Source organism: Elephas maximus, chromosome 1 (assembly GCF_024166365.1).
Source record: "Elephas maximus indicus isolate mEleMax1 chromosome 1, mEleMax1 primary haplotype, whole genome shotgun sequence".
NCBI classification, from domain to species: domain Eukaryota; kingdom Metazoa; phylum Chordata; class Mammalia; order Proboscidea; family Elephantidae; genus Elephas; species Elephas maximus.
In genome coordinates this window covers 105,431,959-105,718,948 of record NC_064819.1, presented here as the reverse complement: position 1 = coordinate 105,718,948, position 286,990 = coordinate 105,431,959, and the positions used below count along the sequence as shown (strand labels likewise).

Below are 286,990 nucleotides of genomic sequence, written 5' to 3'. Positions count from 1 at the left end.
AGCAAATTGCACTATTATTTCTATTCATTAATTTGACAAAAATTTAAAAAGATTGTTCATACCTGGGCTGGTGAGGGTGTGGGGAAATAGGTATTGCTATACGTTACAGTGAAAACATAAATCGTTCAACCACAACGAACCAGTTACCAATTCCACTCCCAGGTATCCATCCTGGAGAAATACACACACCCGGGCACAAAAGGACATATTCACTGCACATTGTTTCTAACAGTAAGCACCTCAGGGGAATAACAGCATAACATATGGTACACCTCTTCAAAATAGTGTTACGTAGCAGTTTAAAAACAACATGACGGGTTTTGTATGTGAACATAGCTAGAGCTTCAAACATCTTGTTAAATTTAAAGATTGCTATAGAATAGCATATACAGTATAATCCCAGTTACGTAAAGTACAATGAACTCAAAATTGTGTATTGGTATGTACACATAAAGGAGCCCTGGTGGCACAGTGGTTAAGCACCTGGCTGCCAACTGAAAGGTTGGCCGGTCAAACCCACCAGCCGCTCTGCAGGAGAAAGATGTGGCAGTCTGCTTCCTTAAAGCTTACAACCTTGGGAACCCCTTGGGACTGTTCTACTCTGTCTTATAGGGTCGATATAAGTCAGAATTGACTTTAGCGATGTGACATGCACATAAACCTGTATCTATAGAAACACAGAAACGGTCTGAAAAGCTACATGTCAAACTACTAATGGGGGTAATTTTTGAGGAAGGGAGTATGATTGGTGTTGGGTTTAGGGGGTAGTGAAGGATTTTAGGTTTTTATCTGTATACTATTGCAGTGTTTGCTTGTGTAGTGAATAAAAATGTATTAAATATTATATGAAAAAAATCTTAAACAGGATGTCAGGGAGGTGGAAAGGGAATTGGGCAAAGCAGGGGACCCAGCAGCCTGCACACCCTGAGGCCAGCACTGGGGAGTGTGTAGGAGACAACCCCAGGGCAGGACACAGGGTGGGAACTGGGTTGTGCCCTGGAAGACTGTGAGGACAGTACAAATTTGAATTAAAGCACAGAGTAGCCGCCAAGAACGCATCACACAGAACCTAAGTCTCTGGACAGGGGATTTAGAGAAACTTGTCACCAGGAAATGTGGTTAGGACAAGAGTCTTGATGACTGGCATGGGAGCTGGTAAAGGGCGTGGTTAATGATCTGCAGGCTGGCAGGCGTCAGAGGCACTGGGTCTGCAGCCAAGTCTGCAGAAAGGGGCCCCAGAGTGGAGCATGGGCTTGTCCAGTTGCCTTCAGACGCATCCTGTGCGTTCCAGGTACCTTGAGCAGGAGGGTTGGCGATCTGTCGCAAATAGCCTTGTGGCTGGCAAAACAGTATTGCGTGACCTTCCAACCCTCACCTGGACTGTTTAATCAGAGCCTTGGGCCTAGAACATTCTCTGACAACGGAAAGTGGCTACCGAGTCTTCTTCAGTCCCATTTTTTTTTTTTTTAATTCTTATTAGGGAAACTCCTTCCCTGTTCTGGGTGCAGAGTAAACCTTCTTTGTACTGATTTACAAAGACATGTGTATTATATGGCACCTGGCCAACCCTACTTCTATATCTGTTCCCAGCAGGGAGGGAATGGGGTCTTTCACCTGCAGCATGGAAGAAAGGCGTGTGCAGACCATCAGCCCTGTGCCACCTATGGAGTGAGACCTGCTGGCCACAGGAGACCGCCACCCACATACGGAGCTTACCTTGTGCTGTCTCTCTGTGAGTACCACAGTACTTTCTGGTAGCTTTGAGCTTAGTTGCTCTTCTTTTTCTAGTTTCTCAAGTCGTAAAGTTAGGTTTTTGATTTGTCTGTCTTCTTTTTTAATGTACTTTTCTGCTGTTATGAAGTTTCCCCCCGCCCCTGTCTAAGAACCGAGATGAAGCAGTAAGAGCGGCAGCCAGCCTGGTGGGGTCTCGAGGCTGGGTGAGGGAAGATGACAGAAGATGGGGCATGAGCTCTGTGACCCCTGACTAGAGGGGAGCGTTCACCTCAGCAGATGACAGCCTGGACTTGGAACAGAATGATGGCCCTTCCCCTGTGTGTGCGGGACTTTGTCTTAATGGCCTCGCTGACAAGAAGATTGAAGAGTACTTGTTAGAGTGAAATTAAAGGGTAAGTTTTATTTACTAACTTATTGTTCAGGGTTCCCCATACAAATCAGTTTTAAATCCTGTCAATGGTCAAATTGGAAAATGTTGAAGGAAAAACTCTATAAGAAAAATAACTCAAGATACTAGTATTTTTCTCTCCTGTAGAATATTGTAAGATATAAGTATGAAACTGTGCTGAACCGTATGTCTGTGCCAAATTTGTGTAGAGCTTGCAAGTTACAAATGACTTTCAATTACATGTTTTCTGTTGTCACCAACCGCTCCAGATCTTTTCAGTTCCTGGAATCCTCCCCTCCTCAATGACAACAAGGGCCGTCCACCACGCCCCCTCCACTAGGGTCTTCACCTGCAATATGTGCTGTACGTTCTTTGCCCTGGACCCTGGAGGACACATACTAAATGCTGGGTTTTAAGAGGAAGTGTGGAGAAGTATAAATAGCTGACCCTGAGCATTCTTCTGGGAGGGTGGGAAGTTCTGTAGACCCAGAGCAGAGGGCTCTAGTCAGGATATCCAAGAAAAAGCCTTTAAGAGAAGGCTACTGGAAGTCTACCTGGGAACACTGACCTCACGGACATGATAGGAGAGAGGGTGTAATATGCCCATTTTATAGACAGAGAAACTGAGTCCCTCTGCCCTTGCATCCATTCTGAGAGGAGAGGAGTAGGCATCTAGTGCTTCCTGTCCTTACCCCTACTGGGTCAATTGTGGTCTCAGCTTCTCCTAGAAGGGTCAATAGAATGGGATTCCACAGCTAAGAGGGAGGGACCCAGAGCCACGTTTTCCTCTAATAGGGCCACAGGTTCTGCCATTCCCTATGACTCCTAGTTCCGTATTACCTGGGGGCTTTTCATAGCCCAGCTCCCACCATGTCATCTGCCGCAAGCTCCTCCTGGGAGAATTATACCCATGATAGGGTTATCTGTGAGTTTGTGAGTACACGGGTAACCCCTCAAAGGACTGGGGGACAGAGACTGACTTTGGGACCCTCTCTCTGCAGCTCTGATTCCTGGGGATCCAAGTTAACTTCCAAGACAACTGAGACCCCAGCCCCCAGATGCTGGCGGGGAGGCCACAGCACAGAGAAATGGTGACTCCACCCTCCAAGTTCTCAATGTCTGCTGGAGGCCCACTGTCACACAGCAAAGAGTAAGTTAGAGGAATGGGAGGGTAGTGGAGTGGAGTGGTGAAGGGGATCTTGAGACACTGCAGGGAAGAAGAAAGGGAAGAATCACAGCTAGAAACTGCAGAGTTGTTCACAATGCGTTACGCACAAACTTGCGCATGGTAGCACTGTCTGGCCAGCAGGGGGCAGGAGCAGCCTGTCCACCACCCTCAACACAATTGGAGGGCTGAACTCAGCCGTGGTCCTGTAGAGCTTCCAAGAGCTGTTGTCTTCAGCACGACTGACAACACTTAGTTCCATTTCCTGTCCTGTGCAAGGGTGGCATGTACAGTAGCACAAGTGCAGGGCCAGGAGTCATGAGGCCTGGACCCCAGTGAGGCCACTAACTCCCCGAGGAAACTTCAGGGACTTATGCAGACTATCTGTATCTCAGTTTCCTCACTATAAAAGGCGATAGTGACCATTGCTTCATAAGGATATTGTGGAAATTAAGTTAGACCAGTGGTCTCCAGACATGTCTCCCAATTGGGACCACCCAATGGGGGCTTTAAAAACAATGATATCTGAGTCCTCCCTTAGTGTGTCTGATTTAATTGGTCTGGGTGTGGCCTGGGCTTTGGCATTTTTTTTTTTAAATTTTTATTGTCCTTTAAGTGAAAGTTTACAAATCAAGTCAGTCTCCCACATACAAACTTATATACACCTTACTACATACTCCCACTTATTCTCCCCCTAATGAGTCAGCCCCCTCCCTCCTTCCAGTCTCTCCTTTCTTGACCGTTTTGCCTGTTTATAACCCCCCTACCCTCCCATCTCCCCTCCAGACAGGAGATGCCAACACAGTCTCAAGTGTCCACCTGATGCAAATAGCTCATTCCTCATCAGCATCTCTGTCCAACCCATTGTCCAGTCCAATCCATGTCTGATGAGTTGGCTTTGGGAATGGTTCCTGCCCTGGGCCAACAGAAGGTTTGGGAACCATGACCGCCAGGATTCTTCTAGTCTTAGTCAGACCATTAAGTCTGGTCTTTTTATGAGAATTTGGGGTCTGCATCCCACTGTTCTCCTGCTCCCTCAGGGATTCTCTGTTGTGCTCCCTGTCAGGGCAGTCATCAGTTGTGGCTGGGCACCATCTAGTTCTTCTGGTCTCAGGATGATGTAGTCTCTAGTTCATGTAGCCCTTTCTGTCTCTTGGGTTCATAATTACCTTGTGACCTTGGTGTTCTTCATTCTCCTTTGATCCAGGTGGGTTGACTCATTGATGCATCTTAGATGGCTGCTTGTTACCATTTAAGACCCCGGATGCCACACTTCAAAGTGGGATGCAGAATGTTTTCTTAATAGAATTTGTTTTGCCAACTGACTTAGGTGTCCCCCGAAGCCATAGTCCCCAAACCTCCGCCCCTGCTCCGCTGACCTTCGAAGCATTCAGTTTATTCAGGAAATTTCTTTGCTTTTGGTCCAGTCCAGTTGTCCTGACCTCCCCTGTATTGAGCGTTGTCCTTCCCTTCACCTAAAGTAGTTCTTATCTACTACCTAATCAGTAAATAACCCTCTCCCATCCTCCCTCCCTCCCCCCTCTCGTAACTACAGAAGAATGTGTTCTTCTCATTTAAACTATTTCTCAAGATCTTATAATAGTGGTCTTACACAATATTTGTCCTTTTGCATCTGGCTAATTTCACTCAGCATAATGCCTTCCAAGCTCCTCCATGTTATGAAATGTTTCACAGATTCCTCACTGTTCTTTATCAATGCGTAGTATTCCATTGTGTGAATATACCATAATTTATTTATCCATTCATCTGTCGATGGACACCTTGGTTGGTTCCAGCTTTTTGCTATTGTAAACAGTGCTGCAATAAACGTGGGGCTTCGGCATTTTTAAACAACTCACAGGTGATTCTAAGATGCAGACAAGCTTGGGAACCCCAGAGTCAGACAATCCTGGGGTGAAGCTTTGTAAACTCAAAGTTGAAAGTGTGTTTTTACTCTTTATCCTAAGGCCCCTTCTTTTTTCTTCCCTTTTTACCTCATTTCCAGAAAACTGAAATTCCATCTCGTCTCTCCTCATATATTCCAGCTCCACAGACTCTCAAGATGGGAAGTGCAGATTTGAACTCAAACTACTCATAGTCATTCCTACCACTTGCAACATTTATCCAAAATGCACTATCCGACTTGAATGTCCAGGCGTTCACCAGGGAAGACACTCAAGGTGTGGTGAGTCCAGGAGAAAGAGGGGGAGTTCACGGCTGTGGTGTTTCAGCTGTTCCCCCAATGTGGTAGGCAGTCAGGGGTGGGTTCCTGGTATTTAGTTCTGCAGTACCTGGGGCACAACCAACCCAGTTCCAATTCAGGTAAAATCTTTAGCAGCTTTAACACATTATTTCATGTTTATTTACATCCAATCAATGTCCATTACAGTGTAGAAGAGAAATACAATTTGTATCCAATACAAGCATATATTGGAGATAGTACAGGCTCGGTTCCAGACCACTGCAATAATGCGAGTCACATGAAGTTTCTGGTTTCCCAATGCATATGAAAGTTATGTTTACACTATCCTGTAGTCTATTCAGTGTGCAGTAGCGTTATGCCTAAAAAAAAAAAAAGTACATATCTTAATTAAAAAATACTTAAATGCTAACCATCATCTGAGCCGTCAGCGAGTCGTAATCTTTTTGCTGGTGGAGGGCCTTACCTCGATGCTGGTGGCTGCTGACTGATCAGGGTGGTGGTTGCTGAAGTTTGGGGTGGCTGTCACAAAATCTTAAAATATGACAACAGTGAAGTTTGACTCTTCCTTTCATGAAAGATTTCTCTGTAGCTTGTGATGCTGTTTGATAGCATTTTACTCACAGCAGAACTTCTTTCAAAATTGAAGTCAATCCTCTCAAACCCCGCCACTGCTTTATCAACTAAGCTTATGTAATATTCTAAATCCTTGTTTATAGCAAACAATGTTTACAGCATCTTCACCAGGAGTAGATTCCCTCTCAAGAAACCACTTTCTTTGCTCGTCCTTAAGAAGCAACTCCTCATCTGTTCAAGTTTTATCGTGAGATTGCAGCAGTTCAGTCATATCTTCAGGCTTCACTTCTAATTCTAGTTCTCTTGCTATTTCCACCACATCTGCAGTTGTTTCTTCCACTGAAGTCTTGAACCCTTAAAAGTCATCCATGAGGGTTACAATCAACTTCTTTCAAACTCTTGTTAATCTTGCTATCTTGACTTCCTTCCATGAATCATGAACGTTCTTAATGCCATCTAGAGTGGTGACTCCTTTCCAGAAGGTTTTCAATTTGCTTTGCCTAGTTCTATCAGAGGAATCACTATCAATGGTAGCTATAGCCTTACGAAATGTATTCCTTAATAAGATTTGAAAGTCGAAATTACTCGTTGACGCATGGGCTGCAGAATGGATGTTGTGTTAGCAGGCATGAAAACAACACTAATCTCCTCGTACATTTCCATCAGAGCTCTTGGTTGACCAGGTGCATTGTCAATGAGCAGTGATATTTTGAAAGGAATCTTTTTTCTGAGCAGTAGGACTCAAAAGCGGGCTTAAAATATTCAGTAAGCCGTGTTGTAAACCAGGCTTTGTTGTTCCATTTTTAGAGCAGAGGCAGAGTAGATTTAGCAGAATTCTCAAGGGCTCTAGGATTTTCAGAATGGTAAATGAGCACTGGCTTCAACTTAAAGTCACCAGCTGCATTAGTCTGTAACCAAAAAATCAGTCTGTCCTTTGCAGCTTTGAAGCCAGGCATTGGCTTCTCCTGTCTAGTTATGGAAGTCCTAGATGGCATCTTCTTCCAATAGAAGGCTGTTATGTCTACAATGAAAATCTGTTGTTTAGTGTAGCCACCTTCATCAATTATCTTAGCTAGAACTTCTGGACATGGTACAACTTCTACATCAGCACTTGGCGCTTCACCTTGTACTTTAATGTTATGGAGATGGCTTCTTTCCTTAAACCTCATGAACCAACCTCTGCTAGCTTCAAACTTTTCTTCTGCAGCTTCCTCACCTCTCTCGGCCTTCACAGAATTGAAGAGAGTTAGGGCCTTGCTCTGGATTAGGCTTTGGCTTAAGGGAATGTTGTGGCTGGTTTGCTCTTCTATCCAGACCACTAAAACTTTTTCCATATCAGCAATAAGGCTGTTTAACTTTCTTATCATTTGTGTGTTCACTGGAGTAGCACTTTTAATTTCCTTCAAGAACTTTTCCTTTGCATTCACAATTTGGCTAACTGGTGCAAGAGGCCTAGCTCTTGGCCTGTCTCAGCTTTCAACATACCTTCCCCACTAAGCTTAGTCATTTCTGGCTTTTGATTTAAAGTGAGAGATGTGCAACTCTTTCTTTCACTTGAATAATTAGAGGACATTATAGGGTTATTAATTGGCCTAATTTCAATATTGTCATGATTCAGGGAACAGGGAGGCCCATGGAGAGGGAGAGAGATGGGGGAATGGCCAGTTGGTGAAGCAATCAGGACACACACATTTATCGATTAAGTTCGCTGTCTCATATTGATGTAGTTCGTGGCACCCCAAAACAATTACAATAGTAACAACAAAGATCACTGATCATAGATCACCATAACAGATATAACCCAAAACCAAACCATTGCTGTCAAGCCTATTCGACTCAGCAACCCTACAGGACAGAGTATAACTGCCCACAGGGTTTCCAAGGAGTGGCTGGTGGATCTGAACTGCTGACTTTTTGGTTAGCGGCCAAGTTCTTACCACCAGGTCTCCATAACAGATACAATAATAATGAAAAAGTTTGAAATATTGTGAGAATTACCAAAATGTGACACAGAGACATGAAGTGAGCACATGCTGTTGGAAAAATGGTGCCGACACACTTGCTCGATGCAGCGTTGCCACAAACCTTCAATTTGTAAAAAAACGGTATCTCAGAAGCACAGTAAAAAGAGGTATGCCTGTACTGTATAGAGTTTTTTTTTTTATGCACACGATAGACTTTTTTTTAAATTGTGCTTTAAGTGAAAGTTTACAGCTCAAGTTAGTTTCTCGTATAAAAATTTATACACACATTGTTATGTGACCCTAGTTGGTCTCTCTATAATGTGACAGCACACTCTTCCTTTCCACCCCAGATTTCCTATGTCCATTCAATGAGCTCCTGTCCCTCACTGCCTTCTCATCTTGCCTCCTGACAGGAGCTGCCCATTTAGTCTCATGTATCTACTTGAAGAACACTCTTCATGAGTATCATTTTATGTCTTATAGTCCAGTCTACTCTTTGTCTGAAGAGTTGGCTTCAGAATGGTTTTAGTTCTGGGTTAGGAGAAAATCTGGGGGCCATGTCTTCTGAGGTTCCTCCCGTTTCAGTCAGACCATTAAGTCTGGTCTTTTTACTAGATTTTGAGTTCTGCAACCCACATTTCTCCTGCTCCATCAGGGACTCTCTGATGTACTCCCTGTCAGAGCGGTCATTGGTGGTAGGTAGCCAGACACCATCTAGTTCTTCTGGTCTCAGGCTTATGGAGTCTCTGGCTTACGCAGCCCTTTCTGGTTCTTGGGCTCATAATCACCTTGTGTCTTTGGTGTTCTTCATTCTCCTTTGCTCCAGGTGGGTTGAGACCAATTGATGCACCTTAGATGGCCTCTTGTTAGCATTTAGGACCCCAGAAGCCACTTACCAAAGTAGGATGCCGAATGTTTTCTGAATACATTTTGTTATGCCAATAGACCTAGATGTCCCCTGAAACCACGGTCTCCAAACCCCCGCCCCTTCTACTCTGGCCTTCGAAGTGTTCAGTTTATTCAGGAAACTTCTTTGCTTTTGGTTTAGTCCAGTTGTGCTGACCTCTCCTGTATTGTGTGTTGTCTTTCCCTTCACCTAAAATAGTTATTGTCTACTAACTAGTGAATATCTCTCTCCCTCCTTCCCTCCCCCTTCTGGTAACCATCAAAGAATATTTTCTTCTCTGTTTAAACTATTTCTTGAGGTCTTATAATAGTGGTCTCATACAATATTTGTCCTTTTGCAACTAATTTCACTCAGCATGATGCCTTCCAGACTCCTCCATGGTATGAAATGTTTCACGGATTCATCATTGTTCTTTATTGATGCATAGTATTTCATTGTGTGAATATTTTTATTTTGTTTTTTTATCCATTCACCCATTGACGGGCATCTTGGTTTCTTCCATCTTTTTGCTATGGTAAACAGTGCTGCAACGAACATGGGTGTAAAAGCTCTTATTTCTCTAAGATATATTCCAAGGAATAGGATTGCTGGATATGGTAGTTCTACTTCTAGCTTTTTAAGGAAGCGCCAAATCGATTTCCAAAGTGGTTGTACCATTTTACATTCCCACCAGCAGTATGTAAGTGTGCCAGTCTCTGTATACCAGAGTTCTTGCTGGCTGCCCACAAATCTACCTCCCAGAAGAGAATATTAAACATGAAATCATGTAGTAATTGGTGTTTTGGGTGGTTAAATTTGTGTCATACTTCTTGGGGCATGGTATAGAGAGATGTGTACCAGGGTGTAGTGCTAAATGGGGAAATTAACTGGAGTTGGATAGTGGGAATGCATTATTAAGGTTCTTTTTTGTTATACTTGAATCCTGGGAGGTGCTATCTGAAAATTGACCTGGGACTTGTTCTCAGGGGCAGTGAATGCTGGTGAGTGAGGTATGCCTGTGTGGCCATTTCAACCAGACACACTCCCCTTTATGAGGTCTCTACTTCTCCTGGGGACCAAAGGGCCTTAAGGGCTGATCAGGCCTCAATGCTTCCCTGAGCCCTCGCCCACTTCAGCCTGCCCTTAAGGGGGAGGTGGACAAAGCCAGTGTTCTGAAAGGATGACGCAAAATGGGGCAAGATAGTGAGAAGTAGGACAGCTTCTTATTTCATTCTGGTTTCCTCCTGGGACTTGCAGGGGCTTCTCCCCTGCGTGGGTAAGTGCCTGTTGGGGGTTGGGTGGTGGGCTAGGCTGGGGAGTGGGACACAGGGAGCTAAGTAGCAGCCATAGTGCCCTGGAGTCACTGGGCTGAGGAAGGGCTGAGGCCCCTGCAGGGCACAGACACTCTGAGCAACTGACAGTTTCCCCAGCAGGGCCCTCAATCTTCCCTCTGGCCACAAACCCCACCCTGCAGGCCTCAAACTTACCCAATCAAGGCCTTTTCCTTTCTCAATCTTTCATCTCAATGTGCTAGAGTGTCTGGGTAGAGTCAAGCCCAGCTCTGGACTCTCTATTACAGAACCATCTGACAACCCCCATTCTACACACCCCAACACAAGGAAGGGGCAATATGGCCCTGGAGCCTCCATACATGCTGCTGGTCCTGCTGGCCCTGGTCCCAGGTGAGGGGGGCAGGAGGGTAAAATGAGGGGACAAGGCAAGGGAAAGAGAGAAGGGGAAGGTGAGGAGAGTGTGAAGGGTGGTGTAGGGTGCAGGGGTGGTGCTGAGGCCTGAGGGTCATCTGGGGTCAGGTTCTGGGTGTGGGTGGCCCCATTCCTCAGCCTGACCTGAGGATTTGCTGTCCAGGTTCCTGGGTGCAGCGTCTGGAGGCAGAGCTTCAGCAGGGAGTGGCTGGGGAGACACTGACGGTGACATGCTGGTACTTAAACAAAGGTGGTCAATATGAGGCCAAAGTATGGTGTAAAGCAAACTCAGATGGATGTGAGTATTTAATCGTCATTTCCAAGCCCAGGACCCTGGTTCAGGACACTCAATACATGATCTGGGATGACCCTGACTCTGGCTTCCTTAATATCACTATGAACAAGCTCACGGAGCAGGACTCGGGAACCTACTGGTGTGGAATCGTAAATACATCTGCAAATTCCGTCACCAAGATAAGAGAGATTTCTCTGGAGGTTTCTCCAGGTGAGCTCTTTGCTGCGGGTGTGGGCCTCCCTGGGTCTCAGGGGAAATGTCGCTCACCCCCTCCGCATGCCTCCTTCACCCCAGATACCACCAGCTCTTCTGCTCCTTCTCACCCTGAATATGGGGCAGTTGGGTCCTCAGTCCCCAGATTTCAGCTGTTGCCTCCATCCTTGCGTGCCCTGGCCTGACACGTAGAAGCTACACACAAGGCCCACAGGGTATACAACTCCAGGCCACACATCCCAGTCACATCTGGAATCTGTGGGGGCCCCGGGCCTGAGCTCAAGGCAGCAGCAGGGGACCCCAGACTCTCTGGTGTGGAGACTCAGAGCTGAGGGGATGAGGTCCAGATTCCTGGGATAGATGACCTGTGACGTCTCTGTCCTGAGCTCTCCCTGCCCCTGGGGTGACCCAGTATCAGACTTGCCTCTACTCAAACCTCCCCCAGCCCCTGGCTCCCTCTTTCCACCAGCTCTGGGAGAAGTTCCCTCCCTTCCTTTAGGCCCCTGAATCAGCCCTGCCTGGTCTGAGTATGCAGACCTCAGGCCCTGGTCCTTATGGCCTGAGAGGTCCTGAGGGACTGGCTCTGGTCCCTTTCCCTCTCCCTCTTCCTCTTAGGACTTGGGGGCTGACCCATTCTCCTTTCTGGGGACAGTGGGTTGCTATGGCCTTCTGTGTTGTCATCACCACACTTGCTTTTCAGAGAGGATGCTTGGTTCAGCTCCCAACAATGGCTCTAATGACAGGTAGGTCTGGCAACTTGCCAGGTGGGATGGGCCTAGGAAGGGCTGGACAAGTGACTTGGAAGGGGCAGGCCAGGGAGGCAGCAGCAGAGGAGGGGAGCCACAGGGCCTTGAGGGGGGCCCCAGGACTCAACTCAGACCTGGGCTGCGCTGGGCAGGGGCAAAGCAGAACGTCCCTCATGCTGGAATCAGAAATAACCACACTATCGGGGTTGAAAGGGAATTGATATCAGTGCTGATTTCATAACCAGTGGAAATGAGGCCCAGAGCAGGCAAGTGGCCTGTCCAAAGTCACCCAGTGACTCCAGAGTCCAACTGGGACAAATCAAGCCTCCTGTTTCCTAGTCCAGTGCCTTTCCTGGGTGCAGGGACTTTCCACAGGCATCTCTAAGGAACCCCCACCCAGGTTTGCCTATTGCAGATCTGGGAGCTTCTCTCCCTGGCCCCATGACAAGGCTGCTTCTCCCTCCGGCTCCACTGGCCTTCTGCTCCCGTCATACAGAACTCAGTGCTGTGGGCCTCCAGGCAGTGCCATACCAGACAATGCGTTGGTTTGCACTCAACTATTAACCTAAAGGTTGGTGGTTCAAATGCTCCCAGTGGCACCATGAAAGAAAGGCCTGGTGATCGGCTTCCATAAAGATTACAGCCAAGAAAACCCTGTGGAGCAGTTCTACTTTGTAACACATGGGGTTGCCATGAGTCAGAATGGATGGACTCAATGGCAAGGGCTTGGTTTTAGTTTTTTAGTCGTTTCTTTTCTCCTGGCCAACCTCTCCCTTCGTCCAGTTGCCTGGGTTCCTGTGACCTTGTCCCAGAGAAGCCTGTATGGCTCACCCCTTGACCCTGTCCCTTCCCAGTGAGTCCCAAGGGGAAGGGCACACCAATAGGCTCCAGCCCCAGGCTGGGCTGGGGCCTGTGGAAGGAGGTGTCCCCTTCTGTTCTCCTTTCTCTTAATGGAACCAAAGTTTGTTCTCCCAATCTGCCCGCCAGCAATTTGATGGTGATTCTGTTGTCTGGATTCTTTACCACCAAGGGCCTGCTGCTGATAGCCCTCCTTGTGCTCCTGAGCTATAAAGTCCTGGTGAGTGGGGCTGGGGTTGGGCTGAGGGAGCAGTGCAGCAGGGGACAGCTTCTCTCCTGGGACGGAGGGACTGCAGACAAAAGTTGCCAGGAATCACAGAGGGGATATTATGGAAACCATTATATAAATTATAATTTACACGATTTCAATTTTGAGACCACCCCCCACTTCCCCTCCCCCCTTCCCCCGTTTTTCTCTGTACACTCACTTGGTTGTTACATGCCACCATTTTCTTTCACTTTCAAACTGATACCCGTGGTCCTTTCTCACCCACTGCTGCGGGGGTGCCCAGGTTTGAGGCTATGGCCCCAGGTGGGCATATACAGACATACCGACACACACAGATAATTGTTTCCTCTGCCAAAGACCAGGCCTACCTAGTCCACCCCTCAAGGAATGATTGACACTCCGAGAGAGGCAGAGCCTAGAGCCCTAGAGCTCCTATCCTGGGACTCTGCATCATTCTATGCCCTCAGCGGAGGAGGGGTGGGCGGGAAGAAAAGGGTGACAGAATCTGGTGAGACAGGGACACTTTAGAGGGACAAAAGACACTGGGGCTAGGAAAAAAGGGAAAAGGGTGAGAAGAAAGGCTTGTTCCATGAGGGGACAGTTAAGTGAATGGTTGTACTTCTGGTTCTCAATCTTTCCCCCTTCTCACTGCTCAGTCATACAGCAGTTCTGTGGGAGCAGCAGCAATGGCTACCCCTAGCCCAGCCAAGATCCCGGGGCCTATGGGCTCTTCCCGCTGAGCCTGGGGACCCAGGGTGGATTCTGTACTCTCACCTCCTCCTGTTCTTTCATGACCACTGAGATCCCCAGCCTCCGAGAGGGAACTAGCTGTTCCTGCGCCTGTGGAAGGAGTCTCCCAGCGCTGTGGGGGCGCCTCTCATCCAGAACTGTGAACTCCCACAGAGCCACAGAAACGACGTGGGGGGAAATTTCCCTGTTTTCTATTTCCTGGACTAACTTGTATCAATTAGGGAATATCTATACTTTGAAAAAAAAAGCCCTGGTAATGCAGTGGTTATGTGTTCGACTGCTAATCGAAATGCCCGAGGTTCCAACCCACCAGCTGCTCCACGGGAGCAAGATGTGGCAGTCGGCTTCTTTACAGATTACAGCCTTGGAAACCCTGTGGGGCAGTTCTACTCTGTCCCATAGGATCCATATATGTCAAAATGGACTTGATGGCAATGGTTTTTTTTTGTTTGTTTTCTGTCATTTCTGTATTGAATTGATTTCTGCCTGTCTTAATTAGGATAATCTTACTGCTGTAACAGATATATTCCAAAACACCAGAGAATAAAAATGGATTTCTTAACTTATCTCACAGACCAATGAGGTTATCTGGGGGCGACTTCCTACTGGACCATTCGGGGACCCAAGGTTTTGCCTTCTTGTGGCTCTGCCACCTTCTGGGTCTTCAGATCCTCCACTTCCAGCAGTAGACAGGAGATAAGAAAGCATGACACATACTTTTTTACAGGGCTTTTCTCCCTGAATTTCTTAATCACTTCCCCCTACAGCGTGGGGAGGAAGGGCTAGGGGAGAGAAGGAATGTCCAGAGACAGGCATGTCTTCCTCCATCTGCTACTACAGAACCACTCATTCCGGCTGGCTCCAGCACCAGCTGGGTATTTCTCCCCCAGCCCCAGCATCCTTGGGTTGTTGCTTCTGATTTTGGTTCTAATAATTGTAATGGCCGAAACAAAACCCATTGCTGTCAAGTTGATTCCGACTCACAGTGGGATTCTGACTCACAGCGACCCTATAGGATGGGCTGGTGGATTCCAACTGGCCACCTTTTGGTTAGTTAGCAGCCGGCCTCTTAACCACTGTGCCATCAGGGCTCCAAATTGTAATGGAGCAGACAATAATCTGGTCAGGGCAACATTCCAGACAGAGGAGATTACAATCATAAAGACCCCTTTTCAACCTATCGCCTGACTGTAGCACCGTGACCTTGAATAACCCAAGCTGATACTTCCTTCCCACACTCGGTCACAGCCTCCTTCTGGAGTAGGTTTCCACAGTTTCATATTAGACTCACAAAACTATATACATTCCCTTCTCTCCCATGTGCCACCTTCAGGATTTGATAAAGAAAGTCAACACTTACACCAGTCACCATCTTGATAATTAATACCTATTTCCTTCTTTTAAGCTTTTGGCTTCTTGTGCTTTTTTTCTCTTTTCTTGGTTTTCTATCTGTATGAGGGCTGTATATTTTTTGTGTGATATTATCTTCTCCATTTTGGAGAAAGGTCATCTTATGAATGACTATCTCAAAGAGCTTTGACAGCATTTTTTCAATGGACTTTGAATATTATGTATTCATGTATAGACACTTTTCCATAGTTTGTCTTTTTACTTTGTGTTGTAATTTTGTTTTGTGCCATATATATACACACACACACATATATATGAAATTAAAGCATTTTTATTTTACATGGTCAGATCTTTCCATCTTCCTCATGTGGTTTTCCCATTGGGTCATGCTTAGAAAGCTCTGTTCTACTTCATGCTTATATAAATGTCCCCCAGAATTTTTTGTAGAACTTTTCTGAAAGTGTCATTCAAAAAAACTGTATAAAACAAAACAAAACCCAAAATGGTTGCTGTTGAGTCAATTCCAACTCATAATGACCCTGTAGGACAGAGTAGAACTGCCCCACAAGGTTTCCAAGGAGTGGCTGGTAGATTCCAACAGCTGACCTTTTGGTTAGCAGCCAAGCTGTTAACCACTGTGCCCCCAAGGCTCCAAGATAAACTATATATATAGCTAAAAAAGTCAGGCCAATAACTGCAGCCACGCTGGACTCTTCTCTTTCTCCGTGGCCCATATCCAGGCTAGGAACAAAGCCTTTGGTTCTTACCAAAAAGTTTATCTGATCACAGACCACTGCCTCTACCAGCTGCCATCGTTTCTCACCTACATTATTGCAAAAGCTGTCTAGCTGATCTCTCTGCTTTCAGTCTTGTTTCTCTACAATATATTGTCCACACAACAGCCAATTCATCCTCTAAAACTGTAAATTAGATCGTGTCACTCCTCAGCTCAAAATCCTCCAGTGGGCTCCCTTCTTACTCAGAACAAAAGACAAATTCATAAAATGGTCCATGGTTCGTAAAATGGGGTCTGGCCCTCTTTTACTCCCTGACTCCTAACATTCGTCCCCTTGCTGATGCTGCTCTAACCATAACATACTCAAATTCTTGCTGTTCATTGCATGCACACCAAACACACTCCCACCTCAAGGCCTTTGCACTTTTTATCGCTCTGCCTGAATGTTCTTTCTCCAGACAGCTAGATGCCTTGTTTCTTCAGGTCCTATACGTCTCTGCTTAAATATCTCCCTAGCAGTGAAACCCACCCAATATGAAATAGCAACCTCCTACTCCCAGACAAGGAGCCCTGGTGACACGATGGTTAAGCTTAAAAGCTCGGCTGCTAACCTAAAGGTTGGCGGTTCAAACCCACCAGTGTTTCTGCAGGAGAAAAGACCTGGCAATCTGCTTCCATAATGATTATAGCCTACGAAACTCTATGGGGGCAGTTCTACTGTGTCCTATAGGGTCATGATGAGTCAGAATCACCTATAGAGCACAAAACAACGACAACAACTCCCAGACATACCAAACCCACCCCAATCAGTCAGGGTTTGTTCAGGGAATCAGAACCATTGTGAGTCATTTGGAATTAAGAATTCATTATAGGGATTAGACCTGATGGGAGCTTGTGAACATGTCTATGAAGTAGCATTTAGTGCTGGGCCTGACGTCACTGTAAGTCAGCAGGGCTGAGAATTGGCAGAAAAGTTGGACTTGAAGGAAGGAAGGAAAAGTTAAGACAATTGAAATCCATGAAGACAAATTGAAACCCAGAAGGACTAATAGGAACCTGCCACTGGCTCTCACTGCTTCTAACCTCAACAACGAGGGTGAACTGCAAAGAAGCTGATGTCCTTGGCCACAGAGCTGCACAAGTGCCTGGCCCAGGACTCAGAGAAGCTGAGTTGGGTGAGGTACAGGCCCAGGTGCTGTCCTTAACCAACAAGGTAAGTTCAAAAGCAATGTACCTGAGCCATAATAGCACCTACACCAATCATCAGAGTGTCACGCATGCTGCTTCACTTCTACCTTCAAAATCTCATGCAAGTTTCTCTGTGGTTAACCCTGGTCTGGAACCACAGAGGGAAATGAATTCTGGAAAATGTAGCTCCAGCTTATCTAAGTTGATGTAACACAAAACCACCACACCCTCTCTATCTCCATTACTGTTTTTTTTTCCCACCACAGCACCTATCACCATGTGACACATGGCTTATTTATTTGTTTGCCTGTCTCATACCACTAGAATGTAAGCTCTATGAGGACTTTATATATCTTGTTTATTCTGTATCCCCAGCCCTAGAATAGCACCTGACACATAGCAGTAGTGACTCAATAAATATTTACTAAATGAACGAACTGGAATTTAATGAGTCTTTCACATGTACCAGGCTCTGCTCTAAGCGCTTTTAAAGGATTGATTCATTTAATCTTTAGTAATATCAGATGAGGAAGCCACTGTTACATGTTTTAAAGAAGAAGAAACAGACTTACAGAGGACTCATAACTTACTCAAATTCAGACCGCTCATAAGGGGCAGAGTTGGAATTTGAACCTAGATATGGAACTCTCAAACAACATGACTTTATGTATGAATCTGATATATCCCTTTGAACACACTCACATATACAGCTGTACATGCATGCACACACATATCTATTATTTCATTTTAATACATCCATATCATACAGAAATTATTTTTTATCCAGAAAAAAAAGATTAGAACACTCACAAGTGTTAAATTCAATAACTTGCATATGATGTACTGAAAAATGGAAAAATACTTAGTATAAGTAGAAAAATAAGTAAAAAGTAATGGAAGAAAATTTATCCATGAACCACTTAGGGTTATGCTCAACAGAAGCAGCTGCCCATGGGTTTGTAAAAATCTTCAGAATATCTGCACCTATAGTCTCTTGTATGAAACGATTCCACCTGATAAATGTTTTTCAGGAACATTTCTCAGTAAGCAAACTGATCTTGCAGGAGAGCAGGGGATTGTCTTTAACTAAACTCCTCTGCTCTTGGGAGACTGGAGTGGGCACCCTCCCAGAAGTCATGTCATTCCAGGACCAGAACACTGGGATCTGCTGCGTCCCCTCCCCTCTAGGGATTTGAGGTACCTGGTAAAAGGAGAGCCCTGAGAGTCTTCAAAGGTGGCTTGGAGAGCTCACACTCCATCTTCTGAGAGTGGCTTGACCTTGTAGGATACTCATTGAGGCAAAGACTGAGCCTGGAGGACGGCTATGGTCCTCACAAGGGTTCATCTTCCCAATGACCAGAAGGCACAGCTTGCCAGAGGCTCTGCCAACCACAGCAGGGCTAATGGTCACTGGCAACTCCTTTATCAGCTTTCCCTGTCAGTTGCCAAGAGTCCAGAGGTCAACACTCATCCCTAAGACAGGTGTGTTCTTGGGGGATGTATGCCTTCTTTTCTCATTTAGAATGTTTTTTGTCCTCTTAGTTTTATAGAAAAACCCCCATATACTGGGTTGAATAGTGTATCCCCAAAATTCATGTCCCCCACCTAGAGCCTCACCATGTCACCTTCCTCGGAAATAGGGCTTTTTCAGATGTAACTAGTTAAGATTAGGTCATACTGGGTTAAGGTAGCTAGTGTCCTTGTGGAATGACATCAAGGACATCATACATGAAGAAAGCAAGAAATCATTAAAAAGACAGGAAAGAAAGAAAAAATCAAAATGGATGTCAGAAGAGACTCTGAAACTTGCTCTTGAATGTCGAGTAGTTAAAGCAAAAGGAAAAAATAATAAGTAAAACAGCTGAACAGAAGATTTCAAAGGGCAGCTGGAGAAGACAAAGTAAATTATTATGATCACATGTGCAAAGACCTGGAGATAGAAAACCAAAAGGGAAGAACATGCTTGGTATTTCTTAAGCTGAAAGAACTGAAGAAAAAATTCAAGCCTCAAGTTGCAATATTGAAGGATTCTATGGGGAAAATATTAAACAATGCAGGAAGCATCAAAAGAAGATGGAAGGGGCAGGGCCAAGATAGCAGAATAGCCAGACACTTCCTGTGATCCCTCTTACGAGAAACACTCAAAAAAAAAAAAAAAAAAACAAGTGAAACGATTATATTTATGACAAGCTAGGAGCCCTGGACATCAAAGGCAAAGTTAGAAAACAGACTAAGAGGCAGGGGGAGGGAGAGACAGTTCAGAAGCGGAGAGGAGTTACCAGACCTGAATTGCCGGGATCCCTCAGGCACCATTCCAGGGAGCTGCTGGCGCGGGCTGGTAGTAGCATTTGGCTGCAGTTTCCTCAGGAAGAAGCAGCCAGCTGCACAGCCTACTCACACCTCTGGAACCAGAGAAGAATGACACTCTCGGCAAAAGCTAAGTACTTGCGTATACTTTACCGTGCTCCCACTCCCAACAGTTTCAGTGGCTGTTGATTTCCCTGGGCCTGAGGGAGGTCCTGCTGAGCACCTAGAGCCATCTCCCGGCCTTAGAGTAGGAATAAATTCACAATTGGGGGAAAAAAAGATAATTTGCCAGCTCCACTAACCTGGGGAGCTCAGGACAGAAGCACCTCCTGTCCAGGCATAAATGGTCCATGGCCTTTGAAAATCCTTTCCCCCCTGCACGGACATGTGTGGGCCTATTTCAGGAGAATAGGCCCTTGTTGGCAGACTGCAACCATTTCAGATGTGTGGTGGAGAGGTGGGTGTTTGATATTTGACACCACTTTGCCTATTAAACAAGGTCCTCACCTACCCACGTCAGGGGCCTAAGAACAGGTGGCTCCACTCAGGCCACCCAACTACCCACGACAGGGGTCCAAGGGTAACTGGTACCTCCCAGTCATTACAACCAAAAACACTGGGTGCCCATGGTCTGCTTGCAGAACCCACCCACCTGTATGTTCTAGGGAACAAGGGCATGCTTTCCTCAGAGACACTCGGGGGATGGTTCTCAGCCCCCTGCTTTGTTCAGAGAGTGACCCCTGCTGCGACCAGGTACTGCTACCTACACCAATCACCCCTGCCCCTCTAAGACTGTAGGACAGAGCATGTACCACACACCTGATGATCTGCAGCAGACCATGGGCACCCAGTGTTTTTGGTTGTAATGACTGGGAGGTACCAGTTACCCTTGGACCCCTGTCGTGGGTAGCTGGGTGGCCTGAGTGGAGCCACCTGTTCTTAGGCCCTTGACGTGGGTAGGTGAGGACCTTGTTTAATAGGCAAAGTGGTGTCAAATATCAAGGACACCTGAGCTGAATTCATACAAGAAAAGTGAATGGACTCCTAGACTGATGTATCAGATAACAGCTCTAGCCTTCTAGTGACAGGACACCAGAGCTTCAAAGGCAAAAATAATCAAGGTAGCTCACTCAAGCAACCCATTTGGGCATATCAAAACAAAACAAAGCAAGAAGCTAGGATACGGTACTCAAACATAAAATAAACTAATACAATAACTTATAGCTGGCTCAGAGACAACAGTCAATATCAAGTCACATAAAGAAACAGACCATGGTCGCCTCGACAAGCTCTCAAAACAAAGAATCAGTGGATCTTCTGGATGAAGATGTCTTTCTGGAATTACTGGATGCAGAATTCAAAAGATTAATATACAGAACTCTTCAAGACATCAGAAATGAGATTAGGAAGGCAATCAGGCAATATGCAGAACAAGCTAAGGAACACACAGATAAAGTAGTTGAAGAAATTAACACGTTATTCAAGAACATAATGAAAACTTTAATAAGCTGCAAGAATCCATAGAAAGACAGCAATCAGAAATTCAAAAGATTAACAATAAAATTACAGAATTAGACAATTCAGTAGAAAGCCAGAGGAGCAGAATTGAGCAAGTGGAAGACAGAAACGGTGAGCTTGCAGATAAAGCACTTGGCACCAATATATTTGAAGAAAAATCAGATAAAAGAATTTTAAAAAATGAAGAAATCTTAAGAATCATTTGGGACTGTATCAAGAGAAATAACCTACAAGCGCTTGGAGTACCAGAACAGGGAAGGATAACAGAAAATACGGAGAGAATTGTTGAAGATTTGTTGGCAGAAAACTTCCCTGATATCATGAAAGATGAGAAGATATCTATCCAAGTTGCTCATCGAACTCCACATAAGGTAGATCTTAAAAGAAAGTCACCAAGACATACTATAATCAAACTTGCCAAATCCATAAATAAAGAGAGAATTTTAAGAGCATCTAGGGATAAATGAAAAATCACCTACAAAGGAGAGTCAGTAAGAATAAACTCGGACTTCTTAGCAGAAACCATGTAGGCAAGAAGGAAATGGGATGACTTATATAAAGCATTGAAGGAAAAAAATTTCCTGCCAAGAATCATATATCCAGCAAAACTGTCTCTCAAATATGAAGGTGAAATTAGGATATTTCCAGATAAACAGAAGTTTAGGGAATTCGTAAAAACCAAACCAAAACTACAAGAAATACTAAAGGGAGTTATTTGGTTAGAAGATAAATAATATCAGGTCAACCCAAGACTAGAACACTGGACAGAGCAATCAGATGTCAACCCAGACGGGAAATCACGAAAATAAATCAAGATAAAAAAAAAAGCTTGAAACAGGGAAACAGCAATGTTATTATGTAAAAGAAGACAACATTAAAACAATAAAGAAGGACTAAGAAATGTAGTCATAGATCTTGCATACCGAGAGGAAGACAAGGCAATGTAAAGAAATAAAGGTTAGGTTTAAACTTAGAAAATAGGGGTAAATATTAAGGTAATCACAAAGGAGAATAACTACCCTACTCATCAAAATAAAATGCAAGAAAAAAATAGAGGCTCAGCAGAAAGATAATCAACAATGAATAAGAGGAAAAGACAGTATATAAAGATAAACTACTCAGCACAAAAAATTAAGGGGGAAAAAGAAACTCAACAACACACAAAAAAAGACATCAAAATGACAGCACTGAACTCATACCTATCTATAATTACACTGCATGTAAATGGACTAAATGCACAAGCAAAGAGACAGAGAGTGGCAGAACGGATAAAAAAACATGATCCGTCTATATGCTGCCTACAAGAGACACACCTTAGACTTAGAGACACACACAAACTAAAACTCAAAGGATGGAAAAAAAATATCTCAAGCAAACAACAATCAAAAAAGAGCAGGAGCGGCAGTATTAATTTCTGACAAAATAGACTTTAAAGTTAAATCTACCACAAAGGATAAGGAAGGACACTATATAATGATTAAAGGGACAATAGACAGGAGGATATAACCATATCAAATATTTACGCACCCAATGACAGGGCTGCAAGATACATAAACTCTAACAGCATTGAAAAGTGAGATAGACAGCTCCACAATAATAGCAGGAGACTTCAATACACCACTTTTGGTGAAGGACAGGACATCCACAAAGAAGCTCAATAAAGACATGGAAGATCTAAATGCCACGATCAACCAAACTGACCTCGTAGACATATACAGAACACTCCACCCAACAGCAGCCAAGTATACTTTATTTTCTAGTGCACATGGAACATTCTCTAGAATAGGCATATTAGGTCATAAAGCAAGCCTTAGCAGAATCCAAAACATCGAAATATTACAAAGCATCTTCTCTGACCATAAGGCCATAAAAGTAGAAATCAATAACACGAAAAGCAGGGAAAAGAAATCAAACACTTGGAAACTGAACAATACCTTGCTCAGAAAAGACTGGATTATAGAAGACATTAAGGATGGAATAAAGAAATTCATAGAATCCAGTGAGAATGAAAACACTTCCTATCAGAACCTTTGGGACACAGCAAAAGTGGTGCTCAGAGGTCAACTTATATCAATAAATGCACACATCCAAAAAGAAGAAAGGGCCAAAATCAAAGAATTATCCCTACACCTTGAACAAATAGAAAGAGAGCAACAAAAGAAACCCTCGGGCACCAGAAGAAGGCAAATAATGAAAATTAGAGCAGAATTAAATGAAATAGAAAACAGAAAAATAATTACAAGAATTAACAAGACCAAAAGCTAGTTCTTTGAAAAAATTAACAAAATTGATAAACCATTGGCCAAACTGACAGAAGAAAAACAGGAAAGGAAAGCAAATAACCCAAATAAGAAATGAGATGGGCCATATTGCAACAGACCCAACTGAAATTAAAAGAATCATATCAGATTACTATGAAAAATTGTACTCTAACAAATTTGAAAACCTAGAAGAAATTCCTAGAAACACCCTACCTACCTAAACTAACAAAAACAGAGGTGGAATAACGAAATAGACCCATAACAAAAGAAGAGATTGAAAAAACCTAGCCCCAAAAGCCCAAAACCAGTGCCGTCGGGTCGATTCCAATTCATAGCGACCCTATAGGACAGAGTAGAACTGCCCCATAGAGTTTCCAAGAAGCGCCTGGCAGATTTGAACTGCTGACCCTTTGGTTAGCAGCCATAGCACTTAACCACTACGTCACCAGGTTTTCCAAAAGAAGAGATTGAAAAGGTAATAAAAAAAACTCCCAACAAAAAAAAGCCCTGGCCCAGATAGCTTCACTGCACAGTTCTACCAAACTTTCAGAGAAGAGTTAACACCACTACTACTGAAGGTATTTCAGAGCATAGAAAAGGACGGAATACTCCCAAACTCATTCTATGAAGCCAGCATATCCCTGATACCAAAACCAGGTAAAGGCTCCACAAAAAAAGAAAATTACAGACCTATATCCCTCATGAACATAGATGCAAAAATGCCCAACAAAATTCTAGCCAATAGAATTCAACAACATATCAAAAAAACAATTCACCATGACCAAGTGGGATTCATACCAGGTATGCAGGGATGGTTCAACATTAGAAAAACAATTAATGTAATCCATCACATAAATAAACAAAAGACAAGAACCACATGATTTTATCAATTGATGCAGAAAAGGCATTTGACAGAGTTCAACACTCATTCATGATAAAAACTCTCAGCAAAATAGGAATAGAAAGAAAATTCCTTGACATAATAAAGGGCATTTATTCAAAGCCAACAGCCAACATCATCCTAAATGGAGAGAGTCTGAAAGCATTTCCCTTGAGATCGGGAACCAGACAAGGATGCCCTTTATCACAGCTCTTATTCAACATTGTGCTGGAGGTCCTAGCCATAGCAATTAGGCTAGATAAAGAAATAAAGGGCATCCAGATCAGTAAGGAAAAAGTAAAAGTATCTCTATTTGCACATGACATAATCTTACACATAGAAAACCTTAAAGAATCCTCAAGAAAACTACTGAAACGAATAGAAGAGTTCAGCAGAGTATCAGGATACAAGATAAACATACAAAAATCAGTTGGATTCCTCTACACCAACAAAAAGAACATCAAGGAGGAAATCACCAAATCAATCCATTTACAGTAGCCCCCAAGAAGATAAAACATTTAGGAATAAATCTTACCAGAGATGTAAAAGACCTATACATAGAAAACTACAGTACACTTCTGCAAGAAACCAAAAGAGACCTACAGAAGTGGAAAAACATACCTTGGTCATGGATAGGAGAACTTAACATTATAAAAATGTCTACTCTACCAAAAGCAACCTATAGATTTAACGCAATTCCGATCCAAATTCCAACGACAGTTTTTAATGAGATGGAGAAACAAATCACCAACTTCACATGGAAGGAAAGAGGCCCCGGATAAGTAAAGCATTACCGAAAAAGAAGAACAAAGTGGGAGGCCTCACTCTAGCTGATTTTAGAACTTATTATACCGCCACAGTAGTCAAAACAGCCTGGTACTGGTACAAAAACAGACACGTAGGCCAATGGAACAGAATTGAGAATCGAGACATAAACCCATCCACATATGAGCAGCTGATATTTGACAAAGGCCCAAAGTCAGTTAAATGGGAAAAAGATAGTCTGTTGAGCAAATGGTGCTGGCATAACTGGATATCCACCCACAAAAAAAAATGAAACAAGACCCATACCTCACACCATGCACAAAAAAGAAATCAAAACAGGATCAAAGACCTAATTATAAAATCTAAAACAATAAAGATCATGGAAAAAAAATAGGGACAAAGCTAGGAGCCCTAATACATGGCATAAACAGTATACAAAACATTACTAACAATGCAGAAGAGAAACTAGATAACCGGGAGCTCCTAAAAATCAAACACCTATGCTCATCCGAAGACTTCACCAAAAAAGTAAAAAGATTACCTACAGACTGGGAAAAAGTTTTTAGCTATGACATTTCCCATCAGTGTCTGATCTCTAAAATCTACATGTTACTGCAAAAACTCAGCTACAAAAAGACAAATAACCCAATTAAAAAATGAGCAAAGGATATGAACAGGCACTTCACTAAAGAAGACATTCAGGTAGCTAACAGATATATAAGGAAATGCTCACAATCATTAGCCATTAGAAAAATGCAAGTCAAAACTACAGTGAGATTCTATCTCACTCTGGCAAGGCTGGCATTAATCCAAAAAACACAAAATAATAAATGTTGGAGAGGTTGTGGAGAGACTGGAACACTTACACACTGCTGGTGGGAATGTAAAATGGTACAACCACTTTGGAAATCGATTTGGCACTTCCTTAAAAAAGTAGAAATAGAATTACCGTATGATCCAGCAGTCCCACTTCTAGGAACATATCCAAGAGAATTAAGAGCCCTTACACGAACAGATATATGCACACCCATGTTCACTGCAGCACTGTTTACAATAGCAAAAAGATGGAAGCAACCAAGGTCCCCATCAACGGATGAATGGATAAATTATGGTATATTCACACAATGGAATACTGCGCATTGATAAAGAACAATGATAAATCCGTGAAACATTTCATAACAATGGCGGAATCTGGAAGGCATTATGCTGAGTGAAATTAGTCAGCTGCAAAAGGACATATATTTGTACAAGACCGCTATTACAATAACTGGAGAAATAAACAGAGAATAAAATATTCTTTGATGGTTACAAGAGGGGGGAGGGAGGGAGGGAAAGGGATTTTCACAAATTTTAATTAGATAGTAGATAAGAATTATTTTAGGTGAAGGGAAAGACAACACACAACACAGGAGAGGTCAATACAATTGGACTAAGCTAATAGCAAAGAAGTTTCCTGAATAAACTGAATGCTTCGAAGGCCAGTGTAGCAGGGGCAGGGGTTTGGGAGCCATGGTTTCAGGGGACATCTAAGTCAATTGGCATACTAAAATCTATTAAGAAAACATTCTGCATCCCACTTTGGAGAGTGGCGTCTGGGGTCTTAAACGCTAGCAAGCGGCCATCAAAGATGCATCAATTGGTCTCAACCCACATGGAGCAAAGGAGAATGAAGAACACCAAAGACACAAGGTAATTATGAGCCCCCGAGACAAAAAGGACCACATAAACCAGAGACTCCATCAGCCTGAGACCAGAAGAACTAGATGGTGCCCAGCTGCAACCAACGACTGCCCTGACAGGGAACACAACAGAGAAGCCCTGAGGGAGCAGGAGAGCAGTGGGATGCTGACCCCAAATTCTCATAAAAAGACCAGACTTAATGGTCTGACTGAGACTAGAAGGACCCTGGAGGTCATGGTCCCCAGACCTTCTGTTAGCCCAAGACAGGAACCATTCCCAAAGCCAATTCTTGAAACAGGGATCGGACTGGACTAATTGACTCGATGGCACTGGGTTTGGATTGGTTTTGGTTATGGAATAGAAAATGATACTGGTGAAGAATGAGCTTCTTGGATCAAGTAGACACATGAGACTATGTTGGCATCTCCTGTCTGAAGGGGAGATGAGAGGGCAGAGGGGATCAGAAGCTGGCCAAATGGACACGAAAAGAGAGAGTGGAGGGAGAGAGCGGGCTGTCTCATAAGGAGGAGAGCAATTAGGAGTACGTAGCAAGGTGTATATAAGTTTTTGTATGAGATACTGACTTGATTTGTAAACTATCACTTAAAGCACAATAAAAATTTTAAAAAAGAAGAAGATGGAAAGAATACACAGAGTCATTATACCAAAAAGAACGGTTGCAGGTTAACCATTTCAGGAGGTAACATATGTCCAGGATGGTGACTGAAGGAAGAAATCCAAGCTGCACTGAAGGCACTGGTGAAAAACAAGGCTCCAAGAACTGACGGGGTACCAGTTGAGATGTTTCAACGAATGTATGCAGCGCTGGAAGTGCTTACTCGTCTATGCCAAGAAATTTGGAAGATAACAAAAAATTTCAGGCAGTTCAGAAGGGTAAAATTAAAAATCTTTCTTGTCCTTCCTTAATTCTTGGTTTTTCCCCCTCAACGATAACCATCGTTAACTGATTTTTTGCATTTTTTCCAAAAATGTCATGCATACGCCAGCCTATGCTTATACCTTTTAAAACTTTTACTCAAAAGGCACCATGCAATAAATATAGTTCTGCATCTTTCGTCACTTGTACTAGATCTTGGAGGTTGCTCTGTGTCTACACACGGAGATCCAACTCATTCCTTCGAACAGCGGCGGGTGATTTTACTGCAATTTACTCAACCACTTCCCTAATGATTGCGAAAACTTAGAAGTGCTTTTGCCCTTACAAACTGTGTCACAATAAATGTCCCTGTACATATGTAATGGTGTTTTGTGGTATATCTGTAGGTAATTTCTAGCAGTGGAATTGCTGGGTTAATGGGTATATTCAGTTTGGATTTGATAGATTTTCTCAAAATTATCCTCCTCAAAGGTTATACTAACTTGTCCTCCTAACCACCTGCAGTCCATGAGGGGCCCACACGTTTGCTACAAATACTTAATATTATCAGTCTTTTCAGTTGATGTCCTTCCGACGGGTCCAAATTCTATTTCATCGTTGTTTTGTTTTGCATCTTTTCAGTTACAAGGAAGGGCGATCATCTCTTTGAACGTTGATGGACTGTTTGCATTTCTTTTTTTCTCCTGAGACCTGCTTGGTTGTGTCCTTTGTGCATGTTTCTTTAGGTTATTGGTCTTTTTCTTATTGACTTATTTAACAGTGAATGGCTTCAAAATAACTAAGTAGTGAGAAAACAGTCTGATGGGCACATCGGATTGAAGAAGACAGAACGTGAAGCAAAATAAGCTCCAGGAGGCCCTAATGGTCGAGTCCCTGGTGGTGCAAATGGTTAAGAGCTCCACTACTAGCTGAAATGTTGGCAGTTCGAACCCACCCAGAGGTGCCTCAGAAGACAGGCCTGCTTCTGAAAGGTCACAGCCTTGAAAACCCTGTAAAACAATTCTACTCTGCACACATGGGGATGCCATGAGTCAGAACTGACTTTCGGCAACTAACAGCAACAATGGTGACCTGGCAAGGGAGTCAAAGGGAGTAGCATTAAGTTGAGGGAGGACTGATTGGTCTTGGCAGAAATGGGTTGTGGGAGGTGAGGAAGAGAACCAGGAATCATAGCCAACTCCAACAGTTGCTGGAGTGACTGGCAAGTTTATGGGGCCAGTGACAGTTGGAGGAGACCCTGGAAGAGAGGGAGGCAGTGCAGGTTGAGAGGTAAGAGGTCAAGTTGGGTTTGGGCTGCACTGAGTTGTGGGTGGGGGCTGGCCAAGATGCAGACCAGGGTAGCTGTCAGGTAGGGAGTGGGATCTGGGCTGATGAAGGGCTCTGGGAGCCATCTTTCTGGGCAAGGGATGCACACCGGTTGCCAGATAGTATTCTCTTTACTTCATGTGGGCTGTGTCGCTCACTGGTCAGGGGCCTCCCAGTAGGTACGCATGGGCAAGGGAGTGAGAGAATGTCCCCTGAGTATCCAGATTGGCTGGAAGTGCTCGTGGGCCCTGGGATCTGGACTGAACTGGAGGCAGCTTCATTGACTTTCTCCTCTCAGGTCCATACGACTCTAGGAGAAAGGAGAAGGAGAAAGTTCAGAAAATGGAGTGAATCCTTTTACTGATCTTGCCCTTTGAATACCTCAAGCCTGCCCTTCCCACCAAGCCTGCACCTTCCCTCTAACCCTGCGCCCATCAGCTGATATTCCTCCCTCTTGCTCTGTCTCTGTCCCCTTCTTTCATCCCAGGGGTCTAGGACAGAGACAATGATAGAAAATCTGTCCTGCGACCAGCAGTCACTTTCTCCTGCATCCTGGGGTGCCTGCCCCAAATCCAGAGATACCCTTTGAGAAAGTCGATCACAAAAATATCTAAGAGCCTTCCTAACCTTCATCTCAGAATGGTCTCTGGGGGTGGGAGAGGTGATTGGGAAGTTCTGAAAGTCAGCGCTCAGTCCTGGGAGGAGTGGGAGCCCCTCTGGTCAAATATTCCCTGAAAACGACTGTTGCTTAGGCAGCTGTGAAATATGGAACAGACCAATTAGCAGCATGTGCGGAAATATTTTGTGTGAGTTTGGAAAGATGGGAGCAACCGATGATGGTTGAAGTAGTGTTCCCAAGCCAGGAAAGCCTAGCAGATAAATTTTATGTACGCCGATGGTACTCTACCTATTTCTTGCTCTTGATATTTTGCATCGTGTTCTGGCAAGACCAACAGTCTGACTGGGTGTTACCAAACAGTCCACACATTAAATTAGGGTATGTCCTCTGACAGTAAGCTCCCCCAACTACATGCGGGCATAACCTATTAAGGATAATTGACCCCCACGTCATAAACTGGTAATTACCTGCCCAGTACCTAACTTCTCTCCTTGGTAACATTGATTTCATTTTAGGGCAGGTACAACAACAACATTCATTACGCTAGAATCTACTTGCTCAAGTTTCCTAGTGACTAGTGTTGGCCCTGGGTTTAAATTCTGGCCATTGAGATGTAAATATAAGTATTGTGTTGGATTTTTCAGGAAGGCTCCTTAAAGACAGTTGACTCAACTAAGACATAAATCCCTGTTTTGGCTTTCCCCCATTCTCCCTTTTTCTTTCATGCTGCCTAGAACACAAACATGATGTCTGGAGCTCCAGCAGTCATTTTGGACCATGAGATGACTGCATTTGGAGGCCACACACTAGGATGGTGGAGCAGAGAGAAGGAGCCAAAGTCCCTGATGACTGCAAAACCACCCTACCAGTCCTGAAGTGCCTATCTCTGAACGTTTATGTGAGATATGATAAACTGTCTTATTTGATCCACTCTTATTGGAGTTTTCTATTATATGTGGCCAACCCAATTCTAACCGAATCAGAACCAGACCTACAACCCATTTATAGAGAAGCCTCATGCCCTTGGGACCTCCCTAGATCATAAGCCCTTTATATGGACCAAAATTCAGCTAGGCCAGAAGGCAACCTTGTACTTCCAGGGGAAGACGTCCTCGTAAACTCCAGCTGCTCTAAAAAATAAAATAAAAATTATTCCAGGTGAAAATTGTTTTAGTGTGGAAGATATTACTAAAGAAAAACTTTTTGGTTATTGACGTGTGAGGATAACGGATCTATAAAACTACAATCCACTCAACACCGACCCCGCTGCACTGAATTAAACCGTACAAAGTAGTCATAGGCGTTATCCAAAGGTAAACCAGGCAAATAGCTCCCTCTAGTGGTAACTTTAGATTTATACATGGTTGTGACCTGAGAGTTTTGTTATTTTGTTTTGTTTTAAAAAAAACAACAACAACAACAACAAACCCAGTGTCCTCGAGTTGATTCCGACTCATAGTGACCCTATAGGACAGAGTGGAACTGCCTCAGAGAGTTTTCAAAGAGCGCCTGGTGGATTCGAACTGCCGACCCCGTTGGTTAGCAGCCGTAGTGCTTAAGCACTACGCCACCAGGGTTTCCCAAAAAAGTCTGAATTTGGAAATTCCTTAATTGATTTTTAAAAAATAACTTACTTTATTTTTGTTGTTGTTGGGAATATACACAGCAGAACATACACCAATTCAACAATTTCTGTATGTACAATTCATTGACGTTGATGACATTCTTCGAGTTGTGCCACCATTCTCACCCTAATTTTCCAAGTTGTTCCTCCATTAACATAAACTTACTGCTCCCTAAGTTTCGTATCTAAACTTTCGTGTTGCTGTTGTCAATTTGATCACATATAGATAGATCTTAAGAGAGCGCAATGCTCAAGGCAGAGATTCTTTACTACTTAAACTATTGTTTGGTTTTAAGAAGACCTGTAGGGATACTTTTGGTTTAAGGTTTAAAGATTATCTCAGGGCAGTAGTTTCAGGGATTCATCCAGCCTCTATGGCCCCGTGAAGTCTGGATTCCATGAGAATGTGAAACTGTGTTCTGCATTTCCCCCATTTTGATCAGGATTCCTGTATAGAATCTTTGATCAAAATGTTCAGTAATGGTAGATGGGCGCTATCCAGTTCTAGTCTAGTGACAAAGGAGGCAGTTGTTCATGGAGGCAATTAGCCACACATTCCATTTTCTCCTCCTATTCTTGATTTTCCTTCCTCCTCTGTTGCTCCAGGTGAATAGAGAGCTGCTTGCAAGCTTTAAAACCCCAGGCACTATGCAAAGGACAAGCAGGTAGAACAAAAGCACAAAACACTATATTAGGCCAATTTATTGAGATGCCCCATGAAACCATGACCCTAAGCCTCTAAGCCAAGGAATCGAATCCCATGAAGTGTTTGGTTGTACATAAGCAGTCTCATCAGGTCCTTTTTTTTTGGTTGTTATTCTTAACCGATTTTTTAAAAATACTTTTGTTCTTTAAAAAGAGACTTCATATTCCTTCTCTTTGGTAATAGTACACAGTTACTGTGGAATAAACTATATTTTTTTTCTACCGAAACTTAAATGACTAAAGGTTTCCAGTAGTCCTATAATTATTTTATAAAAAATTTTAAAGTTGCCTTTATCAGAGTGGTTATTGCATAAATAACTAGTGTTTGTATAACTTAGATTGGCTGTTCTAATCCATATAAAGCTGAAAATCGTGTGAACCTAGTGCAATTATTTCACTTCAACCTTTTGGTAAATTTTTAAAAGTGTAATATTTCTACAAAAATTCTTACTATAATTGAATTGGTTGTTGATAATAACATAGCCATATTTTATGGCATTATGAATCAAAATTGGGGTCTTTGGACTAATACAATAGTGAGAAAATTAATATCTCTAAATATTTTTGAGAAACTGGAGTTCAATATTAAAACAGATTGTGGTAAAAGAAAATACTACTAATATATGTTAGAGATTGAATATAAATTAAAGATCGTATACATATATAATACACATGTGCATAACGTGTATGTGATGGCTAAGACTGTGTGTCAACTTGTCTGGGCCATGATTCTCAATGTCCATATGTGACACCCCCATGATGGGATCTGCTGTAAGTAGCCAATTAGTTGAAAGGGATTTTCCTTGGGCGAATATAAGCAGACATTCAGGCTTTTGCCCACTCTGGATCCTGCAGCTGCCTCCTGTTCATCTGACCTCTGGTTCTTGGGAGTTGAACTAGTAGCTTACCTGCCGATTTGGGGATTTGTCAATCTTCACAGCCTGTGAGCAAGAGCCCTGCTCTCTGACCTGCTGATCTTGGGTTCGCCAGCCCCTGTGGCTATGTGAATTGGGAGAAGACTCTATCATGATCCATGGATTTGGGACATTCCAGCCTCTACAATCGAGTGAGCTGTTTCCTTGATATAAATCTCTCTCTCTTTACTGGCTTTGCTTCTCTAGAGAACACAGCCTAAGACAGTGTATATATGTATGAATGTATACACACATATATATGTAATTTTGGCTAATGGAATGAAGAACTAAAAGGGTTTTAAATAAAACTAAAAAACTTACACTTGTCTGTATAATTCCTCTGTCCCTTTCCCTGAGGCTAGAACAGAAATGTTTCTTTTCAGGTTACTGGTAGTGTGTTAAAGTCATACCAACAAAGAGGCTAGGAGCCCCTGGGTGGTACAACGGTTAAGCACTAGACTGCTGGCTGGAAGGTTGGCAGTTTGAACCTACCCTGTGGCACCAGAGAAGAAAGGCCTGGCTATCTGCTTCTGTAAAGATTAAAGCCAAGAAAATCCTATGGAGCTCAGTTGCACTCTGTAACAGATGGGGTTGCCGTAAGTCAGAATTGGCTCAATGGGAACGGTTTGGTTTGGTGCTGGCTCTTAAATCTCACTCTAAGTGATGTGTATTTCTGCTCATAATTCATTGGCCAAAACAAATCACACAGCTGTGCCAAGCTTCAAAGGGAGCCAGGGTGTGCAGTCCTCCCGTGTGCCAGAAAGAACAGAGACTGAAAATCTGTGAACAGCCCTAAAGTCGCCACACTTAGAACAATATTATAATTAAAATATGGGTCTGCAAGACAATATGTGATATGTTTTAAAATTAAGAAAATTATATTTTTAATAAGAAAGGCTGTCATAAAACAGATTCTCATTAATACGCTTTCATATCAAAATACAACAGAAAAATGACTTAGTAAAGTTGAATTGGATACATCTAAAAAATGCACCTGAGCAAATATACTGTATTTTGTTTTGTTTTGTCTTTGTCATTAACCTTGATGAGAATTTGTAGTTTCAAAATGAATAACCAATGATCTTGAAAGTCCACTTAGAAAGTCATGTTATAGTCCAATTATATTACTACAATTTCTATTGCTATAAACTGTGAATGTGAAACGATTTTGTCCAGTGAGGATTTCATTGGCACATTTGAGTTCATTGTCGTGGCTACCGTGCCAAGTGTAATAAGATGATTTAAATTTCTTTATAACTTTCTAAATTTTATAAATTTGCTACATTGAGCGATTTTAATTTAAAAAATTTAAAATTAACTTTAAAATTTTGTTTGTTTTAAATTTACAGTTCTGATAGTAACTTTTAGTTGTCTTCATACCTGAACACCGATCAGTTTGGTTATAAAGTTCCGGGGTCATAATGTTGTTCCCCCAAAGCTCTTTACAAATTGTTTCCCTGTTTTTTGGCATTTGTCATTGCAGAGAAGAAATCGGAGTCCAGCTTATTTCAATTCCTTTGAAGGAACCAAGTCATTTTTTTTTGTTTGTTTGTTTTACCTGCAGGAGTCTTTTAAATTTTAAAATTTCCACCTGGAAACCTCCTAGTCTTGATCTCATTTCATGAATTGTTTTTCCTTGTTCATGTTGAACTCTCTCAACCTCCAATTTCATATTTCTTTCCAGGTCTGGAAAAAAATTAAATATAGATTTTTGTTCTTGTTTATGATCCAGTGTTCCATTTTATACTTTTAGAACACCTCTTATTTGTGGATTATTTGTAGGTTGGATTTCTGTGACTTGTCCTCCCATATACTTCTGAGCTGTTAAACTGTCTTTATTAATTGCACATTTGAAAGTATTTCTGAAGTTAATCCTCTGCATTATCAATTTTCACCTTGTCAAATTTGCCTTTTATTGTTTCTAGTATGGAAGCTGCTGGACTTTTTGTCCTTTTGTTGCAGTCCCATCCTATATCACCTTGTTTTTGTTTTTAACCTAAGTCTATTTCATGGACTCAAGCATACCAGTGATCATGAAGATGATGCAGGATTGGGTAACACTTGTTCTTTTATTCACAAGGTCTGCATGAGTCAGAGCCAACTGCATGGCAACGAACTGAAAACAACAACAATATTCTTGGTTTAATGGTGGCAACATCCTCACAAATCCTTTCTGAGATGACCTTCACCACTGTGAGCTCCCAGGCAATGTCTGTGACAGAATGCTAGGGTTTGAATTCTGCTAAGAGGCAGTGTAGGATATGGGCCACCCTGTTGATGAAGAGAGGATGGACTTCAAGCCAGAAAAAGAAAAAATGAAGAGAAACAGGGTAGGACGTAAGGGCAGGGTACCAAAATAACGTGTGTTTTAGGTAGCATACTGAGCACTTCACGTTAGTGACCTCATTTAGTCCTCTTGAAAACCATGAAAGTGAGTATCATTATCCCAGCCTGTCTCTCTGGGCACTTGACATTCTACCTACACTAAACTGGATAGGGATGGAGAGGGGTCCACAGAAGAGCAAAGGGGACTTCTGTTGCTGTTACTTGCTGTTCGGTTGACCCTGACTCATGGCAACCTTATGTATAACAGGACTAAACATTGCCTGGTCCTGAGCGATTTCCATGATCTTTGATATGTTTGCGTCCATCGTTGAGGCTATTGTGTCAATCCATCTCGCTGAGAATTTCCCTTGTTTTCACTGACCCTCTGCTTTTGTCAACGATGATGTCCCTTTCTAGCGACTGGTATTTAGTGATGATACATTCAAAGTAAGTAAGATGGAGACTCGCCATCCTTGCTTCTAAAGAAAATTTCAATTGTATTTCTTCTAAGACTGATTTGTTTGTTCTTCTGGCAGTCCAAGGCGTATTCAATACTCTTCGCCGACACCACAATTCAAATGCATTGGTTCTTCTTCCTTCTTCTTTTTTCATTTTCCAGTTTCCACATGCATATGAGGTGATTGAAAAGATCATAGCTTGGGTCAGGCACACCTTAATCATCAAAGTGACATCTTTACTTTTTAGAACTTTAAAGAGGTCTTTTGCAGCAGGTTTGCCCAATGCAATACGTTATTTAATTTCTTGACTGCTGCTTCCATGGGCATTGATTGTTGATCCAAATAAAATGAAATCCTTGATGACTTCAATTTTTTCTCCTTTAAAACTACCACTACTGTTGAGTCAGTTTTGACTCATAGTGACCCTATAGGACAGAGTAGAACTGCTATATAGGGTTTCCAAGGCTGTAAATGTTTACAGAAGCAGACTGCCACATCTTTCTCCCACAGGAGTGGCTGGTGGGTTCAAATCACCAACCCTTTGGTTAGTAGCCAAGTGTTTTAACCACTGAGCCACCAAGGCTCCTTTTTCTCCTCTACTCCCTCGATAATATTAACATCATACCCTTGTTTAAACCAAAATAATATTCTCACTAAAATCTTGTGAGGTTGACAAGAAAGCATCATTATCCCCAGAGAAGAGGAAACAGGTTCACAGAAGCTTAGTCGAGACTCATGCCCTGGTCTCTGGATTCCTGTGTTGGTCTTTGCTGGCTGTTGCCAGAGCAATCGCTGACAAAAACAGAACATCACCTCCTGCGTGCTCCCTGGCACCTCGTCAGGAAGACTCAGCACCCTGTGCCTCACAGGAAAGCATCATATCCTGTTGTGCAATTTAGTGGAAGCTTTGGGTTAGTGCTTCCTCATAGCTGTGCTAGGAGCCCACAGTGGCCACTGGAGGTGTGCACATGAAGGATGAAGAAGGCTAGGCCATGGGGACTGCTCCGCGTGCTCTTCGTTTCAGGCAAAGTAAGGAAGAGTCATGCGCAGGTGAGGTCTCTGGTCTGGAACTTCACAGAAGCCCACCATGAGAAAAATTTCCCTTTCCTTTTGAACCTCCAGAGGACATAGCCACCTCGAGATAGAGCCAACCAGAAGTTATGCCAGACTGGGCTTCTCTTCCAAATTTAGCAAGGCAGGAGAACATACAGGAAAGCCAGAAGAGAGGAGAACAGAAATAAAAGGAGCAATTTAGGGGAACAGATTTGTGTGCATTTTGATGTTATCAGAGATTTGCAAAGCCCTGGGTGGACATAATGATAGAGTAAATCTAATCTTGGCATGATCTAAAATAATTTTATTTGATGTTGAAATACTTTTTTCTTGTATTCCATTCTGGTGCTCTCAATGCTGGCAGTCTATTAAATCCAAAAGACATATTTCTTTCAATAAATATGAGCTAAGAAGTACGCTACTGCTGAGGACACAGAAGTGAACAAACCCGGCTTGGTCCTCGTTTTCGTGGAAGGTGTAATCCCAGCTCTCCATTACATCCTGGCGTTGGAAGGCACCGTTGCTCAGGCTCGGGAGACCTGGTTCATCCTCACGCTCCCCCCCACATTCTGCACAGCTCACACCTTCGCTAAAAAGGAGAACATTTGGAGCTTTAGTCCCTTCTCCTCCTAATTCTTATAGATAAGTTGGGAAAAATAAATGGAGTGAGTGTAAAAGTTAACACTGAGTTAAAAACAAGACTTAACTTGGAGAGATGGGAGATCCCAGGGTGAGGATGTTCTCCTAGGAACCTACCACCTTGAGCAAGGCCATGGACTTGCTTTGCAGAGCCTGCACACAAATGTTGCTTTCATTCTCCTTAGAGCTGGGGTGATAGTCCCAGTGAGCTGATGGGAGTTAGGTTCTTGTGTACCAGTGTGTTTCTTTATTGTATTTTATTCATGTTCTTTTGAAGAACTAGGAGAAGATGGAAGGTTGAAATTTCTGTACTTGTGTGAGATAAAGCTAGTGGTATATATTTCATTGTTTCCTGTTTGAGTAGATTAGGGATTAACCTAAAAGCTCCCACTAGCTCCTATATCCCAGGAACAGAACTGCCAGACGCCTATTCACTCTTGGGTTGTGACTGTCCTAATCTCAATCAGACTATGGTGTTGGACAACGTAGCTAGGAGGTTTAGAGCTGATTCAGGAGTCAGACTACCAGGATTTGAACCCTGGCTCCAGCACTTACTACTGTGGATCTTGGGTAAGTCACTTAACCTTCCTTAGTTTCCTTATCTGCAAAATGAGAATAATGACAGCATTAACCTTATAAAGTTGTGAAGATTAAATGAGATAGTATTTTAATGCACTTAGCATATACCAAACCCAAAACCCAGTGCCGTTGAGTCGATTTCGACTCATAGTGACCCTATAGTGCTCAATAAATGGTATTTGTTATGTTTTATTACCATATTACAAGGAACTCCCCTTGCAATGGTGCACGTTAGTTTCTTACTCTCCCCTTTTCATAAGAGATAGGCAAATTTGTAGGCAATCTCAGCCTCCTATAACTCCAACCTTCCCCAGGGAGCTGTCAAATGATGGAGAATTATCTGTAATATTACTGTAAGAGGTCAGGGCTTTGGTGGGAAACACTTGAGGGTGGAGGTCATGTCCTGTGTCTTGCATAGTCCTGGCACAGTGCCTCATATGGAACAGTCCTGTGCATTACAGGATGTTCAGCAGCATCCCGGGCCTCTATCCAGGGATGATTGTAGCACCCACTCCCCCGGTTATAACAACCAAAGATGTTTTCAGACATTGCCCAATGTTCCCACGAGGGCAAAACCACCCCGTATGAAAACCACTGCTAGACATCTTGCAATACTTAGAACTCTTTTGGAAGCAAGTGACATAAACTCAATGAAAGTAAAAAAGAAGGAAGGTTTGTGTAACTGGGATGTACAAATGGTGGTGCTGGTTTAGGGCACAGCTGAGTCCATGACTCAGGCAACGTCGTCATCTCTCTCTTGGTCTCCCTGTCTCTCTTTCTGTCTTTCCCCCATTCTCTCTCTCATTGCCTCTCTGTAACCTCATTCTCAGGCAGACTATCTCCGCACAGTGGAAAGAAAGCTACTGAAGTTTCATATCTCACTGATCTAATAACCCCAGCAAGAAAGACCATTTTTCTTAACAGCTACGACCATCTCAGGGAAGACTCTGATTGGCCCATCCCAGCTCATGGTCCCATTCTTAAACTAATCAGTATAGCCAGGAGAGCAAGGTACTTTGATTGGCCAGCTCTGGGTCATATGTCAGTTCCTAGGAATGTGAATAGCCCTATCAGTAGAGCTAAATAGGATATTCCCCTGAGAAACAGGACCTAGGACTGTATCGGTGTGTCACCTGCCACCCTCTTGAAGATACCCTCATACCATTCTACACAGTTTGCCTGGTGGTAACCTAGGGGTAGAAGGTAGAAGGAAGGGTGAGCAAGCGAGGGCAGGTGAGGATGGGACAGTGGTGGTAGCACTAGCAGAGATGTGGCTCAGGATTCCTAGGAGCCTATCTTTCTGTCAAAAGCTTTTCGTCTTCATTTGATGTCCTTGAGAGGCATTCGGTCCAATAGTAAGTAGGGCCTTCCACACATGGGATGCCCTTTGGGTAGAGGATAATTTGGTGTGCTAAAGTGGGGTGCAGAGAAATGTGAGTGGTAGACTTGGGATAATCCTTCCATCATTCAGTTCTCCACGTAGAAGTCATTTCCTTGGGAGACTTCCCCTCTCAAAGATGCATTTGGTACCTTTCCTGGTGCTTCTAAAGCTTTGCTGCTCAGACTTTCCTATGGACACAAACTGCATGATTCAAATGCAGATTATGATTCAACAGGTTTAGGGTAGGACCCGAGATTCTGCATTTCTAATCAGCTCCCAGGGGATGTGGAGGTTGACAGTTTGTGACCCATTTTGGGCAGCAGAGTTACCCCAAAATAGACTGCTGTCCCCTCTTATAAACAACACTAATCTCACTGTATAGCAGTATAGTATAGTAGTGTGCTATAGCAGTATATTGTTGTTAGTTGGCCTCGAGTTGATTCTGACTCATGGCGACCCCATGTGTGCAGAGTGGAACTGCTCCATAGAGTTTGCAAGGACGTAACTTTTCAGAAGCACATTACCAGGCCTGTCTTCTGAGGTACCTCTGGGTGGACTCAAACTTCCAACCTTTTGACTAGCAGCTGAGTGCATGAGCCATTTGTACCACCCAGGGACTAGTTTAGTACAGAAGTGGCTGGTTTACTTACCTGTCTCCCCTATTAGCCTCTGAGCTTACTGAGGACAGGGCCCCTGCTTTACTCAACTTTGTATCTCCAGCATCTGATGTAGTGCCTGGCCCATAGTGGGACCTCTGTAGATGTTGATGGGATAAATTTAGGAAGCAGAGGAAAGGGAAAAAGTTTTAATGTCCTTGGGGATTTCTAGGTCTAAGAAAGACAAGATACATATACAATATATTAATAAAAGACAACTTGTAAAGGAATATAATACAGGTACTGGTAAAAAAAAAAATTTTTTTTTTTTTACTGGTAAATGTAAGAGAGTAAATGATATAAAGCAGGGTAGTCAGGGGAGGATTCTTTGAAAAGGTAGATTGGTGAAGAATAAATAGTCAAGTGCATTTTTAATGACAGAAATAACCTGAAAATTCTTTCTCCTTTTTTCCTCCCTCCTTCCCTTCTGCTTTTTCGTCCCTCCTTGCTTCCTTCTCTTCCTTCCTGACTCTGACCCAGGCGATCCTATGCTATTTATTTGATCCTGGTAAAAGAAAACCTTGCTTCCTGAATGATCATTTTCATTTCCCTCCTTAGTTCCATTTACCCCACACTTATCCATTCGTCCATTCATGCATCTAATGACCTATTCATCATCCATCCATACATTCATCTATCCTCCCATCCCACTCAACATTCATCCATCTATCCACCTCTAACAGTCCATCCATCAACCCACCCACTCACTCATTCATCCACATATCCATTCAACCACCCATCCCATTGTTTGAATGCCTACAAGAGACTAGATACTGTCGCTTGGGCTTGGGTTACAATGGTGGACAAGACAATATCCTTTTCTTCATTGAGTTTATATCTAGTGAATAGCCCTTGTAAGTTGGGGGTAGGATGTCTGCAGGTCATACCCATTTTAACAGAAATGCCCACGCTTGTGTTACAGCAGAACTTGCATTTTCACTAGAACACAGTCAGCTGCCTCCTTCTCTGACCATGATGGACAGAATCTCTAGTTGGAAGAGAAAGAGCCATTCTTCTTGAGGCCAGGGAAGGGAGGGTGCTGGTGGGCCAGAGATGCCAAGAAAATCTTTCTGCAGAAGAACGGACTAGAGCTGGGTCATCAAGGCCACAATCTTGGGTTGAACAACCCCACTCACAACTCTTCTCCCCCTGCCCCGCCCCCACTCCTGCTGTTCCTTGGCTCCTATAATTGTGTCTTTTTGCAGATCCTTCAAGTGGACAAGAATTCTACCCAGACTTTGGCAGAGACAACCACCCTTGCTTTGACCACCACCGTGACTCTGAGAATGCCCCTTCCCAGGCCCAGGATTGTGACCCAACAACTGCCCACATCAATTGCCATTGTCTCCACTCCAGGTCTCAGAGTCAACTTCACAAATGTGGGGGATGTCCCCAGGTATGGTTTGCAGGCCTCTGGGCTCCTGGTTGGACACAGAGCCCTTTGCTGCCCATCCACCAGTTGAAAAGATGGGCTAATTAGGGGTAGGAGAGGGTGAAAGGCAGGAGAAGACTTGAATCCACCTCAGTCTGGATTGGAAACACCCAGGGTAGGAAGGAGGTGGTGACAGTGTGAGGAGGAGGCTCTTAGTGAGGTGGCTACCCTCCCAGCTCACCCTTGGGGTGTCCATGCACAGTAGAGTAGTGGTCAGAGGGAAAGGGCATCTTTGGTGGACTGCAATGGACCTCAGTCACCCTCAGGGCCTGATTGTCTAGTGAAAAGATTACTCTGAGTGAGGGACCCTGAATTCCAGTGCCAACCAGACTAACTTCAGTGTGACCTTGGGCAAGTCTTCAACCCTGTCTGGCTTCAGTTTCCTCATCTGTCCTGTAGAGATACTGGAGCACCAGAGCTAGAAGAGAGAATCTACTCCAGTGGCTTTTCCCAGAAACTACGTGTTAGAATTACCCAGAGTACTTGTTTTTGCTTTCCTTTTTTTTTTTTTTTTTTAATATTGATGCTTGTGCCCTACCACAGACCAATAAATTAGAATTTCAAGAGGTTGGACCTAGCCATCAATAATTTAGAAGGTCTCCAGGAGATTGCAATGTGGACACAGAGTTATGAACTATTCACTAAGCATGCACCTCCCTTACGATTTATTGATAAGTGCTGATTAATCTAAAAATGTGTTTTTCATTGAACATTGGAATAACAGAGAAAGAAAAATTCTTTCATATTTTCTCTCATTCCCATCCTTCCATATTCCCATCAATCTAACACATCATTGTTCCACCATATTTTCTTATTTCTTTATTCATGTTGTTATGGATTGAATTGTGTACCCCCAAAATATGTGCTGTTAATCCTAACCTCTATGCCTGTGGTTATAATCCCATTTGGGAATGGGTTGTCTTTGTTTTGTTAATGAGATAGGATTAGTGTAGGGTATGTCTTGAGTCAATCTCTTCTGAGATATAAAAGAGATTGAACAAGTAAGCAAAAGAATCAGAGACAGGGAGCGATGGAGTGATGCCAAGCCACATGAAGATTATTCAGGAGAGATGATCAAGAGACAAGGACCTTCCTCCAGAGTCAACAGAGAGATATAGAACCTTCTCCCAGAGCTGGTGCTCTGAATTTGAACTTGTATCCTCCTAAACTGTAAGAAGATAAATTTCTGTTTGTTAAAGCCACACATTTGTGGTATTTGTGTTATAATAGCACTAGATAACTAGGACAAAATTTGGTATCGAAAGTGTGGGGTGCTGCTCTAGCAAATACCTACAATGTGAAGGTGGTTTTGGACTTGGGTGGAGGCTGGAAGAGTTTTAAGGTGCCTAATAGTAAAAGGTTAGATTGACTTAAAGAGATAGGAGTCCAGGTCTACTTGTGTCTTCTAATCGTCAACGGATTTAAATCAGGATTTTTCCACTGTATATACCAACTCTGATTCTACAGGGACAGGGTCCCAAGGGTTCCCATTAAGCAATACCAGTTGCCCTTGAGCCCATTCCCACTCATGGTGACAACATGTGTGTCAGAGTAGAACTGTGCTCCAACCTTTTGGTTAGCAGCTGAGCATGTTAACCATTTGCATCATCACAGCCTCCATTTGAGCAATGGCTTAGGCCAATTTCCTTCTAAATTTCCAAGAACAAACACACATTGCCTCTGTGTGACTCATCCTCAAATGTATCACAACCCTCAGGATCCAGAACCCTGGGCAGAATTATATATATTTGGCCAAGCCTAGTCAAGTCACATGCCTGTACCATCACTGCCAGGGGGAAGGGGTGAGAGGATTATCTGCCTCCATCCTCAGTAGAAGGGGAAGTGGGCTCTGCATCCAGGAACGGACTAGAGCTGAGTCATCAAGGCCACAATCCTGGGTTGAACTCAGCATTCCCACCCCACTCACAACTCTCCCCCCATGCCTGCTGCTCCTTAGCCCCAGGGTTGATGTTTCTCCTGTAATTGTGTCTTCTTGCAGATCCTTCACGTACTGCTGTCTTGAATGAGAATCCCAACCAAACCTTGGCCGACACAACCACCTTTCCTTTGACCACCACCACGACTCCGAGAACGTCCCTTCCCAGGCCTAGGACTGTGACCTAAAACAGAAATGGCGTTTGGTGTCAGAGAGCCGAATATGACAAACATCTAATACACAACCTCCCAAATCTGATCAGATTAAATGACATGACTCATGTCAAGAAGCTGGCACGTGGTAGGACTTCCATCAGTGGTAGTGACTCCCACTGTTACTATAATTGTCCTGGTCTCCATGCCTAACCTGGACTGGGTGGCTCAAGGAAGCACACACCTAGTACACAAGCAGGAGAACTGAAGAATGCCTCAGGATCCATTTGACCTAGTCAAAGCTTTTCCAGGCAGGGTCTATTGTGGCCACTTGTCTCATAATCCCACAGGCTACTTGTAAAAATGCAGATTCCTGGGCCCTGCCCCAGACCTACTACGTGGATTGAATTGTATCCCCCCAAAAAATGTGTTGTCGATTTGACTGGGCCATGATCCCCAATATTGTATGATTCTACACCATTTTATCATCTGATGTGATTTTCCTGTGTGTTGTTAATCCTGCATCTGTGATGTTAATGAGGGAGGGTGGGCAGCAGTTGTGTTGATGAGGCAGGACTCAATCTATGGGATTGGATTGTGTCTTGAGCCAATTTCTTTTGGGACATAAAAGAGAGAGGCGAGCAGAGAGACAGGGGGACCTCGTACCACCAAGAAAGCAGTATCAGGAGCAGGACACGTCCTTTGGACCTGGGGTTCCCGTGAGAAGAAAGAAACTCCTAGTCTGGGGAAAGATTGATGAGAAGGAACTTCCTCCACAACCGACAGAGAAAGCTTTCTGCTGGAGCTGATGCCCTGAATTTGGATTTCTAGCCTACTTTACTGAGAGGAAACGAATTTCTCTTTGTTAAAGCCATCCACTTATGCTATTTCTGTTACAGCAGTTCTAGATAACTGAGACAGAATTTGGTACCAAAAGAGTAGAGTACTACTGTAACAGATACCTAAAATGTGGAAGCGGTTTTGAAACTGTGAATGGATAGAGGACTTGGAAGGAAGTGAGGGGAACTGTTAACAGCGGAGAAGGTACAGATGGTGAGAAGTAGCAACAGAGGATCAGCAGAACAGAGGACCAGCAGCAGTAGAACCAGGAGACCAGAGCCAGACAGCGCTGGAGCAGACCTACGGAGGGAGAGAGTTGAGTGCCATTGCACAGGGAGCTTCCTAGCAGAGTGGAGTGCCTCCAGGCATTTATTGGTGGAGCTACTGAGCTTTGGAACAATTGCCTCTGCAGAACAGATGCGGGCAAAGGTCCAAGGGCCAAGAGGCTAAGAAATCAGGAAGCAGAAACTGAAGAGACAAGGAACAGAAGAAGCTGAGCTGCCTCAGTCTAAAAAGGTATGGCTAGACCTCTAGGATTTCAAATGGTGGAGCTGTGGCCTCTGGTGTTTCTAAGGGTGGAGTCATCACTCAGATGGAAGAGCAGAATGGGGCTGTCTAAAGCCAAGGGAGCAGAGTTGTTGTCCCAGTGGGCCTGGAAGGCAGAGCTGCAGCTCAGGGCCAAGGGGTCTCCACTCCAAATCTGGAGAGTGTGGCCAATACCTAGAGTCTGGAGGGCAGGGTCATTGTGTAAATTGTCTCAGAGAACAAAGGATTATTTTCAAAGCCTCAGGAGCTAATGTAATGTGTTCTGCTGGCTTGCTTGGTGCCTGTTACGCCTTCTTTCCCTCCAGTTTCTCCCATTTGTAATAGAAATGTCTATCTTGTGCCTATTCTGTCATTGTACCTTTGGAAGCAGATAACTTCTATTCTAGATTTCACAGATGAAGAGGTATTTTTGGATTTTGGACTTGGAGTTAAGACTTTTGCTATGATACAATGGGGGTGAATATGTTTTGCATGTTATAAGGACGTGATTTTGGACGGGCCAAAACTAAGACATCTACCAAATCAGAATCTCTGGGTGTGGAGCCTGGGCATGTGTATATTTACCAAGTTCTTGAGGGATTTGGCTGCATGCCCGTGTTTGAGAGCCACTGGTGTACAGGAAAATTAAAGAAGGCAGGTCAGCAGGAAGGCTCGAATGGGGACTTGCAGGGCAGACAAGTGTCATTCCAGAAAGGAGAAGACCGGGAGGATTGGAGCGATTAGTGCCAGGGATGCTGCAGTCCTGGTGACCTGAGGCAGGAAATGGAGGAAAGGTGGGATATCAGGTGGGTGGGTTTGAAAGGTCCAGCCAAGGATACTAGCCTGACTGTAGTGGAGGATGGGGAGCCACCGAACGTTTCCCAATAGAACTATGATGTAAGAAATACAGGAAGGAAGGAGCTACAAGAGAAGTGGTGTCTTTCGTCTTTGCCTCCTGCATTTTCCTAAGTTACTCCCTCTCATCACATTTCCCTTAGGGTTCTCAATTGCAAAGTAACAGCAGAGCCACTCAGGGAAGACAGTAAATGCCCCTGAGGGCTCGTCTCCTCTAACAACTCGGAGTGGCTCTGGGATGGCCAGCAGACAGAGGGTCCAGAAGTTGGATAGAATGGGAAGAACAGGGCTCTGGAGGTGGCCATGGCTGCTGCTGCTGCTGCTCTATGTCTCAGGTAAGGAGAGGCAGGGAAGCTGATGGGAATGGTGCCAGGGAAAGGGAGGTAGACAGCCAAGGGGAACTTGTTGCTGTGGACTCAGTTTTGACCCCTTGTGTTCAGAGTAGAGCTGCACTCCATAGGGTTTTATGGTTATGACCTTTCAGAATCAAATCACCAGGCCCTTCTTCTGAGAGGCACCTCTGTGTGGGTTCGAATTGACAACCTTTCAGTTAGTAGCACAGGGCTTAACCGTTTGCTCCACCCGGTGACTCCTAGATGTGGGATGGTACCCAGTAAGAGGAGTCTTCTCCCATTATTTTCAGATGACCTTGGGTGGAATTAGGGTTTGTGTTAGAGACAGGAACGGCAAAAGGGAGGTGACGAATGCAGACTGGGCTACAGCAGGGGCTGGGCAATGAGATAGAAGCTAGGGGTTCCCCTTGAGCATCTTGACAATGAGAAAATTATGTGGAGCCATCCAAGGAATCCCTCACTCCTGTGCTGATATCCCAGGATATGAGAAGAAGAGTAAGATAGTCCCCCCTAAGGGAACATTCAGTCACTGGGGAGGAACAGGCATTGGTAGCAGAAAAGATAAATAACACCAAAAGAGCCAAATAGCAACATGAAGATATTCAGTGGTGTCACTATAGCAGGGCACAGAGAGGAGTGTGCAGAAGAGGTTTAGGGTTTAGGAATCAGAGTTGGATTCAAATCCTTTCTTGGCTACTCTCTGCCTGTGTGACCTTGAGAAATGCTTTTAACCTCTCTGAGCTTCAGTTTCCTTATTACTAAATAGGAATCAAATGGTCCCTACTTAAGATTGTTGTAAGAATTAAACAGAAGATTGGTATGGAACTCTTGGCTCAATATCTAGCACATAGTAAGTGTTCAATAAAAGTTATAATAGTGGGCAATGATGGTGGTGGTGGCAATTATGATGATAGCCAGGTGTAGGGTGATCAGTGGTATTGAGGGGTGAAAATAGAAAGAGATTTGTGCCAGCTGGAACTGTTCAGGTGACTCCTCTCTGGGATTGAATGGGATGAAAATGGATGGGAAGAGCATTCAGCTTGGGGACACTAAGAGTTAATACAAAAAACAGTGTTCCAGGAAGCAAGGGGCTTCTCTGGGAAACCACAAGTAGAGCAGAAAAGAGGTGGTAAAATTGACAGAGTTTTTTTTTTTTTTTTTAGCTTTGTACTATGAAAACTTTCCAACCTACAAAAATGTAGAAAGAATAATAAAAAAAAAAGCCACTATAAATTCATCACTTAGATTTAACCATGATTAATACATTGTCTATTTGCTTCATATGTGTGTGTACTATTGATATATAAAAAAATATACATATATATAATTACTTTCAAATGGCTTAAAATATGTCTCAAGTAAGTAGGGGCAAGGAGGCTGTGGGGGAGGGCACAGGAAGAAGAATGTAGACCTTCATTTCAAAGTAATTTACAGAATTCCTAGATGTCTCCTAAATGTTTAATGAAGCTAGTACTCCTCCTGACCTGTGGTCTTGTGGCTGCTACGCAGCCCAAGGCAGGGGGTGCAGGAGTGGCAGGAAAAGCATTTGATCAATGATACCACCTTGAATCCTCTTTCTAGAGTTCCAAGCAGTAACCATTATGGAGGAGAAAGTGTGCCTAATAGAAGGAAACAACCTAACTGAGATCTGTCCTTACAACATCATGAAGTATGCCTCCAGCCTGAAGGCCTGGCAGAGGGTGAGAAGCCAAGGCCCTCCTGAGACACTCGTGCGCACGGAGACCAGAAACACAGAAGTAAACCGAGCCCAGATGGGGAGGTACCTGCTGGAGGATTTTCCCACGGAAGCTGTAGTGAAGGTCACCATGGTAGGGCTGCAGAAGCAGGACGAGGGGCTGTACCAGTGTGTGATCGACCTCTCTCCGCAGGATCCCGTCATCCTGCATGATCGGATTCGGCTGGTTCACTGTGATGGTGAGCAGCAGGTAGCCCCTACCCAGGGAAGAGCTTTGCTGAGCTGGCCTCCTCAGCCAGAGACCTTGGGCGGGGTCCCTTCTGCCATGAGGGACTTCTTTTTTTTCTTTCTTCCTTCCTTTCTTCCATTTATCTGTCTGTCTCTGACCCAGGCTGATCTCATGCTGTTTCTTTGGTTCTAGTAAAAGAAAAACCTGCTTCCTGGATGGTCATCCTCATATCCATCCTTACTTCCACATATCCATCCATCCATTCATCTATCTGTCTATCCACCTATTCATCCATTCATCAGTTCATCCATGCATCCATCCATCTATCCATCCCATTGTTTGAGTACCTACTAGATACCAGACACTATTGCTCATGCTTGGATTACAGTGGTGAAAAGGACAATGTCCCTTTCTTTATCTAGTTTACCGTCTAGTGACTAGTCCTTGTGGATTGGGGGTAAGATGTCCATCAGCAGGTCAAATCACTTTGAACAGAAATGTCCATGCTAGTGTTTACAGTAGGACTTGCATTTCCAGTAGAACACCGTCAGCTGTTTCCTCCTCCAAACATAGTTGGAGGAGAAAGAGCCATTCTTCTTGAGGCCAGGGTTGGGAGAGTGTCGGTGGGCCAGAGATCCCAAGTCTTCCTGAAGAAGGACAGACTAGAGCTGGGTCATCAAGGCCACAATCCTGGATTGAACTCAGCATTTCCACCCCACTCACAGCCCTCCCCTTTCCCCTCCCTATCCCACATATGCCTGCTGCTGCCTGGCCCCAGGGTTGATGTTTCTCCTGTAACTGTGTCTTCTTGCAGATCCTTCAGGTACTGCTGGTTTGGACAAGAATTCCATCCAGACTTTAAAGGAGACAACCACCCTTGCTTTGACCACAACCACAACTCTGAGAACGCCCCTTCCCAAGCTCAGGACTATGACCCAACCACTGCCCACATCAACTGCCATCGTCTCCTCTAAGGGTCTCAAAGTCAACTTCACAAATGTGGGGGATGTCACCAGGTATGGTTTGCAGGCCTCTGGGCTCCTGGTTGGACACAGAGCCCTTTGTTGCCCATCCACCTGTTGGGAAGATTGGCCAGTGAGGAGTAGTGGAAGGTGGATGGCAGCAGAAGACTTGAATCCACCTCAGTCTGGGTTGGAAACACCCAGGGTAGGAAGGAGGTGGTGGCAGTGTGAGGAGGAGGCTCTCAGGGAGTTGGCCACTGTCCTAGATCACCCTCGGGATGTCTGTGCACAGCAGAGTAGTGGTCAGAGGGAAAGGGCATCTTTGGTGGACTGCAGTGGGTCTCAGCCACCCCCAGGGCCTTGATTGTCTAGTAAAAAGATCACTCTGAGTGAGGGACCCTGAATTCCAGTGCCAGCCAGACTAACTTCTGTGTGACTTTGGGCAAGTCTTCAACTCTATCTGGCTTCAGTTTCCTCATCCGTCCTGTAGAGACACTAGAACACCAGAGCCAGAAGAGAGAATCTAGCCCAATGGCTCTCCCCAGAAACTACATGGTAGGATTACCTGGAATATTTATTTTGCTTTCCTTTTTTGTTTTTTAATATTGATGCTTGTGCCCTACTACAGACAAATAAATTAGAATTTCAAGAGATGGGGCCTAGCAATCAATAATTTTTAGATCTCCAGGAGATTGCAATGTGGAGGCAGAGTTAAGAACCATTCACTAAGCCTGCACCCCTATTACAATTTATTAATAAGTGCTGATTAATCTAAAAATGTGTTTTTTTATTGAACATTGGAATAACAGAGAAAAAAATTCTTTCTTATTCTTCTCTCATTCCGTTCCTTCTATATTCCCGTCAATCTAACATGTTTTTTCCTCTGTATTTGCTTCTTAATTCATGTGTACACATATTTTAAGGAGCCCTGGTGACACAATGATTAAACAGTTTGTTGCTATGGAAAGGCCAATGATTGGAACCCACCAGTGGTTTCCCGGGAATAAAGATCTGGAGATCTGCTTCCCTAAAGATTACAGCCTAGAAAACCGTATGGGGCAGTTCTACTTTGTCTTGTACAATAGCTTTGAGTCGGGATCAACTTGATGGCACACAACACATACATATCTCAACACAGGTGCAATTCTAATCGTAAACATTCTTCTATTCTTTCCTGCTGTAACTATTCTTTGATGTTGCTACCTAGTCTTTATAATCGTAGTTTCGATGAATGTATACTTTTTTATCAGTTGAAAAGCTATGATTTATATAATCTTTTTCCTGTTTTTAGACATTGAGATTGTTTTCGTTTTTTTCCTTTATAATACTGATAACTCTGGTAGGAACATATTTTTGCAAATGGTTTTGAAATGGTTCATTCTAAATAAATTCCTGGGACTGGAAGAGAATTTGAACATGTTTGTGGTTCTGTATCCATATTAGGAGACCCTGGTGGCCTAGTGATTAAGAGCTATGGCTGCTTACCAAAAGGTCAGCAGTTTGAATCTACCAGGTGGTCCTTGGAAACTGTATGTGGCAGTTCTACTCTGTCCTAGAGGGTCGCTATGAGTTGGAATTGACCTGACGGCAAGGGGTTTGGTATCCATATTGTTAATGATCTTCCAAAAGATTGGACACTGTTTACAGTGTGATGCCCGGTGAAGCAGTGCTGTTGCAGGCTTGCCTCCCTGGTTTGATGTTTAAAAAATATTCCTGTTAAAATAGACGTGAAGTAGTCCCAGTGTCGTCGAGTCAATTCCAACTCACAGTGACCCTATAGGGCAGAGTAGAACTGCCCCATAGGGTTTCTAAGGAGTGCCTGGTGGATTCGAACTGACAACCCTTTGGTTAGCAGCCGTAGCACTTAACCACTAAGCCACCAGGGTTTCCTACCATGCTTCAATTCTCTATTACTGTGGACTGTGAGCCCCATGGGCGTAGAAGCAGTGCTTTCTTTCCCCTCACTATTGTTTCACTTGACCACGTGAGTGCCTGATACAGAGTAGGTGCTCATGAAATATTTACGGAAGAAATAAAATGGATGTTCATCTAATGAGAACGAGCATTTTTCTCCGTTCACTTATTTTTCAATATGAAAATTGACCTTTACCCACTTTCCTACGAGAGCCTTCAGCAACTCTGTATACATTCCAGAAAAAAATCAAACGCATTGCCATTAAGTTGGTTCTGACTCATAGTGACCCTATAGTGCAGAGTAGAACTGCCCCATAGGGTTTTCGAGGGGTGGCTGGTGGATTCGAACTACCTAGCTTTTGGTTAGCAGCCCGTCTCTTAACCACTGCGTCACCAGGGCTCCTTGTATATGTCACCTGATAATAACTATTGTTTCAGTCAAAGTCCGATCAGGAAAACAGAAGCCACTCCAGCTGTTTGGAAAAGGGGAATGTAACACAGGGCGTTGTTTGCTCAGGCGATGGAAGAGCTGAGAGGCCAGCCTGGGTGTGGTGAGGCACCTCCGAGGAAGCCTGGGAAGCCACCATCACCCTGTCTTGGGTGGCTTCCCCAGAAGCAGACCCTGAAAGGAAAGTCCTGTGAAAGCTTTTCAGCAAGTGTTTTCAGGCAAAAGATAGTAGGGAAGCGAAAGTGAGAAGCGAAGGAAACCAAGCAAGGGGCCATATCAAGACAAATCCTGGGGGGTAACTTTGGTTCAGTCCTGCAGGGGAGCTCTGGACACTGAAGTTGTCTGGACCAGGGAGGGGTGAGATGGAGTAATTATCATCCCCCATTCTCAGTCACTGCATAAGGGAGGCTCCAGGGGGACATGAATTGCAAGGCGCTTCAGGGGGCTGGGCAGCCTGAGTGCAGCTTCTCTCACAGAGAGGGAGGTGCTGGCTTATGGGACTGGGCACAATCCGGACGCCCCATGCATGAAAATGGTGAGGCTCAGACGAGATTAGGGTGCGCTCTGGTCTGAGGGACACAGCGAGGAGGTGGATATGGATTTATGGTGACCCCATGTCTCCAGAATAGATCTACTCCATAGGGTCTTCAAGGCTGTGAACTTTCAGAAGCACATGGCCAGGCCCGTCTTTCAAGTCACCGCTGGGTGTGTTTCAACTACTAGCCTTTCGGCTAGTAGCAGAGTACTTGACAGTTTATGCCACCCAGATGCCTGCTTTACCCGATAGAGGGCCTACTCCCTTAGATGTTAAACTCTTAACTAATGTTAGATCTACTTCTGCCATTGGTTCTACTTGCGCAGTTGGTACATAATTCTCTTTTTGTACCTGTGTCTCATCATTTAGATGACTTGTGCTAGCTATTCCCAGAACTGCTGGGTCTACCTCATTTCCCTACTCTTTTGTATTTCTTTTGTCTATTGATTTTTGCACAGTACTTTGAGAAACAGCTAACATTTCAAAAAATTCCAGATGCGAGATTCTGGCTAGGACTGGATTTTTCTCCGTTGAAAGAAGAGGAGAATGAGGCTAAAGAGGTGAAGTGGATACCCCAGAAAGTTAGTCGTGGTGTTGTGAAGAGAAACCAGTTTCCCGGCTCCTGAAACCACACTTACAGCATGGCAATGAAATTGAGAGATTAGCCTAGCCCTTTCCCTGGTGGCACAGTGGTTAAGAGCTCGGCTGCTAAACACAAGGTCGGCAGTTTGAATCCAACAGCCACTCCGTGGAAACCCTGTGGGGCAGTTCTACCCCACCCTATAGGGTCGCTATGTGTCGGAATTGACTGGACGGAAGCATGTTCCCGTACTGCCTCTTCTGCGTGTGGACCCTATTCCTTCTACTAAATGTATTTCTAATCAGCAGTTTAAGGCAATGAAACATATGCCCAGGGCCAGTCATTATGGGGAAAGTGCTGGAGGGATTTAAGAAGAGGAGAAAGGGGCATGAGGGGATTTTGTAAACACTCATGTGTGAGGCAACCTCATTTTCAGCAACAGCATTAAATCACTTCTGTCCTCCACAGGGTCTCCGTGTTCAGCATTATCGTTCCTGTGCTGTGTGGAATCCTGAGCAAGAGTCTGGTCTTCACTGTCCTGCTTTTTGTCACACAGAGGTCAGCTGCAAGATAGCTCCATGAACCAATGAGAATGATTTCTGACCTCCATTAACATACACCTGGCAGTTGTGCCTGAAGAGTATCATGGATTGAGGATGTGGGTGGAGTGGGGGACAAGGACATGAAATGAACCTGTAATCACAGGTTATTTCTCAGATCCAGGATACTACCGTCCGGACCCTGCCTATGCCCTAATTTCACTGCAAACTTGGATGTGTGCTGTGCCCTCTCCAAAGAGTAGGGGCACCCCAGCTATGCTCTGGCCCTTCATTCCACTGGTGGCTCAGTGTTTGCACTAAATAAAGACAGAGTCCAATGCCTTTCACTGTTGCTGTCTTATGGGGGATCTTGAGCTGCAATGGGCACTGTTGATAATTCTGCCCCTTGTCCTTGCCCCGCACCATCACATCTTGACCTGACATGGTCAGATTCGCACTGCAGAACCATCCTGCTCTCCTCGCACCTGGGCCTTCCTTTCCTCTAGAATCAGCCACCTGAATTCTCCCCTTCATCTGTAGGAGAAGATAACACATCACTGGGGGAAAAAAAAACATATGTTTGTAAAAAAACAGAGTCAACCTGAATGTTCTGAAGATCAGCCACTGATCATGCTGTGGAGAACAGTTCTATTCTGACATACATAGGGGCGCCATGATTCAGAATTGACTCAATGGCAACTGGGTGTTCAGGAGTCTCTGAGTGGTGCAATGGTTAAGTGCTCAGCTACTAACCGGAAAGGTTGGAGGTCGAATTTACCCTGAGGCACCTCAGAATAAAGACCTGGATATCTAAATCTGAAAAATCAGACGTCGAAAACCCTATGCAGTGCAGTTCTACTTGGACACAAATGGGGTCACCACGAGGTAGAATTGACTTCGTTTCGATTTTTGAGTTTGCAAAAATACTGGAAGGATGGGATTGGAGGATCTATAGGTTAGCATCGATAGATAATATCAGGCACGCTTCCATGCATTTTATCAATGAATCTTCAAAACAATACTACGAAGACAGAAGAATCTGACTGGAACAACACAGTTAACACATCACCACTTATTGGCCAGGATCTAAAACTAGAAAGTTCCTTTACTGAAGATTAAGCACCTGAAAGCCATATAGAGTAGAAAAACCAGGGGTTTGGAATATATATCGCTTTTTCTTGCATTACACAAGGGGTAGGGATGGTGGGGTGTCAAGATCTCACCATTTAGGATTCTGGAGTCTTTCACTCCATGTCCATTCCTAGTTTCCCACTCCAACTATCTTCTCCTCTCTCAATTTTCCCATATAACTCCCCTTTCAGCTCCTATGTTCTCTCTAGTGACCACAACTTGAGACTGGAGTTTAGGCTGACCTGTCTTGTAAACGTCAACAGATTTAACTCAGAATTTTCCTGTGCTTAGACCTCTTCTGGTTCTAAAGGAGAAGGGTTCCCATGGTGGGAAAGGATGGTGGGATCTTCCATACCAATTCAGCAATACCAGTTGCCCTTGAGTTGACTTTGACTCACCAAAACTCCATGTGTGTCAGAGTAGAACTGTGCTCCATACGGTTTTCAATGGCTAGTTTTTTGGAAGTAGATTGCCAGGACTTTTTTTTCCCCAAGGCCTGGTGGCTTAGAACTTCCAACCTCTTCAGTTAGTAGCCAAGCACACTAAGACTTTGTACCACCCAGGGACTCCAATTGAGCAATAGCTAAGACCAATTTCATCCTATATTTCCCAAGAGTAGACACATACTGCTTCTGTGTACTCATCCCCTAGTGGCTCTGCGTCTTGGGCCACACCCACAGTATCCAGAATCCTGGGCAGAATCCTGTATTTGGCCAAGCCTAGGTCAAGTCACATGCTTGCACCATCACTGCCAGAAGGAAGGGGCAGGAGGATTACTTGCCTCCATCCTCAACAGGAGGGGAAGTGGGCTCTGCATCCTGGTGAGACCCACACATGGGGGCATGTCTCCAAAACGGAAATGATATTATGTGCCTGAGAACCGAATATGACAACCATTAAACAACCGCTCAATATTAATTGGATGAAATAAAATCAATCATGTCAAGCACATGGCATACAGTAGGACTTCAAAGAGTCATAGCAACTCCCACTGTTACCTGGTCTCCACGCCTACACTTGGACTGGGTGACTCAGGGAAGCACACACTTGGTACACAGGCAGGAGGACTGAAGAATGCTTCAGGACCCTTATGACCTAATCAGAGCTTTTGCAGGTAGGGTCTATTGTGGCCACTTGTCTCATAATCCCATAGGCTGCTGGTAAAAATGCAGATTTCTGGGCCCTACCTGGGGTCTACCAAATCAGAACCTCTGGGTGCGGAGCCTGAGCATGTGTATATTTACCAAGCTTCTTGAGGGACTAGGCTGCATACCTTTGTTTGAGAGCCACTGGGGTAGAGGAAAATTAAAGAAAGCAGGTCATCATAAGGCTTAAATGGGACCTTGCAGGCAGGCAAGCATCATTCCAGAAGGGTGAAAAGCAGGAGGGATGGAGTGGTTAGTGCCAGGGACGTGACCGTCATGGTGACCTGAGGCAGGAAGTGGAGCAGAGGTGAGTGGGTGTGAAAGGTCCGGGCAAGGATTCTAGCCTGGCTGTGGTGGAGAAAGTGGCACTATTGAGTGTTTCCCAACGGGATGGAAGACAGGATGGAAGGTTTCACAAAAGCGGTGCCCTCTTTCGTCTTTGCTTCCTGTGCTTTCCTAAGGTACTCCCTTTCATCACATTTCCTTCAGGGTTCTCAATTGCAAAGTAACAGCAGAGCCACTCAAGGAAGACTATAAACTTCCTTGAGGACTAGCATTCTGCAACAGCTAGGAGAGGCTGTGGGATGGCCAGCAGACAGAGGGTCCAGAAGCTGGATAGAATAGGAGGAACAGGGCTCTGGAGGTGGCCATGGCTGCTGCTGCTCTATGTCTCAGGTAAGGAAAGGCAGGGCAGCTGGTGGGAAAGGCGCCAGGGACAGGGAGGTGGACAGCCAAGGGAAACTTATTGCTGTGGAATTAATTCAGAGTAGATTTCAGACTAGAACTGCAATCCGTAGGGTCTTTATGGCTGTGGCCTTTCAGAATCAGATCACCTGGACTTTCTTTTGAGGCATCTCTGTGGGTTTGAATGAGCAACGTGAGGACAAACTTTCAAAGGAAGTCACTATAGCAGGACACAGGGAAGAGTGTGCAGAAGAGCTTTAGGGTCAGGAGTCAGAGGCGAATTCAAATTCTCTCTCAGCTACTCTCTACAAGTGTAACCTTGAGAAACTCCTTTATCCTCTCTGAGCCTCAGTTTTCTCATTTCTAAATATGAATCAAATGGTTCCTACTTAAAAAGATTGTCATAAGATTAAACAGCAGATTGATATCACACTCTTGGCTTAGTATCTAGCACATAGTTAGTGCTCAGTAAAAGCTAAAACGGTAGATGATGGTGACGGTGCTGGTGATGGTAGCGATTATGCAGCCAGGTGTAGGGCGATCAATGGTATTTAGGGGTGAGAATAGAAAGAGATTAGTGCCAGCTGGAACTGTTTAGTGACTCCTCTCTGGGACTGAATGGGATGAAAATGGGTGGGAAAAGGAATCAAATTGCGGACACTAAGAGTTCATACAAAGGACAGTGTTCCAGGAAGCAGAAAATGAGAAGTAAAACTGATGGAGTTCTTTTTTAGCTTTGTACTATGAAAACTTTCCAACCTACAAAAATGTAGAAAGAATACTCAAACCCATTGCCATTGTGTCCATTCTGACTCATAGCGGCCCTATAGGACAGATAGATCTGCCCCATAGGGTTTTCAAGGAGCGGCTGGTGGATTTGAACTGCCGACCTTTTTGTTAGCAGCCAAGCTCTTAACCACTGTGCCACCAGGGTTCTGTAGAAAGAATAGCCACTATACGTTCATCACCTAGATTCAACCATGATTAATATTATGTCTTAATTGCTTCATATGTGTGTATATATTGCTGATGTATGTCATTGTTAAGTACCTTGGAGTTGGTTCCAACTCATAGCAATCCTATGTACAACAGAACGAAACACTGCCAAGTTGTGAAAAGGTTTGCTGATGTATACATATATAATTATTTTGAAATGCTCAAAATATCTCCCAAGAAAGACAGAAAGGGAGGGTGTGGGAGAGGGCACAGGAAGAAGGATGTAGACATTCATTTCAAAATAATTTAGGGAAATCCTAGATGCCTTCTAATGTTTAATGAAGCTAGTACTCCTGACCTGTGGTCTTGCGGCTGCTATGCAGCCCGAAGAGGGAGTGCAGAAGTGGCAGAAAAAGCATTTGATCAGTGACACCACCTTGAATTCTCCTTCTACGGTTCCAAGCAGTAACCATAATGGAGGAGAAAGTGTGCCTAATAGAAGGAAACAACCTAACTGAGATCTGTCCTTACAACATCATGAAGTATGCCTCCAGCCTGAAGGCCTGGCAGAGGGTGAGAAGCCCAGGCCCCCCTGAGACACTAGTGCGCACGGAGACCAGAAACACAGAAGTAAACCGAGCCCAGATGGGGAGGTACCTGCTGGAGGATCTTCCCACAGAAGCTGTAGTGAAGGTCACCATGGTAGGGCTGCAGAAGCAGGACGAGGGGCTGTACCAGTGTGTGATCGACCTCTCTCCGCAGGATCCCGTCATCTTGCATGATCGGATTCGGCTGGTTCACTGTGATGGTGAGCAGCAGGGAACCCCTACCCAGGGAAGAGCTTTGCTGAGCTGGCCTCCTCAGCCAGAGCCCATGGGTGGGGTCCCTTCTGCCACGGGGGGGGGGTGTTTTGGAGAGACAGTGTGAAGCAATGGGAAAAGTTCTAGACCCAAAATTAGGACTCCTGGTTCTCTACCCTTTTGCTTTGTGACTTCGAGAAGGTCATGGCTCTTCTCTGGGCCTCAGTTTTCTCACCTGCAAGACAAGGGTGTTGGACTAGGTGATCTCCAACATCTTCACACTGAGGCAGGGACGCAGCCAGGCAGGAACCCAGTAACTGAATCTCTATATGTGCCAAGCATTTAACTTGCTAATCTCCCTCTGTGAACCACGTGCTCCATTTCTCAGTAAAGACACAGAGGCTCCAAGAGGTGAAGTTAGGATGTCGTTTAGCAGAGAAGTGATGGCTCTGGGGCCTAGGAGACCCATCTGATTTCACTGCCCTGTGAATCTGTGAAATAGGCCCAGGTCAGTCAATAAAAAGCTGTCTACTTTCTCAAGGGATTTAAAAACTACAGAGGAGAAATGGACATTAGAGAGCAAAACGAAGGACTTCTCTCTGGCCTTCAGTTGCTTCTTCTCGGTGGGGGCATTGACAATTTGACCTCTGCCTTCTTTTTTTTTTCACTAGCAAGTCTGTTTACTCACTTGCGGGCTGGGAAGTGAGCCCAATACTTTTGCCTTAAGCTTCTCAATAAACCTCTTCCTTGCAGTCTAGTGATTCAGGGAGGCCTCCACCACCACAGGACACTGTTCTTTCAGTTCCTATAACGTGAACTGTGTGAATGTTAGGACAGGGCTGGGCTGAAGTTGAGCTTCATAGTGCCTATAAATCAAGAGTCAACCAAGCAAAACACCAGTGTTGTAGGTAAGACTGTAGGGAACATAGTGAACCCAGGTGGTAGAACAAAATAATTCTCCAATACTTTAGAAACACCCAGTGATACTCAATAACTAATGGGCTGGTGACAAACGATTTATGCATCAAGTGAAGATTCCCATGGCCTCCACTCAGAGACATGTTCTGCATATGGTTTTGGTGGTATGCTCTGAATGGACTAAAACCTCAGCCTGTTGTGAAGGAAAGTGGGGCCCTGGCAGGGTAATGGAAGGACTGTGGCCTGGATTCTTGTTCACTCTGCCCTGAACATACTCAGGGACCTTGGGTCTCTTCTAGCCTCAGTAAATTCTCATCAATAGATTTTTCCCTCCTGTGACATTACACTTGGTAAATTTTGCCCGCTGCAGGCTTGTGCCCACCTGGTCTGAATCTTTCAATCGATATCTGCTGGGTTCTTTAACTCAAGTCTTAATGAAGACAAGGGAAATCATTAAGAATGGACTGAGCCCACACTACTGAATAAGGACTGTATCAAGTTTACTATACAATAAACTTAAACATGATTAGTTTCATCAAACCACAAATAATGTGCAGCAGATTTTTGATACCACCTCTGGATTCTTTCTCTCCAGTAATTGGGGAAAACAACAGGCTAATATAGGTAATGAGTCCTTGGGTGGTACAAACAGTTTACATGCTTGGCTGCTAAGCCAAAGGCTGGAGGCTTTAGTTCACCCTTTGGCACCTCAAAAGAAAGGCCTGACACATAGATAATTCTTCACAAGAGCCCAATGCCTAAGGCAAACGATCTTTACTAAGCTATTACTAGGCTATTGTTCTACTCCAAGGTGATTCTAGGAAATCAGTATTGTCAAGGGTCAAGGCTCAAAGAAGATTTCAGGGCAATGGCCTGGGTGGGCTGCCCCAACTCCACGGACCCCAGAAATCTGGATTCCAGGAGAATTAAACTCTGTTGCTCATGTGAATAGGACTGTGCAGGGTTCCCAGGGATGGGAGGGACCTGGAGATGGGGAGGGGCAGGGTGAGGCTTTGGATACTCTTCAGTTCAAACTTTTCTTCAGAAGAGGGAGCATAGAATCCATCCTGGGCTGAATGAGACCATTTTCAATTACCTTCCATTTCAATTTCTCTTTCTCCTCAGGTGAGGCAGCCTCCTAAGATGTTCTCAGCACAAGGCAAATCCTGAGAAAAAACAGCTTCATTCTTTCAGCTGACGGATTTTCCTTCCTCCCCTATTGTGGACTGAATTACTTCCACCAAAAATACATGTTGTAAATTCTAACCCCTATACTTGTGGATATAAACCCATTTGGGAATAGGGCTTTTCTTTATTAGGTTAATGAAGCCATACCTATGTAGGGTATATCTTCAAACCAATCACTTCTGAGATGTAAAAGAAGCAGTGGAGGAACAGAAGAAAGGAAGCACAGATAGGGGAAGATAGATGCCAAGCCACATGAAGATGCCCAAGACACCCAGGAACAGAAGCTGAAAAGAGGCAAGAATTTCCCCCAGAGTCAACAGAGAGAGAAAGCCTTCCCTTAGGCTCATGCCCTGAATTCTCTTCTAGCCTAATAAATTGTGAGAAAATAAATTTCTGTTTGTTAAAACCTCTCACTTGTAGTATTTCTGTTACAGTAGTACTAGGAAGCTAAGACATTCCCTAATAAGAGTTCATATTTTACTTTCCGTTCAGTGGTAAATAAACCCTTTAAACTCGTTTTGTGAGATTTCCGCCAACCCCTTTCTGACCCAGAGAGAGGAAAATGGTCTTCACCTGTCTTAGTCTGGAAGCTCCGCTGACGCCTGTCCACCACGGGTGACCCAGCTGGACTTTGGCACAGCTTCCAGCATCATAGTAACACGCAAGCCACCACAGTAAGACAAATGGACAGACGTGCCGGGGATGAAGAGAGTAATGAGCGGGAAAGCTTGAGAGCTGGGGTGGAAGGAGGCCCGTGAGGAGTAATAGGAAATTATTCTCTGCATCTATATCTTTTTATACCTTCCATGTACTAGATAACATATACTGTTTAAGGCGTTGTTTTTGGTAAATGGGAACTTGTTATTATAACATAACTTTTATAATAGGCAAAACAAAGCAAAATTGGATGTTGATCAGAAATCAAGGGCAATCGATTTTTAAAATAATTTAATTTTTCTTATTGTGAAAATATACATAACACATTTGCCAATTCAACAACTTCTACATGTGTAATTCAGTTGGAGAGATTACACTCTTCATCTTGCACAACCATCAAGGCTATCTTTTTCTAAAACTATCCCATCACCATTAACATGAACTCGTTGCCCTCCAGACAAAATCTCACCCTCTCCTCCTTCCTTCCCCTGGTAACCATGAATAATCTTTGGTTTTTATGTATGTCTTCATTTCGTATAAGTGAGACCACACAGTATTCGTCCTTTTGCAACTGACTTATTTCACTCAGCATAATATTTTGAAGGTTCACCCCTGTGGTGGCATGCTTCAGGACTTCATTTCTCCTGATGGCTGAACAATAGTCCACTGTATGTATAGACCATATTTTGTTTATCTGTTCATCTGTTGGTGGACATTTTGGTTGTTTCTACCTTTTGGCTATTGTGAAAAGTGCTGCAATGAACATTGCTGCACAGGTTTCTATCTGAGTTCCTGCTTTCACTTCTTTTGGGTGTATATCTAGGATTGGGGTTGCTGCGTCATGTGGTAGTTCTATATTCAACTTCTTGGGGAACTGCACACTCTTCTCCATAGTGCCTGTACTCTTTTACATTCCCACCAGCATTAGATGAGGATTCCAGTCCCTCCACAACCTCACCAACACCTGTTGTTTCCCGTTTTTTTGATCATTGCCATTCTAAAGTAGGGTGAGTTGCTATCTCAGTGTGGTTTTGGTTTGCGTTTCCCTAATGGCTAACGACTTGGAGCATCTTTTCATGTGCCTGTTGGTGAAATGGCAAGAGATTTTTGCGTTAAATAGAACAATTAGAACTCACAAAGTATAATTCCAAAATACCTCCTATCCGTTCCCCTACTGCCTGCCAGACTCCCTCTGCCTGAATCTTCTCTGTCCCTTGGGTGCAATCTATGCAAAACCCGTCACTTTTCTGGTCCTTTTTAAGCACATATAGTAAAAAGTCTGTTCCAAAGCTAGCTTCAGTCTTCAGTTCAGTAATCCTGTAAAGAAAAGAAGGGCTCCATTTAAAATGAAATCTTCTTCCCCAAATCCTCTAGAGTTTGCACGTCAGAGGGACAGACTGGCTTTTCTTTCTTTACTTTGCCATCTCCATCCTACGGCTGCAGCTTCTGAAGCCTCCAAGGTTGGAGCAGTGGAAGGAAGAAGTGCAAGGGAACAGGAAGGATCTTACCTGACGGGTACTGCTAAGATGGTCAGTCAGTTTAAAGCTCACTTTCCCTCATAGGGCACTGTTGTGGTTCTTCAGAGAACCCTGGTCTCTCGCCTGCAGTTTTCTTTACACAAGAAATTGCATCACCTTTTAGCTGGCTGGTGGCTTCTGACTCCTTCTTCAGTCTCCAGGAATCTGGCAGTCCACCTCTAGCTTCCTTCCATGAGGTCCCTCCGCCTCCAGACAGCCTTTTGGGATAGGATCTAAGAGAGCCCTTGCTGGCTCTCTCACCTGTGTGCAGCCCACGTTCGCTTTGTGGAAAACACTCACTCATGTCATTTATCCCAACAAACTCATGGAGCCCTGGGGAATACCCATGTAGACATCCCTCCTTCACTCCATGATCAAAGCAGGTAGCCTACTACAGTCTCTGCCCTTTATAGCTCTCAGACTTGAGTCAGACACCAGTCTGTTAGGTCTCTTGTAGGGGACACGTACTAAGCTCTCCAAGTTGTGATCTTGAAGCCCTCCTCCCAAAGAGTGAGGTCAGGAGCAGGTATATACTTTCCTGGGGAGGGGAGTGTCACAGCCCACCAACAATGATCTCCATAAATCCTCCTGTAATCTCAAACTAGGAGCTATGGTGGTTCAGTGGTTAAGTACCTGAGAGCTAACTGAAAGTTTGGCGGTTTGAACCCACCAGTCACTGCACAGGAGAAAGATGTGGCAGTCTGCTTCTGTAAAGATTTATAGCCTTGGAAACCCTCTAGGGCATTTCTACTTCTGTCCCCTAGGGTCACTATGAGTTGGAATTGACTCAATAGCAACGAGTAATCTGAGACTCCCCACGATTTTGTACCCTTGATGTGGGTGAGAGATTAAAGGCAGTAAAAAGGAATCCTGATGGCAGAGTGGTTAAGAGCTACAGCCGCTAACCAAATGGTGGGCAGTGTGAATCCACCAGGCGCTCCTTGGAAACTCTATTGGGCAGTTCTACTCTGTCCTATAGGGTCGCTATGAGTCGGAATCGACTCAACGGCAATGGGTTTGAGTTTTTGTTTTTTGGTATGAATGCATTTGAGCCTAAATTATATCTGCAACCCTAGCTGCAAGAGAGTCTGATGATGGTTTTTAATTTTCCAAACCTTTGAATATAGCAAGGCCCATGAAATAGAGGTGAGAGTAGAAGCTGAATGAGCAAATCCACAGCATCTGCCCAAACAAGCTCAGCCAAAACTGAAATTAAAATAGTTCGAAATTTAAATTTATTTCTTCACTGTCATTGAAAGACAAATTTAAATGACAGGTGAAAAAACAAAATCCAAATTTTGCTTTGTTACGCTAAACATACTCTTTTGTCTATTATAAAAGTCATGTTATAACACATGCCCATTTATCAAAACAATACATTAAACATTGTGAATCATACATTACACTGAAGGTATAAAAAGATACAGACGCAGAGAATAAATTCCTTTTTTTTTTCTGTTCCAGAATTTGTGGTGCTTTTCTTGAGAACCTCAGTTCTGTTCACGAAAATGACTCCGATTGGCCATCAATCTTCTTTAATCTATTCCTGGGATACTTCTATCATCACTGATTGTTCAGTGACACTTGAAAAATTGAGCTTTCATGGCAATCACATAAGTGAAAATATTTCCGTTTTTTGGTGCTGTTGGTTCCTCTAGAGTCAGTTCAGGTTCATGGTTACATTTCATGTAACTCACAACACATTAAATAAGCCTTATTTCTAGCACTTTCCTCCTTAGAAAGCAAGAACAAACCTTTCATGGCTTTCCACAAAGTTTCAGAGTTCTCAGGAGGTTATCATAGGTCACTCAGATGGCTACCTATTTAACCAAAGTGACAACAAAATTTTTTAAAAGTAAAATTCTGAGCTTTTTGAAAAGCCATGAGGCTTGGTTTTTACACGAACTCAGGAACTTATTCTAATGGGACACCGAAGCTTTGCCTTCCAGACAGGTCACACAGAAGTTAATCCTTAAAACTTTTAACTTGGTAATTAAGGAAAATTTTAAAAATTTTATCAGAGAGAAAATCAAATTTTAGCTTTATGTACTATTTGCTAGTAAAGTTCTTAAAAATCTCATGAATTAACCCATCAAACTTCAGCCATGACATATAAAACCTTTGACTATATCAAATAAATTCCTTTTTTTAAAATGAACCTCAAGCTTTCTATCTTTACCACAACTGTTATAGTTCAGCCTTTTAAAGTGGCAAAAAAAAAAAAAACCCAAAAAAAACAAACCATTGCCATGCAGTTGATTCCAATCAGCGACTCTGTAGGACGGAGTAGAACTGCCCCATAGGGTTTCCAGAGAGTGGCTGGTGGATTCGAACTGTGGACCTTTTGGTTAGCAGCCATAGCCCTTAACCACTGTGCCACCAGAGCTCCAACACATTCATTAAACCTATTAAAAAAAAAAAAAACCCATTGCCATGGAGTTGATTCATTAGCACACCCAAATATATACTCTCTTTTGTGGCTTATAAAATAAAAACTAAAAATTACCTAAACTTAAATTATAATGACTATCCATTAATTAACCCAATTAACTATCAGTAAGTTTCTTAAAGATCTTTGAAAATGATCTTCAAGCCTGTATGCCACAAAACATAATTACTGTGGAAATAAAGTTGGTTCCAAACTTTTACATTTCTTTATCAGCCATTTGTCATATTTTTTCAATCTAACTGTAGCCCTTCGTAAGATTTTATTAACTGGTTTTGGAAATCACAGTCTCTGCTCAATCCTATAAATTCATTGATATGAATATAACCTTAAATCTGTGGCTAGGGGTGGAAAAATTTCCCCAGACAATTTCAGATATAATTTTTATCTTTTGGCTTTTAGAAAATTTCTCAACAATGGAGTGGACTTGTTTGTGGTCCTTTAGTATTGAGGATTCACCTAGCTGCTGATAACTGCATTAAGACATTTCTCCTTTCTCAACCCCGCCAATGTCCACCCTGTTTATCCTATTTTTTAATATCCTTAAAGATCTCCACTCTGTTGGGAGAGGTCCTTTGACTCACTCTCTTACTATTCTCCTGATAATCAGTTTAGCTTTCCTTCAGTTTAGCCTTCCTTCTTTATCATGACCTTTTATCATGCTTGCATATGAGCAACTGGGCAGTTACCAAAGCTCTTTAGCAATTTTGTAAATGAAACCATCAATTCTTGGCTAGCTGTTTTTTTTTTGTTGTTGTTGCTTATTTTTGTTTTTTCTATTTAGGTTTTGTCTTATGCTTCCCTTTTTCTCATTCTGGAACAACCAGTCTTTCTTCCTTAAGAGAAAAATTATTTCCTTTTTTCCGTAACAAAACACATTCCACGTACTCAGTCTAGCCTGTTTTGTTGTTGTTAGGTGCCGTTGAGTTGGTTCCAACTCATACCAACCCTACGTACAACAGAACAAAACAGTCTTGCACTATCCTCACAATCATTGCTATGTTTGACCCCATTGTTGCAGCCACTGTCAATCTGTCTCGTCAAGGGTCTTCCTCTTTTTCACCGACCCTCTACCTTCCCAGGAGCCCTGGTGGCACTGTAGTTAAGAGCTGGGCTGCTAACCAAAAGGTCAGCAGTTCCAATCCACCAGCCACTCCTTGGAAACCCTGCTGGGCAGCTCTACTCGGTACTATTGGTCACTATGATACCAAGCATACTGTCTGTCATGGATTGAATTGTTTCCCCCCAAAATATCTGTCAACTTGGCTAGGTCATGATTCTCAGTATGATACTCTACCACTTTATCATTTGATGCAATTTCCCGATGTGTTGTAAGTTCTATCACTATGTTATAATAAGATGGACTAGCAGCAGTTATGTTGATGAGATCTACAAGATTAGATAGTGTCTTAAGCCAATCTCTTTTTTTTTTATTAACTTTTATTAAGCTTCAAGTGAACGTTTACAAATCCAATCAGTCTGTCACACATAAGTTTACATACATCTTACTCCGTACTCCCACTTGCTCTCCCCGTCTTGAGTCAGCCCTTTCAGTCTCTCCTGAGAATTTTGCCGGCTTCCCTCTCTCTCTATCCTCCCATCCCCCCTCCAGACAAGAGTTACCAACACAATCTCAAGTGTCCACCTGATATAATTAGCTCGCTCTTCATCAGCGTCTCTCTCCCACCCACTGACCAGTCCCTTTCATGTCTGATGAGTTGTCTTCGGGGATGGTTCCTGTCCTGTGCCATCAGAAGTTCTGGGGAGCATTGTCTCTGGGATTCCTCTAGTCGCAGTCATATCATTAGGTATGGTCTTTTCATGAGAATTTGGGGTCTGTATCCCATTGGTCTCCTGCTCCCTCAGGAGTTGTCTGTTATGCTCCCTAACAGGGCAGACATCGATTGTGGCCGGGCACCAACTAGTTCTTCTGGTCTCAGGGTGATGTAGGTCTCTCGTTCATGTGGCCCTTTCTGTCTCTTGGGCTCTTAGTTGTCGTGTGGCCTTGGTGTTCTTCATTTTCCTTTGCTCCAGGTGGGTTGAGACCAATTGATGCATCTTAGATGGCCGCTTGTTAGCATTTAAGACCCCAGATGTCACATTTCAAAGTGGGATGCAGAATGATTTCATAGTAGAATTATTTTGCCCATTGACTTAGAAGTCCCCTCAAACCATGTTCCCCAGACTCCCGCCCCTGCTCCGCTGACCTTTGCAGCATTTATTTTATCCCGGAAACTTCTTTGCTTTTGGTCCAGTCCAATTGAGCTGACCTTCCATGTATTGAGTGTTGTCTTTCCCTTCACCTAAAGCATTTCTTATCTACTGATTATTCAGTAAAAAACCCTCTCCCACCCTCCCTCCCTCCCCCCCTCGTAACCACAAAAGTATGTGTTCTTCTCAGGTTTACTATTTCTCAAGATCTTATAATAGTGGTCTTATACAATATTTGTCCTTTTGCCTCTGACTAATTTCACTCAGCATAATGCCTTCCAGATTCCTCCATGTTATGAAATGTTTCACAGATTCGTCACTGTTCTTTATCGATGCATAGTATTCCATTGTGTGAATATACCACAATTTATTTACCCATTCATCCGTTGATGGACACCTTGGTTGCTTCCAACTTTTTGTTATTGTAAACAGAGCTGCAATAAACATGGGTGTGCATATTATCTGTTTGTGTGAAGGCTCTTGTATCTCTAGGGTATATTCCGAGGAGTGGGATTTCTGGGTTGTATGGTAGCTCTATTTCTAACTGTTTAAGATAACGCCAGATGGATTTCCAAAGTGGTTGTACCATTTTACATTCCCATCAGCAGTGTATAAGAGTTCCAATCTCTCCGCAGCCTCTCCAACATTTATTATTTTGTGTTTTTTGGATTAATGCCAGCCTTGTTGGTGTGAGATGGAATCTCATCGTACTTTAATTTGCATTTCTCTAATGATCGGGAGCATTTTCTCATGTATCTGTTGGCTGCCTGCATATCTTCTTTAGTGAAATGTGTGTTCATATCCTTTGCCCACTTTTTGATTGGGTTGTTTGTCTTTTTGTGGTTGAGTTTTGACAGAATCATGTAGATTTTAGAGATCAGGCGCTGGTCTGAGATGTCATAGCTGAGAATTCTTTCCCAGTCTGTAGGTGGTTTTTTTACTCTTTTGGTGAAGTCTTTAGATGAACATAGGTGTTTGATTTTTAGGAGCTCCCAGTTATCGGGTTTCTCTTCATCATTTTTGATAATGTTTTGTATTCTGTTTATGCCTTGTATTAGGGCTCCTAGGGTTGTCCCTATTTTTTCTTCCATGATCTTTATCGTTTTAGTCTTTATGTTTAGGTCTTTGATCCACTTGGAGTTAGTTTTTGTGCATGGTGTAAGGTATGGGTCCTGTTTCATTTTTTTGCAACTGGATATCCAGTTATGCCAGCACCATTTGTTAAAAAGGCTATCTTTTCCCCAATTAACTGACTCTGGTCCTTTGTCAAATATCAGCTGCTCATACGTGGATGGATCTATATCTGGGTTCTCAATTCTGTTCCATTGGTCTATGTGCCTGTTGTTGTACCAGTACCAGGCTGTTTTGACTACTGTAGCTGTATAATAGGTTCTGAAATCAGGTAGAGTGAGGCCTCCCACTTTCTTCTTCTTTTTCAGTAATGCTTTACTTATCCGAGGCTTCTTTCCCTTCCATATGAAGTTGGTGATTTGTTTCTCCAACACATTAAAAAATGACATTGGAATTTGGATCGGAAGTGCGTTGTATGTATAGATGGCTTTTGGTAGAATAGACATTTTTACTATGTTAAGTCTTCCTATCCATGAGCAAGGTATGTTTTTCCACTTAAGTATATCCTTTTGAATTTCTTGTAGTAGAGCTTTGTAGTTTTCTTTGTATAGGTGTTTTACATCCTTGGTAAGATTTATTCCTAAGTATCTTATCTTCTTGGGGGCTACTGTGAATGGTATTGATTTGGTTATTTCCTCTTCGGTGTTCTTTTTGTTGATGTAGAGGAATCCAAGTGATTTTTGTACGTTTATTTTATAACCTGAGACTCTTCCAAACTCTTCTATTAGTTTCAGTAGTTTTCTTGAGGATTCCTTAGGGTTTTCTGTGTATATAATCATGTCATCTGCAAATAGTGATAACTTTACTTCCTCCTTGCCAATCCGGATACCTTTTATTTCTTTGTCTAGCCTAATTGCCCTGGCTAGGACTTCAAGTACGATGTTGAATAAGAGCAGTGATAAAGGGCATCCTTGTCTGGTTCCCGTTCTCAAGGGAAATGCTTTCAGGTTCTCTCCATTTAGAGTGATATTGGCTGTTGGCTTTGCATAGATGCCCTTTATTATGTTGAGGAATTTACCTTCAATTCCTATTTTGGTAAGAGTTTTTATCATGAATGGGTGTTGGACTTTGTCAAATGCCTTTTCTGCATCAATTGATAAGATCATGTGGTTTTTGTCTTTTGTTTTATTTATGTGATGGATTACATTAATGGTTTTTCTGATATTAAACCAGCCTTGCATACCTGGTATAAATCCCACTTGATCATGGTGAATTATTTTTTTGATGTGTTGTTGGATTCTATTGGCTAGAATTTTGTTGCAGATTTTTGCATCTATGTTCATGAGGGATATAGGTCTATAATTTTCTTTTTTTGTAATGTCTTCACCTGGTTTTGGTATCAGGGAGATGGTAGCTTCATAGAATGAGTTGGGTAGTATTCCGTCATTTTCTATGCTTTGGAATACCTTCAGAAGTAGTGGTGTTAACTCTTCTCTGAAAGTTTGGTAGAACTCTGCAGTGAAGCCGTCTGGGCCAGGGCTTTTTTTTGTTGGGAGTTTTTTTTTTTTAATTAATTTTTATTAAGCTTCAAGTGAACATTTACCATTCCAATCAGTCTGTCACATGTAGGTTTACATACATCTTACTGCCTTTTCCCACTTGCTCTCCCCCTCTTGAGTCAACCCTTTCAGTCTCTCGTTTCGTGCCAATTTTGCCATCTTCCCTCTCTCTCTATCTTCCCATCCCCCCTCCAGTCAAGAGTTGCCAACACACTCTCCAGTGTCCACCTGATTTAATTAGCTCACTCTTCATCAGCATCTCTCTCCCAGCCGCTGACCAGTCCTTTTCATGCCTGATGAGTTGTCTTCGGGGATGGTTCCTGTCCTGTGCCATCAGAAGTTCTGGGGAGCATTGTCTCTGGGATTCCTCTAGTCGCAGTCATATCATTAGGTATGGTCTTTTTATGAGAATTTGGGGTCTGTATCCCATTGGTCTCCTGCTCCCTCAGGAGTTGTCTGTTATGCTCCCTAACAGGGCAGACATCGATTGTGGCTGGGCACCAACTAGTTCTTCTGGTCTCAGGATAATGTAGGTCTCTCGTTCATGTGGCCCTTTCTGTCTCTTGGGTTCTTAGTTGTCGTATGACCTTGGTGTTCTTCCTTTGCCTTTGCTCCAGGTGGGTTGAGACCAATTGATGTATCTTAGATGGCCGCTTGTTGGCATTTAGGACCCCAGGCGCCACAATTCAAAGTGGGATGAGGAATGTTTTCATAATAGAATTATTTTGCCCATTGACTTAGAAGTCCCCTCAAACCATGTTCCCCAGACTCCCGCCCCTGCTCCGCTGACCTTTGAAGCTTTCATTTTATCCCAGAAACCTCTTTGCTTTTAGTCCAGTCCAATTAGGCTGACCTTCCTTGTATTGAGTGTTGTCTTTCCCTTCACCCAAAGCAGTTCTTATCTACTGATTGATCAATAAAAAACCCTCTCCCTCCCTCCCTCCCTCCCCCCTTTGTAACCACAAAAGTATGTGTTCTTCTCCGTTTTTTCTATTTCTCAAGATCTTATAATAGTGGTCTTATACAATATTTGTCCTTTTGCCTCTGACTAATTTCACTCAGCATAATGCCTTCCAGATTCCTCCATGTTATGAAATGTTTCACAGATTCGTCACTGTTGTTTATCGATGCGTAGTATTCCATTGTGTGCATATACCGCAATTTATTTACCCATTCATCTGTTGACGGACATCTTGGTTGCTTCCAGCTTTTTGCTATTGTAAACAGAGCTGCAATAAACATGGGTGTGCATATATCTGTTTGTGTGAAGGCTCTTGTATCTCTAGGGTATATTCCGAGGAGTGGGATTTCTGGGTTGTATGGTAGTTCTATTTCTAACTGTTTAAGATAACGCCAGATGGATTTCCAAAGTGTTTGTACCATTTTATAATCCCACCAGCAGTGTATGAGAGTTCCAATCTCTCCGCAGCCTCTCCAACATTTATTATTTTGTGTTTTTTGGATTAATGCCAGCCTTGTTGGTGTGAGATGGAATCTCATCGTACTTTAATTTGCATTTCTCTAATGATCGGGAGCATTTTCTCATGTATCTGTTGGCTGCCTGCATATCTTCTTTAGTGAAATGTGTGTTCATATCCTTTGCCCACTTTTTGATTGGGTTGTTTGTCTTTTTGTGGTTGAGTTTTGACAGAATCATGTAGATTTTAGAGATCAGGCGCTGGTCTGAGATGTCATAGCTGAGAATTCTTTCCCAGTCTGTAGGTGGTCTTTTTACTCTTTTGGTGAAGTCTTTAGATGAGCATAGGTGTTTGATTTTTAGGAGCTCCCAGTTATCGGGTTTCTCTTCATCATTTTTGGTAATGTTTTGTATTCTGTTTATGCCTTGTATTAGGGCTCCTAGGGTTGTCCCTATTTTTTCTTCCATGATCTTTATCGTTTTAGTCTTTATGTTTAGGTCTTTGATCCACTTGGAGTTAGTTTTTGTGCATGGTGTAAGGTATGGGTCCTGTTTCATTCTTTTGCAACTGGATATCCAGTTATGCCAGCACCATTTGTTAAAAAGACTATCATTTCCCCAATTGACTGACACTGGTCCTTTGTCAAATATCAGCTGCTCATACATGGATGGATTTATATCTGGATTCTCAATTCTGTTCCATTGGTCTATGTGCCTGTTGTTGTACCAGTACCAGGCTGTTTTGACTACTGTGGCTGTATAATAGGTTCTGAAATCAGGTAGAGTGAGGCCTCCCACTTTCTTCTTCTTTTTCAGTAATGCTTTGCTTATCTGGGGGTTCTTTCCCTTCCATATGAAATTAGTGATTTGTTTCCCTATCCCCTTAAAATATGACATTGGTATTTGGATTGGAAGTGCGTTATATGTATAGATGGCTTTTGGTAGAATAGACATTTTTACTATGTTAAGTCTTCCTATCCATGAGCAGGGTATGTTTTTCCACTTAAGTATGTCCTTTTGAATTTCTTGTAGTAGAGCTTTGTAGTTTTCTTTGTATAGGTGTTTTACATCCTTGGTAAGATTTATTCCTAAGTATCTTATCTTCTTGGGGGCTACTGTGAATGGTATTGATTTGGTTATTTCCTCTTCGGTGTTCTTTTTGTTGATGTAGAGGAATCCAAGTGATTTTTGTACGTTTATTTTAAAACCTGAGACTCTTCCAAACTCTTCTATTAGTTTCAGTAGTTTTCTGGAGGATTCCTTAGGGTTTTCCATGTATACGATCATGTCATCTGCAAATAGTGATAGTTTTACTTCCTCCTTGCCCCTCTGGATACCTTTTATTTCTTTGTCTAGCCTAATTGCCCTGGCTAGGACTTCAAGTACGATGTTGAATAAGAGCAGTGATAAAGGGCATCCTTGTCTGGTTCCCGTTCTCAAGGGAAATGCTTTCAGGTTCTCTCCATTTAGAGTGATATTGGCTGTTGGCTTTGCATTTTTTTCATAGATGCCCTTTATTATGTTGAGGAATTTTCCTTCAATTCCTATTTTGGTAAGAGTTTTTATCATAAATGGGTGTTGAACTTTGTCAAATGCCTTTTCTGCATCTACTGATAAGATCATGTGGTTTTTATCTTTTGTTTTATTTATGTGATGGATTACATTAATGGTTTTTCTGATATTAAACCAGCCTTGCATACCTGGTATAAATCCCACTTGATCATGGTGAATTATTTTTTTGATGTGTTGTTGGATTCTATTGGCTAGAATTTTGTTGCAGATTTTTGCATCTATGTTCATGAGGGATATAGGTCTAAAATTTTCTTTTTTTGTAATGTCTTTACCTGGTTTTGGTATCAGGGAGATGGTAGCTTCATAGAATGAGTTGGGTAGTATTCCGTCTTTTTCTATGCTTTGAAATACCTTCAGTAGTAGTTGTGTTAGGTCTTCTCTGAAGGTTTGGTAGAACTCTGCAGTGAAGCTGTCCGGGCCAGGATTTTTTTTTGTTGGAAGTTTTTTGATTACCGTTTCAATCTCTTTTTTTGTTATGGGTCTATTTAGTTGTTCTACTTCTGAATGTGTTAGTTTAGGTAGGTAGTATTTTTCCAAGAATTTATCCATTTCTTCTAGGTTTTCAAATTTGTTAGAGTACAATTTTACGTAGTAATCTGAAATGATTCTTTTAATTTCATTTGGCTCTGTTGTGATGTGGTCCTTCTCGTTTCTTATTCGGGTTATTTGTTTCCTTTCCTGTTTTTCTTTAGTCACTCTAGCCAATGGTTTATCAATTTTGTTAATTTTTTCAAAGAACCAGCTTTTGGCTTTGTTAATTCTTTCAATTGTTTTTCTGTTCTCTAATTCATTTAGTTCAGCTCTAATTTTTATTATTTGTTTTCTTCTGGTGCCTGATGGGTTCTTTTGTTGCTCACTATCTATTTGTTCAAGTTGTTGGGACAGTTCTCTGATTTTGGCTCTTTCTTCTTTTTGTATGTGTGCATTTATCGATATAAATTGGCCTCTGAGCACTGCTTTTGCTGTGTCCCAGAGGTTTTGATAGGAAGTATTTTCATTCTCGTTGCTTTCTAAGAATTTCCTTATTCCCTCCTTGATGTCTTCTATCACCCAGTCTTTTTTTCAGGAGGGTATTGTTCATTTTCCAAGTATTTGATTTCTTTTCCCTAGTTTTTCTGTTATTGATTTCTAGCTTCATTGCCTTGTGGTCTGAGAAGATGCTTTGTAATATTTCGATGTTTTGGATTCTGCAAAGATTTGTTTTGTGACCTAATATGTGGTCTATTCTAGAGAATGTTCCATGAGCACTAGAAAAAAAAGTATATCTTGCAGCAGTTGGGTGGAGAGTTCTGTATAAGTCTATGAGGTCAAGTTGGTTGATTGTTGTAAGTAGGTCTTCCGTGTCTCTATTGAGCTTCTTACTGGATGTCCTGTCCTTCTCCAAAAGTGGTGTGTTGAAGTCTCCTACTATAAATGTGGAGGTATCTATCTCACTTTTCAATTCTGTTAAAATTTGATTTATGTATCTTGCAGCCCTGTCATTGGGTGCATAAATATTTAGTATGGTTATGTCTTCCTGATCAATTGTCCCTTTTATCATTATATAGTGCCTTCTTTATCTTTTGTGGTGGATTTAAGTCTAAAGTCTATTTTGTCAGGAATTAATATTGCTACTCCTCTTCTTTTTTGCTTATTGTTTGCTTGATGTATTTTTTTCCATCCTTTGAGTTTTAGTTTGTATGTGTCTCTAAGCCTAAGGTGTGTCTCTTGTAGGCAGCATATAGATGGATCGTGTTTCTTTATCCAGTCTGTGACTCTCTGTCTCTTTATTGGTGCATTTAGTCCATTTACATTCAGCGTAATTATAGATAAATAAGTTTTTAGTGCTGTCATTTTGATGCCTTTTCATGTGTGTTGTTGGCCATTTCATTTTTCCACATACTTTTTTGTGCTGAGACGTTTTTCTTAGTAAATTGTGAGATCCTCATTTTCATAATGTTTAACTTTATGTTTGTTGAGTCGTTACGTTTTTCTTGGCTTTTTTCTTGAGTTATGGAATTGATATTCCTTTTTGTGGTTACCTTATTATTTACCCCTATTTTTCTAAGTAAAAACCTAACTTGTATCGTTCTATATCACCTTGTATCACTCTCCATCTGGCAGTTCAATGCCTCCTATATTTAGTCCCTCTTTTTGATTATTGTGATCGTTTATCTATTGATTTCCATGATTCCCTGTTATGTGTATTATTTTGTTTATTTATTTATTTTTTAGAATTAATCTTTTTGTTTGTTTTTGTGCTTTCCCTGTTTGAGTTGCGTTGATATCAGGACATTCTGTTTTGTGACCTTGTATTGTGCTGGTACCTGATATTATAGGTCATCAGGCCAAACAATCTCCTTTAGCATTTCTTGCAGTCTTGGTTTAGTTTTTGCAAATTCTCTAAACTTGTGTTTATCTGTAAATATCTTAATTTCTCCTTCATATTTCAGAGAGAGTTTCGCTGGATATATGATCCTTGGTTGGCAGTTTTTCTCCTTCAGTGCTCTGTATATGTCGTCCCATTCCCTTCTTGCCTGCATGGTTTCTGCTGAGTAGTCTGAACTTATTCTTATTGATTCTCCCTTGAAGGAAACCTTTCTTTTCTCCCTGGCTGCTTTTAAAATTTTTTGTTTGTCTTTGGTTTTGGCAAGTTTGATGATGATATGCCTTGGTGTTTTTCTTTTTGGATCAATCTTAAATGGGGTTGGATGAGCATCTTGGATAGATATCCTTTCGTCTTTCATGATGTCAGGGAAGTTTTGTGTCAGGAGTTCTTCAACTATTTTCTCTGTGTTTTCTGTCCCCCCTCCCTGTTCTGGGACTCCAATCACTCGCAAGTTATCCTTCTTGATAGAGTCCCACATGATTCTTAGGGTTTCTTCATTTTTTTAAATTCTTTTATCTGATTTTTTTTCAGCTATGTTGGTGTTGATTCCCTGGTTCTCCAGAAGTCCCAGTCTACATTCTAATTGCTCAAGTCTGCTCCTCTGACTTCCTATTGCATTGTCTAATTCTGTAATTTTATTGTTAATCTTTTGGATTTCTACATGCTGTCTCTCTATGGATTCTTGCAACTGATTAATTTTTCCACTATGTTCTTGAATAACCTTTTTGAGTTCTTCAACAGTTTTATCAGTGTGTTCCTTGGCTTTTTCTGCAGTTATCCTAATTTCATTTGTGATATCTTTAAGCATTCTGTAAATTAGTTTTTTATATTCTGTATCTGATAATTCCAGGATTGTATCTTCATTTGGGAAAGATTTTGATTCTTTTGTTTGGGGGTTTGGAGAAGCTGTCATGGTCTGTTTCTTTATGTGGTTTGATATGGACTGCTGTCTCTGAGCCATCACTGGGAAACTAAATTTTCCAGGTAATCAGCTAAAAAAAAATGCAGTCAGATCCCTATCTGAATTCTCCCTCTGGCTCAGGGTATTCAGATGTTAATGGAGCCGCCTGGGGAGGGTAGGGGAGGGATCAGAGAGCTAGGAGTGTAGCACCACAGAATATAGAGCTGATCCCCGCGTTCACGCTCCGCCCCCGTCCGCCAAAATCTCAGCGGGACGGCTCCCCGGCTGGGACGCTGCTCTCCCCGCTCCAAGACCAGTCACTGCCTCCCGGGGACTTCTCCCACCGGCTGCGTCGCCACGCCGCCCTCACGAACCGGCTGGGACCCCTCCCAGTATTAGTTCAGGGGGGTGGAGCAGCTATCTGTGCTTGTGCCGTACCTGACTAGTACGCTGGCTCCAGGCTCTGAAAACAATCGCTGCTTCCCCGTATTAGTTCGTTCTCCGTCTCTAAATCTGTGTTTGTTGTTCAGGGTTCGTAGATTGTTATGTATGTGATCGATTCACTTGTTTTTCCGTGTCTTTGTTGCAAGAGGGATCCGAGGTAGCGTCTGCCTAGTCCGCCATCTTGGCCCAGCCTCCAAGCCAATCTCTTTTGAGATGTAAAAGAAAGAAGCAAGCAGAGAGACACTGGGACCCCATACCACCAGGAAAGCAGTGCCAGAAGCACAGTGCATCCTTTGGACCTGAGGTTCCTGCCCTAAGATGCTACCAGACCAAGGGAAGACTGATGACAGTGATCTTCCTCCAGAGCCGACAGAAAGAGAATGCCTTCTCCTGGAGCCAGCACCCTGAATTTGGACTTCTAGCCTACTGAATTGTGAGAGAATAAAATTCTCCTGGGAATCCCTGCTGGTGTAGCGGTTAAGTGCTACAACTGCTAACCAAAAGGTTTGCAGTTCAAATCCACCAGGTGCTTCTTGGAAACTCTATTGTACAGTTCTACTCTGTCCTATAGGGTCTCTATGAGTCAGAACTGACTCAACAGCGGTGAGTTTGGTTTGGATTGGGTTTTGTGAAAGCCATCCACTTGTGCTATTCCTGTTATAGCAGCACTAGATAATCAAGACAGTGTCATTCTCCAGGTACTGGCTTCTCCTGGTAACACGTTCAAAGTACACGAGATGAAATCTCACCAGCCTTGATTCTAAGCAACATTCTAGTGTGCTTCTCCCAAGACAGATTTGTTCGTTCTTCTGACAATCCACAGTATATTCAATATTCTTTGCCAACACCATAATTCAAAGGTGTCAATTCTTCTTTTGACTTCCTTATTCATTGTCCAGCTTTTGCAAGCATATGAGGCAATTGAAAATACCATGGCTTAGTATTAGTCTTCAAGGTGACATCTTTGCTTTTTTTTTTTTTAAAACATTTTAAAGAGATCTTTTGCAGCATATTTGCACAGCGCAATTCATTGTTTGATTTCTTGACTGTTGCTTTCATGGGCGTTGGTTGTGGATCCCAGTAAAATGAAATTATTGACAACTTCAATATTGTCCCTGTTTATCATGACATTACTTATTGGTCCAGTTGTGAGAATTTTTTTTTTTTTATGTTGAGGTGTAATCCGTATTGAAGGCTGTAGTCTTTGATCTTCATCAGTGTTTCAAGTCCTCTTAGTTTTTCCCAATGTTGTTAATGAGTCTTACTCCAATCTTGATGCCCAGTTCTTCTTCATATAGTCCAGTTTCTTGGATTATTTGCTCAGCATGCAGATTGAATAAGTATAGTGAAAGGATACACCCCTCACACACATCTTTCCTGATTTTACACCACACAGTAACCCCTTGTTCTGTTTGAAAGACTACCTCTTGGTCTATGTTCCACATGAGCACAATTAAGTGTTCTGGAATTCCCACTCTTTGCAACCTTATCCATAATTTGTTGTGATCCACACAGTCAAATGCCTTTTCATAGCCAATAAAACACAGGTAAACGTCTTTCTGGTATTCTCTGCTTTCAGCCAAGATCCATCTGACATCAGCTAAGGTATCCCTTGTTCCATGTCCTCTTCTGAATACGGCCTGAATTTCTGGAAGTTCTTGTTGATGTACTGCTACAACTCCTTTTGAATTATCTTCAGCAAAATTTTACTTATGTGTGATATTGATGTAGACTGAATTACTTAAAAAGATTTTGGAAACTGCCCTTAGGTCAACACAGTGTAAAACATAAAAATCTTTGTCAGATCAAATTCACTTTCATTAATTCCTGGGAATGTTACGACTAATTTATACAAGTGTTTTTTTGATAATAATCTAAATTGATAATACCATCTGGAAAATAGTCCATTTTCATAACCCTGTCTTCTGTGTGCTCTAAAGAATCTTTTAGAGAAGCAATTTAGTATAATTTGTCTTTGTAAGACATTGCTATAAAAAAAAATGCTATACCAATCAAAAAATCCATCCTTTCCAGTGTACTTTTCCCATAGACAAATTTATATCAAAAAGTTTCTCAAAGCAGCTACTGAAAGCCCAGATAATCCTTAGGGAATCATGCCATTTAAAAAGACAGGTGTACCTAGGTAGTCATTTTTCTGGAAGAGTAAAAAACTGAGACTTAAGATGACCTCATGAAAAAACTGGCAACTGTCAGCCACGGCTTCCAACCTGACATTGGGCAGAAACTCAGACAGAACACTCTAGATCGCAGCCAAGATCTCAGGACAAAATGAGGAAAATAAATAAATAAATAAATGCACCAATCTGTGATGCCAGCTAAACAGTCAGGTGTATACTCTTAAATAACACAACACAAAGCTAAGCAAATACAGAACTCGGTTTCTTAAAATGTTTACAACAATTCTTTGTAAAGTCAACCCAATTCAACAGCAAAACAGGTTCTAGATAAAATTATTAACTTGCCAGAGTCTCAGATGGAGTGATCCCAGACTCTTTGAACTCAGCTGAACTAATTTTAAAAACTACCCACAAACAAAGCAAATGAAACCCAGTAGTGAAACCTGAGCACTAAAAGAAGTTCCTCAAAGAGGAAAGAGAAAACAACACAAATGGGAACTCATTTTCCCAAATTGAAAAAAAAAAAGAAAAAAGAAACAGCTATGGGGAAATAAACTTCCTGTGCTACTCAAGGGCAATCACTCCACCAATATTTGGCCATAGTCCAAATTATTTTATCTACTCCATAGTGGGTAAGATGATGTAAAGTTTTCACCTTTGGAAATTTTAGGGCCTCTGATAGAACCAGACAGGTGTACCAAGCCTCCCAGAGTCCAGTTTTATTAGCCTTAAATAACAATCCTTAATTTTCAATAATCTTGCTCTAAAGAGGGAGCCTGTTCTAATCTTTAAAGAGTGGCGTTCTGTCATGGGTCCTAGCTGGACCTGAGTGGATTCAAACTTTTGGACTTCCTGAATCTGGTTGGAAACCCTGGTGGTATAGTGGTTAAGTACTATGGCTGCTAACCAAGAGGTCGGCAGTTTGAATCCGCCAGGCGCTCCTTGGAAACTCTATGGGGCAGTTCTACTCTGTCCTATAGGGTTGCTATGAGTCGGAATCGACTCGGCGGCAGTGGGTTTGGATTTTTTTGGGTTTTGAACCTGGTTAGATACTCCCACAACCTGCCATTTGTGTTGACTCCAGAGAGGAGGCTCCTTTATTAAAGTGGGGTTTAATGATGACATGGTGGCTTTAGTGTCGATCAAAACCCAGCAGGTCTCCCCATTAACTTTGAGATCTATTTCCCCATTTTGGTTTAGGGGATGCAACACCTGCAGCCTGCAAAGATTTCTCCTGAAGTCTCATCTGTTTTGAATGGTTAAGGGCATGTAAGTACTGAGGGAGCAGTCTTCTTCATAATTGGAGTTTCCCCTTTTGAATCTATTCTTCTCTCTAAATTTTTACAATCTTTTTCCAATGCTCTGATTGTTTCTGGTTAGGATTTTAAATCCCTCAGTGATTTTTTTTTTTTAAGGTCCTCCCTGGATTTGGGAAATTCCTTTACAGTAGTTCTTAATTTTGCTACTAGGGGGTATCAAAATCTCATCAGGTTTCCTAAAGGGACACGCCAGCCCAGAAGCAAGGACGAGAAGGCAGGAGGGAACAGGAAAGTTGGCAATAGGGAACCCAAGGTCGAGAAGGGAAAGTGTTGACATGTCATGGTGTTGTTAACCAATGTCATAAAACAACATGTGTACATACTGTTAAAAAAATAAATCTGGTAAGGTTTCTAGCTACCATCAGGAGCAGTATCAGTAGCTGATTTAACCTCGAAGGGTTTCTGTCAAGCTCTGTGGCCCCTTCCCCATCAGATCTACAAGCATGGGCACACCATGCAGGTTAAGCCGGGCAGGCGCAGGACTCAGAAAGTAAATGAGAGAAGCCGGCCTGACCCTCAGGGAACTCACAGTTTGTCTGGAGAAGAACAAAGAGCGCCCACAATAGGGTAATGGTACAACACAACACAGGATCTGGTGTCACGGTGCTTGCCTCTATAAGTCCTCATGGACGAGGGGGTCCTGCAGTTTCTTGGTGGAGGGGGTCCCTGTAAGTCCTGGAGCACAGGTGAGGTCAGTAGGGAGTGCCCCTGGAGAACATTCGATAGGCTGGGGAGGGCGACAATCACCAACACAAGCTGAGGTAGGACCAGCATGGCAGCCAGGATTTGGGCCATGGGGGCACTGGCTGAGTTGGATTGGAGGGGGCTAGAGACAAGGATGGAACAGATTGTGGTGTGTTGGTGCAGGCAGAGGCCTTTAACTGACCAAGAAGTTTAGCTAAGCAGGGTAGCTGAGCTCAGTGGAGAGGATACAGAGTCCCAGGCAGGAAGGAGCTATAGACCCCAGTCCTTTTGATTCCCTCTTACCTGGGCAGTCTCTGACTAGTGACAGCTTGAACTTCAGGCTGCCTGGTTATTTTCCTCAAAAACTCTAGGCTCCCACCTTTTCCTCCTGTTCTTACCCTTCTTCCTGGGGCTTCTAAGGGCCTCAGGTCCACAGCAGGACCAAGGCAAGAAGGTACAAGGACAGACAGGGGTCTTAACAAGGATCAAAGTTTCTGCTCATTTTGGAATGGGTGAGCAATCATGCTACCTGAACAAGAAGCCATGAAGACTGAACACACCTGAGGAGAGCTCACTGTTGTAACAAAAGGAAAAACTGATGATGTTAATTCAACACCCACTGGACTTATACAAAACCCATATGCAGTACGGCAAGCCAGTCTTAGATAAACTAGTCTCTTAAATGGCGGCAATTGGTATTCTTTATGTCTAATCAAACTATGTGTTTTCAAAATTTTATTTTCTTTGTTAGTTATCAGATATCTATAAGCAGACTTTGTGTCATCTCTCCACATTTTAAAAATAAATCTTTAATTTTAGAAGACTTAGATTTACAGAAAAGTTGCAAAGGTATCATAGAGAATTCTCTTATACTCTACACCCAGTTACCCCTATTGTTAACATCTGACATTAGTATGGCACGTTTGGCACAATTAATGAACCAATATTGACACATTATTATTAACTAAGGTTTACACTTCATTCAGAGCCCTGGTGGCACAGTGGCTAAGAGCTCAGCTGCTAACCAAAAAGTTGGCAGTTCAAATCCACCAGCTGCTCCTTGGAAACCTTTTGGGCAGCTCTATTTTGTCCTATAGGGTTACTATGAGTTGGAATCAACTCGACAGCAACGGGTTTGGTTTCTTTTTTTTTTTATATATATATATACTTCATTCAGAGTTCCTTAGTTTCCCCCAATGTCCTTTTTATGTTCTAAGGTGCCACATTACATTTAGTTGTCATGTCTGTTTCCTTAGGCTCCTCTTTGCTGTGATAGTTTCTCAGATTTTCCTTGTTTTTGATGACCTTGACAGTTTTGAAGTATTTTGTAGACTACCCCTTACATGGGATTTGTCTGATTTTTTTTTTTTTTGGTCATGATTATACCGGAGCTGGGGACTTTTGGCAGGAAGACCACAGAGGTAAAGCACCATTCTGATCATGTTGTATCAAGGGTGCATGCATTCAGCATGACTTATTGCTGTTGATATTGACCTTGATCATCTGACTGAGGTAGTGATTGTCATGTTTCTCTACTGTAAAAAAAAAAAAAAACTGTAAAGGTACTCTTTTTTCCCCACTTTCCATACTGTATTATTTTGAAGGAAGTCTCTAGGCAGTCTACACTTAAGGAGTGAGGAAGTATGCTCCCCTTTGATGGCGTAGTGGTTAAGTGCTACAGCTGCTAACCAAAAGTCAGCAGTTTTAACCCATCACGTGCTCCTTGGAAACTCTATGAGGCAGTTCTACTCTGTCCTATAGGGTTGCTATGAGTCAGAATTGATTCGACAGCAATGCGTTTTTTTTTTTTTCCTTGAGGGCAGAGTATCTACATAAATTATTCGGCATTCTCCTGCAAGATTTGTCAATTCTTCCCCACATTTATTTATCCATTCATTTATGTATATCAGTATCTATCTACGTGGACTCATGGATATTTATTTTATACTTTGGGTTATAATCCCATACCACTTTATTTAATTTGTTGCTCAGATTTTTCCAAATTTGGCCATTGTCTCCTCACATTTTTACACACATTAACATGAAAGCACACTCCATTTTTTCACCCACTCGTGTTCATCCAACAAACATTGATCGAGCACCATCAGGGAGTAGGAGATGAAGGTACAGAGATGGACGTGAGCTCTAGAGCTTCCCCTCCAACAGATCCATCTCCTCCTGCCTTCCCCTCTGATGACCTCTGCTCAGTGCTATCTTTCCTTCCAGCTCTCTTGGTCCCTATCTTTCCTAGGGAACATCCTCAGGTCCCTGGAATTGAAACTCTGCCCACCCCACCCATGCCCTCCACCCCCAGCAAAACATTGACCCACCACGCAGGCCTGAAAGTCCTTGTCTTGCCGTGGGGAAACCACTGGGACTCAAGATTTTGGTCAGTTCTCCAAGGGCCCCTGGCCACTCATAGACATGCACAGAGAGTGAGAGAAAAGAGAAGCAGCTTCTTATTTCACCATGGTTTCTTCTTGGGCCTCCTCAGAGCTTCCCACAGCAACAGAGAAGGAGTATGATGAGGGACAGACACAGAGCAGTGGAAAGGGGGAAGTTGGATGTAAGAGACCTGAGTAACTGGGGCAGGGCAGACATCTCCAGGCTTAGAGATAGACCCCCCAGCCAGTAGTCCCCTGCCCAGGCCTGGGAGGTCTGTCCCTTCCCTCTGCCCATAAAGTCCACCTTCCCAGGCCAATCACTTCTCCAACCAAGATGGTTGCCTTTCTCAGTCCTTCCAGGTCAGAGGTGCTGGGAAGCTGGGGCAGAGTCAGAGCCAACTTCTTATTCCCTCTCTACAGAGGTTTTCCCTTTGCTCCTCAAACTTAGACACAGAAAGTGGGTGGCATGGCCTAGGGGAACGCTATGCCTGCTCCTGCCACATGCTCTGCTGGTGCTCCTGGTGTCAGGTAAGATAGGGAGGAAGAGGGCAGGGGGGTGAACAGGAGACATGAAGGAAAAGAGACGGGACAGGGATCAGGGTAGCTCTGTGACCAAGGGCTTGATTTGGGGGTCATGTTCTGGATGTGGGTACCAGAAAGTTGCCCCTGTCACCATTTCCCAGCCCCGTAAAAGGGGTGGTTTGTGTGGAGCAAGGTCCCTGACCTAACGGTTTGTTATCCAGGTTCCTGGAGACAGAAAGTTGTGCCTGAGGAACTTCATGAAGTGGCTGGGCAAACACTCTCTGCACGATGCCAATACCAGCCCGAGGGAGGGCCCTACAAGGAAAAATACTGGCGTCAGCAGACATCTCCAAACAGGTGTAGCAGATTAGTCATCAGCTCCCAGCCATGCATGGAAGTTCAGGACTCTCAATACGCAATCTGGGATAAGCCTGAAGTTGGCTTCTTCATCACCTCCATGACCAAGCTGAGGGAGGAGGATTTGGGATCTTACTGGTGTGACTCTTCCAGTCACTTGATCACTATTTTCAGAAATATCAGCCTGGTGGTGTCTTCAGGTGAATGGAGAAAATAATTCCTGAATGTTCCAGAGACAGCAGGCAATATCAAAATGTACAAAAAAATAGGAGAGAGTGGCTCCAGTAAGCAATCAAAATAAAATACCAGGTGTACTTCTATGAGAAGAAAAGGCTCTGAAACTATCTGATAGGGAATTCAAAACTTTAACACTCAAGGTTCTCCAACAGATGAAGGAAAATGCAGACAAAAATAAAGAAAAATAGACAAAATCATGGAAAAGACAGACAAAATAATGGAAAAATTTGGAAAAATAATACAGGAAAAAAGTCAGAATAAATAAAAATCTAGAAATCATGCAAAAACAGCAATTAGAAATCCAAAAGATAAACAACAAGACTTCAGAAATGAACAGTACAATAGAGGTTTAGGAGCAAATTTGAAACAATGGAAAACAGGATCAGTGAAACTGAAGACAAATCCTTGGATACCACTTTGAGGAAAGGTCAGAGAAAAGAATGAAGAAAAATGAAGAAACCCTAATAATAATGTGGAATACAACCAAAAGCAAAAATTTGCATGTTATCAGAGTTGAAGAATGAGGGAGAAAACAGAAACTACAGAGAGGATGATTGAAAATTTGATGACAAAAACTTTCCTAATATCATGAAAGATGAAAAGCCAACCATCCAAGAAGCTCAATGAACCCCATATAGAATAGACCCCAAAAGAAAAACAGCAAGACATATCATAATCACACTTGCTAAAACCAAAGACAAAGAAAGAACCCTGAGAACAGCTCAAGAAAAATCACATACAAAGGGGAAACAATAAGACTAAACTCTGAGTACTCAGCAGAAACTATGCAGGCAAGAAGGCAATGGGATGACATACATAAAATCTTCAAAGAAAAATACCACCAACCAAGAATAATATATAAATATCCTGCAAAACTGTTACTCAAATATGATGGTGAAAATAGGACATTTCCAGATAAACAGAAATTAAGGGAATATGTAAAAACCAAACCAAACCTACCGAATTATTAAAGGGAGTCCTTCAGTTAGAGAACCAACAACATCAGACAACAACCTGAATCTAGCACGTAAGACAGCATTGGCCAGATACCAACCTAGATAATGAATTCTCAAGGATAAAGCAAAACTAAAAAATTTACAACAGGGAACCAGAGAGGTCAGCTGTAAATGCCAACAACATCAAAACAATAAAAGAGGGAATAAATGGTGAAATTGTGTAGGTATACAACTGGTGTTATTAAGTAATGAAAGACTGTTTTAAACTTAGGAAGATAGGTACAAATTTCAAGGTAACCACAAAGAAAGTTAACAAACCTACTCATCAAAATAAAGAAGAAAAACATAAAATCTCAGTAAATGCAGAATCAACAAAAAATGAAAGAAATGAAAAAAAAAAATCCACAAACAGAAGAAATTCAGCACAAGAGAAAAAGAGGAACAAAGAAAATGTCAGCACCACAAAAAACAGCATTACAAAATGACAGCAATAAACTCACGCCTAAAATTTTTTTTTTATCAATAATCATACTGAACATAAATGGCTTAAATGTACACATAAAGAGACAGAGAGTGACAGAATGGATTAAAAAAACAGGATTCATCAATATGCTGTCTACAAGAGATACACCTTAGGAACAAAGACATATATATATTAAAAATCAAAGGATGGAAAAAATATATCAAGTACACAGCAAACAAAAAAGAGCAGGAATGGCAATACTAATCTCAGATAAAATAGACTTTAAAACAAAATCCATCATAAAAGACAAGGGAGGACATTATATAATGATTAAAGGGACAATCAACCATGAGGACATAACCGTAATAAAAACCTATGCACCCAATGACAGGGCTCTAAAATACACTAAACAAACTCTAACAGCACTGAAAAGAGAAACAGGCAGTTCCACAATAATAGTAGGAGACTTTAACACACCTCTCTCGGGAAAGAACAGAACATCTAGAAAGAAACTCAACAAAGATGCAGAATATCTAAAGGCCACAATCAATCACTTGACTTCATAGACATATATAGAACACTCCACCCAAGAGCAGCAAAGTGCACATTCTTTTCTAGTGCACATGGAACATTTTTCAGAATAGACCACGTCTTAGGCCACAAAGCAACCCTCAACAAAATCTAAAACATTGAGATAATACAAAGCATCTTCTCTGATCACAATGCCATAAAAGTAGAAATCAAATACAGGAAGAGCAAGGGAAAAAAAAAAATCAAATACATGGACATTGAATAACGCCTCGCTTAAAATCCACTGAGCAATAGAAGAAATCAAAGCTGGAATAAAAGAATTTCCTAGAATCAAAATGAGAATGAAAACACATCATACCAAAACCTTTGGGACACAGCAAAGGCAGTGCTGAGAGGTCAATTCACAGAAATAGATGCACACATCAAAAAAGAAGGGACAAAATAATAACATTAGCTATACAACTGGAACAGAGACCAGAAAAAGATGTCCACAGCCACCAGAAGAAAGGAAATAATAAAGATCAGAGTAGAAATAAATGAAATAGAGAAGAGAAAAACAATAAAAAGCAGCAACAAAACCAAAAGTTGATTCAACAAAATCAACAAATCATTGGCCAAATTGACAAAAGAAAAACAAGAGAGGACACAACCAAAATATGAAATGAAATGGAGGACATTATAACAGACCCAACTGAAATAAATAGGTTCATAATAGAGTACTATGAAAAATTATACTCTGACAAATCTGAAAACCTAGAGGAAATGGACAAATTTCTAGAAACACACTACCTGCCTAAACTAACACAGCCTGAGGTTGAAAATCTGAACAGACTCATAAAAAGAGAAGAGATTGAAAAAGCAATTAAAAAACAAAACAAAACAAAACCTCTCAACAACAAAAAGCACTGGTGCAGATGGCTTCACTGAAGAATTCTACCAAACATTCAGAGAAGAGCTTGCACCAGTACTACTCAAACTATTTCAGAACTTAGAAAAGGAAGGATTACTTCCAAATTCCTCCTATGAAGCCAGCATAACGTTGATACCAAAACCAGGCAGAGATACCATAAAAAAAAGGATATTACGGACCAATACCTCTCTTGAATATAGATGTAAAAATTTTCAACAAAATTCTAGCCAATAGAAGTCAGCATCATATCAAAAAAATTATACACCACAACCAAGTGGGATTCATACCAGGTATGCAAGGATGGTTCAACATTAGAACATCAATCAATGTAATCCACCATATAAATTAAAGAAAAGAATCACACAATCATCAATTGATGCAGAAAAGACATTTGATAAAGCCCAACACCCATTCTTGATAAAAATTCTCAATAAAATAGACATAGAAAGGAAATTCCTCAACATAATAAAGGAAGTCTATACAAAACCAAAAGCCAACATCATTCTTAATGGAGAAAGGCTGAAAACATTCCCCCTAAGGACAGGAACAAGACAAGGATGCCCTTCACCACCACTCCTATTTAACATTGTGCTAGAAGTCCTAACTAGAGCAATAAGGCAAGAAAAAGAACTAAAGGGCATCCAAATTGGTAAGGAAGAAGTAAAAGTATCCCTATTTGCAAATGATATGATACTATACATAGAGAACCCAAAGGACTCCACAAGAAAACTACTGGAACTAATAGATTCAGCAGAGTAGCAGGATACAAAAGAAGCATACAAAAAACCAGTTGGATTCCTATACAGCAATAAAGAAAACTATGAAAAGGAAATCAGGAAACAACACCATTAATAATAGTCCCTAAAAAAATAAAATGCTTAGGAATAAATCTAACCAGGGACCTGAAAGACCAAGACAAAGAAAATTACAAAACACTACTGCAAGAAACCAAATGGAAAAACATACTATGCTCTTGGATACGTAGACTCAACATTGTGAAATGTCAATTCTACCCAAAGCAATCTACAAATACAACACAATCCTGATCCGAATGCCAACAGCATTCTTTAATGAGGTGGTAAACTAATCATTAATTTTATAGGGAAAGGAAAGAGGCCCTGATAAGCAAAGCACTATTGAAGAAAAAGAATAAGGTAGGAGGACTCGCACTACTTGACCTCAGAACCTACTATATGGCTATGGTAGTCAAAACAGCCTGGTACAATGACAGACACACTGACCAATGGAAAAGAATCGAGAACCCAAATGTAAATCCCTCCACCTACAGTAGCCTAATCTTCGACAAAGGCCTAAAGTCCATCAAATGGGGTAGACAGCCTTTTTAACAAATGGTGCTAGCAAAACTGGATGTCCATATGTGAAAAAATGAAACAGAACCCATACCTTGCACCATACAGAAAAACTAATTCAAAATGGTCAAAGGCCTAGCTATAAAACTAAAAACTATAAAGATCATAGAAGAAAAAATAGGGTCAACACTAGAGGCCCTAATACACAGCATAAATTGCATACAAACCATAACGAACAATACACAAACACCAGAAGATAAGCTAGATAATTGGGATCTTCTGAAAATTAAACATTTATTCTCATCAAAAGATTCACCAAAAGAGTAGACAGAGAATCTGCAGACTGGGAAAAATTTTTGGTTATAACAAATCCAACAAAGGTCTAATCTCTAAAATCTACAGGAAAACCCAATGCCTCCATAACAAAAAGACAAATCATTCAATTAAAAAATGGGCAAAGGATATGAACAGACACTTCACCAAATAAGACATTCAGGCAGCTAACAGACACATGAGGAAATGCTTGAGATCATCAGCCATTAGAGAAATGCAAACCAAACCCAAAATGAGATACTCTCTCACCCTGGCATTACTGACATGAATCAAAAAAACAGAAAACAACCAATGTTGGAGAGGCTGCGGGGAGCTTGGAACTCTTACACACTGCTGGTGGGAATGTAAAATGGTGCAACCATTTTGGAAAACTATATGGTGCTTCCTTAAAAAGCTAGAAATGGAAATACCATATGATCCAGCAATCCCACTCCTAGAAATATATCCTAGAGGAATAAGAGTCATCACGCAAATAGACATATGCACACCCATGTTCATTGCAGCATTATTCACAATAGCAAAAGATGGAAACAATTTAAGCACCCATCAACAGGTAAATGGATAAACAATGGTACATACACACAATGGAATACTGATCAACAATAAAGAACAATGATGAATCTACGAAACATCTCACAACATGGATGAATCTGGAGGGCATTATGCTGAGTGTAATAAGTCAATCACAAAGGGACAAACCCTGTATGAGACCACTGTTATAAAAAGTCATGAAAAAGCTTACATACAGAAAGAAACAATCTTTGATGGCTACTAGGGAGGGAAGGGATGGAGAGGGAAAAACACTAACTAGACAATAGATAAATGGTAACTTTGGTGAAGGGCAAGACAGTACGCAGCTCTGGGGAAGTCAGCACAACGTGATCAAGGTAAGGTCATGGAAGTTTCATAGACACATCCAAACTCCCTGAGGGGCTGAATTACTGGGTTGAAGGCTGGGGACCATGGTCTCAGGGGACATCTGGCTCAACTGGCATAACATAGCTTATAAAGAAAATGCTCTACATTCTGCTTTGGTGAGTAGCATCTGGGGTCTTAAAAGCTTGTGAATGGCCATTTTGGATACTCCATTGGTCCTACCCCATCTGGAGCAAGGTTGAATGAAGAAAACCAAAGACACAACGGAAAGATTATTCCAAAGGACTAACGAACTACAACTACCACAGCCTCCACCAGACTGAGACCAGCACAACTAGATGGTGCTTGGGTACCATCACTGACTGCTCTGACAGGAATCACAATAGAGGGTCCCAGACAGAGCTGGAGAAAAACATAGAACAAAATTCTAACTCACGAAAAAAAGACCAGACTTACTGGCCTGACAGAGACTGGAGAAACCCCAGTAGTATGGCTCCTGGATGCCCTTTTAACTCAGTATTGAAGTCACTCCTGAGGTTCACCCTTTAGCCAAAGATTAGACAGGCCCATAAAACAAAACGATGCTAAATGAGCACACCAGAGAAGGCAGGAGGGGATAGGAGAGCTAGTAACGGGAACCCAAAGTCAAGAGGGGGAGAATGTTGACATGTTGTGGGGTTGGCAACCAATGTCGTAAAACAGTATGTGTACTAATAGTTCAATAAGAAACTAATTTGCTCTGTACACCTTCAAGTACAATAAAAAGGACTGCAAATAATATCACAAAACAATATGTGTATAAATTTTTATATGAGAAATTAACTTGAGCTGTAAGCTTTCATCTAAAGCACCATAAAAAATAAAATAAAAGAAGAAAGAAATTGTGACACCCTTTTTTTCATGTACCTTTCTTACTTGTTTCTGGGAGGCCCACTACTTCTCAGTGTTCCAGGGTATTCCATTGCGTGTGGCCCCCACAGTACATCATTCAGAGCTCAGCGTGGATGGATCGTTGCCTTCACTTCTCCACGTAACAAGCAATGGTGTAATGAATATCCTTGCTCCTCTTACGGAATTGTGCGAGACTTCCTTTGGGATGTATAGCCAGATGTGATAGCTGGGTTGTAGCATCTGACAATCTAATTAGACTAAGTGCTGCCACCTTGTACCACTGAACTTCTGATTAATCTTAGATCATTAAAAGTGGACAGCTAGAGATGATGTGCTTCTTGTTGTGAATCTGTATGAAGTATATGACACCACCTATGGAATGTTCTGCCAAAAAAAAAAGGGGGGGGGATGAGGAAGAGTGTGGTGATGGAAGGTTAGAATAAATGAAACAAGTATGGCAAAATGTTTACAGTATTAAAATTGAGTGATGGTGAGATAGGGAAGAAACAGGGATTGAGACCCTAGGCGAGGAGCCTAGCTACATCTGCAACTTGCAACTTACTTACAATACTGTGTGCTTGGCTAATGTAAAACCCCCATCCTGGAATATGTGATAAGGAAAGAACAAACAATGTACTCCTGTGTAAGATGTTTTTCAGAAGGACTGACCAGATCTGGTCCCTGGAACATGTGCAGACATCTATAAGGTGACTGACAAATGACCTCTACCTGTTGCAAGTACCTGGGACAGGAATCGAACCAGCTCCTCAGGGGGACCGTGCAGGCGTGACACCCCATAATAAGTCCTGCCACCCAGTCCCGGGAGCCTTTGCTACCGGTTCCATCTTGGATTTCAGATGTGGGCGCAGCCTAATTTTGTACGCACTGCCATTCTGAGAAGTACCCACCCTTTGAAAGAAACTTACTAAAAATTCATTACCCTATTATCCTCGCCAAACCCATATAAGTCCCGGAAAAACCTTTGTTTGGGGGAACAGATGCTAGCGTTGCTTGGTCTCTCTTTGTTCCCCTGCTCGTGAGCCTGCACTTTCTTTCTGCCACTAACAAACCTTTGTTCGTGTGGAACCTCTGAGCCTTTCCTGGTCATTCTTGGTCAGTAGAAGGCAAGAACCTAGGCAGGGCTTAGTCCCGAGATTGGAAGCCTTGCCCTGTAAAAATGGGACAGGGGGGTTAGATGTGTAATTGTCTTTACTTTGGTGCATGTTTGAAAATTGTTGTAATAAAATAATAAATAAATAAAAACACTCCTGCGTTAAAGCAACAGCGATTTGGTTTTCAGTTGTTAACAGCTGAACCTGTGTATGTGAATTTTAGGATCTGAGGTGCTGGCTTATCTGAATTCAGTGACTTTAGACCTAAATTTAAAAAACTCCATTCTGAATTAAACTAAAATTTTCATTTCTACATTTCTAAAGAAGCCACTCAGCCTTTTGTCAAAGTTTTACGCTTGAGAAACAAAAGCCCAGTTCCTGTTGAGAATGTTTATGTGTCTGGCCCCAGAGACGGGGGGCTTACTGATAATGTTAAATGAAATTAAACCAAAACCTGTTGTCGTGGAGTTGATTCCAACTCATAGCAACCCTATAGGACGGAGTGGAACTTCCCCCATAGTGCTTCCAAGGAGTGGATGGTAGATTCGAACTGCTGACCCTTTGGTTAGCAGCTGTAGCTCTTAAGCACTGCACCACCAGGGCTCCAGTTGTTGTTGTTGTTGTTGTTAGGTGCCGTCTAGTTGGTTCAGACTCATAACGACCCTATACACAACAGAATGATACACTGCCTGGTCCTGCGCCAGCCTCACAATCGTTGTTATGCTTGAGCTCATTGTTGCAGCTACTATGTCAATCCACCTGGTTGAGGATTTTCCTCCTTTCCGCCCACCATGTGCTCTGTCAAGCATGATGTCCTTCTCCAGGGACTGATCCCTCCTGAAAACATGTCCAAAGTATGTAAGACGCAGTCTCACCATCCTTGCCTCTAAGGAGCATTCTGGCTGCACTTCTTCCAAGACAGATTTGTTCGTTCTTTTGGCGGTCCATGCTATATTCAGTATTCTTCGCCAACGCCACAATTCAAAGGCGTCAACTCTTCTTCAGTCTTCCTTATTCATCGTCCAGCTTTCACATGCATAGGATGTGATTGAAAATACCATGGCTTGGGTCAGGTGCACCTTAGTCTTCAGGGTGACATCTTTGCTCTTCAATGCTTTGAAGAGGTCCTTTGCAGCAGATTTGCCCAATGCAATGCGTCTTTTGATTTCTTGACTGCTGCTTCCGTGGCTGTTGATTGTGGATCCAAGTAAAATGAAATCCTTGACAACTTCAATCTTTTCTCCGTTTATCATGATGTTGCTCATTGGTCCAGTTGTGAGGATTTTTGTTTTCTTTATGTTGAGGTGCAATCCATACTGAAGGCTGTGGTCTTTGGTCTTCATTAGTAAGTGCTTCAAGTCCTCTTCACTTTCAGCAAGCAAGGTTGTGTCATCTGCATAACGCAGGTTGTTAATGAGTCTTCTTCCAATCTTGATGCCCTGTTCTTCTTCATATAGTCCAGCTTCTCGTATTATTTGTTCAGCATACAGATTAAATAGGTATGGTGAAAGAACACAACCCTGACGCACACCTTTCCTGACTTTAAACCATGCAGTATCCCCTTGTTCTGTCTGAACAACTGCCTCTTGATCTATGTAAAGGTTCCTTATGAGCACAATTAAGTGTTCTGGAATTCCCATTCTTTGCAGTGTTATCCATAGTTTGTTATGATCCACACAGTCAAATGCCTTTGCATAGTCAATAAAACACAGGTAAACATCCTTCTGGTATTCTCTGCTTTCAGCCAGGATCCATCTGGCATCAGCAGTGATATCCCTGGTTCCACATCCTCTTCTGAAACCGGCCTGAATTTCTGGCAGTTCCCTGTAGATATACTGCTGTAGCCGTTTTTGAATGATCTTCAGCAAAATTTTGCTTGCATGTGATATTAATGATATTGTTTTATAATTCCCACATTCAGTTGGATCACCTTTCTTGGGAATAGGTATAAATATGGATCTCTTTCAGTCAGTTGGCCAGGAAGCTGTCTTCCATATTTCTTGGCATAGACGAGTGAGCACCTCCAGCACTGCATCTGTTTGTTGAAACATCTCAATTGATATTCCATCAATTCCTGGAGCCTTGTTTTTCGCCAATGCCTTCAGAGCAGCTTGGACTTCTTCCTTCAGTACCATCGGTTCCTGATCATATGTCACCTCTTGAAATGGTTGAATACTGACTAATTCTTTTTGGTATAATGACTCTGTGTATTCCTTCCATCTTCTTTTGATGCTTCCTGCATCATTTAATATTTTCCCCATGGAATCCTTCACTATTGCAACTCGAGGCTTGAATTTTTTCTTCAGTTCTTTCAGCTTGAGAAACACCAAGCGTGTTCTTCCCTTTTGGTTTTCCATCTGCAGCTCTTTGCACGTGTCATTATAATACTTTACTTTGTCTTCTCAAGAGGCCCTTTGAAATCTTCTGTTTAGTTCTTTTACTTCATCAATTCTTCCTTTTGCTCTAGCTGCTCGACGCTCAAGAGCAAGTTTCAGAGTCTCCTCTGACATCCATCTTGGTCTTTTCTTTCTTTCCTGTCTTTTCAGTGACCTCTTGCTTTCTTCAGGGATGATGTCCTTGATGTCATTCCACAACTCGTCTGGTCTGCAGTCACTAGTGTTCAATATGTCAAATCTATTCTTGAGATGGTCTCTAAATTCAGGTGGGATATACTCAAGGTCATATTTTGGCTCTTGTGGACTTGCTCTGATTTTCTTCAGTTTCAGCTTGAACTTGCATATGAGCTATTGATGGTCTATTCCAGTTAGAACCTGTAAATAACTTCATAGCCAAGGTAGGTATATAGCAAGCCTTAACCCCATTCTGATTCCCAAATTAATTTGCACTCAGTGGGATTTTCCATTGTATTGCTGCTAGCTCTTTTTAAATTTGAAACTTGATAGAGACTAAGTTTGTTAAAATGAGGAGGCAGATTGCAGCTGTAAAATTCTTGACTATCCGTAACACAGAAAGTACAAAGATTCGAGCTTTAACTTGTGTAGATAAACTTGCTCTCTTAACTGCTTTCAGGGAATTTCTTCAGCGAGTGCCTGGGCCCTATCTCCCTCCTCCTCAGCTGGATGAGTGATGTTTACATTTCAAAATACTTCAAATTTAGAGCTGATTTAATCTTTACTCTTTCCTAACTAATGGTCCATCTTACATTCAAAGACTCCAATTAAGTTGACTCAGCCTCCAATCCATCACTAAACCTCCATATCAAGTATGTTTATACATTTCATTTTACAAATATTGCCTTAGTCAGATTGTATCAGGAATAAGAGATGTGTGTTAGGCTAGAAATTGATGTTAAGAAAGTTTGTCTTTTAACCACCCCTTGTAAATTTTCCTTCCTCTCCTGCATTCACTTTAGTATGAAACCTTTACCTGTGTTTACTCTGCCTGTTAAATACTCTGCTGTTTTCCCTGCATAGCAGAACATGCTTTGCATTCTGTTGAATGCCAAGTGTCTGCCCATTTTGTGAAATGAAATTATTCCTTCAATAAAATTTTTGTATTAATCGAAGCATTGGTCTGGTGTTTACACTAAGACAAACACAATCCTTTCTTGGTTTATTGGACTTACTCTACTGCGATGGATTTGGACAAGTTCACATGTACACTACAGAAATATTGAGATTCATTTGAAGAACATTAACAAGGGGATGAAAGTGGACTGAATGAAAACAAACCTTTTTCAATTCAGACACTAAGAGCTAGCATTTGGCTATAACATTTCCTTGCCTTTTTCTGCTTCTAGAGCTGTATCCTTTGCTCATGGCCCCTCCCTGTCATATTCAAGACCAGCAGGGTAGCATCTTCAAATCTCTCTCTGCTCTATTTTCATGTTTCCTTCTCCTCTGCAATCAAACATCCCTCTACTTGCTTCTTTTAAGGCTATTTGTGATTATATTAGGGGTTCAGCCAGATAATCCAGGGTAATCTCCCCATCTCAAGATCCTTAATTTAATCACATCTGCAAAGACCTGTTTTTAATATTAAAAAAACGAGGTAATATTAACAGGATCCAGGAATTAGGACCTGGATTTTTTTTTGGGGGGGGGGAGGTGTGGGGATTATTCACTCACCAACATGTCTAAAGAAATAAAGAAAAACATGACAGCCAATCTAAATGTTCCTCAACTAACATATGGATAAACAAATGGTGGTACATTTATATTATGAAATCTTACTCAGCATTAAAAAGGTGTACTAATACACCTAACACGAAACATCTCGTGGATTATACTAAGTGAAAGAAGTCAACTTAAAATGTGATATACGATATGATTCCATTTTTATGGCATTCTGGAAAAGGCAAAGAAAATAAATTTAAACCAACTGAAAACTGACCTTGGATGCAAGATAAATATTTTAGGGAACACCCACAAAGAAGAGGGTAGCACATCCATAAAACAAGAAGGGACTAAGCGTAGGGCAAGGAGGTGACTACAAAGAAGATGGGGGCACTTTTCAGGGGGTGATGGAACAGTTCTGTCTTTATTGAGGTGCTCGTTACAAGTCTCTATGGGCTTGTCAATCTTCCAGAACTGTCCATTGAAAAGGGTGCATTTTACTCTCTATAAATTAGATCTTAATTTTTAAAAATTAATTGACTTTATTTGTAGAGCAGTTTTAGGTTTACAGAAAAATTGCACAGAAAGTACAGTTCCCAAATACTCCCCCTCCCCAGTTTACTCTGTTATTAATATTTTCCATAGGTGTGGTATATTTGTTACAATTTATGAACCAATATTGATACATTAGGGTTCACTCCTTGTGTTGTACAGTTCTATGGGTTTTGACAATGCACAATGTCATGTATCCACTACCGTAACATACAGAATAGTTTCACTGCCCTAGAATCCCCTGTGCTCCACCTATTCATCCACCCCTTCTTCCACTTTCCCTCTCCACCTCCAGCCTGTGGCAACCACTGATCTTTCTACTGTCTCTTTAGCTTTGTCTGTAACCCCTGGGTGGTACAAACAGTTAAGCACTTGACTAGCCAGAAGGTTGGGAGTTCAAGCCCACCCAGAGGAACCTGGGGAGACGGGTCTGGCGATCTATTTCCAAAAGATCACAGCCTTGAAAACCTTATAGAGCAGTTCTACTCTGCACACAAAGGATCACTATGAGTTGGAACTGACTTGACAACAACAAACTTTTGTCTATAGATCTTAATTCTTTAATGGGGAAAAATAAATATAGAGAAACAACATAAAGCTGTACATAAAAGTTGAATGTATGCACATTTTTGGAGATCTTGATAAATACTAACTTTGCTCAAGAGAGACTGAATCGAGTTTACACTTCCTTTACCAGGGAATGAGAATATTTAAATCCTCACACCCTTGTCAACACAGCTATTACAATGATCAAACCCTTCACAATGCCCCACTTAGTGCTGGTCATATAGTAGGGTCTTAATAGAAACATTGATCCCAGGCATATGAGGTTCCCATAGGACAGAAATGATTTTCCCCACTCCTGAAGCCACTCACTGTTCTGATGGAGGGAAGGGGTGAAGGAAGATACCATGGACCTTGGGGAGAGAAGGCAGTTTCTCAACAAAGGGACCTGAGAACTGAAAGACAAGTATTGAAAAAGGGAGGGTAAATAAGGAAAGTGCAATATGTCTTCTGTGACTGAGCATAGAGGTCTGAAGTTGACAACTGTGTCACATTCTTGTACGCCCAATGCCTAGCATCATGGACAACATGTGTAGTCACAAGCATGAACAACTACACAAATGAACAAATAAATGAATGAATGAGTTAAGAGACTATAAAAGTCTGGGGTCAACAAAGATAAAATCTCTTTCGTTTAGGATTTAGGGGTTCAAGCTCAGTCTAGGATGGTGGCCATACATGAGTAAGGACTTTTTGAGTCTTATCTAAGGAGAAGAAAGGTGGCATAGGTGAGCAGGGGAACACACACAGTCCTGGGGGTCCACCTAGGTCCCCATGCTCTAAGGGAGCAGATGACACAGTTACTGGATGTTAGAAGTTCATCCTTCTGATCCTTAGCCCCAGACACTAAGTGAAGGGTGGGGTCTTGGGCCAAATGCTGGGTCATTCCAACTGGAACCGGGTGGCTGTAGAGGCGAGATAGGGTTAAGCAGGAGGAAGTTGAGTGGGCAGGCCCGTGTGCTGGCTGGGGGCCAGAGCAAGGGGAAGAAGGGGCTCGGGGGGCGTGGTTTTTTGAGAAGAGGTGGGTGAGGGGAAGTACTGGTGTGGCTTTAGGAAACCTGCAAGAGGGAGTAGGAGTCTAGAGAGCTGGTGGGTGAGTAGAGACAACAGTAGGAGAAACCAAAAGAGGGATAAAGATATTGAAATATGCTAATAGGGAATAGCTAGAGGCAGCTAGGGGTGTGTGTGTGTGTGTGTTTGAGAGAGAGAGAGAGAGACCACGTGTGTTTGCACAGGAGCCCCACCCTGAACCCAAACTACATTCTTTGAGTCTTACAATTTGCATCTTTCTCTCCTGTTACTGTACTACGACAAAAATAATATTGCATATGAATGTGTAAGAGGTTATTTGCAAGAGTGAGCATGAGCGACTGTTGTGACCAGCCAGGAGTCTGGGAGAGAGGCAGGGTGCCACAGTGAGCAAATGAATGGATGAATGAATGCAGGTGACTTTACAAGAACCTCAGTGTAAATGTGTGTATGTGAAAATGTAGGGTCTGAGATCCCCCTCCTCAGCCCCAGAGCCTCTTACCCTAGACCTCCGACCCCAGGGGATTCCAGATAACTCTGAACCTGAGGTTCCAGAAACCTCACACCAGCCTTTTAGATGGATCCCCTGCCTCAGACTAGGAGGCACCCCTATTGGACCAGTTTCTGGGAGGGTCTGACCCCCTGAGCCCTCCCTGGCTGTGGGGCCCCAGACTGGGTGGAGCAGCCACACCTGCCTGAAGTTCTGAGGAAGAGGGCGGAAACAGCCTTGGGGCCACCCTTGTGATAGGCTCTGCAGGCCCCTGCGGTCTGCTAGTTGTAGTGGGTCCCACAGTTTCCTCACTTCCCTAAATGGGCAATTTCACTTTCAGAACCCCAGGGTGTTCCCTGCCAGGCTCAGGTGGCAAGGTCTCGTGTCAGCCTGGAGCGCTAAACTTGGATCCCCAGGGTGCACTGGCCCCTGTGACTGTCCCCAACTGGATAGAGCCATGGCCCCCACATTCCTGCTGCTGCTGCTGCTGTGGCTACCGGGTGGTGTCTCAGGTAAGAGGAGAAGGGGGATAATGGGCTGGCTTGGGGTGGGGGAGGGGATGGCTAAGGGGATGGGAGCTCAGAGCCTCTACCTATACCCTCCATCCCTGCTTTTTCTTGCCCAATTATCTTGTTTAGTGTTTTGTGGGGTCAGGGGAGGGAGAAGGATGTTGGGGCTGATCTAGTAGCTCTTCACCAGAGCCCAGTGAGAAGGGTACATCCTAATATCTGGCCCCCAGCAAAACTAACCCAGGCCTCATGAGCTTAGATAATGCTCTGCCCCCCTCTGCATTGGCCCCTTTATCAATTGGCTAGGTTTCCTTAGGGCCTCAAACCAGGGACACTCAATTTCTTCATGCAAAAAAGGCTTCTTTGCTTGGCCTCTGTCAGGAAAGCTCTGCTTGATTCTGACAACGGCCGTTGCATCACGGTGGGGAGGGGTTTAAACTCTCTTTTTCTTGGAATGCTGATGCCATATCCTGTCTCTGCCCCCTGTTCTGAGGGGAACCAATCCCTAAGACTGCTCCCATCCCGCAGCTACTGATGCTCCTAAAGGGGCCCTACACAGGCCTGCCACCCTTGCTGCCATGGCAACCAAGTTGCCACTTCCTGCTCTGCTCTGGACATGGTGGGGGTTGGAGAAACCCACTCCCCATTCTCTGTTCAAGGGGTGGAAGGTGTAGGCACTTATGACCACAGTACCCTGGAGACCCTTTCCAAGGTCACTCCACCCATGCGCCTCTCCTGGAGGGACCTGAGAGTTATCTTTCTGGGCAGAAGGGTGTCTCCCCTGTGTGGAGAAATCTGACAATAATTGAGTTGGGTCATTGGGTTTAGCTTGCCAGGAGCAAAGTAGCGCTCAGAGAGGATATTACCTTACTCAAAACTTTCACTGTGGTGGAGGCCGGGTTGGAAACTTCGGTAGATGTCCTGCGTGTCACAGCTCCATTAAGAAGGCTGGAGCAACCTCTATTTGGGAAAAGGAAGCACATGCTGAGCACCTGCTCTGATCTAGGCACTGTCCTGGTGCATAGTTCTCACAGCCAGACCGTGAGGGAGGTAATATTATTCCCAACTGGCAGATAAACTGAGGCTCAGAGATCTTAAGTGATCTGCTCATGTAGCTAGTAAGTAATAGAATCACTGTTTCAACCCATGTTTATTCCGACTTCAAACTGTATGCTCTTTCCACTCTACCCTACTGGGGAGAAACTTCATTTTTTTTTTGTTTGCAGGATGCTTTGGGGATGGACTATTAGGGGAGCAAGCGCTGAGCTTGTGGGAGACAGAGGGGTGGAGCGAGCCCACCACAGCTTACCTTCTCTCTCCTTGTCCCCAGAGGCACCCTCCCCAGTTCTGCTTTCTTCCCACTAGAGCGTGGTTTATGAGGTGCACAGAATATATCTCAGTCACCATTGTCGCACTGAGCGCAGCACATGGTAGATGAACAGTGGGTAGTTGTGGAATCCTGTGGTTTGTGCTATTGGCAGTTTATATGTACTTTGGGCATGCTTAATCTATGGGTTTTGTGTAAATAGGGTATTTCAAATTAAACACCACTTAGAATGATCTAAGGGAGCCCTGGTGGTACAGTGACTAAGCACTCAGCTGTTGACCAAAAAGTTTAGCTGTTTGAATCCACCAGCTGCTCCATGTAAGAGAGAAGCGGCAGTCTGCTTCCATGAAAGTTTATAGGCTTGGAAACCCTATGGGGCAGTTCTCCTTTGTCCCATGAGGTAGCAACAGGTTTGGAGTTTTCTGGTTTCGAATGAACTAAGGCAGCTTACTATTTAAAAGCTCACTACTGTGAACCTAGTAGCCCTGGTGGTACAATGGTTAAGTGCTTGGCTGCTAACCCAAAGGGTGGTGGTTGTAACTCACCCAGTGACTTTGCAGGAGAAAGACCTGCTTCTGAAAAGATTGTTGCTGTTGTACGTCGTCGAGTCAATTCCATAAACGTTAAAAAAATCCCGTTGCCATCAAGTCAATTCCTATAGTGAGCCTATAGGATAGAGCAGAACTGCCCCATAGGGTTTCCAAAGCTGTAATCTTTGCAAGAGCAGATTCCCAGCTCTTTTCTCATGTACAGTCACTGGTAGGCTTGAACTGCCAACATTTTGGTTAGCAGAAAAGTGCTTTAACCATTGTGCCACCAGGGTTCACTCTATAAAGATTAAAAAAAATTTTTTTTTTTTTTTTTAAATATTACAGCCTATAAAACCCTATGTGGAATTAAAACTACGATGAGATTTCATCTCACACCAGCAAGGCTGGCATTAATCCAAAAAACACAAAATAATAAATGTTGGAGAGGCTGCGGAGAGATTGGAACTCTCATACACTGCTGGTGGGAATGTAAAATGGTACAACCACTTTGGAAATCTATCTGGCGTTATCTTAAACAGTTAGAAATAGAACTACCATACAACCCAGAAATCCCACTCCTCGGAATATACCCTAGAGATACAAGAGCCTTCACACAAACAGATAATATGCACACCCATGTTTATTGCAGCTCTGTTTACAATAGCAAAAAGTTGGAAGCAACCAAGGTGTCCATCAACGGATGAATGGGTAAATAAATTGTGGTATATTCACACAATGGAATACTACGCATCGATAAAGAACAGTGACGAATCTCTGAAACATTTCATAACATGGAGGAACCTGGAAGGCATTATGCTGAGCGAAATGAGTCAGAGGCAAAAGGACAAATATTGTATAAGACCACTATTATAAGATCTTGAGAAATAGTAAACCTGAGAAGAACACATACTTTTGTGGTTACAAGGGGGGGAGGGAGGGAGGGTGGGAGAGGGTTTTTTATTGATTAATCAGTAGATAAGAACTGCTTTAGGTGAAGGGAAAGACAACACTCAATACATGGAAGGTCAGCTCAATTGGACTGGACTAAAAGCAAGGAAGTTTCCGGGGTAAAGTGAATGCTTCAAAGGTCAGCGGAGCAAGGGCGGGGGTCTGGGGAACATGGTTTGCGGGGACTTCTAAGTCAATTGGCAAAATAATTCTATTATGAAATCATTCTGCATCCCACTTTGAAATGTGGCGTCTGGGGTCTTAAATGCTAACAAGCGGCCATCTAAGATGCAGCAATTGGTCTCAACCCACCTGGAGCAAAGGAAAATGAAGAACACCAAGGCCACACGACAACTAAGAGCCCAAGAGACAGAAAGGGCCACATGAACCAGAGACCTACATCATCCTGAGACCAGAAGAACTAGTTGGTGCCCGGCCACAATCGATGACTGCCCTGACAGGGAGCACAGCAGAGGACCCCTGAGGGAGCAGGAGATCAGTGGGATGCAGACCCCAAATTCTCATAAAAAGACCAAACTTAATGGTCTGACTGAGACTGGAGGAATCCCGGCGGCCATGCTCCCCAGACCTTCAGTTGACACAGGACAGGAACCATCCCCAAAGACAACTCATCAGAAATGAAAGGGACTGGTCAACGGGTGGGAGAGAGACGCTGATGAAGAGTGAACTAATTATATCAGGTGGACACTTGAGATTGTGTTGGCAACTCTTGTCTGGAGGGGGGATGTGAGGATAGAGAGAGAGGGAAGCCGGCAAAATTGTCACGAAAGGAGAGACTGAAAGGGCTGACTCAAGAGGGGGAGAGCAAGTGGGAGTAGGGAGTGAGATGTATGTAAACTTATATGTGACAGACTGATTGGATTTGTAAACGTTCACTTGAAGCTTAATAAAAGTTATTAAAAAAAAAAAAAAACCCTATGTGGGCAGTTCTACTCTGTCACATGGAGTCACTATGAGTTGAAATTGACTTGATGGCCCCTAACAACAACAACAGTGAACCTATTTGTGATATAAATAACCAGTCTTCATTTTCTCAAATAATTGGGTTGTCTTTTTTTTTTTTTTTCTTACCTTTTCAGAGCACCTAAGTTGTTTGAGCTCTGAAACGTTGTAACTTAATGACTTCTGCTGTGCAGTATGTCTTTCTAACAAGACTGGGAATTCCTGACAGCGAGGCTTAATACTCTCCCATCAGAATAGACAATCCCATGAGGGAAGGGGCTATGTCTGATGGGCTCCCTGAGTGTAAGGACTGCGTTTCCTCCTTTAGACTGGAGGCTCCCTGAGGGCTATGCCTGTGTCTCCACCATCAGATTGGGGGGATGTCTCTGAGGTCAAGCCCTGTTTCTCCTTCATCAGTTCAGGACTCCCCAAGAATGAAGGAATATTGTCTCCCCCATTAGTCTGGGAACTCTCAGGAGGCAGGGCTTACGCCTCCTCCAACTGACTGGGACTCCCTGAGGGCAGGGCTCCCTGAAGGCAGAGCTGTGTCTCTCCCTCAGGCTGGGGCTCCCTGAGGGTGAGGCTGTGCCTCCCTTCAGACTGGGGCTCCCTGAGGGCAGGGCTGTGTCTCATCCTCAGACTGGGGCTCCCTGAGGGCAGGATTGTGTCTCCCCCTCAGACTGGGGCTCCCTGAGGGCAGGGTTGTGTCTCTCCCTCAGACTGGGGCTCCTTATGGGCAAGGCTGTGTCTCCTCTAGACTGGGGCTCCCTGAGGGGAGGGTTGTGTCTCCCTCTCAGACTGAACTCTTCGACAGCAGAGCAATATCAGTGCTCTCGCCTTTCGCCACCAGTTTTCGGTTTCAGGATGCCTCATTCCTCCTCTCTTACCAGACCTTGCTCAACAAGGCATGTCTCCCTAGGTCCCCTGGCTGAGAATACATACACCAAAGTGCAGCACTGGGAGGGAGAGACGCTGTCTGTGCAGTGCCCCTACAAGAATCGCAAAAATCACCTGGAGGGCAAGGTTTGGTGCAGGGTCAGGAGGAAGAAGTGTGAGGCGGGGTTCACCCGGGTCTGGGCACAGGAGCCCCACTACCTGCTGCAAGACGATGCCCAGGCCAAAGTGGTCACCATCACCATGGCGGCCCTCAGACCCCAGGACTCCGGCCGATACTGGTGCATGCGGAACAGCTCCCGGACCCTCTACCCCTTGATGGGCATCCTACTAGAAGTGTTTCCAGGTGAGTGGGCCTGGGATGGCTGGGGGCGTCCTCCTTTCCCTGGGTCCCTCCAGCCCCTGGGTGGCCATCGTTTAGAAGCACTCTGCTAACATCAGGCTTAATAAGAAGAATAATGAATAATAATCATGTTGCACCTGAGGGTTTGCAGAGTTCTTTTACAGACACCCTCTGATTTGATCTTCTTGGGTATTATTGTCAAAATTTTATAAGTGAAGAAAGCGAGCTTGTTTAGTGTCAGATAGCTAGCAGATGGCAGAGCCGGGATTCGAACTCAGAACTCTTTGATTTTTTTTTTAATTCCACTGTCTGTTCAACATATATTTATCGAATGCTTACTATGGCCTGGAAACCCTGGTAGCGTAGAGGTTAAGTGCTACAGCAGCTAACCAAACGGTCAGCAGTTCGAATCTGCCAGGCGCTCCTTGGAAGCTCTATGGGACAGTTCTACTCTGTCCTATAGGGTCACTATGAGTCTGAATCGAGTCCACGGCACTGGGTTTGGTTTTTTGGTTTGGTACTATGACCTGGCACTATTTAGGCTCTGAGGATACAGCGGTGGGCAAAACAAACACTGTGATGAACTGGAGGGTAACTCAGTGGTGGGGGGCGTGGGGTAACTGAAGTACCACCGATCAGAAAAGAACCTCCCTGAATCGATGTCCTCAAGCAGATTCTGAATGAGGAGAGTTCTCTAGCCCTATCAAAATCTGGGTGCTTCGAAGAGCATTCCAGGTGGGGAGAACTGTAGATTCAAAGGTCCTGCAGTGAGAAGGAGCTTGGTGTGTATGAGGAAGGCCTGTGTGGCTGGTCCACACTGAGTGCGAGGGAGGGTGATAGGAGCTGAGACTGGAGTGTCAAGCAGCATCCCTAAGGCTCCCTCCCCTCCCACCACCACCACACACACACAAAACCGTTGTTATGGAGTTGATTCTGACTCCATGTGTTTGCTGCGATGACTCACAACCCCTGCAGTTCTTCCCTCTTCCACCACCCGAAACTTCAGGCTTCTTTTAGGAAACAGGATGGTAAAGGGCTGGGTTGATGGCTGAGGATAGCAGGACCAGTTCAGATGTGTCTTGGTAATCCACAAGGAAGGCGTCTGACTCTAAATGATCACAGCGTTTTTTTTTGTTTTTGGAATTTGGGATCCTTGGTGCCTCCTTGTCTTCACCTCTGGATCCTAGTCACCAGTTACGGAGCAGCTAGAAAAGTCCCTGCTCAACATCATGTTATAGGAACCTCTTTGACCCACAGGAATGAGGAGGATCTTGAAAGTGACAAGCGAGAGATGGGGATGGTGAGGGGATGTCTCCTGAGAGCAGGTGAACTGATAGGACAGGCTAAAGAAATTGGGCAAGTCTCTTCCTTTTTTGGAGTCTCTGAGTGGTATAAATGGCTAATGCGTTCAACCGCTAACTGAAAGGTTGGAGGTTCAAATCCATCCAGAGGTGCATCAAAAGAAAGGCCTGGGGGTTTACTTGTGAAAAATCAGCCACCGAAAACTCTATGGAGCACAGTTCTACTCTGATACACATGGAGTCACCAGGAGTCAACGTCAACTCCATGGCAACTGGTCTTTGGTTTTCTTCCTTCTTTAGTGTGCCTACTTCTTCCTGGCATCACCCTCTAGACAAACACATACCTGGTCACTCAGCAGAGAAGAATCCTATGCCTAAGGTCAAGGAGGGGAGAAGGGGACAGGTCCCCATCCCAGCATCTGGACAACTGCTTCCAGCACCAAGGCCTGAGTCAGTCTAAAGCTCCCTTCTTTCTGGTTCCTCAGCTCCCACAACTGAGAGGAACACTCCTCTGACGCATCTGTCCGACATCCTCAAGGGTGGAATGGTTTTGGCAACGGGCCGGACCCCCACCTCTGGCCCTGATGCACTGTTCAACACAAGCATGACCCTGTTCACACCTGGACTCCTGACCGTGGCCAGCATCTTGCCTTCCACTGCCCCAGGGACCATTGGACCAACCCCCATGGTGGGCCACAGCTTCACTGGAACCACTCCCACCACCACAGGGGGCAGGACGACCATGGGATCCCAGACAGTGACTGAGTCTCCCAGCAGTGCCCAGACTTCCTCTGTAGGCCAAGAGCCCATCTCCACCAAGTCTGTGCCCCCAAGCACCAGATTGCCCACCACGGGAACATGTCACACCAGGAAAGCTCTTCTCAACAAATTACCCCCTATCAGGTACCTGGGGGCCTGGGGCTGGGTGACATTTTCCCAGATATGGCAATAGCTCTTGGTGCCTGAACAGACCTCAAGAGGCAAATCTTATACCAGACCTGGCCCTTCATTCCCTAAGAACTCACCTGGGACCAGTTGCTGAATGGGAGGGAGGGTGAGAGGTAGGAAACGGGAAGCCGGGATGGAGAGCGTAACATATAGAATGGTGGTAGGTATGAGGGTAGGGGATGAGATCAGCATGAAGAGGCTGGGGATGGAGAGGAGAGAGAGCCAGGATCAGGCTCAGGAAGTGGAAAAGGAACAAGTTACCGAGTTGACTCTCACTCATGGTGATCGCATGTGTGTCAGAGTAAAATTGTGCTCCACAGGATTTTCTATAGCTGATTTTTTGGAAGTCACCAGGCATGTCTTCCAAGGTGCCTTTGGGTGGACTTGAAAGTCCAGCCTTTCAGTTAGCAGCCTAGGGCACTAACTGTTTGCACCAATCAGGGATTCCCAGTGGGAAACAGGAGATGCTTTAATTTGGGTTCTCTCAGCAATAGGTCCTGAGACAAGGATTCGTGTGCGTGCCCCTCATGTGGGAGAAGGGAACACTGGAAAGAGGGTGGAGAAGTGAGACAGGGCAGGGGAGACAGCCAACAAAGAATACTTAATCCAGCTGCCACCACTGTGGGAAATATGAGCCTAATCCCACCAGGGAAACTCTAGGATCCAATGTTGAACACTACCTCAGAGATATTCCCCCTGAAGAGCAAGGGAGCTGGGGTATTGATACACCAACTCCTGTTGGTCATCAGAGGAGGGCTACCTGCTAGGTGGGTGGCAAAGAGGGCTCTGTGGACAAGGGAAAGACCTCAGGTAAAACAAAAAAGGAGGTGCAGGGACCAGTGTATGCTGAAGTGATACAGGCAAGGGGACGTGGGTGGGGCACACACAGCCTTTACTACAGAGGCTGGAGATGGGAAGAGGCAGCCTTAGTCCCTGTGAGGACAGCAGGACCTTGATCTCTTCAGCCACAAACGGGGGTCTCTAGAATACTTCTTCTCACCCATGAGCAGATTTGGGGAGCATAGTGGAGGGGAAGAGCTGAGGTAGAGAGGTGCTCCCTTTTGTCAGAGGACTATCAGGAGAAGGCCTTTGCCCCCAAGGACTCTCTGAAATTATTCCTGGGTCATTTCTGACTAACTTCCTCCCCTGAGCTCTGAGAGCCTCATTTGCTTCCCTGACAGCTGGGTTCTTAGAGAACAGAGGCCATCTCTCTTGAGGGGAGCACTATCAGGGTGTCTGTGGTAGAATCTCCCCTGCCCAGCTCCTCCTGGGCATCACGGATCAGGGCGGGGGACACTGAGGCTCACTTCCTGCCATTCTCCCCATCTTCTCAGGCACCAGGACTCTGATCCCACCGTGCTTGCAGTGCTGCTGGCCCTCCTCCCCGTGCCTGTGCTGTTGGTCATCTTCTATGGGCTTTGGAAGAGGAGACACACGGGCAGTGAGTACAGCCCCCCTCCCAGCCAGAGTGCAGGGCCCTGGGGCTTCACATACTTTCTAAGACGCCTTCCTGCACTGTGTCTGTGACACCCAATCCCCAGGCAATGTGTCTCTCGGCCTGTGTCCAGTCAAGAGGACCATGAGGGCACCCAGCAAGGGAGGAGGGAAGGCAGGAAGGGACAGCACGGCATAGTCCCAAGGGGATGGCCTGCCAGGAGCCAGAGGGCAGAGCCAGACCAGGGGCTGGGGCTGGGCCGGGAGCACAGCCCTTCTTTATCTCTCTCCCTGGCCCATAGGCTACAGCTTGTACAATGGTCCTGCTGGACCCTAGAAGGATACGCCCAGACCAGAGCCCCTGTGAAAGCTGACTTGGTCTGAAACCATCTAACTGTGCAGAAGGGGCACTTCTCCCAGAGGGGTCCCAGGAGTCCAGAGAAGAAGTGAAGATGGGGACTTGTTTGGACCAGAGCAAGCCTGGGATATGAGGATGCACGTAACGCTGAAATCGGCCTTCCTAAAAACACAGGCTGCTGTCTGCCCATGCCAGGGGCCAGCAGCCTGACCCACTCCGTGGTGAACTCTCCTGGGCCCTGAATGTTTTCCTGGGCTACCAGGAAGCTGGGGAGGGGCCCAGAGCAGAGGCCCAGGCAGGAAGTTCTGGGGAAAGCCACCGAGAGGATCCTGCTCAGAGCCACAGACCACAGCCCCAGCTGGATGGCAGAGAAGCCCTGAGAGGTCGTTTTGCAGGCAAAGCCTGAGCCCTGTCTGCCTGAGGACCCCTTGGTATCAAGCGAAGGGAAGGGAGGGGCGGGTAGCTAGAGCTGCCCTCTTCCCACCTGGGACCAGTGTGTCCTCAGCTCCCCCAAGCTACCCTGTGAACTTGGGAAAGAAAGCTGGGCTCTTGAGCCTCCAAGGCAGCCAATGTCCCTTGGGCCATGTCCTGGGGGGAGGAACAGACTAGTTGCTAGGGGTCCATAGAGGGTCGGCAGCAAGAGATCCCAGAGCTCTCTAGACCCACTCCCCCACCCCCGACCGTGTGTCCTCTGTGCTCTGACCTGGCTGTCACTTATCTCCTGGGAACTCACCTGCCCCCTGCCGCCATCTGCTCACATCCCCTCCTGGGAGCAGTGGTGTATCTATGGCAATTAGTTTTAGATTGATGAATGATCTCTCACAGCTGTCGATGGAAACTGTGATGGCCAATAGAAACTGCTCATTGGCGCCCCTGGTGGCACCCAGGGCATGTGCCATATCTTAGATAGGCCTCTGGCTGGGAGAACCCCCTGGGTGCAGGGCCAGCCTCTCCCCAGACTGGGGTGCAGAGTCTGAATTTGGGGCTCACTCTTAGTTTCCACACCTGGGATCCAGGATCGAGCTCCTGGAGGGGACTGAGGCCCCCAGCAGAGCCCACACCCAGGGGCACCTGAGATCCCAGATCTGTGTGTGTTGGGGGGGTGGGGGTTCAACCCACAGGCTGTGTTGGGGAGACCATGGCTCAGAGAAGGGGTGCATGTCCTCCCCTTCTGTGGGCTCACTCTTCCCTGGCAAGGGAGGACCTACTCGTGACACAGCAGAGACAACTCAGAGAACGCCACAGCCTCTATGGCTGGCCTGGTTTTGGGCAGGGGAAATGGAGCCCAGCTAACCTCTGGCCTAGGGTCCAATGGCCAAGGAATCTGTCCCCTATGCCACTGACCCATGGCTCAGACTCTACCTCTACTGCTCAAACCACTGGCCCCACGTCCAGCAGTGAAGACTGGAGGGTATGGATAGGATTCTTCCACTGGAGAGCGGTATCCCTCCAGCCCGAGGACTGGAACAAGTACCTGGGACAGAAGTGACATCGCTACTCACGACTGTGGGTCCGGCACCTCCTAGGCAAGAGAGTGAACATCACGGCCAGGAGAATGACTCAGCCGGGGGCTCTGTGGGCAGCTGGTGGGGGCCACTACAGGATGGAAGTAGGGCCAGGGAAAGGGGTCCTGGAGAACAGCGGGGAGGGGGCACTTCTTCCCTATGTCCAGCAGAGGGCAGTAGAGGGAAGAAGCAGACTGAGGAACTGACGGACCGGCCGGAAGACACACACACGCAGGATGACACCCGTCTCCACCGGCAAACAACCTGCTAAGGAGCATTCTTCTCCTTTAGGAGAGTGTGACCATCACCCTGGTGTGTAGCTAGGAAGGGGCTTAGCTCAGCTGGGGAGCTGACCTTTATTGCGATCAACAGCCTGCGGGTGAGATGTGCGGTGGCAGAGCCCTGGAGTGGGTTCAGGACTGGGATCCAGGGATGCCACCCTGTTACTGTGTGACCCCAAACAAGTCACTAATTCTTTTTGGGCCTCGTTTTTCCTCTCTGTGAAAGAAAACAATAATTCCTACCTCTCAAGGTTGTTGTCAGGATGAAACAAAATAACATGAGAGCTGTGCAAACTAAGTAAATGCTTCATAACCGTTCTTCAAATCCTTTTCCAGTTCTAGTATTCCCTTTCCCACATGCTGCATTTAGTCCCTTCAGATCTTGGTCTCCTAATTTGTCCTCTGTCTTCTCACATTCTCTTCTCACTGCTTGGATGTTGGGGCCCCACAACTGCAGCCCTGTGGTGAGGCCCTATTGTAAGGGGGGTCTGGGGTGGGTAGGGAATTGCCTTTGCAATCAAGACCTGGGCTCAGATTCGCATCTCAGCTCCTCATCTCTGTCTGACCTGACTAAACCTGATTCCTTGTCTGAAAAATAGGTTGGAAGGGAGCTCTGAAGCCCCTCCCACAGTCACTTCCTAGGTGATTAGGTGATAGGACGTGCACATCGCCATGTGGGGCAGGACAAGCAGACCCCACCCCTGTGGGATGTGCACACCGCATTGTGGGGCAGGATAAGCAGCCCCCATGCCCAGGGGACATGCACATGCCATGTGGGGTAGGACAAGAAGACCCCTGACCCATGGGACGTGCACACTGCCGTGTGGAGTCAGCCAACAAGCCTGAGGTAGAAATGGCTGCAAACGGTATCTTTCACTCTGGACCAAAGGGAGTGTGGTGGGTTCTGTGTTTGGCTGCCCAGGATGATGGACTCAGAAATGATGGACTTCTTGCCCAGAGGCTGGGGGTAGTGAGAGCAGAAGGAAGGCCTTAGCTTTCAGTCCCCCTTGAGCATAGCCTCAGCTGCAGACAGCCACCTCGCCAAGGTCAGGGCTCCCTTTCAAGGACAGCCTGCACCCCCTGACTGCAACATAGGGTGGAAAGCCCCCACATCCCCTTGCCAACTCAGGGGTGTTGTGAAGGGTGAGTATCTCTAGAACTCCTTGAAAGGTGGCCCAAGCTTCCTTTTGGCCTGTCTTGTAGCCTGACTTCTACCCAATCTTGCTCATCTCTTTCTTCCCAAGGTACTGGCCCGAGAGCACATTGAGCCCCCTGCGCCAATCTCTATCTCAGAGTCGGCTGCCCTGAACCAACATGCAACGCTGAGTTTGTAGAGCATTTCTTCTTTCCTTTGTTGCTTGCCTGTTAATTATCAACAGCCAGTGACTAGTGTTTTTCTGTAGCTCATCTAACCACAATACTTTTTTTTTTTTAACCATTTCAACCATTTTTATATGTTGTTGTTGATGTTAGGTGCTGTCAAGTTGGTTCTGACTCATAGCGACCCTATGCACAATAGAACGAAACACTGCCCTGTCCTGTGCCCTCCTCACAATTGTTGCTATGCTTGAGTTCATTGTTGCAACCACTGTGTCAATCCATCTCATTGAGGGTCTTCCTCTTTTAAGCTGAACATCTACTCTACCAAGCATGATGTCCTTCTCCAGGGACTGGTCCCTCCTGACAACATGTCCAAAGTATGTAAGACGTAGCCTCACCATCCTGGCTTCTAAGGAGCATTCTATTTGTAGTTCTTCCACGACTGATTTGTTTGTTCTTTTGGCAGTCCATGGTGTATTCAATATTCTTCGTCAACACCACGATTCAAAGGCGTCAATTCTTCTTTGGTCTGCCTTATTCATTGTCCAGCTTTCACATGCATACGGTGCGATTGAAAATACCATGGCTTGGGTCAGGCGTACCTTAGTCCTCAAGGTGACATCTTTGCTTTTCAATGCTTTAAAGAGGTCTTTTGCAGCCGATTTGCCCAATGCAATGCATCTTTTGATTTCTTGACTGCTGCTTCCATTGGCATTGATTGCTAATCCAAGCAAAATGAAATCCTTGACAACCTCAATCTTTTCTCTGTTTATCGTGATGTTGTTTATTGGTCCAGTTGTGAGGATTCATTAATTACATTCGCCATGTTGTAATGATACTTGTTTTAAAAATGCGCTTGATTAATATGGTCTTTCAACAAATGCTTGTCGATTAATCAGAGTAGCTGGGAGCTGGGGTTAGAGACATGATCTGGGGCTGAGACCCCCTTTCTTCTTCTGCCTTCTCCTCCCCTTGAGACCTGTCTGTCCCCTTCTGCTTTCCGCTCTGATAAGCCTGCTAAAATCTTTTATTGCTCCTAGCTTTTCTCTCTCCCACCTTTTGCCAGAGGCCCTCCCTACACCTCTATCTTCAGCTCCTCTCTCCTCTCCCCTCCAGTCCCCATGGGTAGAGACACAACACTAACCATCAGGATGTCTGGTCATGAGGCTTGACCACCCTAGGCCACCAGTGGGGCTTAGGGCCCTGCTCAGACCTCTCAGTGCCCCCTGACTCCAACACCCATCTCCAGCCTGTGCTTTACTTAGGCGTGGGAGAGTTAAGGCTGGGGAGGAAGTGGTGGTATGGAAAGGAGAGAGAAAGAGAAGAAGTAGTTTTTATTTCACCATCATTTCCTCTTGGGCTTTCACACCCTTTCCGTCTCCGGCGCAGCATGGGGAAATGACTGGCAATGAGGAATACGCTGGACACAGAGTAGCTGAGCAGCAGCACAGAGTCCCCAGGAGCCTCGGTCCAGCTTCAGGGCTGAGGTCGTTCCAGGCCCAGTTGTAGACCCCATGGCCAGGGGAGTCCACATAGAGGCCAAGGCCTCCCTTCCTCCACAGGCCTCTCCCTTCCCACCTGAGGTCTTGCCTTCCTCAGCTCTTCCGTCTCAGACATGCTGGATTTGCTAGACTGAATCCAACCCAGTTTCTGGTTCCCTCTCTTCAGGGGCTTCCCTACCCCCTAGCTTTCCTGTCCCCACCCCAACTCAAGAAGAGGACCCATGGCCTGGGAAGCCACGTACCTGCTGGCACCTGTCCTGCTGGTGCTCCTGGTCTCAGGTGAGGGGCAGAGGTGGAGGGCAGGGGTCAGAAACAGGGCCAGAGGAGGGGAAGAGGGAGAGGTGAGGTCTCGGGTGAAGGGGACTATTCAGAGGTGACAAATGGGAGGGGGCAGGGTGGCACTGTGACTAGAGGCCTGCTCTGGTACAAAAGGGACGGCTCCCAAGGGGGATCCCCATCTCACAACCGTGAATTAGAGGTTGGGCCAAGCCAGGCCCCTGACCTGAAGGCTCATCCTCAGACTCCCGGGAACAAGAACCAGCGCTAGTGTTGTTGCAGAAACTGGAAGGTGAGACCATCTCCTTGACATGTCCCTACTGGGGCAGGAAAGATTCATACATGGTGAAAATCTGGTGCAAGAAAACATCAGAAAATTCATGTAACAAATTAGTCACCAGCCCCAGGTCCTGGGCACAGAAGTCCCGATACTCGATCCAGGATGAACGTAGATTTAGCTACTTCAACGTCACCATGACTGGGCTCAGGACGGCGGACTCAGGATTCTATGACTGTGGAATCTACGACTCTTCTCAGTCAGTTGTCTATATTCGCAGAAGCTTCCGTCTGATGGTATCTCCAGGTGAGTTCTTTCCCTTCTCATGTATGGTTCTCAGACTCCCTGAATCACAAGATGTTAGAGCTGAAAAGGACCTTAGAAAATATTTCCCTCTATCCTTCTGTTGAGGGGTATTGGTGCTCAGTGGTAGAATTCTCACCTTCCATGTTGGAGACCCAGGTTTGATTCCCAGCCAACGCACCTTATGTGTAACTACCACCCACCTGTCGGTGGAGGCCTGTGTGTTGCTACGATGGCAAACAGGTTTCAGTGAAGCTTACATACTGAGACAGACTAGGAAGAAAGGCCTGACAATCTACTTCCAAAAATCAGCTGATGAAAGCCCTATGGGTCACAATGGTCTGATCTGCAACCAATCATGGGGATGGCACCCTGAGTCAGGGGCCAACTTGAGGGCAGCTAACAACAACAACAACCCTCTTGTAGCAGAAAACTGGGAACCAGAGAAGGAAAGTCCCTTGCCCAAGGTCACCCTCTGGTTAATGGTAGAACCAGCGCCAGTCTCAAGCCTACCGGCTTTTTGCTGCTGCTTCCTTACACATCATATGTGTTCCTCTTAACATTTTTGTTGCTACTCACAGGCCTCCTCAGTATATTGGCAATGATCTTAAAGCCTCCCCATGCTAAAGAACAGCCAGCTTAATGGTCCATTTCTGGACATCCCTATGCTTGACCGTAACCCCTAATCTTCTCTCAAAGGGCTGTGCTGGAGATGGGCTACAAGGTAATTGGGTGGGGCCGAGGAATGGGGACAGACAAGGACATAGCTGGGTAGTGAGGCACACATGAGACTCAGGGGTAAGGCAAGGTGGTGTAGCAGCCTAGGGCTTAGCAGTCCTGGGTCCTCACCCTGGACCTGCCCCTAAAAGTTGAGAGAACTTGAACCTCAGAATGGGAAGTTTGGGGTTACCATTAACCCTGAGGCTCAGGTATTGCTCCTAAAAGCCGCAGAGTTGCAAAGCTCTGCTGCATTTCTTTGTGATGGTTTGGGCTGGAAAGGCACCTTCCCAGGCCTCCTTTCTGGTGCTGACTTTGCCCAGACAACTCATCATCTAGAGGACCCAGGTCAGCTTCTTGGTCTTTCACTGCCCAAGCTTTGTCTCAATGCCCACTCCACAAAGGGCAGAGGGCTAGGCTCTGGAAGCCTTGAGATCCAACCTGTGCTGGAGTAGCCCACAGCCCAGCGGGGAAGACAGACAAGTCAATAAAAGGTTATGACGCAGAGTGGTAAGTACTGTATCAGGACCATGCTGAACAGATGCCCAGCGAAGGGAGGGATTCAGTTGCTGGAGAAGACCAGGGGTGTGGATCCTCCTGGAAGACTCCCCAGAGGAGTTGATACTACCTGGGTCTGGTTGGATAGGCAGAAACTTATCCAGGAGAGAAAACAGGGGTTGTAGGAGAAGGCATTACAGATCAAAAGTGCGTGGCCCATTCAAAGTCAGTGAAAACAGAAGACAGCATAGATCTAACCATTATACAAGCGGCGGTATGACACTCAGTCTGAAGCTACTCTCACATATTCTGGCATTTACGATGCTGGAAATCCAACACAACTCAGGACAAGGCCACCATTCATTTGCTGGGAATGTGGTGATTCTCAGAGTCCTCGCCTGGCCCAGGGCCACCCGTGGGACCTCCCACTCAAGGCTGGGTTGGGAGCGGGCAGCCTTGGGGGTGTGGGGCAAACAGATGGGAGGACTCTCCTCATTGTCGTCTCCCACAGCTTCAACCCTGTCCACCACCAGGAGCACTGTGACGACCACAGTCCGGGCCTCTGCCACCAGCCTTTCCACTGACAGGTACTGCCACCGTCCCTGTTCCCCCAGCCTCCATTTCCTCCCACCCTTGGCCCCTGTGCCAAATTACCTCCAGCAATACATTCCCAGGAAGAAAGGCCTGGTGATGTCCTTCTGGAAAGTCAGCCATTGAGAACCCTACGGAGTACAGTTCTACTCCGACACACATGAGCTTGCCATGAGTCGGAGCCTACTTGAGGGCAACTGGAAAAAAACAAAAACAAACAAACAAAAATTCCCATAGATACTTGGCTCTTGGAGGATGGATTGGGAGTCAAACTTGTCACTTTAGGTCACTTTACCTCTCTGAGCCTCAGTTTCCTTACCTGAAAATGGAACCAATAACTTTCTCACCTTACAACAGGGTTCCTTACCCTTGGTACTATTGATAATTGGGACTGGAAAATTCTTTGTTGGGGTGGGAGGCTGTCTTGTGCATTGTAGATATTTAGTAGCAATCCTGACCTCTACCCACTAGATGCCAGTAGCACCACTACCCCCAGTTATGACAACTATAAATGTCTCCAGATATTGCCAAATGTCCCCTGGGGGGAAAAATTGCCCCGATTGGGGGGCCACTGCTTACAGGGTTGTTGTGAGGATGAAACAAGGCTGTGGATTCAAAGGGCTTAGTACAGTGCCAGGCACATGACTGGGGCTGCTGCTTTTTCCTCTTTGCCGCTTCAAGCCCTTCTCTGTGTTTCAGGAAGAGCAGAGAAGCTACCACAGAGCCACCAAGAGTTTAGGGAAAGGGCATACTCTGGTTACTCCAGCGTGTGCCTGACTTCTTTTCTACCCCTGCCTGGTGGTTTTCAGGCTCCAGCCACTGTAACTGGCATGACAGACGTTTCTCTTCTGGCCTCTGGCCTCCGCTCACCCTCTCTCCATCCACCATCACTGTAGATGGTGCTCTTGCAAACCACAGTTCTTTGCTTCAAGGGATTAAACCAGAAACCCAGTGGTGCTGGTCAACTGAGCTGAGTGATGTCCCTCTCCCCCTTTGACCAATGACATCCCCAGACACATTCTCTAAGAGCCTGCTATGGGATCAACAGCTATTTTAAAGCATAGATGTGAATGTTAGGGGGTAGGGAGATTAAATAAATTGAAGAGAAACAACTAGAATAGAAATAACGAGAATGTTGACAGAATGACAAGAATGTAACCCATGTCACTCGTCATTATGTCTAGAAACTGGGGAATGGGAGTGAGTTTTGTTGTGTATATTTTCACCTAAAATTAAATTAAATTAAAAGAAAGAAAAGAACCTGCTATGGTGTAAGAAGGAGTCCCTGGGTGGTTTAAAGGGTGAATGAGATTGGCTGCTAACCCAAAAGTCGGAGGTTCGAGTCCAGCCAGAGGCACCTTGGAAGACAGGTGTGGTGATGTACTTCTGAAAAATCATTCCCTGAGAACCCTAAGAACACAGCTCTACTCTGACACACACATGGAGTCGTCGTCGTGAGTCGGAGTCTACTTGACAGCAACTGTCAACTGGTACGGTGTAAGAAAGTCTACCATTGTGTCTTTCCTTTGACTTAAGACAGTGTCTTCAGAAGGGCCTATAAAAATGCATTTATTATCTGGCAGAGCTCTGCTTGTCAAATGACACCCGTATTCTCTGAGAACTAATTCCGCCTCACAGAGAAGGGGTGAGGCTGAGGAGCTGGAACAAAGAACGGTTAAGGGAAAGATGCTGGGAGAGGTGAGCACAGATCCTACAATAGGCATCCAGAAAGAAAGTTAAGGAACAACAGTTAGAGAGGGGAAAGGAGCAAAGACTGAGGCATCATCAGTGTTTCTGTTTGACAGAGAAAGAAACAAGCCCAGAGAGAAGGCGTGACTTGCCCACAACTACAAAGGCTATTGAGTCAGAGCCCTTGACCGAAGGGCTGCCTCCTGATCATTTTAGCCGGAGGGCCCTCAGGAGAGCTGGGAGGATCTGTCATGGGGTGGGGTGGTGAACCTGGATCTCTCTGCAGGAGGCTGGACTGGGCTCTGACTTTCCTCACTCAACAGGTCTTCATTTCCAAGCCCTCCAGACAACTGGAAGTTTGTTGTCTCAGGTGTGGTGGTGGTGGTCCTCTTGCTGCTGGTGCTCACCATCCTCATGATCCTCTACCTCAGGAAAGCCCGAGGAAGAGCCGGGAAAGGTAACCACACACTGGCACTGAGAGGCCGCCCAAGTAAGCTGTGAGGTCATGGCTTATTACCTCCATTTTACCATCGAGGAAACAGAGGCCCAAGGGGTGACATGGGCAGAATTTCCTGGGAACCTAACCTGGCTCACCTCCTGCTTAGCTAATGTGGCAGGCTCGGTGGCCCTGAGGATGGACCAGCTCTCTTCAGAGGTTTGAGATCACCTCATCTAAAGCCAGTTCAGTGCAGCGCTCATTTGCCTAGGAGTTCCTGGGTGGTGCAAATGGTTAAAGCATTCAGCTGCTTACCAAAAGGTTGGCGGTTTGAGTCCACCCACAGGCTCCTTGGAAGAAAGGCTTGGCAATCTACTTCTGAAAAATCAGCCATTGAATCCTTTTGGAGCACAGTTCTACTCTAACACACGTGGGGTTACCATGGGTCAGAATCGACTCAGATGTAACTGGTATTATCCATTTTGGATCATATATTATGCCATCTTTTAGCTAAGAATTTTTTTTAACAAATTCATCTAAAGAATTTTCTGGTCAATAGCATTTTTTTTTTTTTTTTTTGCTATCGCTATGAGTCGGATTTGACTCGACAGCACTGGGTTTTTATCATTTTATAATTTGTCTTCCTAAAAGCACTTGGGGAATCCCTGGGTGGTACAAATGGTTAACACCATTGGCTGCTAACAGAAAGATTGGCAGTCGGAGTTCACCCAGAGTTCCCTTGGAAGAAAGGCCTGGTTGATCTAAAAAACAAAAAACAAACCCGTTGCCATTGAGTTGATTCTGACTCATGGTGACCCTATAGGACAGAGTAGAACTCTGCCCCATAGAGTTTCCAGGAATGCCTGGTAGATTCGAACTGCTGACCTTTTGGTAGCAGCCATAGCACTTACCCACTATGCCACCAGGGTTTCCCTCTTTGATCTTTTTCAGAAGTCTGAAAAATCAGCCACTGAAAATCCGATGGAGCACAGTTCTACTCTGACACACATGGGGTCACCATGAGTCAGAATTGACTTGACAGCATCTGGTAGTAGTAAAAGCACTTTAGGGACTTCTCAATCTTCAAATATTTAAGTTTTTAGCATTTTTAACATGCAAAATCTATAACGTTTTGTACAGGGTTTGTCAGAGTAGACCCTTTTGATGACTCCTGCCTTTATTTCTGCTGTTTTTTGTTGGTTGTTCTGGCACGTATGTACTGTATGTTTACTGTCATTGTAAGGTGTCGTCGAGTCAGTTCCGACTCATGGTGACCCTATGTACAACAGAACGAAACACGGCCCTGTCCTGCACTGTGCTCTCATCATTGCTATGTTTGAGCCCATTGTTGCAGCCATCGTGTCAATCCATCCCATCGAGGGTCTTCCCCTTTTTCGCTGACCCTCTACTTTACCAAGTGTGAAGTCCTTCTCCAGGGACTGGTCCCTCCTGATAACATGTTAAAAGTATGTGAGACGAAGTCTCACCATCCTTGCCTGTGTGTTTTACTAACCATATAATCCAATGATGTTTCTGTGGACAACAGGGTGGCAACGTGGGGGCAGCTCAGGATTATTTTGGACCTCGTTGATTTCAATTTTTCAAGCTATAAAAACCTCAAGGTAGTAGTGGATTATAGAATTTTATATACTGTACAGATTTTTTGAACTGTGTAAAATCAACTTACTGGGTCATAATAGCATTTTTAAAAAACAAAATCAAATAGGATACAAAATGTCCAAGTGTTTGCAGATTATAAAGGTTAAGTATTTTTTTCATTAAACTTTTTTCAGGAATCTGTGTTTGTGCATGTATGTGTACAAATGTATATGTGTGAGTTTGTGTATAAATGTGTGTGTGTGTTTGTGTATGAGTGTGTATAAATTTGTATGTTTATGTGTGTGTGTGTGTATGTGAGAATTTGTATATGAGTGTGTATATGTAAGTGTGTGTGAGTTATGTGCAGGGGCAGGTAATGAGGTAAAATGTGTTTCCCTTTATTATTCCTAGTCCAAAAATTTGAAGGATGTTACTTTATATAACTTCATCAGCAAATACAGTATGCTTAAATTTGATGCTTCAATTTGGAATTTTCAGTGATCTGGAATTGGTTAATAATTTTACTGATTTTATGCAATTTAACTGATGGCAGCCAGTTTGTTCTGTTCCTTACATCTCTGGGCACCATCTATGCTGGGCACCCACCATATCCCTAGCCAGGAAAGTGTCCCCTGGCCAAGCCTTGGCATCTCCCCCACCAGGGTCCTTTTCTGCCCAGTCAGGACCTCCAGCCTCTCCTCCTTATTTCTATGGGGGATGCCTAGGGAGAGGTCACCCCTCCAACCTTGACTGTCTCCTTTACAGGTGAGGATGAATCCCACATCACTGATGACCTCTCAGCCCAAAAAGAGGAGACCACTGTGAGTAGGAATGACCCTCACCTGGGCACAGGGGATCCAGCTTTCCAGTGTACATTTTGTTTTTTTCAAACTTCCCAGCTCTTGCTTACTCATAGTTCTTATTTACTCTGAATGTTGGACTGTCGTGGCTCCTCACGGCCCTGCTGCCTCATGGCCTATCTGCGTGCTTCCCTTCCCTGTAGTTCCCAATTTGAATTCCTTAAAGTCTAGAGAGAGAAGTTGACTGACCTGGTCTTTTACCTTTACTCCTACAGGTGACAAACCCATTTCATAAGTCATGAGTTGGCCTATGGGCTGGCTATTGTTGGTCCCATGAGCTGTGGGGAAGCGTGTCCCATGGCAAAGAACATGGTTTGCTAAGGTGCTTTCTGAGAAGGGGCTGGGGACTGGGCAGTTTCCCTGGGGTAGGTCTGTCATGGCTAAGATCTCTTGGCAGAGACTCTCAGAATCACAGACTCTCAGGATTGGGAGGACCACTGTCATCTGGTCCAACCCTCTGGGAGAATCACCTCTACAATTAACATCCCTACCATCCATTTAGCTCAGTGCTTCTCAAACTTGAGTGTGCACAGAAAACACAGTTTCCTGGGCCCCACACTTAGAGATTTTGCTTTAGTAAGTCTGGGGTGAACCCTGAGATTGTGCATTTTTGACAAGTTCCCAGGTGATGCTGGCATTGCTTGTCCACGGCCCATACTATGTGGCCCTGCCTGGCCTCTTCTCAAATGTGTTCAGTGATGAAGACTTCACTACCTTCAGAAGCAACTCCTCCCAGGGATTCATTCCCCTGGGCTCTGCAGAATCAATTCCTTGTCCTGTATTTCACCAACCCCCTCCTCACCTCTGGGCCCCAGGGGACGACTGACCACTCCTAGCTGTGATGTGTATAATGAACATCTGTCTTCTGATTCCCAGGGCTTTGAGCAGCAGATGGGCTCTGAAGAGGACACTGGGGACATCCAATATGCCACACTTACCCACCTAAACCGCTTTGGCACTGAGGATTCTATCTACGCCAACACCCATTTCAGCTGGAAACCCATGCCTGACCCCCTTCTGTTTGTGGAATATGCCAGCATCGCTAGAAACAAACCCCAGCCCTCCTAGTTGGCTGCTCTAGAGACGAGTCTCAGGAACTGAGGGCAGACTTCACTGGGCAGGAAGCACTTATCAAATGCCAATGAGGTACCGAGCTGCTCTACCAGTGATGGGTGAAGTCAGTGTGCCAATGTCACTACAGACTACCAAGGGGCCATCCCTCCCCTGCAAGGGAGGTGAGGTGGGGGAAAGTCCTTATCATTCTGGAGGACAGAGGCTTTGAACCTGAGGGTTGTGATGGGCAGGCTATGGGGATAATAGAGGGGGTATTTGGGCACCTGCCTAGGGTCTGGGTCTGGAAGGAGTGCTACTACAACAGAGCCCAAATAGATAGAGGTCTGGGACCCAGTGCTCTGAGTAAGCTAATCCTCACCTCCTCTGTGACCATGACTTCCTTCCTGACCAGGAGCCATGAAATCTGGCAGATTGTGCAAGTTCCTCTAGTGATGACTCTCTCCTTGAGAGCCCCCTCCCTTAACTGTCCTCTTAAGACCACCAAGCCAAGCTGGAAAGCTTGGACACCCCTCTCCCTCCACCTCCAACTCCCTCTTCTCTTTCCTGGCCTCCTGACTGTAACTCCCCATCTGTTCATGGAATTCTCACTCGCCTGCCAGGAGGAAAGCTGGGACGTGAGCAGTGCCCCCACTACTCAGGGGACCCCCAGCTCTTGGCCTTGCCAGGGTTGGTGATAGGCATCCCTCCCTGTCACTGCTCATAGACCCCCCACTCAAAACTGACCTTGGCTCCGCTGCCTTCCACAGAGACCATTGCCCAATCTGCTAACTTAATCTCAGTCAAGCAAAGTGGGTTGGAGGAGTCATCCTGCTTAGCGTAAGTATTTTTCATAGGGGCCTTCTGGAGACAGAAAACCAAAAAAAAAACCTGTTGCTGTTCAATCTGTTCTGACTCATAGCGACCCTATTGGACAGAGTAGAACTGCCCCATAGGATTTCTTAGGAACAGCTTGTGGGGTTTGAACTGCTGACCTTTTGGTTAGCAGACACAGCTCTTAACCACTGCTCCACCAGGGCTCCTCTGGAGACAGGGTCCCTTTTTATTTTGTGTTCCAAAGAAATGACTCTGAACTCTGGCAACTTCAGGCCAAGTAGGCGGAAGGATGGCATCCTCTACATTGTGGGAGGAGATTGCTTGGAACTGCAGAGTCATCACTTCTCAAGGTTGATGTTAAAGGTCATCAGATCTAACTGACACTGGGATGCCAGAACCCTATCCCCTAGAAGTCCCAATAAGGAGTCATGCAGTCACTGCCTCAATCTCTCTGAGGACAGAGAACTTACCTACCACCCAACCCAAAACCCATTGTTGTCGAGTTGATTCCGGCTCACAGTGACCCTGTAGGACAGACTAGAACTGCCCCATAGGGTTTCCAAGGCTGTAATATTTACACAAGCAGACTGCCTCATCTTTCTTCTGGGGAGCGGCTTATGGATTTGAACCGCTGACCTTGTGGTTAGTAGCTGAGTGCTTAACCACTGTGCCACCAGGGCTTACCTACCACCCAGGCAGCTCTTTATTCATATTTGGTCAGACAGGATCTTGCTTGCCTTCAGGTCACAATGAGACAACAGCATGTCCTCGAGATGGGACCTGACGGTGAGGCTAGGTCACGGCCAGAAGGGAGTAGGGGATTGGAGAGGAGATGAGTGGGCAGCTTGAGGTCTGGCAAAGATGGTCTGAGAGGGTGAGGAAGTCCTTTGAGAGGAAGGTGGGGAAAGCTCCTGATACTGGGACATCTCTGTTGCCATTGTTAATCTTCCAGGTCCCCAGTGTTGGGCACAGGGTTGTCCCCAGCCTACAGCACCACAAGGCATAGACCGTGCAGACCTGCAGGGTCAGGAACTCAGGGAGTTGAGGGAAATGAGAGCATAGAGGGGAGCAAGATGCTCTAGGTGTCACTTTGGGTCCTGAGAGCTCTGCTCTCCACCTTCCTACCTGAGTCCTTCACCTCCTGCTGCCCAGATATGACTGGGTGGGTAATTCCCGCACCCTGACTCCTGCCTGGTCCGACCTTGCTGGGACAAGGAGGTCATTAGCATTAATGTGCAGCCTCATCTGACCCCTGGTCTTTCCCAGTTTGAGGCTCCTGGAAGCAAGTCTACATACCCACTGAGGAAGTCCATCTTTACCAGGTTCTCCCCACCTTGGGTCTCCTGCCTGCCTTGCTCTGGCTCCAGCGCCAGGAGCCAGCTTGAGCATCATGAGCTGTTGAGACCCAAAGGGTTTATTTACTTTCACTAGAGCTCCTAGACTTATACCTACTCTGTATTCATTGGACAAGCAGTTATGTGTGCCTGCTGACCACCATGCACTGTGCTCAGGGTTGGGGCTATAGAGGTTAATTCTGGTAAGCTAACATTTATGGAGTGCTTTTTGTGTGCCTGGTTCCCTCTTCATGTATTAGTGGCTCAAACATCCCTATGAGGTAAGTACTTCCTGCATCTTGCAATGGGGAAACTGAGGCACGGAGAGGTGAATAATTCCCCAAAGTTACACAGCTAGTAAGTGGTGAGTCTTAGACTCTGCATTTTTTTTTAGTGTCAAGTTTTTGAGTTTTTAACAATTTAATAGGTTAGAAATGATATTTCATTCATTTATTTTTCTTTTTTAATTGTGCTTTAGGTGAAAGTTTACAGAGCAAATTAGTTTCTCATTCAATAATTTATATACAAATTGTTTTGTGACAATGGTTGCAATCCCTGTGATGTGTCAACACTCTTCCCTTCTCCACCCGGGGTTCTAGTACCTAGTTAGTGACCTCCCTTTCCCACCCCTCCCCTCACTTGTAACCGTCAAAGATTGTTTCTTTCTGTGTGTAAGCCTTTTCTCGAGTTTTCATAATAGCGGTCTCATACAGTATTTGTCCTTTTGTGACTGACTTATTTCACTCAGCATAATGCCCTCCAAATTCATCCATGTTGTGAGATGTTTCAAAGATTTCATCTTTGTTCATTATTGTTGTGTAGTATTCCATTGTGTGTAGGTACCAGTTTGTTAATCCATTCATCTGTTGAAGGGGAATTAAGTTGTTTCCATCTTTTTTGCTATTGTGAATAATGCTGTCATGAACACGGGTGTGCATATGTCTATTCGTGTGATGACTCTTATCTCTCTAGGATATATTACTAGGAGTGGGGTTCTGGATCATATGGTACTTTTATTTCTAGCTTTTTAAGGAAGTACCATATCATTTTCTGTAGTGGTCGTACCATTGCACATTCCCACCAGCAGTGCATAAGAGTTCCCATCTCCCTGTAACCTCTCCAACATTTGTTACTTTCTTTTTTAATAAGTGCCAGTAACATTGAGGTGAGATGGTGTCTCAATGTAGTTTTGATTTCCGTTTCTCTAACGACTAATGATCCGGAGCATATTTCCTCGTGTGTCTGTTAGCTGCTTCAATGTCTTCTTTGGTGAAGTGTCTGTTCATATCTTTTGCCTTTTTTTTTTTTTTTAATTTCTCATTCAACAATTTATACACAAACTGTTTTGTGACGTTGGTTGCAACCCTCATGATGTGTCTACACCCTCCCCTTCCACACCTCAATTCCCTGTTTCCATCGTCTATTTTTCCTGTCCTTTCCTGCCTTCTTGTCATTGTTTTCGGACAGGTGTTGCCGTTTGGCCTCATATACATGACTGAACTAAGAAGCACACTCCTCACATGTGTTATTGTTTTATAGACCTGTCTAGTCTTTAGCTGAAGGGTGAATTTCAGGATGGATTCTACATTTTTTACTACTATGCTTCCCAATTGCCTTAAGGATCTTATTGTTGTGTGGGGGTTGGGGTGGGTAGGGGAAGTGGCAGGCAGATATATGAAAAAATAATGACAATACAAAGCAATCATTGCTCCAGCTGGATGAATGCTAAAAGTGCTGGGGGGTGGGGGTTGGTGAGCATGAATTTTTCTAATGCAAGACACAATCCTAAGTCTAGGAGTAACGAGGAGACAGCCAGGAGTGTGGTTGACTTAGTTGGACAGTTCAAGGGAAGTGACTCTGAACCAGTGTCCCAGATAACAGGACCTGGGTTCCTCCTATCCACCCTGCCTCAGGGAGAGGGCTGCCCTTCCTACCACCACCAAGGGCCTGAGGGCACCTTTCCAGAGCTATGATTTTAAGAATGTACCCCTTTCCCTTAACTTCGGTTGCCCTTAACCTCAGTTGCCTCAGAGAACCCATGGTAACCAAGGTATCCCAAAACCACAGGGCCCACTGCAAGGCATTCATGGGTGAAGAGGGATTACTGGTCCTTGGCTTTGGGGATGCAGGAAGGCTTTTTAAGCCATTACAGGTGTATGAGCTTCCCACCCTTTCAGCATGATTCTTCTCCCTAACAGCTTGCCCGCCCAACACAAAGTGCTTCCTCCTTCACTTTGTCTCCCATGCTCTTTACTTCAGGGCACACAGCACAATATGCAAACATTGTATTCATTGATTTGTCTACTTTTATTTTTTGGTTGTTATTTTGAGCCACTAAGTTTTGGGATAGTTTGCTATGCAGCCATAAGTAACAAATAAAAAAAAACAAAGTTTTGGGATAGTTTGCTATGCAGCCATAAATAACAAATAGCCAAGGCAAATTTGAAGAATAAGGCCATGGGGGGAGGGGGTAGCCTTACTCTACCAGAAACCAAGACTTGCTACAAGTTATGGTAATCACAATGTGATGCTAAGAAAACAGGCCAATGCAATAGAATAGAGGGGAGAGAAACAGACCCATGCATATATGGCAACTTGATAATCAATAGTGTCATAATAGTGTTGGCATTATGGATCAGGGAGGAAAGGATAGATTATTTGACGAATGGTGGAGGCACAATTAACTACCTATACGGGGGAAAAGTAAAATCGGATTCCTACCTTACGTCTTACACAAAAATAAACAAATAAACTTAAATGTGAATAGCAAAACAATAAAATGCTATAGAAAATATTTAAAAAATGCTTTTATGACTTCCGGATATTTTCCAGTTCTGAGAGTTCACGAAAATAATCATAGAAAAAATGGAGTTCATTGAGTGACTTTGGGGCCCCCAAGTGGCATTTGCTCTATAAAAATGCATAGACAACACTTCAGGAATGTGCTGTTACCAGATTTCTGTTAGAGGTTTGTTGCGTCTCAGAGGGAACAGCAAAAAGACATTTGAACCTGGTACTGTGTGTGCGTTTTAGTGTTAAGGTAGGTTTATTGTAAAATTCCACCTGATACAATGTAAGAGAGAAAGTAAACTTTTCACTTCCTAGGTCTGAGCCACTGTTTGTCTATTTTCATGTGCAAATGAAAATACGACAAAGCTGGGTGAAGTGTTAGTTATACTTTTCTGTACCTCAAAATATTTCTTAATCAAAGGGGGAAAAAAAACCCCAGCTATTGCAAAAGTCCAAGCAGAGCTGATGCAGACATGGCATAGCCCAGGCTGCTGGCACTTGAAGAAGAGGGAGTGGCCCTGAGGAGGGAGTTGGGGTTGGCACCACCCAGCTTGACGAGAGGCTAAGACATGAGGGCAGTCTGCCTGGGAGAAGCCTGGTGGCCAGTGGCAGTGACACTGAAAGCTATGTTAGAAGAGAGAGCCAGTTTGAGTTTAGGTTTAGGAACAGGTACATTGTAAGCAACTTCAGGACAGTTAAGCTTAAGCAGCTGGAGGTGAGAGTCTGGAGCTCAAAAGAGAGGTCAGAATTAGGGGGTCACCTGCTGATCCAGAGGGGAGTGGTCAGAAGAGTTCTGACCCTTGGGAGATACATTCGCTTAGATGATGAGACCAAGAAGAGGCTTCAAGGAAAAAGACAGAGAAGCCATCAAAGAGGTAGGGGAAATGCCACTATTCCCCAGTGCATCATCAGTGTAGGCTAACTGCCATAACAAACAATCCCCATAAAAGTTTCTCATGGCATCACAGTACAGTGCAGGTGGGTAAGGAGGCTTTGCTCCACATAGTCATTCAGGGACCCAGGTTCTTCCAAATAGCATCTCTGCTATCCTTTAGAGCCTTAGAGCCCTCCTCTGGAGCCTTTGCATCTGGCCAGCAAATGAGAGGAGAGAGAGGATATTGAAGATTGCACAGTAGGTTTTATGAAGCGGCAAACTTCATTTCTTCCAGAGCCCAGTCACCTCTAACTACAAGAGAGGCTGGAATATGTAGTCTAGCTGTGTGCTAAGAAGGAAATTTTTGGTGAACAGCTACATAGTCTCCTCTAAGAGTCAAGACATTGGTAAATAAAATTTCATCTTAACATAAATTCTAAATCCTAGGGCAGTTTCTCAACATTTTCTTCTTCAGAAATTTGGCCTGTCTTCTCTTTTCTTCTCCTGCCTGAGTTTCTTTCCTCCCGGAGTCCTGACTGGGGTTTTTTTTTTTTTAAAAGAAAAACAAACAAAAAACCCCATCCTCCACCTACTGCAGCTATCATATGTGTAACCCGTATACAAGCTGGACTTCATAATGGTCCTGTCTTTCATGGACTTTCAGTCAAGGAAACTCAGCCTGACACCAGCAACGAAATCACTGAAATAATGTAAAACTTTACTCTGCCTCTCAAGGAAACACACAAGAGTACCATTTTCAAAGCTCACATTTATCTCACTGTCAGTACCTGGCAGCTACCTCCTTACTCACATCTCTCAATTCTCAAGCCAGTTTTTCCTGGCTCTTCAATTCTTTGCCTACTCACCAGTAAGTCATTATTGTCTCTACTGAAGAAGACATGTCTCTTCAGCCCAAAATTTAGAAATCAGCAAGTTGGGCCTGAGGTAGTTGAAAGTATGGGTCCTCCATATCTCTGGTCCTTGATATAAGTCTCATATTTTTGTTTTGTTTTGCTTACTGTTCAGCATTTAAGTGGGCTTTATTATTTAGAGAAGTTTTAGGTTTACAGAAAATTGTACAAAAAGTACTGAGAGTTCCTCCTCTTCCCCCTGCACACTGTTTCTCCTGTTATTAACATCTTGCATTCCTGTGGTACATTTGTTAGAATTGATGGGCCAGTATCAATGTATTATTATTAACTAAAGTTCATAGTTTACATTAGGCCTCACTGTATGGGTTTTGACAACTGCATAACATCTTGTGTCCACCATTATAGTATCATATAGAATAGTTTCACTGTTCTTAAAATGGTCTGTGTTTCACCTCGTCATCTGTCCTCCCATCTCCCTGGTGACCACTGATCTTTTTACTGTCTTTGTAGTCTTGCCTGTCCCAGAATGCCATATAATTGAAGTCATACGGTACGTAACTTTACAGGCTGGCTTCTTTTACTTAGCGTTTAAATTTCCTCCATGTCTTTTTGTAGCTTGATAGCTCATTTCTTTTTATCTCTGAATAATATACTCCATTGTATGTATGGATGTACCACAGTTTGTTTATCCATTAACCTGTTAAAGGATGTCTTGGTTGCTTAAAATTTTGACAATTATGCAAGAAACATTCATGTGCAGATTTTGTGTGGACACATGTTTTCAATTCATTTGAGTAAGTACCTACGAGTGTGATTGCTGGATCATGCGGTAAGCCTACATTTAGCTTTGTAACAAACTGCAAGATTGTCTTCAAAAGTGTCTATACCTTAGGAGACAGTGAACTTTTATTAAGAGTGATGGAAAAAGTTGGAAATAGACAATGGTGATGGTTGCCCAACATGATGGACATGATTAATGTTACTAAACTGCATATGTGCGGAATATTGAAGTGGCAAATGTTTTGTGACAAATGTATTTACCACACAAAAAAGTAGCTGTCTTATTTTGCATTTCCACCAGCAATGAATGAGTTTCTGTCACTCAACATCCTCACCAGCATTTAGTGTTGTGGTCTTATCTTTTAGGAAGTAAGATATTTGAGGTTGTGGTGATGGTTTGGAGATGTGGGACAGGAGTGTGGTGTCTGCTGCAGGAGAGTAGCCTTGGAACATGAAAGGAGTGGGTCACAAGCTAACGCTGAGTAAGCTTACTACATTTAATAAGGTATTTAGATTTGTTTCCCAATATTCCACAAAATATTGGTGCTTTAAGGGACGTTAATAAGTGTCATGAATCAGGAAGACAGAAGAAAAATTGATGCATTTGAACTATGGTGTTGGCAAAGAACATTGACTATGCCATGGACTGCCAGAAGAAAGAGAAAGTCTGTCTTTGAAAAAGTACAGCTAGAGTGCTCCTTGAAAGCGAGGATGGAGAGATTTTGTCTAACATACTTTGGACATGTTATCAGGAGGGACCAGTCCCTGGAGGACATTGTCATGGATAGAATTGTGTCCCCCCAAAATGTGTGTCAACTTGGTTGGGCCATGATTCCCAGTATTCTGTGACTGTCCACCATTTTGTCGTCTGATGTGATTTTCCTATGTGTTGTAAATCTTACCTCTATGATGTTAATGAGGTGGGATTATGTTATGTTAATGAGGCAGGACTCAATCTACAAGATTAGGTTGTGTCTTAATCTCTTCTGCAATATAAAAGAGAGAAGTGAGCAGAGGGACCTGGGGTCCCTGTGCTGAGAAGCTCCTCAACTGGGGAAGATTGACTACGAGGACCTTCCCCCAAAGCCTACAGACAGAGAAAGCCTTTCTCTGGAGCTGGCACCGTGAATTCAGACTTCTAGCCTCCTAGCCTGGGAGAGAATAAATTTCTCTTTGTTAAAGTCGTCCACTTGTGGTATTCTGTTATAGCAGCACTAGATAACGAAGAAAGACATCATGCTTGGTAAAATAGAGGGACAGTGAAAAAGAGGAAGGCCATTAACTAGATGGATTGACACAGTGGCCGCAACAATGGGCTCAAACATAGCAACGATTGTGAGGATGATGCAGAATCAGGCAGTGTTTCGTTCTGTAGTACACAGGGTCTCTACGAGTAGAAACCGACTTGACAGCACCTAACAGTAGCAAGTGTCATGTGAAAATAATCCATGCTAGTAATATATTTTCACCAAATATTTTAAAGTAAGGAAAAATAAACCATGCTTACCACCATTTGTAAGAGTCAACTTTTATAAACCCTCTTAATATTCATTACTAGGAGACAAAGAGACAGATGAAATAAATTATGCTATATCCATGCCAAGGCATACTATGTAGCCATTACAAAGGATAAAGTAAAGCTGTATCTCTTGATATGAAAGATGTCCTGAATATATTAAATAGAAAAGTGCAAGCCACAAAATAATATATCTAGCATAAGCTCATTTGTGTGTGTGACTAGTCGCATGTTGTTGTTGTTAGTTGCCGTTGAGCTGATTCCAAATCATGGCGACCCCACCTGTGCGGAGTAGCACAGCTCCATAGGATTTTTAAGGCTCTGACTTTTGATAAGCAGATCTCTAGGCCTGTCTTCCAAGGCCTCTCTAGGTGAGTTCGAACCACCAACCCTTTAGCTAGTAGTTAAGCGCTTAACCATTTACACCACCCAGGGACTCCATAGATGGACATACACCAAAATATTCATAGTGATTATCTCTGGGGACTGGGGTGAGAGGAGTGGAGGAAAATCTCACTAGTAATACGATTGTTAAGAGCTCTGGTTCTGGAGTCAGATTGCCTGGGCTCAAATCTAAGTTCAACCTTTTACTAGCTGTGTGATCCTGGATAAGTTATTTAACTTTTCTGAATCTCAGTTACTTGGGACAATAATGTTACCTACCTTCCTCATAGGTAATGATTTAGTACACGTGAAGCATGTAGAACAACGCAGCACTCAATAAATGCTAATGTCCTTTAAGTGATCAAATTATGGATAACTTTTACCTTTTGAGAGTGAATTTTTATGTAACTGAGTACAGTTTTTAAAAGATTTTTATAATACTCAACACACTTTACATAGTTGTTCTTGTAATAGACATAATCTGCCTTTAAAGCTATGTCCCACCTAAATACAACAGGCGATCATGGGATAAATTGCCTGTGGTTTGAAGGTATGACGTTACAACTGCACAAGAAGTAACTACCCAGTAACTATTGATATTGTTGACGTATGTCATGTACTTAATAAGTGTTGCTATATCTTGAGTCTTAAAATTTCAACACATTTTTAAACTATTTAATTATTTATTTAAATAATTTTAAATATTTAAATTTATCTAATTTTTAATATAGCTATTTTTTAATTATCCTTAAAAGTTTTGGAAAACCCATCAAGTTTTACAGTGACTGGTTTAGTCGTTAGGACTATTTTTGCCTACTATTCTAATCCAAGCACAAATTATAACTCCAGAGCTCCTGCTGATGTCCCCAAAATTTAGAGTAATTTTCAGAAGGCCTCCTGGTTAAGGAATGTTAGAAAGGGCTGATCTAGATGCACATTAATCAACCAGTTGCCCTTGAGTAGCTTCCGACTTATGGCTACCTCACGTGTGTCTGAGTAGAAGTCTGCTCCATAAGGTTTTCAATGGTTGACTTTTCAGAAAGAGATCACCAATGCTTTCCTTCAAAGTGCCCCTGGGAGGACTCCAACCTCCAACCTTTTGGTTAGCAGCCAAGCGCATTAACCTTTTGCATCACCCAGGAGCTCCAGATGTACAGTAGTCTCAGCATTTACTTCCCTGTTTAATCCCAGAGCTGCATGGTGGGCTGCGAGTACTAAGGGAAGAACTTGTGACCTGGCTCAGGCCATAACATTAAAGAGAAACAGCACCACTGTGTGTGGGGTCTGCTCAGTGCTGGCGGTGGGAATCAGCCCCTCCCTGGAGGAAGTGTTTTATTTTTCTTCAGAAAGGCAACAATTCTCTAACAACCCTTACTTCTACGCCATTATGCTTCCAGTCATGGCAGGATCAACCTTCCACTGGCAGACCTCTGTGGTCAAAATCTGGGTCCCTGTTTCCATCCCAAAGGGCATTCTGACTTTCCAACTCAAGCTCAGACCGGAAGCCCTAAAGCGCCCTTTCTGGTTGAAATGGTCCATTCCACATATGTTCCAAATTCTCTCTGGTGACTCATTTCAGTCTTTTAACTGAAATGGTTATTGATGGATTGATTGCGGAATTTGTTACAAAATAACATGGGAGAAGGGAAAGTGGACTCTTATGGATTGAATTGTGTCCCCCCAAAACGTATGTTGCAATCTTAACCTCTGTACGTGTGAATGTGACCTTGTGCGGAAGTCAGGTCTTTCTTTAAAGATGTTATCAGTTAAGAAAATCATAGTGGAGGAGAGTGAATTGTAATCCCATTTGAGTGGTATTTTACAAAAAGGGAGAACAAACACAGACACAGAGTCACACTGGGGGAAGAAGCCACAGAAAGATACATCTACAAGCCAAGGGTCACCAAGGATTGCCGGCAGCTACCAAAGCTAGGAGAGTGGCAGGTACAGTTCCTCTCTCAGAGTCCGCAGAAGAGATCAACAGGGCCAATACCCTGATTTGGACTTCTAGCCTCCAGAACTGTGAGACAATACATTTCTGTTCTTTAAAGCCCTCACTTTGTGGTATTTTGTTATGGCAGCACTAGGAGACTAAGACATGGCCCAAACAAAATTTGCTGTTGAAGATGGGTGATTGGTAGATGGGCTTAATTATATTAAATTCTCTGTGATAAAATAGTTGAAAAAAAATTTTTTTTAAGTAACATGTGGGTGGGTAGAAGTGGAGATGGTGAACTCAGAGCCCTCGTGGGAACAGGGCATGAAAGGGTAGAAATTGAAGAGAAGCAGAGGAAAGTGAGGGGCTTTTCAGGACAGGCAAGGCTGCCCATTTGAAGATGGAGAGAAAGTTACATTGTTGAGGGTGGTGTTGCTGAAGACACTGGAAGCGAGAAGGCATAAGTGAAAAAACAAAGTGGCTGGGACTTGGGCCCAGAGAGCACAGGCATCTTGGAAAAGGGAAATGGAGATGGGCAGGAGGAAGAAAGGAAGATTTTAAAGAGAAACGTATTGAGGATTGAAGAAAATAATACAAGCTATCTTTTTTCTTTTTTGAGTACTTACCAATGTGCCATCAACTTTATATACCCAGGTGGTGAAGCCAGGCTCGGAGAATTAAGAAACTTTCACAAAGACACTGTCATGGATTAAACATCTGTCAACTTGGCTAGGTCCTGGTTCCCAGTATTGTACGGTTGTCTACCATTTTGTCAGCTGATGTGATTTCCCTACGCGTTGTAACTCCTATCACTGTGATGTTAATGAGGTGGATTAGCAGCAGTTATATTGATGAGATCTATAAGATTAGATAGTGTCTTAAGCCAATCTCTTTTGAGATAAAAGAGAGAAGCAAGCAGAGAGACATGTGGACCTCATACCACCAAGAAAGCAATACCAGGAGCAGAGCATGTCTGTTGGACCTGAGGTTCCTGTTCAAAGAAGCTCCTAGATCACGGCAAGATTGGTGATCAAAGACCTTCCTCCAGAGTTGACTAGAGAGGAGAAAGTCTTCCCCTGGAGCTGGCACCCTGAATTTGAACTTCAAGCCTACTGGACTGTAAGAGAATAAATGTCTGTTTGTTAAAGCCATCCACTTGTAGTATTTCTGTTATAGCAGCGCTAGATAACTAAGACAGACACATAGCAGATCACAAAGCTGGGGTTTTAAGCACAGGTCTGGAAGAAGACAAAGCCTGCATGCTTAACCCCTACTCTGTCCAGCTTCCGATACCCACGCTTAGGGCCACTCCGCCCCCATGGGCAGGCTGAACAGCTGACCCTGGCCAGAATGTGGACCAGTCCTGATCCAATCAAGGGCTATGCTTCTGTCTCAGCCCTATGACACATATGATGCCTTGAGCCAGGTCCAGAACTTGGGTCCCTGACTCATCTCCTGTGTTCCTGACCAGATCCTTTCATTGAACCTGCAATCCTATGTTACCTTGGCTGGGCCACCATCTGCTGCCAGCCTGACTTGATGTCTGCCTGCTTGGGACCTAATCTGATCCCCACCACACACACACATCTGCAGGATGTCCTGCCCTGGAAAGGGAAATCATTGACCCTGAACAGGAATTGAGAGCTTCAACTTAAAAAATATGAGATGCTGAGAATAGAAGAACTGCCTAGCTGCAAGTGTCAGAGACTCGTGGTCCAAATACAAGGAGAGAGGCAGGGCTGGGCAAGGGCTTTTCCAGATTGAGCTGATGGTGTGCCCTGATAGAGCTTGAGTTGTTTCAGCTTTGAAAGGCCAGTTCCTAGCCACATACACCCTTCCCCAGTCTAGCACTAGGTATTGGTGCTGACCGTGGTCCTGGCAAGAATCTGGTGCTTCCCTAGTCCCTCAGGTTAGCTAGAGTGAGGATGGGAGGGTCATGGGGGATCTGAAAGAGTGAGGACTCTCACAACTGAAGGTCTTGATTTATTCCTAGGGAAGAAGAGGGGAGAAGAAGTGTGCATTGAGGAGGGTGAATATTTGGAACAGCTACTACGGAGAGTTTACTAGGGAACACTCAGGAATTCAGAAAAGGATTTCCCAGAAGCTGTGAGGTCTCAGTCAATGTTAGACATCAGGAGTTTGTCAGTGTCCAGTCATGCTTCCAGGTCTGGGGCTTTCCCCAGCAATGCTCACCATCATATCCAGGGACACTGAGATTCCAAGAGGCCTGAGGTCTTCAGCACAGTGACTGGCACATATACGGTGGTTGACTGAATGCATGCACAAGTTAACGGCAGGGCTCAGTGGAATGATAGAGGGGAAAGATCTCTGTGCCCAAATGTGAGGAAGTGGGTATCACTGACCTCTTAGTTAGCAAAGGGAAAAGGAAGGACCCTGGACTTGGGAGATGGGCAGTGCAGCAATGTTCCTTCCATCAGCTGGTGACCTGATAAACTACCTGTGGTACATCCATGCAGTGAATATTACTCAGCAATAAAAAGCAATTAATTACTGAGAAGTACAACTTCATCCATGTTGAATGCATTATGATAAGTGAAAGAAGCCAGGTTCAAAAGGCTAGATGCTGTATGATTCTATTTATATGACCTTCTAGAAAAGCCAAAGCTATAGGAACAGAAGTCAGATTGGTAGTTGCCAGAGCCTGAATTGGAGAGGAGGATATTGACTAAAAGGAGCACAAGGGAACCACTTGGGCTGATGGAAATGTTGCTACACAGACGTATGAGTTTATCAAATATCATAAAACTGGACATCTACAAGGGATGAATTTTTCTGAATAAACCCGATGTTTCTTAAAAGAAAAAAAAAAGACCACGGAAGAGCACCTATAGAGTGATCCTCAGGTGGCCCCAGGCCCCTCATTCTCCAGACTCATAAGTCAAGGCTGGGCAGTTGGTATTATAAGTGAAGAACTGTCTTATGTTCACCATTAATTCCCCATCTCCAAAGACACTGTCCACATGGTAGATGCACAGTAAATATGAGTAAATAAATGAATAAAAGAACAAATAAGTGAATGCTTGGAGGAGACTAACCAAACCAAACCAGTTGCCTCTGAGTCAACACCAACTCACGGTGACCCCACGCATGTCAGAGTACAGCTGTGCTCCATAGGGTTTTCGGTGGCTGATTTTTTGAAAGCAGATTTCCAAGCCTTTCTTCCTAGGTGCCTCTGGGTGCACTCAAACCTCCAAGCTTTCAGTTAGCAGCTGATCGCATTAACTGTTTGCACTACCCAAAGTAGACACCGATAATCTGCAGGACTCTGCAGAATCCTTCAGCCTCTCCTGCTACTACCCCCAGCACAACTCACTTCCCTGACTCTCAGAATTTCTTCAAACCTCCACCCTTCAGCAGCCCTGGTGATGCAATGGTTAAGAGCCCAGCCACTAACCAAAAGGTTGGCAGTTCGAATCCACCAGCCACTCCTTGGAGATCCTATGGGGCAGTTCCACTCTGTCCTGCAGGGTCACTATAAGTCAGAATCAACTGATGGCAAAAGGCTTTTGTTTTTCTCCACCGCCCACCCACTGCACCCCAACTCACTGGGGTCATGTCACACCTCTGTGCCTTTACACCTGAGGATCCCTGTGCTGCATCACCTTTCACAGGGACCCCTACCTGTGAAAAAAACACACCCTCCACCCAGAACTCCAGGAAATATTCTTTCCTGTCCTGTTCCATAAGATGGTTGGGAGCTGAAGGTGTTTGTGTGCACAAAAGTAATGCCAGTGCACGTATGTGTTCACAAGAGGTGATCAACTGTTCAAAGAAGGCTAAACCGTGGGCAGGAAATTCCAGGTGGGGGGAGAAAACTCTCCCTCATAACGGCAGATTTTCCCTGCTAAGATAATAAATAGTAATAGTTAATATTTGTTGAGTGCTAACTGTGAGTCAGGTCCTTTTCTAAAGCAGTTTACCTGTAGAAATTAATTTGATTTTCCCAATAACTCTAAACACTATCAGTTCCCCACTTTATAGGTATGGGAAGGAGACCCAGAGGGGTTGTTGGCTTGTGTTTACACACGCAGGAAGTGAGCAAGGAAGGATTGAAAGCCAGGCAGTCTGGCTCCAAGGTCATGCTCTTAACTGTTGCCACATTAAGAGGTGTGGTCTCCAGGGGGACAGAGTAGAGGGGCTGGGTAAAGGGCTTGACCTCAGAGACAGCCGCTGCTCTCCATCCTGCGTAAGGCTGGAACTAGAGGACGGCTCAGTGGCTGCAGGAGGGTGTGAACGCAGCAGTGAGGCTTGTGTCCCTGGACTAGGCTCTGCAGGAAGACCAAGGGCCTTGGACCCTGACCAGCCCCAGTCTGGGGGGCCCACTCGGGTTGGCACGGAAGGATGGTGTGTTGGCCTCAGGGAGTTTGGGGCCCAGTCCACCCTGGGGGCAGTGGCTGCTCCTCCTCCCCTCCTCCCTGCCTCACACCCTGGCTCTGAATCATGAAGCCAGACCCCAGTTCTGACTGTTGCTCAATCCCCAGGAGCCCAGTTCCCGTGGGCAGCGCCTGACATGCCTGATCCTCTCCTTTCTGCAGTTTGAGGGAAAACAAGATCTTGCACAAGGCACTCCGCATCTGCCCTCGCCCAGAGAAGAACGACATGGAACCTCTCCGGCTGCTCCTTCTGCTTTCTGTCACAGGTAGGATCCCCATCCTCCTCCTCCCAGTCCCTTTTCCTCCCTTCCTTGAGCTGGTATTAAGGGGGACCACTCAACCGAACTCTGAAGGGGGGATCCTTGTCAGGCCCCTGCCCCCTGTCCTGCACCCCTGACCTACCCCACCACCCATAATCCTCATGCTCTCCCCACTTTCAGTATCGAACCTGCTACCAAACTGTTCATACATTTGGGGGTAACAGGGCTGGTGGGCTTTGGCCCCATAGGCAGGGAATAGATTCTGAGGGTGGTATCTCAAGCACTAGCTACAGTTGGGGGAAGTCTTGGTGGGTCTCTGGTAAGAGCCCCTAAAATCACACACTACTTAAGTCTAGGGCCAGCCCAGAGGAGTACCAAGGTAGGATGGAGGGGAGAAAGGAGAAAGAGAACTGAGATGGGCAGCCTGTGTCTTCAGGGAGCCTCCTCCTGAGCTCCGAAGGTTCTTTTGCCCATATTGCCCTCAGCCCTTCATGGGAGGTGAGGGGCTGAAGATTTCTGTCATTGAGATGGGAGGCTGACACCCAAAGTTCTTTTAACCAACTGTCTCTTTCCATTGGAAAAAGGCCCCTTGTGGTCCCCCAGAGCAATGGGCAAACCTGGGTGATAGGGGACATTGTCACATTGGAGTCTTGCTCCTGCACTTTCTTAGCTCGAGGTGGGGAGGGGGCTCTGGGGCATGTTGTCATGAGGCAGTGGGATGGATGGGGGACAAGTGCAGAGGGGCACTACCCGTAGGTTCCATATGGCAGGCCACCAGCTCCCCGACCCCATCTTTCAAGTTTCTGTCACCACTTGTTTGGAGTTGGGGTAAAGGGAGGAGGACCAAGAGAGGGGAAACTGAGGCAGAAGGCTCTCGGTGAGTCCCCTGTAGCCCTTGCACTGGAAATAGGCTGGTACTCTAAGCCCATCTCCCCCACCCTAGCGGGGCCCCAAAATAGCAGCCTCGTGTCTCCTCCAAAATAACTCCGAGACGAGTCCCTCCTGAAAGGGGAACAAAGCCACAGAAATAGGGAAGCTGGAAGCTGAAGGTCAGGAAAGTGGAGAGTGGGAGCCAGTACCAGTGTGGGCGGCTGCAGAGTAAGCAGCTCGGGCAGGACGGGGAGCGTGCCCAGCCCAGGCCCCGCGGAGCCAGCCCCAGGCCTGGCAGAGCCACTGGCCCTGCTCCCCTGAGGTGGAAAGGGCAGAAGGGAGGTCCTAGCCCCTCATAATGAGAGAAGATGTGCAGAATAGAACTAGAGGGGACTTGAAGACCAAATGTCTCTGGAAATAGGCCCAGATAGGGTCAGTTAGATCTCCAGAAATGCCCAGCAAGTCCAACAGTGACAAAGCCAGATCCTGGAACCAGGCTTCCTGGTTCCCAGCTCCCTTGTGTTCCTGTCTGGGATGTGCTTCCTTCTCCCAACTTGTACAAGAACTTAGGCTTCTTAAGGGCAGGATTTTTGTCTGACTTCCTTGCTGCACATAGTAGCTGTTCAATCAATACCTGGTAAATAAGCAAAGGCGTGGATGCATGTTTCCTCCCCAGGACTGTCCCGAGCCCACAACACCACGGTGTTCCAGGGTGTGGAGGGCCAGCCCCTGCAGGTCTCCTGCCCCTACGACTCCTCGAAGCACTGGGGGAGGCGCAAGGCCTGGTGCCGACAGCTGGGTGAGGAGGGCCCTTGCCAGCGGGTTGTCAGCACTCACCGCTCATGGCTGCTGTCCTTCCTGAAGAGGCAGAATGGGAGCACAGCCATTACAGATGATATCCTGGGTGGCACACTCACCATTACGCTGCGGAACCTTCAAGCCCATGATGCTGGGCTCTACCAGTGCCAGAGCCTCCGTGGCAGTGAGGCCGACATCCTCAGCAAGGTCCTGGTGGTGGTGCTGGCTGGTGAGTAGGCTACTGACCGAACCTCTGGCTCACCTATGGGCCGGGGTTCATGTCTTTGGTGTCTGTGTGCAGGACCACCTGCTGGGTTTTTGGGGACCCTAGGAAAACCCATAGTGTGGACCTTGCCCCCCACTCAGGGCCACCATTGGTCATTGTACAGGTTGCTTACTGCACACACACATACACACATAAAACCCAATTGCCATCAAGTCGATTCCAAACCATGGCAACCCCATGTGCTGTAGAGTAGAACTGCTCCTTAAGTTTTCAAGGCTGTGACCTTTTAGAAGCAGATGCCAGGCCCTTCTTCCGCAGCACCTCTGGGTAGGTTCAAACCACCAAACTTCTGTTAGTAGTCAGGCACTTAACCATTTGCACTACCTAGGACTCCTTGCACAAGGGGGTCAAAAGCCAGTCCGGACTCCTCTCACCTGGCTGAGCTCCTTGTGCAGGACTGCACACCTGCAGGAAGGGCGCTTCCTTTAATTTGCATAAGGCATTCATTGTATGAGCCAGCTGTGACCCTGCGTCCCCTAATGGTTTTATTCCTTTGACATTAGGTTAATATGAGCATGGAATCCCTGGGTAGTGCAAATGGTCAATGCACTTGGCTGCTAAGAGAAAAGTTGGAGGTGTGAGTCCACCCAGAAGTGCCTCAGAAGAAAGGTTTGGTGATCTACTTCCAAAAAACCAGCCATTGAAAACCCTGTGGAGCACAGTTCTACTCTGACTCATGGGGTCGTCATGAGTTGGAACTGACTTGAAGGCAACTGGTAATATGTGAACACTGTGGTGGTCCTTGAGATGTAGGAGGAGATTTATTCCTTCATCTAACCAACCAATGAACCTACCAACCTAAATTAAGCACCAACCTGCCTAGAGAGAAGGCTTGCTGTGACATTGGGCAGGTTGCTTCACTTCTCTGGGCCTCCATTTCCTCAACTTTAAATGGGGACCGTGGTGTCTGTCCTGCTGACCCACAGGGCTCCCGTGAGGCATAGATGAGATGGCAGAGTTAACAGTGCTCTGGGGTAAATGCCGCCCAGTCGCCCAGCCTCCTGTGGTTCAACTGTCTTGGAATCCTCACTCCAAGTCTGATGTAGGTGGGACAGGGTGGTTCCTTTGCACAGGGGACACCCTTCAGCAAAGCCCCCCATCTGTGTCTCCAGAACACGACTGTGTTCCAAAGGAGACCGAATCTGGGGTTATCTATCCTGTTATTGACTCTCTCCTCCCCCGCTCCTCCCCTAAACATGGCCCCTACCATGGAAATGAGGATTCAGAGTAGTACTTGCCTGGACTGGGAGTGAGGGGGTATGGGCGACTGCCTGCCTCATATGCAAAACCTCACCTCTGCTTTTCTAAATGTGTGCGGGAGGTGGGGAGGACAGGAAATCTCAGGGTTTTTTAAGGCTTAGCCGGGAGGTCCCTGGGTGGCACAAGTGGTTTGCACTCGTTTTTTTTTTTTTATTAACTAGAAAGTTTGGCAGTTGAAACCCACCCAGTGGTGCTGTGAAAGGCCCGGCAATCTGCTTCCATAAAGATTACAGCCAGGAAAATCCTATGGAGTCGTTCTACTCTGTAACATATGAAGTTGCCATGACTTGAAATCTATTTGATGGCAATGGTTTTCTTGGTTTTTTTTAAAGAGAGTGGCGGGAAAATAATAATAATAAAAATCCATAGTTTGTGTAGACTGCTTGACAGTTTATGTACAGAAGACTTTCAAGTACAGTAAGTACCTGGGTTATGAGCATCAGATTTACAGACTCCTTAAAAAAAAAAAAAAATTTTTTTTAAAAGAAAAAAAATTTTTTTTTTTACTTAAGGTTATGTAAATTTGCCCTCCCTTTGAAACAACTGAAACAAGCCCTATACCCCAAATCCGTTGCCATCCAGATGATTTCTACTGATAGCGATCCTATAGGACAGAGTAGAACTGCCTCATAGGGTTTCCAAGGAGTGGCTTCTGGATTTGAACTTCCAGCCTTTTGGTTAGCAGCCGAACACTTAAGCACTGTGCCACCAGGGTTCTGAACCAACCCTGCTCCCAACAAATTATAATTGAAAAGGCTTTGAGCCTTTTCTTGTACTAAACCACAACCAACTAAATAAGAACCGCAAGCACCTGTTCTTATGTACATCTTGGACTTAAAGACACACCTAGGATTGGATCTCGTTTGTAACCTGGGGCCTGGTTTACTTTCATTATTCTATCTGATCCTCAAAAGTATCGTGGGAGATGAAGTTGCAGTTCCGAGTTCTTAGGAGGTACCGGGCCCCATTTAGAGATTCTCTCACCAAATCCTGGCATCACTCTTATTAAGGAAGTGTTCTTCATTGCCCCACTTTACAGATGAAGAGACTGAGGCTCAGAGAAGTGAAATGACTTGATCTACAAGGGACCAGAGTATAGCGTGCCTAACCCCACACGCAGGGTTTTCCCTGCCCACCACTGCAGGCTGCCTCAAGGATGACGGGGCTAGAAGCTCACAGACTCTGTCTCCCACAGAGCCTCTTGACCCCTGGGTCCCCAAGGAATCGGAGAGCTTTGAGGAGGCCCAAGTGGAGCACAGCATCTCCAGGTACCGTGACAGGTCTTCACTAAGACCACAGGGCAGACCTCCACCCTGCTGAGGTACGGCAAGGGGTGAACGGTGGGGGTTCCAAGGCAATTAGAGCAAGAAACGGCCTGGCTATGGTCTTGTCTAAACACCCCTCCAGCTAGCCAGGATGGGCTGGTATGGTTGTTCCAGTTAAAAAAATCAAATATGTCCATAATAGCCAGGCCTCCTGAATGGGCACCTTCTACCTTCTACCCCTCCCCAGGCAGCCCTGATAACCCCACAATTCAGCAACAACGAAAGTGTTAGGACCATGCAAAATGGAGACTCCAGGACCGTGCTCCTTTGGTAGGACCAGAATCAGTTCTGATTGGTCCATGCCTGTGCACACACAAACACACACGCAGCATACTATCGTGTACAGCAGAAAAACACTAAGAAAGTGAAGGTTATGTGTTAAGTGTACTGAGCGGTTAGTGGGATATCTATGACTGGAACTCAGGTCTCCTGACTATAGGCTCCTTGAACCCCACAAAGCCCCATAAGAGGTGGGGTGTTGGGAGGAAGGCATTCTGAGCCCCTAGAGGCTCCTGTTTTCTCTCCATTTCTCTCTGAGGGCAGACCCACATCTGCACTCCACCTCACGGCCTCCTACCTCCCCTTCTTTTCTCTCCAAGGAGCTTCTCTGAAGAGGATTCTCCCTTCTCACGCACTTCCATCCTTCTCCTCCTGGCCTGCATCTTTCTCAGTAAGCTTCTAGTAGCTGGCGTCCTCTGGGTTGCAGCGTGGCGTGGGTGGAATCTGAGGACACCCCTAGCCAGTGGGCTCAACCATGACCATGACCCAGGGTACCAACTCCAAACCCTGACAGGTGAGCTTGAGAGCATGGCGGTAGTTGGGTGGTGGGTAGGGCAGGGGTGGCTGGGTGGGGCTGAGAGGGCCATGTGAGGGCTTCTTCTATTGCAGGGCTGAGAGACCCCTGAGAAGACAGGAGTCCAGATGGGAGGAGAGCCCTAGGAGAAGTCCAGCCCGGGATCAGCCCATCTGTACACTCACCCCCTCAGCCACCAAGACTTTTGGTTCTGCCCTGGCAAGAGACCACCCTGACTGCACCCTGCTTCCCTGGATCCCTGGGAGCAGGGACTTCTTGGGGAGAGGAGTGTGAAGGACATTGGACATTAAACACTCTCACAAATCAATTCTAGACTTTCATGTCAACTGGATGGGTTTGGGCTTTATGAAGATCACCTCTCCTGCTAGGGTAGGAGGATTAGTTGGGGTGAGGTCTAGAGCATTTAGGATACCAAGTCCCTCCAGTGCTCACAGGCTCCAGACCAGGCTATCAACTTCTTATTCTTTTCTGTGCGCCTTTCCTGGATCTAATCACTCTAAGTGCTGCCTCCTTCTCTAGAATTCCTCTAGCATCTAGTCTTCCTCTCCACTCCTCCTGTCTTCACCCCTACCATCAGCTTCCCTTGGATTATTGCTGATTTTTCTGCCCCACAACTCCCCAGCCCCTTCCTCCAGGTCCATCCAGCTCCCAGTTGACTCATCGTTTCATCTCCCCACAGCTTTGCTTTCCTCATGCTACTTCCCCTTCAGAGACACGACAAGGGCTTGAGTCACAGAGCACAGTGTATCAGAACTGGAAACTACTGCTCTGTTTTGGGTTGAATCCTGTCCCCCCTCAAAATGTGTGTTGGAATCCTAACCCCTTGTCTTAGTTATCTAATGTTACTATAACAGAAATATCACAAGTGGATGGCTTTACAAACAGAAATTTATTCTCTTATAGTCTAGTAAGCTAGAAGTCCAAATTCAGGGTACCAACTCTAAGGCAAGGCCTTCTCTCTCCGTCGGCTCTGGAGGAAAGTCCTTGTCATCAATCCACCCCTGGTCTAGGAGCTTCTCAGTGCAGGAAGCTAGAGTCCAAAGGACATCCTCCTTTCCTGGTTCTTCATTTTTGGGAGCATGAGGTCCCTCTGTCTCTCTGCTGGCTGCTCTTTTTTATATCTCAAAAGAGACTGGCTCAAGATATAACCTAATCTTGTAGATTGAGTCCTGCCTCATTAACATAACTGCCTCTACTCCTGCCTAATTAACCTCATAGAGGTGGGATTTTCAACACATAGGAAAATCACATCAGATGACAAAATGGTGGACAATCACACAATACTGGGAATCAGGGCCTAGCCAAGTTGACACATATTTTGGGGGACACAATTCATCCCTAACACCCCTATACCTGTGGATATGACCCTATTTGGAAATAGAGTTTTCTTTGTTATGTTAATGAGGCTATATTGGCACAGGGTGTGTCATAACCCTAACCCCTTCTAAGTTATAAACCAAAAAACCAGCTGCCTTTGAAGCAACTCAGACTCATGGTGGCCCCAAGTGTTTCAGAGTACAGCTGCTCCATAGGGTTTTCAGGGCTGTGACCTTTTAAAAGCAGATTGCCAGGCCTTTATTCCAAGGTGCCTCTGGGTGAATTTGAACCGCAAACCTTTCAGTTAGTAGTCAATCACTTAACCTTTTATGCCACCTAGGAAGACAAGCATAAAGTCGGGGAAGATAGCCAAGGAACCAAGGAATGCTGCGATGACAGAAGCTTAATGAGAAAAGGATCTTCTGCCAGAGCTGACAGAGAGCCTCCCCTGCAGCCTCACAAATTATGAGAAAATAAATTTCTATTCATTCAAGCCACCCACTTGTGGCATTTCTGTTATAGCAACACTAGGAAACTAAGACACGGTCCAAACCCCTCATTGTTTAGAAGGGAAACTGAGGCTCAAAGAGGGAAAGGCATTTACCCAAGGTCCCCTGTCGAGTCTAGAAATCCAAATTTCATTTGGCATTCAAGGTGCGCTTCCTTCTAGCTCAGTCTGGCTCATTTGCTCATTTGTTTACTCAATGTGTACTTTTTGAGCATCTACCATGTGGCAGGTACGATTCTGAACACTAAAGACACAGCTGTGAACAAACAAGACAGGCAAAGATTTCTGCCAACACAGAGATCAGGACCTAGTGGCGTGGGGGAGGGAGAGACAGACAATAAACACAACAAATAAGTAAGTCAGATAGTAGTTAGGCAAAAAGTGCTAAGGAAATTTTAAAATAAAGCCAGGCTAGGAGTATGGGGAGGAATACTTAGGTGGCGCAAATCATAAATCACTCAATTGCTAAGCATAAAGTTGGGGGTTTGAACCCACCCAGAGCCACCTTGGAAGACAGCCCTGGCCATCTGCTTCCAAAAGGGCACAGCCTTGAAACCATGGAGCAGTGCTACTCTGAAACACAAGAGGTCACCATGTTGGAATTGACAGCAAGGCAACTAACAACAACGAGGAGTATTGGGAGTGCACAAGGCATGTGGGATGGTGCAGTTTTCAACAGGGTTGTCAGAACAAGCTATTTGAGTGCTTGAAGGAGGCGAGCGAGTGAACCACGAGGATACTGGGGGAAGAGAGTTTGGGGCAGAGGGAACAGCCAGAGCAGCTTATGAAAACTCATCTCCTCAATACACACCCACCACCCTGGGCAAGAGTGATAGGGACACTGGGCTGACTGTAGACTCCTTTCCTCTGAGAACCTGGTCCAGAGCCTGGTGTAAAGTCCTGAGGGTGGGCTGCAGAGAAGAGGAGAATCAAGTAAGCCTCATCCTCGGGCTCTCTGTACTGGGCCTCAGAGCGGGGGAGGTCCAGGAGTCCCTTAGCCACAGCCACACATGGCTGCTTTGCCACCCAGCCTTGGCTTGGGGGCCAGAGTTTTGAATCCTTGAGAAGGAGACCCTAATATAGCCTTCATGCTCCAGCCTCACTACATCATTCCCCTATCCCAGCAGGGCCCTGACCCTGCCTCGCCCAGCCCCCACTTGGGCTTCTTCAGTGGGACTGCCTGGAGCTCCCAGACTTTGATGCAATCTTCTTTCCTTGGCTTCTCTGACTCAGTGGCAACGGAAATTTCCTCACCGGGTCCCTTCGGGTCCCTCAGACTGGAAGTAAAGTCCAGGCACCAAGACTGAGCCGAGCCCGACCTGAGGCCTCGCCACCCACCTCCTCACAGGAACGAATGCCAACAAAATGGGCACAGGAGGCTCCCTGGCACATGCCTGGCCCTAGAATCCACTGCTGCTGTCAGCGCCATCCTTGAACTGAGCTAGCCTCATTTTGGGGATCTTGGGCTTTTCTTGTTCTTGCTCTGCCATCCACTTTTGGGTTCAAATCACCACTGGGAGTTCCTGACTGGGGACATAAAGGGAGACAGAAAAGGAGTCAGATAACTTGGTTTCCAGTTTCAACTCTGCCTCCTATTAAAACACCTTAAGCAAGTTCCTTAATCCCTCTGAGCCTCAGTGTTCTCAGCTGTAACAAACTGTGCTTTACAGAATTTTGTGAGGTTGAAAGAAACAGCATTAGTGAAAGCACCTAACCAGGTGTCTGGAACAGAGTTGTAGTTTGTTGCTCTCAAGTTAATTCCGACTCCTGGTGACCCCATGTGTGTAGAGTAGAACTGCTCCATAGTGTTTTCAAGGCTATGACCTTTCAGAAGCAGATTGCCAGGCCTGTCTTCCAAGGTACTTCTGGGTAGGTTCAAACTGCCAAACTTTTGGCTAGTAGTTGAGCACTTAACCATTTGCACCACCCAGGAACTCCTAAACACTGGATTCCTTTATCTTTAATGCCCAGCAACATGAAACCTCCCTGAGGCCAGGGTCCTCCTGGTCACCTCTGTCCTAGGCCCCCAGCCGTAGGCTGTATCCAGTTTAGGACCCAACATTAAATGTGCAATACAGTTCCCTCTTCACACAACACTCCCAGGTGGCTTGTTAGCATGAAAAGTAAATTCCTGATAGGGAAGTCAAAGAAAGCCTGATATGTATTGGCAGGAAAGATATAAGTACTTTCACATCACCCCCAGTGTGACCCACTCATCCGGCTCTGTTCAGGTCTTTCCTGGTTTTAGTGACCTTGGCAGCAGTGTATCTCTGGGAAAAATAGACGTATGGCAATTAGTTTTAAATTGCTGAAGGATCTCTCACAGCTGGTGATGGAAACGATGATCAGTAGAAACTGCTCATTTGTGCACACCCCCCCCCCCAACCCGTCTCTCAAGCAGCGCCCAGGGCACACACCCACCTACCATACCTTAGATATGCCTCTGCCTTGGGCACCTTTGGGCGACCTTTGGGACCTGAAAATCCCAAATCCTGGGAAACCCTTCAGTTGCAGGCAAACTGGGACAGTTGGTCACCCTATTAACCACTTCTACTGCCCTCAGCCTAACACACTAGTGGCCTTTTCAGGCTCCTGCTCCCATTATCCATTCTCAACATCCTCGGAGAGGGAAGGAAAAGAAAAAAGTGGGAGAGGGAGGACAGTTTTCTCAGCCCATTTTCTAGGTCTTAGAGTCCCTGGGTGATGCAAATGGTTAACATGCTCAGCTGCTAACTTAAAGTTTAGAGGTTTGAGTCCGCCTAGAGGCACCTCGGAAGAAAGCCCTGGTGATCGCCTTCTGAAAAGTTAGCCATTGGAAACCCTATGTGTTACTGGGTGGAAATCCCAGGTTCTGCTCAGTGTGACTGGTCCCAGCCCAAAAAGGAGAGGCTGAGGTGGGAGACTGGAAAGGTGCCTTTATTTAGTTGCTCAAAGAAAGGAACATTTGGGGCTGCTGCCACCAAGACTGGGTGAGAGGAAATGTTACCTCATCCAGGGTGAGAGGAAATGTTACTTTTATGGGGTTTACAAGCAGGAAGTTCATACAAGTTACAACAGCAACACTCTTACACTGCACAGGCACAATATAACTTCATGCATTGCCTGTTCAGAAAATGGCAGTTAAACTCCACCCAGAGGCAGGGGAGTTACTATGTGTGAGGTACTTAATGAGCTCAAAGGTTATCCAAAACGTCAACATGGTGCCTAAACTGGTTTCTGCCGATTTCCTCTAGTTTTGGGCAGCAGTTAAGGAAAGGAAAGCCAAGATGTTAATGTGAAGCTACGGGGCATACCAAACAAGCTGCTTGAGGCAGTGGAATTTTCTGCAGCCTGGGACCTCTGTCTTACATGGAGCACAGGGTCACCACGGGTCGAAGTCAACTTAATGGCAACTGTAACTGTTTCTAAGTCCCAACCTCTTTGTCAGGCAATTTGCCCTTCCATCCATCCACACTCTCCCTGCTCACTAACTACTGGTACTCCCCCTGCTGCCCGAGGCCAGCCTCTTTGGGATGGTTGTGGCTCTCTTTTCCAAGGCCCCTTTCTGCAGACAGCTCCTCCTTAGCACCCCACCCTGGCCATCTTCTCAGGCCCTCTGTACAGTATCGCTGTGCGCTGCTGACACAGTGCCACACTTTCTGCTCTTCCCTTTGCCCAAGCAGGTCTGTCTGGTCGCACAGCTGCACTTACTTCCTTACATCAATAACCCAGAGGGAGCCTTGGCTGTCCACAGGCATAGATCTCACGACATATGTCAGCATTTCAATGACACTACCAGTCATTAAATTCCCCCTAACAACATAGTAAATGGTTACTGGAAAATGTAAATGTCCCTTTTGTACTTCTCTGGAAATGTCTGAATAAACACGGTGTAGAGCACATGGGCAGGGCACCAGACTCACCCATTGACTGAGGGACCTGCCTCTGCCTGCCAGGCTCACAGTGACCATCAAATATGGGCTCCAAAGGTGGTAAATTAGAGTGTGTAATTTTTTTTTTTTTACTAGTTGCCATCAAATCAAATTGACTCTGATTCATGGTGACCCCCTGTTTGTCAGAGTAGTATTATGCTCCTTAGGTTTACTGGTGGCTGGTTTTTCAGAAGTAGATAACCAAATCTTTCTCCTGAGGCACCTCTGGGTGGACTCAAACTGCCAAACTTTCTGTTAATAGCTGAGATCATTAACCATTTGTATCACCCAGGGACGTCAATGTGTAATGTACTTCTGGTTAAATCCCAGAATGCCAAGGTCTCCTAGATCTTCAACCCAACTTATAATTGAGAAACACACACTTCTGGCTCCACAAGGCAGAATGCCCACATGCATTTATCTTCTCTCCCTCTGCAGCAAAATTCCAGACCCTCATCTTCCCAGTCTCCATGCCGTTGGAGCGCAGGTATGCGGCCAGCTGGCCCAGTCAAATGCACCCCCAACACTGTGACTCCGGAGCCAGGCACACAAAGAAGGGCAGCTTCCTCTGACGGCTGTGGTTTCGCTGTGCAGGAGTGGTGGCAACAGTGTCCTCATTGGGCTGGCGCAGTTTTGGCCCTGGTTCTGCAGGGTCCATTTGTCCCTTCTTATTTTCCAGACCTGGATCTCTTGCCGCCCCAGGGATTTTGTGCCATGTCCAAAATCCTTACCATAGATTAATTGTCTGGGTTGGCAACAAGTGCTCTAACTGATAAACAGAGTCATCATTTGGAGATTTTAAATTAAAGATCGCCCCACTCCCCCATCCTACTCCAGGAATTAGGGAATTATCCATGTTGTCCTGCCTACTCTGTAGCTCTCCATCTACTGGGTCCGTGGCATTCACTGCTTCAGGCTGAGGGCAGACAGAGCCTTGGTCTTGGCTACACATTGGAATCCTTAGATGAGGAGGGGACTTTAAAAGGTGCTAATTTTTTTTAATGCCTGGGCGCTACCCTGCAGAGATTCTAATTGAATAGGTCTGGGGTGTTGCCTGGGTCTTGTGGGTTTTTTTAAAAGCCCCCCCACCCCGCAACTTGATTCTAATATGCTGCCAAGGCTAAGAACTACTGCCCTAGAGTAATGAGACCATAGCTCAAGAAGAGAAGCATTATAGAAAAATGACCAAAAATGGACAGTCACTGAAAAAGAACTATAAATAGCTCTAAAATACATGCAAATATATTCGTTCCCCCCCAGAATAAGATAAAGATAAAACTGCACTGAAGTACTATTTTTTGTCCACTGAATGCGCAGATATTAAAGTTTGATAATGCACCATGCTGGCAAGAGTGTGGGGAAATGCTTTGTTAAACCAAAAAAAAAAAAAACCAAACCCGTCGCTGATGAGTTGATTCAGACTCATACCAACCCTATAGGACAGAGTAAAACTGCCCCCATAGGGTTTCCAAGGAGCCACTGGTGGATTCAAACTGGTGATTCTTTGGTTAGCAGCCAAGCTCTTAAACGCTGCGAATTATAGACATTCCATACATTCTGCCCCTCCTAGGAATTTGTCTTGCAGATATACTCAGACATGACTAAAATGGTATATGGACATGGCTAATCATTGCAGCCTCATTTGTAACAGAAAAAGATTGGAAACTACCTCAGTATTCATCAATAGGGGGTTGATAAAATTAACTGTGGTATATTCACAGAATAGAATACACTGCCATCATATAAAACAAAAAGAACAAGGAAGAAGATAGTTCTTTATGGACTGAGAGAAAACATTCTCTATGTTATGTAGTTACATGAAAAAAGCAAGATGCAGAACTGTGTATATAATGATATATGCTACCATTGTGTAAAAAAAAATAAGGGGAAATATATTTTTCACCTTTAGTTGTTGCCTCAGTTATCTAGTGCTGCTATAACAGAAATACCACAAGTAGGTGGCTTTAACCAACAGGAATTAATTTTCTCACAGTTTAGGAGGCTAGACATTCGAATTCAGGGTGTCGGCTCTAGGGGAAGGCTTTGCCTCTGTGTTGGCCCTGGGGAAGGGTCCTTGTCTCTTCAGCTTGTTTCCTGGTTCCTTGGAAATGGCCGTGTGGCTTGGCATCTATCTTCCCCCATCTCTGCTCTGCTTAATCTGTTCCTTTTATACCTTGTAAGAGATTGACTCAAGCCACACCCTGCACTAATCTTGTCTCATTAACATAATAAAAGACAAAGCATTCCCAAATGAGATTATAGCCACAAGTATAGAGGTTAGGATTTACAACACGTATTTTGGGGAACACAATTCAATTCCCAACAGGTGTAGAAAATATCAGGAAAAATAAACCAGGGAGCAGTAGACCTTGGTTACATCTGGGTAGAGGAGATAGGTGGCTGAAGAATAGTAGTTGGAGGAGGTGGGGCACTTCACTGTGATTATTTTTTTATGCTTTTTGAATTTTTTATCATAGGAACATATTACTAATATAAGTCATAGGATAGGGGAGTGAGGAGGAAGGATAGATATAAAGGTACTTTCATTCCACAGAGGAAAGTAATGCAAACTCTTTCTGGGGTGCAGGGCAGGGCCTGGAGAAAGAAAAAGAGGGAGAAGAGAGAAGTAGGCAAGTGCTGATCCTTACTGCTCCCAGGTTTGAAGCTCAGGAAGGGATGTTGGGTTGGAAATCTTTCCAGAGAGATTTGGCAATCTAAAGACAGAAAGAATTTAAGCCAATCATTTTGCCCTGTGCTTATCAGCCATTGCCACCATAGAGTAGAAATGGCAGCATGGTTTATTAGTCAGAAAATTGATATGACCCTACCCCAACCCCAGCCCTGCTCCCAGGCATGAGACTGGAGACCCCTCTAGGAGAAATTTGCCAACTCAGAAGAAAAGGTGGGATTGAAAGGGTCTAAAGACTGTCCGAAGTCCCTGGGGGGTGCAAATGGTTAACTTGCTTGGCTGCACCTCGGAAGAATGGACTGGCAACCTAATTCCAGAAAAATCAGCCATTGAAAACCCTATGGAGCACAGTTCTTCTCTGATACACATTGATACAACTGGTTGGTAAAGAGCGTCCAGCACAATAAACAAAAGACCTAGCCCAGGGCCCAGTATTCAGGTGGAACATCCTGTTCAGTGGTTGTAATGCAGAGAGAAAGAAAAGCTTCTGAAAGCTTGGGGTGGGGGAAGTCACTCATCAAATATTTAAAATCAGAATGGCCTTGGGCCACAGGGAGGGCGCTTTATCTTCCTCCTTCACAGCTTTGCATCTCAGAGTCTATATTTGGAAGGCCCTGAAGATCATCTTCCCTCTTCCTCTATTGCCCCCCAATTGCTACCATCCTCCTCCCACCTCCTCCTTTGGCTGGGCCCCAGCCCCCCAGGCTTCCAGGCTTTTCTTGGGCCTTCTTTCCCTGCCTTGCCAGCCCTGCCCCCAGGGTCAGTTCCTGAGCACCGAGTGGACTAGGGTTTGAAAGGCACTTGTTATCCCCACCCATGGAGGTGCCCACCAGTCCATGGTCACTGAGAGCCCCATGTGACTGACTGTGGCAGATGCTTTCTGCCCTCAGAGGAGTGCCGCGTCACTCCCCAGGCAAGTGCCAGAGCTGACATCTCCTTGTGTAGCCATGGGCCACAACTTGCTCCTGCTGCTGCTCCTGACACCAGCAGGTAAGTTTCAGAAGGAGCTACTCCTCTGGGCCCCGTATACTCAGCCCCTGCCCAGGAATAACTGGCATCATTGTGCATACCACATGTACTTCGATAAGGCCCAGAAGGTGGGTCTCTAGGTCCCAGTGCCCTCGCCTCCTGCCAGGCATCTCCAACCTCTTTCTTTCCCTAGGTCAGGGCTTGGTGGGCAGCCTCCCCGAGGTGCTGCAGGTGCCCGTGGGGGACTCCATTCAGGTGCATTGCCACTATGGACTCCAGGATGTCAAGGCTCGGAAGGTGTGGTGCCGGTTCCTGCTGGACAGCTGCCAGCCCCTGGTGTCCTCACCCGTGGATCGCAGAGCCCCGGGAGACAGGCGCACGTTTCTCACTGACCTTGGTGGAGGCCTGTTTCAGGTGGAAATGATCTCCCTGCGTGAGGAGGATGCAGGGGAGTACGGCTGCATGGTGGAGGGAGCCGCAGGATCCCAGACAGTGTACCGCATGGCTCTGGAAGTGATCCCTCCAGGTGAGTTACCTGCTAGTTATCCCTTCTTTTGCCTGGGCTCTTGGGCCTCTAGTGGGGGCCCCTGGGAGGCAAGGACCCCTGAGAGGAAACATTGGGAGAAGACATCTTTTCCCCAGCGCTGCAGGGAACGGAAACCATGCTGGTTGGGAAGCCAGTGATAAATCAGCCAAACAGCACCCTGTCCACCTCCCACAAAAGCTGGTTTCCCCACAGGAAACACAGCCTCCTTCCCTACCCCATGGCCTCAGCACTTCTTCCAGCATTTTCAACATACTTGATGCGATCAGCTTTTTACTTAGAGATGCTTTAAACAAAAGTTTAATTTCAGCACATAAACTGGAATTAATTTTTGATAGCTTCCAGTTTTTTATTCCTGCACTGGGTTTGGTGGCTTAAGTTACTAAATTCATATCCTATTTAATTTTATAAATCTTCACTTAGCATCTAGTATGTGCCTCACCCGTAGGCTAGGTAGACTCAATGCGTGAACTGTTTTATCTCATTCAGTTTTAAAAATGGAAACAGTGTCACCAACATTTAAGCCAATGTTCTCAATCCTATTTTCAGTACAGGAAACATTTTGTTCTTACAGGTTTTATTCTCACAGACTAGAACTTCCTAGTGTCTACGCCTTTATCAAAAGAAAATTTTAAAGTATTAGGAAAAAAAAAAAACTTTTGGAAAAATTGAAGGATTCTGTAAATGGTGTTTGGAGGGAAAATGGCCAGCTACCAGAGGCTGCTATATTGTCTTCTATTCATTTGTAGGTCTTTTTTTGCACAAGTAATTTATGCCCGATCCCCAAATAATGAAAGTAAGATACTTACATTTTCTTGCTTTTTTCTCTTTCCATTAAATAAGAGGGTTATACTAAGTTGTCATTAGAATCCTTTTTGAGTCCATGATTAGTATTACATATCATAAATATACTCCTGCTAATCCTAAACCACCCTTTATCCTCATTCCTTGACACACTGGGATCTAGTAATTCTGGTAATTCCTTGTTCCTTGATATTCTGGTGTCTCGTAAGTCAGGTAACTTAAAAGGCAAATTTGTCAGGATGTGATACACTAGAAAAAGGTGACAGGTACCTGTAGCACCCCACCGACTGCAATGGGGTAGGAGCTAGAGAACCCACCCGGCTGTAGAGGATGGGTGTTCGGGCAGGCAGGTGGAGCGTGGCATCCGGGGAGAAGGTAGGGGTGGCTCAGGCAAGCACTGTCTTCAGAGAGGCCCATCGTACGCAGCCCACTAGGCAGCAGGGTGTGCAGCAAGAAGTGGGCCATGGCATCTCCAGTTCCTGGTGTCGCATGGGTTGGGAGCAGGAATAGTGAATCTCTCAAGAACAAGGCAAGGCCCCCATACCAGAGGGCCTGGAAGGACCAGTCAGGTTTCCAAGACAGAACCTCAGGTCCAGTGAGACAAGCCCTGTCACAAAATCAAGTATCAGAATCTGAGCAAACCTCTCAACAAGAGTCAACTGGTGCTGCATCCTATTACGGCTGACCTAAAAAATCAAACTTGTTGCCATCGAGTCGATTCTGACTCATAGCGACCCTATAGGACAGAGTAGAACTGCCCCGTAGGGTTTCCAAGGCTGTAATGTTTACAGAAGCAGACTGCCACGTCATTCTCTTGCAGAGTGGCTGGTGGGTTCAGCTGTGGACCTCTTGATTAGCAGCCAAGCACTTAACCACTGCACCACCAGGGCTCCTCTCCTTACATCCTGAAGGCAGAGCTCAGATGGGGCTCAGCCAGCTTGTGGGTGGGGTCACACGGTTGCAGGTCACGCAGTAATAAAAGGACTAACAGGCTGTGCTGAGGCCTCTTTTGAGACCGATGAAAGACAGCAGCAAGGTCACCACTGAGGATTAGGGTAGGAGAACCCTATTCTGTGGTGGGGAGGGGAGGTGGACAGAGATTACCCAGAGTGTTTTCTACATAGTCTGAACAGCCTGGTAAGACAGAGGAGTACAGAGCGAAGCAGGTGAAAGAAACGCGGGACGCCACTGATTATAGAGGGGAAGGGGGGTATATTCACAACCTGGTATGTTAACTGAAAGGCGGGTGGTCCAAACCCATCAGCGCTCTGCGGGAGAAAGACCTAGAAATCTGCTTCTGTAAAGATTACAGCCCAGCAAACCCTATGGGGCAGTTACTCTGTGCTATAGGGCAGCTATCACCTAACAACAATGGACACGAAGAGCCAGTGCTGTTCCCTGACCCCCAGGAACATTCCAAGCTTCTCCTTCCTCAGATCCACATCCTCAGTCCCTCAGACCTCAACACTGGCATGTGCTCATTAAATACTTCCTTCTGATTCAGCTCCTAGCCTGAAAGAAGAGAAAGCAGAGGAAACCTACGAGATTGGCAGTCCCTTTGGTGAGCTCTCCTCAGATCCCGTGGGCAGTGCCAGCCCTCTGGAACCCAGCCCAGATGAGAAGAGGTACTGACAAGAACTGGATTTGGGTGGCCAGGAGAAGGATGGTGGGGAAGATATGACTTGCTTAGAGCCCCAGACAAAATCAAAAGGGGGTACCTTATCATTCCTTCCACGCTGGGGAACCTCTGATCAGGCAGACCTCTCTATCCCAGTTTAGTGATGGGTAGGTCTTCAGCCAGTGTACCCTGAGAATGCACGCTTCTTCTGCCCTGGCTGAGTCTGCCCTCCTCATTTCATTCCAAAAATCTTCTTTCTCCCAACTGTGGCTTGTGGAGAATGTGAACCCTCTGCCACTGCTCTAGGGCTCCTGGCAAGCAGCCCCTGCAGGCTTCAGGGCTAAGCCAGCTGTCCCTTTCTGTCTCTCAGCATTCCATTGATCTGGGGCTCTGTGCTCTTGCTGGCCTTGCTGGTTGCGGCAGTGGTGCTGTTTGTTGTGATGGCCAAAAGGAAAGGTAGGTAGCTATCTATCCCAGCCTGGTCCCACTGGTCTTGTTATCAACCAGCTCTGCAGACTAGGCCAGGAGTCTAGGTCTGCTCCCCCTACAAATGGGGTTATCAGACTTTAGTAAGGTGCCCATACCCCAGGGTTCACATGGCTGAAGAATGGAAGGGAGGGAGGAGATTTGGTGGGAAAAGGCCTGGGGAAAGAAAAGAATTGGAAAGGGTGGGGCAGTAGGATTGGAGATGGGGAACAGGGCTTAGGGAGGCAGGTTGAAGGGAATTGTGGAAGCCATGTAAGTGGGTGAGGAAAGTTAGGGTAGTCTGCGGGGCTGGAGAGACTGAAAGGGTAAAGGTTTGGTGGTGGCCATGGTGGAAGAAGGTCAGGCTGGACTAGGAACGAGGCTCCAGAGGCTGTGAAGAGAGTGGGGGCTGGGCTGTGAGTCAGCACAGGAACCAGATGGTGCTGCTGTCCTCTGTCCTGCCAGGGAACAGGCTTGCAGCTTGTGGCGAATCCCAGAGTAACAGAGTTCCAGCCATGGTAAGGACACTGCCGGCCCCCAACACCATATTCCCCAGACCTTCCGTCTGTGATGTTCACTAGGAGGCCCCAGGACGATGGGGTAGAAAAAGTCAGGGTCTAAACCCTCTTCCTAAATGCTGTAGATTGGGCACCAACGGTTTCCCTTGGTATCCCATCTTCCCAGATGTGGGGAGAAACTCAGTGCTTGAAAATCTTCAAAAGGAACCTGGTGAAGCTCTCTTACTCATGGATACACTGAGGATTTGAGAGAGACAGAGCCACTTTGGTCCCAGGCTATGCACCAAAGGGAACTGAGGCACAGGGAGGCATCATCTCTTTTCCTGATTTGCCTGCTTTTATTACAGGACCCCTCCTCGGTGGGTCACCACAACAATGATTCTGGACCGGCTGATTTGCCATCGGATGTACCATATGTTAGGCTCGACTCACCACCCTCCTTTGACAATACCACTTACACCAGCCTACCTCTTGATCCCCTATCAGGGAAACCCCCACTTTCACCTCCATCACCCCCTCTGCCTCCTAAGGCCCCAATCTCCTCCAAGCCTGTGACATAAGCCACAGTCATCTTCCCTGGAGGCGACAAAGGTGGAGAGGCCTCCTGTGAACCAGCCCAGGATCCACCTACTAGCCAGACTCCACCCAGCTAAGCTGCTCACCACACTGTATTCTCACAGAGGTCATCCCCAGGGGTTCAATGTATCCACCCACCCAGCTCACACGCTATACCCTACGATATCAGAGCAACTAGGGGTTTTAGGATGTAATCAGATGCCTTGACTTTAGTGACCAGGAAAGTGATGCTCAGATATGAATGGGGTGTCTGTCTCGGGGGAACCCACCATGATGGTTCCTCTACCATTATAGCACTGGGCTAAATAAACCCTAAATGATGATGATGTGTGACTTCATGGTGATTGACAGGGGAGGAAAGGGCTTGAGTGTGACCAATCATAGCCTGTGAAAAGACTCTGGCCCAGAGTTTGTGTGGCATAATTGCCCCTTGTCCTGCCAGTGGGGATTCAAGAGGCACCAAGAAGACTTTCTCAAATGTATTACCTGCCTCTCTCATGATGCCTAAAAGTACAAAATCATTTGTTTAAGTATAGAAAGTTCTTCTGCTTTCTGCTTGACACCTTGTAAACAAGTGACACCTTATGATTAGAGGGGTGGTGTAATGATTAAAGGAAACCCAGAACAGATACAGTGTGAGAGATGAGGCTGAAAAGAAAGAGAAATAAGGGCAGAAACTGAAAGAGAAGACAGGAGATAAAAGACCTTTGCAGGAGTCAAGTTTTACTAGAGCTGGTGCTCTCTTAACTGGGTGGTGATGTGGCAGCACAGTTCCTTTTGGCCTGAACTCTGGAAAAGCCCATGGAATAAAGGCATGTAGGGTTGGGGACCAAGTGGTGGTGGTATGGTATAAGTGTGGCTATGGACAAGTGTGAAGGAAAGCTCATCTAGGCTGGCGGTAGGAAGGCCTTTAAGGTTCCTTCCAGAATTTCTTCTGAAACTGTTCAATTTGAAGATATTTCCCCATATCAGGATGAGACTTTAATGGAGGGGATGAGGTGTTCAGGAATCTAGTCTTGTTACAGTCATGGCACCTAACAACAACACAAATTACCAGAAACACACACAAAACCAAGGCAAGAAAATGTAGGCACCTGGTAAGATGGCTGACCACCTCGAAGGATGGTGCCGTATCGGGGACTCAGACTGGGCATTCAGCAGTGGCTGCAGCCAAGACGGCCTTGGTGAGTGGAAGTCCATGTTGCTGAACCCATGCATAACCTCCATCCCTGCCACCATGGCCACTTTGTCCATGAGCCCACTGAGCAACGACGGGAGTGGCTGGAGAGAGGATGATTGGTTTCCCCAGAATTCGTCATCCTACCTACTTGATTTTTAAAATCCTCCTCTGCTGAGGTCACCCTTTGGTGAGCATTAATATGGGACACAAATATCTTCACTTCTGTGGCCCATTCAGAGAGGTCTAGCTACATACCTCTTCCCCATATCTCCTCGTCTCCAATTTTCCAATCATGTTCCTTCCAAGTCCCTTACCATCTAGCCAAACCATTGGCCACAGCCCATGAATCAGTATACAATCACACATCTGGCCATTTCTCCTTCCAAGCAAAGTGAACAAACAGGTGCACTGCTGGAAGTTCTGCCCATTGGGAGGATTTCCCTTCACCACTGTTCTTTGGGGAGGTCCCAGAATGGGGCTGTAGTGCTGGTGCTGCCCACTTTTGAGTGGTGCCTGCATATCACGTAGAACCATCTGTAAACCAGGCACGAGTTTTCTCTTCCTTGGCCAACTGATCATAAGCAACTCCCCATGAGGCCATAGGTGCAGACTGGAAGATGGAAGGTAATGTGACAGGAGTGGAGACCACAGGCATTTGGGCCACTTCCTCATGCAACTTATGCCTTCAGGTCTTGCTTGGGCCTGATCTCATATACCACTTGCATTTAATGTTGGAGCACCGCTGTGCATGTCCAAGTTTATAGCTCTGTCAGACAACACCCAGTTCATGACAGATAGCTCAGGCTGCATGGTAACTTGGTGGCTTATGGTTAAACATTCAGTTTCTATCTACTAAGGCCCAGTAATAAGCCAAAAGCTGTTTCTCAAAAGGAAACCAGTTACCTGCAGAAGATGGCAGGGCTTTGCCCCCAAATCCTAAGAGTCTATGCTATGATTCACCAATAAAAAACCCATTGCCATTAATTCCAACTCATAGAGACCCTATACGACAGAGTAGAACTGCCCCATAGGGTTTCCAAGGAGTGCCTGATGGATTCGAACTGCCAACCTTTTGGTTAGCAACTGAACTCTTAACTGCTACGCCACCAGCATTTCCTGATTCACCCAGAGTCCTGCCAAAGACTCCAAACAGCATCTCTATCTGCCACTGATACTTCAAGCACCATTAGATCAGCCAGATCACATGGCCCAAGTGGCACAGCAGCTTTCACACCAGCCTAAACTTGTTGCAAAGCCTTCTCTTGTGGGCCCCACTCAAAAGTAGCAGCTTTCTGAGTCACTTGATAAATAGGCTGGAGTAGCACACCCAAATGAGGAATATGTTGCCTCCAAAATCCAAAGAGGCCCACCAGGCATTGTACCTCCTTTTTAGTTGTGCGAGGAGCCACATGCAATAACTTATCCTTTACTTTAGAAGGAATATCTTGACATGCCCCACTGGACCCCTAGAAATTTCACTGAGGTGGAAAGCACCTGAATTTTTGTCAGATTAATTTCCCATCCTTTAGCACGCAAATGTTTTACCAGTAAGTCCAGAGTTATTGACACTTCTTCTTACTAGGTCCAGTCAGCATAATGTCATCAATGTAATAGTGACATCTTGTGGAAGGGAAGGGTGATCAAGGTCCCTGCAAACTACATTATAACATATGGTGAGAGTTGATATAACCATGAGGAAGGCAACTGAAGGTGTATTGCTGGCCTTGCCAGTTGAAGGCAAACTGGTTCTGGTGGTCCTTTGAGACAGGTATGGAGAAAAAGTCATTAGCCAGATAAAAAGCTGCACCAGGAGATGTATTTACTCAAGCAGTAAAACCACATCTGGAACGGCAGCTGCAACTGGAGTCACCACCTGGTTAAGTCTTTGATAATTCACTGTCATTCTTCAATATCCATCCGTTTTTCTGCACAGGCCAAATAGGTGAGTTGAACAGGGATATGGTGGGAATCACAAACCCTGCATACTTCAAGTCCTTTATGGTGGCTGTAATCTCTGCAATCCCTCCTGGGACGTGGTATTGCTTTTGGTTTACTATTTCCTAAGTAGGGGCAGTTCTAATGGCTTACACTCAAGTTTTTCCTACCATAATAGGCCTTACTCCACTTGTCAGGGATCCAATGTGGGGGTTCCTCCAGTTGCTGAGTATATCTATTCTAGTTATGCATTCTGGAACTGGGGAAATCACTACAGGATGGGTTCAGGGGCCCACTGGACCTCCTGTGAGACGGACACAAGCTAAGACTTCATTAATAACCTGACACACCATATGCCCCCACTCTGACTGGTGGGCCACAGTGACATTTTAGGTCTCCTGGAATGAGTCTCAGCTCAGAGTCAGCAACCAGTAATCCCTGAAAATTCTGATTATTTCCTTTTCCCCAATAAACAGTCACTCTCATAAAAGGCCATAGATCCCTTCAGGGAAGGCTGGGAGAAAGATTAGCAGTAAAAGTTTTTGGCAGTGTACTGGAGTCCTTTCTCAAGGGGACCTGGCCTCCCCTTCATTCAAGGCCTGTAAACTCACTCAAGTCTGAGAATTGATTGAGGGACCATGACTATTCTGGCAATTCAAGTTAGAATTACTCTGCTTGTAAAGATCAAATAAATATTCAGTAGATTTCCTATTTCACTCCCAGGATACCATGACTTAGGCAGTCAAATGCCATAAGCCCATATGAGTCAGACTCTTTTGATCATTGCTTTGACTCCACTGTCCATTACAATAACTATGCTCACCTTGTCTTTGTTGATTGAGTGCCACCACTTGGCCCCCTACTACCACGGGGTCCAATCAGCCCCACTGTACTTAGGTGTCTTACGACAGCTCCCACTGTCAAATATGACTTACATAAAATAACAATCACCCACCCAACCCAGTGCCGTCAAGTCGATTTTGACTCAAAATCATAGCAGTCTTCAAAGTTGCTGGGGCTCCCTTCCCAAATTCGTTCCTCACCATTGTGGTAAAAGGTGTGTCCTCTGGACACTTCATGTGTGGGTCTGTGGGTCTAATCTGATAAATCCACTCTAGCATGCCAATCTCCCTAAGCCTTTTGATACCTTATCCTACAGTACACCAAGGCAGTCATTTTACTTCAACTTGATTTAGTGTAGGCCACATGTAATCCATGCTTCAGCCACCCAATTAAATAAACTATTATATCTGGTTCTAACTTCTCAAGCTGAAAAACTGAATGAAGAATCTGTGCTGAGCGGGCCCATATCAATAAACTAAGACTGATTGATCTTTATGTTCCTTGCACATTATACCACACCCTTCATAGCCATTCCCACACATATTCCCCAGGTTTCTGTTGTACACATTAGAAAAGTCAAGCAGTTCTTCTGGCGTGCAGCATACCTCCTCCTGGGTCACACTTTGTACTTTACCTTTTGGGGCTTGCTGGGACTTAAGTCGAGTAATAGGTCTAGACGCCAAAAGGGGTGATGGGGATGTGTTTTAAGAACATTCAGCATTGTCTTGTAAGCACCTGCCTCAGGCAATGACTCACACAAAGACTCTTTTGACACAGCTGGATTAATTTCATTAGATGGGGTGGAGGGGCTAATGGTTTTATTGGCAGGAGTGATTCAATGGAATTTAGGGGCTCAGTGCTCCCACTTCCTGATTATGTGACCATATGTCCCCATCCCAAGTTTCAGGATCCCATTTTTTCCCAATTAATGCTCTCATTTTAACTTCAGACACCACTTGTGGTTGGGAATTGAGTTGGTGTTGTAATTCAGCCACTCTTACGGTAAGACTCTGGCTTTTGTTTTCAGCGACATCAGCTGTTACTACAAGAAAAAAGGCTTTCTTTCAAGGCACAAGTGGAAACTTTGAGGTCGTTTATGCAGTGCTTGAGCTTTGACTCTGAAGTCCTGAACTAATCTGAATCTCTTTCACCACTTTGTTTAGCGAAAGTAGGACCAACCAAGCAGCTTCCTTATACTTCTCATTATGACAAAATTGTAGAAAGATATCAAACGTATTGTCACTCAGAGCCTTGCCTTTCACCAATATGTGACCTATTGGTTGTGATATTTTGTGTTATTTCTGTTACCACCTCACGTCATGGATTAGTGGTGTCCTCTTTACTGCTGGAAGCAGAGTTGTCAACACCTTTAAGACTGAACAGACTTGAGAATCAATTTAGAAAACTCGTCCTTAGATTTTGTTTCTCTAGAACCACTCTTGGAATCAGATGTCTTAGGCTGGGTTGTCTAGAGAAACAAAACCAGTAAAGCATATAAATAAATAAATAAATAAATCTATCTCTCAAAGAAATGGCTCACATGATTGTAGAGGCTGGAATATCCCAAGTCTGTGGGTCAGAATAGAGGCCTCTCTTGATCCACACAGCCACAGAGGCTGATGAATCCAAGATCAGCAGGTCAAATGGCAGGGCTCCCTGCTCACAGGTTGCAAAGCCTGACTAATCCCAAGACCAGCAGGCAAGCAGCCAGTTCAAGTCCCAAGAACCAGAGGTTAGATGAACAGAAGCCGGCTGCAGGATCCAGAGTGAGCAAAAGCAAAAGCATGTGAGTCTTGCCAGAGTGTCCACTTACACGTGATGCAGGCTACACCCCCAAGGAAACTCCCTGACAACTGATTAACCACTCACAGCAGATCCTGTCATAGAGGTGATCACATTATATCGAACCTCATCATGGAAGGGATCACATTATCATACAACTGCCGAACCACTGAGAATCATGGTCCAGCCGAGTTGACACACAACCTTAACGATCACACTCACCTATTATACGTAACTCTGGACTGTAGTTTCATACATACTTAGTACAAAAAGATTTGAAAAGGCTGAAAATAAAAAGATGGGCCGAAGAATACCTAAAATTGCTTCATATCAGAACTTTTGGAGTTCAGCTAAAAAAATGCTCAGAGGAAAATTCATACCCTAAACAAAAATTAAGCATCTCACTCAAATGTCTAAGAAGAAAAACGGTAGAACTGGTAATTAAAAGAGTTGATTCTTTGAAATGAAACAAAAAAACTGTTAGATAACTTAAGGAAGTAAGAAATAACAAGGGGAAATAACCACGAATATAAAAGACACTGAAAATAATCATGAATGTTTATGTTCTAGGACAGGGTGGCAAGGAGTGGTGGAAGTGTGGGGTGGGGTGGTGTGGGGTGGTAAGAAAGACTACAAAGGGGCCCGAAATAACTTTTTAGGTTGACTGAAATGTTCTCTATTATGACTGTGGTAGTGGTTAGTTACATGGGTGTATACATTTGTCAAAACCCATCATTAAACTGGGTGCATTTTCTTGTCTGTACCTCTCAAAAGACTTCTTGCCTTCGTAGGAGCCTGTTACCACATCTGTGGCCAAAGAGGGGCAACATCAAAGCACTCGCACCGCCAGCCTTCCTTAAGTAACGACAACCTCTTGGTTAGAGTTATATTTTCTCATCTGCTAATGGATCTCACCTTGTGTAAGATGGAATCAGTTCAACCCAAAGCCTCTCAGGCCTCCTGTCTGCCCCTGGTTGGAACTTCTGCTACAGTTACACTACTGACTGCTGAGACTTAAGACGGATCTAAGGGTTGTGCTCTCACAAATATACTTTTATTTTGACAAAGATATAGGCAGTAGTGACTGTAAAAGTTTAATATATTTAATATGTACACTATACAGTTTCTTAATAAGGAGAGCTTGGGGCAATTCCTATTGTATTGTGCTATAGACAATAAAGGGAATCATGGTCCCTTCAGATGTTTTGTTGTTGTTAACATACACATTCTTGAATTTCTCCTTCATCCATATTCTCCTTGACATCAGCCACTCTGTCAAATCCTGAAAGCAGGCACATAAAGAATATCACAAAGAATGTTCTCAGCAATTACAAATTTAACTCATGGTCTTGGGAAAGGAGGGGGGTGTTCTGGGTCCCAAGTCAAGGAACTATATTCTCTTTCTTTTTTCTTGTCCCACATCTTACCATTATAGACACTGCATTGTGACTTCTGAGGCCTTCTTTTCCCTTTAGTGGCCATGCAGTCACTCCAAGGGAATGACATAGTTGTTTAAGCCGGGAAGAACTTTCTAAGCCTAAAGGTTATAGATGTGGAAACACAGGGCTGAGAGGGAGTGAAGAAATTGCTCTGGTTAAGAATCTATGGGATCCTTGTCTGCCTAGACTGGGTTCAGCACCAGTGAGACGCGCTTACTACTGGAGCAAGGACTAACTCCTTATATCTGTGTGTTCCTTTACTTTAGAGGTGCAACCTTTGGCTGCTTGTGACTAAGAATCTGAGACGATTCTTTATGACTCTCAGAGAAGGGTTCCAGGAAGGAATGCTTACCCTCTATTCCTAAATGTCCTTCATAAGAATTGTTATCCTCCAGGAATTCTTCCTTCATCCAAATCTTGGTCAAGCAGGTGTCAAAAGGTCTTAACATGTTAGTCAAGGGCATGGATTCTCTCTTTCCACATTTCATTACAGATGCTTTAAGCTCAGAGACCCACTGGTGATAGACAGGGCAGGTGACACATCGAGAGAAGAACTCCTTAAAGTACTGAAAGGAAAGGAAGGGTCATTAGCTCAGGGATTTGTACTTCTTTCCCTAACTCTGCCAGAACTTACAGCAGTCCTCACTGAGGACTGGGGGGACAGGGAGGAGGTACTGACGGCAAAGTGGGCCCAAAAAGCTGGTTCTAGGATACAGAGGAATTAGAATGTGTCTTTTAGACTCAGATGGCAGGGCTGTAGGGAGATGTGTAAATTACAGACTGAGCCATAAGTTGGGTCCACTGAGAAGACCTAATTGGAATTTGGTAGTAGCTGTGCAAACAGGGAAAGTTAAGGAATCCAGTCCTGACCCAGACTCAAGACTATCTGAGAGAGTGGGTGAAGTAGGTGGAAAGACTATATTCATAGGTGGAGAAACCCAAGGCTCAAGTAGGAAAAGGAGACAAAGCCAGTGAAGAGAAGAGTAAGGGAGAGATGAAGGTGGTAGAAAGAGTAACAGAGAGTATAATTAAATGAGTTGCTAGCTTAAGGACAGCGGAGAAAAAGGTACCTTGAGGGTCTGGCTGCAAGTCTCTGGGGGGATGTGTGTGAAGACACTCTCTGGCATTTTGTGCAACATCAGCACCTGGCATTCAAGGAATCGAACAAAACCATGTGAACCAAATAATGAGGCATTTGTTCTTTCCACCAACTGGCGAGCCTTGGAGAGGTGGTGTTCAAACAGGTCCCACTGTGAGTCCTGGGCAAACCTGGAGAGAAAGAGTAACAGCTCTCAGCTCCATCCCCTGCTTGCCAACCACGGCTCTTTCATAAAATCGTCACTTCTTGAAGGCTCTAAGACCTCCTGAACAATCGAATTGTGATACTGGGAACTCACATGCAATGACACTTAAAAAGAGAACAGTGATATTTAGCCTTGCCATAGGTTACTAGAGCACTTAAATGTAATACTCATCCACTCAAAAGGTTACCGTATTACTTAACTCTCAGCCTATAGAACTTCATCCTCAACCTAGAGAACCGTTCTAGTAAGATGGTAGGGTATGGGAGGTGAATGATCTTTAAAAGTAAGTTAGGCAGCTGAACTGTCCTGCCTGGAAGGGTAAAGGAGATAGCTTAAATGATCTCAGGGTGTCCTTACATGTCTACCCTTCCCCACAGACTCTGAGTCAGACTCTCGTGCCCCATATTACCATATGGCCAGGGAAGAGTGGACCCCCAGCATGACATTGCTCTGAGAGGTTAGAACACAGCTGTGCTCATAGTGCTGGATGAAACGTAGACATTCCCCAAAAGGTCGACACAGCAATCCTGTGGGCACAAAGGGTAACCAGGCTAGTATATGTTGTCAAAGCAGGAACTGGGTATAGAAGGTATGGGGCACAGGGGTGGAAAGAAAACCTGAAAGGCAGACACCCCTGAACCACAGTGGTCCCTAGTCCTTAGGGAACCAGGGGCCTCAGCCATGCCTGAGGGACAGGCTCATGACTGCTTCTGTTCCACACCTAGGGCCCCATCCGAGGTCTGAATCACTCAGGAGTACATCAGACCCAGGGCAAGATTTACCTTTTCCGTAGAGCAGCAGATCTAAGCAGGCAGAGTAGAAGCAGGCCAGGCCAAGGACATCACGACCCTGGGAAATGAGCGCCCACTGACTCTCCAGGACATGGACACACAGATCAAATCTGCCAAGAGACAGAGCCACTGGGACCAGTGAGGGAGTAAGGAGGACAATGCAGGAGAGGAAGGGTGTCTAACAGCCTAGGACTCCTCTACATAGCTTCATCTATCCAGGGACCATTTGTAGCTGGGATCGGATGTGTTCCTAGTCAAAAACCAAAACTAAATGAAACCTATTCCGACTCATAGCGATGCTATAGGACAGAGTAGGGTTTCAGAGGAGCGACTGGTGGATTTGAACTGCTGACTTTTTGGTTAGTAGTCGAATTCTTAACTACTGTGCCACCAGGACTCTAACAGTCAAAGGAGGTGGGAAAATGCCTGAGACAACTTCCAGGGTCAAGCTGCTGCAATTCACTACTTCCCTGCAGAAGTGAAAAAAGAAAGACTGGCCATGAGGGAAACGTGTAGCCCACGAGGAATATGTAGCAGCTGACTGCACTCCCACTCCTGACCCCACGCACTTAACACAATGCTTCCTGGGGTGGCTAGGGACAAGACAACCTGATTGTATAAATGGAACAGCATCTCTCTCTCCACCCCATACTTCTCTGGGAGAACACACCCACCCCTCTTAGACAACAAATACAATTGACAAAAAATTATCTTAATACTTCTTCTTCAGAAATGCAGATCTGAAGAGAACTGAGAGAACCAGATTCTCCAGAGCTGGTTTCTTGAAGTGTCTGCATATCTCATAGGCTTGAACACCTGAGGAGGTTAAAGAGCAATGAGTGAGATCTAGCTGTAAGCCTGGACTCTTTAAAAGCCCTAGACCCACCAACCCTAACCACCATTACCCAGGCTGATGGAGAAATCAAGATGGCCGAGGCAGAGTTTGGTATAGGCTAAGGCCTGCATGAGCTGGGCTGTGGCCAACAATTCCTCCCTGGAGAACCAACATACGCTGCTCTTCTGAATGGCCATCTTCTCAGAGTGCAGCCACTTCTCCCTGTCACCCATGCTTTGTGAGTACTTAGAGAGGTCCACATAAGTAGAGATAACCTGTGGGACAGCAAACATGGGCAAAATATCCCCATTGTACTTTCACACCAGATGTCCACCTTGTCCCTTTCCTGTGTCAGAACCCACTATGATACCCTGTTGCTCAACCAATCTGAATCCTTGGTGTCCCTACCACTTGCCTCTACTCTTGCTATGAAAACATACTCCTCCTAATTTGATCATTCTCACAAGATCATTCCCACCTTGAAATAAACCACTTTTTCTACTTGCCCCTCTCTTTCCTCCCTAACCCAAGACTTTGTCCTTCGAAACACTGGTCAAACTGTACCTCTTCTGTGTTTTCTCAATTAAAGCCTCTGATTCTTCCTTGGAGCTCTTCAGAACTGCTGCCTAGAATCTCTATTATAATTATAGCTAGTTGATAGCTCTCTTCTTGAAACATCATCTTCACCAGGTTTCCAGGATACTATGCTTTTTTGGTTTTCCTCCAACCTTCCTGGCAACTGAGACCTGGCAGGAGGTCTCAAGTTTCCTTTGCTGGTTTCTCATCACCCTGACCTCTTAAAAATGGAGATTTTTAACTCAGTCTGTGGACCTCTTCTCTTTTCTACATTCAGACCCTTGGTGACCTTGGCTCAGGTTCATGGTTTTAAATATTTACATGCTGATGAATCCCACATTTCTATTTCCAACCCAGACCTCTTCCCTGAACCCTAGAGGTGTCTATTCAACTGCCTATTCAACATCTCCACATGGATGTCTAACAGGCATCTCAAGTTAAACACGTCCAAATCTGCTCCCAAATTTCCCCCAAATATGTTCCTCCTGAAGACTTTCCCATTACAATTACGAGCATCTCTATCCTTCTAGAAGCCCAGGCCCCAAGTCTTAAAGTTATTCCTAACTTTTCTTTTCTCACATCCCAGAACTGATCCATCAGTTGCTCCAAAGACTTCTTGGTTAAAGCACAAATGATTCACACAGTGGACAACTCAAATATTCCCTTTGGTGTTCAAGTGCATCACACACATTAGGTTTACTCTCCTAACTTGATTATTTTAAGGTTTACATGAAAATAAGTTATATACACTCCAATGAGCAGAAGACATGACTGGACATTTCATAAAAACGTAAATATATGTGACCAATAAACATGAGAATGTTTTTTATTAACAGATACATATTAAACCACCATATAACTTTCATTCGTAGATTATCAAGTTCAAAAAGACTGATAATCAGCTCTACCTCTCAAAAGGCCACTCTTCCCTACCTCTACTGCCCCTGCTATGGTCCAAGCTACCACCATTCTCTTGAATGTGTTACAGCAAGAGCCTCCCAACTAGCCTTCCTGCTTCCATCCTCGATCTCCTCTTCAGTTTGTTCTCAGTATAGCAGCCAGAATAATCTTATCAAAATGCAATTTGACCCTTCTTCTCAGAACCACCAGTGGCTTCCCATCTCTTTCAGAGTAAAAGCCAAAACCCCTACAGTGGCCTACGAGGCCTGCACCATCTGCCACCCCAGCCCTCTCCAATCTCTCTGATCTCCTGGTTGTCTCCTCTCCTCTTCCTCCCCTTGAGTCACAATGGCCTCCTCACTGTTCTTACATACAAAGGGCATGCATTATGCATTCACTGTGTCCTCTGTCTGGATACTCTTCCCCAGACATCCATGTGGCTTTCTCACCTCTTTCAGATATTTACTCAAATGCCACCTTCTCAGTGAGGCTTTCTCTGATCACCTCATTTAAAACTGCAACTCCACCACCCAGAAGTCCATATCCTTCTACCTCCATTTTATTTTTCTCCATTGCACTTACTATCGCCTAACATACTGTATATTTTACTCATTTATCATCTGTTTTCTCAGTGTAAAGATCAGACCCTGGCACATAACTGGTGTTCATCAAATATTTGTTGATGAATAGGAGAAAAAGACAGAGAGAGCCAGATATGGAAATTTGGAAGACATATTTTCTTTCCTTCTTTTTTCCCTAAATCAGCAATTCTAACCCCTCTAAAACAAGGACTTATTTGAGAATTTGATAAAAGCTATGACCCTTTTTCTACATCCCCAAAACCAGTTGCCATCAAGTCGATTCCAACTCATGGCAAACTCATGTGTTTCAGAGTAGAACTGTGCTTCAGAGGGTTTTCAAGGGGTATAATCTTTTGGAAGCAGACTGCCAGGACTTTCTTCCAAGGCACCTCTGGGTGGATCTGAACTGCCAACCTTTTGGTTAGCAGATGAGCACTTAACCATTTGTGCCACCCAGGGTGTTCTTTTGAATATACACACAAAATTCTGTATTCAATTCAGGGAGTTCACAATAATCCCATACCTGGAAACCCCTCCATAAACTCCAAATTGGTAAGCCTTGCTCAAACACATAATCAGTGGTGTCCAGTTAAGCCCGGGCTATTGTGGAACCATGCCAAAACCAAGAACTTGCTCACCTGGGCTTCATTTGAGAACTCCTCGGCTGAATTCTTCTGCATGAGCGTGGCCAGGTAGGCAAACCTGCGATTGCTGGCTGTGGTCTCCAGGTTATAGAGCTGCCAGAGCAGGGAGAGGCAATGCACCCGTTGCTGCAGTACTGCCAACTTCTTCTTACTGTCGTGACACACAGGATGGTTGGCACACCCTTATCCTGCACAACTCCCCAACTGTGCCTCCCCACAAGAAATTCAAGTCTACTCAACACAGTGCCACCTCCAGACTTTCAAACTCAAATGCTCCTGGGGTCCCACTGCTTCTAACCCCATATGCCATTTTAATTCTTCCCTCTTGACCAGGAAAAGTTTAGAGAGATTTTTTAAAAAGTTAATTCTTTGGGTTTCTATTTTTGGTGAAGGTATTTCCTATAAATTACTATAGCTTAATAATTACGGGTAATTTAATGTTATTTCTTTACTGTATATATGGATAGTAATACATGTATCTATGCATGTGTTTGTAAATAGATATACACACAAATATATGTATCTTTATTTCAAAGAGATAGTGTATTACTACTCTCCAAAATCAAAAGGAGTCTTCATTCTGCTATGTTTCACTGGCTGGGGGAGTAAGGTGGAAGAGCTAGAAATGGTAACTGTATGTACTTGAAAAGAGGAGTTTTAGGGCAATAGATGCAAAGCTCCAGGCTGGGTCCTAGTTGAGGTACAGTTCTCTGTGGCCCTAAAGGGGACCAGGGTAAGTTGGACTGGCTTCTCACTTCTCACTAGGGTTGTTTGGAGGCTGGCTCAGGAAACAGGAATACCAATATTTTTCCAGGAATGTTTGGAAAAGGACACCAAACCAGGTCCAAGGGAAACTCCTTTTCAGCAGTCGAAGGGCTTGCCTAGCCAATTTTTTGGCCAAGGTGATCTGTCCTATGTTGAAACAGACCTGGAGATGGGAAAATGAGCAACAGTAATATAAATGTGGGAATAGTACATGGACACGGTTCTGAACATCACACACTGGCTATTTTATTTGGGGATGTGTAGCCGAGATGACTGAGGTGCTGGGGGTGAGTTGGGTTGGAGCAGAGCCTGGTCAGCAGTCACACTAACAAGCACCAGGAGGGCCATAAGCAAGTAAAGGGGTGAGAAAACAGAATGATGGAGAAGGTACCCTCCTTTCTCATATTTCACACATGTGGCACTGAGCAGTAGAGAAAGCTGTGATTTAGGAAGAGATATTGCTAGAATAGGACAGGATAGTCATTTAGGTAGAGACTCAGATGCTCTCAGATGCTACAGAAACAGTCTGAAATATCACCAAATCCCCCGTTTCTCCTTCACAGGTTGTGCCACCATAGCTGACATGGGTGGGGCTTGGGGAGGTGATCATAGACCTTCACATTCTAAGGCTCAACCCATGAAGTAATAAAGATTATGTGATTCCAGAATAGTCTTGGGAAGGCTGCACAATAACTTCTTATGAAGGGAAAAGAAATAATTATTTCACTTTGCTCTAAAGGCCTCTCTGTTAAAGCACAAATAATGCACCACAGTGGACAACTCAAATATGCCCTTTTGCATTCAAGTGCATGATACATGTTACGCTTATTCTCCTAACCAGGTTATTTTAAGGTTTACATAAATATATATGACCAATAAACATATGAGAATGTTTCTTATCAAGAAATACATATTAAAACACCACTTGGCTTTCATTTATAGATTACTTTCATTTATAATTACCAAGTTTAAAAAGACAGATAATTGGCAAGGATATGAAGAAATAAGAAAAATCAAAATTGATATAATATTTTTAGTAGGCAATTTGGCAATACACTTATTAAATGTAAGACTGTCCATATCTTCTGCCTTAGCATCTCCAGCCCTGGAAATTTCTCTCACAGAAACAGTCTCATGAGACAAGAAAGAGAAATTTACAAGAATATTCACTGTAGCAATGTTTATAATAACCAAAAATTAGGGACAACCTAAATGCACATAAAGGGGAAGATGGTTACATCCACTATGATGCATCCATTAACGGAGTACTTGTAGCTGTGAACTGTGTGATGGATGCGTACAGCAACATGCAAATATGTTCAATCTGTACTAAGAACGAAAGTCAGCTGCAGAACAGAGTGTAGAATATGATCCTATTAAAAGTAACTAAAATGATGATATTGCTATGTAACAGCTGGTGGAATATGCACCCAATTACTAATTATGTTATGAGTTTAGTGGGGACTCTCCCTGGCAATCTGCTCCTGGAAAGATTATGGCCTCGGAAACCCTAGTGGGGAGTTCTACTCTGTCCTGTAGGGCTGCTGTGAGTTGGAATTAACTTGATGGCACGCAACAACTCTCTGTATTTTATGTTTCTCTGTTTTGAATTTGTATAACCTTTTATCACATTTATAATCGCACATCAAAAAACAAAAAATTAGAGGAGGCAGGGCCAAGATGCTGGAGTAGTCAGATCCCTCTTACAACAAAGACTTGAAAAAACAAGTGAATTGATCATATGACAAACTAGGAGCCCTGTACACCAAAAGCAAAGTTCGGGAACCGGACTGAGCGGCAGGGGGAGGGAAAAACAGTTAAGCAGCAGCAAGGAGTTGCCAGACCTGACCCGGCAAGAACTGGTGCCCCAAAGGCTGATTCCAGTAGCATTCAGGACACGTTTTCTACGTCGAGAGAGAACAAGCAGCAGAGAGCCTGCTCAACCCTCCAGGAGGGAGAAGTGGCCTTCAGTTAGCAAAAATTAAGTACCTGCATTTAACCTACTGCGATCCAAACATACTCCTTCGGGAAAAACCTCACTCCCACTTACCTGCTCCTTTCCTGCTCCGTACTGGGTTCCAGCCGGCTGCATCCTGCCCTTGCCCTGAGCCACTCTCCCAGCCTTGGAGAGGGAACAAGTTAACAAACAGGGAAAAAATAATTTGCTGGCTCCTTTTTTTTTTTTCTAAGCCGGGAACTCAGGGCAGAAACAGCTCCTTTACCCAGGGACAGGCATAAGGGGTCCACGGACTTTAAATGCCTTTCACTACTGCATAGACCTGTGCGAGCTCATTTTAACAGTGTAGGCCCTCATTAAAAAAATTAGCACAGTAAAATAGAGTATATACCTGAAGTCTAACTTCAACTGTTTCAGCTACATGGTGGAAAGGTAGGTTCGTGACATCTGACACCGTTCTGTCTATTAAGCATGATCCTCACCTACCCGTATCAGGGCCCTGAGGACTGCTGGTTCCACGCATGACACCAAGCTACCCGTGACAGGGGTCCAAGAATAAGTGGTACCTCCCAGTACTTACAGCCAACAGCAGTGGGTGCCCATAGTCTGGCTGCAAAACCCACCCACCTACACGCTCTAAGGAACAGCGGCATGCTTTCCTCACAGATACTCAAGGGCGGTTGTCAGCCCCCTGCCTCGCTCAGTGTGTGACACCCACTACTGCAGCCAGATACCTGTGCATACACCAATCACCCTTCCTTGTCTAGGACAGCAAGTGAGGCCTGTACCACACACTTGGTGACTGACTACCAGGACACCTGAGCTGAATCCATATAAGAAGAGTGAACGGACTGCTAGGCTCACATACCTGGTAACAGCTCTAACCACCTGGTGACAGGATGTTAGAGCTTCTAAGGCCCCAATAATCAAACTAGCTCATTCAAGCAGCCTATTTGGGCATATCAAAAAACAAAACAAGAAGCTAGGACACAGTAAGAAAACATAAAACACATACAATAACTTATCGATGGCTTGGCGACAACAGTCTATATCAAATCACATAAAGAGGCAGACCACAATGACTTCAGCAAGCTTCCAAAACAAAGAATCAAGAAATCTTCTGGATGAAGATAACTTCCTGGAATTACAGGAGTACAATACAAAAGATTAATATACAGGACTCTTCAAGAGATCAGGAAAGAGATCAGGCAAAATGCAGAACTAGCCAAGCAGCATGGAGACAACGCATTAGGGGAACTTAAGCTGATTAGACAAGAGCGTAATGACAAATTTAATAGGCTGTAAGAATGCAGAGAGAGACAGCAAACAGAAATCCAGAAGATTAACAATAAAGTTTCAGAATTAGACAGTTCAACAGAAAGTCATAAGAGCAGAATTAAGGCAATGGAACTCAGAATCAATGAGACTGAAGATAAAGCACTTGGCACCAACATATTTGAGGAAAAATCAGATGAATGACTAAAAAAAAAGAAGAAACTCTAACAATTATGCAGGACTCTATCAAGAGGAATAATCTACAAGTGATTGGAGTAGCAGAAAGGGAGGAAGAGAATAACAGGAAATACAGAGAGAATTGTTGAAGATTTGTTGGCAGAAAACTTGCCTGATATTGTGAAAGATGAGAAGATAACTATCCATGATGCTCATCGAACCCCACACAAGGCAGATCCCGAAAGAAAGTCACCAAGACATATTATAATCAAACTTACCAAAACCAAAGAGCAGCTAGGGATAAACAAAAAGTCGTCTACCAAGGAGAGTCAATAAGACTAAGCTCTGATACTCAGCAGAAACCATGCAGGCAAGAAAGCAATGGGATGACATATATAAAGCCTTAAAGGAAAAAAATTGCTAACTAAGAATTACATATCCAGCAAAACTGTCTCTCAAATATGGTGGCAAAATTAGGACATTTCCAGACAAACAGAAGTTTAGGGAATTTGCAAAAACCAAACCAAAATTATAAGAAATACTAAAGGAGTCCTCTGGTTAGAAAGTCAGTAATATCAGAGAACCACCCAAAACTAGAACACATGACAGAGTGACCAGATATCAACCCAGATAGGGAAATCACAAAAATAAATCAAGGCTAAAACACCTGAAACAGGGAAACAGAGACATCATTACGTAAAATATGACATTAAAAAAAGGGGGGACTAAAAAATGTAGTCATAGATCTTTCATATAGAGAGTCAAGGCAATATAAAGAAATAAAGGATTGCTTTAAACTTAGAAAAATAGGGGTAAATATTAAGGCAACCACAAAGGAAACTAACAATCCTACACATCAAAATAAAAAACAAGAAAAACATCAAGACTCAGCAAATACAAAATCAATAACAATGAGAAAGAAGAAAATATGTAAAGAAAAATGACTCAGCACAGGAAATTAAGTGGAACAAAGAAGCTGTTAACACACACAAAAAGACATCAAAACGACAACACTGAACTCATACCTATCAATAATTATGCTGAATGTAAATGGACTGAATGCACCAATAAAGAGACAGAGAGTGGCAGAGTGGATAAAAAAACACGATCTGTCTATTTTTTGCCTACAAGAGACACACCTTAGCCTTAAACACACAAACTAAAACTCAAAGGATGGAAAAGAATATATCAAGCAAACAACAATCAAAAAAGAGGAGGAGTGGCAATATTAATTTCTGACAAAATAGACTTTAAAATCCATCACAAAGGATAAGGAAGGATACTATATAATGATTAAAAGGCCAATATATCAGGAGGACATAACCATAATATTTATGTCCCCAAAGACAGAGCTCCAAAATACATAAAAAAAACTGTAAGAGCATTGAAAAGAGAGACAAACAGCTCCACAATAATAGTAGGAGACATCAACATACCACTTTCAGTGAAGGACAGAACATACAGGAAGAAGCTCAATAAAGACACACAAGATTTAAATGCCACAATCAACTGACTTGACCTCACAGACATATACAGAACACTCCAAGCAGCCAAGTATACTTTCTTTTCCAACGCACATAAAACATTCTCTAGGATAGACCACATATTAGTCATGAAGCAAACCTTAACAGACTCCAAAACAATGAAATATTACAAAGCATCTTTTCTGACCATAAAGCCATAAAATTAGAAAGAATAACAGAAAAAGCAAGGAAAAAAAAATCAAACACATGGAAACTGAACAATACCTTGCACAAAACCGACTGGGTTATAGAAGAAATTAAGGACAGAATAAAGAAATTCATAGAATCAGATTAGAATGAAAAGACATCCTACCAGAACCTTTGGGACACCGAAAAAGCAGAGCTCAGAAGGTCAATTTATAGCAATAAATGCACACATCCAAAAAGAAAAAAGGGCCAAGATCTAAGATTTAATCCTACAACTCAAACAAACAGAACAGCAAAAGAAACCCTTGGGCACCAGAAGAAAGCAAATAATAAAAACTGGAGCTGAATTAAATGAAATAAAGAAAGGAAAAACAATTGAAAGAGCTAACGAGACCAAAAGCTGGTTCTTCCAAAAGATCAATAAAATCAATAAAACACTGGCCAAACTGACAAAAGACAAAGAAGAGAGAAAGCAAATAACCTGAATAAGAAATGAGATGGGCAATATCACAACAGACCCAACTGAAATTAAAAGAATCAGAATACTATGAAAAATTATACTCTTAACAAATTTGAAAACCTAGAGGAAATGGACAAATTCCTAGAAACGCACTCCCTACCAAAACTAACACAGAGGTAGAACAACTAAATAAACCCATAACAAAAGAAGAGATTGAAAGGGTAATTAAAAAACTCCCAACAACAACAACAAAAAAGCCCTGCTGACAGCTTCACTGGAGAATTCTACCAAACTTTCAGAGAAGACTTAACACCACTACTACCAAAGGTATTTCAGAGCACAGAAAAGGATGGAATACTCCAAACTCATTTTACGAAGCCAGCATATCCCTGATACCAAAATCAGGTAAAGACGCCAGAAACGAAGAAAATTACAGGCCAATATCCCTCATGAACTTAGATGTAAGAATCCTCAACAAAATTCCAGCCAACAGAATTCAATAACATATCAAAAAAATAACTCACCATGACCAAATGGGATTCACACCAGGTACGCAGGGATGGTCTAACATTAGAAAAGCATCAGTGTAATCTACCAAATAAATAATAGACAAGTACCACATGATCTTATCAACTGATGCAAAAAAGATATTTGACAAAGTCCAACACCCATTCAGGATAAAAACTCTTCAGCAAAACAGGAATAGAACTTCCTCAACATAATAAAGGGTATTTATACAAAGCCCACAGCCAGCATCATCCTAAATGGAGAGTCTGAAAGCACTGCCCTTGAGAATGGTACCAGACACAGATGCCCTTTATCACCACTGTTATTCAACATCATGCTGGAGGTCCTAGCCAGAGCAATTTAGGCTAGAAAAAGAAATAAAGGGCATCCAAACTGGTAAGAGAGAAGTAAAAGTATTTTTATTTGCAGATAATATAAACTTATACACAGAAAACCCCAAAGGGTCCACAAGAAAACTACTGGAACTAATAAAAGATTTCAGCAAAGTATGATACAAAATAAACATACAAAAACCAGTTGGATTCCTCTACACCAAGGTCAAAGACAATGTCAAAGACAATGTCAAAGAAGAAATCACCAAATCAATACCATTTACAATAGACCCCAAGAAGATAAAATACTTAGGAATACATCTAACCAGAGACATAAAAGACCTATATAAAGGAAGCTACAAGACAGTACTGCAAAAAACCAAGACACCTACGCAAGTGGAAAAACATATCTTGCTCGTGGATAGGAAGACTCAACATTGTGAAAATGTCTATTCTACCCAAAGCAATCTACAGATACAATGCAATCCCGATCCAAATTCCAATGGCATTTTTTAATGAGATGGAGACACATCACCAACTTAATATGGAAAAGGAAGAGGCTCTGGATAAGTATTACTGAATAAGAACAAAGTGCGAGGCCTCACACTACCTGATTTTAGAACCTATTATACCACCGCAGTAGTCAGAACAGCCTGGTACTGGTACAACAACAGATACATAGACCAATGGAACAGAACGGAGAATCCAGACATAAATTCATCAACCTATGAGCAGCCGATATTTGACAAAGGCCCAAAGTCCATTAAGTGAGGAAGAGACAGTCTCTTTAACAAATGGTGTTGGCATAACTGGATATCCATCTGCAAAAAAAATGAAACAAGACCCGTATCTCATACTGTGCACAAAAACTAACTTGAAATGGATCAAAGACCTAAACACAAAATCTAAAACGATAAAGATTATGGAAAAAATAGGGACAATGCTAGGAGCCCACATACATGGCATAAACAGTATACAAAACATTATTAACAATGTACAAACACCAGAAGAGAAACTAGATAACTGGGAGCTCCTAAAAATCAAACACTTATGCTCATCCAAAGACTTCACCAAAAGAGTAAAAAGACAAGCTACAGACTGGGAAAAAACTTTTGGTTATGGCAAATCTGATCAATGGCTCATCTCTAAAATCTATAAGATACTGCAAAACCTCAACAACAAAAAGACAAATAACCCAATTAAAAAATGTGCAAAGGATATGAACAGGCACTTCATCAAAGAAGACATTCAGGCGGCTAAAAGACAGATGAGGAAATGCTCACAATCATTAATCATTAGAGAAGTGCAAATCAAAACTATAATGAGATACCATCTCACGCCAACAAAGCTGGCATTAATCCAAAAAACACAAAATAATAAATGTTGGAGAGGCTGTGGAGAGACTGGAACACTTATACACTGCTGGCGAGAATGTAAAATGGTACAACCACTTTGGAAATTGATTTGCCATTTCCTTAGAAGGCTAGAAATAGAACTACCATACAATCCAGAAATTCCACTCCTTGGAATATATCCTAGAGAAATAAGAGCCTTCCAAAAAAAAAAAAAAATTTTTTTTTTTAACCTGAACAGATACATACACATCCATGTTCACTGCAACACTGTTTACAATAGCAAAAAGATGCAAACAACCAAGGTGCCCATCAACGGATGAATGGATAAACAAATTATGGTATATTCACACAATGGAATACCACACAACAATAAAGAACAACAATGAATCCATGAAACATCTCAACATGGAGGAACCTCGAAGGCATTACGCTGAGTGAAATTAGTCACAAAAGGACAAATATTGTATAAGACCATTATTATAAGAACTCAAGAAAAGGTTTAAACACAGAAAAAAACATTCTTTGATGGTTACATGGGTGGGGAAGGAGGGAGAGGGGTATTCAGTAGTTAGAGAGTAAACAAGAACTATTTTAGGTGAAGGGAAGGACAACATACAATACAGGGCAAGTCAGCACAACTGGACTAATCCAAAAGCTAAGAAGTTTCCTGAATACAAATGAACGCTTTGAAGGCCAGAGTAGCAGGGATGGGGTTTTAGGTATACACCATGGATTCAGGGGACATCTAAGTCAACTGGCATAACAAAATGTATTAAGAAAACATTCTGCATCCTACTTCTGTGAGTGGCCTCTGCAGTGTTCAGTGCTACCAAGCGGCCACCTAAGATGCATCGATTGGTCTCAACCCACCTGGAGCAAAGAAGAATGAGGAACACCAAAGACACAAGGAAAACATGGGCCCAAGAGAAAGGAAGGGCCACAGAAACCAGAGACTCCATCGGCCTGAGACTGGAAGAACTACATGGTGCCTGGCTACCACCAACGACTGCCCTGACAAGGAACACAATGGAGCATTCTTGATGGAGCAGGAGAAAAATGGGATACAGACCTCAAACTCTAGTAAAAATACCAGACTTAATGAATAGTCTAAATGAGACTGGAGGGGCCCCAGAGGTCATGGCCTCTGGACTCTCTGTTAGCCCAAAACTAAAACCATTCTTGAAGCCAGCTCTTCAGACAAATATTAGACCGGACTATAAAACATAAAATGATATTGGTGAGGAGTGTGCTTTTTGGCTCAAGTAGACATATGAGACTACGTGGGCAGCTCCTGTCTGGAGGCAAGATGAGAAGGCAGAGGGGGACAGGAGGTGGTAGAAAGGACATGGGAAATAACAGGGTGGGAAGGAGGAATGTGCTGTCACATTGTAGGGGAAGCAACTAGGGTCACATAACAATGTGTGTGTTTAAGTTTTTGTATGAGAAACTGATTTGAACTGTAAACTTTCACTTAAAGCAAGATAAAAAAAAAAAAAAGACTAAAAAAAGATAATAATAATACGGTAACCCTCAAAGCGAAATAACCAAAGCTTCAAGGTTATTCCCTCCCTTACCTCTGATCGAAGACTGCAGAAAGTGGCCTCCTCAAACTGACAGATCTTCACCTTGTGCTTTCTGAAGAACGAAAAGGCTGAGGGTTGTCCCAGAAGACTGCTTGCCTTCCTCAAGTAAAAGAAGGCCTCCGGACAAGACAGATAGATGGTAAGGGTGAAGAAGCTGGATTAGGATTAGGATTAGGATGCTGCTGGGGTGAGATTAGGGTGAGGGCTGGAGCAAGGTCATGATGATGGTCAAGGTTAGAATTTGAATCAGGGTTGGATTTAAAGTTAGAAGCAGGAGCTCTTCATGCAGTTTTCCTAAATCCCTTCCACTTCCTTTCTCCCTCCTACTTCCTCTACAAATTCCCAAAGCAAACGGGTTCAGCTCAGGACAGAGAGCAGAACTTGCTCACCATGTAATTATCTGCCAGGTCCAAGGAGGCAGCAGCAGCCTCCAGCAGGTAATAAAATGCACAAGTGGTTTCTCCAATGACCAGGCAGTGCTGGGTGAGAGGTGAGAGCGCTAACTTCAAAATTTCCTCACAGTGGCAGGACTTTGCGGCCAACATGTCTTTCTCAGAGCTGGTCTGAGCCAGCATCCTGTTCACTCGATCCAGGAACTCTTCCTCTGTCCTTTATGGAGAGAAGATGAAGAACTGAGAGTGGCCACAAAGTTGACACTTTTGTCAGAGTATTACCAGGTCTCAAAGCCATTTCTTCCAGAAAACTTTTCTGTGTAATTCATTAAATTCTAGGTCTATCCTTCTGTATCATCACCCTGTAAGTTTTTGAGAGCCAGGAACCAGACCTTTAACTGCAAAGTTTTATTAGGAATTTTTAAAAAACTTAAAGCCAACCCAAGTTCTCAGAATCTGAATGGGAAAACACCATACCAGAAGAGTTCAATATAAGCATAAAAATGATACAAGGCAGTAATATATTTTCATATTAGCATATTGGAATTCTCTACTAGCACATTTGAATATGACTATACACGACACTGTCACCTGATTACTTCACCCGATCCTACAACAATTCTGCAGTTCAGGCAGGCAAAAATGACTGTTCCCTTTTACAGATGAGAAACTTGAGGCTCAGTGAGATTAAGTGATATGGCCTCAAGTTTACTGAGCAGTACAATCAAAACTAGAGCTCACCTCTTCTGATTACTAGTCCAGCACACTTTCCACAGGCACCCTGAGGTAGGAACTCTCTGAGCTAGAACAGAGCTCAGGTGGGAAAAGAAAAGTGGCAATCAAGGAGGGCCTTGAAAGACAGTGAACATTTTGATAAGTGGAGGGAGGTGAAGGTCATTGGGCATTTTAAAAAGGGAGAAACTGTGTGAGCAAGGATACACACAGATGAGTGAGGGGGTGGTTCATGTCGAATAGATTGTTTGAAAACAGTAGGAAATCAGTTTGGATAAGTGAAATGGGGAAACTGTATATAGAGTAGATGGTGATCCCAAGGCAAGGATATTTAAAATCGATGGGATAGGTATTAGAGAGCTAAGAGGTACACAGGAAACAAATTCATTTTGATATCATCCGGGGCTAAAAGTATTTGAGAAAGCAAATTTATAGCTGAAAAAAAAAATGTGTGTTCAGTACATGTGAAAGCTATTGAATTTTTTCTTAAACACTAAGAAATAATTTCCCTACAGAGAACTGACTTTCTAAATCTCCTCTGTTAGCCTGAATTCTGGGCTGAGGATAAGAACCACTACTCCCGGGTGGTAAGATACCCGCCCTGGTCTGTGCCCCCAGTTGAACGGTCATCTGTCTCTCCGTTTCTGGCTCTTCCATGCCCACCCTCCTCATCTCTATCTACCTGCAATGATCACTTGAGAAGGTCTCCTGCCTGCTGAATGGCTTTGTCTGGAACCGAAAACCATCTGTAGGGAGAAAAAGATGATGATCTTTAATTATCTGTGTCTGGATTACCTGAGGACATTTTAGATTCCTGACCACCTTTCCTCCATAGCTCGGCTCATGGTCTACCTGCCTTTGCCATTATAAAAATGACAAGTGGGTTGAATATTAGCCTACAAAGTAAAATTATGGTGGTAGATTGCAGATTCCTTAATGGCAACTATTTGTGATACAAACAGTTGTTGTCAGATGCTGTGGAGTCAGCTCTGACTCACAGCAACCCTACGTGCAAAAGGACACAACACTGCCCGGTCCCGCGCCATCCTCACCATTGTTCCTATGTTCGCACCCACCGCTGCAGACACCGTGTCAGTCCATCTCGTTGAGGGTCTTCCTCGTTTTCACTGACCCTCTACCAAGCATGATGTCCTTCTCCAGGGACTAGTCCCTCCTGATAACGTGTCCAAAGTAAGTGAGATGACGTCTCACTATCCCTGCTTCTGAGGAGCAGTTTGGCTGTACTTCTTCCAAGGCAGACTTGTTCATTCTTCCGGCAGTCCATGGTAGAGTAATAGCTCCCTTATTCACAGTTTCACTTCCCGCGATTTCAGTTACCTGCACTCAACTGCAGCCCCAAAACGTTAAACGAGCACGGAGTGCGATGAAATCTCGCGCCATCCCGCTCTGTCATTCATGTAACTTTTATTACAGTATAATTGTTCTATTTTAATTATTAATTGCATAATTGTTCTATTTTATTATTAAATATTGTTCATCTCTTACTGTGCCTAATTTAAAACTTAAACTATCATACGCATACGTATAGGACTAAACAGTATATACAGTGTCCGGTACTATCCATGGTTTCAGGCACCTTCAGGGGTCTTGGAACTTATCCCAAGGGTAAGGGGGGATTATTGTACGTTCAATATTCTTTGCCAACACCATAATTCAAATGCATCAATTCTTCTTTGGTCTTCCTTATTCATTGTCCAGCTTTTATATGCATACGAGGCAACTGAAAATACCATGGCTTGGGTCAGGCACACCATAGTCCTCAAAGTGACAGCTTTGCTTTTTAACACTTTAAAGAGATCTTTTGCAGCAGATTTGCCTAATGCAATAGGTCATTTGATTTCTGGACTGCTGCTTTCATGGGTGTTGGCTGTGGATCCAGGTAAAATGAAATCTTTGACAACTTCAATCTTTTCTGTTTACCATAATGTTGCTTGTTGGTCTAGTTGTTGATTTTTGTTTTCTCTATGTTGAGGTGTAATCCATACTGAAGGCTGTGGTCTTTAATCTTCATCAGTAAACGCTTCAAGTCCTCTTCACTTTCAACAAGCAAGGCTGTGTCATCTGCATAATGCAGGTTGTTAATGAGTCTGCCTCCAATCTTGATGCTCCATTCTTCTTCATATAGTTCAGCTTCTCGGATTATTTGCTCAGCATACAAATTGAATAGGTATGGTGAAATGTACAACCCTGATGCACACCTTTCTGGATCTTAAACCACGCAGTATCCCCTTGTTCTGTTCGAACGACTGTCTCTTGATCTATGTACAGGTTCTGCATGAGCATAATTAAGTGTTCCAGAATTCCCATTGTTTGCAATGTTACCTATAATTTGTTACGATCCACACAGTTAAATGCCTTTGTACAGTAAATAAAACACAGGTAAACATCTTTCGGATAGTCTTTGCTTTCAGCCAAGATACACCTGACATAAGCAATGATATCCCTGGTTCCGTGCCCTCTTCTGAATCTTCTTCAATTTTTGGCAGTTCCCTATCAAGATCCAGATAGTAACTCCCCTTATTCCTAACCAGTTCCCAACTCACAAGAGGCACTCAATGCCTGCTAAATGAAGAAATCAACAAAGAATTTGTGTATCCTGGACTGATGGTTACTTCTAATAGTGGAAATCCCTGAATATGTCTGGATCAGGTTTATTACCAGATGCGAGTAAACCATAGGGCCTAAGACCCAGTAAAGAAAATCATGAAAGCACAAGATGGCACAGTCCACTAGAATCACAGTGACTGACAGAGATTTTCAGCTTTACCTAGCTGGCCTTAAGGGGCCTTTATCCTCCAGATTTGATTCTTCTTCTGCAGCTACTTCCTTACAGATCAAAACAGCAAAGACTGGAATGACGTTGAGATTTTATCTACTAAGGCTCAGAAGCATGGGTGGTGGGATTGATGAGGAGCCTAAGAGCACTGTTATAGGAAGGATTTGTGCTAAGTAAAGGGGCTGGCTGGCTCTCTGATGGTAATGATGTCAAAAAACAACTAAGATAACTGGGGTTTGGCAACACTGCTGCAGTGCACAACTCCAAGGGGTACCATCACATCATACCAGAAAAAAAAACAAACCCATTGCCATCGAGTCAACGGTTTCTGTAAATAACACACTTTGGAGTTGTTCAGCGTCTGGTCTCCATGGCCATGAACAGAGGTCCTGGGTCTGGGAAGCCCCTTCAGGATTCAGCTGTGCTGGAAACATCTTGAGTCTCTCTCATGGAGAGTGACCAGGTTGTCTAATTTAAAACTGACACTGACCTCTCAAAAGCAACAAGCCATACAGGAACTGTGAATGACAGCACAATTTCTCCATAATGCCAGACCAGAATAGTTACTGTTATTTTCTTCTTTCTCAAGTACAAAAAATGTAGATGCAATAGAGTTCATTAGCCAATGACCATCTGTTCCAAGTCAATGGCCCATCTTCATAGAGTCATCAGAACGCTATAGCTAGGTTTGCTTTAGGAACACAGGTCAAATCCCTCATTTTAGATCTTCACCACCAACAATCAATCACTCACTTGTGTCCCCCCACCAATGCCAATGCCAACTTCCCTTCTATCAAAGTGTGGAGAAAGGGAAGATTTGATTGGGTCTTGACAGCCATCTTCAAATATGAAAGTGGACACCACTATGAAGAACAGAAGTTGCCAAGAGGTAGATTTCATCTTCATGAAAGAAGAAACTTCCTAACAGCTGGAGACAATGAATGAGCTGTTGTGTAAGGTAAGCTAACTAAAAATATTAAAACAAAAATGGATGAGCTCTTACCTGCGATGCAGTTGAAGGATTATAGGCTATGAAGAACATCTATTCACTAATCTAACCTTCAAGTAGCTAACTCCTACTTATCCCTCATGATTCAGTTCTGGCAGTATCTCCCTCAAAGGAGAGTCCTCTCTGACTCATTCCGCAGGTTGAGCTAGCAGCCACTTCTGTAGGAAACCCAATGCTTTATGCATACCATTTCCACTGACTTTACCATGCCATACTGGAATTCTCTATTTGTCTGTATTATCCCAAACAACGAATAGCTTTAGGAAGACAGAGACTGAATCTTATTCATTTTGTATTCCTAACATTAGTGCAGCATCTGATACATATGAAGTCTCAATATACGTGTAGTGAACTAAAAAATAATAACTAAAAAGAATTAAGCACTACTCAAAGCACATTACATATTTTAACTCATTTAATCCTCAAACAACCCTATGAGGTTGGTATTCTTATTTTCCTCAATTAATTGAGGTTAAGTAACTTGTTCAAGGTTGCCAATTAAAACAAGTATGATCTCGAAGGTTCCTTTTAACTCTGAAGTTACATTTTTTTGAATCACTGACACTTCAGAGATAAATGGTTCTTTCTACCTACTTTTCTCCCTTAATCTTACTCTACTTTTTGATGAAGAGCTTCTAGTACATGAATCAGCAGAAGTGCTGCCCACATGTCCCCTTTCTGCCCCTGGGTTTACCTTGGGGAGAAGGCAGCTGCAATTTGTCTGTGATCACTTGGGTTAGCACCGAGCCAGTATCTTTGTAACTGCAGAATCGGGAGGTCCCACTGGAGCACTTAGTAGAACAGATGGCAAAACGGTGGAAGGGAACAAAATCCCCTCCATGGCAGCTCCCACAGCGGCAGGCCAAATCTTGGAGAAAGCAGGCACATTCAAGGTGCAGGGCTATCTGTTGTTCCTTGGGCCACAGCTCCCGTGCAGCTTCCCGTAAGAGAGGCAATCCAAATTCTAGCACCTCAGTTTCAGGTGGGGGTTGTTCCTCATGTAGCCTGAGAGGAGCTGAGCCAGTATCTGAAATACAGAAAAATGTAAGTTAGTGTCTCTGTTAAAGTCTTTGTATGCTAAAATGTGGCAAATTTCTAGTTTATAAGAAAATTTTATTTACATCTCCTTGTTGGTATTACTCTCTGCTTTGTACAAAGAATTCTGTATCAATCTGAGAGTGATACTGACCATAACTAGTATAAGTGGGGAGAAAGGATCAGCGATGCATAAGTACACTGGGTAGATTTCTTACTTACTCCTCCTAAACTGAGCTTAGGAGCCCTGGTGGTACACTGGTTAAAGCATTTGGCTGCTAACTGAAAGGTTGGTAGTGTGAACCCACCAGCCACTCTGCAGGAGAAAGATGTGGCAGTCTGCTTCTGTAAAGATTTACAGCTTTGGAAACCCTGCTGGGCAGTTCTACTCTGAACTAGAGGGTCTTTATGAGTCAGAATTGACTCGATGACCGTGGGTTTGGTTTTCGTTTGGGTAAATTGAGTTTTTTTATTCTAAATTATAAACATCAAATCATCAAAAATGTCCTGTTCAAATGTAGGAGCCAAACATACGTCAAAGTCAAATTATTTGTGGATTATATACGCTTTAGGATTATATACGCTTTTTTTGTTTTTTTAGGTGGTCTAAGCCACAATCTTATTCTTCATGTGAAGAATCTGAGATTGCAAACTATTTAATTTATATCTTGCTTTGTTCATGTGTTTCAATACCATGTGTTTACCTTCTTTGTGAGTTTCTAAAAATAGAAATGGTTTTTCCTCTTTTCTCATCATTTACACCTAGAAGCCAATAAAAGATTATGTAGTATTTTCTGAACCAAAAATAAAAACACAACTATTGACACATGGGTTAACAAGGAAATAGAATTCTTGCTTTTAACCTATCCTGAAAACTGTGGGACATTTTTTCACTATAACCATGGCTCCTTCATGATTAAAATGATAATTCTTTTCCTGTTTCTTAGCCTTATGCATTAAAAGGCAGAGGCCCCTCATGTATGCTATTGATGGCCTTTCTGAACAGAGGTACCCCCATCTGGGGTATTCTGTTCAGGCCTGAGAACAAGGGAACAGCCCTTCCTCACCTGGCTTTCTCTTCTTCTCTTTGCTTTGTTCAATGATTTTGATAAAGAGAGGCACTAATACTGGCTCAGCAGGAAGCTCCTGGCTCTTACCGAGCCAGTGGAGCACATGTATATCCACAAGAGCCCTCAGCACCTGCAGTAGCTTCTTTTTATCCCAGCCAGGCAGGAGGTGCAGTAGCAGATCTATGTGGAAAGAGTGACCGATGACTGCAGCACACTTGACCAGCAACTGTTCCTCTGGGCTCAACTGATCCAGTTGGTTTACTGCTATTTCTACAACAAAAATAAAATCAACAACCAATAAGACTTCTACAAATCTAGAATATGTACATTGTGTTGATCATCTGTCCATCCCTCAAAAAAAAGTTTTTGTCTACTCCTACCTACTGCCTTACTTTAGTCCTCCGTTCTCCATTCAGTCTCATCTCTGCAAAGATCCTTATCTCTATGTCCACACTTCCCACTCACTCCTCGGTCAGCATCAATCAGGTTTCTACCACGCCACTGAAACTGCTCTTCTCATGGTCACCAAAACCTTTTGGTGGTAGAACAAAAGCAGCGTCCTGAATCACTCCATTATACTACCTAGTCTTTCCATTTTCATGACCGAGGAGTGCTAGACCTTTTCTTTCCACTTCTAACTAAACATACAGGTCAGGCTTCCTGATCCCAGACTCTCTGATACTTGTAAAGACCTTACTTAACTCCAAGCATTTTAGTAATCTCTCCACATTCTGACTCATACATTAAAGTACCTGGTATTGGGCCACTAAGTCACCAAGCCCAAAATCTTGGAATAATTCTAAATCCTTTCCTTCCCTCACAAGCAACAGCTCACTCACTTATCCTCCTTCTAAAATAACTCTTTTTTCCCTAAATGTCTTCTGAATACATTTCCTCCTAAACGGCTTTCATACAAGTAGTCGTTTTAACCTGATTACCACAATACCCTCTGCTAACAGGTTTGGACAGCTCCAATTTCCTCATTCTCATGCTAATAATATACGACCTAGGGATGGAATTATATATTTAAAGTACAAATATAATCATGTCAGTCTCCTTCATAAATCTTTCTATAACACGCCCATTTACAATCTAACTTTGGCCTTTCATTTCGTCCAAAGCTTTGCTGACTGAGCTATTCGTGTTAGTTAAAATTTAGTAAAAAGTTAACAAACTTTTGCCTTTCCTATGGACAATGCAGGAGCCCTGGAGGTGCAGTGGTTAAGCACTCAGCTGCTAAGTGAAAGGTCGGAGGCTTAAACCTACTAGCTGCTCTGCGGGAAGAAGATGTGGCAGTCTGCTTCCATAAAGATTTATAGCCTTGGAAATCCTATGGGGCAGTTCTGTTCTGTCCTTCAGAGTCACTATGAGTTGGAATAGACTTGATGGCAGCGGGTTATTGGTTTGACCTTGGGTTAATTTTCTAGCTTTGTCTCCTCAAATTCTGATAAAAGGAGAATGTCAGCTGTGTTAGCAGGTAACACTGCTTACATTAAAAATGACCCATGAATGAAGAGTACCAAAGACACAAGGAAAATACGAGCCCAGGAGAAAGAAACAGCCATATATACCAGAGACTCTTTATCAGCCTGAAACCGGAAGAACTAGATGGTGCCCGGCTACCACCAATGACCGCCCTGACAGGGAACACAACACAGAATCCCTGATGAAGCCGGAGAAAAGTAGGATGCAGATCTCAAATTCTAGTAAAAAGATCAGACTTAGTGATCCGAGACTGGGGGGACCCCAGAGGTCATGGCCCCTGGACTCTGTTAGCCCAAAACTAAAACCATTCTCAAAGCCAACTCTTTAGATAAAGATTGTTGTTGTTGTTGTTGTTAGGTTCCATCGAGTCAATTCCGACTCATAGTGACCCTATGCAAAACAGAACGAAATACTGCCTGGTCCTGCGCCAGCCTCACAATCGTTGTTATGCTTGAGCTCATTGTTGCAGCTACTATGTCAATCCACCTGGTTAAGGATTTTCCTCTTTTCCGCCCACCATGTGCTCTGTCAAGCATCATGTCCTTCTCCAGGGACTGATCCCTCCTGAAAACATGTCCAAAGTATGTAAGACGCAGTCTCACCATCCTTGCCTCTAAGGAGCATTCTGGCTGCACTTCTTCCAAGACAGATTTGTTCATTCTTTTGGCAGTCCATGGTATATTCAGTATTCTTCGCCAACGCCACAATTCAAAGGCGTCAACTCTTCTTCGGTCTTCCTTATTCATCGTCCAGCTTTCACATGCATATGATGTGATTGAAAATACCATGGCTTGGGTCAGGTGCACCTTAGTCTTCAGGGTGACATCTTTGCTCTTCAATGCTTTGAAGAGGTCCTTTGCAGCAGATTTGCCCAATGCAATGCATCTTTTGATTTCTTGACTGCTGCTTCCGTGGCTGTTGATTGTGGATCCAAGTAAAATGAAATCCTTGACAACTTCAATCTTTTCTCCGTTTATCATGATGTTGCTCATTGGTCCAGTTGTGAGGATTTTTGTTTTCTTTATGTTGAGGTGCAATCCATACTGAAGGCTGTGGTCTTTGGTCTTCATTAGTAAGTGCTTCAAGTCCTCTTCACTTTCAGCAAGCAAGGTTGTGTTATCTGCATAACGCAGGTTGTTAATGAGTCTTCCTCCAATCTTGATGCCCTGTTCTTCTTCATATAGTCCAGCTTCTCGTATTATTTGTTCAGCATACAGATTAAATAGGTATGGAAAAGAATACAACCCTGACGCACACCTTTCCTGACTTTAAACCAATCAGTATCCCCTTGTTCTGTCTGAACAACTGCCTCTTGATCTATGTAAAGGTTCCTCATGAGCACAATTAAGTGTTCTGGAATTCCCATTCTAGATAAAGATTAGACTGTACTATAAGACATAAAATGATACTGGTGAGGAGTGTGCTTCTTAGATCAAGTAGGCACATGAGACTTTGTGGGCAGCTCCTATCTGGAGGCAAGATGAGAAGGCAGAGGGGGACAGGAGCTGGTTGAATGGGCCTGGGAAATATAGGGTGGAGTGAAGGAGTGTGCCGTCACATTGTAGGGAGAGCAACTAGAGTCACATAACAATGCATGTATAAGTTTTTGTATGAGAAACTGACTTGAACTGTAACTTTCACTTAAAGCACAATTAAAAAAAATGACCCATGATTGAGAAACTGAATTTGGACTGGGAAAACTGTGAGTGAACTATAAATACCTGATGGTAAGCCACAGCTTTAGGCTACTTTGGGTGTAGTAATTCTTATATCCCTTGCAGGGCCTGGAAACTATGCTTATGGAGCTGTGAAAAGAGGCACCGGTTTCTATTTGGGACACAGGGCTTCTAACCACCCATCCAGAGTGGGCATCATAAGGAAGTAATAGCTTATAATAGCTAACATTCATTAAATATTTATTATGTGCTGTGATTTATTTCATTTAAGCCTCAACTAACCCCATGAGACATGGGCAATTACTGTCCTATTTGACTAATGAGAAGACTAAGGCTTAGATACGACAGCTAACTTAGCCAAGATTCCATAGCCAATAAGTGGAGGAACCAATGATACCTAGGTTCTTTTGACTCCAGAGCCCTAGCTCTTAATTACCATGGTCTTCTCTCCTGCTGTTTCATGTGCATGTTATATATTGTCAACAAGACCATGCTTTGCTTATTCATCGTTATATCCCTCAGCAGGCTTAAAATAGTATCTTGCCCACCAAACACTGGAATAGAACATTAAATAAAACAAAAAATTCATCTCTTCTAAGAACACCCCCCCTTCAGTTATGTCTACTCAATTTTGATGACTCCTTTATTCTTTAGCCCATCAGTCATTCATTATAAACTTACACAGTGGTTAACGGCTCAGGCTGCTAACCAAAATGTTGGCAGTTCAAATTCACTAGCTGCTCCTTGGAAACCCTATGGCGCAGTTATACTCTGTCCTATAGGGTCACCATGAGTTGAGATCAGTTGGATGGCAATGGGTTTTTTTTTTTTTTGGCGGGGAGGGGTACATTATATTGATCTCTTGCTACGTGCATAACACTGCCTCTTTACCAGCACCTTGGGTTTCCCTAAATTTCTGCAACATTACCCTTGCTTACTGTTTCCTTCAGCACAGGAATATGCACAAAAGGAAACTCCGAACCTATTTCTAATTAAATAACTGGAAAATTTTCCAGGTCATCAGTCAGCCCCAAAGAGAACAATGGGCTCACTTAATTAAAAACATCACTCAAATAGAATTACATGTCTTTAAAGGGCTCTTCAGGCAATGCCAGAACTTATTTCTAGAAGGCAGGTTTTTTTGTTTTTTTAAGAAGAAAACGAAGCCAGAACAATAATGAGAGACCTATACTCAAGTACCCAGCAATGACATCTGTAATTGGTTCACTTGAGGTCCTCAAGAGACTTGCCTTTTAACAATGGTGGGAGAAGCACTGTATCCAAGTTCACATCATCCTTGACTGTGCAGACATAAAGTTCCTGGTCTTCTTCAGAGCTGGCAGAAGAAATACTATACATTGTGGATTTCATGGCACTGGCTGTAGGGAAAGAAGACTAAGGCTGAGGAAAACACCATCCTCCATGATTATGGTTTTAAAGGCACAAAAATACAAGAATTTAGTCAAGAAACTAAAAGGATGATGATGAATAGAGCATATCACAGTTTAAGGTGGTTTATTCCACCCATCCTGCCTGTTCTCTCTCTAATTTCCTCTTACAAACTAACAATATTCTCTATACCATATGGTGTCTTACAACTGTTCACTATTCCTGTTCACCTTACAATAACCCTCACTTCTATTACATCACAACTCTAGAGTGCTTTTCTTGATTTACATATACTTTTACCTTTTTTTCCTCTTCCCCTCCGCATCCAGATACTCAAGTCATCATTCTATCAGTGATGCTCAATTGTCTATTTTGGATTCTCATCTGTATAAATCCTATTTCTTTATTCCCACCCCTGGGCTGTTCAGAAAGGAACTATTATAGATTGATTGACTGAATTAAGTTCTGTGAGCCAAGTTTTCAGTGTTTTCGTCCTAGTTACATAATATTTGGATAGTGTGCTTAGCTGGGAAAACCTAATCTGGCCTATAATGTCAGCAGGGAATAGGTATGTGCTTCATAAGGTTCAGCTGATGCCCTGTTGGAGAATGAACTCTAGCAGCTGTACCTGGATGGCTGAGTTTACCTGAGAGGGTCTCCCACTTGCTGTTCTCCTCCTCCTCCTTTTGTAGGTCATGAAAGAGCAATACGTCCTTAGAGAGAAGGTCCTGGCATAGGACCTCACAGTAGAGGGGGTTTCCAAAGCACCTGTGGAGAAGGTAGCTGAAGAGAGGTAAACAGACCACTGACTAAACTGCCCACTTGAAGGGAACCAAGCATTAGGGTACTTGATACTGAGGACTTTCTTTTTTTTGTTAAAGTCAGCTCTTGATGCATTAATAGAGAGAACGAGCAACATAAAAATGCAGAAACAATTTCTATTTGGCTGTGAAGTGCATTTTTGCAGTAATTTTTCTTTCTCAAGCTATTTTGCTTCTATTGATGTTAATAGGAACTAATACCTCTTACTAAATGGCCTGGCAAGAGCTGGCTCGACCACATGTAATTCACAGTAAGCAAGCCATTCAAATTCTAACTGTACTGTGAAAACCTGGGTGGACAGCCCAGGGAGGTAGCCCCTTAATGGTTTACTTAAATCTAGTCCTAGACCTCATCATGGTTACGACTGCCATTCTATCCCCTGACTCCAGTAGGTAAGATCGGAGCCTTCTCCCTTATATTACGGCATTGGCTCCTCCCTTAATCAAGTGCCCAGCTAGTCCTAGCCACTCACATCTGTAGCTCTTGGGGGATGCTCACCACCCCCAGTTCCCAACATGCCATTCTCAACAGTGAGGTTGCTGCCAACATCGAAATGGGCACAAGGGTAGCCTGAGAGCTCTGCAGGAAGCGCTGGGCCCAGCCACACAGGGTGAAAGTAGGGGTCAACGTCATCACCATGATGATGGGCACGCTGGAGAGCAATGTGCTCAAAAACTCCCAGGAAGCTGCATCCATATACTGGGCCTCGTCAAGGAGGAAAATCAGTGGTGTTTCCCTCACTGCCTGGAAATAACAGCAAAGAAATAATAACAACTTCTGATTAGAAATGAAGTCATCTGATTTTCAAATCTATCATGAATTTCCCTCCAATAATTTAAATAAAATGTCAACACAAGCTGGGGCTCTCAGAGTAAACTGTATCTTTAATCCGGCCAATATTTTATGAATACAAAATATGGTCTGTTTGTCTAATTCCTTGAGAAATGTACTGAGTTTCTTTAGACAAGAAAATAACTGAAAAATGAAATAAGCATCAAAAGATTCCCCAAACTAAAGTTGACGCTTCCAAATATTTCATTTTGACCAAGGTTTCACGCTGTCTGGGAAGTCCGAATACTTTAAGCTGGCCACTCCCAAATCAGGCTGCACATCAGAATCGCATGGGAGTGTTTGCCAAAGATACAAATGACCCGGCCCCGTTTGTGTAGGCTGAAGACAACGAAATGTATTCACTTATCCACATTCCCTACTCCCATTCCACTCCAACTGGCTGCAGGTAACCATTCTGTGCTTAATGTATAACCTTTTGTTTGTATTATGCCCTTATAAAATATATAGTGTTGTTTCGTCAAGTGAGTAGTCAATGCTACTGTAATAGAGATGTCACTATTTCTGTTTTTTTTATTCAGGCACGTCTTTAAGGTCCTCCATGTTGCTAGGTTTTCATGCATTCCCTTACTTCTAACTCTTGCATTAAATTCCATCGTATTTATCCGCATGTTCACATCAACACCTCCCTGGCCTCCACACATAAACACTGGAGGGTGCGGTGAACATCCTCCCTGGGATATACACTTCCAGAAGTAGAACTGTTGGGTCTAAAGGATGCATGGTATTAAAGTTTGACTAGTTACTTTTACAGTGCTTTTCAGAATGCCTGCATCAGTTTCTATTCATACAGACTTTTTAATTTAGCAGTCCTGGAGTGAAGCCTGAGTGTCTGTATTTTCAATAAATACCAGGTAAAACAGCTAGACACTTGCACTGAGAAATCAATTTCATTAAGAAATAGCAACAGAAAGGGCAAAGGCCTTTTCATCAATGCTATGCTGTGCTGTAGGATGGACTCTAGGTTAAGGACACATATAGTGAAGATGTCAACAAATAGGCGGGCAAAGGAATGCCTTCATCAAGGTGTGGTGTGGGTATATTAAAGTGAATATAAACCATCTCCACATAAATACAGTTAAAAGCATGTAGCAAAAGTACCCACCTCCTGAAGCACTTGAATAAAACATGCTTTAACTTTCTTTTGTCTGGCCAGGTCATCCATGTGCGAAACTTCTAAGGATAAGGGGAACTGACCAGGTGAAAAGTATTAATATATTAGCACTCAAAATTACAATTTAATAAAAACATGCAGGTTCTCCAAAGGGAACAGAAAACTTCTATTTTGACTGAGAAAGGGTTTCTGCAGGATTGAGCATAATGCTACAAAGGCTGATCCAGCATCGGTGTACAGTTGGGAGGGTAAGAATCAAAGTCCACTGAGGGTTAGAGAGGGAGTTCTTCTTTCTATGCTAGACTCTGGAAAATTCTTAAAGGGTGATGACTACAGAGTAACGTAACAAGTCACAATGTCACTTTGGACAGCTCCAGTACTCCAGGATGAATCTGTACAGGAGACTTGTCAGAAAGAGACACCACAGACATCTCCCACCACTGTTTTCTGTGCTAGGCCCAGGCGTGTAAGCTATCGTGGACCCTGAGTAGCCAGAGTGAGATTACTCCTCTCTGTACTCCTTCAGCAAAGTCAGAGCCCTGGTCCAAGGCCCATCTTCAGAGAGGGCTATGATGAGGGATTGGACAAATTATAGTTTTCTCTATTTTCCATTAAATACTATATCCTGCAGGTGGGTAGATTAACAGGATGGAGGATGAATAAATGAAATTATGGACCAGGGAATTTTTAGTCTGCATTCTTGGGCACTACATAAACCAAAGACCACTGGAAGCTTTTGAGATTCAAATGCTTGTTAAAGTGATATACTTTGTGGCTAGGGAACAGGGATGTAAGGTTAAAGAATAAAAATTACGACTGACTCAAGAACACACAGATATAATTGCTGGAGGTGCTCTACTGGTCAGGATCACCTTAATACAGTTAGCACTTTAAAATTTATAGTGCAATCTCTTATAAATTATCTCCTTTAAAATTAATACGAAATCGTATCAAGTAATATCATCACCTTTCCTTGCCAGTTCACAGGAAAAAACTGAGGCCCAGGAAGACGAACTGATTCGCTCCAGGACACACAACTTGCAAGTGGCAGAATCAGCCCTAGAATCCACTTTTCTCATAAAGGCGAAAGCCTGGGTTTTGTTGTCAAAGGGATTTCAAATCTCAACCCTGCCATCATGAACTATGTGTTCTTTGGATACGCAGATATACAGACATACACATACACAAACAAATCTCCGGCTTTATACTCTGTAAGTTGTGGATAAATCTACTTTTCAGAGTATCAATGAGGATTAAAGGAGATAATACATGCAAAGTGACTGGTACAGTGTTTGGCATACACTGAGTCTGATGAATGCTTGTTCCCTTCCTGACTTCCAACTCAGTGTTTTCCTACTTCATTAAACTATCATCTTAGAATAGAAAAAAAAGGAATGTAAAAAGTGTAAAGTTAAAAAAAACAACAAGAAACCATGGCATAAGTGTATTATATTAGAAGACAGAATGACCCCTGGGTCCAACTATCCACAAAATAACATCATTAACACAATTCAGGAAGCCACTGCCTTCATTACCTTCACAAAGAAGAGGTCATTAAAAAGGCAGTGAAGTGGTTCTTCCACCATCCCACGGAGCTGTCTGTGAAGGCACTCTTGCCGGTAGTAGGATGGGCATATATCAATCTCAAAGAACATGGCCATGAGAGTCTGGATGGCATAGAAGCACTGCTTGGAATCTGCTTCCTTCAGCTCCAAAGGCAACACCCTGGGGAATGTCACTATGGTCACCAAGGATCCCCCGACCCATAGAGAGGTTACTCACTCTACCAGCCCAAGGATGTGGAATCTAATTGATACAAGAATCCCACCAGCAAGGGAAAGAGGCCCCAACAGAAGTAGGCTCTGACTAAGTCGGAAAGCAGGAGTCTTCACCTGTGTCCTTCCTTCTGGGCCAGGAAGTTTATTTCAGCCAACAGCTGGCTTTTTCCATAGCCTTTTCCACCTTCATAGAGAATCGCTTGCCCCTTCTTCTGGTGCAAACACCCCTGCTGTGCCATTCGGAAAGCTTCTAGTTCCTTCTCCCGGTCTGTAGGAATATAGAGGAAATAACACTCTAGAATTTTTTTTAGTAGACATTCTATTTATTTGAGTTAATTTGCAAAGTTAAGTCTCAGAATGGCTCTTTTACCCAAGAATTCTTGGAAGAACCCTATTCATTGGTGGGGATTCAATTCTTTCTGAAAAATCAACTCAGGACTATATAGAAATGTGTGTTGAACTTGAGGGTTTGATCCAGAGCTTAAGAGATGTTATTCAGAACAATTATGCACCATGTGGACATGGGGCTACTATATCTTCTTAGTTCTTCATAAAAATTTCCATAACCATTTAAAATCTTCAAAGTTTGTCACTGCCATGTAAAGATAACAGATTAACAAATATAAAGTAAATGTAAAGACAGGGAATATACAGTGTAGGTGGCAACAGTCTTGGTGCTACCTTCATTACCCTGTTGTTGTCAGGTACCGTTGAATTGGTTTCAACTCACAGCAACCCTACGTACAACAGAACGAAACGCTGCCTGGTCCTGCGTCATTCTCACAATCGTTGCTATGTTTGAGCCCATCGCTGCAGTCACTTTGTCAATCTACCTCACTGAGGGTCTTCTTCTTTTCGCTGACCCTCTACTTTACCAAGCAGAATGTCATTTTGCAGGGACTGGTCTTTCCTGATGACATGTTCAAAGTAGGTGACCTGAAGTCTCACCATCCTTGCTTCTAAGGAGCATTCTGGCTATACTTCTTGCAAGACAGATTTGTTTGTTTTTCTAGTAGTTCATGGTATACACCCATGCCTCACTTATCAACATGGTTAGGTTCAAAGACTAGGTCATTATGCAAAAATCGGTGTTATGCGCTAAGGGAGGGTGACCACATCAGATCACAAAATGAAGGAAGACTACATCATTACATAACTGCCAAATTACATTATCAAGTAACTGCCAAACCACTGAGAATCCTGGCCCAGCCAAGGTGACACAACCTTAAACATCACAGCCAACATCACTTTCACCTCACACCTCAGTGTTTGTTATTGACGGATGTATGTCATCAATGTGCAAAATAGCTGGACAGATTTTTTACTATTGTCGTAAACGTGAAACATCAGATAATGAGACAGTCGATAACTGAGGAGTAGATGTATTCAATGTTCTTTGCCAACACCATAAAGTAAATGCATCAATTCTTCTTCAATCTTTCTTATTCATTGTCCCACTTTCACATGGATATGAGGCAACTGAAAATACTATGGCTTGGGTTGGGCAGGCCTTAGTCCTCAAAGTGATATCTTCACTTTTTAACACTTTAAAAAGATCTTTTGCAGCAGATTTGCCCAGTGCAACACACATTTGATTTCCTGACTGCTGCTTTCATGGGTGTTGACTGTGGATCCAAGTAAAATGAAATCCTTGACAACTTCAATCTTTTCTCCATTTATCACAATGTTGGTAATTGGTCCAGTTGTGAGGATTTTTGTTTTCTTTATGTTGAGGTGTAATCCACACTGAGGGCTGTGGTCTTTGATCTTCATCAGTAGGCGCTTCAAGTGCTCTTCACTCTCAGCAAGCAAAGCTGTGTCATCTGCAGGTCTCAGGTTGTTAACGTCTTGCTCCAATCCCAATGCCGCACCCTTCTTCAGAGTCCGCCTTCTTGGATTATTTGCTCAACGTACAGATGGAATAGTATGGTGACAGGATACAACCCTGACATACACCTTTTCTGATTTTAAACCACCGTCTAAAGATGATCCACAACAATCTGGTCCAGCACTCAATGGTAAACTCTGACTTTCAAAGATTCTTCTTACATGTTGCTACTTCTTAGGCAGAGTGATGGGACTCCACCTGGTACCTGAACATTCAGTGTAGAAAAGAAATGGCAGATCCTCTTTAAAATGAACATCAATTCATTAAGAAGGCTGCTCTCTTTGTTTTTTGAATACAATCATAGAAGCATTCAGTCTTCAGTTGTGTTTGTTTTTTAAATCACATTTAGCTATCTACGGCTGACAAAAATATGATTTAAGTTAGAGAAGAAAACTTACCTAATAAAGGCTGATTTTTATCTCTCTCTCTGGCCAAATGTCTCTTCCCAAACATTCTGAGAAAAAGAACAAAGGGAAATATGTCCATTAAAAATTATTTCAAGAACAAATTGTCTTCATAAACAAGTGCTTTCACATTAACTAAATAGGTGCACAGCTCTGTATATAAGGATTTAAAAAAAATTGTAGGAGGGGAGGAGTATTACTGATTGTTCTAGGTTCAGGGAAGTGAATAAATTGTAAGGACACAAAGAGAAAAAAAATCTGGATTAGTGACTTAATGCTATTCTCTTCCTGTCAGAGAGCAAGAAGTTCACTGAGGAACAAGCTAAGAGCAAACACAAAAGCTAAAGATCTCAGACCCTAAACCCTTCTTTTATGTTCCTTATTCTGGCAGGCCAGTGCTAGTAGCATCTTTCTTTCTAATTTTATACAACTAAGTACCTATTTTTTCTATGCTCTGATTCTGGAAAACACGGGAATGAACGATCACACAATGACACTCACACACATCTTCTATGGCCAAGGTATTCATACATCTTCCCTGGGTTGGAGATGTTTTTCATCATCTTCTCTGGGAGTTTCTTGAAGTTGTAAGCAGGTAGCATGGATCTTAGATATGTGACCTCATCACAGGATACCAATCCTGGATAAGCAGTTATCATTCTGGCCACTAAGCTCACTTTTGGGCCAATAACTGTGTCGGGGAGACAGGAATGAGAAAGGTAAAGAATTTCTGGATCACCTCCTCCACCTTCATCCCTTGAGTCACAGAGCTAACAGTCCAATATCCTAGTCTACCTGTATATTCGTGTCTTGCTACTGCCCCAACCACGCCACAGAATACTGGTCCATTGGTGATACTGATGGAAACGAGCCTAGGGATAAGAAAAGCAACAATAGGTAGACTGTCAGAATTTACCTCCAAGTCAGAAGTCTCATGTGAGATACTAGATCTGCCACTCTCTAGATCCAAAAGTCTGGTTTTAGAGCTTAGTACAATGAAAGCCAGGGACTGCTGTCAGTCTATATCACATGATGGATATAAAATACTATTAGGAAAATAACCCAAAGTAACAGAATGGTCCCCCCACTCCAGGAGTTTTAGTTGGGGAGTTGTTATTTTTTAAAGAAAAAAAAAAAAAATTATTTGTCAAATGTTTTATTTGTACTTTTTTGAAATACTTTCAAATTGATTATGTCATCTAATTCTTTGACAAAAAACAGAAGGAGCTAATTAACTTGCCCAGCAAAAGTCAATAGCAGAATCAGAATGAAAATCCAGGCCTCCTGACTCCTACACCAATGCTATTTCCACTATACCATTCCTACTGCCTCAGGTAAAACCCCAAATTGATGTTAATACAAGGTTAATAGATCAAATAAGGTTAGAATGTTCGAGTAAAGGAATAATAAGAACATCAGGACTGCTAATGGAAGACTTCCTGAAGCAAATTCATCTTTGGAATACGTATTTTTAATGAGTAACTATTTGCTCATATGCATGCACCCATTCATTCACTCAACAAGCGTTAAGAAGTACTTACACTGCCAAGTACTGGAGAAGTTCAGTCTTGGGATGGGAGATTAGAAGGGAGGTGAAGACATATTTATAGGTCAGCAAGATAAATCTATATATTAGAGATTAGCACAGCCTGTTAAGAGAACAAAGAGAAAGGATGCAGTAACTCATACTGGAGGGCAGGAAGAGCACTCATAAGAGGACTTTTGATCTGGACCTTGAAAACTGAAGACACTGCTAAAGTGGGACAACAGCATCCTATCCAGTAGGAAAAGCCACCTGGGCTTTGAAAAGCCTAGTGTGTTCGTACAGAACTAAGTAGTTCAAGACAGCCAGAGCAAAGGAGTTTGGAGCACGGAGAGATGAAGTGGTCCTACCTAGGCCAGAAGGAAAAGTATTAGGGACACGAATTATTAAAAAAAAAAGGGGGGGGGGTGGGAGGGCACGTATGCTGCTTCAGCTGTGGCAAAGACTCAAAGGTGGCAATGGGCAAGTCATATAAAATAGAGAATAAGCAGATTTACTTGGCTGATGTGAAGATTTCATGTGACATGTAAAAAGATAAGTGAATGGATGAAGGGTACAATGAGACATAATTAGTTTCATGTTAAATGAACAAATAAACAGGAAAAGTGGCAACAATCCTAACATTATTGTCTCCTAAGCTATCAATACACTCCTGCCTAGCTCTAAGGATAGGAACAAGGGCTCTCATCATTCATTCACTGGACCCACTGCCCATGGTAAAAAAGACACACCCAAGACAAGAATCCGGCAGTTAGTTCTGCTGCCATACCAGGAGTAAGACTAAAAGTCTTCTAATGCTTCATGCTGCTTCCTCTGTCTAAAATGCTTTCCTACTTTCTCCATCTGAGAACTCCTCCTCTCCTTCCCAATCTGGCTCAAAAGCTCATCTCGATAGTCAAGATTTCCCTGGTGCCTCCAAAGAGAATGAACTACTTCCTCCCATTGCACTTTGTTGTAGCTCCTACAGCATTTGATTTCTGCACTTAAATTTGACTGTATTAAATTTAGTTGTTTTCTTAGCTGAGGAGGTGGTATCTTATTTATCTTTACATCCACAACTCCTCGCACAGTGTCTGGCTCATAGCTGTGGTCAATTAATGCTTGTTGAATGAATGCATTTATGAATACAAAGATTGATACTCAGTTATTACAAAGATAATGATAATATAACAAATAATACTTTTCTCACTTGGTTATTTCCTATTTCTTTCTATTACGCTTTATAATTTCCTCCTCTTCTTCCTGACAGTCTATATTCCTTCCTTCTTTGAAAACCTTTCTAACTGAAAAAGAATTACTTTTTCATTCAATATATATGTAAATATACACTGCATGTTTCTGGTGCTGTAAAACCATTAATGATGAGATTCTGAAACTCTGTGGATCTCAAAAATATCCTGAAAAAATATTCAGAAGCCAGAAAAGGCTTGATCTATCACTGGACTCAGGGTATCACCTTTCTTTTGTAAATGAGCTGAAAATTGAGGTATTTCTCATATTAGATAGAGGAACTCAGAAGGTGAAAGAGGAGGTATGGAATGTGGTTTTGGTCCTGGATGAGAGCTGATGTCCTGCAGAGATGCGCGAGCAATAGTATCAGCTACCAAGGCCATGTAGACACCTCTGAGACTAACTCTCTACACTTCAATTACAGGTGAAAAAGCCAAGTTCCAGCATCTGGTTAGTGCAGGAAATCCCAAAATGTGCTTCTTAGAACATTAGTTCTTCTGGACATTAATGGGGATCCTTCTGGGGAAACGCGCTAGATGATCAAGTAAATTTGGGTTATTTTGGGTAAAACCAAAGATAACAGATTTCTTTACTGCAAGACTACTCAGTACTGTTATGTTAACGTATATTGTGAACCTCCAAGAAGGAAATACAATTTGCTTCACTTCCCGTATTTTTTTTCCATGAGTACATTAAGAGACTAGTGTTTCATAAAACACACTTCGGAAAACACTAAATGAGTACTTACGCTTCAAGAAAAAAACACTGACCTGGAAACCTAGTCTTCAGGCTTTGACACCGTCAAGCTATTTGGGTTACTAACGTAACCTCTCTAGATTTTAGTTTCCTTAAATTAAGGAGGTCAGATCAGTTGAACTCTAGAGCTCATCTAGCTCTTGAAATCTATTAGATTCTAAACCAAATTAGAGATGAAAGACCAAGTTAGGGCCTAAAAGTCACAGAAGAAAAACTTAAGGGTATTTTAAGACAGTCCCTAAGGGCCTACCTCGACCAGGGCTAAGGACCAAGGGCAGGACCCTGGAAGGCCACAGAGCAATGCAAAACTCAAGACAGAATATACCAGCACTAGAAGGATGGCCCACCATGCCCATACTGGAGATAAGAGTAGGAGGTAGGTTGTACGAATATTTGCGGATCCCGCCAAGCCTGAAAAAAGTGCCAACACATCTGTTTTGGGCTATAAGCTTGTAACTGTAGAATCTTTGTTATCTGTAAAATAAGGAGGTAGATCAGATTCCTTTCTAGTACTAACATTCTGTGACAATGTCTCTACAATTACACGACATTAGTAATGTAAGTCATCCCTTTCAGGAAGTATTCTGCATTTTGTAAGAGGCGGCTGTGGGTTAATGGAGCGGGAAAAAAAACAACCCGCAGGATTTGAAAACAGAAGATCTGGCTTTCGTTACTAGTTCTGCTATTTGCTAGTAACTTCTCCTCTATGGCATTTGTTTCCTTGTACCTAAAAGAGGGATAAATATTTCACACTAGTACCATCTACAAAAAGTATTCTATAAATTTTAAAGCACTATATAGATGACATCATTTTTATTCACCTCTATTAATTATGGCAAGCAAATTAACCTTGGGCTCAATGTTAACATTAGAAATAACTGCTTTTCAAACTTGTTTCTGTATATAGTTCCCCCATAAATTTCTAGTAAACAAAACAGTCATTTGAAAAATTCCAACCAACTCTGTCATAGTGAAACTAGTGGGAAAATGGATTTTTTAAATAGTTTCTTTAGAACTAGGTTTGTGTGGAATGGGTCAGAGGGATGGGTTTGGAGGCCCTTATATTGGTGTGAGAACCTGTGTGAGGTACAGAAAAAGCAAAGGGATCTGAGACAGGCCAAGAGTGAAAGCCAAGGAGGAAGCTATCTAGGAAACCGGCCCACAACGGCTCTTTTCTCCTGTAGGTGGGCAGACTTTGTTCTGCCTCCCCTCCACATACAGGTATATAGTTTGTACTTTAGTAATTTATACGTTTGTCTGTTCCTTTGCAGTGTTCTTAAATCTTGCTATATGAGTTCTGTTTCCTCCACTGGATAGGAACTTTATTTTCCCTGGGTATTCAGTACAGAGTTCTGTACCTAGAAATTTCTTAATAAATCTTATTTGCCAGCTTCCCTTAGCATGCTCCTTCCCTTTTATGCACATTATGGATGTCCTCCATCCCTGCTACTTGTCACTGCCACCCACCAGGCCCAAAAAGCCCCTGGGGCCTGAGAAGTTCCTCTCTGCCCCACCTTCCTCCTCACTTGGTCTCAGCAAGATTCTCCCAGCAGAAACTGAAGATGCTGAAGGAGCTTTCCAGGGCATGGGCACACTCATCTGGCTTCTTATCTCCAGGAAGGCCAAAAATACAGAGGAACATGCAGCCCTAAGAAAGACGGAAAAGAAGGAAAAGGGATGTTTCCTTGGGGAAGGAATACTGGCTTGCCTCAGCTGAAGCAACTCCTTGAATGAAGCCAGATCTTTTCCTAACTGGTCTTCTTTAAGAACAGAGGATTCTCCGAGATTCAAGAAGAGGATACTCTGGACCATATTAACATAGCAATTTAAAAAAATGAAATAAAATCTTGATTTAACTAAACTCTACTAACAACTCAATTAACTGCAATTGAAAATACAACAAAAGCTGATATTAAGAACTTTTTAAAAATTCAATTTCTAACATTTTTTTTTTTAAATAATTTTCATTGTACTTTAAGTGAAAGTTTGCAAATCAAGTCAGTCTCTCACACAAAAACCCACATACACCTTGCTACACACTCCCAACTACTCTCCCCCTAATGAGACAGCCCGCTCTCTCTCCCCACTCACTCTTTTCATGTCCTTTTCGCCAGCTTCTAACCCCCTCCACCCTCTCATCTCCCCTCCAGGCAGGAGATGCCAACATAGTCTCAAGTGTCCACCAGATCCCAGAAGCTCACTCCTCACCAGCATCCTCTCCAACCCATTGTCCAGTCCAATCCATGTCTGAAGAGTCTAACATCTATCTTATGGGTAGGTCTATCTGCCTACGTTTTCTTCATCTGTAATGTCAAATATTATGATGTGGCTCCTCTCCAAGATCCCCAATTATCAGAGAAATATCTGGCTACATTTTACTATACAGAAAACATTCTTTACCCTTTCATTATGGTTCTTCAACAAGAAACTGAATCAAAAAGGTAAGGAGGTTACCTCTGGAAGTTAAATTAACTAGAACACCCCATTCCTTAACTATTATTAGTTGAAGTCCCCATTCCTTAACTATTATTAGTTGAAGCCTGAATGTAACAAAGCTTGTTACAAAATAAGCAGCAGGAAATATAACACTGACTTCTGCCTGTGTTACATGAAGAGAGAAACTGGTCACACAGGCTATTATTCCTCACTCACCTTTAATGCTAATGGGTCAAGTTCCCTTGTACTTACTTTCTCAAACATAAAGATCCGGCTCAGCTGGCCACCCCCTTTCTCAATGGCTGTGGAGATGTATAAAGCAGCCTCCTGGATAAGATGACACAAATGCAACATCCAGGCTGTCCTGTGGAACTCTAAGCTGACCAAAACGATAGTCACAGTACGAAATTCGGATACATACTCCATAGGTTGGCCTTCATCAATCTGCAAAGGTATAGTAAGTTACTTTGCCTATATCTTCAACTCTCGGCATCACGTTTAGGCACTTTAAGTCTATATTCCACGGTGAGTATGGGAAAATAACTTACAGGTGCGATGCAAAAACTTAGAAGAAAATTCAGGTTCAAGAGATACAGCAGACATACAAACCGGTGCACCTAGAATTAAAACTGCTTATCTGACTTCAAGAAGCCCTGGTGGTGGAATGGTTAAAGTGATCGACTGTTAACCGAAAGGTCAGCATTTCGAAACCACCAGTGGCTCTGCTGGAGAAAGATGCGGCAGTCTGCTTCCATCGAGGTTTACGTTCTCAAAAACCCTATGGGGTCACTATGAGTCAGAATCAACAGCAGTGAGTTTTGGGTTTTTATTTGGCTTTAAACCTAATTCACTGATGGAATTTGCCAGGTTTTTATATTTTCTAAGTGTTACTTTAATATGTCCAACCCCACCAGTCATTGTATCACTTACAAAGAGATTCATGCATATGCGTACCTACACAATCAATCAACATATATTTACCAAACTGTTGCTATGCCCTATCTCCTGCTTGTAGTGTATTAGGTCCTTGAGGGGCAAATTGAAAAACAAACATGGCTTCTGTTTTCTAGGACTGAGCAATCTAACTAAAATCATAAGACACGCTATCACAGCAATCATATTAGTGATTATGGGAAAATGTGCTGGGATAACAATGAGGAGCAGGAAACGAACTGTCTCAATACAAAAAGGTCATCATATATATATACATATTTACAAACACACACACGCAGTCCATAAGATGACTCAAAAACTAGGAAATAACCTTCTTCAAGAGGTTTTTCATTATGTGCTTCCGCAGGGTTTGCTCAAGTGCAGAGTCTGGATCCAATTCCAATGCAGTTCTTAGAGTATCTAAGAAAAAGAAAGCAGACAAAATGTCTTAGGCCATGAAAATTAATCTTTCAGGTTTTGGGCCTGAGTAGAAAGGAACAAGTAACTCACCAGCACTTGTCCGGTAATGTGGAAGATAATCCAGACACTTGTCAAAATGCTCATCAAAATCAAATGGGTCAATGATCCGCATATCTCTTAACTAAGGAAGAGAAATGAAGCTGCTCAATTCTGTGCCCACCCACCAACCTGATTACCTTTGTTTCCATAACAGAGGGGCTGAGGACTCTGTTGTGCCTTGTCTATCTTTCTGGGAGAATGTTCCCAGCCTCCCTCCAAACTAGCTCCAATGGTTGTTGGTTTGGTCAGGCAATATATGAGAACCACCAGACCACTGCCCTGTGTAATAGAAAGGCCTTTTCAGGATGTGTAACAGGTGGGCTGGCCTCCTACCTTCACAGCTTCATCTTCCCTCATGATTTCCACTTCAAACATGTACTGCTCACAGAGCTTCCAACAGTTCCAGGACAAGACAATCTCATTTGCCTGAGCCAAACGCTGAGCTAACTGGACACCGTCTACATCCCGCCCAATGACCAAGAGGTGCTGCCGTTGCTCGTCTCCAATAATAACCTGGGAAATCCGACCTGCAGACAGGCCTATCCAGAAAAAAGGAGATAAGTGGAGAGCAGCCAACATCAATTAGAAAACCATGTAAACGGTAGGGCCTGGATTCTTCCCATGGCTCTATGCAACCTTGGGCAAATGACTACATCTTTTTGAGTATCATTATGTTCAGGTGTAAAAATAAGGAAAGGCCTAGTATTTCCTGACTAATGGTTTTTATGAGGAGCCCTCGTGGCACAGTGGTTAACGTTATCAACTGCTAACCAAAAGGTTAGCAGTTCAAGAAACTACCAGTGGCTCTGCGGGAGAAAGATGTGGCAGTCTGCTTCCGTAAAGATTTACAGCCTTAGAAATCCTATGTGGTCATTATGAGTCATAATCAACTTGACAGCAGTGGTGGTTTAATAGTTTTTATAATCCCTAATGATGAGGATACTGAAAACCCAAAGTTGAAAACATCATGCCAACCCGCCTTCATTTGCAAAGGTCTTAGATGAGCTCACCTTTAAAAATAACACCTTGCCCCAGATTTCCTTCTGTCTTAAACACACCTAAAGACCGACATTCAAACAAGCCTGAATTGTGTGGGGGAAGACACAAGGGATTCTAGGCCCCTAAGTGTCTCTAGGAAACCCTGGTGGCATAGTGGTTAAGTGCTATGGCTGCTAAAGAAAGGGTCGGCGGTTTGAACCCACCAGGTGCTCCTTGGAAACTCTGTGGGGCAGTTCTACTCTGTCCTATAGGGTCACTATGAGTTGAAATCGACTTGATGGCACTGGGTTTTGGTTAAGTGTCTCTAAATTGCTCTTCTAATAGACAGGTAGATTTTGACGGCAGAGAACTTAGAAAGGATACCAAACGGTTATACTCAGAAGCTGCTGCCACAGTCCCAGAGCAGAAAAGCACCATTTATTCTAGCATACTAATGCCCCTCCTCAGGTGTAACCAAGGCTGAGTGAGTAGACAATCATTTTACCGGACATAGGCCTTACCATCTTTTATTCTCATCTCCTTTTTTTACGTTCCTGGGGCATTTCTCCAGCTAATACAGCTGAATTAAAAAAAAAAAAAAAAGGTTTGCTTGCCAGGGAATAAGTGACTATTATCAAGAGAAGCCTGTTCTAATTAACAGCCACCCAATCCAATCCAAAAACAAAAGAAAAATAGTTTAAAAAGAATGGCAGAGACTAACACTTTTGGCCAAGATGGAGTAATGAGATGGTAGGTACTCAATTTACCCCGTCTCCTGAAACAACTAAAGAACTGAGGGGGAAAACACACACACACACACACACACACACACACACAAAACAACGGTTTTCAAGACACTGAACATCAAGTAATAAAGGATAGTGATCCCTGAAAGTGGGAGGCAAATGAGATGAACCATACGATACCCAAGCTTACCACCTGGAGAGAGTTTCCAGGATCATCTCAGGGAGGGGAAACCCAGGTGGAGCCCTGAGGACTCTGAGTTGAGAGACAGGGCTGGTTATCCGAGGAGGCCAAGGTAGCTAGAATGCACAGGGCACTGTGAGGTGTGCTGAGCAGAGGAGAAAAGTATAAAGAGAGAGCTCCAGAGAGCAGCATTAGGTCCCTCTCAAGTCTTTAGCTGATTACTGCTCAATGCATGTGTATGAGCAAACTCCTGAAGCTGGGGAAAGAACCACCTGAAAAGATTAGATGGAACAACCCTTGGATATCACACAGGGCTGGGAACAGTTCCTATTCCCAGGAGCCAGAGCGTCAAACTTAATAATTTACAGAACATTGGGTACAGTACTCAGAAAGGGTTTGTTTCAGAAATATGATAAAACTAGCCCAACATTAAATACTTCTTATCTCCAGGAAGGCCAAAAATACAGAGGAACATGCAGCCCTGGATCAGATGAAAAAGAAGGAAAAGGGATGTTTTCCTGCTCAGGTCTCACCCAACAAAGCTCAAAAGCAAAACCCCAAAGGATCAAATCAACCACATCCCAGAACTAAGCTCAAGAATTCTTAGAGAAATATGAAAATTCCAAAACCCTACAAGGTAAAATTCACAATGTCTGGCAGCCATCAAAAATTACCAGGCTTACAACAACAGCTACATAGATCAATGGAACAGAATTGAGAATCCAGACATAAAGCCATCCACATATGAGCAGCTGATATTTGACAAAGGCCCAAAGTCAGTTAAATGAGGAAAAGATGGTCTCTTTAACAAATGGTGCTGGTATAACTGGATATCCACCTGTGAAAAAATGAAACAAGACTCATACCTCACACCACGCATGGAAACTAACTCAAAATGGATCAAAGACCTAAATACAAAATCTAAAATGATAAAGATCACGGAGGAAAAAATAGGGACAATGCTAGGAGCCCTAATACACAGCATAAACAGTATATGAAACATTACTAATAATGCACGAACACCAGAAGAGAAACTAGATAACTGCGAGTTCCTAAAAATCAAACACTTATGCTCATTCAAAGACTTCACCAAAAGAGTAAAAAGATTACCTACAGACTGGGAAGAAGTTTTTGGCTACAACAAATCGGATCAGCATCTGATCTCTAAAGTCTACACAGTATTGCAAAAACTACAAAAAGACAAATAACCCAATTAAAAATGGGCAAAGGGTAAGAACAGGCACTTCCCCAAAGAAGACACTCAGGTGGCTAACAGATACATGCTCATGACCATTAGCCATTAAACCCACTGCCATCGAGTCGATTCTGACTCATAGCAACCTTATAGGACAGGGTAGAACTGCCCCACTGAGTTTCCTAGGAGCACCTGGTGGATCTGAACTGCTGACCTTCTAGTTAGCAGCTGTAGCACTTAACCGCTATGCCACCAGGGTTTCCCATCAGCCATTAGAGAAATGCAATCAAAACTACAATGAGATGCCGTATCTCAAGGCTGGCATTAATCCAAAAAACACAAAATAATAAACGTTGGAGAAGTTGTGGAGAGACTGAACGCTTACACACTGCTGGTGGGAATGTAAAATGGTATAAACACTTTAGAAATAGATTTGGTGCTTCCTTAAAAACCTAGAAATAGAACTACCATACGATCCAGCAATCCCACTCCTTGGAATATATCCTAGAGAAATAAGAGCCTTCACATGAGCAGATATATGCACATCCATGTTTATTGTAGCACTGTACAACAGCAAAAAGAGAGAAGCAACCAAGGTGCCCAGATGAATGGATCAATAAATTATGGGATATTCACACAACGGAATACTATGCATCAATAAAGAACAATGATGAATCTGTGGAACATTTTATAATATGGAGGAATCTGGAAGGCATTATGCTGAGTAAAATTAATCAGTTGCAAAAGGACAAATAGTGTTATGAGACCACTATTATAAGAACTCAAGAAATAGTTAAAACAGAAGAAAATATTCTTTTACAGTTATGAGGGTGGGGAGGGATGTAGAGGGGTATTCACTAGAAAGATAGTAGACAAGAGGAGGCGGAGCCAAGATGGCAGAATAGACAGACGCTTCCGTGGAGCACTCTTTACAACAAAGACCAGAAAAAACAAGTGAAATGAGTATATTTGTGACAAGCTGGGAGGCCTGAGCATCAAAGGCAATCTTACATAATGAACTGAGGGGCAGGGGGAGGAAGAGGCTGTTCAGAAACGGAGAGGAGTTACTGGACCTGAATCGCGGGGAGCCCTTAGGCACCATTCCCGGAGCAGCAGTGGCGGCAGTGGGCTGGTACTAGCATTCGGCTGCAATTTCCTCAGGGAGAAGCAGCTGGCCACGCAGCCCACTGACACTCTGGAACCTGAGAAGGGCGCTCTGGCAAAAGCTAAATACTTGCGGATATTTTACCGCGCCCTCCTCCCCCCACCCCCAAACCAGCTTCAGCAGCTGAATCCCTGGGCCTGAGATAGACCCTGGTGAGCACCTAGAGCCATCCTCCTGGCCTTGGGGAAGGAAAAAATTTGCAACTGGGGGGAAAAGATAATTGGCTACCTCCATTAACCAGAAGAGCTCCGGACAGAAGCGGCTCCTGACCAGGCATAAATCCTCCGTGGACCTTGTGCACCTTTCCCTTCTGCATGGATCTTTGTGGGCCTATTTTGGGAGAACAGGCCCTTGTCAGCAAACTCCAACCATTTCAGCTGTGCGGTGGAAAGGTGGGTGTTTGACATTTGACATTTGACATTGGTTTGCCTATTAAACAAGGTCCTCACCCACCCACAACAAGGACCTAAGGACTGGTAGCTCCACTCCGGTCACCCAGCCACCCGCGACAGGGGTCCAAAGATAACTAGTACCTCCCAGTCCTTACAACAAAAACTTTGGGTGCCCATGGTCCCTCTGCAGAACCCACAAACCAGCACACTCTAGGGAATAGAGACGCGTTTTCCTCAGAGACACTTGGGGGTTGGTTCTCAGCCCCCAGCCTTGTTCAGAGCGTGACCACCTGCTGCAATCAGATATCAGCATATAAGCCAATCACCCCTGCCCCTCTAAGACTGTAGGACAGAGCCTGTACCACACACTTGACATCAGCTGCCTGGAAACCTGAGCTGAATTCATACAAGAAAACTGAATAGACTCCTAGGCTGGTACATCCGATAACGGCTCTAGCCCACTGGGGACAGGACACCAGAGGTCCAAAGGTGAAAACAGTCAAGCTAGCTCACTCAAGCAACCCATAGGGGTATACCAAAACAAAACAAAGCAAGCAGCTACGACACAGTAAGCAAGCATAAACTAATATAATAACTTATAAATGGCTCGGAGACAACAGTCAATATCAAGTCACATAAAGAAACAGGCCACGATCACCTCAATAGGCTCTCAAAACAAAGAGTCCAGGGATCTTTTAGATTAAAGAGCATTCCTGGAATTACCAGGTGCAGAATACAAAAGTTTAACATACAGAACCCTTCAAGACATCAGGAAGGAAATGAGGCAATATGCAGAACAAGCCAAGGAACACACAGATAAAGCAACTGAAGAAATCAGAAAGATTATTCAGGAACATAATGAAAAGTTTAATAAGCTGGAAAAATCCATAGACAGCAACCAGAAATTCAGAAGATTAACAATAAAATTACAGAATTAGATAACTCAATAGAAAGTCAAAGGAGAAGAACTGAGCAAGTAGAAGCTAGAATTTCTGAACTCGAAGATAAATCACTTGGCACTACTATATTTGAAGAAAAATCAGATAAAAGAATTAAAAAAAAAATGAAGACACCTTAAGAATCATGTGGGACTCTATCAAGAGAAATAACCTACGAGTGATTGGAGTACCAGAACAGGGAGGGATAACAGAAAATACAGAGAAAATTGTTGAGGATTTGTTGGCAGAAAACTTCCTGATATTGTGAAAGATGAGAAGATATCTATCCAAGATGCTCATCAAACTCCACATAAGGTAGATCTTAAAAGAAAGTCACCAAGACATTATAATCAAGCTTGCCAAAACCAAAGATAAAGAAACAATTTTAAGAGCAGCGAGGGATAAAAGAAAAGTCACCTACGAAGGAGAGCCAATAAGAATAAGCTCGGACTACTCAGCAGAAACCATGCAGGCAAGAAGGCAATGGGATGACACATTTAAAAAATGGAAGGAAAAAAACTGCCTGCCAAGAATCATATATCCATCAAAATTGTCTCTTAAATATGAAGGTGAAATTAAGACATTTCCAGATAAACACAAGTTGAAGGAATTCATAAAAACCAAACCAAAACTACAAGAAATACTAAAGGGAGTTCTTTGGTTAGAAAATCAATAATACCAGCTATTAACCCAAGACTAGAACACCGGGCAGAGCAACCAGAAGTCAGCCCAGACAGGGAAATCCAAAAAAGCAAAACAAGATTAAAAAAAAAAAACCACAAACCCCAACACAGGGTAATGGCAATGTTATTACATAAAAGAAGACAACATTAAAACAATAAAGAGGGACTAAAAAAATGTAATCATGCATCTTCCATATGGAGAGGAAGATACAGTGATACAAAGACATAAAAGTTTTAAATTTAGAAAAATAGGGGTAAATAATAAGGTAACCACAAAGGAGACAAACTATCCTACTTATCAAAATAAAGTACAAGGGAAAAATACAGACTCAGCAGAAACAAAACCAAAAACAACAAACATGAGGAAAGGACAATACATAAAGAAAATCTACTCAGCACATAGAATCAAGTGGGAAAAAGAAACTGTCAACACACAAAAGAAAACATCGAAATGATAGCACTAAATTCATACCTATAAATAATTACTCAGAATATAAATGGACTAAATGTGCCAATAAAGAGACAGAGAGTGGCAGAATGGATTAAAAAACAAGATCCATTTATATGCTGCCTACAAGAGACACACCTTGAGACTTAGAGACACAAACTAACTAAAAGCCAAAGCATGGAAAAAAATGTATCAAGCAAACAACAGTCAAAAAAGAGCAGGAGTGGCAACATTAACTTCTAACAAAATGGACTTTAAAGTTAAAACCATCATAAAGAATAAGGAAGGATACTATATAATGATTAAAGGGACAATATACCAAGAAGATATAACCATATTAAATATTTATGCACCCAATGACAGGGCTGCAAGATACATACAACAAACTCTATCAGCACTGAAAAGTGAGACAGACAGCTCCACAATAACAGTAGGAGGCTTCAACACACCACTTTCAGTGAATGTCAGGACATCCAGAAAGAATCTCAATAAAGACACGGAAGATCTAAATGCCACAATCAACCAACTTGACCTCGTAGACATATACAGAACACTCCACCCAACAGCAACCAAGTATACTTCCTTTTCTAGTGCACATGGAACATTCTCTAGAATAGACCACATATTAGGTCATAAAGCAAGCCTTAGCAGAATTCAAAACATTGAATTATTACAAACCATATTCTCCAACTGTAAGGCCGTAAAAGTGGAAATCAGTAACAGGAAAAGCAGGGAAAAGAAATCAAACACTTGGAAACTGAACAATACCCTGCTCAAAAAAGACTGGATTATAGAAGACATTAAGGAGGGAATAAAGAAATTCAAAGAATCCAATGAGAATGAAAAACACTTCCTATCAGAACCTTTGGGACACAGCAAAAGTGGTGTTCAGAGGCCAATTTATATCAATAAATGCACACATCCCAAAAGAAGAAAGGGCCAAAATCAAAGAACTATCCCTACAACTTGAACAAATAGAAAGAGAGCAACAAGAGAAACCCACACGCGCCAGAAGAAAACAAATAATAAAAATTAGAGCCGAACTAAACGAAATAGAAAACAGAAAAACAATTCAAAGAATTAACAAGAGTAAAAGCTGGTTTTTTGAAAAACTCAACAAAATTGACAAACCATGGGCCAAACTGACAAAAGAAAAACAGGAGAGGAAGCAAGTAACGCAAATAAGAAATGAAATGGGCGATATTACAACAGACCCAACTGAAATTAAAAGAATCATATCAGATTACTATGAAAAACTATACTCAAACAAATTTGAAAACCTAGAAGAAATGGATGAATTCCTAGAAACACACTACCTACCTAAACTAACACAAACAGAGGTAAAAACACACACACACACACACACACACACAAAAGAGGTACAACAACTAAATAGACCCATAACAAAAGAATAGATTGAAAAGGTAATCAAAAAACTCCCAACAAAAAAAAAGCCCTGGCTTGGACAGCTTCACTGCAGAGTTCTACCAAACTTTCAGAGAAGAGTTAACACCACTACTACTAAAGGTATTTCAGAGCACAGAAAAGGATGGAATACTACCAAACTCATTCTATGAAGCCATCACATCCCTGATACCAAAAGCAGGTAAAGACTCCACAAGAAAAGAAAATTATAGACCTATATCCCTCATGAATGTATATGCAAAAATCCTCAACAAAATTCTAGCCAATAGAATTCAACAACACATCAAAAAAATAATTCACTATGACCAAGTGGGATTCATACCAGGTATGCAGGGATGGTTCAACATTAGAAAAACAATTAATGTAACCCACCACATAAATAAAACAAAAGACAAGAATCACATGATTTTATCAATTGATACAGAAAAGGCATTTGACAAAGTTCAACACCCATTCATGATAAAAACTCTCAGCAAAATAGGAACAGAAAGAAAATTTCTCAACATAATAAAGGGCATTTATACAAAGCCAACAGCCAACATCACCCTAAATGGAGAGTGCCTGAAAACATTCCCACTGGGATCGGGAACCAGACAAAGATGCCCTTTATCACCACTCTTATTCAACATTGTGCTGGAAGTCCTAGCCAGAGCAATTAGGCTAGATAAAGACATAAAGGGCATCCAGATTGGCAAGGAAGAAGTAAAAGCATCTCTATTCGCAGACGACATGATCTTATACACAGAAAACCCTAAGGAATCCTCCAGAAAACTACTGAAACTAATAGAAGAGTTCAGCAGAGTATCGGGATACAAGATAAACATAAAAATCAGTTGGATTCCTCTACGCCAACAAAAAGAACGTTGAAGAGGAAATCACCAAATCAACGGCATTTCCAGTAGCCCCCAAGAAGATAAAATGCTTAGGAATAAATCTTACCAGAGATGTAAAAGACTTATACACAGAAAACTACAGTATACTTCTGCAAGACACCAAAAGAGACTTACATAAATGGAAGAACATACCTTGCTCGTGGATAGGAAGATTTAACATTTTAAAAATTTCTATTCTACCAAAAGCGATCTATACATTTAACGCAATTCTGATCCAAATCCCAATGACATTCTTTAATGAGATGGAGAAACGAATCACCAACTTCATATGGAAGGGAAAGAGGCCCCAGATAAATAAGGCATTACTGAAAAAGAAGAACAAAGTGGGAGGCCTTATTTTACCTGATTTTATGGGGCAGTTCTACTCTGTCCTATAGGGTCGCTATGAGTTGGAATCAACTCGACGGCACTGGGTATTATACCACCACAGTTGTCAAAACAGCTTGGTACTGGTACAACAACAGACACATGGACCAATGGAACAGAATTGAGAATCCAGACATAAATCCATCCACATATGAGCAGCTGATATTTGACAAAGGCCCCAAAACAGTTAAATGGGGAAAAGACAGACTTTTAAACAAATGGTGCTGGCATAACTGGATATCCATCTGCAAAAAAATGACACAAGACTAATACCTCACTCCATGAACAAAAACAAGCTCAAAATGGATCAAAGACCTAAATATACAACCTAAAACAATAAAGATCATGGAAGAAAAAATACAGATAATGTTAGGAGCCCTAATACATGGCATAATCCAGTAACCCAGTGCCCTCGCATTCTTAATAATGTTTTCTATACTGCTTATACATGGCATAAGCAGTATAGAAAACATTAAGAATGCAGAAGAAAAACTAGATAACTGGGAGCTCCTAAAAATCAAACACCTTGGCTCATCCAAAGGCTTCACCAAAAGAGTAAAAAGACTACCTACAGACTGGGAAAAAGTTTTTAGCTGTGACATTTCCGATCAGCGCCTGATCTCTAAAATCTACATGATACTGCAAAAACTCAAATACAAAAAGACAAATAACCCAATGAAAAAATGGGCAAAAGATATGAATAGACACTTCACTAAAGAAGGCATTCAGGTAGCTAACAAATACATGAGGAAACTTCACGATCAGTAGCCATTAAAGAAATGCAGATCAAAACTACAATGAGATTTCATCTCACTCCAACAAGGCTGGCATAAATCCAAAAAACACAAAATAATAAATGTTGGAGAGGCTGTGGAGAGATTGGAACACTCATACACTGCTGGTGGGAATGTCAAATGGTACAACCACTTTGGAAACTGATTTGGCGCTTCCTTAAAAAGCTAGAAATGGAACTACCATAGGATCCAGCAATCCCACTCCTTGGAATATATCCTAGAGAAATAAGAGCCTTTACACGAACAGATATATGCACACTCATGTTCACTGCAGCACTGTTTACAATAGCAAAAAATGGAAGCAACCAAGGTGCCCATCAGCAGATGAATGGATAAATAAATTATGGTATATTCACACAAGGGAATACTACACATCGATAAAGAACAGTGATGAATCTGTGAAACATTTCATAACATGGAGGAACCTGTAAGGCATTATGCTGAGTGAAATTAGTCAGTTGCAAAAGGACAGATATTGTATAAGACCAGTATTATAAGAACTTGAGAAATAATTTAAACTGAGAGAAAACATTCAGGGTGGGAAAGGGGTATTTGCTAATTAGATAGTAGATAAGAACTACTTTAGGTGAAGGGAAAGACAACACACAGTACAGGGGAGGTCAGCACAATCGGACTAAACTAAAAGCAAAGCAGTTTCCTGAATAAACTGAATGCTTTGAAGGCCAGTGTAGCTGGGGCTGGGGTTTGGGGGCCATGGTTTCAGGGGACATCTAAGTCAATTGACATAATAAAATTTATTAAGAAAACATTCTGTATCCCACTTTGAAGAGTGGCGTCTGGGGTCTTAAATGCTAACAAGCAGCCATCTAAGATGCATCAATTGGTCTCAACCCACCTGGATCAAAGGAGAATGAAGAACACCAAGGACACAAGGCAATTACGAGCCAAAGAGACAGGAAGGGCCACATGAGCCAGAGACTACATTATCCTGAGACCAGAAGAACTAGATGGTGCCTGGTTACAACCGATGACTGCCCTTGACAGGGAACACAACAGAGAACCCCTGAGGGAGCAGGAGAGCAGTGGGATGCAGACCCCAAATTGTCATAAAAAGTCCAGACTTAAGGGTCTGACTCAGAGTAGGAGGATCCTGGTGGTCATAGCCCCTGACCTTCTGTTGGCCCAGGACAGGAACCATTCCCGAAGCCAACTCTTCAGACATGGATTGGACTGGAAAATGGGTTGGAGACGGATGCTGGTGAGGAATGAGATTCTTGGATCAGGGGGACACTTGAGACTATGTTGGCATCTCCTGCCTGCAAGGGCGATAAGAGGGTAGAGGGGGTTAGAAGCTGGCAAAATGGACATGAAAAGATAGAGTGGAGGGAGACAGCAGGCTGTATCATTAGGGGGAGAGTAATTGGGAGTATGTAGCAAGGTGTATATAAGGTTTTTGTGTGAGTGCCTGACTTGATTTGTAACTTTCACTTAAAGTAGAATAAAAATCATTAGAAAAAAAAACAAAACCGTTATTAACTGCATGCCATACGTCCAAGAATCTAGAGGATTGAACCTCTAAGAATGAAAAATATGATGTCTGAGATTAAAAAAAAAAAAAAAAAAAAAATGGGGTCCAACTCTGTATTCTGACACTGCAAAAGAAAAGATTTGTAAATTTAAAGACACAGCATTAGAGACTACCGAAAATGAAAAACAGGGAGAAAAAAAGACAGAAAAACAATGAGCACAGCCTCAGTGAGCTGTGGGACAATTTCAATAGTACCATATGTGTGGCTGGAGAGTTCAAAAGAAGAGAGGAAGAGGGGACAGAAAAAGATATTTGAAGAAACAACGGCAGAACACTTTCCAAATTTGACAAAATTGGTATTTAAAGGATCTTATTTTACATTTGTATTAATAACTGTCAAAAGGGCCTCTTTTAAAAGCATTTATAAATTTTACAAATTTAAGTTGGAGCAAATTAAACTGCAAGTAAGCAGAAGAAAGGAAATAATAAAAAGATCAGAGAACCAAAAAAACAGAAAAACAATAGAGAAAGTGCAATAAAACCGAATGCTTGCTCCTTGAAAAGACCAATAAAACTGACAAACATTTAGACAAATTGATGAAGAATAAAAGAGAGAAGACAAGAGTTTACCAGCTGCTCTTGAGTCGATCCCAGGGAGTGGCAAGGGAGAGGGCTTACCAAGGGGTACAAGAAAACTTCTGAGTGATGAATATGTTTATTATCTTGTTGTGATTGTGATGATGGGTTCACAAGTGTATAAATATATCAAAACTTATCCAGTTATACTCTTTCAATAAGTACAGTATAAATTATCAGTCTTCAATAAAGCTGTTTAAAAAAAAAAAGATGGAAGACAGGAGCGCTGCCATTAAGACAGAATATGATTGCTCACCACTATTCCTTAAAATATAAATGAATGGCTTACAGCCAACTTTTCCCCACTATTAAAAATTCCTTGATGCGCTTTCTAGCCTCCTGTGAAGGAGCAAGGTGTATAGAACTGTCCTTTTAATCCTGACTCTGCCATTAGTAAAGCTTTGTCCTCTGTGTGCAGCTTTAAAATTTTTATTGTACTGTATTCTTGATTATATAACACATTCACATGATTGAAAATCCTAACTACATGAAGAGTATACATTAAAAAATCTTGTTTCCACTTAAATACCTGTCTATACTATTTTCCCCAATGTTGTTGTTGTTAGGTGTCATCGAGTCGGTTCCAACTCACAGTGACCCCTACGTACAACAGAATGAAACACTGCTTGGTCCTGCACCATCCTCATAATCTTTGCTATGTTTGAGCCCACTATTGCAGCCCCTGTGTCAATCCATCTCATCGAGGGTCTTCCTCTTTTTTGCTGACTCACTACTTTACCAGGCATGATGTCCTTCTCCAGGGCACTTTTCTGGGAACTTTTATTAGTTTATGTATCTTCTTAAAGTCTCTTTATATAAATACGACCAAATGAGAAGAAAAATTCTTAATTTTCCTTCTTTCCTAAAAGGTAACATACAAAAAACACTGTTCTGCATCTTACTTTTTTTCATTTAACTATCTTGGAGTTATTGTCATATCATCTCCTTTTTTTAAAGTTACAAAGAATCTCATGGAATACACATCCTATTGTTTATTTAACCAGTTTCCTAAAGACAGATGATTGGACTGTTTTCAATCTTTTATTACAAACCACAGTGTAATCAATAACCTTGTACATAAGACACTTTATAAATGTTTAGGTACACATATGAGATAAATTCCCAGAAGTGGGACTGCTGGGCTGAAGAATAAATGGCATTTGTAATCTTGATAGAGATTACTAAATTGCCTTCCACAGAAGTTGTACCATTATTTCACTCCTACCAGCAATATATGAGAAGGCTTATTTTCTCACAGCCTCACCAACATGTTGTCCATCATTTAAATTTTTGCCTAAGAAGGAAATCCTGGTGACGTAGTGGTTAAGAGCTATGGCTGCTAACAAAAGGTCAGCAGTTCAAATCCACCAGGTGCTCCTTGGAAACTCTATGGAGCAGTTCTACTCTGTCCTACAGGGTCACTGTGACTCCAAATCGACTGGATGGCAATGGGTTTTACAGGTAAGAAACGATATATATCTCAATATACTTTCAATTGGCATTTTTCTTGCTATGAAATTGAGCATCTTTTCACATGTATAAAGGCCTGGTGTATCTCTTTGTCTATATCCTTTGTCCATTTTGGTCTTTTCTCGAATTCTAGGCACTCTTTCTATACTCAGAAAATCTACCCTTTGTTTATATATGAGTTATCAATACTTTTCCCCAGCTTGCCATTTATCGTATGAATTTTTTTATAGGGTTTTTTTTCAACTGAACACTCTTTTAGGAGCTACTACCTATCTTTAGCTGCAGGTCCTGGCCTTCTCTGGTATGGTAGATTCCAAATTTCTCCTGTATCTCCAAACTGCATTTTGCCACCAGGGTAATGATGTCACTCAGTTGATTCTTTTCCACTGTCCAGAGTGCCAGGAGCACATTCCCTGCAGAGACATAGGATAGGCTGACGGGGTCGAATACCTGGGCTTACCTGGTCCAGGGCAAAGCCCCCAATAATAAAGATCAGCTTGATCAGTGTAAATTTTATGTGTAGGTGTCAGGTAAAGTGTTTCGGCTCTATCCATTATGCTAGGCTAAAAAAACTACCTTAGATTCTCAAAACCAATCAGAATATAAAAACATGACTAGGTAGAAGTTTGAAATGTTCCCAAAGTTTATGAAAACTTTTGGTAATCTTCCCTCTACCAGGTATACTGACAGATGGCAAGGGGTGCTAGAAAAGATAGGTTCAATGTCAAGTCAAACTTAAGGGCTGTTTTAACTAAGTTTATTTGAGAAGATGGGCCAACTCTGGGGTACTGTAGCTATTAATGATCCTAAGAGTTCTCCAGATTCCTAGAAGCCTCTTGACTACTCCTTGACTTATACTTAGCTTTTGCTGTTAATGACCAAATTTTGCATCACTTTCCCCAAGAATGCTTCTATAGACATTTATTTTCCTGTCATTCAAGCTAAAAGAAACAGAAAGCACATGTGCATTTAATATGGGCAAGGCTTTTCCATTGACTGGGGAATCCTTTGAGGCAGAGACTGTCTTCCTCATCTTTGTATCCCCAGGATTAAATGATACAAACAATGCAGAATAAATGAATATGCCAAATTCCACCTAAATAGTTTTCTCATTCACAGTCTTTTAAATATTTAGAAAACTGAAAAATACCTGTGATATTTAGGATATCGCCTCCAAAACAGAGCACATCTGAAATCAAGTAAGTAAGAGAGAGGGAAGTAAGTGGAAACCAACTTATACCATGACAGAATCATATACGATTAAAAGAACGGCCTAGTGAGTCTTTTCTGGTCTATTTATTCATTCCAAAGCTCAGGCTCCTTCTTCCTTCCCCCTACCTTTTTTGCAAAATCTATCCATACCCGTATCTACCTTCTCCTTTACTCTTCCAGGCAAAACGGAAGGAGTATTCCTGTTCCCTCCAAAGCCATTCCTTATTTGTGCTCTGGACCTTATCTTTTCTTGCCTTCCCAAGGACTGCACTCCCTCCCTTCTCTTCACTCTACTGGATCATTCCCATCAGCACCGTCTAAGTTATCCAGTGCTGCTGTAACAGAAATACCACAAGTGGATGGCTTTAACAAAGAAAAACTTATTCTCTCACAGTCTAGGAAGGTAGAAGTCCAAATTCAGGGTGCCAGCTCCAGGGGTAGGCTTTCTCTCTCTCTTGGTTCTAGGGGAAGGTCCTTGTCATCAATCTTCCCTGGTAGGGGAGCTTCTCAGCACAGGGACCCTGGGTCCAAAGTGCTATTCCCTGGTTCTTGTTTCTCTACTTGCTTCTCTCTTTTACATCTCAAAAGAGATTGATTTAAGAAACAACCTAATCTTGTAGATTGAGCCCTGCCTCATTAACATAACTACCTCTAATCCTGCCTCATTAACATCATAGAGGTAGGATTTACAACATAGGAAAATCACATCAGGTGACAAAATGGTATACAATCCCACAATGCTGGGAATCATGGCCTAGCCACGTTGACACACATTTTTGGGGGACACAGTTCAATCCCTAAATCCATAACAACCATCTTCAAAAACAAGAACAAAACACAACGAAAATAACCCACTTATTCTTGACTCTACCTTTTCCTCTAGATATTAGCACTGCTTTTCTGCTACATTCACAGCAAAATGTCTCAAAAAACAACTGGCTATCTCTACTTTTCTTTACCTCCTATTCACTCTCTTTGAAATTATTTTCCATACCATTATCTTCTCAGCTCAAGCCAATCTGACTTCCATCTCCACCATGTCATCAAAATTATCAAGATCATCACCACCATTCATTTTGCCAAATTCAGTATTTTTCTGACCTCACTGTACTTGATATCATTTTCAACTCTGCTGGCTGCTGCCTCTTGGAGATACTACTTCCCCTTTGGCTTCAGGACCATACTATCCTATCTCACTGGCTGCTTTACAGGCTCTTTTGCAGGTCTTCTCTCCAGTTATAATCCTCACCTGGAGCTCCTCAAGCCTCAGCCTTAGGCTCTTTCTCTTTGTGTACAATTTCCCCTAAGTGAACTCAATCAGCTCTTAACTTTAAGTATCATGCCATCAACTCACATTTTTATCTCTAACAGAGGTTTAATTAGTCTCTGAGCTTCAGGCTCTATCATAGCTACCAACTTATTTCTCTACTTGAGTCTCTTACTGCCATCTCAAACTCAACACATTCAAAACAGAACCCTTAATTTTCTTTCCCATCTCAGTAGGTGATGCCACCATCGATTTAGTTACAAAAGCCAAAAAACTGTGAGTCTCTTTCCTCACTACCCCCCACTGAAATCCAATCCATCAGCAATTCCTGTCTGTTGAACCTGCAGAATATGCTTCAGATTAATCCACTCCCGTACATCTCCACTGCCACACCCCTAGAGCTATGGTCCGCAACGTTGGCTGCACACTGGAATTGCCTGTGAAACTTTTGAAAACCCTTATGCTTGGACCCACACCAAGAGATTCTGATTTAATTCATCTTGGGTGAAGTCTATGCATCAGGATATCTAAAAGCTCCCCAGGTGGTTATCTAATGTACAGTCAAGATTGGGAGCCACTAGACCAAATCTCCATTTCTCTGGGACTGCTCCAAGTGCCTCCTCCAGTTTTCTCTCTTATTACTCACCACCCATTGGTCCCCTATAATTCAATCTCCATTAGGCAGCCAAAATGAACTTTAAAAAATGTAAATCAGATCACATCACTGCCCTGTTAAAAGCTTTCCGTAATTTTTCACTGTAAAAAAATATAATCCAGACTCCTTACTATGGTCTACAGAGTTTGATGATCTGATATTCTCCATCGTCACCTCAAGCCACTCTTCCCCCTGCTAACTAGGCTCTGGCCATACTGGCCTTCTGTCAGTTCCTAGAACATGCCAGCTTTCTCCCACCTCAGGACCTTTCTACTTGATGTTCTTCTGCCTGAAATGCTTTAGCCTTAGCTTTTCACAAGGTATTTCTCTCATCCCTCACGTCTCAGCTTAAACAATGTCTCCTCAGAGGAGCCTCCTATGACCACCCTATCTAAATCAAAGACTCCTCTACCCCACAATTATTTACTTATTTATTTTTACCACTGTACCCTGTTTATCTCCTTCATATATAATCTATAAATATTTTGCTTACTTATCTGTTTGAGAGAGTGTGGAAACTCCAGGAGGATAGGTAATATGCCTCTCCCCTCCCTGGTATTTCTCATACCCAATAGTTCCTGGTAAACAATACATACATAATAATTTCTACCTTCCCCTTTCATCCAAACCTAATTAGAAATAGTGAAAGATCTTTTATACTTGGTTAAGAAGTGAGTCAAATAATCAAATTTCTAACGTAGATGCAGCAAAGTAATTATTTTGGTTAACCTCAAAATAATGAGGGTAACTATGGAGTTACTATCGGCAAAGTCTGGGAATGTTACGTAAGTACTAAAAGGTGTTGCTGTTGTTGTTAGAGGCCATAGAGCTGATTTTCTCCCAAGCAGCCCCATGTGACAGAGCAGAACCGCCTCATAGGGTTTTCTTGCCATAGTCTTTATGGGTCCACAAGAGCCAAACTACGACCTTGAGCACTTCCCACCTGAATTTAGAGACCATCTCGAGAATAGGTCTGATGTGCTGAACACTAATGACCGAAGACCAGATGAGCTGTGGAATAACATCAAAGACATCATGCAAGAGGTCATTTAAGACAAGAAAGAAAGACCAAAATGGATGTCAGAAGAGACTCTGAAACTTGCTCTCGAATGTACAGTAGCTAAAGCTAAAGAAAAAAATGATGAAGTGAAAGAGCTGAACAGAAGATTTCAAAGGGCAGCTAGAGAAGACAAAGTACTATAATGACATCTGCAAAAACCTGGAGGTAGAAAACCAAAAGGGAAGAACACACTCAACATTTCTCAAGCTGTAAGAACTGAAGAAAAAATTCAAGCCTTGAGATGCAATACTGAAGGATTCTGCAGGGAAAATATTAAGTGACGCAGGAAGCGGCAAAAGAAGATGGAAGGAATACATGGAGTCACTATACCAAAAAGAATCGGTCGACGTTCAACCATTTCAGGAGGTAGCATATGATCTCAGGAACTGATGGTACTAAAGGAAGAAGTCAAAGCAGTACTGAAGTTTTTGTTGCCAAAAAAAAGGGATCCAGGAATTGACGGAATACCGAATGAGAAGTTCCAACAAATGGATGCAGCACTGGAAGTACTCACTCATGTATGCCAAGAAATCTGGAAGACAGCTACCCGGCCAACTGACTGGAAGAGATCCATTATTTATGCCTATTCCCAAGAACGATGATCCAACCAAAAGCGGAAATTATTGAACAATATCATTAATATCACACACAAGGAAAATTTTGCTGAAGGTCATTTAAAAGCAGCTGCAGCAGTGTATCAACAGGGAACTGTCAGAAATTCAAGCCAGATTCAGAAGAGGACGTGGAACCAGGGATATCACTGCAGATGTCAGAGGGATCCTGGCTGAAAGCAGGGAATACCTGAAAAATGTTTACCTGTGTTTTACTGACTATGCAAACGCATTTGGTTGTGTGGATCATAACAAATTATGGATAAGATTGTGAAGAATGGGAATTCCAGAACACTAAATTGTGCTTATGAGGAGCCGGCACACATCAAGAGGCAGTCATTAGAACAGAACAAGAGAATACTGCCTGGTTTAAAGTCGGGAAAGGTGTACATCAGGGTTGTTCCTTTCACCATACCTTTATTCAAACCGTATGCTGAGCCAATAATCCAAGAAGATGGACTACATGAAGAAGAGTACGGCATCAGCATTGGAGGAAGACTCATTAACAACCTGCATCATGCAGATGACAGCACCTTGCTTGCTGAAAGTGAAGATGACTTGAACACTTACTGATGAAGATCAAAGACCACAGCCTTCAGTATGGATCACACCTCAACATAAAGAAAACAAAAATCCTCACAACTGGACCAATAAGCAGCATCATAATAAACAGAGAAAAGATTGAAGTTGTCAAGGATCTCGTTTTACTTGGATCCACAATGAATACCCATGGAAGCAGCAGTCAAGATATCAAAAGACACATTGCACTGCACAAATCTGCTGCAAAAGACTTCTTTAAAGGGTCGAAAAGCACAGATGTCACCTTGAAGACCAAGGTGTACCTGACTCAAACCATGGTGCTTTTAACTGCCTCATGTGCATGGGAAAACTGAGAAAGCCAGACAATGAATAAGGAAGACTGAAGAACAACTGACACCTTTGAATTGTGGTGCTCGTGAAAAATACTGACTATACCATGGACTACCAAAAGAAAGAATCAATCTGTCTTGGAAGAAGGACAACCACAATGCTCCTTAGAAGCAAGGATGGCGAGACTACATCTCACATAGTTTGTAAATGTTATCAGGAGGGATCAGTCCTTGGAGAAGGACATCATGCTTGGTAAAGTAGCAGGCCAGTAAAAAAGAGGAAGACCCTCAACAAGATGGACTGACACAGTGGCTGCACGAATAGGCTCAAGCATAACAACGATTGTGAGGATGGTGCAGGACTGGGCGGCACTTGACTACCATTCAAAAGATTGGTGGTTTGAACCCACCCAGAGGTGATCAAACGACAGGCCTGGTGCTCTGCTTCTAAAAGGTCACAGCCTTGAAAACCCTATGGAGCAGTTCTACTCTGCACACATCAAGTCACCATGAATTAGAATTGACTGTATGGCAACTAACAACAAGGCCTAACTAGACTGAAAGCTCAAGAACGGTCTTTTGCACCTTCTGCACCTATTACAGTGTATGTCATAGAGTAGGTTCGCAAAACACGTTTGCTGCACAAATGAATTTTTCCCGTATTAGGCATATATCCACAAGCCTAATACGGGGCAGAAAATAAAGACAACACCTATTCTTATTTCACAGAATTAAAGTACAATAACAGAATGGGAAGGTATCTTTTATAAATCGTATCTGCTGTACAAACATGAGGCACATGATTATTAGAAGAGACAACCTGAGGAATATTTTATTTTAAAACAAAATACAAATATGCAAAGTAAAAGCCAAAATTAGTTTCTTTCCCCCTTTCTGAACCATGAGTCAACAGGATACAACGGCAGATACAGGCAAAAGCCCAGCACCACACCTCCTTGCTCCCCCACAACGGTCACTCACGCTCCACGATGTCACTAATGTAATAACTGAAGATGTGGGCCAGTTTGTCCATGTCATGCTCCGACTTGCATGTCAGGCTGAATCTGTCCATTAATGCTGTAAACCCTGACCAACAAAGCAAAAATGACTATTTGTTAGCTGCAAATCCTAAACTTTTAGGCCCTATTCCCACTAAAATCAGACCAGTGTAAAGGAAGCAGATCCCTTGGAACTGAGTAACTCCATTTTCCTTTTAACATGGTGTTAACGAGAGAGCATTCAGGGCCAGGCAGGTTGTTGCTGCTGCTGCCTCTGGGGTTTCAGATTCCCAAGGGCCACTCTCTCCATGTTTTCAGGAGCTGCAGCTGGTGAAGATTCACCAACAAGCGCTCCTTTCATCTGAAACCTGCTCCTCTTTCCCGCCACCCTGTGAGGCTCTCTGACCAAGGGAAGCTAACCGATTTCCCCAGATGTGAGGGATAGACAAACCACTAACAAAGGGGATGGATTAAAGCTTCGTTAGGGAGAACTCATGGTGAGCTCCTTGAGGGCAGGCACCTTATATCACTTATCTTCACATTCATGACAGCATAAACTTCTCACATATTTGTTGAATAAATGCCTCTCAGTGTAGCTACTACTGTGTATTTCTAAACAAAAAACACCGAATCCACTGTCGTCGAGTTGATTCTGACTCATAGTAGCCCTAGAGGACACAGAACTGCCCCATAGGGTTTCCAAGGAGCGGACGGTGGATTCAAACTGCCAGTCTTCTTGGTTAGCAACCGAGCTCTTAACCACTGTAAATCTCTACTATAACTGACCAAATAAAATATTGGACTTGGACCAATTTGTCCATGGAACACTTACTGAAAACGCTCGGGATAGGAGAAAACCTGGGTTCAAAGCGAGCCGTGTGGCCCTAGAAAAGTCCCTTCCCCTCTGAGTCTCAATTTCATTGCCTCTGAAGTGAGCTCAACGCTAAACCAATCATCCCTAACGGTCCGTTGCAGCTCTGAAAACGGAGACTCTCCGAGTTTCCTACGGAGGCGGCGGCGCGCACCTAGGAGGCCAGCCCCATAACCGCCGCGGCGTCCCGGAGCTAAACCCCAACGGCCTCGGCCCCGCAGGCCGGGGCACTGCCGCGCCTCCCTCCGCCCTCACCTGTCACGTGGACGCCTAGCAAGACGCCTTGGGCCGTGGCAAGCTCGGGTTCCGCTCCCCGGGGCTTCCCGAAGACCAGCAGGTCGGGAAGCAGCGCCGCCAGCCGGGCCTCCACGGGCCACAGAGGCGGCGCCGCCTCCCGCTTGCCGGTCGCCATGGCGGCGGCGGGGTTGCCCGCCGAACTACCGGAAACAGGGGCTCTCGGCGCGACAGCCAATCCGCATGGACGGCCCTGGCGGAGCTCTCCCGCCAGCCAATCCACGCAGGCCTCCTTGGGGTAGCGCCAATCGAAAGTGGCCCCCCCCGAGCCACCTGCGTCACACCGTCTTCGCGGTTGCTCTAGGTTTCCCTGGGGGGCGGCACTTTTAGACGAGCAACGCTGATAGATTTAATCTTAAAATGTGGAAGGTGAAGAATATTCGAGGTGAAGGCAGATCATCTAGGATAAGTATCAATAACCCCAAAACCAAACCCACTGCCGTCGAGTCGACTCCGGCTCGCAGCGACCCTATAGGACGGAGTAGACCTGCCCCACGTCACCAGAACAGAAACTTTGGTCGTCTCTGAACTTTGTAGAACAAATTCCACGGGCACAAACCTGACTAAAGCAAATCCAGGATCTTTTTTATTTAACACCGTTAGGCTACTTGAACTGTTAGTCTTTTTCCTTGGTAGTTTTTTTTTTTTTTTTTAGCGGGGACAGCTCTGTTGCGCTTCATTATGACATTGCCCCGCCCCAGGAACTTTCTCCAGCTTTGCGCTTCATTATGACATTGCCCCGCCCCAGGAACTTTCTCCAGCTTCTGGTTCTGTGACTCCTGCTGGATAACGGCATGCTTGAGGCTGCCCGTCTTGGTTGACTCAGATTCCTGGAGACCAGAAGGGATGAGCATGTTGTGGATTTTTAACTATCAGCAAAATTTGTTTTCTGAGGAATTCCAAAAAATCGTCTCCGCTATCTTTAGATCTAAACACCTTATAACCCAGGGATGTTTTTGTTACAACTAAAGGGAAGGAACCCTGGTGGTGCAGTGGTGAAACACTGGGATGCTCACCAAAAAGTTTGGCAATTGGCGGGAGAAATACGTGGCAGCCTGCTCCTGTGAAGATTCACAGCCTTGGAAACCCTGTGGGGCAGTTCTGATCTTTCCTACAGGATTGCTATGAGTCGAAGTGACTGGATGGCAACTGTTTCTTTCTTTTTTTTTTTTTTTTAAAGAAAAGGGCTAATTTTATGCATGGAATTACTACCAAACGGAAAACCCGTTGCCATCGAATCAATTCCAACTTATATCAACCCTACAAGGACAGAGTATAACTGCCTCATAGGATTTCCAGGGCATGGCTGGTGGATTTGAACTGCTTACACCTTTTGGTTAGCAGCTGAGCTCTTAAGCACTGCCACCAGGGCTTGGAATTACATCATATTTTAATTAGCACTCCCTAGTAGCTTTTTAGTAGTAGTAAGACCAAGTATCTTCAACACACAGGTGACAGAAATGTCAGCAAGTAGAAGGGGCAAAAAGGGAAGGAAAAGATTAAGGGAAGAGATACAGCTAAGAGGCCTGGACATACTGTCCACAGGGATTTGAGTCCCTGGGTGGTGTACACAGTCATGTGCTGGGCTACTAACTGAAAGGTTGGTGGTTTAAGTCCACCGAGGCTCAGAATAAAGGCCTGGCAATGTACTTAAGAAAAATCCCAACCATTGAAAACCCTATAGTGCTCAGTTCTACCCTGATACACATGGGGTCACCATGAGTCAGAATGGACTCCATGGCAATTGTTCCCCCCTCCCCTCCCAAATGGTCCACAGGGATCACATACATGCCAGTCTACAGATTACAATGTCAACACTCAAACACAACCTACTGAAAACCCAGGGTTTGAAGACTCCTCAAAATTCAAGTTACTTTATAGTATTTTTATAAATTTATTTTAAAAAATAACAATTGCAATGACATCAATGATCGATCACCTGTACTCCCCGACTGCTGGGGGAAAAACCTATATAGTTGAGTCCCAAAGGAAAATCAAGACATTATTATCGGGCACCTAATAGCCAGAAAATGCTCTGTTGGTCCAGTGGTATAGACACTGACATGTTCAGTATACCAGTGCAATTAAAAATATATACATTTACAATTATCCTGCAAAAAAAGAGCACTCAAGAGGTGAAGTACTGTGCATTAAACCAATTATTCATTCATCCCTCACTCTGCACTCAAGTCATCACTACAGTCACAAGGACAAATGAGTAAAAGAACTTCTAGTTACAAATAAAGAACCCAAACCTCAAATCCCCTACTTTGTGGGCTACTGGGTATGCTAAAGTGACCATAATGAAAGGGTCACGAGTTACCTGAAATGCAGTAACAAAATAACTGAAGCATCTCATTTTCAATAAAACAAAATTCAAACTCATCAAAAAAAAAAAAAAAAAAAAATGAGGTTGATAGTATTATGTACAAACTTACACAAATAAATAACATTTTAGAACTGTTCTTGGCTTAAGCACTAGAGATTACGTCTGAGGAATTTCTGAACTGTTTTAAAATAAAGACTCCTAAACTAAACAATATAAATTCCTCATTTTTAGTAACCTATTATCCAACAAAAAAATTTAAAAAGGGGGTATACTGAATAAAGTTAATATCTGAAACTCAATGTAAAGAGCCACAAGTTTCTAGTGAGCCTACCAAAGGACCGGCCCCTCCTGACATCTAGGAGCTAGGACAGATTACTAGATTTCGGGGACTAAGAAGAATTTCACTTCCTGCTTCCTTTGCATAGCTCTGTACCTACTTCAATCATTACAATAATTGCCTTTGTGACATTTTCCTTAAGAGTGTTTAATATCTTTTCCCTCTAAATACAATTAGAGTGAAGTCAAAGAACAAAAAGCCAATCTTTATTCTTGGTATTAAATCAACCCTAACGTTCTTCAGAAGAATTGGGTTTTCTTTCTTTGTTCCAAAGAAGGCAGTAACTCTTCTGGAATATCTTAGTTTTCCCAGGGTTCAACTTTTAGAGAAGAAATAGATTTCTGAGGCACCACCCATTCTGCGAACTGTGGCTCAGTTCCTGACCCTGCAGGAATTCCTATTTGCAGTCTGCAGTTTATCCCCAGAGTGCAGAGGCAGTGTGAAAACCTTTCTGCACAAGGCCTATGGAGAAAGGGGAAAAGAGTGGGACACCAAAGAATGAGCTGCCATGGGAAGAATGAGAGTATTTGCTCTCTGGGGCCAGCACAAAACACTGTAGGAGTGAAGCCAAGATCCACCTCAAGCTCTAGCAGGAAACCTTGGATATGTCCAGGCCAGCTTTACTGAAGAGTGCTTTCCAGAAATTGTCAAGGACTAAATCCCAGACTTTTCCCTTTCCGTGCTTACTGAAAGGTTTTAATGTGAATATAAATTATTGTCTTCATCTTAATGATTCACCCCAGGTATCCACTGGAGAATCATGCTATATGACAAGACATGGGTATGTATAATACTCTTTTTCTCTTAGGCTGAAACACATACGAACCCCTCTATTCTCCAAATGCTATCATAAAGCCTATGCTTGAAAAGCTCTTTTTGGAAGATACTACAAATGTCCTCAAGCACTTCAGCACAGAACTTGTTAAACAGTTTTGTTTCTTCGAAAAGGCAGCTTCAAGGTCCAATACCCTCTAAATTTGTCTTAAAGTAGCCATAGGTAAGAAGTATGGATGGTCCAAAGGACCTCTCAATAGAGGGACAAACAGATTATGACTTGTCAAAGCTACAATCAGAGATTCGGCATTGTATTTAAGTGCCTGAGACTGTCATCATTCAATCCACAGATAGCTTTTTCTTGGCCGAAGTCCAAAAATACCAACCTACCATCTGGGGAGATGAAGATTCTTATTATTACCACAGATTAGATGAATGTATCTCAGAGAATTTATTGTTTCCATACCAAAAGATGGAACCTCCTTGCCCAGAAGCCACCTCTGAATACAAAGTGTCTATTCAGTTAGACTGAAATCTCCACCAGAGGGATGGATGCTGTCTAACCAAATTCCCATGGGAAGGAGTGGGCTGTGGCTTCCTTGTTTGTAGTTTGAGAAGGTTGCTCTCCCCTGCTGTGAGGGGTGACCTGCTTCATCAGTTGATATAAGTGCTGTGTTTGGTACTGCTGGCATGGGTCCCTTGTCCATCATCCTAAACCATGAAATGTCACCGTGTCATCAACAGTCTGAAATAGGCTCTGATTGAAAAGGTGAGACAAAGGCTTGCAACTTCAAATTGCCAGACATTGCTGCAATTATAATACTGATCCACTTATTAAAAACTAAGTGGTCTCTGTCCTGTAGAAAAGGACAGAACATGATCGTGAGTGTCCCACTGGAAGAGTTGATCAATTTCCTGGAACAGTGGCAAGGACGTGACCTTGATCACCTCCATCACATGACCTGGGGTTAGGACACTCGGATTATCTGTGTCATTCCTTCTTCATCGGCTTGATTGGGATCCTAGAGACAAAGAAAACATAATAATGACTAAATTTTTTGCAAAAAAACAACAGGGAATTCTTGGCTCTCACTACTTATCTTCAAGGGAATATACACAAATTCCTCCACTTTATACCAAGTGCATGTAAGTCTGCATACGTGGTTTAAAACCACGTCAGCTCCATTAGCAGAGCAGAGACTATAAACCTTATTCTTAGGAGGATTTAACGTCTGGCCCAACACGCCATTATCAAACACTGTAGAGGTCAATGCATCTCTTGCCTAAATGTTTTGAGATCTTCAGGTTACTAAAAGACCCAGAGAAACCATGTCATACTGTATTTTTGGGTTATTATTTTCTAATTATCACATTTGAACACCGAGCAGGGCTGGAAAGAACATTAGAATTTATTTACTTCAACGTGCTCAATTTTGTAGATAAACTCGAAGCCTTGATAGGTAAAGTGATTTCCTTGGACTAGAGTAAAAAACTTAGTCAGGTGCCCAAATTTCTTGCCTCCCATTCAATCTTCTTTTCACTAAACACCAGCCTGCTGCCTCTGGCTTAATATCTGCAGTTTTAAGGCAAGGATTAGCCCCTGACGCTTTTTGCAATACTTGACAATAACCACCTTCAGTTCCCTACAACAAGGCTCCAAAGCCTTAATTGGCCAGTTCAGAGAAAAAGCTGAAAGATCTGTGGAGGTGGTAAGATTGGATCTGGGTCTTAAGAACTAGCAAGAACAATAACCAACATTTACGGAGTACTCGCCATGTGCTAAATAGATGTTATGTGGATTGTTACATGAAACCCTCACAACATTTTTGTGAATTATCTAATAGTATTCCATTTTACAGATGGGAGAAACTGAGACTAAAAGAGGTTATGTAGGGTGACCAAGGTCATAATGTTAACAAATAGAGTTAGGAGAGGCCCTGGCACAGTGCCCTCCTATAGCTGGCACATCACATTCATAATCTACATGAATGAACAGCAAGGAAAAAGGAGGGGCTTTCAGACCATAGGTGAGAAGTAATAGCACCGAAGCAGTTGGTGTTTGTGTGTGTGCGGGACACTGAGGAAACCTCGTCTGATTGTTGAGGGGAGTAATAAGACAAAGCTGCTCAGATGTCATACAGAAATGGAGTTTGAGACTTGACGCAGTAAGAAACAAGGAATTAGCATAGATCTTTGAGAGCAGGGGACTGATGTGACTGAAAAACAAATACTATCTTACAAAGACTGATCTGGGAGTACTGTATAAGGTCAATTATTAGGAGACTGGAGATCAATTTGGCAGTTACTGTAGTAGTGCAGATGGGATATAACTTTCATACAGAATGAAGTACCCATAAATGGTAGGAATTCATTAATTCAACAAACATTTTCTGAGTGAGTGTGTCTTCTGTACTGGGCACTATGGTAAGTACTGAGACCACAAAGCAATTTTCTACCCTCTATTTTTTTTATCCTCTTCTGAGCTTGTAGTCTAGGAGGCAACCTTTAAACAATTAAGCAACATATAAAACAATTAGATTATTTATCACACTCTAAAGAAAAGATGTTATGAAAAAACAATGGCGTAGAAGAGATCTACTCTGGATAGGGTAATGGTTAGGGACAGCTTCTCAGATTTAACCCAAACCTAAAATATACGGAATTTCTGTGCAGAATGATGGCATGAAGAGTTTTGCAGACTGGAGATTGTAAGGACAAAAGAAGAGCATGGCAAGAGTGCAGAATCCAAGAACAGAAGGAAATGGAACTAGAAGTGGGAGGTGCTAGATCATGTAGGACCTTGTCAGCCATAGTAAGCATGTTGCATTTTAGTCTAAGTGCAAATGGGAAAGGGCAGGGAAGAGGGACGGCACAGGGCAATGATGTGACCTGATACACATTTTTAAAGGTCACATTAAGATGTGGAGAAGGGACTAGAGGGGGACAAGTGTGGAAGAAGGGAAACCAGTTAGGCACCTCTTACAGTAATCCACGCAGTGGGGAGGGAAAAAGTAGACTGATCCCCAGTTATACTGCAGAGGTATAACCCAGAGGACTTCTTCAAGAAGTGGGCAATCCTAGCTTCAGTAACTGGGTGAATAGACATGTTCCTCGTTGAGTTAAAAAAACCACACATATAAAGTCAAATGAACAAAAATCCAGAGTTCTAATTTGGATGTATTGACTCAGAAATGCCTATAAAATAAATGGAAGCATTAGATGTTAAGAGCCAGTGTAGTAGATTAAATAGATGACTTCTGGAATTAAATTCCCTCTGTCATACCATTTATTAATCATCTTACCTCAGGCAAATTACTTAACCTCTCTAAACCTAAGACTCTTCATCTGTAAAATATAGACAATATTATTTTTACCTCATGGGGCTTGAGGTTGTTGTAAAGATTCAACAACAACAACAAAAATGATGAAAGAAGTACTAACGTAGTGTCTGCATATAAAAGTATAAGCTGCTGCTGCTTCTACTACACTAAGACACGATAAAACTTTGTTTCTTGAAAATCAGGAAAGTGAGAATTTCAAGAAGGAATTAATAGTGATACATTGTAATGACAATAAGGAGGGAACAAAGACCACTGGATTAAAAATCTTCATTGTGTTTAAGACCAGAGAAAATCTATGAGACACAACGCTGTACCCAGTTTAGTGAACTTGATTAGTTCCTGAGTGTGGTAACAGCAAGAAGGTGCTGCTGAAGTCTTCAACACAAGAAAAGAATGCAATCAAGAACATAAAAGGTGTAAGCCTTCTTACCTGCATGTGAGGGCTATCTTTTTCCTTTGGAGAGAAAAACCGCCCACCTTCACCACGCTTCCGTGCCATCGCATGACGGTGCCGGGACTCGTGCAGGTATTTCTGAAACAAGAGAAATAAAGGCATTTAATTGCTAGGCAGACCAACATAGTTATTTAATGCCCAAATCCTATCCTCGATAATTTAGGACAGCTGTGACCAAAGGCACATGCAGTAATTATGACTTTGAATTATGGAGAAAGCTTTGGAGAAAACACTAGATAGCAGCTAACAATACATAACTACATTAAGAATGTGAATGCTAAATGACTAACAACATTGTTCTCCAAAAGCACAACAGAAATCACTACCTAACTCCCAGTATACATCCTTTCCTTCCGCTTTAGTGGCAGAACCAAATTTTTATTGGACTGCTTAAAAAGACGGCATTTCCTAGCCTTCCTCGCAGGTAAGTGCAGCTATGTAACTAAATTCTGGCTGTTGAGATATAAGTGGTAGTGTTGTATGAACTTCTCGAAAGTTACGGTGAAAGAGAAGGAACATTTCTTGTTTCCTTTGCTCCTAAACTGGAGCTCAAGCAGCCATCTTGGACCATAAGTAGCACAGTAAGAATATCAGAGCAGTAACACAGGAGGAGAATGGGTCTTGACAACTGTGAACTGTGCTACCAATCCAGAACAATTTACCTCTGGACTTCTTTTATGTGAGGGAAAAACCAAAATCTTGGTTAAGTCACCGTCATTGTTTTGTTATTATGGTTGCAGCTGCACATAGCAACAACAAATGCTAACTCTTACAAAAGGTAAGAGCTATCTAACTCCAATTATTTGCAAGGTACTCAAGGAAACAACCATACAAAAAGTAATTTCAGTTGTAGAACCCTGCTGATCCCTTCTATATTGTCCCAATGTTATACATACCCTTCTTTCCTTTGGAATTTTGCCTTCTGCCTCTAGTTTAGCCCGGGCTTGCCTCCTCTTAAGAATACGGTGGTATTGTTTGGCATTCACATAGAGAGGCTCTTCTTCAAGCATCTCTGCGCCAGGTAGAGGGATTCTTTGGATAGCAGGCACGGAGCCAGCCCCAGGCACCATCTGTATGAGGAGGAAACCAGCGCTCATAGTGCATAAAGTACGGACACTAGTTTCTTGGTCCCTGTTAATCTATTTTCTCCTGAATGCTATAAATAATAGCTTTTATTGGGTACTAGTTAAATGCAGATTCCGGGGCCCAACCCTGGGTAATGTTTACACTAAAGGTCTACATTTTTAACAAACACCCCAGACCTGGGTAATGTTTACACTAAAGGTCTACATTTTTAACAAACACCCCAGATGATCCTGTCATAGGGGGTTTGGGAGCCAATCTAAGACATAAAGAAAAAGAAAAAAAAAAAAAGACATAAATCATGTCCAGCCTCGGCTTCATTTTCCAGGAATGTCTGCTGCCATCTAATGGTCAGGAACAGTAGTCATAAGACAGTTACCTACTGCCATGGAGCAGTGAACTTGGCTTGTAAGCGACTCTACAGGACAGAGCAGAACTGCCCGTCACGGTTTCCAAGGCTGTAAATCTTTACGGAACAGACCGCCACATCTTTCTCCCATAGAGTGGCTAGTGGGTTCAAACTACTGACCTTTCAGTTACCAGGTGAGCACTTAACCACTGCACCACCAGGGCTTCTTGGTTTTTAAGAAGGGAGATGACAAAATGCAATTTCAAGAAACTTTCAAAAACAAAGAGATAAATGGAAAACTAAATTATAAGTGAGAACAGAGAGCTAAATAATCCATTTTCTTACCATGACCATCCCTCCTGAATTGACCACATTGCCTGCCACAGGCAGTGTCACAGTGACAGTCCCTTGCCCGCTGCTGGTTGTGTTGGTGTTGGCTCCTGTCTGAACAATCTGGGCTCCTGCCAAGCTGGCTGCTGGGATGGTGATCATGCCTGAAACAGGGACTGTAACTTTAAGAAAATAAAACATAAACAAAAAACAGGCACACAGAAAGAAGGGAACACAGTTAGTCCCTCTTCTATCTGGCACAGACTCATTCACCCTGACAAAAAGTACCATAAAAAATGGTAGAGCAGAAAAAGCACTCTCCTCCTCTCCTTGGTTTGCTATACATAAGCGAAAGAATCACAATCTGAAATTCTATTAGCTGTCCACATCCCAGTTATTAGTAAATCTATTCTTATAATTGATATTTCTCTGGGCATTCCATTAATGGTTTTCAAAGAGAGGTGAGAAAGTTTGGAGGTCTCCTCTTCTATATTCCTCATTCTTGTACATATGAACGAACTGCTTCAGGGTGGTGATTTTTTATAAACTTACAGCTTGTTTATTCCAAACTGACGAGTTAGTCAGTTGCATGACTAAAAGCTACAATTAAACCAAGCATTTCAAATCACTGTCAACAGATAAGATGTTATCAAAAAATACTACAAAGTCTCTTTTAAAAAATCATAAGCAGCACTTGATTTGTTCGCCGTTCTGTTTGAGCTCTCCCCAGGGCTCAGTCCAGTTCAGGCCCTCTCCTGAGTCGTATGAGAACACACTGTTGTTGCCATCTCTGGATTTTGTATACTGCAAACAATTTAATCTCAAAACTTTAGTCATAGAACCTAAGTGAAATGTGAGCAGATGTTCTTCCGAGATTTAGCTGATAAATGCCTTCAAAAGCCCTCAAGTCCAGTTTGAAGATGTCCTCCTGTCTGAAGTCCATCCTCCTCTCAATCCAAGCAAATTTCATCTCTTCCTTATTAATGTATCATCTGTTCCTAAAACTTACCTCCAAAAGGGCCCTGCATTGACTTTGTTTATTTACATGTATGTCTCCTTCACTAGAGTATAGGCCCTTTGATGACAGAACATTTCTTAGTAAAGTGCTGTGTGCATTAAAAAAAAAACCGACCTGCTGCTGTTGAGTCAATTCTGACTCATAGTGACCCTATAGTACAGAGCAGAACTGCCCCATAGGGTTTCTAAGGCTGTAATCTTTACGGAAGTAGACTGCTACTTCTTTTTCCCACGGAGCAGCTGATGGGTTCAAACAGCTGGCCTTTTGGTTAGCAGCTGAGCACTTAACCATTGCGCCACCAGGGCTCCTTGCTGCGCCCACAGTAGACATATAATAAGTCTTTTTGGAATAAATGAAAAAGGTGGGGGGATAAGCAGCAACGGCACTCTAAATGCCAACTTGATTTCTGACCCATTTCTTCCTCATTCAAGAAAGATCTTATTTTCCAATCTTCTTATTTAGAAATATTTCTCCCCCAAAAGCATTAAAAGCTTACATAATCAACAAGACCAGTCTTTTAACAACTAGTGTAAGAAAAAACTCCTACAAGTAAAATCAGTGTTAGTCACATACTGGTGACAAGGAACCAACAATCAAAAGAGAACATGAGGAAACCTTTTTTCTTTCAAAAACTATTTCGGGTAGTTTACTATTCAATCTTTGAAGCAGCGAGTTGCCTAAGGAACAAAAAAGAAGCCCATGAAGTCCATGGACACTTAAGCATACCTTACCTTGCTGGAGAATGGTGCCATCTGCATTAACTGGCTGATAGACAATGGTCTGCCCTTCAGCAGTCTGTGCCACTTGCTGCCCCTGGACAGCAATCTGCTGCTGTGTCTGTAAGAAATAAATCACGCCACAATTTAACAGATTCCAAAGATGCCAAAAGAAAAGGAAAAAAATCATCTTTTTATGGTCTTCTTCCCATTTCTGTTGTTGTGTACAATCAATTCAATTCTGACTCAGGGACCCTATACGACAGAGTAGAACTGCCCCATAGGGTCTCCAAGGCTGTAATCTTTATGGAAGCCTACTGCCATGTCTTTTTCCTGCAGGCCTGCTAGTATGTCTAAACTGCTGACCTTTCAGTTAGCAGCTGAGTGCTTAACCACTGTGCCACCAGGGCTCCGCCCATTTCCACATGTGGCTCTTTTGTCTGACCATTCCGAATCGGTTGTGCGTCTGTGTTGACAGAACTAATGCAAATACCTGGGTCTGGCCGGCAGTGACGGCTGTCTGGGGCTGCTGGATGATGATCTGCTGGGTCTGGCCCTGCTGGCCCTGCACCTGCACGGCCTGTCCCCCCTGGATCTGGATCTGTCCCGGTGGGACCAACTGTATCTGCAGAAGAGAACACAAGGAGAGGATGGTACCCTAATCACACCTGTCTCTTCAGACCCCTGTGTGTATTATCCAAATTCCTCTGGAAAGCAGCAAGTGTCCTAAAGAGGGAGAAAAAGGCAGAAGTCCTGTTCTGCTCTCAATCATGAATTAGACATAACTTGTTTTTCATTTATGAGACAATCAGGGAATTTTGAACACTGGATACTTGATATTAAGGACTCACTGTCAGCTTTTTTAAAGATATGATAATGGAGACATATTTTATATACTTAAAGTATGTTGATTTGAAAGTACATTCTGAATTATATTTTTACAGATGAAATGATGTCATATTTATTCAAAACAATCCTGGGGACAGTTATTGATGAAAAAGGACTTTATCTCTGACATGACGTTAAAAAAAAAAAAAAAAAAGGTATTTCCAATGTTTCCAACTCTAGGCTGGAATTCTATAGATTAGATTTTAAAAATCATCTTTTTATGGTCTTCTTCCCATTTCTGTTGTTGTGTACAATCAATTCAATTCTGACTCAGGGACCCTATACGACAGAGTAGAACTGCCCCATAGGGTCTCCAAGGCTGTAATCTTTATGGAAGCCTACTGCCACGTCTTTCTCCTGCAGGCCTACTGGTGTGTTTGAACCTCACATATATACATCTATGAAATCTTTAAGCACACAGAAAAGTTGAGGCTAGCTTATTAGACACGCATGTAGTCACCATTCAGACTTAACACATTATTTGATTCATTTAACATTTCCCTCCCACCCTAAAGGTAACCATTAAGCTAAAACTATTGAGTATCCTTACAGACCATATTTTATATGTATGCATCCATAAAACTATGGTACTGTTTTGTGTTTTAAAATATTATATAAATGATACCATATTGTGTGTAGCTTTTTGCGATCTGCTTTTTTCAGTCACCAGTTTTCAAGATACAGCCAGTTGAAATAGAACCTAGTTTATTCATTTTAATTGATGTAAAATATCACATTAAAAAATTATACCAAAATTTATTTATTCATTTCTCTTAGTATTTGGGTTGTTTCCAATGATTTTACTTTCAGAAATTACCAGCTCAAATAACATGTCTCCTTATTTAAATGTGTGAATTTTTCACGAATGGAATATAGTAAATTATAGGACATAATTTCTGAGATTAGATTACCAAAGAAGACTATGACTTCCACTCTGCTGGCTGCTTCTTACTCTGTCTAGCCAGCAAGAACTTGAGGCATTTATAGCCATGTGAGTTTGGAAGTTAGTCTATCCAGTTGAGCCCGGTGGTGGCTGTAGCCCAAGTTGATACCTTAATGAGGGCCTCGTGAAAGACCCGGAGTCAGAAAACCTAGCTAAGCTGTGCCAAGATACCTGACCGGCAAAACTGTGAGATAATAAATGTTTGTTGTTCTGGAATAATTTGTTACGCAGCAATAAGTAACAAATACAACATGCCCCATTATACTCCTCCTATTTGTGTCTTCCAACAACCTCACCAATACTCAGTACTGTCACATTAATGCATGTCAATCTTTTGTGGATTTAATTTGCATTCCCCTTATTAACTAGTGAGACAGAGCAATGTCTACATGTATCCCTTGCTATTCAAATCTATTTGGTTCCTGAGTTTGTACAGCTAAACTTCAGACAGAAATTCTGGATAGCGATGGGTACTGTGTTGCTCAAATCTATTTCATTCCTGCATTTCAGATACCAAAGAACACCTATTTATATTGGCCGTTAGGGTTTCCTCTTCCATCTCTTGATACCCTTTGCTCTTTTTTTATTGGATTGTTATTTTCGTATCGATACGTAGTAAATTCTTTGTATGTTCTGAATACAAATCCAGTTAATATGTGCTAAAAATATCTTCTCTAAGACCGTACCTTGTCTTTTACCTTTACTTACATTTTAATATATCTACATTTTTATTTAAAAGTAGTCAAATCTATTTGTTTTTAGTCTTTAAGAAATCCTTTTAGAAGTATCCCATAGCATAAAGCAAACTTTGTTTTCTTCTAAAAGTTCTCAAGTATGTTCTTCCACATTTAGATCTTTAATCCATCCAGGAAGAATTTTTGTATATACTGTGAGGCAGGGATCGATTTTCTTATCATTCCTGAAGCATTTCTCCACTGATGTATCACTTTTGTCACATACCAACTTCTGCTATTCTTGCAGTTCTCTAATCTGATTCCACTGTCTGTATCAACCCAAGGTTCTTAATCTAAATTTACATTCAAAATTTTGCACGTATCTGGACATCTACATTTCTTTTTTTACAATAAAAGAGAGCACAGACTTCACTGAATGCTAAAAGGGATAATGCAATACTAAAAAGGCTAAAGAGTACTTTCTAAAAGAAATGGCGATTCAAAGAACACTAATGAGAAGCAACCTCCTTTGCAAGAGTGATTAAAACCTTAAGCGTTCTACTGTTTACAATAGCAAAAAGATGGAAGCAACCAAGGTGCCCATCAATGGGGGATAAATTATGGTATATTCACACAATGGAACACTATGCATCAATAAAGAACAATGATGAATCTGAGAAATATTTCATAACATGGAAGAACCTGAAAGGCATTATGCTGAGTGAAATTAGTCAGCTGTAAGAGGACAAATATTGTATAAGATCACTATTATAAGAACTCAAGGAATAGTTTAAACAGAGAAGAAAATATTGTTTGATGGTTACGAGTCGGGGGAGGGAGGGAGGGAGGGAGGTATTCACTAACTAGATAGTATACAATAACTATTTTAGGTGAAGGGAAAGACAACACACAATACAGGAAAGGTCAGCACAACTGGTCTAAACAAAACCAAAGAAGTTTCCTGAATAAACTGAATGCTCCGAAGTCCACCACAGCAGGGGCAGGGGTTTGGGGACCACGGTTTCAGGGGACACCTAGGTTATTTGGCATAATACAATCTATTAAGAAAACGTTCTGCATCCCACCTTGGAGAGTGGCGTCTGGGGTCTTAAACGCTAGCAAACAGCCATCTAAAATTCATCAATTGGTCTCAACCCACCTGGAGCAAAGGAGAATGAAGAACACCAAAGACACAAGGTAACTATGAGCCCAAGAGACAGAAAGAGACTACATCAGCCTGAGACCAAAAGAACTAGATGGTGTCCAGCTACAACCGATGACTGCCCTGACAGGGAACATAACAAAGAATCCCTGAGGGAACAGGAGAGCAGTGGGACATAGACCTCAAATTCTCGTAAAAAGACCAGACTTAATGGTCTGACTGAGACTAGAAGGATCCCGGAGGTCACGGTCCCCGGACCTTGTTAGCTCAAGACAGGAACCATTCCTGAAGCCAACTCTTCAGACACGGATTGGACTGGAGTATAGGACAGAAAATGATACTAGTGAGGAGTGAGCTTCTTGGATCAAATAGACACATGAGACTATGTGGGCAGCTCCTGCCTAGAGGGGCGATGAGAAGGCAGAGGGGGTCAGAAGCTAGCTGAATGGACACGAAAATAGAGGGTGGAGAGAAGAAGTGTGCTGTCTCATTAGGGGGAGAGCAACTAGAGTTTTTGTATGAGAGACTGACTTGATTTGCAAACTTTCACTTAAAGTACAATAAAAATTAAAAAAAAAAAAAAAACAACAACTTAAGCATTCTAAGAGAGGCTATGGAATCTTTCAAAAGGTCTCATATACGTAACAGAAAAAAAATTTTTTTCCAGGCTGGTTTGTTAAGTTATAGTCCTACTTTCATGCAGTAAAATCGACAACCCTTTTAAGGTCTGTTATATCCAATCTCCCTATTCCCCTCCCCCCGCCAATCAGAATTTGGAGCAGGAATGAACTTTAACCCTAGAAATCATCTCATATAAACTGCATTTTCATATAAGAAAACCGACTATTAAATGACTTGGCCAAGGTCAGAAAGCTTATTTAATGGCAGACCTGGGAATGAAAGTCAGGTCACTGCAGTCACAGTATGCTGGCCCTTAGCACTATATAACATTGTCTCTATTCAACAGTGGAGAGGAAGGTGTGGCAAGGGGGGCTAGAGAGGAGGTGACAAGGAAGGACAGAAATGAAAAAGCATGTGATCTAAGCAAAGCACACACTGAAAATATATTTAAATTCTCATACATTTATGCATGAAGCAAATGTGGAAACTCCTTTTAATCCTAACTACAACTCTATCTTGGCAAAAATATGCCAAGAGTTCAACTGAAAAATAAAACTATCATGCTAAAAAATATTTACAGTAACCTTGCCTACAAAAGGAAAGCAAAACACCAAGAAATAAACAAAAGAAAAACCCCTAAATATACTTTAAATTCCGATTGATCAAAATTGACTAACAATTATGAAAAAGCTTAAAATAACTAAGAAAACCATGTAGAAATAAATTAAAAACAGGAAAAGAGAAAAAAAAAAAAGCAAAGACACTATATGCGTGCTACAATCATGCCTAAAAGTTATGCATAAAAACTACAATATACTTTCCTTCCTACAGGACGGAGTCTCAGAAGTAGGACTACTGGATAAAAAGGTTCATATATTAAAATTTAAAGAGATAGTTGAGATGTCTTTCCAAAGACTTTAGAATTTCAAATTCCCGAAAATAATGAGCGTGCCCTTTTTCTCACATCCATTCCAGCACTGGATAATATTTGCTAACTTGATGACAAAAATCCTTCTGATTTTAAAATTTGATGCCACAGAGTTGTACATCACATTCCTGCACAGTTCTTGTAATCTCTTGTACATCTTTGTCTTCCCTATCACCTTTGTTTTCTGCTTCTGTAATCAGGCCTTGAGGGGGATCTACCTAACTACTTCGTTGGTTTGTTCAAAGAATCCGCTTTTGTTTATTTATTCTTTCTATATATTTGTTTTCTACTTAACTGTTTTTTTTTTTCTCATTTTGTTGTTCTTTTCCTAACTTCTTAAGATAATTTTCAGCCCTCTTTAAATAAAGAATTTAAGGTTATAACTTTTGCTCTAATTACACTTTTAAAGGTGTATGATGGGTCTGGACTGAAATTTTTTCCTTTTCACTACTTTCTAGATACTTCAAATTACAAATTATATTGGAACAAATAAAAAGAACATATCTGATCGAAAACAACAATTTCCAAAGCAGACTTGTAAATCCCCTCCTCCAGCCCTTCAGGAGTGCCACACTAATGAATTATTTTCATTAAACTAGATTCTCACTCCTTTCATTCTTTATATCAATTCAAGACCATGTCTAATAATCTTAGTCCTTACCAGAGATGTCCGAATTTCCACATAGTTCTACTTTATACCACCAGTATTTGTTGTTGTTAGTTGCTATTGAGTTGATTCTGACTCATGGTGATCCCAAGTGTACAGAATAGAACTGTATTCCACAGGGTTTTCAAGGCTGTGATCTTTTGGAAGCAGATTACCAGGCCTTACTTCCGAGGTGCCTCTGGGTGGGTCTGACCTGCCTTTCACTTCAGTTAGTAGTCTAGCATGTAACCAAGTGCGCCACCCAGGACTCCTTCACTGTACTACAAAGGTGGAAAATGAACAGAACAGGGGTGGGGGGATGGGAAGCAATTAAATGCCATATCAACTGTCAAATCATCTATCTGGAACAATCTATCATTTAAAGCCTCTATTCTGACAACATACCCAAACATTTTTTTATACCACTCACCTGCTGCAAACCCTGTGTCCCGGACACAGGTACTTGCATGATGGTTTGACCTTGCCCACCAGGAACAGCCTGGACCATAATGGGTTGGCCAGTAGATGTGATTAACTGTCCTCCACTGACTTGCACCATTAATGGCTGCCCCTGGACCTAGAATGTAATAAAATATGAACAATGAAATAACACAAGACACAAAAAAGCTTTTACCAAAATAACCAGAATCATTCTGCTGCCTTGATAGAGGGGGTAAAGGTAGGAGAGACACTAAGAAAACAAGACCTAAAGTCCTTAAATTATCTTCTTCAAATATTCACGATATCTTTGACGAAATGCCAAGTTGAACAGTTTAAGTCAGACATAATAGAGTATACCCAGAGTTCTCAGGAAATCTCAGTAGATATAAGGTATTTATCACCAAACACATGCTAAACCCATGGCAAGCATTTAATCAAAATGTGAAGGCTATTTGCCTTTTTAGACCCATAGGAATTGTCTCTAGCAATGGCTAGAGAAGCAATGAGAGAAAAAGGTGATGGAGGTAATGGTGGTTGAGTGCAAATTCTAAATAACCTGGAGGGAGTAAATCAAGCTGTGCCCAGCAGTGACTGCAGGGGGCTGGGTAGGAAGCTGCTCTAACAGCTTATGTCCCCAGAGTCTCTCAAGCATAAATGAAATGTATACCTTTTACCCTCTTCATTCATTCTGAGAATTCTATTGTTTAAATAGCCCACCGTCAAAGACTGGAGATATTTTCTTTTGCAATTTCCAAGGTGGAATTCCTCACAACGGACCCTGTAATATCAACCTAATTATTTTAGCTTTAATAAAAGCAATGATGACTATTGAAACTACACGTAACAATCATGTAAATAAATTGCCAACTTTGAAGCTCCTCTGAGCAAAAAGACTATTCTAGAAGCCAGAGCATTCCCAGTGCTCTATAACAGCCTGAGCCCCCCCACCCAAAAAAAAAAAAAAAAAATACTTAGCTTGCACAATGCTTTCTGGAGGTCAAAAAGTAAACCACTTTAGAAATGAATTAGAATGGTCAAGAGACTAGTTAATAGGCCAAAACTTTCATTTTCAGGCTCTATCCTTGTTTTGAGTAATTATTTGTAACAGAATAACAACAGCAAAAATTTATTTATCTGACAAAACTATTCATTCTTAATGCCAGTGAAAATGTATGTAAATAATCGTTGTTGTGTGCCGTTGAGTCGATTCTGACTCATAGCGATCCTACAGGACAGAGTAGAGCTGTCCCATCTGGCCTCCAAGGACCAGCTGGTGGATTCGAACTGCCCACCTTTTGGTTAGCAGCCTGAACTCTTAACCACTTCACTACTATGGCTCCATTTAAATAATAGCAACTAGTTAAAAGATCAACCTGTCCTGGATGTTTAGGTTAGCTATGAAGGTCCCCTCTCCTAACCACCACCACCGTATCAGAATCACCAAGAAATTAAAATCCTAGGTTTTGTTAAACTGTCCGTTGGAGAAACTCCACTTGACTTATTAGGACTTTACCGCCAGATTCTTGTATGATTTTCCCTCCCTTACTCCTATATTCAAAATCAAATTCCTCTTGCTACACCAATGCTTACAGAAGCTGTATCTGGAAAGCTTTTTCAGAATATTTATTGTATGAATAACTAAAAGAACTACTTAGAGTTCTCCAAAAATAATGAGATCCCTAGAGAAAAGATTTCCATTTCTTTTCAATCAAATTTTTAAGTAGGAAAGACAAGTTTTAAGGCACAACTATTAATAATGTTCTGGCCATCCATCATCTTAATTTCTCCCCTCACTGGCATGCTACAGTGCACACGATAAACCCGCTGGGACTCCAGGGAGCCCGCCATGTTTACAACACATGAATGAGCGCAAGGACACATGCATCAGACAAGAAGCCATACAGTTAAGAGCATGTTACATTCCCATTCCACAAGTGGTTAACGGCAATCCAAAATACTGTTTTATACATCAGTAAGATGAAGCAAGCATGAATAATATGGATAACAAGCTGCTCAACTCTGAGATTCCAATCTATCTGGGAGGAGCTGCAAGTTCAGCGTCTTTCAGCCAAATTTATGTTCAGAATTGGCTGAATTCAACACACTAGTTGCAAGGGAGAGGAAGCCTGAAAGGGTGAAGTGAAATGATTGCAATAAGGGGTAGTTAACTGCAGGATGTTTAGCAGGTCTAGTAATAAAGTGAGATGCCAGCTCTATATTCCAGGTTCTACTCTGAATCAATTCCAAGTCAATGGAAGGAAAAGGGCAGGGCACAGAAATCTTGCCAATTTCCCCCAAAATATGGTGACTTTAATCAAAGTAACCTGCAGACACAGAGAAGACTATTGCATACAGGCACTGACCAAATTTATGACCCCAATTTAGGATATTTAACTTGGCCATACATAATGTTAAGGCACTGCTATTGATTAACTAAGAATTCTTACAGTGGCCTTAACACCTAAGATTTATATAAAGCATATCCCATCCTTGCCCAACCAAGAGGCATGGGGGTAATTGTCACAGATCCAATAAGAAGACAGGTCACTATTTCCCCAAGAAAGGTAATAAACAAAAGGCAGCAGTTAACAAGAGATTAAGAAGATTCAGTGATTGGAAAAACCTTGCCAAGTGCAACGATTATTTTGCAGCTGAGATGACCATTTAATAAAAATTAAGCCTCTTTAATATATCCAAATATATTTCCTTCTCCACTATTATAACACAAGTTCCCGAAATTTTGCAATGCCATGTTGTCACAGTTTGAGTAGGATCTAATGCCACTTGTAAGCATTTCTTCCTGTCACTTGTACTGTTTCCTCTTCAGGCATTCCCAAAGAAACACACAAGCTAAATGTGGTTTTCAGAAATTGATACAGCGGTCACTACACGACTGCATGAAACATTAGGAATCTGGCATCTTTTAAGCCTCAAGACAAGTTAGCAGCACTGAAGACATGCAATTGACTTTGCCATTCCTACTTGAGATCCAAATACAAACAGCACCAGACACGAGGCGAGGAGAAGGTCATGCAGTGCTCACAGAGAATCAGAGAGGGCACCACTACCTGGAGGGTCTGGACTTGCTGGCCTGAGGCGGATGCCACCTGGGCCTCAGTCTGCAACTGGACGGCAGTGACACCACCCTGCTGCTGAGAACAGGAACAGGAAGAGCTTGAGATGTGTCAGGAAGGAAATGTACAGTTCAAGACATGAGATCACCTTACCTCTTATGTGAGGGAGGCGAGTCTTCTTTTAAAAGTCCCACCCTACACAGGACTTTCAAACTGTACAGACTCATACTGAAGCTATTTTGTTGAAGGTTGCAGGATCAAAGATATTAGCCCTTTGTTCCCAGAGTGGAACTCAAAACACACTTCCATGACCAAGGTCAAAATAGTTTTCATCATTAACACAAAAATTTGTTTTAATGTGGTCCTTTCCTCCAGAAATAGGCATTTGATCCTTTTGCTTATACTGTCATTCTAATGCTCTTTTTATTTCTTCAAATGAGTTCCCAAGAAAACTACAATGAAGTTAACTGACACTACAATGAAGAATTTCTGGGGCTTCAGTGATATCACCCAGAAGGGAAGAACCAATCACCGTCAGCCAAAGTCATCTTTATTAGGTCATTGCTCTTATATCCCAAAACTAAGATTATTTCTACCCATTTGGACTGCCATAGAAGCAATGTTTTCAGCGAATCAGTTTTATTTGTATATCCTCTACTGGTAGGTTTGGGCAGATTAGAAATTCACCCACCAGGGCACTGATCTGAATGGAGGGCCCTTTATAGAAATCTGTTCTCTTAGAGGGCAGTTAAAGGAAGCTGCCAGAGCCACAGCAGCTATGTGGAAAGAAAATCCAGCAAGGAAGCTTAAATAATTTATCTCTTTTAATCAAGATCACTCCTTCCTTTGATCAACAGATAGAAACAATTCATCAAAACTTCCTTGTCTTTCCTACTAACTACTTGCCTAAACTAGCTAAGTTCTATTTTAGAAACAAAACATTCCAAGGTATCAATCTTGCCTAAAGGTCAAATTAAAACATAATAAATCTCTTCTTCTGGGGGGAAAATATGTGAAATTTTACTAAAATAAGCCCAGATATAAACCATCAGAAAATGTAATCTGTGTATAAATTCAAGGAAGTAACCTATCTTAATTTGGGATAAATCAGCAGCAGAGAATTCCTTTCTAATAAGTGCTCACCCATAAGAGAGGCTGTCTAAGTATTATCCTCTTGTTAAGTTAGAGCTTTTCAGAATAACCACTGTGGTGGACCGAATGAAAGAGCAGTGGATTTCTTGGAAGCTGACTATACTGGTCTGTCTATTGTGGCCAATCACTTGCTAACACAACCAAGAAGAGAATTGTATTTGGGGGAAAAAACAAAACAAACAAAAACCCTACTCCAAATTTCCATCTGAAAGCATACTAGATGTCCTGACTTTAGATGACAGAAAAAGGATAACTTATTATCAAGTCAGGCCTCCAAGAAGAACGGATTCTAAGTGGTCACAGACTGGATATAGAGTTCTGAACAGAGAGAACAGGAGAGAAATCACAACAAATTCTATCTTCAAAAAATACTTTGGCACAAGTTCTCAAATCTGGTGTTTGACAAGATCAGGCACCTCTCAGATAACTCCCCAGAGTAACATACCCATCAAACTGAGTGTGCTGTGATTACCCAGATGGCTGTGGTATTTCCAGGGGTTTCACTTGCTCACCTGCTGCTGAATCTGTCCAGCCTGCACAACAATCTGCTCTGTGGAACTACTGCTGTTGGCTGTGTACTGCTCCATGTTAGAATCCCGTCCACAGCGGGCTTCGCTCGGGAGATGCTAGGAGACTGTGAGCTTCGCTCCTATCAGAGAAGTTGGGAGAGAAACTAGAGTTAGATTGGCAACAGAGGCCTTGCCAGACAATCAACACTGATAACTTATCACTGTATTTTGTTTACAAGAAAACAGGATAAGAAAATATGAAACGTTTGTATTTAGTACCATTTTAAACTAGGATTTCAAAGGACAATCATAACAAAGATCTCATTATGGTGTTTTCACAACACTCTTAATCATTTCTTTTTGGCAGCCTTATTCCTCAATACTACCAAACCAACGCCTGCCCTTAAAAACACTCAATTAAGCTACAATACTGCTTTGTTAAAAGACTTACTGATTTCTGGAAGTTCAGAAAGTGAAAAGTTTCTTTAAATTGGAACAAATATTTGTTGCCTATCAGACACGTTACCCTGGTCTGCTGCATTTGCTTATGGAAGCGCTATTAAGTAGTGCTAAGCAACAACACTTCTAGCTAGGTGTAGTGGTTAAGTGCTACTACAGCTGCTGACCAAAAAGGTCGGCAGTTCAAATCCACCAGGTGCTCCTTGGAAACTCTGTAGGGCAGTTCTACTCTGTCCTACAGGGTCACTATGAGTCGGACAACGGGTTTAGCTAGGCAGAGTGTCAAAGGTTTAGGAGTTTGCATTTCAACCAAGGGCAAGAAATAAAAATTTATTAACAAGATACTTACAGATTAGATATTAGGAAAACTTTAAAATTATTTACTAATGCTGTGATTTTCTCTAAAAAGAGCTTAAGAATAGGAACAACACCGCACCTATTACTGTATAAATCTAACTTTTCATTATGAAAATTTTCAAATATATACAAAAGTATAACTTGAACAATTTTCAACCCATGGCCATACTTGTCTCACTCATACCTCACCCCCTTTCTGCCTCTCCTCTGGATTATTTTGAAGCAAATCTCAGACATCAAATTATATTGAAAATGGTAATTTTTTTAAAAAACCCATTAAACATTTCAGCATATATTGCTAAAGAATAAAGGCTCTTTTGTCTATCATTTTATCACAATGATAGTGTCTCCACATTATCGTTTTCAAGCATTAAAAAATTACTAAATCTTTAATGTCATCAGACTTCCCATCAATATTCAAATTTACCCTTCCTATATACTTTGACTGACAAGCTCAAACACAGCAATGATGCAGTGCAGTGGTTAAGAGTTCAGGCTGCCAACCAAAAGGCCAGCAGTTGGAATTCACCAGCTGCTCCTTGGAAACCCTATGGGGCAGTTCTACTCTGTCCTATAGGGTTGCTATAGGTTGGAATCAGCTTGACAGCTATGGGTATACACTTCAACCGATGGGCTCAAACACAGCAAGGATGTGACGTGGAGCAAGGCCAGGCAGTGTTTCATTCTGTTGTACACAGGGTTGCTATGGATCAGAACCAACTCAACACTTGATGGCACCTAACAACAACATACACTTCAACAAGGAACCCTAGTCACACAGTAGTTTAAGCACTTGGTTGCTAACTTAAAGGCCGATGGTTCGAACCCGCCAGCTACTCTGTGGGAGAAAGACATGGCAGTATGCTTCTGTAAAGATCTGCAGCTTAGGAAACCCTACGGGACAGTTTTATTCTGCCCTATAGGGTCACTGTAAGTCAGAATCGTCTCAACAGCAATGGGTTTGGTTTGGTTATATACTTCAGTGGAGTCCCTGGGTGGTGCCTGGCTGCTAACCAAAAGGTTGGAGGTTCAAGTCCACCCAGAGATATCTCAGAAGAAAAGCCTGGTAATCTATTTCTAAAAAAACCAACCACTCATAACCCTGTGGAGCACAGTTCTACTCTGATACGTGCAGGGTAGTTGGCTTAACACTAACTGGTAGGCTGGTATACTGATGTCTAAAATTTACTTTAAAATGAATAATTAAAAAAAAAGATGGATCAATGGATGAATAGGTGATAAGGCAAGTATAGTTAAATATTAAATGTAAAATCTAAATGGGGAGTATACAGGTGCTTACTGTAAAATTCTTTCAACTCTACTGTACATTCGAAAATTTCAGAGTAAAATGTTAGGGAAAATCTAATAAAAGATAATCAAGCCTATGAAGACTCGTAACCAAAATGGGATACAATATGAGTGTTAAGAGCCACAATTAAGTGACAGGATGGCTATGCCATCACAGCACAATGGCCTATGGCCATATGGTTTCTCCAACTCACTGTCCTTACTCTAATGGAATGCTCACCAAGCAAATTTTTAGATTTGGAACTCCATGTAGATCAGCCAACAGGGAGCAAATATGATCAGCGATACAAGTAAACTTGATAGTTATTTCTTCTGCATACTGACAGACTGATTTTTCCACCATCCTCTTCTTAACTGGTTGACTGAGTCAGCTCCTGAGAGAATCTAGGTACACTACTGAAAATTGAGTTTTCAGTCAGATGAAGTGGCCCTGCCAACAGGCCTCCCTAAACTCTATCTTGTCTCTAACTGCACCGCACACAATTACTTTGTGTGTGCTAACTGATAAAATCAAGAGTCATTATATAAAAGAGTACATAGGATTCCATTTCATGAAACCCTGGAAAGATAATAATAATCTAGAGATGAAGCAGGAGTGGTTGCCTGGGCCTGGAGAATGGAGGGAGAGGGAAAGGGGGTGACTGGGAGGAACATCCAGAACTTTCTGGGAGTGATGAAAATGTTTTACATCTGCACTGTGGTGGCTGCACGGGTGTATAAATCTGTCAAAACTCATAAAAATGTACACTTATTTCCTGTACGAGAATTTCCCTACTAGTCTGCAGATATTTACATCTTACAAGACTAAAATAGAATTTGAAGCATGTGATAATGACTAATAAATATAATGTCATGCAGTTTTTCTTTCTCACTAATTTATCCAGGTAATACAAATACACCAATTTGTGGACATTTAAATTCACCATGCTTTGAAGGGTAAAAATGGAAGCAGCTTCAAATCTAGTAGCAATTCCACGTTAATGAGGACGTAATTCAGCTTGGGATACTGAGAGTAATCATGAATGCTGCTCTTCAAGAGCCGTATATTCCCACCACTGTGAGCTTCAGTTAGCAAAGCTGCAATACAATCTGACACACTGTCTTTCCTCAAGTGCCTCTCTGGCTCTGCCCAAATTCCTGATAAAATTAATTCAGCCAGATTTAGTCTGTCTAGCTTTTGTGCCTAACACAAAGGCTTGAACGCTTGTGCCTCAGAGAGAGAGAGAGAGAGACAGACACACAGAGGGGATGAGTGTGTTTTTTCTGGCTAGCATGAAAACTCTCTTCAGCGTATCTGCCTGCCTTTCAAGGTACAGAAGCTGACACTGGGACCACTGGGAATCCATTGTATGTGGACCTACACACATTTTAAAGCTAAAACTTTCAGGACCTCAAGTATAAGCATAGGAAAAGCCCCTTAGACTACCGTATTTGACAATCACTACCTGGCAAAAGGAGTCCCTGGTTGGCGCAAACAGCTGACATACTCAGCTGCTAACCAAAAGTTAGAGGTTTGAGTCCACCCAGAGGCACCTCAGAAGAAAGGTCTGGTGATCCACTTCTGAAAATCCAGCCAATGAAAACCCTAGGGCGCACAGTCTACTCCGACATACATCGTGCTGCCATGAGTCAGAATCAACAGCACCTGGCTACCTGGTGTCTTAGACTGGGTTCTCTGGAGAAGGAAAACCAGTGAAATGTATACATACATACATATGTATGTGTATACATATGCTTACGCATACGTATTTACCTGTGTATATATATATAGAGACATGTATCATATACACAGACAGCGTGAGCACACATGCAGTTTATATCAAGGAGGCTTCTCCTGACTCAGGTAGCCGCGGGGCCGACAAATCCCAAGATCAGCAGGTAAGCTGCTAGCTCAAGTCCCAAGGACCAGAGGTCAGATGCAGGATCCAGAGCGAGCAAAAGCCAGTGAGCTTTGCCAAGAAGTCCACATATATTAGATGCAGGCCACACTCCCAAGGAGATTCCCTTTGAACTGACTGGCTGCTCACAGTAGATCTCATCACAAAGGTGATTATATTATATCAAATCTCCTTACGGAGGTGATCACATCATTTCATAGACACCAAACTACATTATAACTGCCATACCACTGACAATCATGGCCCAGCTAAGCTGACACACAACCTTAACCATCACACCTGGCAAAAACTAGAACAGTAGCTCTCAAACTTTTTAAACCACGAGTTACAGTAAGAAACACATTTCACAGGACCACTGGTTACATATATACATATAAAACCATATAACTGAAACATTTTTCCTACATAACATAAGATGCTCCTCAGAATTTCCTATTGTAAAAAGTTAGTAGCGCTGGCCCACTAAACTGACTTCACAATTCACAAGTAAGTCCTAATACGTGTTTCATAAAAACTAGAGAACAAAAACTAGAGAACAGCTTCCCCATCATCCTCCAGAGGTTTCCAGATTGGCGCGTCCTAATTTGCTCCTTCTCCCTGCAAATGATGTACCTAGTGCCAGACACCGTCCTAAATGCTTTAGAGATTAAAAAGAAAATTTTGACCACGGTTTTAACTTCGAAGTGTCTTTAAGCTTAGCAAAGGAATAAAAACCTGAACTGGAACCATAAGAAGAAAGTTATGTGGGAGTTTGGAGAATGGAGATTTCTTCTAGCTGGAATAAATCAAAGAAAACTTTAGGAAAAGGTGTCACTTGAGCTGCGTAATATGTGAGGATTTAGGTATGTGATGATGCGGGAGGGGGTGGAATACTCCAAGTGAAGGGAGCAGCATAAACATAAGGACAGAAAAATTTCAGTACATGAACAGTAGACTAAAAGGCCCCATGTCGTGAGCAAACTAAAGACCAGACTTAAAAAAAAAAAAGAAAAAACAAATTCTGACTCATGACGTGTTATGAGTAGAACAGGGTTCCATAGAGTTTTCAAGACTGTGTGGGACCTTTCAGAAGCAGATCACCAGGAGTCTCTGGGTGGGTTCTAACTACCAACCTTTAGGTTGGCGCCACCTGGAGACAGAGGCCAGACTTGTCTCTCAAATACCAGGCTAACAAGTGGAGGTGGTGACCAGACCGCAATTGCCTTTTAAAAAGATGCCTACTGCTGGTTTTGAAGCGACCAGATGTAGCCATCTTTAAATACCAAGGTTAAAACATCTACTCTAAGAGCAAATATAAAAACATTTTGGGTCACACTGCACCATCTATTAATCTGGATAATGTTAAGGATTAAATGAATTTAGAAAATGATTAAAATAACACACAAAAAAAACTTCTGCTAAAAGGCAAAAACAAAAACCTTCCTTAAAGTTTTAGAAATGGAAAGAACATTGGATTAGGTGTCTTCCGAAACTTACCAGTTGCATGATCTTAGTAAACATCATTATAGAAAACAGGCACCACATAATGAAGACCTACTTTATGTGCCAGGGACTGCACTAGGTGCTTTACATTAGTGAAAAACTTCTTAAAAGTCCTCAGAGAAAAATCTCCTTTTCTTCCCCCAAATTCAGCCACTGTTGTAAGGTACACCTCACAAGTCAGAACCTTGTTTTTCAATTTTAGAAAAAAAAAAGAACCTTCTAGATCTCTTCTACCTGAACTTCCAGACAGGATAACTGCTTCCTAAAAAAGTCTTTAGCAAGATATACACGGCATTTTACCAATGGGCTTTTCAGCCCAAGCTCTCCTACTGCCCCATTCCATCTTCTGCCTCAAGCACATTATGCTTCTACATATACTTCTCTTTGCCAGCAATGCTCTTTCATTCTTTTCTGTCTGAAGAAATCTCATCGTCCTTCAATGCCAACTAAAAGTGTGGCAATTTGGGTTAGAAGCTGGCGAAATGGACTCGAAAAGAGTGGAGGGAGAGAGCCGGCTGCTGTCTCATTAGGGGGAGAGTAACCGTGAGTGTGTAGCAAGGTGTAATAGGTTTTCATGTGAGAGACTGACTTGACTTATAAGCTTCCACTTAAAGCACAATAAAAATTATTAAAAAAAAAAAAAGTGTGGCAGTGTTAAGTCTTAAACCAGAGTGTTTATAGCTCACACACAAGTACCTGCACAGGACTCTGAGCTTAGCCCCTGGATAGCACTAACCGTTAAGTCTCAGTAGTTCACCTTCAATCTCCACCACGCAGGAATGGTTCTCATTTACTCTTGCCCTCTCCCTCCCCATCATCACATGAATTGATGTCTGGCACATATGAACTACTCAATATTTGGCTGCCAACGGAGATTTCCTCTCACCCTAAAGAAAACGCCACAACACTATTAATTCTATAAACATTTGATAAGAAAAGGTTAAAACCGGCTTAGAAAACATACTAGAAAAAACAATTCAGGAAACGGCTATGGACTGAGTCAAGCCTGACACATTCAAAACAATCCAGAAAGCTTAAAGAATTAGTATATTCCCAAGGGTGGGAGACTTCACAAAATGAACGAAGGATAACACTAATAGGAAGAAAACTTATATGCAGCCTCGGGGAAAAAGAATGCTCAGGGCTATCCCTCTTCTAAGACTGAGGTTCCAGGCGCCGAATGGGCTGGCCTTACAACCGGGCAAGAAAGGGAGACGGCTCGGTTGGGCTCCCTGACGAAGAAGGTGTGCGGTTCTGCCCCGGTGAGCGGGGCGGGGAGAAGAGGAAATGACGAGCCAAAAGGGGGTGGTAACGGCGCGGGGCCGGGGACCCGGGGCGAGCGGGCTGGGAGGAGGGGCGCGGCTGGGCAGTGGGCGCGCTAACGGACCCCTCCTCGGATCAGGGAGGCGGCGCGGGCGGGCCGGCCCGCTCCCGCCTTCCTTGGGGCCCTGTGGCCAAGGCGCGTCTACTCCGGGTCTCCCTCCCGACCTAGGGGGCTGCAGACACACAGACCCGGCTCACAGAGGGCTGGGGGCGGGGGGAGGGCGGCAAAGGCTCCGCGGAGAGAGTTCCCGTCCCGAGGGCCGGACCGCCGAGAATGCAAAGACGGGTTTAAGTTGTGAGACCAGAACGACCAGGAGGAAACCGCCGAGGCCTGGGGCGCGTGTGTACCTGAGCGTAGGGGCATTCGTGGCAGGAAACCCTCGGCCTGGGACCTGAACACTTGGCCTAAGGGTCGGGGGAAAGGGAACGCATCCCCAACCGGCACTGGCACCCTGCAAAGGCCGGGACCTCGAGGTGCCCGCTCTCAGGGGCGCCATCCCCGCACGGGGCGGCCCCCTGCAGGCCTTGGCCGGGAGTGCCCGAGGCAGTCGCAGGCTCCGGGCCGGGGCCGCCGGCCGCCCGGCTCGGCTAGGCTCAGCTCGACTCCCGGGCTCGACGGGCGCCTGGGCCTCTCCTGAGTGGTCAGCGAGACCCGCCAATCGGGGCGCTGGGGCCGGCTCTGGGCCGCTGGATATTGGCTCCTCACACTCACCGTGCCTCGCTCCCCCGGTTCGCTGCCCGCGCTGATTGGCTCCAGTACCGGACCCCGAAACCCAATCAGAGGCTCCAGCCGCCGCTGCCGCCGCCACTGCCGCTGCCTCGCAAAATGGCGAACCCGAACAAAGGGGAATCGGGCCTCCCTCCAACCGTCTCCGCGCAGGCGCCTCTAAGGCCACGCCTTCTAACCCCAGTTCTTGGCTCGCCCCACCCCCAGTTGAAGGAGCACCGCGCAGGCGTCCCCGGAAGCCACGCCCACTTCCCTGATTTGACACCACCCCCGGCTGAAGGAATACGCAGGCGTCTTCATGATGCGTCGGACACCTCAACTCAAACACCGCCCTTAACATAGTATCACGCAGGCGCTAACTAGCGCATTTATTAGCTGCCCATCCCCTTCTTTGCGGCCACGGGAGACACACCCCTGGTGCTAACGCGCAAGCGTCGCTCTTCCCAACTCGCGGCCGGCTTTCTCGTTACGCATGCCCGGGCGGCGGCGGCCGACTCCACGGAATTTACCGCCGGAAGTTCGGCGGCCATTACCAAAGAGTGCCGTCTCGGCTAGCTAGCTAGAGAGGCTCTTTTCCGCTCCGCTACCGGGTGGTGGGCAGCCATCTTAGGTGCGTACAAATAGGGGTGTAACGGGATTGGCTCCGCATCTGGGCTTGTCCTCTGCTCCGCACCTACCAGGGCAGGATCCGGAGCCTTTCCTCGCGGGGCGGGGAGCTCTTAGCGGCTGACTCCTTTCCAGGTGAAGGGGACCCCGGTGATGTTGGGGCTTTGAGCCAACTTCCCCATTCCCGCAACGGGACCCCAGGATAGACCCTATACCCTCGCTGACCCGCCCTAGGGTAGCCAACAGAGAAGGGGAGGCTTATCTAGAGCCTTCTCGCCCCGCCCCCGGTAAAAGGGGGGTGAACCTTCCTTGAGAGGCCGCCTTTCCACTTCTCCTGCCTGCAACTCAGCATGTCCTGGCCCGTACACTTTCTTGTTGCGGTTTATTGAGACTGTTGCCAGGTCCTTCCCATTTTCTTCTAGGTCAGACCCACTGGGGAGGTACTTTAGCGTCATGCAAAGAAAAGGACTATCCTAAATCGGCCTTGCTCCGGAGCGGGTGTGGAGAAAGGAGGAGGTGTGTCTTAGGACCGCCTTTGCTTCCGCTGGTGCAGCGGTCCACTTCAGAAGCGTGAAATGAAAGTGGGCCAGGTATTTTTCCTATTCCTTGCCCCAGAAGAGTTTTGTCTTACTTCCTAGAGGTTGAGCGAACTCACCTTTAGTGGTAAATGTTGGAGAAAAAATTAAATGAGTGAGTGGTCAGGGCAGTCAACATCTTTCAGACTGCCTAAGCATAATTATCGCGGTCCTGGTGGCGCAGTGGTTAAGCATTTGGCTGCTAACCAAAAGGTTGACAGTTCTAATTCACCAGCTGCTTTTTGGAAACCTTATGAGGGCAGTTTTACTCCGTCCTATAGGGTCGCTATGAGTCAGAATCGACTCGACGGCAACGGGTTTGGCTTTGTTTTTGGTTTAAGCATATTTATTTCCTTTTCCCGTTTCATAGCTGAAGAAACACATTCTGGAAATAGCGACTTAGTATCATGGCTGGCAGTCCTAATGAAGATTCAGAAGGAAGCAGAGTGCGTAAAAACTATTAACTTATTGGTGAACTGAAATTCAGAATAATTGAGGTCAAAACATAAACACTTTTTAATTAAACCAATAATTGAATTGTCTTTTCTTTTTCTCTTTAGTTGATTTACTTCACAAAGGCTAATACAGTCCTAGTCAGGGACCATCTATCACTTTCCGTTTCCCAGGCTTTAATTCGTTGTCTTTAACTCCTCAAATTAGATTCTGAGAATTTGGTTTTGAAGTCAGATTACTGGGGTGGGGGGAAGGGTAGTGATGGAGGACCTGGAGTAAAGGAAAATGAAAGAAGCAGCTTAGTATTTTTTCCTATCTAATAAGACTTTTTTTTTTTTTACACATTTTAGATCACATACATAAAAGGAGACCTTTTTGCATGCCCTAAAACAGACTCTTTAGCGCACTGCATCAGTGAGGATTGTCGTATGGGCGCTGGGATAGCTGTCCTCTTCAAGAAGAAATTTGGAGGGGTGCAGGAACTGTTAAGTCAACGTGAGTTTTGAAAACAAAGTGTATATGTTCTGCTCTGGTTAGAACGTCTTTTGATCTGTTAAACTTTATTTAACAAGATACAAATGCAAAAACGGGGATCCTAATGGGGCGAAATATCCAATAAGGAAGGTAAGCACTGTGCTTACGTTCCTTACCGATAATCTGTAGTGAACAGTTTCACTACGGATGAGTAAGTAAGCCAATGCTTACCTTGCTTACTGGGTCACTCACCCCTGTCAGGAATCGTTAATTTAAAAAGAGTCTTTGATTCTGTAGGAAGGTGCCAGCCATGCCTAGAAGTAGAATCTTTGATGTGAAAAAAATGTGTAATTGTTCACTACAGATGATCTGGCAAGCGAGGTAAGCACTGTGCTTGCCTTGCTATTGGATAATTTGCCCCTGATACTAACCACTGAGTATGTTTAACTATTTAGATTAAGATTTTCCCCCACAAGAACGGCATCTAGTTTGGGCCCTTATCTCACCAAACGTGAACTTTGTAAAAGTTCTAATGGCTTCTTTTTCTAACATAAAACTTTAAATTTATCTTTATATACTTCTTTGATAGTATTTCTCCACTTCGCTGAAACCTTTAATAACTCTGAAGTGGTTAGCAAAGTCCATAGGAATTAGCTGAGCATTCAGGATCCTTTATTTACTGCTACTCTAATTATTCTTCAAAGAGGAGTTTAGAAATTCCTCTTCCTTAACTCCTTCTCCCCCATTACTTTTTACCAGTGATTTTAAGCCAGAAATGTACGTTAGAACTATATATGGAGCTTCTGAAACCATACTGACAGTTGCTCAGACCATGTTCCAGGCTTACTGAATCAGTCTCCAGCAATGATTCTGATTCTAGCCTTAGACAAAAGTGATGTCTTACTGGTTGGTGTTGTTTTTTATAAACATGATGCCTTTTCTGTATCAATAATTCCTTAGCAGTTAAAAAGCTTTTTATATATCTGTGTTCCCCATAACGCTTAGCATAGGTCTTTGTATGTAGAAAGTTAATTATTGAATGAAAACACATTTGGCAAGTAAAAAATGCACATATTTTAAAACATAACTTATGGGTAATAGACTTTAAAATTTTTTAAGAGGAGACTGAAGTATATTTGAGATTGGGGGCAGGACAAAAGATGGGGTGGGAGGAAAACGTGATTGCAAGAAAGCTGAAAGTTCAGACATATTATTTAGAAAGGCTGAAGTAGCAAAGTGTTCCTGGGAAACAGTAGGTTTCTTCAGACCTGAAGATTATTTCTGGTTCTGAGAGATAAACCTAGATCTGCAAAGATTAAAAAATCTAAGAATGGAGATTGGCGTTTTGGTTTTCTTTTTCCTTTCTGCTATTAAATAACTTTTCTTCTTAGAAAAGAAATCTGGAGAAGTGGCTGTTCTGAAGAGAGATGGGCGGTATATATATTACTTGGTAAGATGGGGCCAATTCTCAATACATGCTAAAGACTGGTGAACAGGTGGGTTACACTGCATTTGTGTTGGTCGTGATGCTGCACGCTAGAGAACGAAGGATGTCAAAAAGCTTCTGCTGTCCTGCCAGCTCAGATCCAGTGGCATTGGCTCTCTGGAGCACTGTGTTAGAGAGGGATGTGAGGCTGGGAAAGAGTACTGTGCCATCCACTGTATGCATGTGTTCTAGGCATGTGCAGAAGTTAGAGATGCCCCACTAATCTCTAAGCCAAACCGTGCTTTTAATTCTTTTTAATCATGGTGAGATAGGAACAATAATGTCTCAAGAGACAGTTTGGCCAAAGGGGTTTTTCTCGCATCCTGTATCAAAAACAATGCCAGGTAATACCTAGCTCTTCCTTGGCCTTCTGCCTGAATGTGGGATTCTTCAATTGTTCGAGGGGTCTGCAGTCCCAGAAAACCTGTAGCTTCCTTAGAGGTGGTGTTGGGTGACTTACAACCAGCCCACTACAAGCCTGATGAGGACGGCAAACTGAGTGGGGGAGATGTTCTGCCCTTTGAATGCTGTCTTCGAGGCTGATGTTGTGGGCTCTGGTAACTTCCAATCTTTTTAGCATGTTTGGGACACTATCGGTTTCTCCCTGTTCTTCTATAGAGAAATGAAAAGCAAACACAGTTTCTAATAAACGTTTTTTTAACAAGTAATTTTCAAATGGTATGGCTTCTTCCTTGTTACAAATATGCAGTTTATCTTTTGAAAGTAGCACAAAGACTGTCTACGTTGCTTAAAAACAGTAGACAGTAGGCATAGCCTGTTAATCTCATGAATTTCCTAGGAAAAGGAAAGATTCTTACACAGCAGCATCTGGGTTTCTTAGGCTCTGTTTAGAGGATTTTCCTGAGGGTTTCCCATAACAGTATGGAAGGGTCAGTATGACATTTGCCATCTCTGCTCTAGAGTAACTATGGAAATGAATTTATTGTAATTATCAGGATGTCGGGGGAATGTGATGGCTTTTCATGGGCTATCGTTTTGGACTAATGAAAGTTTGAATCCTTTTTTTGTAAGTAGATTACAAAGAAAAGGGCTTCGCACAAACCAACTTATGAAAACTTACAGAAGAGTTTAGAGGCCATGAAATCCCACTGTCTGGAGAATGGAGTCACCGACCTCTCCATGCCCAGGCAAGGAAATCCAGGGCCCTGAATTAAGATTGAACTGGTTGGGGGAGGGAGTGTCTCCTACTCAAAGACAAAGGACTTAAAGGTTTTATTTAACCCAAAATGTGGAATTAAAGCTGAACAAATTTCCAAACTTTGTAAAATCACCAGTTGTCTACCAGTAGCCTCTCTGTCGGCTAGCTTGGGTTAAATCAATCAGAATAATAATCTTGAAACACGTACCATTCTCAGCCTGTGCTCCTTAGTGGGGAGTAGCCACCGTTACTCAGTCACATGTGTTGAATTGCAGGAACCCTCTGGCTGCAGCTTGGCCTCCGTTCCTGAAGCGTGAAACAAACTAAAGAACCAAGACTGAGCAATTGTGATTTTCCTCTTGGGCCACTTCTGGTGCCCAAAGCTATTAATTCTGAGTGAAGCAAGTTGTGAATTACCAGTACTTCTTAAGCTGTGCACTTGTTTGTGGTCAGTGTGGGTAATAGCCAGAGAGTTCATCTCTGATGCCACTTCTCAGACCCCAGCTGTTGGTAACTTTAGGGAATGATATTGGGGATCCAATAGGCCCTTTGTTTCTTTTCAGGAAATACATTTGGGGTCCCCTCTTCCTGTCACCTCAGTTTTAGGTCAGTGCTGACTGTGCATGCAGATTTACTCCAAGTCCCAAGTTACTTGGGAATGTGGCTGTAGTGTCCCTTATCTTGCAGTAGTCTTAAACATGGTCATGGCCTAGAAATCAAAAACTTTTTTAAAAATCACAGTTCTTCAGGGACTTAATCATCACATTGTCATATGAAAAAAAAAATATGAAGTTGGCAATTTTAAGCCTCTTTTTTCCCCAGGAGTACTGAGGATCAGTACGGTTTACCATCTTGGAAGAAAGGTACCAGGTGGTAGAGATTTGTGAAGTGATGGAGGCTTCCCACCAGGATGTTGCAAAGACCTGACTTTCCATCTTGACTTCCCCCACATTCCAGCTTGACTTCCTTCTTGCAGAGATACTTTCCCTTGTCCCCCTTCGTTTTATCTTCCCTAATATTCCATTATCATAAGTGTTTTTTACATGTCACCCTTCTCCAATCCTATCAACAACTAGTTTTCATCAGTAATCATAGAGGGACGGTGAGTCTCTCGTGTCATGGCAGAGTTATACATGTCTAAATGTAGCCTGAAATAGTTGGGAAGCGGTACCTTATTAGGCAAAAGGGAAGTGATAGCTGTGGAACACCAGAGCTGTCTAGGAAGAGCCTTGGGTGACTCACAAGAATTGGTTTCTAAACTCCTTCCATGGCTGCCTATAGGTGCAAGACCAGAAAACTTGTCTTGTACTTTGGGTGAATACAGCCTAAAGGAATAGAGAAGGAGCAATTTCCTAGATACCATCATCACAACCAACGGAGATACTTTATCTTTTTCAGGATTGGATGTGGTCTTGATCGCCTGCAATGGGAGAATGTATCCACAATGATTGAGGAGGTATTTGAGGCAACAGACATCAAAATTACTGTATATACACTCTGAACAGATGAGCATTCTGGATGTGTCCTTGTTCTCCTGTGTCATCCCTGCTGGGCCATTGGACTAGGCAAGCCGACCTTAAAATGGGCAGAGAAAAGTTTCACGTGAAGTAGTTTTTCTCATAGGCTGATGATTGAATTGCGACTCTGGAGGAGGGATTGTCTGGGATATGTTGCTGTTTTTTTTTTTTTTTTTGCTGGAAGGTAGGGAGTAGGTGGCCTGTATTAAGCAGGGTAACCAGATAGTTGGGCCTAGGACCTCCATTTTTGCTCCAGTATGCTACCTTGTTTGGTTGGCCACTAGGTGGCAGCATTTACTTGGCTTCTCTGCTTTCTAAGAGAAATGGCAGGGAGGATGAAAACATTTCAAATAATTTGGTGTCTTCGGTTGTTTGTGCACTTACATGGTATTATCCTTATGTCAGCAGATTCGCCCTAGGAGAGAATTATGGGTTACTTTGTATTTCTTTGGTGGTTTTGTTGGGTTATTTTTTTGTTTGAATTACAAAATTTTGAGTTCTGTCTTATTAACAAGGAATTTGTAGTGACAAAAATGGAAAAATAAACACCTTTTTCCTGGGGCCCTATGCGGTTCTGTGCTCCTATCTATTGGTCTGGACATGGGTGTAACGTTCAAAGAGTCAGAACAGGCAGGACCCAGTGGAAAGGACAATGGCAGAAATCAGAGTGAACAAGAATTATGAGTCAACATACTGGAATAGAAGGGTTTCAGAATCTCCTATGTGAACTCTTCCTCCTGTTCGCTGTCAGCTTTTTGTGATGGAATGTTTCTGAATAATCATGAAGCAAATGAAATAATGTATACCAAATGTATGGCAGAATTCTTCACACAGAGTAGTGACTCATTAAATCAGTGGTTCTCAACAAAATTCATATGAATCTTCTTTAAAAAAAAAAAATAAAGGCCCACCCCTTCTTCCCAAAAACAATCTAAATTGATTTGGAGGGGGTGGTCATGCAGGTTTCTTTGTGTTTTTAAGCTCCTACAGGATTCTGAGGTGCAGCTCGCTGGACCCAAAAACATTGCAGTAAAGATTACTCTCCTTTTCTTCCTACCATGAGAGAGCAGTGCTGTGTCCACCCTTGCTTCCATGGTGGGAGAATAAAGCTCATGGATTTCACACAGTGGTTCAGTGTCAGGGCTATTGAGAAAACTAGGAGTTTTTTTTTCCCCCTTAAAAAAAATATATATATATATTTTTTTTTTGTTTATACTGTGGTGGTGAGAGTTAAAACAGCAGCCAGACTGGTTATTGATTTTCTCCCTAGAGTGAATTCCTAGCCTGTCACAGGGCTTGCTGCTTTCCCAAGTATAAAGTAACAACTGGATTTTAAAAGGGTCCTGTTGAAACACCAGGAAAGCACTGGCTAAATATGATCTTTGTACTTTAGACAAAGTGTTCTTATCACATTTAGTCTGATAGGAGGCAGCAGTTTCAAAAAGTATGTCATTTCTTTTGTACCTCCACCCGGAGCAGAAGTTGTCTGTGTTGTGGGGGTGTGGACAGTGCCAGGGTAAGTTCATTAGCAAACTTTGAGGCTTTTCTGGAAGCTGTGCTTCTGCCCACATGCATAAAGTAAAACTGAAGAGAAAAAAAGGGGAAGAGAATACCCAGATACACAAAATTGAAAATGAGAATGGCATTATGAGCGGAAACTTAAAAGTATTTCGCTTAAAACTGTTGCCATTGAGTCAATTCTGACTCATAGCAACCCTATAGGACAGAGTAGAACTGCCACATAGGGCTTCCAAGGAGCAGCTGATAGATTTGAACTGCTGACCTTCTGGTTAGCAGCTTAGTTCTTAACCACTTAACTGTATGCAAATCAGTTTGGGCCAAAATAGTGACTTTTTAGACTTCTTATACTTTTGTTCTTTTAAAAGGGTTAAGGTTAATTTTTTTCACGGAACGTGAGCCTTGATGATTGTTTTAACAAAACTCACCCAGGATTAGCCATAAGTGGAATTCTGGGTCTCAGCACAGATGTGATAACATGCTTGTCATTCACAGATAGTCTTGGGGTCAAATTCCAGTGACTTATCACACTTGAAACCTGAGGAAAGAAGGCATGGCCTGATAAAATGAACACATTATTCCTGGAATCCTAGTTAGAGTTTGGCAAACACCCAGAAATTCACATGGGAAAATGTGCTGCTACATAGGAGTCACAGAAACCTTTTAAGAAATGAGAATTTTGACATAGCCCTGCCATCACCATCCAGTACCACAAATTAAACGTTGGTATCTCCCTGCTTCTTACCCTTTTCACTTTACTTAGGAAGCTGGTTACTTATTAAGTCATAATTGGGAGATGGATACCTTGTAACACAAAATTCTCTTGCCTTTTTTTCACCTTCTAGCATATCCTTAGTTGTCATAAAAGGGAAGAGGCCCTCATTTACAAGTAATCTCAGAAAAAAGTATTTTGTGAAGGTGAAGACCACAGTGGGAAGTCTACATGGGAGAGTTGGTATCCTGTGTTGCTGAGAGCTAGTCTTGTTTTATTCAGTCATAACCAAACCACTTTACAATATTATGGCTTGGTTTCTGGGTTTGTTCACCATCCATGATAAGTCCCATATATCCAATTTATTGGCCACAAAAAAGACACCAGTCCTTTTATTAATGCTGCAGTTTTTTTCTTAAAAAATAAACAGTGTAAAATCCATTTCTGGGCATATTTCAGAGAGCTGCACCTTGGGTCTGAGGCTCTTTGTATTAAGTAGCCCTTCTTGAGGAGTAACTGGGACCTTCAGCCCCAAGATGCCTGATACCCATATGTGGTTACATTTCTTGCAGCTCACTTTTCACCACCCTAACAGCAGCCTTATAGAAAGAACCACAGCCTAAGCGAATTACAGCATGAGAAGTGTATTTTGAGTCCTCCGAAGGCCTTGTCCAGTTGGATTGGCTGATGTTGAGTGTTGTCTGGCTCCAAGTGGTATTAGGAGGACAGCTATGTCCCAGGTGGCCATACATGTCACTGCTGTCTCTCGGTAGCAGCAGGCAGACCTTAGTGAGAAAACAAAGCATGTTACCCAGAGTCCTGCTGGCCTCAGACAATTAAGAGTTTCATTTTAAGCTAGGGCGTCTCTGTGTTTTCCTCAACAAGCCCTTGAATTTTAACTCCGTAGTATCCTATGATATCTGGTTTACCCAGGATTGAATCTGCTGCTTTTGTTCATATTTTGGGGTAGATCACACAGAGAAAGCCATGGAAGAGATCTGCTTTAACTGTTGTCTTAAGTATGTGGTTAAATCCTGTTCTGTCTTCCTTTTTTAAAAAAGATGGATCAAGAAGTATGAGGCTAATTTTATTGAACAAATGTTACTTTCTTGGGAGTATTTTAATTAAGTGTTGTTGTTCTTTGGAGCTTTTAGGTTACAGCTCTGTTTCATGCCAATTTTTTTGTTTTATTTTTTTGGTACATGTTAACCTTTCCTTTTGGGAAGATGACCAGCGAGAGGACAGGAAAGCTTGTTAATGGATCCAGCTCCTACAGTTATGTTCACTAATGGGAGGAGGCTTGTCATGTGGAAAAGGTCCAGTTATATTTTACTGTATTTAAAAGTAATTTGATTGAGAAGTGGAATTTCTGCTCAGAGTGATTTGTCTTTTTCACTTCTGTTTAGATTAGTGTAAGATAGATAAGACTATTAAATATTCAGAATTAAGAGACATTTTTAATCTGCTTATTCAAATGCTTAATTTTTATAGCAGTTTTAGCTACCTAATTATTTGGCTTAATAGGAAAAAGGAAAACAAAAAAATCCTTGAGGAACTTGCTGGTAAGGCAGCTGGAAGAAGTGGCTTGTGGCTTCGAAACGTGTTCGAGAAGAAAGTATCCTGTTGCCTTTGAGTCGATTCTGACTCACAGTGTCTGTATAGGAGAGGGTAGAACTGCCCCCATAGGGTTTCTAAGACTGTAATCTTGACGGACGCAGACTGCCACATCTTCCTCCCGCACAGCAGCTGGTGGGTTTGGATTGCCGACCTTCTGGTTAGCAGCTGGATGCTTAACCACTGGGCCACCAGGGCTCTTCACAGAATTTATGTATAATTTCAGTGATGGGACCTATACTAGCAAAATTTTCAAGGGCTTTTTAAAGTTTCATGTTTTCAGAGGTCACCCTCAGAAATCTGTTTTTACTGCTACTTACCACCACTTAGAATGGTGTCTTATGTGAACAGGGTACTGTCATGGCATTACCTTACCATCATCTCACTGAACTCAGTGAATGTGTCCTGCCTTTTGTAAGAACTGGCTGGAAATCATGGCTCCATGGATTGGCAAATGCTCAGCTTGAGAATTACCAGGTGCCCTGAGTGCATGCCTCAGAGCAAACACCTGCCAACGTCAACCTCCGGAACAGCAGTATATTCAAAACGTCTGTGAAGCAACATCGTGTCTTAAGGGTATTAGGAGTAAGAGACACCAAGAATAAATTGAATATCTTAACGAAATCGTGTTGGTTTCATGCTTTATTAGTATGTGAGTTACAGAATTAAAGTTGGATTCTAACAGCGTGGTGGTATTGGAGCATTTTGATGAATACCTTGGACCTTGCAGAGGGGGTTAGTAATAACATTTCTACAGGAGCAAACTAGAGCAGACCAAATTCACAAAAAGTAAAGAATTCTTTACCCTCTTTCCTGAGGATAATAGGCCCGTTTCTGTAAGAGTCTAATTTACCCTCAGCAAGAGGCCAGATTGGCCTTAATTGTGTCCTAATTATTTGCTTAAATAGCTGATCTTTACTTCCAGTTCTTCTGTCACCTCTTGATATCTGTAGGAGGCTATTTCTGAGCTGCCGCCTAATTTACAAACATTTTTAACCCTTTAAAGATTTCCTGCATAAAATAGCTTATTGCTGTATTATTCCCATTGTTCCGTTCAACATTTGCATTAGGATTTGGGCTGAGACCTTCTCAACATAAGGAAAATGTTCTGAAATGATACATCCATACAGCAATTATTGGTCTCCATCAATGCGTAATCATTCGTTTAAAAACATGAAAGTTTCTCTGGACCAAAAAAAAAGAAAAAGTTGAATACAGATCCATTTGGGGAATTGCAAAATTACCAAAAATGAAAAAATTGGTTCTGAAGGAATGAAAACCTTCATTAGAGAAAAAATGAATGGTAGGGTTGCACATGGGAGTGGGAGTAGGGCAGCTACATGGTGCACGGTGTTAGTAAGTCTGGACACGTACGTGGCATGCATAGAGGATTTAAATATCTTCTCTGCTGTTGTTCAATAACAGGTCTTTGCACTTTAATTTTACTTGAGGGAGCCCTGGTGGTGAAGTGGTTAGGTGCGCGGCTGCTAACCAAAAGCTTGGCCATTGGAATCCACTAGCCAGTCCATGGGAGAAAGATACGTGGCAGTCTGCTTCCATAAAGATTATAGCCTTGGAAACCCCATGGGGCAGTTCTGCTCTGTCCTGTAGGATAGCTATGAGTTGGAATTGATTCAGGAGCACACAACAACAACAATCTTAATACATGCAAAGTCATTCTATCTTATCAAGGCTTAAGGATCCCTGTCAACCTTGAGTATTGCAAGTTAGGGGAAAAGTTAGTTTGACATAAAAGTGTAGAAGGGAAGAAGGTTTGGGGCGAGATATTCAGTTCTTTTTTTTTTTTTATTCAGAGGAAAGAAAAATGAGAAGGGTGTTGTAAAATGGTTTTACAACCAATAAAAGCAGAGGAGTTAAATTCTTCCAAAGGAGGATGAAAACATTATACCCCTTGTTCCACCTGACCTCAAGCTTTCTACCCAAGTTACCAGTTAATAAAGTGACTGTCATGGCAGCAGAAAAACTCACGTGAGGCCAAGCCCAGTGGCCTACTTCAGGATGTCTGCCAACTTCTCCTCATAATATTGGAAGTTCTCCTGAATGTCCTCCCAGGGCTCAAAGGCCTTGGACTGGCCCTCTTCTTGCTCCACAAAATTCTGCCAGACATAGTCGAAGTCCTGGGGCTTCATGATGCGCAGTTTGCAGCCAGCCTCCTTCAGCTTCTTCAGAGCTGCCTGGATCTCCGGCTCCTCCCACATGAAGAGCCGCCCCACCAGAATGAGCAGGCGCAGGTTCTTGGTCTTGTTAAGGGTTTTGATGATGCGGTCAGCGCATGCTGCACAGGGGCTGGAGGACACATACCAGGTGACGTTGTACCGCAGGGCTGGGTCAAAGGCTGGCAGGATGGTGTTGAAGAAGGCTTCCTCGGCATGGGCAGCAGCATGCTCATCTTCCAGGTATCCCCGAGATGCCTGGACTTGGCCTCCCTTGCCCTGCGCTTCAACCACATAGCAGAGGAAGGTCTTGTTCCGTCCAGAGCTGTATTCCACATTCCGGAACTGGAACTTAAAAAAGTTGACAGGCAGCCGTTCTCTGTAGGTCAAGGGAAGAAAGGGCCAGGGAAAAAGGGGGAATGATGAGCTCTTGTCTCTAGGGCCAGCCTGGAGTAGACAGCTGTTAGGGACACATTCACTCTTAGTGTAGAAACGGGCCTCGCAGACACATGTCAGCGACAAAAAGGCATGAAAGAATCCAAAAAGGTTTGTCTGGAGGAGAGAAGAGAATTTTGTATTGGGGGGTGCATTCTTGTCACCTGATTAGGAAGGGCCTCTCAACACTGCCTCCACCATCACTCCCCAAACACAGCACCCTCGTTTAAGCCAGTGAATTTTTAACCTGCCTGTTCATTAAAATCACCTAGAGAGCTCTGAAAATGTCAATGCCTGGACCCCTCACCACGCTAATTAGATCTGGAAAGGGGACCTAGGCATCAGTATTTTTTAAAAACCCCGCAGATGATTCTAAATATGCAGCCAGCTTTGAGAAGCAGTGTTCTGTAATAGCAATTTTACAAAGTAGCAAGTATGTAAAATTTCTTGTGACAGAGCAAGACAAAGATTTTGCAGAACATTTCATGCTTTCATTTCTCCCCATGTAACTCATGTGGATTGCTTCTTGGGCAAGGAAGGGCCTGAGATTTGTAGTACCATGCTCTCCTAGTGACCATTTATCAAGTCTGTCTTTTCCCTCAAGTGAAGGAAAGAGTGTCACATGCTGAGTGTCCAAGAATCTTTATCTGTGAGGCCAGATAAAAGAGTACAGTGGTATAACTTAGCGTGTGTATAGCACTGAGTCACTTCAAAACCTTCGAACACTTGGCCTCTGCCCTCCAACCCAAATTCCATTGCCGTTGAGTCGATTCCAACTCATAGCAACCCTATAGATCAGAGTAGAACTGCCCCATAGAGTTTCCAAGGAGCGCCTGGTGGATTTGAACTGCCAACCTTTTGGTTAACAGGTGTAGCTCTTAACCCCTATGCTACCAGGGTTTCCCTCTGCCCTCTAGACGCTTATAATCTAGTGGCTAGGTTCTAGCTGGACAGGGAATGTAAATAAAACAGCTGAAAACATAAGAAGGATTGCTAAAAACTGAGTGGAGAACTTTGGAAGATTCTTAAAAGTTTAGCCTTGATTCAGAAGCAGCAGAATCATTGCAGGTTCTTGAGTAGAAGAAAGGCATGATAAGAGTGATGTCCAGGGAAGATTAGTGTGGCAGCAAGAGGAAGATGGAGTGACGCTACAGAAAAGCCTAAAACTAAAGCCCACTAGGTGTCTTTGGAGACCCAGGCTTGGCGATGAATACTGTAGGTGTCCAGTGGTTCCAAGGGGGAGGTGGATGGCTAGGAAGTGAAAGCAGCAGAAAAAGGTCAGGTTTTTTGAAAAGTATGGTAGTGATTGTTGTTAGCTGCCTACAAGTCAGCCTCTGAATAAACAAAATGCTGCCCATTCCTGCGCCATCCCCATGATCAGTTGCGGATTGAACTGTTGTAATCCATAGGGTTTTCATTGGCTGATGTTCACAAATAGGTCATCACGCTGTTCTTCCTTTTTTCCTAGTCTGTCTTAGTCTGGAAGCTCCACGGAAACCTGTTCAGCATCATAACAACACACAGGCCTCCACTGACAGATGGGGGGTGGCTGCACGTGAGGTGCGTTGGCTGAGGATTGAACCTGGGTCTCCTGCGTGGAAGGCGAGAATTCTACCACTGAACTACCGACGCCCAATTAGTAGTAAGAAGAGAAAAAGGAGAGATAGTAGAGATAATAGAGAGGGCACCAGAGTTAGAGCTTATTTTTATTTTTGTGGGTACTGTGTGGTTTTCTAAAGTAACCAAAAACCAAACCCATTGCTGTTGAGTGGATTCTGACTCAGCAGCCCTATAGAACAGAGTAGAGCTGCCTCATAGTTTCCAAGGAGTGCCTGGTGGATTGAAACTGCTGATCTTTTGGCTAGCAGCCGTAGCACTTAACCGCTACAGCACCAGGGTTTCATTCTCTAAAATAGGGAAGATTTGTGCAGGTTTGAAGGCTGAGGAGAATGAAGAGGTTTTAACATGAGAGATTGAAAATGTCAGGGAAGAAGAGGATGAGTATGAGCTGGAGAGGCTGAATGTCTTCCTTTTCAAAAAGGTAATCTCTTTGGCTGCCCCAGAAGATCCTCTATGGCACCATTAACTGCTGTTGCCTCTTTCCACCCCTGGTCAGTCCCCAGAAAGGTCACCCAACTTGTTGGCCTGCAGGGGAATTCCTGGCATCCCAGGGCCTTGGCTCCTTAGGGATAAACAGTGATTGGCAGAGAACTGAGTTCATTCCCTGCAGGGTATTCCCCAACTCCCACCATCACCAGATTGCCTCCAGCCAAGTTTCCACGTCCCTTGCTGTCAGGTTATTACTGTGGAGATGGATGTGTTTGAGGACCCAGCCCCAGGATTCCTGCAGGTACTCTTCTTAGTTCCCTAAGCCCCTCTGTCCCTGATCTGAAGGTGTTTATTATTAACATTTTAGGAGAATGGAGAGCTGATGATTCCCCTCTCCTCTTGAAACCTTGCTGGGAATTCACTTACACTGAGCACTCTGTAATTAAACTCACCTCACCAGACCACTCCTGAACTCTGCAGGTTGCTAACAGGTCCCTTTCCTTCTGGAGTGGAATGGGAAAATAGGAGTGGAAAAAATGCTCCCAAGAAGCACAGGGCTTACCTTTCTTGCCTAAACCCTTCTTTGCTTTTCATGTCCTACCAGACCACTCTCCATTCCAGTTCCACTCCAGAGCCATCTGTGTGTTGGATTCTCAGGTGGAACCCTTGGAAATATTCATGGCTACTTTTTTGGCTTGGGGGCTTCAGCAATAGCTGCCAGTGTGGTCCCTCAGATTTCCTTCTGAAACCTTCTCCCCCAAAAATGTTGCTCCAACTGTGCCAAGTACAGACAAACAAAGTTATGAATTTGGCCCAGCGTGCAATTCCAAGTTGGCAGTTGGTATGAGGCTGCTGCTGCTTTCAGCCCCTCTTAAGCTCTGATATTTCCCCCTCCTCCTCTTCCCTAGAAAAGAGGAGAGGACCCAGAGAAACCTGAAACAAAGGGAGAGGAGGAAAGGTCACCTTGCTATAAATATCCTGTTTCCTACCCTCTGGCCAGCAGCCCCATGGTCTACTCTGTCACTGGACTAGGTGCTACAGCAAGAGAAATTCTTTGAAGGGGCAAAGGAATGGCAGGGAAGGTTTTGGTTCCTAGTCCTTTGGGTTTGCTCAAAGACTGCACTTGCTTGGCTTCTTAGTGAGCTTCTTGATCGGAACATAAAGGTCCAATAAGGTTCTTTGGGCCTTGCATAGACTGAAACAGCCAGGTCCAGAAGGGAAACTAAGGGAAAGAGAGGTGGTGGAGGACCCAAGATGTCTGAAATTTCTCCAGGGAGTTAGGCAACATGATCGTCTTGAGTAATTTTATAGAAGCACAGAATAAATCCACACTGTTAAGCCCGCTAGCGGAAGGAAGGAAGTAAAAACAAGTTGCCATTGAGTCGATTCCGACTCATAGTGACCCTATAGGACAAAATAGAACTGCCCCATAGAGTTTCCAAGGAGCGCCTGGCGGATTTAAACTGCTGACCTTTAGGTTAGCAGCTGTAGCACTTAACCACTACGCCATGAGGGTTTCCAGGGAAGGAAATAGTGACACCTCATTTCTTGGATAATCGCAAACATCGCGGTTTTTTTTCCCCCTAGTAGCGTGAGCACACTGATACACCTAAGTATGATATACCTAAGGAGTCATGTATCCGTTTATTCCCATCCCCAACAAATATTTTATTGCTCAAGTTGTGTGTGTTGCAGTGGAATGTCAGGAGAGAGATGCTGGTAGTCCATTTCTTCAGCCTAATCACCCAGGCTCATTCACTTCTTTAGGCACAGAAAGCAGCAGCACAACTCCTACCCCTGCCCCAGCCTCAGATAGCACCTCTCTAAGAATGGCTTCGTCATACTTTTGTAAGCAAGGCCATTTACACTTCATCTTAGACCCAAGCTACTGGGCACTGCAGCTCTCTAGGGAGGATACAGAGACTCCTGATACCCAGAAAAAATTGGGAAAATACTCTGCTTGATGAAAGGAGAAAGGATGTGAGTAAATGTATTACATATTTCTCAGGCTATGTGAACCATTCACATTAAAAGGCATTCGCGTTTCCTAAGCTTGAATCTACACGGTGAGTACCATCTGGGGTCTTAAAAGCTTGCAGGCGGCCATCTAAGATACTCCACTCGTCTCACTCTGTCTGGAGCAAGGGAAAATGAAGAAAACCAAAGACATAAGGGAAAGATTAGTCCAAAGGACTAATAGACCATAACTGCCACAGCCTCCACCAGCCTGAGTCCAGCACAACTAGATGGTGCCCGGCTACCACCACTGACTGCTCTGACAGGGATCACAATAGAGGGTCCCTGACAGAGCTGGAGAAAAATGTAGAACAAAATTCTCATTCACTAAAAAAGACCAGCCTTACTGGTCTGACAGAGACTAGAGAAACCCTGAGAGTATGGCCCCCAGACACCCTTTTAGCTTAGTAATGAAGTTACTCCTGAGGTTCACCCTTCAGCCAAAGATTAGATAGGTCCATGAGACAAAATAAGACTAAAGGGGCACACCAGCCCAGGGGCAAGGACTAGAAGGCAGTAGGGGAGAGGAAAGCTGGTAATGGGGAACCCAAGTTTGAGAAGGGGAGAGTGTTGACGTGGTTGGGTTGGCAACCAATATCACATAATAATATGTGTATGAGTTATTTAATGAGAAACTAATTTTCTCTGTAAGCCTTCATCTAAAGTACAATAATAATAAAAAAAAATCTACATGGTGAACCTGGAGGGCAGTAGAAGCTGGTCTGATAGTAAGCATTTGCTCCAAAGTAATCCACGAAGTGGAAAATCTACTCACAGGTAATTGAGTGTTGACCGGTTTCAGCTTTCCCTCACTAGACCTTTCAGAGACCTGCTCGAAAGAGGAAGAATTGCCGATTTCAAATTCCTTCTTCCTTTTTCCGAGCACTTACGAAGCAGATGCTAAGAAGTGGGCCTAGGCAGAGGAGCACAGGAGGAGAAGCACAGGGCTCTAACAACCTGCACTTGCAGGAGCTGAGAAGGGGACTGGTGTGCTGGCTTCCCCTCATCTTCAGGACTGGATGAACTCTGCCTAAGGCAAGCCCAGAGCTGCCCCTTTTCCCTGGGAGGCACCATCTCTGCACACAGGGCCTTGACCTTCCATGAGCCCTGGGTACAGGCCAGGGTGCCCAGAGTTAGTTTATTGTCTTCTGTTCTCAGTGGGCTCATACATGGCAACCACCATGAAGATGGCACGGGACCGGGCAATGTTTTGTTGTGTTAATACATAAGGTCACCATGAGTCAGCGCCAACCAGATGGCAACCAACAACAGCAACAACTTAGAACTTGGCACTAGTTCAGTAGTGCCGACATAGTAGTGCAATGGTAGACACATGACATTATGCATTTGTCAGCATCCATAGAACAACGCAGAGTGAACCCTGATGTTAACTATGGACTTTAGTTAATGATAGTGCATCAGATTGGCTATCAGTTGTAACAAACGTACCACACCATTGCAAGACGTTAATAATAGGAGGAACTGTGGAGGGGGGTGAGAGAGCATATGGGAACTCTGTACTTTACGTGCTATATTTCTGTAAACCTAAAACTGCTCTGAAAAATAGTGTATTTTTTTTTGAATAATTTTATGGTTTTTTAGGTACATGTGTTGATTTGGAGCCAGTCCTAGAATTCATGCTCTGCTCCACCAACTCATTTTAGGGAAATTATTCATCTTTCTGAGGCGTAGCTTCTTCCTCTGAAGGATATAGGGCAAGTAACCCAGCCTCTGAGGATTTGGACAACAGTAGACCCTCAGTAAAGCAGAGTATTCGTGGATGATGTCTTCTCCAGCCCGCATGTCTTTCACACTGTATCCTAACAATTACCAAAACTGATCCCTTCTCTACTCTTCCTCTCACTTTTAGAGGTTTCTCTCAATGGTGTGCTGGTAAATGTTTAACATCGAGCTCTCTGAGAGAAGAAAAAGTCATGCTTTCTAGTGTTTGCCAATATCTGTAGTTGTAATACTCTCACTAGGACTGATCTCAAGCTCTCAGTGAATACAGAGCTGGGAAGAGATGCGCACAATGGATTTTTGAGTCAGTTGTGACCTGGGTCCAGCACACCACTGCAGTTTTAGACCTTTTTTGCTAGCACTTTCTCCCTGTTCTTTTGTTAATGTTCTTAAGTCTGTTTTCTATCCTAAGTGTCCTATTCAAACCAGAATCATTGTAAAAAAAGCAGGGCATTTTTCTCCTTATTCCTGCCAGCTACTCCAGACTGTTTCCTGAAAAGCTGCCCATTCTTGGCTAGTTTGGAGCCCCTGGGTGGTGCAAACAGTTAATACCCTCGGCTGCTAACCAAAAGATTGGAGATCAGAGTCCACCTAGAGTTCCCTTGTAAGAAAGGCCTGGATGATCTACTTCTGAAAAATCAGCCATTGAAAATCATGGGGAGCATGGTTCTACTGTGACACACATGGAATCACCACGACCTAAGAGTTGACTAGACAGCAGCTGGTGTATCTGCTATTTTGTGGCCTAATTCTGAGGAGCGTGACAGGTAGATTCACCTCCTGTGGGATCCAGACTAGGAAAGGAACTGCTGTGCTGACCCCTTTGACTCCAAAGGAGAGGAAAGCTGTTCCCTCACCATGGCCTGCACAGACGCAGCCACACCTCTGGGCTATTTTAAGCCATCTATTTGCCCAAAGGGGCCCAGGAGAAGGAGCTCCACAGCTGTTGCTTGTGGCCAGGAAATGCTCGGGGCTCCGCCTCCCACCTGAACTGCTCTTAGAGCACCCTAAACCTTTGCCTCTTTTTCTGAGCTTTGGGACATGGGAAGCCTCTGGCCCTCCTTACCTTGCAGACGGAGATAAGTGGAGCTCTGTTTGGGAAACCTGGGACCCAGAACGAATTAGAGACCAGTGGAAAGAACACTTGGCTGGAAGCCAGAAAACCTCCCACTTACTGCTTGTGTGGTCTTGGTAAGTCACTCAAACTACCCAAGTCTAAGTTTCCCCATCTATAAACCAAAACACCAAATCCATTACCGACGAGTTGATTGCTAGTCATAGCGACCCTATAGGACAGAGTTGAACTGCCCCCACAGGGTTTTCCAGGCTGTAAATCTTTATGGCAGCTGACTGCCACACCTTTTTCCTTTCCAGCTGCTGGTGGGTTCCAACCACCAACCTTTCAGTGGAGCACTGAACCACTGTGCCAAATAGGCAATAATGTATCTCCCTCTCCTCTGATGGTGCTGAGTGGAATGAGCCCATGCATGTGAAATATGTTGTGATTTATAAAGCCCTGGACTAATGTCGGAAACTCTGGTGGCGTAGTGGTTAAGTGCTACAGCTGCTAACCAAAAGGCTGGCAGTTCGAATCCGCCAGGCGCACCTTGGAAGCTCTGTGGGGCAGTTCTACTATGCCCTATAGGGTCGCTATGAGTTGGAATCGACTCGATGGCACTGGGTTTGGCTTTGGTTTTTGGTTGGACTAATGTAACATCAGAGGATTTACCCTTCAGGACCAACCACCCTGAGACCCCAAAGCATGTTCAACCCAACAAACACAATCTAATTCTGTTCTTGACCTGCCTGCTGCAGTGCTGGAGGGATCACAGTCACTGTGCAGAGTAGAGTGTGGGTGTGTGTGACCGAGGACAACGTGGACCAGCGTGCTCAGGTGTTAGAATTCCTGGCACTGGAATTGAGGGGCTCTCTTGGCCTGACTGCCCTAGGCTTTATGTATTAATCTGTGTTCAGCTGCTCTTAATCCTGGGATGGGGTGAGATTAGGCAAGTGGGCACGGGCAAATGAAGTTCAGGGGGCTGCTCAAGACACATTTCCCTTTGGTTCTCTTAGAAATCAGCAAAGAGCTGAGCTGAAAGGGACCTTAGGAATCAGCTAGTACAGCTTCCTCATTTTACAAATGAAAGCACTGAGGCCAGGATGGAAAATCACTTGCCAAACTTAAAATAGCAAGTGTGAATGGCCACCCAGTGCTCCTTCTGCCCCTTGAGGGCACTAGGCCTACGTTCTTGCTGAAGCCTCTCTAGATGTGGTGCCCATTCTACTGATCATGGGCATTGCTAGAGACGCCCATTCCACAGACGGAGATCCTGGGGCTCGGGGAGATATGTAGCCCCACATACCCCTCCTTATTTTTTGTTTAGGAACTCAGTAGAACCTCTCACTACAAGAACGAGAGAGGGAAGAAGAGGAGAACTATTTGCTTTTATCTCTGGACACAGCATAATCTGGACAAGACAGAGGGACCCTGTACCCAACTCCCTCTTTGGAGCCTCCAGGCCTGTCGCTCTGGGCCCCCATTTCTCCAGGCTGTGGCTGGAGGTGTTGGAACACCTCCATCCATTTGCTCCTGGGCCTGGCCCTTGTCACTTGTGCTGTAACTTCTGTCTCTCTATGGGTGGATGTGGACAGCCCCTGGAGAGACTCCGAAAGGATTCAGTAAAGAGAAAAATGCACTTCACTCAGCCTTGGAGAAGGATGGATCTGTCTTCCCTGTCTCAGGACCTTTTGCTCCAGAGAAGATCCAAAGAAAGAACTAGATACATACAAATGGAGGGGAGACCTGCTCAGAAGCAGAGAGAGAAGCTGAGAGAGTATTTTAGCAGGAGCCATATTTAAATGTGCCAGTTTCAGGCTATCTCCTCACCAAACTCCCTAGGGCTAAACAACCTCTACCCAAAGAGGCAGGGTGACTGTCCACTACCAGGAGGCCTAAGGGGTGGCTTTATTCTCTGGGCCTTTGCCTCTGAGGAGCTTCCCCCTGACTTAGAGAGCTCAAAAGATGGCAATAGAGATTTGTCAGTGTCTGCTACAGCCCCTGTCCAGCCCACACCTGACCCCTACCATTACCATCCTAAATGTCCACAGCCTGCCCCCAGCCTGCACTTTTCCAGGAGGACCCTGCCCACACATAGTCTCACCCTGTGACGATCTCAAAGGGCGGCAGCTCAATCAGCTCCTTCAGCTTCTCGGGGTCCTCCAGGTTCTCCGCGTCCTCCCCATTCTGAGAGGTGGGTGCTGCGGCTGCAGCGGCTTCTTCTTTCTCGGCCATGGAGGGGCTGTGGCTCAGGACTCACTGAGAGAGAGGAGAGCTGGCTGTCCGGGCCGGGGCCTGGCGGCAGGGTCCCCAGCAGCTGTCAGCAGCTAAATCTGGCTGGGGATGATGGGAGGAGGCCAAGCTTGGTGCTTCCACCCCCTCAGCCACAGGCTTTATAACCAGAGGCTTCTTGCCCCTCCCCCAGGCCCTCGCCCTCTATCTTTTTTTAATTGAGTGACTGCAGAGGGAATGGAAAATCTGGCCATTAGTATCCCCTATTCATCAGTAGGGAAAGACAGGAAGCTGGCAGGTGGGGATGGCTTGGCCTGCTCTGCCCCTCCTCCCTGCAACCCTAGCAGGCTCAGACATATATTCTCTCCCCCTCCCTCCTTCCTGACCATATATCCCTCCCTTTGTTACCCACCCAACTTGCCCATTTCCACTCAGGTTGGTTTGTAGAACTGGCTCCAGGGTAGGGGTCCTGAGATTTTAGGAGAGAAACTTTCAGAGGCTAAAGCAAAATGGAGTGTGCTGGAGGGGGTGGTTGCAAAGAAACTTGGGCCAGGTTGACTGGGGAACTGGGGTTCAGGAAAGGAGGGCCCATTCGGACAGAAACCGTCTGAGTTGTGACTCGAAGGTGATGCAAGTTTGCCTGTTATGGACCCATAGTTCAGCGTCAGATTTTTTGGGACCCTCCAGTAGTAACAAGAGTTGCCATTGACTACGCTTAGAGTTCTTGAAACGGGCCTGGCAGTGAGTTGAGTGGTTTACATGTGGAATGGGACTTAATGCTCTCAACAGCCCTCGGAGATCAATGTGTAAGCATCCTTATGTTGATGTTGATGTCGTTAGGTGCAGTCAAGCTGACTTGAACTCACAGCCACATGTGAGAGTAGAACTGCCCCATAGGGTTTCCTAGGCTGTCATCTTTATGGGGAAACCCTGGTGGTGTAGTGGTTAAGTGCTATGGCTGCCAACTAAAAGGTCAGTAGTTGGAAACCCTGTGGGGCAGTTCTGCTCTGTCCTGTAGGGTTGCTATGAGTCAGGATTGACTGGATGGCAATGGGTTTTAATCTTTATGGGAGCAGATTGCCAAGTCTTTCCTCCCAAGGAGGCTCTGGGTGGGTTCTAATTGCCAGTCTTTTGGTTAGCAACCTAACCATTGCCCCACCAGAGCTCCTATCCCTATGTGTCATGGATTGAATTGTGTCCTTCACAAATATGTGTCAACTTGGTTAGACCAAGATTCCTAGTATTGTGTGGTTGTCCTTCATTTTGTGATTGTAATTTTATGTTAAAGAGGGTTAGGGTGGAATTGTAACACTCTTACTAAGGTCACATCCCCTGTGCAATGTACAGGAAGTTTCCCTGGGGTATGGCCTGCACCACCTTTTATCTTACAATAGATAAAAAAAGAAAAGGGAAGTGAGCAGAGAATGGGGACCTAATACCACCAAGAAACAGTGCCAGGAGCACTGTCCCTGTGTGGAGAAGCTCCTAGTCCAGAGGAAGATTGATGACCAGAACCTTCCTCCAGAGCCAACAGAGAGAGAAAGCCTTCCCCTGGAGCTGACGCCCTGATTTTAGACTTCTAGCCCACTAGACTGTGAGAAAATAAATTTCTCTTTGTGAAAGCCATCCACTTGTATTTCTGTTATAGCAGCACTAGTTAACTAAGACAAGGACTGAACCATTGGCAGGGGCTCCTTATGGTATTTCTGCTATAGCAGCATTAGATGACTAAGACACCATGTTAAACCAAAACCAAACCCACTGCCGTTGAGTTGATTCCGACTCATAGCGACCCTATAGGACAGAGTAGAACTGCCTCCCATAGAGTTTCCAAAGAGCGCCTGGCGGATTTGAACTGCCTACCTCTTGGTTAGCAGCTGTAGCACTTAACCACTACGCCACCAGGGTTTCCAAGACACCACATTACACACGGGGAAATGGAGGCTCACAGAGGAGTTAAGGCCCTTGTCTGAGGTCATACAGCTCAGAAGTGGCAGAGCCACTGGCTTCAAACCCAGGCCTTTTAACTCTAGAGGCCAAGCAGTCCACCTCCATGCTGTACTGCCTCTTACTGAACACCTACTGTATGACAGGCACTGTTTCAGGTAGTGGGATAGGACAGAGAACAAAGCAAATGAAAATCTATGCCCTCATGGAGCTTGGGGGAGCTGGACAATAACAAAATAAGTAAAATACTGAGTATCTTTGGTGGTGATAAGTGCTAAGGAGAAAAGGCTCAGGAGCAGGATAAAAAGTATCAAGAAGGTGGGCTGCATTTTTGATAGGGTGGCCAGGGAATGGCTCTGAAAAGCAGACTAGTGAGAAAAGATCTGAAGGAGGTGAGGGAACTCATCATATAGATATATAAGGGAAAAGTGTTCCAGGGAGGGGAAACAACAGGTGCAGAGGCCCTGAGGTGGGAGCATTCCTGGTGTGTTTGACAGACAGAGACACTTGTGTGGGTACCGAATTGTGGGAGATGAGGTCAGAGAGAAAATGTGTTGTCGTTGGGTGTTGTTGAGTTAGTTCCAGCTCACAGTGAGCGCATGTGACAGAGTAGAACTGCCCCAGGGTTTTCTTGGTTGTAATTTTTATGGAAGCAGATTGCCAGGTCTTTCTCCTGCAGAGCCACTGGGTGAGTTTGAACTGCCAAACTTTTGGTTAGCAGCCGAGTGCTTAACTGTTGGAACACCAGATAATAGGAGGCTAAATAGGCTAGAAGGTCTCTGGCAGACGCCAACCATCTGCTCCTGACTCCTAACCTAAACGTTGGCTGTTTGAACGCACATAGTGGGCCATAGGAGAAAGGCCTGGTGATCTGCCTCTGTAAGGATTACAGCCAAGAAAACCCTATGGAGCAGTTATACTCTGTAACACATGGGGTCACCAGGAGTTGGAATCAACTCATGGGCAACATGTTTGTTTTTCTGGGACTTTTAAATAAGCTAGGGAGCTCCTTGGTGGTAAAAATGGTTAACACTCTCTGCTGCTAACCAAAAGGTTGGAGGTTCGTGTCCACTCAGAGGCCCCTCAGGACCATAGTAGCAATCTACTTCCCAAAAATGAGCCATTGAAAACCCTATGGAGCACAGTTCTGCTTTGACACGCATGGGGTCACTATGAGTTGGAATCGACTTACTGACAACTGGTGGTAGTTAAGTGGGGCTGGGGACTTTTAAGCCACTGTAAGGACCTTGGCTTTTTCTCTGAGGGAGATGGTTTATACTATTGCCCAAGCATAATTATCAAACACACCTGTGTTCACTCCTGGTGTTGACAATAAATTATATGGTCACTCTACCTATTAGACATGGGGCAGTGGTGGTTCAGTGGTAGAATTCTTGCCTTCCATGCGGAGACGTGGGTTCAGTTCCCAGCCAGGGCACCTCATGAGCAGCTGCCTTTGTCAGTGGAGGCTTGCAGCTTGTTATGATGCTGAACAGGTTTCAGCAATGCTTCCAGATTAAGATGGACTAGGAAAAAAGGCCTGGCAACCTACTTCCAAAATTCAGCCAGTGAAAACCCTATGGCTCACAATGGTCTGATCCCCCACCAGTCATGACAGGCTCAGGACATGTCACTGTTTTATTCCGTAGTGCACAAAGTTGCCACGAGTTGGGGACTGATTCGACGGCAGCTACCACCACCACCACCACCGCCACCTATTAGGCTTATTACAAAAAGCATTCTCATCCAGCGGTTGTTTCTCGGGCATTTTCCCAGGGAGTATAAAGCATGGGGTGGTGGTAACAGTGCCTATGTCCACAAAGAAAAGGCGGTGAGAGCTGAAAATTAGCAAAGAATGTTTATTATACTCACATAAACACAGCACATTTACATGTAAAGAAATTACCTCGTTCTTTCATTGAGCCAATGTTTATGGAGGGTTGCTGTGTGCCAGGCACTGTTGTAGACAACCAGAATACAAAGATGAATAAGGCCCTGCCTTGCCAGGAGCTCTTCGTCTTTATAACAACCCAAAATAACCAAACCCATTGCTGTCGAGTAGATTCCGACTCACAGGGACCCTATAGGACAGAGTAGAACTGCCCCGTAGAGTTTCCAAGGAGTATCTGGTGGATTCGAACTGCCGACCTTTTGATTAGCAGCCGTAGCACTTAACCACTCCACCACCAGGGTTTCTGTCCTTTATAACAAGTGGGGCATTAACCAGGCACTCAAGCGTGCATTGCCAACAGGCTGGATGTATACTGTTGACCTCATTTTGCAGGTTAGAGACCTGTGGCTGGGAAAGGCGACCACACGGCAAGGATTTAAGCCCAGATCTTCTGAGTCTGAATTCAGGCTTCTTTCCGGAGGTGTACACAGCTACCTTGAACGAATACATTCTAAAGGTAAAATGTGCCTCCCTCTCCCACGTCCCAGCCCCGATTTCGGTGATGTGAATGGATTAACCGATGAAGGGTAAAATATCTGGGGGGAGGAGAGTGAGGAGATGGAGTCTCCCAGAGAGCTGTTTCTGATGACCAGTTTGCATTCCCCTGTGGGAAAGGTTTCTTCCCCAAGAACCAGAAAACAGCAGAAAAACAGTTGCTGTCCAGTCAACTCCACCTCACGGCGACCCCATGTCTATCAGAGTAGAACTGTGCTCTGTAAAGTTTTCAGTGGCTGATTTTTCAAAAGTAGTTTTTTTTTTTTTTTTTTTTTAGATCACAAGGGCTTTCTTCTGAGGCACCTCTGGGTGAACTTGAACGTCCAACCTTTTGGCTAGCAGAGAGGCAAAAAAAAAAAAAAAAAAATCAGTGTTCATGTCACCAGCTTAGCCCTTGCCTCACTGTGTGATCTTGGTCAAATCACTTAACATCTCTGGGCCTCAGGTTTTCCACCTGTGGAACAGGCTAACCTGTTGCTCCCAATTCCAAGATTGTCAAAGGGATGGAAATGAGAGAGCAGAGTGGGCTCTCAGAGACCTCCAGGGTGCTATTAGCTATTAGTAATTATGCCTGGGGAACAGTATAAACTGTGACTGTCCTGGACAAATCAAAATGCTTGGGCATCATACTAATAGGAACTATGATGATCATGGTTCATGGTGAACATGGATCATGGTGAACAGTGTGGTGAGGATTTCCTGACTTTCCCAGCAGCTGAGTGAGTTTGGGAGATGGTGCAGAGGTGGTCCCAGGCTGGCCCATGCTAAAGAGGTGACCCCTCCCTCCCACCACACCCACGTATACTGTTTTCCTATTGACATTTGGGAGAGTACCCTGGGCTGGCTCCCTGGACTGATGACAGACAGCTTCCTTTTCCACTACTCCTTTCAGTCCCCACTCCCTCAATCCCAACACATCCCTGGAGGGCCCTCTGACATGCTCTGGCTATTTATGGCCCGTTCTGGGGCCCTGAATTCCTGGCTGGTCCCTGGTTCTCGTCTCTAAGCCAGACCAGTTTCCCGGGCTGGCCCCAGAGCGGCTGGCCCCAAGGCACAGCAGCTAATCTGGGGGATCAGGTGCCAGAAGCCTGACTCCTCTCCCTGCAGCTGCCTCTATATTCTTTTTAGGGCAGCCACTCCTCACCCCTCAAGTTAACCCTACTGGACAAGTTTCTATCAGTACACTCTTCCTGCAGAGGAAGAAATGAAGGAATAAGGTGTCTTGTTCAAGGTCACCCAAGGAGGCAGTGGGGGCCTGGGATTTGAATCCAGGTCTGTCAGCCTCCGTGTTCCGTGCTTTTCCCACTGTGTTCTACTGCCTGGAACTCAGTCTTATCGAGAGCTGACACTAACAGTCCTTGCTGCAGGCCAGACATTGCTCTAAGCACCTCATGTAAATGAACTCATGTACGTCTCCCAAGGATGTCTGAGGTAGGTACTACCGTTATCCTCATCTTAGTGATGAGGAAATTGAGACCAGGAAGGTTAAATGACTTGTCCAAGGCCCTGCATCTAGATAGGGCAGAGCCGTCTGCTTCCACAGTCTCTGCTCCTAACCACTTCACCATTCAATCTCTACTGCTGCCAGGACGCCTACGGCCAGACTGAGGAAGAGGGGAAAGAAGAGGACTAGAGGAAGCTGAGGGAGTCCTGGGTGATGCAAATGGTTAACACACTACTAACTGAAAGGTTGGAGGTTCAAGTCCATACCGAGGTGCTTCGAAAAAAAAGGTCTGGAGATCTACTTCCAAAAAATCAGCCATTGAAAACCCTGTGGGCCATAGTTGTACTCTGACACCCACAGCATTGCCATGAGTTGGAGCCGACTTGATGGCAACTGGTTAAGGGGGAGTTGGAGAGGGTAGGAAGGAGTTCTTGCAGGGAGAACCAGCTCTGGGTAGTAAGAGTTATTGGTACGTGAGGGGTGTGTGTGTGTCTGTAAGCATGTGTGTATAGGGGGCACAGGATAGGTATAGAGATAGCAGACTGCTGGTTAGTGGGGCTGGAAACCAAAAAGGGAATTAATTCACCTAGCCTGACTCTCCAGCCCCCTTCTGTCAGAAGTAGCGGTAGATGGAAGGAGCTGAGTTAGGCCTAAGATAACCTGAACCTGCCTCTCCCTGTCCCATTTCCCATTGTCATTTCAGAAAACATTAGGAGGTTGTAAGAAGTGGCTGAGGAGGAGGGGACAGGCACGGCAATTCCTCGGGTCTTGGCCAAGATGTGGAGCTGCCCTCACTGGCAGGGAGCAGAGAGGCCAGGGAGGGGGCAGGGTGGAAAATAGAGGCCTCACCAGGGGAAGGTTTAAATTCTCACTCTGTGGAAGAAGACACCCTGAGGGCACACTGATGGATTGAGCGCTTAATGTGCAGGGACAGCTGGGACCGTAATAGTCTGTTGCCCCAGAGACCCAGTCCTGGCGTGCGTGCCCCTCCGGTCACTACCGAGACAAGGTACACAAACAACAGGGGTGTAGGCACCAGGCCCTGCTCCCCCTCAGCGGGCAGGAGCCTGCCCCCTCTGGCAACCACGCTGTTGATATAAACACAGGGGTGTCCAGAGCTTTGAGCAGCCTTGGCAGAGTACAGGGAGGGGACAAAGGGTCTCTCAGAGTCTGGAGCTAGGATGGGAGAAGGCACTAGAATCCCAGGGCAGGCCAGGCTTTTCATTCTTCTGCTGTATGGGATATAATGCTCTGCTTGTCATGCAGGACATCCTGCCCTGGGCAAAATGGTGACACCCAGGACTTTAGCTGTGGTCACTGTGGTCCTCCATTCCAGCTGCCACTCCCAGTGCTGCCCAGCTCCTGCGGCTGGCAGTTGGCTGGCGCTTTGAGTCTTTGAAGAAAGTGATCCGATAAGAATCATGTACATTAAGGTGACTAATTGTGTTTCTCTTTGAATGTGTGTTTCCAAGGCAAAAGAACCTACTGGGAAACAGGATAAACATAACAGTCACCTTTTGAGAGGAGAATTTCAGGCCTTAGAATGAGAAATGCATGAGAGTAGATATAAATGAGAAGCCCTGTGGCGCATAGGGCTGCTAACTGAAAGGTTGGTGGTTTGAACCCACCCAGATGCTCCATGGGAGAAAGGCCTGGCTATCTGCTCCTGTAAAAGATTAAAACAAAAACTAACTAGTTGCCAACAAGTTGATTCCAACTCATAGCAACCCTATAGGACAGAGTAGAACTTCCCCATAGGATTTCCGAGGCTGTAATCTTTACAGAAGCAGACCATCACATCTTTCATCTCCGGTTGGTGGGCTTGAACCAATGACCTTTTGGTAAGCAGCCAAGTGCTTAACCACTGCTAATATGCATGAGTCATGGCAGCTAACAATAACACCACCACCTGAGAAGAAAAGAGGAAGAGTGAGATCTGAGGGAGTCCCAAATGAAGCCAGGCCCCTGTGTATCAACCAACGACAATAAGGAGGATCAACAATAAAATCCTTAAGACAAAAGGGTCTTGTGCTTGTTTTCTGGAACCATGAGAAAGGGAACCTCTGGGAAGACTCTGAAATAGGGCTTGGGGTACAGGGGAACTCCAAGAGGCAGAACAGACGGTTGTTGTTGTTGGGTGCTGTGCCGTTGAGTCGATTCTGACTCATAGCAACACAATGTGACAGAGCAGAATTTCCCCATAGGATTTTCTAGGCTGTAATCTTTTTTTTAATCTTTACACGGCATGAGAAAGATGTGGCAATCTGCTTCGGTGAAGATTTACAGTCTTGGAAACCCTACGGGGCAGATCTGCTCTGTCCTGCAGAGTGCCTATGAGTCAAAATAGACTCGGCGGCAGTGGGTTCGCTTTGGAATCTCTACAGGACCAGATGGCCAGGTCATTCTCCTGCGGAGTCGCTGGGTGGGTTCCAAACGCCAACCTTTTGGTTCGTAGCTGAGCCTTCAGCGTTTTGCCATCAGAAAAGAGACTTTGGAGCCATGGCCTAGCCTGACAATACACTGGGGGGCCCTCTGCTTTCCTACAAGCATCAGCTCTACCTGCTTGCAGGTATGAGGGGCCAGAGATCACAGGAAGAAACTCTGACCCCTTCCCAGTCCAGCTGGCCAATCTTTGTCCACTGGACAAACACATCCCAGTCTGTCCACCTCATTCTGGCCCACCTCTGTGTCTCCATTCTGCAGAAACTGGCAAAGTGAGGAAGAGTGGATGGTTACAAGGAGGGATGGGGGACTAGGATATCTAGAGATATTCCATGTCCCGGGTTTGCTGTTTCACCCGGTGCCTCTCCGCACCTCCCCGGGGATTGGGTAGGAGAACTGCACAGCCCTGTGAAGAGTTTGTCTCTACCCCACCCACTGAGTGACTCATACTCAGATACTTTGTACCTACTCAGAGGCCAATGAAAAAACACTGCCCAAGGACAAAGAAGCACACAACATGATTTGGATGGTGGAATCCCGGGATACATCTGGCAAAGACAGGAGGCAGCTCCAACTTTATTTAGGCACAGCTTTAGGTAATAAGAGGAGGGTGCAGAGGGCAGTGTGTGGGCCAGTCTGGAGCATGCAGCTGGGAGGTGGGGTAGGGGAAGGCCAAGAGGCCAGCCAGGTTGGGAGACCATGGAATGAAAGGCCCCAGCCCAGGAGCCAAGGAGCTGGGGCAGAGGGGGATTTTAAGGACAACTTTTGGGGTCAGAGAATGAGCATTTGAGGTTGCGGACCTGCCTTTTCCGGCTGAGTTTCCGCACAAAGCCAGGAAGCCCTTTAGTTTGGCTCATGCTTTATTAGGCAGTTATGCCAATTTGCTCCCAGGGCTTGGGACTCTGCCCAAATCAAGCTTCTTTCTAGGGCCAAGTGTCCAAAACTAGAGGTGTCTGTGCCCCTGGGTTCATGGCATCAGCTTACCCTGGGGAAGTCAAAGTCATATGACGGGTATGGCGTATCTCCTTTGAGGGTCATTTTAACTTCAAGAATTCACTGGTAACATGAATAAAATTGGTAGCCAATATTTTGGAGCCTGGTAGCGCAGTGGTTAAGAGCTATGGCGAGCTGTGGCTGTTAACCAAAAGGTTGGCAGTTCGAATTCACCAGCCGCCCCTTGGAAATCCTATGGGACAGTTCTGCTCTGTCCTATAGGGTCACTATGAGTTGGAATCGACTCATCAGCAATGGAACAGGTTTTATATTAGATGATCAACTACCTGTGTGTCAGTTTGTCGTACTGTGTTGGCTTGCTGTTGCTGTGATGCTGGAAGCTACGCCACTGGTATTTCAAATATCAGCAGAGTCACCCGTGGTAGACAGGTTTCAGTGGACCTTCTGGACTAAGACAGACTATGAAGGCCTGATGATCTACTTCTGAAAATTTGCCAAGGAAAACTGTAAGGATCACAACAGAATATTGTCTGATATAGTCCTGGAAGATGAACCCCTTAGGTTGGAGGGTGCTCAAAATACACAGTGGCTGAAACAAGCATACCAATGATTGTGAGATGGTTCAGGACCAGAAAACATTTCGTCCTGTTGTACATGAGATCACCATGAGTTGGAATTGACTTAACAGCAATGAACAAAAGCAACATGTAAGGTGATGGGAATAATACAGCAAATATTTCTGTGGTGCTCACTTGTCTAAGGCTACACAGTGATTCTAGGGCCGAAATCGGAACTCATGCAATGTGGCTATTGTCTTTGTCATCTAGAGCTGCTATAACAGAAATACCACAAGTGGATGGCTTTAACAAAGAGAAATTTATTTCTTCACAGTAAAGTAGGCAAAAAATCCAAATTCAGGGTGTCAGCTCCAGGGGACAGCTCTCTCTCTGTTGGCTCTGGAGGAAGGTTCCTTGTCATCAATCATCCCCTGGTCCAGGAGCTTCTCAGGTGCAGGGACCTCAGGTCCAAAAGACACGCGCTGCTCCTGGTGCAGCTCTCTTGGTGGTATGAGGTCCCCAACTCTGCTTGCTTCCCTTTTGTTTTATCTCTTCTAAGATAAAAGGTGGTGCAGGCCAGACCCCAGGGAAGCTCCCTTTACCTTGGATCAGAGAGGTGACCTGGGTAAAGGTGTTACAATCCCACCTAACCCTCTAAACATAAAATTACAATCACAAAATGGAGGACAACCACACAATACTGGGAATCATGGCGTAACCAAGTA

General features: G+C 43.6%; 11 protein-coding genes across 33 annotated transcripts; 8 read left to right on the top strand and 3 right to left on the bottom strand.

Annotated features, from left to right (window-relative positions):
- Positions 1 to 10,439: 10,439 nt before the first annotated feature.
- Positions 10,440 to 14,240, top strand: LOC126070948 (natural cytotoxicity triggering receptor 2-like). The gene is made up of 5 exons (XM_049875275.1): positions 10,440 to 10,595; positions 10,780 to 11,121; positions 11,825 to 11,867; positions 12,858 to 12,948; positions 13,614 to 14,240. Exons 1-5 carry the CDS (start codon positions 10,544 to 10,546, stop codon positions 13,695 to 13,697), a joined length of 612 nt encoding a protein of 203 aa, XP_049731232.1. The 5' UTR covers positions 10,440 to 10,543; the 3' UTR covers positions 13,698 to 14,240.
- A 21,952-nt stretch (positions 14,241 to 36,192) lies between these two features.
- Positions 36,193 to 52,891, top strand: LOC126080385 (triggering receptor expressed on myeloid cells 1-like). Its single transcript, XM_049891618.1, has 7 exons — positions 36,193 to 36,290; positions 40,754 to 40,944; positions 42,980 to 44,424; positions 45,432 to 45,623; positions 47,223 to 47,576; positions 48,381 to 48,582; positions 52,474 to 52,891. The coding sequence occupies exons 4-7, from the start codon at positions 45,527 to 45,529 to the stop codon at positions 52,577 to 52,579; spliced, it is 759 nt and encodes a 252-aa protein (XP_049747575.1). The 5' UTR covers positions 36,193 to 36,290; positions 40,754 to 40,944; positions 42,980 to 44,424; positions 45,432 to 45,526; the 3' UTR covers positions 52,580 to 52,891.
- Positions 52,892 to 56,866: 3,975 nt separating this feature from the next.
- Positions 56,867 to 57,998, top strand: LOC126069167 (triggering receptor expressed on myeloid cells 3-like). Its single transcript, XM_049872239.1, has 2 exons — positions 56,867 to 57,248; positions 57,994 to 57,998. Exons 1-2 carry the CDS (start codon positions 56,915 to 56,917, stop codon positions 57,996 to 57,998), a joined length of 339 nt encoding a protein of 112 aa, XP_049728196.1. The 5' UTR covers positions 56,867 to 56,914.
- Positions 57,999 to 97,576: 39,578 nt separating this feature from the next.
- Positions 97,577 to 111,876, top strand: TREML2 (triggering receptor expressed on myeloid cells like 2). Its single transcript, XM_049891591.1, has 6 exons — positions 97,577 to 97,755; positions 102,440 to 102,760; positions 104,544 to 104,961; positions 106,341 to 106,447; positions 106,743 to 111,685; positions 111,839 to 111,876. The coding sequence occupies exons 1-5, from the start codon at positions 97,701 to 97,703 to the stop codon at positions 106,775 to 106,777; spliced, it is 936 nt and encodes a 311-aa protein (XP_049747548.1). The 5' UTR covers positions 97,577 to 97,700; the 3' UTR covers positions 106,778 to 111,685; positions 111,839 to 111,876.
- Positions 111,877 to 112,017: 141 nt separating this feature from the next.
- Positions 112,018 to 131,960, top strand: LOC126080374 (trem-like transcript 4 protein). The gene is made up of 5 exons (XM_049891612.1): positions 112,018 to 112,265; positions 113,989 to 114,064; positions 116,081 to 116,214; positions 118,558 to 118,613; positions 119,529 to 131,960. Exons 1-5 carry the CDS (start codon positions 112,025 to 112,027, stop codon positions 119,718 to 119,720), a joined length of 699 nt encoding a protein of 232 aa, XP_049747569.1. The 5' UTR covers positions 112,018 to 112,024; the 3' UTR covers positions 119,721 to 131,960.
- TREM2 (triggering receptor expressed on myeloid cells 2) lies at positions 119,720 to 141,339 on the top strand. 3 transcript variants are annotated; one of them, XM_049891599.1, is made up of 6 exons: positions 119,720 to 119,798; positions 135,582 to 135,685; positions 137,226 to 137,576; positions 140,089 to 140,161; positions 140,818 to 141,011; positions 141,107 to 141,339. In XM_049891599.1, the coding sequence occupies exons 1-6, from the start codon at positions 119,788 to 119,790 to the stop codon at positions 141,121 to 141,123; spliced, it is 750 nt and encodes a 249-aa protein (XP_049747556.1). In that variant the 5' UTR covers positions 119,720 to 119,787; the 3' UTR covers positions 141,124 to 141,339. The 3 variants fall into 3 exon arrangements, with proteins under 3 accessions (XP_049747556.1, XP_049747559.1, XP_049747563.1); XM_049891602.1 differs by lacking the exon at positions 119,720 to 119,798 and adding an exon at positions 119,805 to 119,887; XM_049891606.1 differs by lacking the exon at positions 119,720 to 119,798 and adding an exon at positions 135,013 to 135,390.
- A 9,038-nt stretch (positions 141,340 to 150,377) lies between these two features.
- Positions 150,378 to 155,277, top strand: TREML1 (triggering receptor expressed on myeloid cells like 1). The gene is made up of 6 exons (XM_049875265.1): positions 150,378 to 150,447; positions 150,620 to 150,952; positions 153,279 to 153,399; positions 153,763 to 153,848; positions 154,323 to 154,375; positions 154,723 to 155,277. The coding sequence occupies exons 1-6, from the start codon at positions 150,405 to 150,407 to the stop codon at positions 154,933 to 154,935; spliced, it is 849 nt and encodes a 282-aa protein (XP_049731222.1). The 5' UTR covers positions 150,378 to 150,404; the 3' UTR covers positions 154,936 to 155,277.
- A 6,262-nt stretch (positions 155,278 to 161,539) lies between these two features.
- On the bottom strand, positions 161,540 to 225,473 carry LOC126080253 (adenylate cyclase type 10-like). 12 transcript variants are annotated; one of them, XM_049891517.1, is made up of 33 exons: positions 225,297 to 225,473; positions 224,154 to 224,258; positions 218,649 to 218,687; positions 217,768 to 217,911; positions 208,193 to 208,294; positions 204,033 to 204,238; positions 203,691 to 203,781; positions 203,512 to 203,600; positions 202,500 to 202,691; positions 201,338 to 201,459; positions 197,078 to 197,154; positions 196,784 to 196,973; positions 196,277 to 196,332; positions 194,105 to 194,258; positions 193,748 to 193,937; positions 192,204 to 192,290; positions 190,722 to 190,993; positions 190,074 to 190,210; positions 189,289 to 189,417; positions 184,875 to 185,147; positions 183,467 to 183,799; positions 179,649 to 179,712; positions 178,232 to 178,451; positions 177,834 to 177,959; positions 168,517 to 168,689; positions 167,756 to 167,912; positions 165,131 to 165,335; positions 164,945 to 165,041; positions 164,217 to 164,335; positions 163,844 to 163,961; positions 163,201 to 163,399; positions 162,483 to 162,696; positions 161,540 to 161,973 (listed from the first exon to the last, which is right to left on the bottom strand). In XM_049891517.1, the coding sequence occupies exons 1-33, from the start codon at positions 225,451 to 225,453 to the stop codon at positions 161,906 to 161,908; spliced, it is 4,905 nt and encodes a 1,634-aa protein (XP_049747474.1). In that variant the 5' UTR covers positions 225,454 to 225,473; the 3' UTR covers positions 161,540 to 161,905. The 12 variants fall into 12 exon arrangements, with proteins under 12 accessions (XP_049747474.1, XP_049747483.1, XP_049747495.1 ...); XM_049891526.1 differs by having other exon boundaries at positions 168,562 to 168,689; XM_049891538.1 differs by having other exon boundaries at positions 184,965 to 185,147.
- A 2,712-nt stretch (positions 225,474 to 228,185) lies between these two features.
- NFYA (nuclear transcription factor Y subunit alpha) lies at positions 228,186 to 254,784 on the bottom strand. 7 transcript variants are annotated; one of them, XM_049891445.1, is made up of 10 exons: positions 254,644 to 254,784; positions 247,108 to 247,244; positions 245,435 to 245,521; positions 242,359 to 242,505; positions 236,560 to 236,691; positions 236,082 to 236,187; positions 234,348 to 234,514; positions 233,467 to 233,640; positions 232,547 to 232,648; positions 228,186 to 229,797 (listed from the first exon to the last, which is right to left on the bottom strand). In XM_049891445.1, the coding sequence occupies exons 2-10, from the start codon at positions 247,180 to 247,182 to the stop codon at positions 229,744 to 229,746; spliced, it is 1,044 nt and encodes a 347-aa protein (XP_049747402.1). In that variant the 5' UTR covers positions 247,183 to 247,244; positions 254,644 to 254,784; the 3' UTR covers positions 228,186 to 229,743. The 7 variants fall into 7 exon arrangements, with proteins under 7 accessions (XP_049747402.1, XP_049747418.1, XP_049747415.1 ...); XM_049891461.1 differs by having other exon boundaries at positions 234,348 to 234,496; XM_049891458.1 differs by having other exon boundaries at positions 245,438 to 245,521.
- A 181-nt stretch (positions 254,785 to 254,965) lies between these two features.
- Positions 254,966 to 261,489, top strand: OARD1 (O-acyl-ADP-ribose deacylase 1). Of its 4 annotated transcripts, none has more exons than XM_049891488.1 (7): positions 254,967 to 255,268; positions 255,687 to 255,854; positions 256,210 to 256,285; positions 256,643 to 256,787; positions 258,158 to 258,216; positions 259,288 to 259,400; positions 260,810 to 261,489. In XM_049891488.1, the coding sequence occupies exons 3-7, from the start codon at positions 256,247 to 256,249 to the stop codon at positions 260,910 to 260,912; spliced, it is 459 nt and encodes a 152-aa protein (XP_049747445.1). In that variant the 5' UTR covers positions 254,967 to 255,268; positions 255,687 to 255,854; positions 256,210 to 256,246; the 3' UTR covers positions 260,913 to 261,489. The 4 variants fall into 4 exon arrangements, with proteins under 4 accessions (XP_049747464.1, XP_049747445.1, XP_049747450.1 ...); XM_049891493.1 differs by lacking the exon at positions 254,967 to 255,268 and adding an exon at positions 255,275 to 255,399; XM_049891507.1 differs by lacking the exon at positions 255,687 to 255,854 and having other exon boundaries at positions 254,966 to 255,268.
- Positions 261,490 to 263,673: 2,184 nt separating this feature from the next.
- On the bottom strand, positions 263,674 to 276,594 carry APOBEC2 (apolipoprotein B mRNA editing enzyme catalytic subunit 2). The gene is made up of 3 exons (XM_049891481.1): positions 276,348 to 276,594; positions 266,762 to 267,325; positions 263,674 to 263,943 (listed from the first exon to the last, which is right to left on the bottom strand). The coding sequence occupies exons 1-2, from the start codon at positions 276,476 to 276,478 to the stop codon at positions 266,782 to 266,784; spliced, it is 675 nt and encodes a 224-aa protein (XP_049747438.1). The 5' UTR covers positions 276,479 to 276,594; the 3' UTR covers positions 263,674 to 263,943; positions 266,762 to 266,781.
- Between the last annotated feature and the right edge of the window lie 10,396 nt (positions 276,595 to 286,990).

Coding starts and splice junctions, on each gene's coding strand:
- LOC126070948 (XM_049875275.1), top strand. CDS start 10,544: ATGGCCCTGGAGCCTCCATACATGCTGCTGGTCCTGCTGGCCCTGGTC. Junction 10,596..10,779: donor CCTGCTGGCCCTGGTCCCAG/GTGAGGGGGGCA, acceptor TTTGCTGTCCAG/GTTCCTGGGTGCAGCGTCTG. Junction 11,868..12,857: donor AACAATGGCTCTAATGACAG/GTAGGTCTGGCA, acceptor TCTGCCCGCCAG/CAATTTGATGGTGATTCTGT.
- LOC126080385 (XM_049891618.1), top strand. CDS start 45,527: ATGGCCAGCAGACAGAGGGTCCAGAAGTTGGATAGAATGGGAAGAACA. Junction 45,624..47,222: donor GCTGCTGCTCTATGTCTCAG/GTAAGGAGAGGC, acceptor TCCTCTTTCTAG/AGTTCCAAGCAGTAACCATT. Junction 47,577..48,380: donor TCGGCTGGTTCACTGTGATG/GTGAGCAGCAGG, acceptor GTCTTCTTGCAG/ATCCTTCAGGTACTGCTGGT.
- LOC126069167 (XM_049872239.1), top strand. CDS start 56,915: ATGGAGGAGAAAGTGTGCCTAATAGAAGGAAACAACCTAACTGAGATC.
- TREML2 (XM_049891591.1), top strand. CDS start 97,701: ATGGCCCCCACATTCCTGCTGCTGCTGCTGCTGTGGCTACCGGGTGGT. Junction 102,761..104,543: donor CCTACTAGAAGTGTTTCCAG/GTGAGTGGGCCT, acceptor CTGGTTCCTCAG/CTCCCACAACTGAGAGGAAC. Junction 104,962..106,340: donor AACAAATTACCCCCTATCAG/GTACCTGGGGGC, acceptor CCATCTTCTCAG/GCACCAGGACTCTGATCCCA.
- LOC126080374 (XM_049891612.1), top strand. CDS start 112,025: ATGGTGAAAATCTGGTGCAAGAAAACATCAGAAAATTCATGTAACAAA. Junction 114,065..116,080: donor ACCAGCCTTTCCACTGACAG/GTACTGCCACCG, acceptor CTCACTCAACAG/GTCTTCATTTCCAAGCCCTC. Junction 116,215..118,557: donor CCGAGGAAGAGCCGGGAAAG/GTAACCACACAC, acceptor TCTCCTTTACAG/GTGAGGATGAATCCCACATC.
- TREM2 (XM_049891599.1), top strand. Junction 137,577..140,088: donor CCTGGTGGTGGTGCTGGCTG/GTGAGTAGGCTA, acceptor TGTCTCCCACAG/AGCCTCTTGACCCCTGGGTC. Junction 140,162..140,817: donor GTGGAGCACAGCATCTCCAG/GTACCGTGACAG, acceptor TTTCTCTCCAAG/GAGCTTCTCTGAAGAGGATT.
- TREML1 (XM_049875265.1), top strand. CDS start 150,405: ATGGGCCACAACTTGCTCCTGCTGCTGCTCCTGACACCAGCAG. Junction 150,448..150,619: donor GCTGCTCCTGACACCAGCAG/GTAAGTTTCAGA, acceptor TTCTTTCCCTAG/GTCAGGGCTTGGTGGGCAGC. Junction 154,376..154,722: donor GTAACAGAGTTCCAGCCATG/GTAAGGACACTG, acceptor CTTTTATTACAG/GACCCCTCCTCGGTGGGTCA.
- LOC126080253 (XM_049891517.1), bottom strand. CDS start 225,453: ATGGCGACCGGCAAGCGGGAGGCGGCGCCGCCTCTGTGGCCCGTGGAG. Junction 192,291..193,747: donor ATGACCTCTTCTTTGTGAAG/GTAATGAAGGCA, acceptor TCACCTGGTCAG/TTCCCCTTATCCTTAGAAGT. Junction 189,418..190,073: donor CAAGTGGGAGACCCTCTCAG/GTAAACTCAGCC, acceptor CTTTCCCTACAG/CCAGTGCCATGAAATCCACA.
- NFYA (XM_049891445.1), bottom strand. CDS start 247,182: ATGGAGCAGTACACAGCCAACAGCAGTAGTTCCACAGAGCAGATTGTT. Junction 245,522..247,107: donor CTGGACAGATTCAGCAGCAG/GTGAGCAAGTGA, acceptor TCCTGTTCTCAG/CAGCAGGGTGGTGTCACTGC. Junction 242,506..245,434: donor AAGTCCAGACCCTCCAGGTA/GTGGTGCCCTCT, acceptor ATTACATTCTAG/GTCCAGGGGCAGCCATTAAT.
- OARD1 (XM_049891507.1), top strand. CDS start 256,247: ATGGCTGGCAGTCCTAATGAAGATTCAGAAGGAAGCAGA. Junction 256,788..258,157: donor GCAGGAACTGTTAAGTCAAC/GTGAGTTTTGAA, acceptor TTTTCTTCTTAG/AAAAGAAATCTGGAGAAGTG. Junction 258,217..259,287: donor GGCGGTATATATATTACTTG/GTAAGATGGGGC, acceptor TTTTGTAAGTAG/ATTACAAAGAAAAGGGCTTC.
- APOBEC2 (XM_049891481.1), bottom strand. CDS start 276,478: ATGGCCGAGAAAGAAGAAGCCGCTGCAGCCGCAGCACCCACCTCTCAG. Junction 267,326..276,347: donor CCCTTTGAGATCGTCACAGG/GTGAGACTATGT, acceptor CTTGACCTACAG/AGAACGGCTGCCTGTCAACT.